The following is a 235,213-nucleotide window of genomic DNA, read 5'->3' as shown; positions in this document are numbered from 1 at the left end:
GACAATATGTCTTTTGTTCTTCCACCTGTTGGAGAACGGAAACGAGCCGATAACGGAATTTTAGGGCGTTCCGTGGGGCAAGTGGGTCGGATTTCTTTCCCTCGGGTTCTTGCCGCACCTCCGGTTTTATAAATGTGCTTTTCAGCCCAAGATACACAGGCTGCGTTTCATCATATTGTAAAGGGCAATCAAGAAAGTCATGAAAAATCCCCACCAGGGTGAAATCAAAGGGAAGACACTGCCGGTTGTAAAACAAGCTGCTGTTTAAAGCGGATCGGATGAGTTGTGGCGTTGCAGGTTTGTGTGGCAGAAATGCATCATATGTGATTGCAGCAGCGGCGACACTCCTTTGCTTTGGCCTGATGCTTGTGATTATCGTGGCCACACAAACAATAAAAATGCATGGCTGGGGACCAGTACCTGCTCAGATCATCATCCCGCTGCTCATGTTTTATCCCTTCTCTGTCTGATTGTTACTGCGTGAACCAGTCTCTGCGGCTATTCATCCATGGCAATCTTCATGCTGATGTAGAAAGAATGAATAGTGAGGTGAAACTCCTGTAGCCAGGCTAACAGGCCTTCCTTTGGGAGGGTTTAATTTAGCGGAAACTGATATTAGGAGCAATTCACAAAACTGGCCTGGAGGGACGGAGCAGAGAAAATCCCAGAAACTCTCAGCAAAGGCCGGTCCTCTGGGAAATGCCCCAACTTGGGAATCAACCTACTCCCGTGATCTCGGGGTCTGAGTTTTACCATCTCACAGGCGTTCTTTTCTCTGATTCCTAAGTTGCTAGAGAAAGACAAGCCCCTTGTTCCCTGAATTTTATAAGGTGGGTCAATAAAGATAAGCAGTCAGTTGCACAGCAGAGCCCCTCACATTTCAGGTTGTTCAACCTGTGGAACTCCTTGCCAGAGGATGTGGTGAAAGCTAAGACTTTAACATTGTTCAGAAAAGAGCTAGATAAATTCATGGAGGTTAGGTCCATCAATGGCTATTAGCCACAATGGGTAGGAATGGTGTCCCTAGCCTGTTTGTCTGGAAATGAGTGACAGGGGGAGGGATCATGTGAGGACTGCCTGTTGTGTTCCCTCTCTCTGGGGCATCTGGTATTGGCCACTGTTGGCAGACAGGATACGGGCTAGATGGACCATTGGTCTGACCCAATATGGCTGTTCTTATCTTCTTATGACAATGAAAATGCTACTACTTGGTTCCTTTCAAGCTGGAGCAGACAAAACACTGTTCAAGAGGAGCCCAAGAACATCCCTGGGTTTTTTTTTAGGGGGTAGGGGGGTAATGGCTAGGCAACCAAACAGGCCTTTCCTTTCTCTAACAACCCTGTTGCAGTGTGCAGTGGCACAACTGTGAGTTGAGGATTGGATGGACGCAAGTTCAACGTTTTGTGTTAAAAACCAAAACAGAAGTGTGAGCATTTTAGTCAGGGTTCCAACACACCATAGGGGTTGTACTCCTGGGATATGTCTCCACCACACGCTTATTTTGAAATAAGCTATTCCAGAAGAAGTACTCCAAAATAGCTTATTTCGAAATACCGCATCTACACTACAGGGAAGCCTCAAAATTAGTCCGAGGCAGGCTTCCCTAATGCAGCCTCGATGTAGAGCCCCAGGAGGCACTGGGGACTAGTTACTTTTAAATGGCCCTGGGGAGAAGCTATTTCGAAATAGAGGTAGTGGAGTGTCCACAATACTGCTTTTTCGGAAGAGGTGTTATTCCTCGTGGAATGAGGTTTACAGATTTTGAAAAAAGCCGTCCGTTATTTCAAAATTATATGAAATAACAGAATTGTCCGTTATTTCAAAATTATTTGAAATAATGGAATTGCTGTGTAGACGCTCATGTTGTTATTTCGGAATAACTGTGCTGTGTAGATGCATCCTGTGAAAATGTCCATTCTTACCCAATCCATTTCCTTCCATGCCAGTGACTGACAGTTCATGTCTATCTACATACAAAATCCCGACAACACAAGACACTTGCAAATATGGATAAGCACTGCCATATTTTAAAAAAAAAAAAAACCTGGCTCCAGATTAGAGAAGCTGATGAGCATGTTGGAATGGTGCTGAATACACAATACAAAAGATATGTTGTGACAATTTTTCTTAAGTGATCTAACTCTCTTCTTCCTCTCCCTGTTCGTTTTTGGTTGTGGCAAGTGTTACAGCCAGCAGCTACACTTTGTATGAAGGCTATATTTAGAAATCGTTGACCGAGGGTTACCATATGATAACAGGCACTAGGAATGCTACAGAGCATTTTAAGCACATCAGTAGAAAGTGTTATAGATGGCTACAAGCTGTAATTACTGGCAACCTATTGGACCCTAACAATTGATTAACCACCTGATAAAAACTAACTAACCCCTCATAAACTGTAGGAAAGGTACATTTATAAAGTGTGACTGAGCCAGCTACTGAAAGGTTAACATGCTGGTGGCGGGGGTTCTGAATTTTTATTTCTTTTTGTGGATACTCCAAGAGGAAGGTTAGGAATTGAGGTCCCAAATGCTCTTTGATTAGAAAAATGTCAAAAGTCTGACTTTACCTCCAAAGCAAATAAATGGGTAGTCCTGGATTTGCCCTATTATGAACAGTTATTCCATGGATTTGAATCCAGTATCTGTTAGCTACAGGGATAGCCCATTTTGTGTGTTTGCTCAATCCGCCACACAGTAGGTTGCATTTCTAGTAAGGTTGAGCAAAGAGACCCAAGATTTCTATCAAAATTAATGAACTTTTCTACTTTGCAGATGGGAAAACAAAGGCATGGAGAGTTGCCCAAGGTCTAGCAGGAAATATGTTTCAAACAGCTGAATAGAACCAGCCATCCTGATGAGCAGCCATGTATTTTAACACCAGACCATCCTTCCTTGATCCTTCTGATCTGAGCTCTGCTCTATTTTAATTATTCAGTCGGTTAGCTACCCAAAGCCCTAATTCTTGCTGATGTGCTCTCAAATTCTAAGGAAGAGTTCTCTTAGGAGTCACGTTCAGACCTCCGTGAATCAGTATATCCAGTGCAGTAACATCCTTTCCAGAATGACCTCGTGACCAAAAATGGCACCACACTGTTCTATGGAGGTCCCCCTAAAGTAGTTCCCCTCTGAATCTGATTCCACTTGGTTGGATGGAAAATACTAAATATTTCCATGGGAAACATTAAAAAGAAATGAAAAAGTTCCCTTTTCAAGCAACTGTTCGTGGAAATTTTTTTCAGACATGTTTGGTGTTTTAACAGTCTTTTTTTGGCGGGAGGGGGCTGGAAAAAAGTTTCAGTGTAGCACTTCGGATCAACTCCAATTAGAACAACCAGATATAATAAGCTGGACGAATTGAGCGCAGTCCCTAAATTTAAAAATTTCTTGGAGTTTTGGGTGTGGTGGATTTTGTGCGTGGCTGTAGAGCAAACCACAGACCCTTCACAACAGTTTAATTGTTAGCTTGTATTTTAACTTTTTTATTTAAAAGAAAAGATTTCCATGGCACCCGTGTGAAAAATTACAGAATTCGTGGGTCGCTGACCCACTGGAGAACAGCCATGTTTCATGGGGTATTATCACAGAACATCGAAGGGGCTTGGAATCTATCGGGCCATTGTGGATTCGGGAACCTTTCAATGTGAAGATAGTTGACGCTGCAGAGTGCTACAGATACCTCAATCGCGTCAATTGCAGGACTCTTGTAAAAGGGAACATTTCCTCCTGACTAATTCCCTCATCGAAGATGACATGAACCAGTGTGTAGCCCTGAAAAAAATCACAAAGGTCAAAGTTTCAGGATTTTAGAGGCTCACTTAGCTGTGGTGTATCCCCCAAGTTCTCTGGTCTGGAAAGCTTGTGGGGACTGACTGACTGATCCGCTTTCCGACTAAAGCAGAGCTGTGAGGGAAAGTGGTGCAAAAATAGTCACTTCTTAGATCCAGTTGTTGTGGCCTGGATGGCTTGCACGCAACATTTTGGGCACAGGTAGTAGCAGGCTCAATAGGCCTCTTTTCGATGGCTGGAGCTTCTCCTGTTTCTTTTCTAATCAGTGAAAGAATTCAAAGGAGGGAATGGAACCTGGGTCTCTCTGCTAGTTTCAGCATCAGCCTACTGTCGTGCTACCTCCCTGCAATGATTCTGCGGTATTTCTGCAAGCTCCTCTTTCAAAATATTGGTCCAGGGCTTAGTACATGGTTGGGCACATAGAATCATGGAACTTGAATGGGCCTCAAGAGGTCATCAACTCGAGGCAGGAGCAAGCACTATCTAGACCATCCCTGACAGTTGTTTGTCTAACTCGATCTTAAATATCTCCAGTGACGGAGATTCCACAACCTCCTTAGGAAATTTATTCCACTGTTTAACCACCCTCACAGTTAGGAACTTTTTCCTAATGTCCAACCTAAATCTCCCTTGTTGCAATTTAAACCCATTGCAGGTATGTCTACACTGCCACCCTAGTTCAAACTAGGGTGGCTAATGTAGGCATTCGAACTTGCAAATGAAGCCCGGGATTTAAATATCCCAGGCTTTTTTTGAATGTTCCCAGGTGCCGCCATTTTTAAATGCCCCGTAGTTCGAACTACCTGCCCGCGATTACACGCGGCACGGAGAAGGTAGTTCGAATTAAAGCTCCTAATTCGAACTACCGTTACTCCTCATTGCAGATTGAGATTTTCATCCTTCTCTAGACTTACTGGAGTTTCCACCTTCTTCTTGGACTTTCCTTGTAGTGCTAGAATCAAGACAAGGTCATTATTTCTCTGTTCACAACAAAGCATAGGAAATCATAGGCATCGCAAACGTAAGTGGCTGTTTGGATTCTGACCTCTCCAGCACCTGAGCTCCTGTCTCTTCTCTGAGCATATATTCAGTACAGGGCAGGTACTGTCTGTATTACAGGGGTGTAAATCGGTCTCCCTTTTGGATATACATTTGCAGTAGTGACAAGGCATTTCAGTAATGGAAAAGGCCAAGACCTCACCTAAGCAGTTTGCTCCAAATTTCAGTATTTTGATTGCACTTTCATCCAGAAGCCCAAGCAAGTGAGGAGGTGGGAAATTTAATGAAGTGAGATGGGACTGAAACCAAAAGTCCATCGCCAGATCATCAATCCGCACGTCTGCTCTGAGACTTCTCACCCCATGTCCTCGGCCAACAGATAAGTGCAGTAGAAAATTGAACACTGACATTTCTGTCCACTTTGTGTTGAGCAAAGGGCTATGGGGTGAATTTGATGGAATTCCTTGGCCAAACTACAAAGGTCAGCATCACCCATTTTGTAAGAAGAGGCAGAGCTTAGAGGAAAAAGAATACGCACCATTGCACACACTCTAAACAGCATCTTCAGGAGCAACTATGGCAGATAAGCTCGTCTGTTTTCCACCAGGATCCAAAGCATTGATTCTCGGGGCAGATCTTTATGCCCATTCAAAACCCCATTTTGGTCACGAAGGATCAGGGCCATGTTATTGGACCAAGGCCTGACTGGTTTTGTTTAAATTTAAAAACAATAAATTAAAACATACTTGAAAAGAGTTGCCAAAGCATGTAGATAAAACTAGGTTTACATAAAACAGAGATTTTTACAGTCACATGAGAGATGTTTACCCTTCAGTCTAAGTACTTATTTACCACATAAAATGCCATTTCCCCATCTTAATTTTGTCTTCAAGAATTTACATTTGTTTGCTTTAGTCTGATTTACTTACATTTCCCAGGGAATGTACATATTTTAGAGTAACACAGAACAAATGATCTATTGAGTGCAGTTGCAATGACTTTTGCATATCATGCCAGTGTCCAAAGACTGCTTAAAAAGTCTTATTCCTCTTACACACTCTCGGCTTGCTGCTGCTAAATGTCATCTGCAAAGCCAGGAAGTCCTACCCTGCCAAATATGCAGTATCCACGCCAGCAGGATTAAATCCAAATGATATTTTAGCCAGCATTGGAAAATGAATAGAATTTGTGACCCAGAACTCGGAGAAGTACATAATGGAGTGGCAAATACAGATGGTCCATATGAAACTTTCTGGGTAACTTCTAGTTTGACACATGAAATGTTTTGTGTCATTTGAAATATATATGTATTTTTGGCACCGATTCTATAGGGAAGCACACAGTTATATAATAGAGAAAAATGGTGAGAATAAGGGCTCTGCTAGTTAGCTGGGCTTTATACAGCTTTCAGGACTTGTGAATATGAACGTCAACGCTGGACAAAGTATCTTATTCCATTCTATACTGTGTATGTGAGAGACTTCCTCACTGCAACCCCAAATTGTATGAAACTTGCAGGGTTTGGAGTCTTCTGGCAAATTCAAAGCTGCTCATGTCCCAGTATGGGAAGATCAGACATGAAGGTCAGGAGCCTGTTTGCCAATTCAAGGCCTTAAAAGCCAAACTAAACCTACCTGTGGCATGTTTGAAGTTAAACCTGGCAGTCTGGGGAGAGGGTTCATGACTATTATGGATCAAATGCACAGCCAAAGGTGGCACGACTAGTCCTGCACAGAAGTTGCAGGGCTCTGATGTGAGACAGAATCAACGCCTGACACAATGGGCTGATGAGAAATTAACAATGATCACGTGCCTTGCTAAAATGGTTCAGCTAGAGGCATCAGAGTGCTGCCCCAAAATAAAATGGAATCAGATGATTACAAAGGGTTACTAAAAGAGAACAAATCCATTGCACCTACACAGGCACCGAACTTTTATATCAACAAAATAAATCCCACCAGGTACAAGCGTGGGGCAGGAGGCGGAGTCAGGGAAAAGGAGCGTATACACATGCCTACAAGGAGGGGGAGGTTAACAAACACCAGCATGAAGAGCCTTGTCCAGAACTGCCCATGACACCGTGTTCCTCCTGTAAACAAAACTTCTGATGGAAGACAGTCTATATAGGTCGGCCCTTCGGAAATCTTCAGTACTTAGCCGCTCCCATTATTACATGAGAATTGCCATCTCAGATCACCTCCCAAATCCATTAAGAACATAAGAACGGCCGTACTGGGACAGACCAAAGGTCCATCTAGCCCAGTATCCTGCCTGCCAACAGTGGCCAGCACCAGGTGCCCCAGAGAGGGTGGACCGAAGACAATGATCAAGCGATTTGTCTCCTGCCTTCCCTCTCCAGCCTCTGACAGACAGAGGCCAGGGACACCAATTCTATCCCCTGGCTAATAGCCTTTTATGGACCTAACCTCCATGAAATTATCTATCTTCTCTTTAAACTCTATTATAGTTCTAGCCTTCACAGCCTCCTCTGGCAAGGAGTTCCACAGGTTGACTACACGCTGTGTGAAGAAGAACTTTCTTTTATTAGTTTTAAACATTAGTCTAGTGCCTATTTTCTTATCGGTCTGTACCAGATGTTTCAGAGGAAAGTGTAAGAACACCACAGTAGATTAGGTTTCATCCCAAACTCTCATAGCAATTGGCTTAAGTTTTGCAGTATTAGGTTTACCATCTCTCCTATTCCCATCATGAGCTGCTGGGAAATAAGCGCTCTTGGGAATCTGGGGAAATCTGGCCCTCTGCAACCACAACTGACCTGTCTTATGGCCTGCATTTTCCAAAGTGACTTGTGTTTTTGAGTGCCCAGCTTTGAAAGGGCCCTGATTTTCAGAAAGTGCGGCGAATCTGCCCTCTGAAAATTAGAACTTTTGGAAGGTATTTCCTGTTGGGCAGCCAAAATCACCAGTCTCATCTGGAAAAGTAGGCCATAGCAATCAAGTTAAAGCCAGGTGAAATCAGTCAGGGTATGTCTACACTACCCCGCTAGTTCGAACTAGCGGGGGTCATGTAGTCATCCACAGTTGCAAATGAAGCCTGGGATTTGAATTTCCCGGGCTTCATTTGCATGAAGCTGGCCAGCGCCATTTTTAAATGCCGGCTAGTTCGGACCCCGTGCTGCACGGCTACACGCGGCACAGACTAGCTAGTTCGGATTAGGCTTCTCATCCGAACTAGCTGTACGCCTCGTGGAATGGATTAGAAGCCTAATCCGAACTAGCTAGTCTGTGCCGCGTGTAGCCGCGCGGCACGGGGTCCGAACTAGCCGGCATTTAAAAATGGCGCCGGCCGGCTTCATGCAAATGAAGCCTGGGAAATTCAAATCCCGGGCTTCATTTGCAACTGCGGATGACTACATGACCCCCCCTAGTTCGAACTAGCGGGGTAGTGTAGACATACCCCTAGTCTTTCCTTTAACTTCAGCTGATGAGGTGAATCACAGAATGCAGTGACCTCCTGGTACTATTCTCACCTCATTTCTAAATAATTGTTTTTAAACCTAGAATCTCTCCACAAGTAGGAGGTCAAATTACTAACTTCTCTTTCCCAAAACCTTCTTCTTTCTTCTTCTCCTCCACTATACTACAACCAGCAGCAGCAGCTATGGCAATTGGCTGGCATTTGGTCCATGCCCGTGTGGCCGGAAAGGTTTGATGGCACAAGAGTCCAACGTCAGAGCAAACTTGGTGAACCCCTGTAATGGAGGTATGCCTCTGGGTTGCCTCCACTCTGCTACTGGTGTTATTTCAGGCTAGATATTGCCAGCCACCCGGAGAATGGCTATCGCTGGAATGTCTTGTGGCAGTCTTGTGACGTGTCCAAACAGCACAAGACACCGTCTGTGGCCACTGGCTCCAAGAGCCTGTAGACCAGAGTGACTCAAAACATCTGCGTTCGAAATGAAGTCCTTCCACTTTATGCCCAAGATAAGTCAGTGGCATTTTGTGTGGAAACCCGCCAGTTTTGGCCAGTCTAAGTAGCATAGAGTCCCTGTTTCAAAACCGTACAACAGGAGGGAGAGGATCCAGCCAGCGGAAACCGAAAGCTGTCTGGAACAATATTTGCTTGAATCACTCGACTTTGCCAATCTTCTCAATACTGTATTCCAGGCTGTAAATATAAATATGTTAAATATTCCCCCTCTGATTAGTAAGGGGGCTGCAATGTGATGACAAAATCCAGCATTTAGCGCAAGGGCGTTGAGTAAAAGCAATAGCCACAGTGGGGCTGATTGCTATTCTCCTGCTCACGTAGGTGGCCAATTGCAGTGCAGGGGACGCTCTGCTAGCGGGATCCAGGGGTTAGAGTAGATGGATTTCCTGGAGCGGGCTGGCACCTTTTGTGTCATTTAAAGGGCTGTGAAACAATACGTCCCCCGTTTGGTTGCTCAACCACTGGCGGTGAGAGAGAGACTCTGCTAGATTCTGCGGCCTTGCTGGAAGAACAGGCTGATTCTCTGTGGACTGGAAAGTGTGGGGGGGGTCCTTTTAGTAGCCCGTGATGAGAAGCCATATGCCCTGAATTCCCTGGCAGGCAGGAAGAGAAGCTTTTCCCTCCCAGCCACCTAATGAGGCTGCAGGCCTGATAGGTGAGGGATGGGTGGGGGGTTTGTGGGAGGTTCATGTTCTGAAAGAACAAGCAGGACTGTTGCTTGCAAGCCAGGTAAGGCACCAGCTACTGCTGGGATTGTCCAGCAGAACGGCCTGGACAGAGCCAGTTTCTGGGCAACCTGACAACTACAGGCAACCGCAGTCAGCTGATTGGCAGTCAGCAGGCAAGCCCTGAAGCCCAGCAGCAGCAGGTCAGTGGCAGCTCAAAGCATTCGCTCATGGCTTGCTCCCAGCTTTGCTGCTACCTTGCCTCATCCCAGGTAACCTCGTGCTGACCCTTGGCTCTGACTCCTCACACGTCCCCCATCCCAGCCTATCACAGAGACCTCGATTTCTCTCTGCATCCTTCTTGCTTGTGCTGCTCCCTGGTGTCTCCCGGCCTCGCTGGGGATAGCACAAGGCTAGACAGCCTGCATGAGGTTGCCGATCCAGCCGGAAGAAGCCAAACCCGCTTTTCTCAGCTTGGCCACGCCGGCCCCTCTGCTTCGGAAAGGCAGCCAAGGTGGGTGTTTTGCTTCTCCTCGCTTGACAACAGCAGTCAAATGACAATACTTTGCAATGCTTTGCCATGCGACATCTCCTTTCGTGTAGCTACTGCAGTCCTTCCTTCATTATCCACCCAAACAGACACCTGGCAGTGGCTTCCCCACGGCAGTGTTTTTGGATCAGTTATTCTATCTGTTGTCACTCCAGGAAATGTCAGCTTTCATCTGGTAGCTTTTAAAAAAAACACACACACAGCAATTTTGTTCTGAGGTATTTCATAAACTCATAAATCCTCTACTGGTGCTAGCGGCCACCAAGCCACTGGCTTCCTCACCAGGCACTCGTCCTGCTTTGACCGCGACTTTCAGCGCAGCAGATGCCATGCTAATTGCCAGCCAAGACACCCAGCATGACACAGCTTGAAAAGAAAGAGCCAGTGTTGGGATTTCTTGCTGTGTTCTTCATTTTGACAGCTCAATTCTACAATGATGGGACTCTTGTTCTCCCACATTCTCCTTCTATGCTAAAATTGGTGGTCTTGTATCTGGGGAATAAAAGGTAAGGGGGCAGGGTTGCTATTTAATTAAATTTTATCTTTGTCATTCACGTCTTTCATGATCTCAACAGGAACAGTGTGATGCTGTTGCAAAAAAAGCAAATATGATTCTAGGTTGTATCAACAGGTGTGTTGTAAGCAAAACTCGTGAAGTCATTCTGCCGCTCTACTCTGCACTAGTTACGCCTCAGCTGGAGTACTGTGTCCAGTTCTGGGCGCCACATTTCAAGAAAGATGTGGAGAAATTGGAAAGGGTACAGAGAAGAGCGACAAGAATGATTAAAGGTCTAGAGAACATGACCTATGAAGCCAGGCTTCATGAACTGGGCTTGTTTAGTTTGGAAAAAAGAAGATTAAGGGGGGACATGATAGCGGTTTTCAAATATCTAAAAGGGTGTCACAAGGAGGAAGGAGAAAATTTGTTCCTCTTGGTTTCTGAGGACAGGACAAGGAGTAATGGGCTTAAAGTGCAGCAGGGGAGGTTTAGATTGGACATTAGGAAAAAATTCCTAACTGTCAGGGTGGTCAAATATTGGAATAAATTGCCCAGGGAAGTTGTGGAATCTCCCTCTCTGGAGATATTTAAGAACAGGTTAGATAGACATCTGTCAGGGATGGTGTAGACGGAGCTTGGTCCTGCCTTGAGGGCGGGGGGCTGGACTCGATGACCTCTCGAGGTCCCTTCCAGTCCTATGATTCTATGATTCTATGATAACAGTTGTTATACTGGATCACAATCTAGCTTGGTATTCCATCTCTGGCAGTGGCTGGTCACATAAACTTCAGTGGAAAGTGAGAGAAATTCTGTGGAAAATAGCCCATGTCTACACTAGGGATACGTCTAGATTGCACGCCTTTTTCGACAGAGGCTTTGTCGACAGATGCTGTTGACAAAGCCGCTGTCAAAAAAGAGCGTCTAGACTACAACCAGTACTGTCGACAAAGCAAGCCGCTCTTTTGAAAAAGAGTCTAGACGCTGTCTTTCGAAAAAGCACAGTTTGCATGCAATAGCATCTTTTTTCAACAGAGTATTATAAAAAAAAAGGCGTTATTCCTCGTAGAATGAGGTTTACCGCCGTCAACAAAACTGCCGTGTTCTGTCGACTTACTGTCGACAGAACACGGCGGTAGCATAGACGCAGGTATAGTTTTCTCGACAAAAGTCCACTTCTGTCGACAAAGCCCTGTAGTCTAGACACAACCTAGGGGATTATTTCAAATTTACTAAATTCAACCTCTGGACTCCCGATTTAACAAATTTGAAGTTCTGTGTCCTTACTATGGGGAAGCCTCGAAAATAGTCAAAGGCAGGCTCTGTTAATATGGACATGCTATGTCAGACTCAGAGCACTAGGAAGCACTCTGGGGAGCTGCAGGAGGCCTCCTGGAGGCCAATAAATTCAAATTAGCGCCACTGAAGCATCCACACTAATATTATTTTGGATTTACAAGTTCAGGAATAGCGTTATACCTCATGAAAAGCAGGATTAAAAAGTTCGAATTTTGAGGTCCCTTATTCTAGTATAATGGGCATGGTAGTGTGGACACACCGATTACAAATTTTGAACTTGGAGGAGGGGGATTATTTTGGTTATTTTGGGCTAAGGTCCTAGTGTAGACCAGGCCTAGGAATTATTCATCCAGAGGTTCAGAGTCTTTCTAAACCCCTATCAATTAGTGGTATGGTTTATTAAAACGTGAGGATCTGAATCTCTTACACCAGTGTCTCTTAAATGTTTTAAGACTGAGAAAACCAAACCTTTTTTTTTTTTTTTTTTTTTTTTTAAAGAACACCAAGGATTTTTTGTTGAGGGGGGAAAAAAAAAGGTCAGGGGGGAATTTATTGAGGAAAAAAAAAAGGGGCGACCATTTTGAATTTTGTTATTCTCCGGTGTGCCACGGAACACGGTTTAAGAAACACTGTCTTACACCGTTTGAAAAAAATCGTATCTAAAATGTCTCTGGAAAGTGCTTTCATTCTCCTATTTTTTTTTTCCTGAAACCGTCTTATCCCTCGGCCCCAATGGGATCTTGTGACAGGGACTTCCACAGAGTAACAAGAATGGGTCATTTGAAAACAGTATTTCTTGACCAGATGCCAAAGGACTCATGGGCAGCAGCAGCAGCTTTCCACAAAGCAGGATGCTGATCAGCCTTTGGGTGTCCAGTAAAACTATAAAGGCAGCATCAACAGATGCCTGAATTAGATTCAAAATAGGAGCTGCATTGGCTTTAAAAGAGAAGAGGCATTGATATGGAATTCATGTCAGACTCCTGAGTTATGACGGTGGCTTCACCATTCACTTGACGTATGAACTTGGGGTAAAACTCTCAAAAGTATTTTAATGATGTAGGGCAGGGTGGGGAACCTAAGGCCGGGGGGGCCTGGATTTAGCTCTCCAGGCTCAGGGCTCCCCACCAGCATCAGGTCTGAGCTGGTGTTCCAGCCCCTCCCCTCAGCACCCCGCCACAGAGCTGCCGCACACAACATTTACTAGACTGGCCTCTCTAGGCTCTGGTGTGTGAGGGGAATGTGAGGAGCGTCTTTCTCTTCCTCAGTTGGGGGCCACCTTAGGTGGGGGGGGGCTGTTTGTTTGTTTTATTTTTGTTTATTTGGTTGATTTTTTGGCTTTTCACTTGTGTGCAACCCCCATCTGATTTTTCTGTGGGTCAGCGGCCCCCGACCCAGAAAAGGTTCCCCACCCCCGATTTAGGGGCACCAGTACTATTTGACTTGCAATCATTACTCCCCATAATTTAAAAGCCCAGCTAAAAGAGGCAGAGAGAGATGCAGCTGCAGTTCAGGCGACAGATAACTTCTTCCACCACCACAACGAACGGACGGGCCCATCCACACACACGAGTCTCGTGTAAGAAAAACGTTACATGGCTGGTCAAACTCAGCTTAGTGGGCCTGAAAGTAACTCTGTTTGGGTTTCCTCGCCTGTGGGGGGGTGACTGCCCCACACTGACCGGAAGAGGTTAAAGCAGGCAGAAGGGAGTCTGTGCACAGCCCTGACCAATGTGGGAGAGGCTTTTTATTAGCCAATCAGGGTGCAGCTTGCAGGGGCAGCCCTGTATAAAAGGAGCTGCTCAGCAGAGCGTAGGACCAGGGAAGGTGCAGGGCCTGGCTCCTAGGGAAGTGCGTTTGGGGGAGCTGTGCTGGGCAGGCTCAGAGGGGCTAGAGAGGGAGGCTCCAGCCTGATACCTGCCAGGCTGCTGGCCTTGCTACAAGGGCCAGGGTCAGAGGCGAAGTGGCCCAGGGAACTAGAGGCAGTAGAGGGCAGGACAAGGCTGCCGCCAGAGGGTCGCTGGGTTGGGACCCAGAGTAGCGGGTGGGTCTGGGTCCCCCCCATGCACCATGTTTAGCCGCCATTGTTGTGCAGCCTGGAAGGACTGTGGCTGCCCCTGAAGCGCGGGGCTAGATTCAGGCTGCAGTTGGCCATGGTGGCAGGTGCTAGAGGAAGGACTGCTGACAGCCCCACTGGAAGGGGGACGAAAGACCACTGGAGTGGGCACGGCCAGAGGACAGTGTCTGAAGAGGACGCCGTGGTCTGGTAGCAACATGGGTCCGGACACTGAATGTGGACAGAGCGGAGTGATGCGTGAGGCACTAGCCAGAGGCAAGAGCTCTGCTGATAATAGAGCTAATTCCCAGTACTACCAGCAGGAGGCACTGCAGCGGTGAGTTGACCCCGTGACATCCCCTTTCAGGACTTAGGTTTCTGCTCTGCCTCCCCTGAGACTCTGACATATGAGAGCAGCTTTAGGTTTGGCTGTGACTAGAGAGAGCCCCACCCATGGAGGCTGCTAAGGGAACAGGTGGGCTCCCCCGAATCCCAAACCCCTCTTGGCCTTGCCCAGTTTTTAGGCTGCACCTGCCAGCTCTTAAGCTCATTAGTACAACAGGGCTTTTGCCACTGTCCTCTGCCATTGATACCACAAGAGACCCAATTCTGTGGTGTGGGGTGAGCCCCCTGTGTTGACATCACTTTAAGCCACCAATATGCTGCAGACTTTTATGCTTCCAGGAACAGAGATTTCAATGTTGGCTTTTTTCTGCTGGTGATGATTTACAGGTTTCTGATTGTTTTCCCACAGTGTTGTTATATGTCCAGTGTTATACTATTTTCATTATTGATGTTGCTAAAAAGAGTTATTTCCCAAAAGACCATTGTGGAAACATGCTGGTTGGTTGAAATACCTTCCTCTATGTCTTCATTTAGCTACCGATGATCGATCTATCTTTCTTTCTTTCTTTCTTTCTTTCTTTCTTTCTTTCTTTTCCTCCCCCCCCCCCCCCCCAAGTTCTTCAGAACTTTTGGCTCATAATAATCACTTTAAGTGGTAAAGAAAAATGGTGCAAGAGAAGAAATTACCGCGAGGATTTTCTTGCCAAATACAATGCCATGCAAGTGTATTTCAGATGTGGGATAGAGGCTTGTGTACAAACAAAACATATGCTTGCAAGGTACTTAGGGCCTAGCACAATGTCGTCATCATCCAAGAACCCAAAACCTGAGCATGTTTTCTATACCAGGTCTGGGCACATAATCGTGGTCCGATGACTAATGCTAAGATACGTGTGTCTGCCAGATGCGAGGCTGGTTAGGTGGTGGGACTAGAGAAATGAGGCTGTTGTCTGGCTCTAAGAGGGCACTAGTCTTTTGTTAATAAACACATGCCTTAAAGTTAGCATTTAGTCACCTTTCAACTTCTGGAAACTAGCTTGCCCAATTTTGCACCGGAACGTATTTAGAGTGTTGGCTTAATAGCCTTTAGGATATGGATTACCAGGGCCTGATACATCCCACACACATGCTTAATCACATCTGCCAAGCAGTCCTGTGCTCCCAGTCAGACTACTCACCTGTGCAAAGTTAATTATTTGCAAGATGGGGGGGGGGGGGCTCATTCCAAAGAAGTTTCCCATTGGGAGCAGTAATCCAATGGACTGCAGGGATTTTCCAGTGGAAGGAAAGCCTAATAAAGCAAGGACAGTGGTTACAATGAGGATCCAATAGTACTGACCCATTGGAAAATATTTCATATGATCTCGGTCACACTGAAGACGACATCAATAAGTGCTGTTGTGGTTTCGGAATTTGTTTGACCCGTATTACTGTGGTATCTGAGCACTTCACATTCTTGAATGTATGTATCTTGCCCTCACTTCTGTGAGGAAAGGAGTTGGGATGTAAAATCCAGATTAATCAATTAGCTGGGTTAAACGAGCGTTTAATCAGTTAACTGACTCAGCAGGATCTGGCCCTGGGGGGGGGGGGCTGCTGTTTCTGCTACCAGGATGACCCTGCTCTCCGGGCTGGGGGCTGCTGCTGCCTGTTGGCAGGACATGTATAGAGAAAGTGAATAAGGAAAAGTTATTTATTTGTTCTCATAACACAAGAGCTAGGAGTCACCAAATGAAATGAATAGGCAGCAGGTTTAAAACGAACAAAAGGAAGTTTTTCTTTCTGCAACGCACAGTCAACCTGTGGAACTCCTTGCCAGAGGAGGTTGTGAAGGCCAGGACTTAAAAGGGTTCAAAAAAGAACTAGATAAATTCATGGAGGTTAGGTCCATCAATGTCTATTCACCAGGATAGGTAGGAATGGTGTCCCTAGCCTCTGTTTGTCAGAGGCTGGAAATGGATGACAGGAGAGAGATCACTTGATGATTACCTCTTCTGTTCACTCCCTCTGGGGCATCTGGCTTTGGCCAGACAGGACACTGGGCTAGATGGACCTTTGGTCTGACCCAGTATGGCCGTTCTTCTATTCTTATGACTCTCCCGGCTCCAGCCCTGGAGTTGCTGCTGCTGCCACTGGTAGCAATAGGCTCCCAGTCTAGGACTGGGGCTGCTGCTGACTCCCAGCCCCACTGGGGCAGTCCTGCTGCAGGTGCGAGGCTGCTACTAGATGCCAGTTAACTAGTACCCAGTAAGCATCACCTGGTAAGAGTGGTGCTTAGCGGGTAACCAGTTACCATTCACATCCCCTAGAACAGAGTTGCTACTGTCCCTATCTTACAGCTGGAGAAATAGAGGCACTGAATTCGAAGGACAGATTTTCAAAGTTATTTAGGTGCTTAAAGACATTTTCAAGGCTTGAATGGGAGTGAAACACCCGGGCATTTTACAAATCCCTCTGAGTATCACCAAAAAGCCTTTGAACATCTTTGCCTACGTGACCTACCTGATGTTACCCAGCTGTCTGAAGTAAAGCAGGGAGCAGAATTGTTTTTCCAAGTATCAGGCTCACGTCCTAACCCCCCGACCATCCTTCTTCTCATTGTCCAGTTGTGGATATAGTTACCTGGTGACCTCCTATCATGGGCAGAGTTAGGCATTGAAAACCGTTTGGAGCAAGAAGCACGAAAAGAGAGGCCTGTTAAGATAGTTGGGCCGCCTGCTCTGCTGAAGTGGGCTTAGTCCTCAACTCACCAGCCAGCATGGACACATTGGAAAGGGAAGGACAAGTTCGCCAGGCCCCTTCTCGTTTGCAAACGAATATTTGTAAACACCAAATGAGAATGTTCTTACTTGTTTATCTTTCCAGGGAACCCTCCTCTGATCCTTCCATGAACTCGACTGTAGCTACTTAATGTACACACTCATTTTTTGGCTAAAAACAGGAACTGACCTTTAAAACCTTTATTAGTAAACAGTTTATATATACTTTTTGCCATGAAGTAGTTGGCCTAAGCAGCAAATTACCATTCCCTTCAGTGAAGAAACCATTTACCTCTGCAGCTGCTGTCTCTGCTGGGACTGGTTCAAAGTCCAGTGGAGTCAATAGGAGCTTTTCATTGATTTCAATGGGCTTTGGATCGATCCTAAGCTCCCTTTTTAGTGGTTATCCATTGGTCAATGAATGTTACCCATTTCCCCCCATGCTCTGTGCCTTATCCGCAGAGGCTATCGCTCTCTCGTAGCCTATGTTAGGAGGCCTGGCTCATTAGCAAGCTGTAGCCACTCTCTGAGCAATCCCTGTTCAATGCCTGATGTGTCAACCAAGATGGCAGCTCTGATGTTGAGTCATGTGTGAAGTGAGTCCCCAGCAAACACGAGCCTTATTCATCACCATCCTGAAGCCCCTTTGAGATTACAGGGGGATATATGGGCCCCGTGGTGGGGTGTTTATATCACAGCAGTCCCTGAAGGTGTTAGGGGGTATGTCTACACTACCCCGCTAGTTCAAACTAGCGGGGTAATGTAGGCATACCGCACTTGCAAATGAAGCCCGGGATTTGAATTTCCCGGGCTTCATTTGCATAAGCGGGGCGCCGCCATTTTTAAATCCCCACTCGTTCGAACCCCGTGCCGCGCGGCTACACGCGACACGAACTAGGTAGTTCGAAGTAGGCTTCCTAGTTCGAACTACTGTTACTCCTCGTGGAACGAGGTGTACCGGTAGTTCGGAATAGGAAGCCTAATCCGAACTACCTAGTCCGTGCCACGTGTAGCCGCGGGCACGGAGTCCGAACTAGCGGACATTTAAAAATGACGGCGCCCGGCAAGATGCAAATAAAGCCCGGGAAATTCAAATCCTGGGCTTCATTTGCAACTTCGGTTGCCTACATTAACCACCCTAGTTCGAACTAGGGTGGTAGTGTAGACATACCCTCAAAGGCTACATCTAGACTCACATGATTTTGCAGAAATACTTTTAACGGAAAAACTTTTCCGTTAAAAGCATTTCTGCAAAAGAGCGTCTAGATTGGTAAGGATGCTTTTGCGCAAAAGCATCCGTGCCAATCTAGACGTGGTTTTGCGCAAGAAATCTCAGATGGCCATTTTAGCCATCGGGCTTTCTTGCGCAAAAAATTAAGGTGCCTGTCTACACTGGCCCTCTTGCACAAGTATTCTTGCACAAGAGGGCTTATCCCTGAGCGGGAGCGTGAAAATATTTGTGCAAGAAGCACTGATTTTGTACATTACAAAGTCAGTGCTCTTGCACGAATTCAAGTGGCCAGTGTAGACAGCTGACAAGTTTTTGCACAAAAGCAGTTGCTTTTGCACAAAATCTTGCCAGTCTAGACGCACTCAGAGGAGTGCACAGGGGAGGGTGGAGACAACAGAGCTGGACAGATTTCCCTTAGAGAGAACATCTGGCTTCTCTCAGAAACTCAGCCAGCAGCAGCCAACGCACGCACACACGCTGTCACTCACACACTCACTCCATCTGTGTCACAATGCCTGTCTCTCTCTCACAGCACCTCTCTTTCACACTCCCACATTCCTGTTGTCTCTCTCTGTAGCCCCCACCCCTGAGGCCCTGCCCCTTCCGGGCGGCCCGGAACCAGCCCATGGCCAGGTACCAAAATGTGTGAAGTGGCCCCTCTGTGAAAATCATTGCCGCCCCTGCCCTGGAGCCTAGTGATTCATACGGGGGTGGGGCTCCGGGCTGCCACCGCTCCTACCACAGCAGTGGCTGGGGCCCCAGGTCCTTTAAATCTTCCCCTGAGTGCTGTGCTGCATACCCCGTGCGGCTCTAAGGAATGGGGGAGGGCTGGCGTGTGCTCAGGGTGGTATGGAGGCTCCGCCCCTTCCAGTTGAGGCTCTGCCCCTTTCGGGAGAGTGCAACCAAGCCCTCCCCACCCTCCACCTTGCCCAGGGGCCCGTGCGGGATTCAGGGAGCGGAATCTCTGCCTCGGCAGCAGCTCCTGGTGCAAAGGGGGTTCTGGAGTGGAGCAGAGGCTGGAGGAAGGAAGGGAGATGGGCCCAGACACTGTCCCGTCCTGCAGGACTAGGGGGAGCCAAACAAGTTAAAAACGAACAAATCTGAGCGAGGCTGGACACCGGCAAACATTGCCCAGCCTCCAGATTGCTAGGCTGGGGGGTTCCCTGTCTAGGGGAGTGCTGGGAGGTCATTTGCCGTTAGATTGGTTTGGGCAAAACACTCCAGGGATGCTCTCCAGCCCACCCCCCTGCACTGGAGGGGCCTGGGCTGCAGCAGGGGCTTTCAAATGACTCAGGACCGGGGGATGGAATGTCGGGCACTGGGGCTTGTTGCTGCGGGGGGATCAGGTGAGCAGTGGGGGCTAAGGCAGCTCCCTGCCTGTCCTGGCACCACAGACTGTGCTGCGCCTCAGAAGCGGCCGGCAGCAGGCCCGGCTTCTGGGTGGGGGGCAAGGGGAGAGTGCACAGGGCACCGCTCACTGCCCCTGCCCTGAGCACTAGCTCCGCACTCCCATTGGCCGGGAACTTGCTGCCAGCTGCTTCAGGGGCGCAGGAGAGGCAGGAAGCTGCCTTAGCGCCCCCACTGCACTGCTGACCGGGAGCTGCTCGAGGTAACCCCCTCCTGCCCAGCCCTGCCCCCCCCCCCCAAAGCCCCCTTCGACATCGCAAAGCTCTCCTCAGCCCGACCCCGGAGCCCACACTCCAGTTGGGTTGCGGCATAAACAATTTTCTTCAACTGGGTCATGAGGAAAAAAGCTTGGAACCCACGGGGCTAGATGAGTTAACAGGCCCTTCCCACCTCTGGGCTCTGTGCTAGCGGTAACATGACACGTGGAAATGCTTTCCCTTGACTCCCTGGTCTGGTCTGTCCTCCTGCCTCCCCTTTGCTTCGGTTCTCTCCCTGGTCTGTCTGCGCCCTGCTTCCTTGCTTCTCTCCTTTCACACCGAAAGGAAGCTTCCCTTGAGGAAAGGGCACAGCAGTTCCTGTCATCCGGCCTCCACGGCGTCTGCTACTATTAATGTTGTTCTATTATCTAATCGCTGCTGCTCAGGTTTCTGCCTCATGGCTGAGGGAACAGAGCGAGGTGTCCCGAAAATAGCCTCCTGTTCCTCTAGCAGCAGCGTCCCCTCTATCGCCTGTGAGGCTTTATGGCCATTCCAAGGGGCAGGGTATTTCCATAGCAGCGGACGATGGTCGTGATTTCCCATTCTTTCTGCTAATCCCCAGGACTTTGACCGGGTTGCCGATGTCACAGTATTCGGATGTTCTTTTGGATTGTTTTCTCCACCACATTTTGTGCGTGGGAGACTTTGCTCCCCCAAGGCCTGATCCTGGGCTCCTCCCAGGCCATGGGTAGGGTTGGTGAACCTGCCAGCAACAGCTCATTTTTACAAGTGCGACGCAAACAAATGACATGATGCCAGACTAAACCGCTGGCGCCTTTTTAGAGCAGAGGAAAGGCCCCTCCACATAACTGTGCTGATCTTCCCCCTTCAGAGCCACCCAGCACTGGTCTTCCTCCTTGTTGATGGATGAGAGCGACGCAAGGCAGGCTCTGGATGACTTCTGGGAGTCAACTAACCTGTTGCCTAGCGGCCACCCATCCCACCATAGGCCCTGTGGACAGAGCGGAGTGATGCGTGAGGCACTAGCCAGAGGCAAGAGCTCTGCTGATAATAGAGCTAATTCCCAGTACTACCAGCAGGAGGCACTGCAGCGGTGCCCAGAACCAGGAAGACCCTGTGTTATGACAATAGACAGCACAGGCTGCTGTAGCCGGGGAGCTAAACAGAGCAGGAGACGGCCTTTCTATCGCTAGGGAGTCACCTTGATGAAGAGACTGCTCTGTTACATACTGGTCATGCCAATTCTCTTCCAGAATATGATCTGAGGAAGTGGGTCTGCCCCACGAAAGCTCATCAGCTAATAAACCATCTTGTTAGTCTTTAAAGTGCTCCGTATTTTTTCCTTTTGTTTTACCCAGATCAGACTAACACAGCTACCTCTCTATTATTCTGTATTCTTGACAAACACAGCCTGAATTCTCCAGCCCGGGAGTGAACGGCCCAGCTTGTATTCCCTGGTCTTTGTAGCATTGGCCCCAGACATGTTTTTAAATTCTTTTTTACAACTATGGAGTGAAAGCAGGGCTTCCTGTTTAGGTGTAGTCACGATACCAGTGCTCCAAAGGTAGCGCTCTATCATAGGATAACCCACCCTGACATCGGGAAGGAGAGTGAGGCCTCTTGATTCGAGTGACCCTCCTCGGGTTGTGAGTCGCACGCCTGAGAGGCAGCATGGACTGTGAGTCAGGAGTTTTGGGTTCCAGGCCAGACTCTGCCATTGACCTGCTCTGTGAACTTCTCTGGGATTATTTCCCCTCCCAGGGTATGTCTACACTACAGCGCTAATTCGAACTAACTTAATTCGAATTAGTTAATTCGAACTAAGCTAATTCGAACTAGTGCATCTAGACCTAAAAACTAGTTGGAATTAGCATTTTGCTAATTTGAACTAGCATGTCCACATTGAGTGGACCCTGAACCGAAGTTAAGGCTGGCCGGAAGCAGTGCCGGCAGGGCATCAGAGGAGGACTTAGAGCGTGGAGCTGCTGTCTCAGGCTAGCCGAGGGCTGTGCTTAAAGGGACCCGACCCCCACCCCGGACAGACAGTTCTCAGGGGTTCCCCGCTTGCAAAGCAGTCCTGGCTTGGAGTGCCCTGAATGCCCACACTCGGCACATCACAGCACTCGGCCATCAGCCCGGCTGCACTTGCCGCAGGCTGCCATCCGGAGGGGGGGTCAATCAAGGGGCTTCAGGAGTGCTTCCTCCCCGAGGAGCCCGCAGAGCCACCCCAGTCCTCCCCATCGGAGGCTCGTACCCCATTCCTCTCTCACCTCCTTCCACTTACCCCTCCCTCGCCCCCTTCCTCATGTACAAAATAAAGGACACGTGTGTTCAAAAATAGAAACTCTCTTTATTGAACAAAACTCGGGGAGACTGGGAAAAGGAGGTGGGAGAGGGGAAGAGAGAGGGTGGGAGAGGGGAGGGCAACTAAAATGATCAGGGGTTTGGAACAGGTTCCATATGAAGAGAGGCTAAAAAGACTGGGACTTTTCAGCTTAGAAAAGAGGAGACTGAGGGAGGATATGATAGAGGTCTATAAAAGCATGAGTGGTGTGGAGAGGGTGCATAAAGAAAAGTTCTTCATTAGTTCCCATAATAGAAGGACTAGAGGACACCAAATGAAATGAATAGGTAGCAGGCTTCAAACTAACAACAGAAAGTTCTTCTTCACAAAGCAAATAGTCAACCTGTGGAACTCCTTGCTGCAGGAGGCTGTGAAGGCTAGAACTATAACAGAGTTTAAAGAGAAGTGAGATAAAGTCATGGAGGTTGGGTCCATGGACTGGTATTAGCCAGGGGGTAGAAATGGTGTCCCTGGCCTCTGTGGAAGGCTGGAGATGGATGGCACGAGACAAATGGCTTGGTCATTGTCTTCAGTCCATCCCCTCCAGGGTACCTAGTGCTGGCTGCTGTCGGCAGACAGGCTACTGGGCTAGATGGACTTTGGTCTGACCCAGTACGGCCATTCTAAGCTCAGGGTTCAGGGTCGGGGGTCTCAGTGGACCACCTTGATTTTCATGCAAACCTGCTCCTTGGTGGCCAGGCTGGCAGCTCTCCTGCCCTAGCCGGCCACTTTCCTGTGCCTAGTGCGGAGGTCGTGGATGAGGTCCATGATGTCTGCACTAGACCAGGCGGGCGCCCGACTCTTGCGGACCTGGGCAGGCTCCCGGGAGCCGCCAGCCTGGTCCCGGGAAGAGGCGGAGGGCTGGGTGGCAGCGGGTGGCTGGCTCAAGCCGTGCCAGGTTCAGGGTCTGCTGGCTGGGTGCTGGCAGGTTTGCACGTGGCACAGGCACCGTAGCCAGACCGTGCCCCTTTAAGGGCTCCGGGGCCGGGAGGAGGGCAGAAGAGTTTCCCTGGTGGTGCCCAGAGTGGCCACCAGGGCAAGCTGGGGAGGGCTAGCCTCCCACTAGTTCGAACTAAGTGGCTACACAGCCCTTAATTCGAACTAGTTAATTCGAACTAGGCGTTAGTCCTCGTGGAATGAGGTTTACCTAGTTCGAATTAAGCGCTCCGCTAGTTCGAATTAAGTTCGAACTAGCGGTTCACGTGTGTAGCGCCTATCAAAGTTAATTCGAACTAAAGTCTGTTAGTTCGAATTAACTTTGTAGTGTAGACATACCCCCAGCCTTTAGCTATCTTGCCAGTCTGAAGGGACTACCTCTGACTAGCCTTTTGTGCCTAGCACAGTGGGGTTCTGAGTTCAGCTGTAGCCCCTGTTGGGCTGTAATTGGTAACTTTAGTACTATCCTATAAGCAGTATTGCAGCCACTGGACTATAAATAGGGTGGCCATATTTTCCTATGCTGAGAACAGGACACCTGATAAAATTATTCAGTCATGGGAGGTCAATGGCCATCAGTCAGAACTGGGCAGGACAAATATTCCTGTCGTCTGAAGAAGTGGGTTGCGCCCATGAAAACTCATGATCCCATCTACATGTTTTGTTAGTCTGGTGCTACCAGTCTATTTGTTGTTTTTTAAGTTTTCCCTGTTACGGACTAACTCGGCTGCCCCTCTGAAGATTCCAATTAACGTTAAGTTGAATGAGCCCCCATTACAAGGGAATACTGCATAACAGGAGGCTTTTTATTTGCCTTCTTATTTTCAAGGTCTGCTCCTGGAAGGGATGGGGCCTCAGGTGAGAGGAGAGAGGGTGGGGGCAGCCACCCTCAGCGCCGTCTGGAGTGCACTGAGCCGCGGTCCCTCCCCCCCAGGCCTTAGTACAGCCGGGAACGCGCTGCGTCATACTCCAGTGGCTATTTAAAGGGACGAGAGCTCTGGCCGCTGCTGTTGCCATAGTAGCAGCAGTGGCCAGGAGCCCCGGGTCCTTTTAAATCACCAGGTCTTGGAGCAATTGCCCTCCCTGGTCAGCAGGCCTGGACACACACACCCCCCCCCCCCCCGTGCACCTGCCCTTCGCAGGCGGGGCGATGTCTACACGACCCTGTTCTTCCGGAGAAGCGACGCACACTGTGAACCGCAACGTGCGTCGCTTTTCCCGCTTCTTTTCTCGGAAGAGGCTTTTCCGACGTTTGGCCCATCTGCACCGGCCCAAATGTCAGGGGGGAAAAAACCCTTTTTCGGAACGTCCCTTCTTCCCCGTAAAATGAGGTTTACAGAGATGCTGAAAAAGCGCGTCTGCTCTTCCGAAAAATAATTTGGAAGAGCAGACGTGTTCCCTGGACACGGCAGAGTTTTTCCTGGATACCTCCGGTATCTGGCTGGACCCCCTGCTACAGATTTGCCTCTCCCGGTACCCGAAGCAACACGCTGGGGGTGGGACACACGGGGGTCATATGACTCCTCAGATTTCCGCCAGGGGTCAAACAGCAGCCTTTCGGTGCTGTGCAGCAGGGACGGGATGGGAGCCGCTTCCTGCTTCAGTGGAAGGGGCATGCTTCCCCGTTACTGTCCTCTCCCTGCTTTGTCCCCCCCCCCCCCCATCCCTGCTGCTCCTCCAAATCCCTCTCCCTCCCCCCATCCCGCTCTCATCGCTGTGCGGAGACCAAGCCCCTGGTCAGCTTATGCAGCTCACAAACAGCCAGGCTGGCAGGCTCCTTCCTCCCCTCAGTGCCTCTGGCTGGGATGGCAGCCAGGGAAAGCTCAAGAAACCCAGCTCCCTGGCCAGGAGGAGCCAATCCCTGCATGTCGCAGAGCCCCACAGAGCGCTGGCCTGGGGAAACTTTGCTGCCCCTCAGCTAAGCTCTGGAGTGGGGGGAGGAAGCTATTTCCAGCCTGTTTGCACTTCAACCCTGCAAATCCCCAGACAGGGGCACTTAGCACCCTCTTCACTTGCTGCCCCCAGGAGTTTGAGGCTGCCCTGTCCCGTAGGCACCGTGCCCTGCTGAGCCACCTTTCTGGTCGGGTTCTCTAAAGCCCCTGCAGGAGGGTCCCTGGGCCCTGGTGCCCAATGCCTCCTTAGGGCTTAACCCCTTCCTGCCCGTGCTGTAGCCAGGAGGCAGCTGGGTCCTGTCTGTGGCTAGCAGCAGCCTGGAGGTGGGAGCTGCCTCCAGCCACGTGGGAGAGGGAGGGAAGGGATAAAACACAAGCCGGGTCAGCCTTACCCCTTTCCTCACCCCTCTTTAGCTGGCGGCAGCTTCCATCCCCTCCTGCTTGCACAGTGCCGAAAGGCGGCTGCTGGCCATGCTCTGATGTGCGCCCGACAGAACTCTGGGGTAGGGGGTAGGGGGGTTCTGCAACCTTACCCACATGTTGCCTGGAGAAGACACGGCACCAGGTTCCAAGAGAGGCAGGTTCATCCAAGGGACACAGAGGGTGGAGCGCCCCAGGCAGGGAAGGTTGGGCCAGGTCTGTCACCCCCATGCCCATGTGAGAGAGGTGCATGGGACCGTGTGTGTGCACCACCTCTCCCCATGCAAACCATCAAGGTAAGAAGGTAAATAAAAACACGCCAGCTGCGCAGTATTTCTTTGAACAGGGTCTCAGTCGGCTTGATGGTCATGTGAACGTTTCTCCTGCCTCGTTCTGATTGATGGCCATTAGCCTCACTTGAGTACAAGTCATTTTAACAGGTGCCCCTTGTTCAGCGCAGGGAAATATGGTCACCCTCGCTCTGGTGGCATCATGGGACTCCTAGGGTACGTCTACACTGAGGCACTATTTCAGGATACTTCTGGTATCCCAAAATAGCTATTCCACATCTTTAGAACAAGCCGGTTATTTCAAAATCTAATGGGGTCGCTATTCCGCTGTCCCTGTAAACCTCGTTCCACGAGGATTAAGGGGCATTTCAGAATAGCAGTTTATTTCAAAATTTGGCACTGTGTAGACAGCTCCAAATGATTAAATAAGCTATTTTGAAATTAACTCAAAATAAGCTACTCAATTTGAGGTGAGGGAGCAGTGTAGATGCAGCCCTAGTGTGAGGAAGGGTTAAGTCATGGATCTTTGTAGGACGGGGTTCCAAGATGTCCATTTCAGACGCAGAATGGCCCCAGTTCAGCAAAGGTTTAAGCACTGAGTGTAATGGGGGCTGGCAGGTGCAAGTTCTTTGCTGAATCGTGGCCAGTCTTTGGGTTTTACTCTTTTATAATGCAAGGCTTGCTAGTGGGTAGCAAAGCAAATCTAAACACTATGTGCACCGAGGCAGCAAAGCTTAGAGAGAAAAAAAAAGAAAGAAAATTCCCTGCTTCTACAGTTCATGCTGTTCCTCTAAACTATTTATAAATAGGTTTTCTGTAGCCAGTGTTTGCATTTGGACTGCATCTCTGTTCCAGTTTTCAAGGCTTCACTGAGAGCTGGAAGTACAGGTCAGCTGGAAGAAAGGAGGCGGAGGGAGCTAACCCAGCAATCAGAGACTAATTAAAATATAGTTCCTGCGAATAAATGCACACACGTTCACAAACCATGCATGATGCCAATTGACTCTCCCTAATAAAATACAACTGGAGCAGGAAACTGGGTTCTTTCTCTATCCTGCCTCTCAATTCTCTTTTCCTCTCCTTTTCATTAACTGACCACAGCTCCAATTTCCGATGTCCTTTTAAAGAGAGCGCTGTGCCCCTCGTCTGGTGTTCATGCAATACCGAGGCCTGTTAAACAATGCAAGCCTCACACTTTGTCTGACACAGAGTTGCCAGGAACCCTCTGGATAGGTCTCTGAGCTGATCTCAGGCTTATCCTCCCCCCAGTCTCCATCCAAATAATACATGGCTCCGTCTTTCCTTGAAGAAACCCCTTACGGAAAGTAACAAGCTGTCCAGTGAAGGATTTTTTTTCTCTGATTAATAGATTCAGAGATCACTGTGGTTTGACTTCATCAAGACTTGAATGTTGTTGTTTTTTAGTTCGAGAAAATATTACCTCTCCTGCCTTTGAATTAATGTTTCAATAGCCTTCTTTTGGCCAACAGTGTAATCAAATATCAGCAATTAATATCTACAGCCATGAGGGGGGAATAGTTTAAAAATCGGACGAATATATTAAACATTTTAAACTCGCTTAATGGGACTCGGTGGTTTTTAATCACAGGGAGAAACATGAGCAGACCAATTTAGGCAGTCTTTAAGAGTATGATGTCATTCTGTCTCTGCATGGGGTAAATGAGCCATAGATAAACACCTTCCAAAAGCCTTTAGGCAAAAGGAAATAATCCTTCATGTACACAGGCATGGTTCTTAGTATCTAAACATCTTCTTGTAGTTTGCATAGGAGGGCTCCTCACATTTATCAAGCAGAGAATTTCTGAAAGGTTGGAAACAAACCACTAGGAAAGCGGTGGGCTTAAATCGGGATGAGCAAACCTTAAACTGTCACAGCCAAATCCTGATTTTTATTGATTTATTTTGATGAGCACTGTCTGAATCTCCCGAATGCCTAGAACTGGGCCAGAAACTTTGATGTAAAATAGCATAATGAAAAAGAATGTTTCCACTTCTGTCATTAACAATACTCGGTTAGCAATGCCCACACAGTGCTAATACCTAGCTTTTATATAAGGCTTTCGTCACCAAAGCTCAGGAAGTCAGTGTTAAGACTGAAAGGATCTCAAAGATCAAAGCACTGATTCTCTGGGCCAGCTGAACTATACTTGAGGGCCAAAGTGGTCTTAAGTTTCCCCTTTTCATCTCCATTGCCTTTCTGATCACACAGCCTTTCCATTCAATCTCTTTTGCAAAGTTCTGTTCAGTCACACAGCTGAGGCCTGGTTTTGCTGATCTTGGTGTTTGTCAGTAACTGGGGGCTGGAGGGTGGGGAGCACTGGGTAGGGACGGTTGGGTTGAGTCAGTCAGTCACCCCCAGCCCCATGCATGAGAGGTACATGGGACTGTATGTGTTACTTTTGTCCTAAGAGCATTCTGGGTGCCCTCAAGAAATGGTGTGCCAGTGTCCTAGGCCTGGTCTACATTATAGGTCTAAGTCAACCTAAGTTACACAACTCCAGCTATGTTATTTACGTAAAAGAAGTGTAAGATAAGGCGATAAGAAGTGTAAGCTAGAATTCATATAGCTAGATCAACTTATTGTGGTGTCTACACTACCACTGGGTCAATGGGAAAAACTCTCCTGTCAACTTACTTTACACTTTTCATTCCACTGGGGTATTGGCGTCAATAGGAGAGAAATCTGTGGTTGATTTAGCGGGTCTTCACTAGACCCGCTAAATCAACTCCTGGTGGATTGATCACCACAGCACCGATCTCAGCTAAGCATAGACAGACTCCTTAGGTTTGCTTATATGCCTTCAGTTCCTTGTGTGCCAATACCCGTCTGGGATGGTTATTTCACACACCATAGCTTTTACTTTGGCAAACTACCATCTGCGCTCTGCATGAAATCTGACTTTCTCCCTGCAGCTTGCCAAGGAAGTAACCTTACGACATGCTTGCCATAGCACCTCTTTCCTAGTTTTCTTGCATTTACCTTTCTCCGCTTAGCTCTCATGACCGCTTGGAGGACAACTGCCTTTGGCACAACAATCTTAATCGAGATGCACAGTTAAATTATTGACCATAAATCTCCAAACAGAGCCCAATACGATATTATGAGGTGTGTTGTGGTAGTCGAATAATGCTAAGAACTGGTCTTCTGTTGTTCACATTGATTTCTGTTAACTCACTGGACTATGCATAGTGTGGGTTTGATGCAGTGCCCTTGACATTATGTATCAAGGAGAGTTGCCACAATGAGTAACTCGTGAAAGGGGGCTCGCTTATATGTTGGTAACTCTTCTGGATCCCCATGGCAGATGAAATGCAATTTACCGTGTGGTTTTTTTCCCCATAAGTGTTGCTCAATGGCTTTGTCTACACTACATGCTTTTCTGAAAGAGGCAATGCAAATGAAGCGTGGATTAGCATTTTCTTGCGCTTCATTTGCATGCTCTTCCTTTCTTCCATTTTTGTGCAAAAACAAACAGTGTGGACATTTCTTTTTTGCACAAAAAAAACCCCTTTTGCACAAGATCCTCCCAGAGAGGCATAAGAATCTTGCGCAAAAGGGGGTTTTTGTGCAAGAAGGAAATGTCCACACTGTTTGTCTTTGCGCAAAAACGGAACGAAAGAGAGTATGCAAATGAAGCTCAAGAAAATGCTAATCCATACTTCATTTGCATTGCCTCTTTCAGAAAAGCATGTGGTGTAGCTGTAGCCAATGTGTTATGTGACCTCTCAGTTTCTAAAAGAGGTGAGTACAGGTTGAACCTCTCTAGTCTGGCACCCTCGGAACCTGACCAATGCTGAGCCGGAGAATTTCCCTATCCATTGGAGGTCAATATTGCCTAGCAGCATACCAATAACTTCTTACTGGGCACTTAGAAGTCATTTAGGGGAAAATCAGAGCTAACTCACAGCACAGAACACTGGGTGCAACCATAATGATTAAAGGTCTAGAGAACATGACCTATGAAGGAAGGCTGAAAGAATTGGGTTTGTTTAGTTTAGAAAAGAGAAGATTGAGGGGGGACATGATAACCGTTTTCAGGTATCTAAAAGTGTGTCATAAGGAGGGAGAAAACTTGTTCATCTTGGCCTCTGGGGATAGAACAAGAAGCAATGGGCTTAAACTGCAGCAAGGGAGGTTTAGGTTGGACATTTGGAAAAAGTTCCTACCTGTCAGGGTGGTCAAACAATGGAATAAATTGCCCAGGGAGGTTGTGGAATCTCCATCTCTGGAGATATTTAAGAGCAGGTTAGATAAATGTCTATCAGGGATGGTCTAGTCAGTACTTGGTTCTGCCATGAGGGCAGGGGACTGGACTCGATGACCTCTCGAGGTCCCTTCCAGTCCTAGTATTCTATGATTCTACACTGCAGGGCTTAACTCAAAATAAGCTATGCAAATTGAGCGACGACAATTACGTATCTTGTTTAAAAATAGCTTATTTTGAAATGGGGAGCATCTACACAGCACTTATTTCAAAATAAAGCACTTTTCCTATGACTTCCCTTATTCCTTGTACAATGAGTGTTACAGGATTCGGAGTAAGAAGTTGTCCAGCTTGACAGTATTTTGACTCTGTTTTGCAATAACTACCTGCTGTGTAGATGCAGACTAAGTTATTTCAGAATAGCACTAGTTATTTTGAAATAGTGTTGCAGTGTAGACATACCCATTGAGATCCAGGACTGGTGCCTGTAAACAAACTTTATGGGACCACAGGAAACTTGGCCAAGCCCATTGTAACTGGACATCCGGCTAACTAAAATTATGCCAGACTACGGATGTTGCCGGAACACAAAGTGCTATACTAGAGAGGTTCAACCTGTAATGTAGTTTCCAGTCTCGCTAATTATAATCCTATGAAAAGACTCAAACATGTAAGGCCCTTAAAAGGGCAACTGTATGCTCATGAAAACTACCCTTAACAATGTGTGAACACTATTCTGTCGTCTGTTTTTTTTAATTTTGAGAAAAGTGATGAATTATTTTAAAGCACTGGGGTTTTAAAAATAAACCTTCTACCAATGTGCTTATGATAGAGCCCAACCATGAGCACACTCTTAACATCCTGAAAGGAATCATTTGCTTTTGTATCTCATCTATGTGGATTGATTAAAAGTCTGTATAAATATCACAATTTAAACAAGTGATCGCTCGTGATTATTTTGTTAGCTTTACTTCCTTAAACCACTTTTAGACTGAAGTCATTGTTAATCTAGGCCCCTGATGTTTTGTCTCCAGGACTGAAATGTATGAGTATTGTGGAACTAGGAATAAATAAGAGAATTTCTCTGGGACTTATTCCATAATTCCAAAATACAGGTTGCACTTCTATAAACTGAAACTCTCTGGGCCATGGTCTTGAAGGACCACAGTTGTTCCAGGATCAGAGAGTCCTGACGCATTGCTGGAGGGGAGGGGCTGGGAACCGATGAGCGGCTCAGCTGGGCTGTGAGGAGAGCTAGCAAGCCTGGTTGGGGCAGCAGGGCAGGGGGTTGGGCCAGCAGCAGAGAGGAGGGGGGAGAAATTACCTCCCCTTGTTTACACTAAGAAATTATTTAGAAATAACCCCCCCCCCCCCCGCCTTATTTTGAAATAATAAGAGGAGCATCCACACTACCAGACCTGTTATTTCAAAATGGGGGGCTGGTTATTTTGAAAGCTGTACTCCTGCTTCCCTCAGGAAATAACGATGCTGCTATTTCAAAATAACCACTCCCCAGAGTAATTCGAACTAATTAATTAGTGCTTCCTGAGGCGCTAAGTCGGGGTAGCGCATCCATATCAATGGAGCCTGCCTTGGACTCATTTTTAGCTTCCCCGTAGTGTGGACATGCTAGTTAGAATTTGTTATTTTAGGAGTTATTATTTCAAATGTAGTTATTTTGAAATAATTTCCTAGTGTAGACATACCACTGGGGCTGGCAAACTCCCTAATCCGGGACCAGTCAGGGCCTGAGGCTGACAGACCAGAGAGGTCCAACGTGTATTTCCTCCGTGGTTCAATTAGCATCCTGCATTGACTAAACAAGAGGTAGGTCCAGCTGGCACAGTTGTGGGTGGCGGTAGAAAATAGCAAGCAACCACCTTTCAGTTGGGTTCCATGTCACAAAGAATAAGTCAGGGATATAGTCCATGCTGTCCAATATGCATGTGAATCCAATGGCATAGGACCGTTCCTTACACCTTCCCATGGAAGGGAAAGAGTTTGAGAACATCATCCATGCATCAAGTCTACTGACCAGCTGGATGGGGGAGAACCAATTCCAGGATCGTTTACAGTATTGCTATGCCTTAAACACAGCTTGCCTTTCTTATTGCCTTTCCAGACAAGTTGTAGATTCTCTGTGGAATGGTCTCTGAAGTTGAAATATTATCCAGTGATCCTGCTAGATGAACTGGATTGCTCCATCAGCCAGCTTTTCAAAAGAAGTCACCACAATTCTGACCAGAATTTCAAGAACCCACCAGACACCAAATAAGTGATCAGATTTCACAAAAGAGCGCAGCAGATTACAAAACTACCGGGGTCCCGAAGAAGCTGCGTTACTTTGGATGATTCGTGGCTGTTTTGTGAGGGTGGTAAAATGTTTGCTGTGCTGACTCGGTGGTCCAAATTCTCCTGTTGAGAGGCCCTCAGCCACAGTGGGGGTGCATAGAATGGACTTCTATGCCTGGACATTCTGCAGGGGCATTGTCAATGTGCCAGCGTTGAGAGCTTGCAAAGAGCTGACATTAGGCTGTTAGCTAGGTGGAAATCAAGGCTTGAAGTAAAGCTCCTTGAAAGCCACAGAAGGACTCAGTGGGCATTGAATCAAGCCCTTAGGAAGCTCTCCGTGCCTGGAGAACTACAGAGCTCTCAGGCTGAGTATCGCCGGCCATGGAGAGATTAATTTTTGATTCACTGCAAAGGGGTCGGAATGCTTCGACGTGCTACAAAAAAAGGACCTCTTTTCACTATACTTCTCAAGCTGCACGTCAGCATATATACAGGCTACCCATCTTTCCCTACTTCCCTCTCCACTGAACCCTTTGTATGTGTAGAAGGCTTCAGTGACGGAAATTTAAACCTTCTGTTTACATCTATAAACAAGATAAGGTACAAATTGCTGCAATACAAACTTCCTCCCGCCGGCCTTCCACTGACCTCTGCCATAAACCAAAGGGAACCTCCCTCGCTTTTACAACTCATGGGGACTCCGGTCTCCATCCCTAAGTAGCAGCTGCCAAAAAAGCTTGCTGAGTTATGTCTGTGGCTGTCCTGTCACCGCTATGCCACATGCACAGAACCAGCGAAGCCCTTAGCCTAGCAAGAGGCTCTTGCATTGATGCTCATACCAGAGGAAAATATAGCATTTCATGATAGCATATAAGAAGTCAAAACGCATCTCTAGAGTACAGCAGAAAGGGGAAACTCAGTACTTCTTCAGCATTTCTGCAGCAGCTCATGATAGGTAACTAATAACAGGATTGTATTATGCCTTCTCTTTTTCATATCCATGCAAAAGGTAATTTTTGCCTGATCGGGTGTACTGGCTATTTTAAGGAGCTTGTAAAATAAGCAGAAATATAACTGGGTCAGAGAGAGAGACCTAGACACCTTATATGGCTTTTAACACAGGAATGAAAGGCTTACTCTGATCTACAAAGGTGACAGTGTGGATGTAATGACACAGGGGCGGCCCGTGGCTATAGGCCCCGGGGCACCTGATGATGACATCACCCCATTGACCCCGTGCAGGCGGGGGTGCCGATCGCACGTTCCACATGGGGCGCCAGCTGCTGCAGCCCGCCTCAGGTCGCTCCTGTAATGACAGTGTGGGTGTATAACACCTATAGGTGAAGCCGAACCTGGGACCTCTGGAACTTAGTGCAAGAGCCTCTACCGCATGAGCGAAAAGCCAGCTGGGTCTCGGTTAAGGCTGTAGAGCAGTCTCATCATGCTCTCTGTAAGTGGTCTAAAGTGCCACTATGCGGGACAGTGCGCCACACTCAGTAGGTGTGTGGGTTACAGATTCAACAAGGGAAACATGTCTCTGCTAACATGTCTTTGGATGCAAAGGGAAAATGTAACGAAACATAACGAGGGATCACCAAATGAAATGAATAGGGAGCAGGTTTAAAACAAACCAAAGGGCCTTTTTCTTCATGGAGGTTAGGTCCATCAATGGCTATTAGCCAGGATGGGTAGGAACGGTGTCCCTAGCCTCTGCCAGAAACTGGGAACGGGTGACAGGAGAGGGATCACTTGAAGATTCCCTGTTCTGTTCACTCCCTCTGGGTCACCTGGTATTGGCCACTTTCGGAAAACAGCACACTGAGCTAAATGGATCTTTGGTCTGACCCAGTATGGCCGTTCTTATGTGCTTACGAGTGCACGTTTTGACTGTGACCTAAAGCAACATCACAGTAGAAGATTCAGGAAACAAGAAGGTGTCACAGAATGGAGCAAGGATGACAAATATTCCAAACATTTTGTCCTTCGCAGCCTTTCCTGTAGTTACAGCCGTATGCAACCCGGACTCTCACAGGGTGTCTTCTGCTATAAGACACATGATCCTGATCATTCTGCTCCCAGCACAGCGGTCCAGAAGACAGAAGTATGCTACAATTCACTCAGGAACATGGCTTTGCATGTGTTAAATGATCCTTCTAACACCAGGCACCAATGACATGGATCTGGGAGCAAACCAGTGAATACTTGTGCAAATCCAGGAGTCATCTACACCTGGGTGTAACTTCTAGCTGGGGCGGTCTGCTCTTTGCACCATGAAGAGGGGGTGAAATCCTAGTCGGCCATGCAATGCTTCCGTTGATAGCTTGATGCCATCCTCAAATGACAATGCCACGGCTTTTTTTAACGGCAGAGTGATATTTAGAAAGGGTGTCTGCTCCAGCACAAACAATCACTAATGCTCTTGTACAGCAGAGTCTAGCCCAGGGGACAAACACTTTTTAAAAGGTTAGAGGGGTTGCAATTGATACCTTGGCCATTTTTCTAAGCTTGGGCAACAGCCAGTGAAGCTCCAACCATACTCTTCCTGGAGCTCCTCTGGCGGAGCAGAGAAGCACAGAGAAAGCAGCCAGAGCTCCTCTCCTTGCGATATAACAGGCGGCCCGCAGGTGAGCCACCGCAACAGAGAAAGGACATTTTGGAGCATCCCTGTGCCACATTAAAGGTTGATCTTGGGGCTATAAGGGAAGGCCAACGGACTGATTCAAACATTTCCTTTTTTTTTTTAAGCTGAAGCGAGCTGTTCCCGGAGCCCATGTTTCAGGGCATCTTCACATGCAAACATTTGTGACGTGTCTCAGGGGCGGCTGTGTTTGTCGGTAGCTTTAAAAACAACGACTGGCCCTGTAGCACCTTAGAGACTGACCAAAATATAGAGAATCGTGAGCTTTCGTGGGCAAAACCCACTTCATTAGATGAACAGGAATGGAATTATCAGAAACCAAGATATAGATATAGATAGATATAGATCTAACAGCAAACAAACAACTAACTAACAAAAACTACCAGTCCTACAACTGACAGGCACTTTTTTTTTTTTTGCTGTTATCCCCCACTTTCAGCATGTAACGGTGTAACTGCTGAACTGTTCAGTTTTCACATGTACTTAATTAAACACATTGTAACATCCCTAACAGCGACCAAGATCAGCCTTCTCCAGCTGGGAATTTGGGCCTTTGGGCTGCAGAGGGGAGTAGCTTCTCACAGCTGGCTCTCATTGCTATGTTAGGAAATGTGTTAGATAAAAATAAGGTGGTAATTAAATACAAGCTCTCCCTGGAAAGTGCAACCCATAGCCATGTGGTTCATTCTAAGGCTCCATCTAGACTACAGGCTTCTTTCGGAAGAAACTCCATTTCAGAAGAGAGCTTCCGAAAACACTTCTCCCGAAAGAGAGCGTCCACACTGAAAAAGTACATCCAAAAAAAATCTGCTTTTTCAAAAGAGAGCATCCAGACTGAATGGACGCTCTCTTGCATATAAGCTGTGATTGCTGTGGACGGCATGGCCACCAGGGCACCTGTGCATTTTCCTCTTTCCCCTTCTTCCCAAAGAACTCCCTCTTCCCCCTTCACTCTTGTGAAAGAGCTCTTTCGGGAAAAGGTTGCGTCCTCATAAAATGAGGATTACCAATACTGGAAAACCCCTTCTTCTTTCGATTTTCTTGCGGAAGAACGCAATTGCAGTAATTTACAAGAGTTATGTTGTCTTTGCTGGGGCATCTTCTGGATTATTCTTTTTTTTTTAATTTTTCAAAAGCGAGGCAGATAGAATATGCAATTAAAAAAAACTGGGAACAGCTTGATTCCACAGCAGATCATTCAGACAACTACATCAGCTGTGAGGGAGGTCTGAAAGAATTGGGCTAGTTTAGTTTGGAAAAAAGAAGACTGAGAGGGGACATGATAGCGGTTTTCAAGTATCTAAAAGGGTGTTACAAGGGGGAGAAAGAGGCCAAGAAGAAAAATTTTTCTGAGGTAGAACAAGAAGTAATGGGCTTAAATGGCAGCAAGGGAGGTTTAGGTTGGACATTAGGAAAAACTTCCTGTCAGGGTGGTTAAACACTGGAATAAATTGCCGAGGGAGGTTGTGGATTCTCTATCACTGGAGATATTTAAGAGCAGGTTAGACTACATCAGGGATGATCTAGATGGCGTTTGGTCCTGCCATGAGGCCAGGGGACTGGACTCCATGACCTCTCAAGGTCCCTTCCAGTTCTAGTGTTCTATGAAAGATTTCCTAAAGGAAGATTTTAAAGCAATTAAGTAAATTGTGACACCCTCACCCCCTCTACGTCAGGTATGGGCCTAGAAAGTGGCCAGTTTGTGGAAGAGTTTTTGCATGCATGCTGTATCTTGTTTTTGATAAAAAAAACAACCTACAAACTCCCTGGTCCAGCACCTCAGGACCATACCGGTCCCGAAGAAGGGAGTTTGCCAGACTAGGGGAGGTCAGTTCTGCCCCTCTGCTGACAGACTCCAGATTCAGCAGGGCTCCTTCCACAGGCTGGACAGGGCTGCCTTGCCAGCAGCTGCCTCAGACTGACAAGGCTTTGCTGGTCCAGGGACTCTTTAGTTCAACCTATACTAGCTGTTTATATTTTATAATTTTGAGGGGACACCTTGTATTCAGGAAGAGCGTGAAAACATCACTCCGATAAAACCACTTAATCAAACTTGACGCCGACACTGCTTTGTGTGTTTGCTGCCACATACAGATGTCACTGTGTTCTAGCAGGGTGATCACAGAGTTGGGTCTCCATTTGATTGAATGGCCTTTGGCAAGTCTATTTGGGAAGTCCCTTTCCCCATCCACAAAGGGGATGATAATATGTGCAAGATCCTCTTCACAAGACTGTTGTTATAATTAATTTATTTGAACATCTGTTAAGAAACACTGTAAAAGTACATGCATGGCTCGAGGGCTGTACCGTTTTTCCTTTGCGGGCCTGTAAAATCTCAAATGGAGGTGCGGACCCCTTCAGAAATCTTACATATACAGAACCCAACCCTTCCCCCACCAGGATCCACAGATCACATGTTCAAAACCACTGCTTTAGGGGAAAACCTCTCTGTACTGGCTTCATTTTCAGCTTTCAGAAGCTGTCTTCTGCTGTGGAGATCAGGACATCTGCTATTTTTACTCTTAATTTGACATCTTTTTTTTTTTTTTTTTTTTTTTTTTTGGCAAAGGCACCCGGAATGCAGATAGGTGCCTTATATGAAAAATCAAAAGAAATGTGTTCAGATTCTGGTTATTTTAGAGCGTATTAAATACACAATATAAATTAAGGTAGTGTTTAGTTGGCAGTCTTTAGTCATTGGGACCAGATGACATTCACCCAAAAGTTCTGAAAGAGCTCAAATGTGAAATTGTGGAACTATTAACTGTGCTTTGTTAACCTACCCTTTAAATCAACTTCGGTACCTAAATCCTGGAAAATAGCTAACGTGATGCCAATGTTTAAAAAAAGTTCTAGAGGTGATCCTGGCAATTACAGACCAGTAAGTCTAATGTCAGTACCTGGCAAATTAGTTGAAACTATAGTAAAGAATAAAATTGCCAGACACATGGATGAACATAATTTGTTGAGGAAAAGTCAACATGGTTTCTGTAAAGGGAAATCATGCCTTACTAATGTACTAGAGTTCTTTGAGGGGGTCAACAAACATGTGAACAAGGGGGATCCAGTAGATATAGTGTTCTTAGATTTCCAGAAAGCCTTTGACAAGGTCCCTCATCAAAGGCTCATAAGTAAAGTAAGTTGTCATGGGATAAAAGGGAAGATCCTTTTGTGGAATGATAACTGGTTAAAAGATAGGAAACAAAGGGTAGGAATAAATGGTAAGTTTTCAGAAGGGAGAGAGGTAACTAGTAGTGTCCCCCAAGGGTCTTTGTCCTGGGACCAAACCTATTCAACCTATTTATAAATGACCCGGGGAAAGCGGTAAACAGTGAGGTGGCAAAGTTTGCAGACGACACTAAACTGCTCAAGGTAGTTAAGACCAAAGCAGACTGTGACGTGCTTCAGAAAGATCTCACCAAACTAAGTGATTGGGCAACAAAATGGCAAATGAAATTCAATGTTGATAAATGTAAAGTAATGCGCATTGGAAAAAATAATCCAAACTATACATGCAATACGATGGGGACTAATTTAACTATAACTACTCAAGTTATACGCCCACATCTTGAATACTGCTTTCAGATATGGTTGCCTAATCTCAAAAAAAGATATATTGGCATTGGAAAAGGTTCAGAAAAGGGCAAAAAAAATGATGAGGGGTTTGGAATAATTGCCATATGAAGAAAGATTAAAAAGATTGGGACTTTTCATTTTAGAAAAGAGGAGACTAAAAGGGGATATGATTGAGGTCTATACAATCATGACAGGTGTGGAAAAAGTCAATGAGGAAAAGTTATGTACTTGTTCCCATAATATAAGAACTAGGGAACGAAATTAAATGAAATTAATAGGTAGCAGGTTTAAAACAAACAAAAGGAAGTTTTTCTTCACACAGTGCACAGTCAACCTGTGGAACTCCTTGCCAGAGGAGGTTGTAAAGACCAGGACTTTAACGGGGTTCAAGAAAGAACTAGATAAATGCATGGAGGTTTGGTCCATCCATGGCTATTAGCCAGGATGGGTAGGAATGGTTTCTTTAGCCTTTATCAGATGGATCATCCATATTGCATAATGGATGATGGGACAGGAATTGCTTGAAGATTCCCTGTTCTGTGCACTCCCTCTGGGGCATCTGGCTTTGGCCGCTGTTGGAGGACAGGACACTGGGCTAGATGGACCTTTGGTCTGACCCAGTGTGGCCATTCTTATGTTCACAGGTTTTCACTGCGCATGAGTCAGGAACTGCAGAAGTAAGTGTCCCATAGCCACCTATTTCTGTGCCATTTCATGACTGCATTAAAACAGAGTCTGTATCTGCTTTCTGCTCCTGAGCTCTGTATGGCAAGATACAGCAGTTATGCCAAAGTAAGTGCAAACTCTCAGGGTATGTCTACACTACCACCCTAGTTCGAACTGGGGTGGTTAATGTAGGCAACCGAAGTTGCAAATGAAGGCCAGGATTTAAATATCCCGGGCTTCATTTGCATCTTGCCGGGCACCGCCATTTTTAAAGGCCCGGTAGTTCGGACTCCGTGCCTGCGGCTACACACGGCTTGGAGTAGGTAGTTCGGATTAGACTCTCTAATCCAAACTACCGGTACACCTTGTTCCACGAGGAGTAATGGTAGTTCGGATTAGAGAGCCTAATCCGAACTACCTACTCCATGCCACGTGTAGCCACGGGCACAGAGTCCAAACTACCGGGGCTTTAAAAATGGTGGCGCCCAGCAAAATGCAAATGAAGCCCGGGATATTTAAATCCCAGGCTTCATTTGCAACTTCCGTTGCCTACATTAACCACCCTAGTTTGAACTAGGGTGGTAGTGTAGACATACCCTCAGTGAATGCAATTCAGGGAGGCATAACAAAATCATGAAATACGGAAACCACACCTCCAAAAGTGAGGGATGGGCTAGAACTGGAGCTGCAAAATGAATAGATGTACGATCATCTCCCCTAACTTCCAGGAGAATGCAGGCCAGAAAACCTCACTTAGTTGGTGCATCAAGCTCATGATTCTTGATCCTGCCTCTTCGCCTCCCAACCCCAGCTTCTTAGTATCAGTCTATCCTCAGGCTCCATGAGATACGTATGCATCGGTGGAAGGAAATCCTGCAGGCATTGCACAGGGAGGCACTGATAGTTCCTCCCTTTGCCTATGGGGAAGGGTGTTGGCAATAATTTTTGATGGGGGGGCCAATCCAAGATTTTGGTGGTGTTCAAGGGCTGCATTTTTCTATGGAGGTGGTGCGGGCTCTGGGATCGAGGTTGGGTACAAACGGGAGCTTGGGGTTGGGGTGCAGGAGGAGGTTGTGACCTGGGGCAGGGGGTTGGGGTGCAGGATCCCGGAAGGGGTATGGGTGCAGGAGAGGAATCTGGCCTGGAGGAGGAGTGTAGGAGGGGGAGCAGGATCTGGGAGGGAATTGAGACCTAGAGGGGAACGGGAGGTGTAGAGGGTTTGGGTGGTGACCCTGGGCAGAGAGGGGCTGGGGTGCCAGAAGCAGGCTGTGGCCAGGAGGTGCTTACCTAGTCAGCTCACGGCCAGCAGCCCTGCAGGAACCTGAGGCAGGCTGAGGCAGGCTGCTCAAAAAGGCTGGCTGCTCTCTGTGGCTCTCTACTCTGGGAGAGAGGTGTTACCCCTGAACCCAGCAAAATCTTTCAGCTCCCACTGTTCGGTTTCCAAGCTCTCATTGGCCGGTTTCTGAGCTGAGAGAGTTTGCTGCATGCAGGGCAGGGGAGCAGAGGCAGTGCTCAAAGCCTCGCCATGCCTCTGGACATCCAGAGCAGAGAGCTACAGGGAACAGTCAGCAGCTTAAAGCAACAGGGAGCTGCTCTAAAGTGGCTGCCTGCTCTGTGCCTGAGGATCCTGAGGGAAGGAGGCCCATGAGCCAGATCCAGTGGCTTGCTGGGGCTATATCTTGCCAAGTCCTGATGCAGGGGGAGCTTCCATTCTGCTACCCCAGGCTCCAAGAAAAGCAGAGACTGCTCCTTCCATGTGCCCTGGGAGATAAAATTGCCCCCACTAAGCGAAGGGCAGAAGCAAACCACCAGCAGCAGCCCCAGCAGGTATCTCACTGTGTAGGTTACCCCATCCTTCTTTTGCTTCCAGAGGCATAAGTCTTGCTGATGAGAAGATTGGTCTAGTCCTGTGGTTCTCAACTGGTGGCCCATGGTGACTTTTTCGGTGGTCTACAGGAACATTGTCCAAAGTCACACGACATGAGCAGGAGCTGCCGTTAGGCTGTTTTACGCCGTGTTCACAAGCACGCAGCACGTCATCCATAGCGTCACCTAGGACACAACCGTGTTGTGTTGCCAGTAACTTCCATCTGAGGCTATGAGCGTCCGTGTTGTTGCCGCCGTCGTGCTGAGCGGTTGCTGTGTTGTTCATCCTGTGCTACATGTGTTGTTTTACAGATGTGGTGTAGTTTGCTTACAATGGAAGAAATGTCAAGCACAAGTATTCGGAGGACTATATCAAATTCGGCTTCACTTGTCAAGAAGAAGAAGGTGTGGATTTGCCACAATGTTATTTGTTTCAAAGTCTTGGGGAATGATTCAATGAAGCCGGCTAAGCTGAAACTCCATCTCAAAAAGTGTCACCCCAAACTTGTTGCAAAAGGATGAAGATTATTTTGAGCAGCGGTTATCAGGTCTGAAATGACAGCGCCTCGACTCAACAAGTGCATTCTACAATAAGACAAGCAATGCCGTGCGTGCTTCCTACGTTGTTGCATACAAAGTTGCACGGGCCAAGAAGCCTCATACCATTGTAAAGCAACTTGTGCTCCCCTGTGCAAAAGAGATGGTGCGGCTTGTTCTTGGCGAGGAAGCAGCAAGGAAGCTGAATGATATATCTGTCTCTAACGACACAGCATAGAGACAGATAAATGAGATATCACAGAACATCTGTGAACAAGTTGTGGATGAAATAAAGAAGTCTCCATTGTTTGCCATACAATTGGGTGAATCGACCAACCTTGCATTGTGCTCTCAGCTATTGGTATTCGCATGATACATGGCTGAGGGAGACTTCCAAGACGAGTTTCTTTTTTGTAAGACTCTTGATACCACCACAAAGGCTCAAGATGTGATGGAAATTTCTTTGAAGTACATGGTCTGGATTGGGTAAATCTTGTGGGTGTCACCACTGATGGTGCACCTGCCATGCTGGGTTCAAGATCGGGCTTCCAAACGCTGGTGAAACAGCGTATTCCAATGGTAACCAGACTTCATTACTTCATTCATAGGGAAGTTTTGGTGTCAAAAACATTGCCTGGTCAACTGAACGCCATTTTCAAAGGGTTGGTGAAAGTGGTGAATCACATCAAATCATTGGCTCTGAACACCAGGCTGTTCAAAAGATTTTGCCTGAACATGGGTTCCGACTTTGATATGTTGCTGTTCTACACTTCCGTACAGTGGTTGTCCGCAGGGAACGTACTCAACAGAGTTTTTCAATTGAGAGAGGAGTTGGATTTATTTCTCCAGGCTCAAGGGAAAGAGGAATTCCGAAATGTGCTGACGCAGTCAAATTTAGAACTTGCGTCTCTTGTCGATATTTTTGAAATCTTGAACAAACTGAATCTTCAGCTGCAAGGGAAAGGTGCAAATCTGTTCTCTCACCAAAGCATCATCAAGGCTTTTCTTGACAAATTGGAACTCTGGATTGTAAGAGTTGAAGGCAATCATTTGGTTCAATTTCCATATGTGGATGCCATGCTCAGGGAAAAGGAAGCCATTCGGATGCAAATTCTCAATCATTTACGGAAGCTACAAGATGAATTCCAACGATATTTTCCAGAGGTGGACAGGATAAGGGATGGATTATCTTTCAACAGGAATCCATTTACAACAGATGTTAATAGTGTTCCAGAGGATCTGCAGGAGGAATTCTTGGATCTGAAAAATGATTTTGCGGTTCAAGACGTGTACCAGTAGTCTACCATAGAGAAATTTTGGGCCAGCGTGACCAGGAGTTACCCAAATCTGTCATCACACGCAGTCAGATTTCTTTTGCCATTTGCATCAACTTATATGTGTGAGACTGATTTTTCGTGTTTGTTGCACGTTAAGTCCAAACAGAGAAATCGGCTTGCAGTGGAAAGCGATATTCGTTGTGCATTATCAAGTACCACTCAAAACATTGAAAAACTTGTCAGTGAGAAGAGAGTCCAAAAATCTGTTAGTAAGAAATAAATTTCAAAACAAAATGTGCATTGTCTGCTCTTTTTTATCATGTCTCAAAAAGGAGGTGTTCCACGAAAATTTTTTGATTGGCCTGGTGGTCCGTGGACTGAAATGAGTTGAGAACCACTAATCTAGTCAGAGGGCAAGGCCCTAGACTAATGGTCAGGAGACATGGATTGATTTCTGGCTCAGCTATAGGCTTCCCGTGTGACCTTGGCAGCAGAGAAGACAGCTCCGCAAGCCCCTGGATAAGGGGTGTGTGTGCAAGGGGGGGTCTGGCTCCATGTTCCTGGAAGGGGCGGAGCCTCAGGCAGAAGGGGCGGGGCCAGTTGCTTGGAGCCTTGGCAAGTCATTTATCCTTCCCGTGTCTCGGTTCCTCATCTATAAAATGAAGCGAATGCTTCCCAGCCATACCGACACTGAGGCTCAGCACTCTTCATGACCGAGCTGCTCAGCTCCCGCAGTGATCTGAGCTAGCTGAGTGCCTCGATTGGGAGCCCTGCTGGAGCCAGCCTGGCAGCCCAAGCACACTGGGCTCCGGTTAGCCCATTATGTAAGCCAAGGTTTGGAGACCGGTGAATTCAATGGAGAAAGCAGGCGCTGGAACGGCTCCTGGAGAGGAGCTAGACCACAAATTTAAATCCTTGAACCAGGGCAGGATCAAAAGCTCTTTTGCTTGGCAGAGAAATGAAGAGAAGCTTGAAAATTAAGTGCATGCCAAGACCCTGCAGGTGTTCAGGTTCCTGGCCAGGTTGGAAAGGCTCAGAGGCAGTGGGGTTTTAAATAAAGGCTCTGGTTCAAAGACTGAACGCACTCTTTGCAAGGAGACGTTGCAGAATTCAGAGAAAAGCAAGCACCAGGGCAAAATCTGTGCTAAGACGGATACAATAGAGAGAATTTAAGATTCTCTGTGAAACAAATAAACTGGCTGGGAGGAATGAAAGCCTTCCATTCCTGGATTTAAATCTGGCTCTGACAGGAGGAGGAAACCTGGCTCCTGCCATTGGTTATCTTGTAGCAGGGACATCTACCCTCAAAGGAAAACATTTTACCTTGTGGGATAAGAATTGGGCAAGCTAACGGCTGAAGTAGATAAAAAAGACAATGCTGACACAGACAAGAGGGACAGCAAAGAACAAAGAGATTAATGTGACTTAGGATCACAGTCACCCCAACACAGAAAGATAAGACCTAGGAAGGATAGTGCAGAAAAGAGTTAGAAAGCCAGAGGCAAGTTTGGTGCTTTCCCCAGGAATATTCTGCTTACATTGAGATCAATTGCTGGAGACACTGTCCTGCATGTGTGTGTGTAGGGGTGGAGTGGGGGGTTAAGTGTTCTCTCATGCCCCAAATCCTGGCAGGAACAGGAACTGCAGCTTGATCTTTCAGCAGTATGTATGTCGGTAAAATTCCCGCTGACGCTTGGACAGGAGTTTTCCTTGTGTAGGTTTGGGCTTTTAGTAATGTCTTTGGGTGCAGAGACTTTGCACATGATTCAAAGATCCTGCCCGATAGGATGGTTTTTTTGCTGAGTTGGTATTTATGGCTTAGTTCCTTCAGATGTTGCATATCTACTGACTGATGCTAGGATTTTCCTGCTGCACTTCCCAGTTCCTAGCAGTGGCCATAAGCGTGGGAACTAAGGGTGTGAGAGATGCTACCAGGTTCCCTGCCTTGTGCCTGGGGTCCCAGCTGCCAGTCTCTGCTGTTGACCCTACATACTGGGATCCCAGTTTGAGCCCCCTACACTGGGGCCCTCTGCTGCTGGCCTTGGGCGGGGGTGGGCAGGGATAATGGGGTGTCACTGGCAGGGACTATTCAGAATTTTAAGCGCCATACAACTCATGCGTACATTATCCAAAATGATTAAATAAATTTTAAACAGCCAAATGCTGCGCCTCCCCGAGTTAGAGACGCACTTTAATACCAGCCTGCATCTGACTGTACAGGAGCTTAAGCACAGAACACAGATCTCCTGGGATCACTGCTGTGTATTATTTGAACTTTAGTATTTGATGATTTTGCTTTTCCAAATACAACTGAAAGTTCATTCAAAATAATTTATCATTATGGGAGGCACTGAACGGAAAGGGGACTAGGATGGATTAGGACAGCAATTATGCAAAATTATGAGTTTGAATCCCATCACTGCATTATGGTTTTAAAATTTTGCCCCTTGGAAATTGTACCCTACATATTTTATCACTGAAAATATGGAATGAAAGATTATAAAATTCTCCGAGGGAGCAGATAATTTGCTTTAGTAATTGATGATACAATATTGATCCTTGCTTCTGCTTTCAGGGTTCTTATTTCTCCCCTTTCCTGTTTCCCTGTCTGCTGCTCAGCTTTTGCAATATTCCTATCTATGACAGGTGTGACTGGGAGAAGTTCTGTGGCCTGCAGTCTGCAGGAAGTCAGAACTGATTATCACGATGCTCCCTTCTGGCCTTGAAGTCCATGGATCTATATATGTATTTCTTCCCCTTTCCCTCTGAGGCTACATCTAGACTACAGACTTTTTTCGGAAGAAGATTTTTTTCGGAAGAGATCTTCCGAAAATCCTTCTTCCAAAAGAGAGCATCCACAAAAGTGCATCGAAAAAGTGATCTGCTTTTTTGAAAGAGGGCATCCAGACTGAATAGAGGCTCTCTCACATGTAAGTTGTGATTGCTATGGATGGAATGGCCACCAGAGCACCTGTGCTTTTTCCTCTTCCCCCTTCTTCCGAAAGAACTCCATCTTCCCCATCCACACACCCCTTTTCGCAAAAGAGCTTCTTCCTCGTAGAATGAGGATTACCAATGCTGGAAAACCTACCCTGTTCTTTCGATTTTCTTGCAGAAGAACGCAATTGCAGTGTGGACATTCCTCAAGTTTTGTCAGAAAAACAGCCATTTTCCCAACAAAACTCTGTAGTGTAGACATACTCTTAGGGTGTGTCTAGACTACAGGGTTTTGTCGACAGAAGTGGACTTTTGTCGACAAAACTATACCTGCGTCTACACTACCGCTGAGTTCTGTCGGCATAACGTCGACAGAACACAGCAGTTTTGTCGACGCTGGTAAACCTCATTTTACGAGGCATAACGTCTTTTGTCGACAGAGTTCTGTCGACAGAAGGTGTTATTGCATCTAGGGTTGTGTCTAGACTACAGGGTTTTGTCGACAAAGCAGCTTGCTTTGTCGACAGAACTGAATGTAGTCTAGACGCTCTTTGTCGACAGAAGCTTTGTCAACAGTATCTGTCGACAAAAGCCTGTAGTCTAGACGTACCCTTAGTTTCCAAAACATGGCTCCTACCGTCTCTCCTTCTGTCCCTCCCATAGGTTCAAGCTAAGACAGGGAAATCAAGGAAACTCATTTGGTGACTGTGATAGGCTGGTAGGGTTTGCCTGACACACACCATTGTGTTAGCAGGTGTTACTCCTGCTCTAAAAGGGTGAAGCAAGTTTTCTAGACTCACCCGTTGAGCACATAGAAGAAGCTAGGTAGTTTTGGGGATTCCCTTTTTGGTTGTACATCAGCCCCAGCTGAGGTGGCTTTTTCAGGCCTCCACCACTGCAGTGACCCACTTTTGTTAAGAGCCAAGAGAGAAAATGCAGGAGCAGTGGGTTTGCATGAAATGCCAAGTGGGTCTAGGAGCTTGCAGTTATTTCAAAATTGTTTGGTGTCTCTCATATTTTGAGGGTTTATTTTAATTTGTTTGTGCCTGCACAATTAACAGAGGGCATGTTCAAATGCATGTTGCATACGCAATGTACAAAAAGAGGAGCAAATGGGGGAAGGAAGAATGATGGAGGCAATTCAAAGCATGGGGAAACACCTCCATTATTCTGATTCTGCTAGCATACTACACCATGAAAAGGAACTGGAGAAAAAGTTGCTATCTTCTAACACTGAACAAGAAAGTTTATTAGAAGAACATTATCCCTGGCTTCACTGAAGACCTGTCTCCATCTGGCCCAGGTGACAGATTTAATGAGACACAGCACACATTTATCCTTGCATGGAACAATTTGTGGAACTCCTTGCCAGAAGGCACTGTGAAGACAAAGACTTTAACAGGGTTCAAAAAGAACTAGGTAGATTCATGGAGGTTAGGTCCATCAATGGTTATTATGCAGGATTGGTAGGAATGGCGATGATTTCCTGTTCTGTTCATTCCCTCTGGGACACCTGGCATTGGCTACTGTTGGCAGACAGGACACTGGGCTAGATGGACGTTTGGTCCGACCCAATATAGCCGTTCTTATTTTCTTATGTTGGTCTTCACATTCATTATGTAAAGTCTGATAACTTTTGCTTCAAGTTCATATAGACAGTAAAGTAGTTTAAAAACACTGGATAGATGATAAATAGCTTCCTTTCCATTTGATTATCAGAGGGGACGCCGTGTTAGTCTGAATCTGCAAAAGCGGCGAGGAGTCCTGTGGCACCTTATAGACCAGTGGTCCCCAATGCGGTGCCCGCGGGCGCCATGGCGCCCGCCGGGGCATTTGTGTGCGCCCGCTGACAACCTGGGCCAGCCCCGCCCCCGGCGTACGGGAGGCGCCAGCCCCAGGCGCACGAAACGCACCGGCGCTGGGTGCGCGGCGCTCAGGTGGCCCCAGCCCCAGGACACATGCGGGCGCTCGGGCACGCGGTGCTCGAGCAGTGCCAGTACCGGCCCCAGGTGCCTGGCTCGGGTGGCAGCGCCGGCCCCGGGCCCACGGCACAAGGCACTCGGGCGGTCCCAGCCCCGGCCCTACGGCACATGCCGGCGCCGGGTGCAAGGGCATCCCAGTGCCCTGGCGTGCCCCCGGACGCGCGGCTCCACCTCCGGGCGCCCAGCGCGTGAGTGGCCCCACCTCCCAGGTGCCCGGCACGTGAGTGGCACCACCTCCCGGGCACCCGGGAGCCTCTAAAGGTTGGGGACCACTGTTATAAACTAACCGAAGTGTAGGAGCATAAGCTTTCGTGGGCAAAGACCCACTTCGTCAGATGCATCTGACCAAGTGGGTCTTTGCCCACGAAAGCTTATGCTCTAACACTTCAGTTAGTCTATAAGGTGCCACAGGACTTCTCGCTGCTTCATTTGATTAGAAGCCTTTACATCTGACAGTATCTTCCTACTTCCTGAACACAGGGGGAAAATTAAAGAGACTACCCCAATTTAAATTTGGAGCTCAATTTAAACTAGATTTTTTTAACATAAAGTGTCAGCCCAGTGTAAATATTTTGACTATTAGAAAAACGAGTCACTAACGTTCTGCACGCAGAAAGCATAACTGACTACAGTATATGCAAAACTGGGACAAACAGGGCTGCTTGTAATGGTCCTAACTCAGAGAAACAGGCAAGAAATCCAACTGCACCCAAAGTAGCAAGTGAAATGATGTTTTTAACACAACTGTGTCCTTGCAGGAAACCAAAGTAAAGCGCTCAGCTTGTTTACAAGGTAAAGCTGTTGACTTCTTTTCCTGTTTTTATTTCTTTTCAAGACAAGGGTTGGGTCTCATTCCTTCGGATGCACTTCAGTAGAGTTTCTCCTTCAGACTGGTGGAGAGATGAGCTGACACAAGGCTGGAAGCGCTGCACGTGTTTTCAGAAATCCAAGGTGCCCAGGCGCTACCACCCAAGGAACAATTAGATTCTCCAGTCGAGGAGGGACTAGGAAGAGCATCCCCAGCCACAAAGCACAGCTGGGGTAGTGTTCAGGTCCCAGCGTGGCTGGGTGGGTGGCCAATCTCCCACCCCGGGACGGGAGTCCTGGCCTAGGTACTGAAGCGGGCCAGGTCTTTCCCCCTGGAAAGCCGGCCTCCCCATCTTCCTTGGCAGGGGAGACAGTGACAGGCTAAGGCAGGCAGGGAGGAGCCTTCCTGCGGCAGAGGCGGGCTCTGTGCGCATTTGCTCTGCCGGAGACCGCCCCCCTCCGGTCTCCCGAGCTGGTTCCCAAGAACTCCGAGGGCACACGGGAAAGGGGGGGGGGGAGGAAAACGCAGCCCCCCGCAAGTGCCGCCGCAGGCTCGCCCCCGCTCCCGCCCGAGCCCCTCTGGCTGCACTATGCGGGGGTCCCCGAGCCCCCGGCCGCGGCGACTCCTCCTCCGGCCGCGGCCACTTGCGCTCCCCGCGCCCCGCTCGGAGGAGCGCGATTCCCACGTTCGCTAGAGGGAGGCTGGGGCAGCGCGCTGAGGCTCTCCCTGCGCCGAGCCGCCGCCGGAGCGAGGGGCGGGGAGGGGGAAGCTGCGCCCGGCTCGGGAGCCGCTCACACCACCATGCAGCTGGCGCTCTGGGCACTCTTCCTCCAGGGCGCCTTGCGCGCGGCCAGCGCAGCAGCGAGGGGGCGGCCGCCGCCGCCCGGACACGGTAAGAGGATGCCCGGGGATCCGCGCAGGGGAGCTCCCCCACCCCCGTTTCTGGAGGGGGTTCTGCTCGGAGCAAGGCGTGGGGGGGGGGGGGGTCGCGCTGCCCCCGGCTCCCCCCGGCGCGCCCGCGGGGATCGCTCGCCAGGAGTTTGCAGAGTTGTGGGCGGGGAGCGCAGGCTGCCCGGGGACAGCAGCGGCGCTCACCCGGCTCTGGCCGCTTCCCGGGGGAGCTTTCTGAAGCGGGTCCCAAGCTGAGGGTAGCACATAACCCTTTCCGGGGAGGAGGGGTGCGGGGTTTGGGCTAATGGCAGTGCCTGGGGGGCTGACGCGGGAGCTCCGGATTCTTGTGCCTGACGGGTTTGCACGGGAGCTCCGGATTCTTGTGTCTTACGGGTTGACACGGGAGCTCCGGATTCTTGTGCCTGACAGGTTTGCACGGGAGCTCCGGATTCTTGTGTCTAACAGGTTTGCACGGGAGCTCCGGATTCTTGTGCCTGACAGGTTTGCACGGGAGCTCCGGATTCTTGTGCCTGACAGGTTTGCACGGGAGCTCCGGATTCTTGTGCCTGACAGGTTTGCACGGGAGCTCCGGATTCTTGTGCCTGACAGGTTTGCACGGGAGCTCCGGATTCTTGTGCCTGACAGGTTTGCACGGGAGCTCCGGATTCTTGTGCCTAACAGGTTTGCACGGGAGCTCCGGATTCTTGTGCCTAACAGGTTTGCACGGGAGCTCCGGATTCTTGTGCCTGACAGGTTTACACGGGAACTCCGGATTCTTGTGCCTGACAGGTTTGCACGGGAGCTCCGGATTCTTGTGTCTGACAGGTTTGCACGGGAACTCCGGATTCTTGTGTCTGACAGGTTTGCACGGGAACTCCGGATTCTTGTGTCTGACAGGTTGACACGGGAACTCCGGATTCTTGTGCCTGTCTGATTTGCACAGGCGCTCCGGATTCTCGTGTTGCTGTTTCTTCTGGGAGCAAGGACTGTCTTTCGGGGGGAGGGCCGGTGGTGTGTTTGTACAGCACCTCCATCAAGAGGGGTCAGGGTTTGGCGTCTCTAGGTGCTCTTGCAATGCAAATAATAGTGCACCGAGTGCTTGTCCCTTACAGGCAACCTAGCGGAGCGCTGATTTGTTTTGTAACTATAGCTACCTCCCCCCACGCCTCCCCCAGAAAGCCAAGCCGCCTCGCTTGCCTCCCAGCTAAGCCTGCCGGCGAAATCCCCGCCTGGCCGGAGAGGGAGCGCTGCTTTACACGGGCACGTGTCTGTTCCTCTTTGCAGCTCACCGGCTGGAGCAACTCCGCGAGTTCGAGATTGTCACCCCCCGCCGGGTGGACGAATTCGGAGCCCCCCTTCCCACGCACGCCCCCTTCCAGCGCCAGAGGCGAAGTGTCCCCGCCGATCCGGAGCCCGCGCCCTCCTCCCGTGCACACTACCGGCTCGCCGCCTTTGGGCAGCAGTTCCTACTGAACCTCACGGCCCACTCCGGATTTATCGCGCCACTTTTCACCGTCAGCCTGCTGGGGGGGCCTGGTGGGAACCAGACGGAGCTGGCCAGCGATGTGAGGCACTGCTTTTACCGAGGCCACGTCAATGCCCAGCCCCGGCACACCGCCGTCATCAGCCTCTGTTCAGGGATGGTAAGTGGCTTGCAGGGCGTCTGGAATCCGGATCTCGCCGCGCTTTGCGTTCACACGAAAGAGGCGCTCGCGTAGGCGCCTTTAAACTCCTGCCCTGGGGCTGGGGCTACCGAGTGGCGCCTGTAGCAACGCGACTCCTCCCCCAGGAAAAGCGAAGTCGCCACAGCTGCGTTCACACGGCGCTCCGGGAAGCCGGAGTCTCGCCGGGGCTCAGGAGGCGGGTCCTTTTCACACGCCAGTGGCCAGGAGCGGCAGCGGGAAGGTGGGGTCACCCCGGGCGGTGCCTCTGGCCGGACGCCAGCAGCTTTTAAGGTGGAGAAAGCAACGGGGAGCCCCTCCCCCCCAACAACCAACCCGCCCCCCCGCATGTGGACCCCTTCTTTGCGGTCCACACCGGAGCCGAGCCTGGTCCCAGGGCGGGGAGAGGCGCCCCCACCACCTGTGGAATGTGGGGGCTCCCAGCTGGCAAGCTCTGCCCCAGGGACCCCCCATGATTGGTGCGGCCTCCCGGGGGTGGAGGGGCTGCGGGTGGGCTCTGGCTGCAGGACTGGCGGGGGTGGGTGGAGGTTACACTCTTGCGAGCTGCTCCCCAGCTGGGGGGGTCACATTGCTCCCCCCCCAGACGTGCCACTCTATGAGCTGGCCCTCCCTGCCCCAGGACCACCTTAAGGAGGGGCCCGGCCCAAGGCTGCTGGGGATGTCAAGGCACCTTCTCCATCCTCCCAGCTGGGGGAGGCAGCCAACACAAACAGCTGTGCAGGAAGCTTGGGAGAGAGGGGGCTGGCTTGGCTGCTTGCCCTGGGGCGGGAAGCTGAAGGAGGGGGGCTAAGCTGGGACTGGGTGGGTCAGGGCACATGCTGCAGGGGCAGTTCTGACATGGGAGGTACTGGGCCCTCAGCCTGCCTGGAGACTCCTGATCCACCTGGCTGGAGCCTGGCCGAGTTGGGAGTTAGCCCGGAGCGCCCAGGCACGATGCTTAAGGGTTTGGATTTGGAACGTGTCCCATATGCAGAGAGATTATAACAAGATTGAGACTTTTCACCTTAGAAAAGAGGAGACTAAGGAGTGACATGATAGAGGTCTATAAAATCAAGACTGGTATGGAGAAAGTGAATAAGGAAAAGTTGTTCATTTGTTCCCACAATATAAGAACTAGGAGTCACCAAATAAAATTAATAGGTAGCAGGTTTAAAACAAACAAAAGGAAGTTTTTCTTCACACAGCAGCACACAGTCCCACCTGTGGAACTCCTTGCCAGAGGGTGTTGTGAAGACCAGGACCTCAAGAGGGTTAAAAAAAGGACTAGATAAATGCATGGAGGTTAGGTCCAGAAATACTTATTAGCCAGGATGGGCAGGAATGTTGTCCCTGGCCTCTGTTTGTCAGGTACTGGAAATGGGTGACTGGAGAGGGATCTCTTGATGATTCCCTGTTCTGTTCCCTCCCTCTGGGGCACCTGGCATTGGCCACTGTTGGCAGACAGGACACTGGCCTGGATGGACCTTTGGTCTGACCCAGTCTGGCCGTTCTTATGTTCCTTGGTTAAGCCTCACTCTGTCTCCGGTGCCACAGCTGCCCACTGGGACACGGGCAAGCTGCCGCGAGCAAGCCTGTCCTCAGAGAGGCAGGTGGACGCACTGTGCCCAAGGCTGGGCCTGTGTTCTCTCGTGGCCAGTGCGGCTGATGTGCAAAGCTGGGATGGTGCACAGGTGCCTTGTACCTGCAGTTGGCAGGAGGCTAGACTACCTGCCCCTGTCGGTCCCTTCTCACCCGGTGATTCTACCTGTTAGTCTTATGGGATGTTTTCTTCTCCCATGGCCTGCCACATAGGCTAAGAAGCTTGGGTATCCTCTCCTTGGCAGCAGCTTCGCCTGGTGAGCTCCTGTCCCCGGCCTGGCCTCCGGACGCTATGCTCTGTATTTCTCTTGGCATATCTTATGTATGAGAAACAGAGAGGGCAGAACATAACGGAGCCCAGCTCTGCTCCAAGATGCACTCCGGCATCTCCCACTGCGACCGGGAGTCATTTTGCAAACCTGTCTGAAAGAAGAACTTCCTGGGTCTAATAGGTGTCCTCTCTTCACACAGAGCTGGCTTCTGCTCCATGAATCCTCTCCCTGGTTTGAATAGGGTTGGCTACTCGCAGAGTCAAGTGCTACTCGGGGGGGTAGAATTGGGCCCATCGCTGTCCACAGCTGGGTGGCTTGCAAAACTGAACATTGTTAGGATGTGTAAATGCCCCCAGAACTCCCACATGTCTCATGTCACCACACCTATTTCATTATTGTCTCCCTGGAAGCTGACGACTTGTCTCTCTCTTGACTCTCAGCTAGGCATGTTCAGATCTCACGATGGGGACTATTTCGTAGAGCCGCTGCTGTCACCCGATGAACAAGAGGAGGAAGAAGAGCACAGTAAGCCACATGTGGTCTACAGACACCGTGCCCTGCAACAAGACTCCCCCAGGAACAGGCATGCTTGTGATACTTCAGGTATTTGTTTGGGGATTCCCCGTACGTTCACTCCTATGACTAAGCACCATTGAATTATAGTGGAGAGCCACCTGTTCCCCACGAGATGGGAGAGGACATTGGAATTGTTCTTGCTAGAAGTAACTGAGGGTGTGGCACAAAGGGGCACATATGAGCGTCTAGGCGTGGAGCTCTGCTTTTGCTCAGAGGAGGTGCGTCTGGTTTTTGACGTCTACTGTCATTGTTAAGAGGGTCAACCTAAGACTTAGTTCTACTTCTTCCACCGCTATCTTCGATCCCAGTCAGGCCTACCGCGAGGTGAAGTAGTCATCTCTGAGCCCTGGTGCCTAAAATGGCTTCTGTGTCTGTTCACCTTACTCTTCTTCCCTCCTAACTATAACCCCCAAATGCATAATTTCTACAGCATTTCAGCGGGCACTCACTTGTGCCTTCACCTTCTTCCTTTTGATTGCTATCATTCCCTCCATCGCGGTCTTTCTAAGCCCCATCTCTCCTTCCCAGAACTCAGGACCGGCCCACTACATTTTGGCACCTGAGGCAGGGAGCTCAAATGACGCCCCCATTCCCCTCGCTTGGGCCAAAACTTTGAAAGGTCTCAATTCTGCCTTCTTCCTGTTCTACTCCTCTCATGGTCCTGCTCCGCTACCTACATATGCACCAGCAGCAGACACAATTTTCTACACTCTGGATCCTAGTGGCGCCCTCCCCCCCCCCCCCCCCCACACACAGTCTGGCACCTGAAGCGGCCGCCTCAGTTTGCCTCATGGTAAGGCAAGCCCTGCCAGAACTGGTCCAAAATGCAATGGGTCGTCTCTTCTCCCGGCCATTCTTCTTCCTTGGCAAAGGTCACTTAAGTCGATCCGTCAGAGCATTACTTCCTGCGTCCCCCATTTTCTCCATGTGCGGGCGCCACGCGTTGGTGTACTAAATCTACAGATGTGTCTTGCGTGTTAGATTGCCACTTAAATACAGTGGGCATGAATCTACCAACCTTCCTCAAGGGAAATCTGCTTTGGACTATTTTGTGCTGCTTCCGTATTAAGGGCTATGCAAATGTACGTTGTGTTTTGCACGGGTGGCTCATTTGGGCAGTGGTTTTGCCATTCAAATGCGAGTCCGTGTAGTAAGCTGGTAGGGTGATCAGAGTGCTTCAAGGAATTGATCCCAGACACTAATCAAACCCAAGGTAGATTTATTGGTAATGGAATATGATGGTACCCACACGTATACGCGTATTGGGGGGAACAAAGGGACATCTCATAAGGCTTTTATTGTTTGTTCTTCCAAGGGTTGCTGCTGGACTATGCCACTCTGGTTTCTCTCTTCCAGCTGTTTCTGCTCCCTTCTTTGAGATCAGATGCAGGAGACTCAGAACAGTTGGAAAGAAACATGGAATCTGGCACAATTCATCAGCACCCCTTGGAGGAATGGAGCGGCCAATCACGGAACTCGCTGCATCTAAGGTAGATGGAAAGGCCCCGAACACCATTCAGGGACTTTCCCTTTGTGCGGTGCTCATAAATCATTCCACCTTCTGACGCGTCTCCTGCTTTTGGGTTAGATGTTTGTGTTACACAAGCTTTTGCAGGAAACCGTCCTGCTGTTTATTCTTCTTGGTTATCCATGTCATCTTCCTCTTTTCCTTTGCTGCTTGTTCTGTAGTGCCCCATACAGGATGGAAAAAGAGGAGCCCCAATTAGTTAAAGCTCTTGTGATGGGGTCATCCAGCCTCATATCTCTTCTAGGACGGTCACGCCCCAAAAACAGAGCTCTTGCCAGTAGTGCCCGCTGGCTTAGTTCACAGTCCAGCTCTGGCCTCTGAGGCTGTCCAGCCCTCTGGCCCAGACAATAACACCCTCTCTCAGGGCAGATGGACTCTGCGGCCTAGTCACACCCACTGTCAGGCCCAGTGGCCTAGTCTATATAGCAGTTCGTGCTGCCCCTTTCTTGTAGGGTTGCCAGGTGTCTGGTTTTTGCCTGGACTGTCCATTATTCGGGGCCCCCATCCAGTAAAAAAAAAAAAACCCAGAAAATACCGGACATGTGAAATGTCTGGTATTTCCTGTTTCCTTCAGATGGAAGCCCGATGGGGACAATTTCCCCTTGCTGCGTCTGGTGGGGGAGAGGGAGTGAGGAGCGCAGGGACAATTAAAAGCACAGTGACCTTTTATTGAGCCAAAAAAAAAAAAAAACAACTTTGGTCTTCCCTCCCCTCACCCCCCATATTTTTTTTGCTCACCAGAATTTTTTCCCAGTGTTTTTTTTTGGGGGGGGGAGGGGGCGGGCATTGTGTTTTGTATTTTTTGATAAACCGCCTGGCAACCCTACTTTCTTGCGGTCACTGGGGTGGGGGTAAGGAGGCCCAGGCCCACCCTCTCCACCGGGCCCTAACTCAGGGCCCTATTGGTGGTGGGCGTGTTCCCCCAACCACCAGCTCAGCGGGGAATCCCTCCGAAATACGCCAAGCTCCCTGGGTCGCCTTCTGGCTCCCTGCCCTTGGCCTATTTCCTATCCCTGTCCGGCTGCGCAGGGGGCTGCACGGGCTCCGGCTGCTACTCCCTCAGGTTTGGGCTGCTCCTTTGGGTGCGGCTCCTTCCGCTGCTGCTCCCCAGGCTGTGGCCCCTCGGGCTCCTGCGCCTCTGGCAGCAGCGCCTGGATGAGGACGGGAGTTCCTTCCCCGCCGGTGGCCAGCCCCGACTAACCAGCTTCTCTGGCCTTTCTACTAGGGCTGCAGCTGGCATATGCCCAGCAGGGCCACGGAGGGAGCCCTTCTCCCCCCAGTAAGCCTCTTCACCCCCACCCTCCCCAGCCCAGCCATGGCAGGGTTGGTACACCCCGTCGCAGCCCTGTTCAGATACTAAGGTTCAAGCCCAAATCAGGCAGCGTCGTTCTCCTCTCCCCCTCCCTCATTTCTGGTTTTAACCATTTTAAGGGGCTCTTCTGCTGGTGGCTAGGGATGTAAAAAGTCGTTTGCAAAGGGAACCGTGTAACCACTACACGTCCTAGTGGCTACACAGGTGCACGCGCTGCAGAGCCCTCAGAGAAGCCACTTCTACAAGGGCTGCGAGCCCCACTCTCAGGGACGCTTTGCTACAGGCTCTGCAGCTGGCTCCCTGGGACCGGGGCCAGCAGCCCCTGCCAACCCTGTTCCCAGGGAGCCAGCATATGACATGAGGCAGGGGCAGGGGCACAGACAGGGCCTGCTCTGGCTGGCCGAAGCAGCTTCTGTTTGCAGAGGGCTCTGTGGGACTGGAGCAGCTCCCTGCCTGGGGTGGGCAGTAGTGCCTACTGGTTAACCGGCACCGGAAAGCCTCACCCATTAAGACTAACCTTTTACATCCTTACTGGTGACGGGGGCTGTGTTGTTAACTCTGGACCCTGTTGCAGCAGAGACAGTACAGTGTTTCAGCAATGTTCCCTCTAATCTTTTCCACCCACGTGTGGAATAATTTTGTGTGCACTGGGGCATGTGCAAATGTGCACCACCCATTGATGAAAAAACCTCGCGGTGGGCGCTCTGCTCATCAGCCGGGCGGCATTTGAATCTGTCCTGAGCAGCTGCACGAGTGCACAGGTTACAGGGAACGCTAATGGTCAGTGGCACTATGCACTACCCTCACCCCCTCTAGCAGCCAGAGAGTAGCTCAGTGGCGGCCTACGGAGGGGAAAAAAAGTGAAGTCCAGGAACATTTCTCAGGTTTATCTTTAGGCGTCAGTTTGGAGCCACGTTTGGGGCAGATTGGCTGGTGTGACTATGGCAGGGGAAAAGGAAATGATCTCATTAGAGCCTATGAGCTCAGTTGTATTGTACCTGGGGTCTGTCGATTACATTAACGTCTACTCTTGCTGCAGCAAACATGTGAAAAGTCCATTTGTACTGCCAGTGACTGGGAAAACCGGAAATCTGCCGGCAGAGGAAATTCAACCCCAGAAACGATTTTAGACCCCAAATCTGCAATGAGCTTTGCACGGACAGACGCCGTGGCTGTTTTTGGATGTTTTTCTGAAAAAACTCTGCAGTATAGACATACCCCCAGAGTTTATGGAGTTGACTTTCTGTGAAACCTCTCCCAGCACATACACGTTAAACCCTAAAAGAGACCAAAGTACAACAGCCCACAGGCTACTTCTCAGCGGGTCTTGATTTAGTCCAACGTATAATACTCCCCCAAAAGGAAACCTCCTCTCTAGCTCAATAAACCACGTTGGTTCTTCTTGCATTCCATTCTGTACCATTTCCAAGGGGCTTGGAGGAATGCGGCTTCCAACATGTTCGCTGTTCCCCAACACAGTATGTCTGTACATTTCACACACGCACCTCAGTTGCGTTTATATCTGTGGCTTCGCTCTTCCAACCTGCCTCCTCTGTTGGGGTTTTGAATGTAATGGGATTATTTTCAAAAAGAGAGGGGAAGGAAGCCAGCCCCTTCTGTGCATTTATGTCTCTCCTGTGTTCTTTTCATCTTTGTCTGGGTTTTGCTGCCGCATCTCTTTCCTTTTTGTCTCTTACATCTCTCCCAGGTGGTGAGTTTGGTCACTTTAGTTTTGATCTTTTGCTGCTCTCTGTTCCATACTCTAGCTCTTTCACACCTCGTCTGGAGCTTTGTGCTAGAATTCTACCTGTCTCTGTTGCATTTCCTTGGTATTGTTCTTGTTTATTATTTTACTCCAGATTTGCCCTCTTCTTATTGCTTTCCCTGCAGACCCCTGGCAGGGGCTATATTTTGAACTAGCTGTTTCTGTTCCTTCCATTCCAGTTGTGTTCTGATATCTGTCCCCTTACCACCTGACCTTTCATCCTTTTTTTTCTGTTTTCTGTCCAGTTTCACCTTAAAAAAATGTTTAGCTCAGGTTCCCCCCCGCTACACCTCCTTTTTCCTTCAGTTTGGCATAAGAGACTTAGGCTGTGACTGAAGTAGATGAGAAGTGATTTCTCCTGTGCTGGAACAAGGATCAAATGTTGTGAGCACTGGCTAGAAGAATAGGCCCTTTCTGTGGCTTGTTTGGGAAATTGCTGCCGTGGGTTTGGGGGTGGCAGCAACAAGGGATGTTGAGGCTTAGCTAAATGACGTTTGTTAAATCAGAAGCTGCCATCAGGGCCAAATCCCCCCATGAAGCAGCAGCGCTCACCTCATTGGTGCTGCATAGATCAGAAAACGATCCAAACCTTTCCCCTTCTTAAAAGAGAGTCAGGGGAAAGCCGTCCTGCTGGTCGTATGATGGTGGTAAGAAATGAGAGCGGTACTCAGGGTAACACAGGACAGCGGGGTCCTGAGCTGTGGGAGAACATGCACAACTTGCTACGAGGGATGTCAACACGGAGACTGGGCTTCTCTGTTCATCCTGTTGACTGTGTGCATCCCCCTGCCCCCCCTTGCTGCCTCATGGACCAGCTCCCGCCTGCCGCCCGGCGCTGCTGCCTATGACCAGTAGGCCCCCCCGGAGGGGGCTGGGAGCGCACTGGGTGCTGCCCTCGCAGAGGGTCAAATAGTCCTGTAACCGCTAACATTTTGTGCGGCGTCACAACTATTCAGTAACGCGCGATCTGACATCCCTACTTGCTGCAGCAGACCCCCTGCAGGCTAGGGATGGGAAAGGTTAACCAGTAAACATCACACTAAACAGGTGATACTTCTCGTTCCGGTTAACCAGTAACCGGTGGGGGCTGGAACGGCTTCTTGCCTGCCACGGTCAGGGGCTGCTCCAGTCCACAGCCCCGATCCCGTTTAGTCGGTTAACCATTAGGTCAACCTATCGTTTAACTGAGTAACCAGAATTTTACATCCCTGCTGTGGCCACCGACTGGTAAGTAGGGGCTCTACCAAATGTACAGGCCATTTTGGGCCATTTTCACGGCTATAGGATTTTTAAAAATGGTAAATGTCATGGTGTCCGCTATTTAAATCTGAAATGCCACTGGGGTAATTGTAGGGGTCCTTGACCCAAAAGGAGTTGTGGGAGCAGGGTTGCAAGGTTATCATAGGGGAGGTTACGGTACTGCTACCCTTACTTCTGGGCTAGGGGGTGCTGCCTGCAGAACTGGGCAGCTGGAAAGCAGTGTCTGCTGGCTGGCAGCATATCTCTGAAGGCAGAGCTGCCAGCAGCTGCAGCACAGAACTAAGGGCAGCAAGGCATGGTAGGGCTGCCCTTACTTCTGTGCCGCTGCTGGCAGGGCGTTGCTCCAGAGCTGGGCGCCCGGCCGACAGCTGCCACTCTCCCACCACCCAGCTCTGAAGGCAGCACAGAAGTGAGGGTGGCAATATAGTGATTCCCCCTAAAAGAAACTTGTGAACTCCCCTGCAACTCTCTTTTGGGTCAGGACCGCTCATTTGAGAAACACTGGCCTGGTTTCCCCGGTGTAATTTGTACAACATAGGGTAAAACACGCAAAAGACCACATTTCCTGGCATGTTTTTCACGGCTGTGAATCTGGCAGGGCCTAACTGATAAAGGAAAGAGCAGGAAAGGCTGTTTCATTGCAGCTTTTTCTGGTTAGTTCCCGCAATTCTCAATGTTTTAGCATCTACGGAAAGCGACCGTAAAAATGTCTCTGGTGTGACTTCTGGAATTCTGAACTGTGTATTTCAACTGAACCATCTAAAACCCAGCTTGGTGTTTAGTCAGTGATTCAGCACACAGAAATGACACCACTCGACGTGGATAGCTAGTTACCAGACAGCTTCCCCCCCCAAAAAAAAAACCCCTCAAGTTCTAAAGATATTCATTACAGGTTGAACCTCTCTAGTCCGACACCCTCAGGACCTGACCAGTTCCAAACCCAAGAATTTTTTGGACTACGGGAGGTCAGTATTGTCTAGCAGCATTACCAACCCTTCCACTGCTTACTGGGCTGTTAGCAGACATTTAGAGGTAAATTAGAGCTAAATCACAGCATGGAACTCTGACAGCCAGGAGTGGGACCATGGGAAACTTGGCCACACCCATGAAAAGTGGACATCCAGCTCACTACAATCATTCCGGACTACAGATGTTTCCGGACCAGAGAGTTCTGGACCAGAGAGGTTCAACCTGTAGTCTGAGCATTTGAGTAGTCCTCAGTCTGTTTGTGGATATTTATTTTCCAGTGGGGGAAAAAGGTGAAATGCCAAATCGCTGTGAATTAGTCGCTCATCTCTTCAATAGAGAGGCAGCATTTGCTTCCCGCATGCCCGGTGTCGTCATTACCCATAGGACACTGATGTTTCCCAGAGTTCAGGCCAGATGAATGCATCCAGTTTCTGAATGGGTGGGAATCCTGTGGATAAAGGGGCTAAAGTAAATAGATCAGACTCTCACGTATAAATTAGCGCAGCCTTATTGGCTTTAGCTTACACCATATGTGGTCCTGGACTATATTCCATAGATGTAACGTATCCACGTGCAGACCTAATATTATGTGGATCCCATTTGGTTCCGTTTTCCCCCTGGGAAAAATGTGTCCTTTTTTGGATGGTGCCTCGAGTCATTGTACAAAACATGTCTCGCCGTGCAACTGCCATGTATGCCACCGAAATAATCAGTAATGTGTCACCGATTCCCAGAGGCACGAGTGAGCCATTTGCAATACATTACACTTTCAAAGTAACTTTTAACAGCCTTCCCTGCCGAACGCAGCCCTGGAGAGTCTCTGGCGCCTGGAGCCCTGTGTCCTCTGGCCTGAGCTACCGAAGCGTGGTTATAATGAAATCTTTGTTAACTGTGGGCCTGATCCTAGAAGATGCGGAGAACGTGTGCTATGCTGAGCAGTCTCGATTCTCGTTTTCCGTTCTGTTGATCTGTCTGCCGGAGATTACTGGTGGCACTCCCTTGATATTGCAACGAGTGGCTACGATTCTGGATTTCTAAAGCTTAGGGCCCTACTGCAAAGCCTGTATTTCCTCACAGGCCTCTAGGGAGGAAGGGGCAAGGAGGGACAACGTGGTGGGAGCCTTGTCGTAGGCAAGGGTAGAGGGTCTTGCATTTCCTGTGTGCAAGAGAGCTTGCAAACTAGAGTTTGTACCTTGGGGGAACAAGGCTCACAGCGTGTGAAATGTAAGGTTTTTCCCAGTGGGGAGTGCGAAACTTTTGGAGGCTGTCCACCAGATTCATTGAAAAGGCACATGTGTAAGAGAGAAAACTAGTCTCGTCCATAGGGTTGCCGGATACTTTAAAAAAAATAACATGGCGTGAAATTGGTTTAGCAAAAAAAAAAAAAAAAAAAAACTGCACCTTTAAATACCTCCCTGCTTCCCCACCCCTTCCAGATGCAGAAGGGGAAGAATGTCCCCACCGGCCTTCCGTCCAAGAAACACAGAAAATACCAGACATTTTACATCTTCGGTATTTTCTGGGGTTTTTTAACCAGACAGAGGCGGCGAAAACCGGACACCTGGCAACCCTACTTGTACACCAAGGGCATGGCGTCTTTAAATGAACGCCTGACTCAGGATAATGAAATTGTATGTGATTTGTTACAGTCCAAACTTCCTGTTTCCCAGAAGCCCCCACCTCTGCCTCTGTATCTCAGGGTTACACTCTCCTTCCACATCCCCTGGGATCTGTCTCCATCCCAACCCAACCTTTCCTCTCCACCCCAAGCACTTCTCCCTCAGCCGTCGCTCCCATCTTGGCTTCTGTGTTTCCAGCTACCAGCTGGGTTGTGGGTCTCACAATTAGGGATGTAAAAGGCTAACTGTTTACCTGGGAACCACTTCGCTGGTAAGTGGTTAACTGGCAGCTGCGAGTAGCGGCGCGGCACGACGGGCCCAGGCTGAGCAGCCCCCCACCCCGCACAGGGCTGGTCCGGCCTAGCTGGGCCCACCATGCTGCACCGTGGGCAAGGAGACCCTTCAGCCTGACTGGGCCACCCACCCGCAGGATCCCCGTGAACCCATTCAGCAGTTCACTGGTTGACTTTTTATGTTATGAGGGAGGAGACCTGGGAGAGGTGATTCAGACCCAGGGGTCTGGAGCGGGCACAGCCTCAGGAGGAAGGGAGCTGAGGGGGATATAAGCACAAGGGTCTTTGGGAGAGGCATGGGCTTGGGGAGAAGATGCAAGGCATTTAGGAAGGGTAATGGTGGTGGGCAGGCTTGTGTTGTGGTGCCTTTCGGTTGGGGCAGGAGATGGCAGCGAATTTGCCCTGTCTGGGGCTTTGTGGAAGCGGAGCGGGAATTGTAGTAACTGTGAAGGTCTATATGTCGGTCTATCCCCCGCCCCTGGCTCCAGCTTAGCCTGCCTGCAGCAATGTGCTTGAGTGCATAAACATTCCCAGCATGGGAGTCGAGCGTCGCTAGGAAGGCGTGCCGTTGGCAGGAGCGGTATTAAATGTTGTTGTGCTTGGAGCTGTCCGCGTGCTGGATTCCTTTCAAGGGGAAAACCCAGAATTCAGGGCTGGGGATGGGGGAGAGCATCTCTCCTTAGCAACAGTTGCCCCTGAGTTGGATGTTTCTGATGGTTGGAATATTGCACTGCTAGGTCCTACTGCCCAGCAAGACCCAGAGGCACAGAGACTGAAAAGACCTAAGTGGGGCAAAATAAGCCACAGTCATCTACAAGGAGCTGAACGTGGGCCAGGAGGTCTTGGCCCCATCCCCGGACGTCTCAATAAATGGCACCGTTTGATTTTTTCAGTTTGGAACAACTTTTGGTTGCGTGTTGCAGGAGAAAAGGGGACACGGAAGCAAAGCTTTTTCAGAATTTGCTTTTGCGGAGAATCTGGAAATGTGCTAGTTTCATTCCTAATCGGAATAAAGACAAATGCCAGAATCTCCAAACCCTTTGGGAAATGGGATTTCCATCCACCACCTGGTTCTAACAAGCTGTGAATGGGACGCTGGGTTATATGGAGGTACAGTTCTGCCTGCACATAAGGTATAGGTTACATCTATACATTTTTAGCAAATCCTTTCGCTGTTAAGGCTCTAGATCTAATTTAGCTCTATAAGCTGTTAAGCAGGCTCAAATTGACTTGGGTTTGAACTTTTGGTTTGCAGCACAGGTGGTCATCAGACCATTAGCGGCGTTGTTCCATATGTAAGAACGTGGTGCATGCTGTGTGTCATTGGATTTTTGTTTGGGCTTGAATATCCATTTCCTGTATTGTTTTTATTCTTCACTCCCACTCTCTAGTCTATAAATGCTGCTTTCAACATCCCATTGGACCAGTGTACAATGCTCTGGGGCCACAATCAAGGAACCGAGGTTTAGCGTCATGTGGCGTTATCCTTAATTCTGCCTTTAGAGTGGATTGTCAGAATAGACTACCAAGCAAGCCGCTCACCTCCCTCCTCCTTGCACTGTTCCAGCTGTCATCCCTGCAGCATGACAAGCATCCATCTCCGTTACGCTGGAATAAATACGGAATAAATTCATTTTCTACAGTAGAGTAACTCCAGAGTTACAAGGAGCCTTTACCTGCTGCCATTAAACGAGAGAGGTCTGAGTTGTCTTCTCTGATGAATGCCCATCACTTAAATAAGGCAACGTTTTTTGTTTATTTTATAGAATCATAGAATCCCAGAACTGGAAGGGACCTCAAGAGATCATCAAGTCCAGTCCCCTGCCCTCACGGCAGGACCAAATACTGTCTAGATCATCCCTGATAGATGCCTATCCAACCTGCTCCAGTGATGGAGATTCCACAACTTCCCTAGGCAATTTATTCCAATGTTTGACCACCCTGACCACATTAGTTTTTCCTAATGTTCAATCTAAACCTCCCTTGCTGCAATTGAAGCCTATTGCTTCTTGTCCTATCTTCAGAGAGCCAAGGAGAACAATTTTCCTTCCTCCCTCCTTCTTAGGGTTGCCAGATGGTTTCAACAAAAATACCGGACACACTTGATATTATATCACAATCTACATTACATCTTATTTAGAAAATACCGGACATTTATATTTTCTCAATTTGTTTCCCAAACCGAAAACTCAAATACTGGACTATCTGGTTCAAAACGGGACACCCGGCAACCCTACTCTTTGTAACACCGTTTTAGATACTTGAAAACTGGTATCCTGTCCCCTCTCAGTCTTCTCTTTTCTAAACTAAACAAGCCCAGTTCTTCAGTTTTCCCTCATCGGTCATGTTTTCTGGAGCTTTAATCAGTTGTGTTGCTCTTCTTTGGACCTTCTCCAATTTCTCCACATCTTTTTTAAAACGTGGTGCTCAGAACTGGATACGATACTCCAATTGAGTCCGAATCAGTGCAGAGTAAAGTGGAAGAATGACTTCTCATGTCTTGCTCACAACACTCCTGTTCATGCATCCCAGAATCATGTTTGCTTTTTTGGCAATAGTGTCACACTGATGACTCATGTTTAGTGTGTTGTCCACCATCACCTCTAGATCCTTTTCTGCATTGCTCCTTCCTAGACAGTCGCTTCCCATTTTGTATGTGTGAAACTGATTTTGCTTCATCCAATACAGTAAAGATATTTATTTTCTAGACTGATTGTAAAAACAGCTCCCATACCTGTCATTGGGCATGTGATTTCTTAGTGGATGGTGGAAGATCCCGAAGCAAATCTTCATAAATTACCAGCAGAAAAGAGTGCACATTTCTCTGAAATCTGGGATGGATGGATGGATGGCTCCAGGGTTTAGTTATGGGGTATAGCATCTTCCATCTATTGGTGGCTGGTTTAGGTCTCCCCTAAGACAGCAGTAGCGGATGCTTGTTCTTTAATTTTACGAAATGGCTGGTTTCCCTCTAGTTCTAGTATCCACATCACAAAATTCATCCCCTATTAGAAGCCTCAGAGAGGCCAAGGATTAAACTGGCAAGGAAATTGCATTGTTTCTCTCCCTCTTAACAGTGGCCCCATGAGGTCAGGGCAAGGGCACGTGGGCAGTGTTCCAAAGCTTGTTTTCCTGCTCTTCCCCATTGTACCTGTGTATTGGGCAAAGAGAGGTTGGTTCTTTCCCAAGACCAAAGGTGTGGTCTTGTTAGCAACTTTCATGAATTTCAGGAAAAGACTTGGAAATAATTAGAAGTTTTTTAAAGGGAAGGAGTTAAAAAATGTATACAAGGGCTGCAATGTTGAAGTTAACTCTAAAGCCACGTCTCCACTTACCAGAAGATTGAGGCTTTGGCAATCGATCTGCCGGAGTTTGATTTAGCAGGTCTAGTAAAGACCCACTAAATTGAATGCTGAGGGTGCCCCGGTCAGTGCCGGTACTGCTCACTGTTGCAAGGAGTAAGGGAAGTTGACGGGAGCATTTCTCCCATCGACCTCCCACTGTGGAGACAGCACCAAGCTCAGCTTGAGGTATGTTGACTCTAGTTACGTTTTTTACGTAACTGGAATTGTACCTTAAGCCGACCTTCCCCTCACAGCATAGACCTGGCACGTGGGTCTATTCTCCTTTGCTGGCATAATGTGTCTGGTAGCATCAGAGTTACATTTCCCATTGAGAGTTTTTCTAACAGCAGGGTTGGATCCTATATCTCGTACTTATAGGGGTGCATCTAGTGGAACTTCATCTGGGTAGGGGTAGCAAGGTCAAGTGGGTACTGTGAAACCAAGCACATATAAAAGCCACTCTGGATGGGCAAATTCTCTTTAGCTCTCACAAACAACTTCAGGTCCAGGGGTGTTGGGTCACAAGGTGTTTAACCGCCTAAAGGGAACACAGTTAAATTTTGCTGAGCTTTATGAAAGTGTGCAATAATTAACTTCCTGACTCTAGCTTTAGAGTCTGCTTCACTGGGTCAGAGCAGCTATGGAAGCTTTATAGACTAACTACCCAAATGCAAGTCTTATATACTGAAACATCTGGTTTATGTATTCAAATTGTATGTGATAAGTTAGTTAAAAAGCAGGGTGGTTTTTTTAAAATGAAACCTGGGAGAGAATTTTAATATGGTTAGTTATGTTCTCCCCTACTGCCTCAGCTTTCCTGAACTTGAAGCTGAACTGGAATTGCTTTCATTGTCACACGCCTTGTTTAATTGTGTGAAATGCTTTCTAGTCCCAAGGGCAAGATAATGTGGGAATGGAAAGGATTCCGAGATGTTAGGGATGAGTGATCACTTTTTAATTTTTTTATTGTTAGTATAACAATAGTTACTACTTCAAAAGCCATCATGGGTCTGCTCCTATCAGCCTTACTAATGCAATTAGTCGAGCCTTGTCTACTCTTACCAGGAGATCAGTTCTGTGGAGATTGATCTCCCAGGGCTCGATTTAGCGGGTCTAGAAAAGACCCGCTAAATCGACCGCTGATTGTGTTCCTGTCGACTCTGGTACTCCTCCGGGTTGAGAAAAGAAAGAGGGGCTGGCAAAATAATTTCTCCCAGTGACACCCCACCTTCCACTTAGTGAAGACAGCACAGTAATTAAGAGAGTCCCATTGATTTCATTTCAATGAACTTTGGCTCATCCTTTGGCCAAACGGCATGCAAAGTGAATGTAAAATGCTACAAGACCAAGAGGGTAGAATTTTACCTGCAATTTGCATCCTTCTAAATGACTGCACAAGGTACAATGTTGTTTGCTTGTGTGAATGAAATTTACAGGATTGAGTCTTTGGATCTGTGTGTTGGTTCCATTTTTTCCTTGCTGTTGCAAGTACAAATTAACTGTTAGCTTAGATCCATCAAGTACTGGGCAGTTGTGAAACTAAAACAATAATTCAAAGCAGACACAGCTTTAAAAAGTCAGTATTAGGAAATTGTCAGACTGTCTTTGACCACATTTAAATGAATATCAACTGTCAAAGCTGTACAAAGGATCACTGCCTTCGTTTTCAAATTATTAATCTAGTGGTTGCTTGGCTTTCAATGCTGGGCACTCAAAAATCCATCCAATCGCTGGGACTTAGATGTTATTGTGAATAAACTTCTCACTTGTTTCTTAAACCCATGTAATTGCTGTCACGTGGAGGTAGGTGTTTTGTAGTCATCGGCAAGAATTGGGAGATTGCCAAATAAGTATTTTGTTTCCTGATATCATCTGGTGATATATCAATAGGGTAGACAAATGCAAAACGTCACGCTCCTATTATAGCTCAAAACGTATGAGCTTTTAATTGCTTCCCATGTTACAGTAATACATTAAAGTTACTGTGTTGATTTCAGGATATGAAAGAGACAAGTGCGTGAAGTCACAACCTTTATTGGATTCACAATGTGAAATGATGGTGTCTGGGTGATATCTGAGTTTTTCACTCTGCTTAATTAGATTGTAATTAGGGATGTTAAATGGTTAACCCATACACCTGTGGCTTGCTGGTAAGCTAACTGCAGTGGCCAGCAGCGTTGGGCCAGGAAAGGGGACCCCCACAGCCGCAACGGGAGTAAGGATGTGAAAGGCTAATCGGTTAACCAATAAACCTCACCCTTAACAGGTGATGCTTACCGCTTCCCGTTAACCAGGGGGCTGCTCCAGCCCCGTGGGGCCTGCCGCGGGCAGGGCACCATGGGCATAGGGTATGTAAGGCAGGGCAAGGCCCTGCCTTCCTAAACTACCAGGTATGGCCCCGCCCACACTCCGCCCCCCAGAATGCCTGCTGGAGAGGCTGGGCAGTACGGTGCGCCGTCCTCCCTCCCCTGGTGGAGAGGCTGGGCAGTACGGTGCGCCGTCCTCCCTCCCCTGGTGGAGAGGCTGGGCAGTACGGTGCGCCGTCCTCCCTCCCCTGGTGGAGAGGCTGGGCAGTACGGTGCGCCGTCCTCCCTCCCCTGCTGGAGAGGCTGGGCAGTACGGTGCGCCGTCCTCCCTCCCCTGGTGGAGAGGCTGGGCAGTACGGTGCGCCGTCCTCCCTCCCCTGGTGGAGAGGCTGGGCAGTACGGTGCGCCGTCCTCCCTCCCCTGGTGGAGAGGCTGGGCAGTACGGTGCGCCGTCCTCCCTCCCCTGCTGGAGAGGCTGGGCAGTACGGTGCGCCGTCCTCCCTCCCCTGCTGGAGAGGCTGGGCAGTACGGTGCGCCGTCCTCCCTCCCCTGCTGGAGAGGCTGGGCAGTACGGTGCGCCGTCCTCCCTCCCCTGGTGGAGAGGCTGGGCAGTACGGTGCGCCGTCCTCCCTCCCCTGCTGGAGAGGCTGGGCAGTACGGTGCGCCGTCCTCCCTCCCCTGCTGGAGAGGCTGGGCAGTACGGTGCGCCGTCCTCCCTCCCCTGGTGGAGAGGCTGGGCAGTACGGTGCGCCGTCCTCCCTCCCCTGCTGGAGAGGCTGGGCAGTACGGTGTGCCGTCCTCCCTCCCCTGGTGGAGAGGCTGGGCAGTACGGTGCGCCGTCCTCCCTCCCCTGCTGGAGAGGCTGGGCAGTACGGTGCGCCGTCCTCCCTCCCCTGGTGGAGAGGCTGGGCAGTACGGTGCGCCGTCCTCCCTCCCCTGCTGGAGAGGCTGGGCAGTACGGTGCGCCGTCCTCCCTCCCCTGCTGGAGAGGCTGGGCAGTACGGTGCGCCGTCCTCCCTCCCCTGGTGGAGAGGCTGGGCAGTACGGTGCGCCGTCCTCCCTCCCCTGCTGGAGAGGCTGGGCAGTACGGTGCGCCGTCCTCCCTCCCCTGCTGGAGAGGCTGGGCAGTACGGTGCGCCGTCCTCCCTCCCCTGCTGGAGAGGCTGGGCAGTACGGTGCGCCGTCCTCCCTCCCCTGCTGGAGAGGCTGGGCAGTACGGTGCGCCGTCCTCCCTCCCCTGCTGGAGAGGCTGGGCAGTACGGTGCGCCGTCCTCCCTCCCCTGGTGGAGAGGCTGGGCAGTATGGTGCGCCGTCCTCCCTCCCCTGCTGGAGAGGCTGGGCAGTACGGTGCGCCGTCCTCCCTCCCCTGCTGGAGAGGCTGGGCAGTACGGTGCCCTGTCCTCCCTCCCCTGCTGGAGAGGCTGGGGATACTGGGGCCACACTGCGTGCCCTCCGCCCTCCTTGGTGCTGGGTTGGGCTGGGCTGGGCTGCATGGCGCAGCTCACCCTGCCTTCTCCCTCCCCTGAGGCTGTGCTGGGCTCGGCCAGGCTGTGCGGCGCGGTGCACCTTCCTCCAGGGCTGGGGAAGCTGCAGCAAGCCACACCTGCTCCCCTTCCCTCCCTGTGGTTGGAAGTGGGGAGCACAGGTGCGGCGCACTGCCCTGCCTTCACTGACCACCTATGCTGGTGGACTTACCACCTCCAGCCCTGCCTTCACTGACCACCTATGCTGGCCACTGCTCTGGCCACCCCGAGCAGCCCCTGTCTGCCCAGATGCGTCCAGCTGCTTGTTTTAAACATTCCGTGTAACTGGCAATGAGGTTGGAGTAGCCAGCGTGTAAACAGTCGCCCAGTTTGGGTTGCTCTGCACGTCTAACACATATTTTGGGTTTGAAAATGGATTTAAAACACAGGCCTTCGTGCTGGGGGAAGGGCACATGCCGTTGTCTGAGTCATCCATGAGAGCTCCCAAAGAGAGGAGAGCAAATCTTTTCCCCAGATGTGCGTGCGTGGGTTTGCATTGTGCATTTGGCAGCATGCGGAGGATATTCCCTTTTCAGGTTAGTTGCTTATTCTCTGATGCTGCGATAAGGTCTTCAGGGACAGGACACCTGCTGGTGCTCTGCGTAGGGTGGGACCCTTGGGCCCGTACAAGGTCTGCAGGGGCTCTAGACCTTTGCTGGATCAGCGCCTGGGTCCAATGTTCTCATTTGGCGTCGGTGGGGTTTTCGCGTGGCAGGCAGGATTCCACGTTTTTGAAAACAGGAACGTTGTGATTAAAACCACAAACGCTAGCCGGAGGACTCAGGGCAAGCGTAGTCCTACAAGCCACTTTGAATTAATGTGCCTGAGGGTATGTCTAGACCACGTTGTTTTTTTGAAAAAACTGCCCTTTTTTCGAAAAAAACATCACCTGCGTCCACACTGCAATTGCATTCTTTTGAAATTAAATCGAAAGAATGCAGGGGGGTTTCGACATTGGTAAACCTGCAACTACGAGGAAGAACGCCTCTTCCGAAAGAGCTCTTTCGAAAAAAGGTGTGTGTGGGACATTTTTCGAAAGAAAAGGCAATCGAAAAAAGCACAGGTGCCCTGGTGGCTATTCTCTGAATAGCAATCGGGGCTTTCTTTCTGCTTTCCGAAAAAGCAGATCGCTTTTTCAATCCGGTTTTGAGGTGTGGATGCTCTCTTTCGAAAGAATCTTGCAGTCTACACAGACTTTGATTGACCTCCTTTTGCACTGGTGCTGTCCCGTTAGCGGGTGATTTTCATTTTATTTCTTGCTTGACGCATTCTAAAGGACTGGGGTTAAATCCACAGGTGGCATAAATCACCACCTACAGCTGTGGTATGTTGGCATTACCAGGATTAGGGTTCTGTCTATCTTAGGGACTTAAATGGTTCCCATTATTTGAGAGCCTCGTGATCTTTAATGTATTTATTCTCACAACAACCCAGGAAGGTAAGGAAATGCTATTATCCCCATTTTTTAAATGCGAAGCTGACACGCAGATTAAGAGACTTGCCCAGGGTCGTGCAATCCGTCTGTGGCAGAGCAGGAAATGGAAGCTAGGTCCCAGCTAGTGCTGGAACCACTGGGCTATTCTTCTTCTCACTGTGAAGTTACAGATATATAACCTACGTGCGGGTAGGGGGGAGGGGAGGTAAATCTAAGGTTGTATTGGTGGCGATTTACTTACCAATTCTCCTCTGTCTAACATAATGTATTTTCAAGAACCTTGAATTCATGGATAGGGACTGCAGCTGGGTTTTCTATAGAAATCCTCTAAAAGCTGAAAGGAGGAAATTATAATAAAAGGATTCATTTTCCTTTTCTCTCTGTTAACTCCTTAGGGAAGTTGAACAAGTTTACAAATTCTTGCCATGTGAATATCAGACTCAAAACATTTCTGACAACAGATTGCTTTTGTTTAAAGAGGCATTATACGTGAATGTAGTCTTCAGAGTTCTCTATTTAACAGCCTTTTACTACATTGCACAGTGAGCATCATTATAGTCCCTGTGTTGTCTCTTGTGACTTTATTAAATTGAGTGAGAGCTTTCTCTGCACATATTGAACAGAATAGGCATGTCTCTCTACATTTGAATATTTAGAAATGTGGACAAATGTACTGCTTTTTGTGTAGGCAAATGCACTTTTGAGTATTGAATACAAGGAAACTAACATCTAAGTATCTATCTGTTTTGCAATGTACGCTATTGAGGTGTTTGTTTGGAATCATTCCTCTCTGTTTAGGCTATTTTTCTTTTTCCAGTGAGATACTAGCAATAGCCAAGCAGTTACCAGACTTTGAGAGATTCATTCTTCATTTCCTTTTCTGTGACCATTTCCACCAGGAATCCCCAGAACGATTTGAAGAGTCGCTTTTTTTTAAGGGATCCAGTCTTTGCCATAAGTATTGCCATGATTTTAGTTGGGGGTTGGTCTTGCTTTGTGCGGGGGGTTGGAGTAAATGACCTCCTGTCATAGAATCGTGTATGATTCTATGATAAAAAAGTTTTGCCCAGGCACGCGTGCACAGAGGGGAGCCGGCAAAGTGTGGGAGGGGCCCGGATCTGTGCTCCCGGAAGGGGCGGGGACTTAGCGGAAGGGGTGAGGCCAGCCGTCTGTGCCACCTGGGCCACAGCATTCTGGCTACCTCCAGTCCTTAGAGTCGCCGGGAGTGTACTGCACAGCACTCTGGCGGCAATTTAAAGGGCCCACAGCTCCGGCTGCTGCCGTTATCCCCATAGCAACTTGCATGCAGACCGTTACTAGCTTCAGGGCTTGTTCTTTTTAAAAACTGAATAATGCTCCAAAAGATAAACCAGGACAGCCGCTTCCATGCAGGCTAGACTACACAACCCTACATAGAGAATGTGCTGTTTTTCCTTCACAGTGAAGAGCCAAACCCCTCAAATACCCCTGCGCAGACACACCTCCCAGAAGAGGTACACACAGCCGCCCTTTTGAGAAAGAGCGTCTGCTTTTTTCATAGGCGCAGCCTAGGTGAGAGAACGTTCTGTCATCCCCCCTAACCACTTGTGCTGAGCATCCGTGACACCCAACCCACATGGAACGTCAAATCCTAATAACCCCTCCGCCCCGACAATTGCCGTAGCTGTTCAGCTCACATGGGCTGCTTGGTCCAGTGACATGATAACTCACAAAGCCCTTTGGACGCCAGTCTAGGGTCCCTCCCTGAGGGTGGCTTCCTGGTCTCGATCTGAGTGACTTGTGTAAGGTCCTGCAAAGTCCTTAGTAGGTTGGTGAAATTGCTGTTTACTGACATTTACCAAACGCACACACCGGAGACGAAATAGTTCAGGCGACGATCAACATTTCCAGATCGGCAAAGCCATGAAAGAGCGGCTTGGGAAAGAGTTAGAGATCGAGTTAAGGCTATGACTTATGAGGAGAGGCTGAGGGACTTGGGTCTGTTTAGTCTGCAGAAGCAAAGAGTGAGAGGGGATTTGATAGCAGCCTTCAACTTCCTGAAGGGAGATTCCAAAGAGGATGGAGAGAGGCTGTTCTCAGTAGTGACGGATGGCAGAACAACGAGCAATGGTCTCAAGTTGTGGTGGGAGAGGTCCAGGTTGGATATTAGGAAAAACTATTTCCCTAGGAGGGTGGTGAAGCCCTGGAATGGGTTCCCTAGGGAAGTAGTGGAGTCTCCATCCCTAGAGGTGTTTAAGTCTCGGCTTGACAAAGCCCTGGCCGGGTTGATTTAGTTGGAATTGGTCCTGCCTAGAGCAGGGGGCTGGACTTGATGACCTTCTGAGGTCTCTTCCAGTTCTATGATTCTATGATTCTATTGACAGGTGTACTGTGATCCAGGGTAAATGGCGTAGTTACCCCAAGGCCCAGCGATTCCAAGGGGCCCATTTTTCCGGGGCGCTCTTGCTACTATTGTGACAGCGGCAGCTGGAACCCCAAGCCCTTTAAATTGCCGCCGGAGCGCCGCCCCACGCTCTGTGCATCTCTGAGTGCTAGGGTGGGGGTGGGGCACAAGAGCACAGTGCTACTCCCCCTCCGGCCCCACGCCTTGCCAAGGGACCCGCGTAGGCTGTCTGCTCCCCCGGTTTTGACATCTGCCCACAATTTGTGTTTGAACGGACAGAAAACTCTCTCACTTTCTAATTCTCAATGTCCTCTGCCGTGCAGTAATTGCCTGAGCCCCCAGGAGTTCCTGCAAAGGTGAGCGTTGAAAAGAGAGAGAAATAAAATAAAAGCTTACAACCCCTAATTTTGCACAGCCATGAAAATATAAATTGATACAAATAAAAAAAGCTTTAAAATAAGCACCGATATTTGCTCTCAAAATTATAGCCATGAATTCTGCCAACCCTCCCCATATACGCTCTCACAAAGACACCTGCCCCACTTAATTGTAAACTTGCGTCTTAGAAAAGAAAGTCCCCAAGTACCAAACGTCCCTGGCTCCTTAACTACAACTCATTGATGATATGAAATACTTCTTTCCTTCTTGGACCTAAGGACTTTGCAGGTGCCCTAACATAGGGATGCTGCTGACCAGTAAGGTCCAGCGAAGCTGTACAATTACAGGAAACTTTAGGGGGAGCCAGCCCACCCACTGAGTTTGGGTTTCCCTTGGCAGCACTACAGTCTCCCTGCAGGGCAGGTAGATCCACTAGGTGCTGAATGTGGCTGCCAGTGTTGTACCCTGGCTAGGCAAGAGAATTCAGTACCAATTAGTCGAGAGGCTCCAACTTCTAACGGAGGGGTAAAGTGTTTTCATGCAGGAATGTCTCCCATTAAGGCAGAGCTCCACAGCGGCTTCAGAATTGGTACAGTCGTGCTCCACAATGGTCTTGCAGGTGGGCCGTGGGTTCGGGGCTTGCCCCTTCTCCGCTGTGTGGAGCCTATGATGGCGCTCCAGCCCTCCCCTGCCTCAACGAGCCTGGAGCACAAGTGCTGGCTTCCCGCTGCAGGAGAGGAGGAAGCGGCTCCTTACACTGCTGCTCCCCTTCTTCCCAGCTGGGGGAATGGCAGCACAGGAGACTGCTCACCTGGAGGCTTTCCCCGCTGCTCCCATTGGCCGGAATCATGGCCAATGGGAGCAGTGGGCGCAGGGGACCTGGGAGCAGCAGGAGGCGCAGAGCCAGGTAAGTGCCCCCCCCATCTCCCTCATGCACTTTCCTCCCTCCAAGACCCCACATTCTTAGCCTGCTCCTGCACCCTCCTTCCCCCACAGCCCTCCTCACCCTCAGCTGGCTCTTGCACCCTCCTTCCTTCCCAATACCTCTCCTCCCACCTCAGCTGGCTCTTGCATCCTCCTTCCTTCCCAATACCTCTCCTCCCACCTCAGCTGGCTCTTGCACCCTCCTTCCCCTCCGCCCTCAGCCTGCTGCTGCAACTTCCTTCTCTCCCAGCACCCCTCCTCCCGCCTCAGCTGGCTGCTGCGCCCTCCTTCCCTCCTGTCACCCCTCCTCCCGCCTCAGCTGGCTGCTGCAGCCTCCTTCCCTCCCATCATCCCTTCTCCCGCCTCAGCTGGCTGCTGCACTCTCCTTCCCTCCCAGCACCCCTCCTCCCGCCTCAGCTGGCTGCTGCACCCTCTTTCCCTCCCAGGCCCCTCCCACCCATCCCCCACTCCTAGTCCACTCCTGCACCCATTGTGTCATGGCGGGAGGTTGGCTGGTGGTCTGCAGAAAGGTCTATGTTGAGCAGGGTGGGCCACAGGCCAAAACATGCGAGAATCCCTGCTCTAGGGTGCTGAAACAGCAACTTTTCATTTGTGACCTGTTGAGCCTCCGTTCTGCCCCTAGTCTGGGCACATCTCTATATCAACGAGAAGCAACCTAAGGTGTTTGGCTGAACACCAGAAAGGAGAGTGACCCGTAGGGATAGCTGGCCGGTCTGCGCTGGTTTACACGGGTGTAAGGGGCAAGCCACCGCTGCCTGTGATGTTATCTGAGCGTGAGAGCAGAGTCCTGCCTAGTTTAGTGCAAAGGTAACTAGAGGGTTTTTTCATGTTGCTTCCTCAGATAGTTGGGGCGGGGGGGGGGGGGGGTTAGCTGTCATTAGATGGCCCACCCCAAACATGCGGTATGTATTGTTTGCCGAGCAGCAGCGTTTAATTTTAAAACGTTGTCTATTGATTTACAGGAAGCAAAGTAACATGTCTCAGTTGAACGGTGCTTGGGCCGTTTACTCTGCAGGCTGCTGCTCTTGGCTAACATTTTGAAATCCCTGCTTTGGAACTTATTACGAACACATCCGACAAGGAAACAGCACATGTACAAGAGCCAAGAAGCACCCTATCGCTGAAATCTTGTTTGCACTCTGCTTCCTGTACCCTTCTCCGCGTGTCCGATAAGGAAGCTGGATGCTTTTCACCTGCATGATGTAGTCTTTGTAGCTTTCCCTTAATTTCTACGTCTGCAGCCGGGTAGATGAAGAGTACAGATTTGGCTTTGTTACTTAGCAGCCCTGCACTGTTTCTCTGGGATGAATGGCATTCAATTAGCTACTGCCTATGAGGAGCTGATTAAAACTCAAGAGGCATCAAATACCAGTGCTTTGCTCTTGCACTTAAATAATGCTATAATTACTTACTAATCAGATGGTAAATCTTAATGGTACATGTTCCATGTGTGTTCTTGGCCCGGATACCCTCCTCACTCTGTCATCTTCCTAGCTACTTGTAGCGTATTTTCCAGTCCCCTTTTTATGTTTTGCCTAACTGAATATCAAAAGCAGTATATATGAAACAAACTGTGCTCTATTCTTTAGTCGGTGGCAGCTGTGTTGTTTGATGACCTTTACCGTTTTGGTGGCACGGCATAATAAGAGGGGGGAAAGTATTTGAAGCGCAGCCTTGCTATTGTTACAGGCAGAAATGTATCCCGTGTAGTTGCTTCACCTCTTTATTCTGTCCTCCAGTTGTGAGTAAGGCAAGGGTTACTCTTAACAGCCACATTGGACGCACATGGAATCTATACACAGCTGCAGACAGAATCGTTACAAATTCCTTGATATACGTATAGCAAAGTTAGCTGGTTTTTAACTAGGGATGTGAAAGAGTAAACGTGTACATGGTTAACCGACGAGCCTGAGCTCATCAGAATTGTTCCCTCTAATGTTTTCCATCCATGTGCGGATTAATAATTGCAGGGCCGGCCCACATTGTGGCACCTGAGGCGGGGAGCTCAAATGACGCCACCATGCCCCTCGCTTGGGCCAAAACTTCAGAAGGTCTCAATTCTCTGGGTCCTAGTGGCGCCCCCCCTCCCAAACCCCCACAGTCTGGCACGTGAGGCGGCCGCCTCAGTTCTCCTCATGGTAAGGCCAGCCCTGAAAAAATGTTATGTGCACCTATGCACGTGCAGATGTGCATCACCAAGCACATGCTGTCGCTGTGGGAGGCTCTGGGCGCTCTGCTAATCAGCTGAGTGGCACCTCAATTTCTCCTGGGTGGCTGCTCAGCTTACAAGGAACACTGCTCATGAGTTAACCTTCATGGTTACAAGCAGCCCCCTCCCCCATGTAAACGGCTAGCCGCTGAAATTTTCAGCAGTTACATGGTTACCTACATGCACACATTTTAACATCCCTATTTTTGAGTGTGAATTCTATGTACAGGATTGAAGTCCTTTAAACACACGTTTAACTTTAAGCATCATTGACTTTGGTAGGACAACTCATGACTTTAAAGTTAAGAACATATTTAAGTGTTTTGCTGCACTGTGGCTTTCCGTGCAACCTTAGAACAAATAGCTAATTAGAACAAATCTGCAGGATTGTAGGACACAGACTACTAGCTGTTGTAGGGCCAGAAAAGTATTTCTAATATGAAAAAACATGTGGTTTTGAATGCACTCAATTAGGAATCCAGGCCATCTCTTTCTTTCTTTCATTCTTTTTAAACCGTAGGGCATGAAAATAGTCACAAGAAGAGCAAGAGGAAAAACCAGAGAAGACCATGGCAAGAAAGTAGTCTGGTACCTGACGTGGAGGTGTTCAAACGTAGCATAGAAGGAAATCAATTTTCCACAGTTAGCAACAAGACTGAGAACACAGGAGAAGGCAAGACGCACCGAAGAGCAAAGCGTTTCCTCTCTTACCCTCGCTTTGTGGAAGTCATGGTGGTGGCGGACAGCAGAATGGTTGCCTATCACGGAGCGAACCTACAACACTATGTCCTAACGTTAATGTCAATAGTAAGTATCAAAATGGAGGAAGAATTTTTCCCCTCCGATCTTACTCGCCCCCTTATGGATGGGGCGATGTAGGACAGCTTGTGTGCCTCAAGTTCTGTACTGACGTCAGGATTAGGTTAAGCCTCTGATTGACAAAACTTCAGGCCCGGCTCCTCCCTCACTACGGAAAATTTTGGAGCCCCTCAAAAGACACTTCGAGGCCTGCTGGATGGGTTCTTCCATCCCTGGCTCCACCACACACATTAACTGTTCTGGTGGCTCACTCCTTCAGTTCCCCAAGCCTTCAAGAGTAGGGTAGTCTTTGAGGTCCAGAGGATCTTCCCCTCAGGCCCATGTGCAATACAAGCTGAATGGGAATCTTGCCATAGGTGGCTTCCCAGCTTACATGGTCAGAAAGGTGGGTCCCCTCCATGTCCCGCCCTTTCAACGTGCTGGGATTTGGGGGTTGGCTGTAGGAGAAAGGAAATAAGGAAAAGTTACTTGCTTGCCTCCATAACACAAGAACAAGGGGGTCACCCAATGAAATTAATACCCAGAGGCTGTTGGGAAGACCAGGACTTTAACCAGGTTCAAAAAAGAGCTAGCTAGATTCTTGGAGGTTAGGTCCATCAATGGCTATTAGCCAGGATGGGCAGGAATGGTGTCCGTAGCCTCCTTTGTCAGAAGCTGGGAATGGGTGATGGATTGGGATTCCCTGTTGTGTTCATTCCCTCTGAGGGGGTGTAGCATTGTCCCCTGTGGGAAGACAGGACAGTGAGCTAGATGGACCTTTGGTCTGACCCCATTTGCCATTCTTATGTTCTTACCCAATTTTCATTGCTGCTTAAAGGAAGAGGGAAATACTAGCTGGTTCATGACGGGCAGAGGTGTCAGTTGACCTTCCAGTAAGGGGTAACAGTCCCAGTGGCAACTCTCTTTGCATGCAACCGGAGGGTGATTTTCCTTAGTGCTCACTGGTTCCAAATGCCACTGGATCTTTGTGCTGGGCTCAGTGATGGTCTCTGAGCTGTCTGTGCCTGCCGAGCACTGAGCTCTGCCTGCAGGCGTGGGAGCGGATGCTCCGGGGTGGCAGATTCTGGATCACAGGACTCCATCTTCCCTAAACCAGATGCAATCTCTGAACCCAGAGTCCAGATGCTGGGGCACAAAAGACTCTGCCACTCTCTGTCATGAGGGGAGATTTACAATAGGAGTGTGTTTAGGGTCTAGTGCCCTCGGGTATCTTAGAACCATCTTTTCAATGTAGCCACAGGGGTCATCTTACCACATAATGCTCAGTGACTCTCTTCTCTGGTGCATGGGACATGGAACAGTATGGAAATGCATTTCATATTCCATTAAAACAATGAGCAATTCTATGGCACCTTAGGCTGTGTCCAGACTCAGGGTTTTTTTTTGAAAAAAGTAGCCTTTTTTCGAAAATACTTCCCCTGCGTCCAGACTCAAGCCGCATTCTTTTGAAATTAATTCGAAAGAACGCGGCTTTTCTTTCGATGGCGGTAAACCTCAATTTACGAGGAAGAACGCCTTCCTTCGAAAGTTCCTTTTTTGAAAGAAGGCGTTCTTCAATGTAAATAGGGCATCTTCGAAAGAAAGCATCCAGACTCACTGGATGCTTTCTTTCGAAAAAGCAAGCCGCTTTTTCAAAATTTCTCCGTGCAGTCTAGACGCTCTCTTTCGAAAGAAGCCTGCAGTCTAGACATAGCCCAAGAGACTAACAGATTTACTGGGGCATAAGCTTTCGTGAATAAAACCCACTTCATCAGATGAATTAGAGTGGAGTATACAGAGGTATGGCATGTGTGTGAGGCTATGTCTATACTACAGGCTTCTTGTGCAAGAAGCTTTTTGCAGAAGAGATCTTCCGCAAAAACTTCTTGTGCAACAGAGCGTCCACACTGCAAAAGTACATCAAAAAAGCGATGCTCTTTTGCGCAAGAGAGTGTCCAGACTGCATGGATGCTCTCTTGAAAGAAAGCGCAGATAGCTATCCACAGAATGGCCACCAGGGCACCTGTGCTTTTTCCTCATTCCTGTTTTTCGCAAAAAAACTCTGTTGCCCATACACACATTCCTCATAGAAAGAAGTATACCTACACCGGAAAAACCCCTCTGCTCTTTCGTTTTACTTGTACAAAAACACGTTTGAGGTGTGGATGCTCTGCGAGTTTTTGTACAAAAATCGTTGGTTTTGCACAAAAACTTTGTATTGTAGAACCAGTCTCTGTGTGTGTGTGTGTGTGTGTGTGTGTGTGTGTGTGTGTGTGTGTGTGTGTGTGTGTGTGTGTGTGTGTGTGTGTGTATTTACACAATATAGACATGGACAGCAAAAGAAAATGGATATTATTCAGTTAGATAATTTATGCTGTGCTTTACAGAGATGAGCTGTCAAGAAATAAAAATAATCCATTTACGTTCCCCGATAAAGATGAAAGAGAGACAGAGGGATAGAAAATAAATGTTATGAGAAAGGTTCCTTGAAAAGGGAGCAGGTAACCTCTGCCTATAAAGACCCAAGTACTAGAAGTGTAATCAATATTGTTTTGTGAAATTAGTTGTGATACATAATGATTCTCTGGGTGGATGTTATGCCAAAAGCTTCAGTCATTTTGGCTGGAGACTTGCCATTTATTTGAAAGCACTAGTAAATATCCATTGCAAAACATTCCTGGAATAGTCCTCAGCACTGATCAGGTGATCCATTCAGGTTTTTTTAATCTCTGATTTCTGTGGTACAAATTCCGCTCCCAAACTACTTCCCAGTACTTCCTGCCTTGCAATGTTATCCATGGAAAAGTAGAGTATAATACAGATCAACGCACATTTGCAGTAAAAGCTTAGGGAAAATATACAAAGATTATCAGGAGAAATTACCACCTCTTCTCCCCCCAAACATGCAAATTTCATAAAGTTTTATTTACCAGCAATGAATGGCCAAGATCATCAAGTATGAGGGTGGTTTTGAGGGTCCGATTTGAGACTTTTTTTTAGAAGGGCTAGATTTTCAAGGGGCAGGTTCTCAATATGTAAGCCGTCTTGAGTGTGGCACCTGAGATGTTGAAGCTTTTGAAATCACTGGTGGTTTTTGAAAATCATAGCTAGTGAATCATTGCAGGTGTATCTCTGAGGATAGACTGTGGCCCTGTAATTTCGGGGCCGAATTGAAAGACTGGATGCAAAAGAAAATGCTGGGATTCTGACACACACAATGCCCCTGGGTGATGCTAAATATGTCAAGGTTTTGCACTCAGTTGACCTGTATGATCAGACCATTCTACTATCAAAACCAGTGACAGCGAAAAACTGCCGCCCTCCATTCATTGAGAAAACAGGAGACCAGTTTGTGTTGCTTTAATTCTTCATTTGAATCCAGCATTAACTCTGAAAATCTCTCTTTTGATGCAGGTAGCCTCTATCTATAAAGACCCAAGTATTGGAAATTTAATTAATATTGTGATTGTGAAATTAGTCGTGATCCATAATGAACAGGTAATGAAAATATTTTTTTCCTCTTTCTGCTTGCGACAGGGAATGAGCATTGAGATGAATAACTAAAATGCACATTTTTATATATATATATATATATATTTTTATGGCTAGGATGGCCCTTCAATATCGTATAATGCCCAGACAACATTAAAAAACTTTTGCCAATGGCAGCATTCCCAGAACCACCCTGAAGAACACAACCTGCCCAGACATGATACCGCCGTCCTTGTTACCAGGTATATTGGGTTTTCTCATTAATCGTGTAGCCATTTGAGTGTCCCAGTTGGAAGCTATGGGTTTATAATGCATGCGATCATCAGAAATAATTGATTGTGCATAGCACTCTAATGACAACAAGTGTCTGGATTACAACTGTGGAAGTAGCGTAGCAATGAAAAGATGCAGGGTAAATATTTATCCCTCTGTTAAACACATCTTAGACTGATTGTAATGTTCAGGGCCTCATTGAATGCCATTGAAGGAAATTGGCAACACTCTAGTTGACTGTAATAGACAGTCAAAACAAGCCTCTCTGTTCAGTTCACTGACTGCTTGTGTGACCAAGCCAGCTTGCGAACGTCAGCGGGAGAATCAAGAACTGCTTTTGAATGATATTTTTTTTTATTTTTGCATTTGTACTGTAACTTGCGTGTACATGAAAATTAAAAGCGTCAAGTCTGTTCTGCTTTCAGACAGGATATATGTAGAGCTCACGACAAATGTGATACATTAGGTAAGCTTAATCTATTATTTTTTTGTTGTTGTTTTTACTCCTTTGAGGTGATGCTGTTAATATGTGCTTACCCACAAGCGATATTTCTCTTTGTTCTGCCGTTGCCTTTCTAGGTCTGGCTGAGCTGGGCACCGTCTGTGATCCGTACAGAAGCTGTTCAATTAGCGAAGATAACGGACTAAGTACTGCTTTTACGATAGCACATGAACTTGGCCATGTGTATGTTGTTTGTAATGAGTTTACAAAACAGTAGCCACGCTGAGCCTAGCTACTTGGGAAGAACTGAGGGCACATGGGTAGAAGGTGCAAGTATAAACAGCAGATAGTATCTGGAAGGGAGCTGAAGATGCTCCGTTTAGCAGCATGGACCGGCTAAGGGAAGGCCCAGCCCAGAGGGAGCACAAAACGGGTGGGATGGTGGGTCTGAGCGAGCCCTCACTGACCTTCTCATACCCCTGTCCAAATCAAACACACACCCATATCCCCTCCTCCACTGCTCTTTCCTCTCAGGCCTCGCTCACCTCTAAATGCAGAGATTGGAAGCCATTAGGGTGTTGCCAAGGTCTCGACGGCCTATGGAGCGGGTCTATTTTAGGTCCTTGCTCTGCTTCCCCTAAGCGGCCAACTCGCTTTCCTCACGAGGCTGGGTTGGTGTGTGGCGAAAGGGACAAGACAAACATCTCTTCTCCTGCCTCAACCTGTTCCTCAGCCTGTCAGAAGAGACCCTTCCCGGCATGTGACTCAGCTGGCGTCCGTGGAGAAGTTAGGCCAGAGTTGGAATTTAGCCTCCCCCAGGCGGTGCTCATGTTGATGGGCGTGGCCATCAATCAAGCCAGAATTCCACATGTCCCTACGTGTCCAACTGAGCATTGAAGTGAGGGATGTCAAAGAGGTGCTTAGTCATGCAGTCCTTTGCCATGCCGGGCGTGCTAGCTCTCTGATGGCTACACCCCCATGGAAAATAACATGCTGTGTGTTAGGGTATGTCTACACAGCAGTGCTATTTCAGGAAACTTCAGGTATCCTGAAATAGTCTTTTCTTCGTCTTGACAGCACGCTTATTATTTGGAAATATAATACCGGTGCGCAATTCCAACGTCCTGGTAAACCTCGCTCCACGAGGATTAAGGGACTTGTCGGCATAGCACTCTATTTCGAAATAAGCTCAAAATAAGATACGCGATTTGCGTATTGCGTAGCTTTTGTCACGCTAGCGCTTCAGTGTAGACACACCTTTACACTAGAGAGTTGGGATGAGTGAGTTCTAATAAATAGTTCATTCTCCACTGAAAACATTGGGGCAGTGTATTTTTAATTGCAGTTGTGGGCGGGGGGGGGAGGGGTATTTGATGCCCTGACAGAAATCTCCCAAAGGTTTGGCCGTCCTCACCTCTGACTTGCAGCAGCTTACTTCCTGATCTTTGTGCAAAAGGGACTTTGAGGTAGGAAGGGGAAGTGCCTCTGTGCTCTTGTACAGGAGGCAAGAGTTGGCTTAATAAATGGAATCTTAATGGGAACAGAAACTCATCAGCTTTCACATGGCGGATCACATCAATTCATTTCCCCTCTTGTAACAGCAACAGATCCCAGTGCATTTTTGCAGCATTCTTCAACAAGAGTGCGTGCTGCCAATCAGACCTGGATTTACAGAATGCCATCGAGAAGCATCATCAATGGAAGCCCGCCCAGATAAAATATTCACATTTTGTTTATTCCTGGTGTGACTCCATTTAGGCAGCTACACCCGTGATAAATGTGGCCCTAGATATCTAAAATTGTAGTTCAGCTTTATTAGAAGCTTTGTGCTACTAGGCGATTGAACTCTCAGGGTATGTCTACACTAGCTTGTTAGTTTGAGCTAGGAAGGCAAATGAGGGCAGCCGGAGTTGCAAAGGAAGTCTGGGATTTAAATACCCCGGGCTTCGTTTGCATGTTCCCGGGCGCTGCCATTTTTAAATCCCCCTTAGACCGAACTCCATGTCCACGGCTACACGCGGCACGGAGTAGGTAGTTCAAATGAGGGGCTTCGAATTAGGGATATTTAAATTTCGGGCTTCATTTGCAACTCCGGTTGCCCTCATTTGCCTATCTAGCTCAAACTAACGAGCTAGTGTAGACATACCCTCAGGGCTTAAGTACACAGGGAACTTCAGCCATCTGTGGGTTGCAGCTCTGTGGGGTAGACATGCTACACAAATGTAAAACCTAACGTTAGAGCCAGCTCCAGCCCTGACCCAGCCTGTATTGGCTGTTCAGCTGCTCCCAGAGTGCATGGTGGAACTTGGACCCACCACCCTGGGGTCCCCAGGTGAATGCCCTCTCCTCCCAGGCTGCACCCACCCCCCTGCTTGCAGGATCATGATGGCTGCTAGCAAGAAAGAAAATTGCATCAAGATTTAACCAGAATTTCTGGCTTGCGGATACCTCATGTCCCACGTCACCCTTTATAGTGCTGATGTCAAAAGGCTTTCTGTGCTTGGGAGCGGTTGGCAGCCAGCCCCCCAGTACTGCTCCAAAGCATTGCTACTGTGTCGTGGTTATTCCAAATCTTTTTTTGGGGAGGAGGTGGGGAGACTATTTTTATCTATAATGTTAACCGGCAGTTTCAAAATTAGAATGTTTTATGCACCCTGTTTCTGCTGCAGTGCAGTATGCTTGGCCTTTAGTATGCCCCTCATCAGACCTTGTTTTGCTCCTGGTAGATTTAACATGCCCCATGACGACAATAATAAGTGCAAAGAAGATGGAGGGAAAAATCAGCAACACGTCATGGCACCAACATTGAACTTCTACACCAACCCCTGGATGTGGTCAAAATGCAGTAGGAAATACATTACTGAGTTTCTAGAGTAAGATACTATCTATGTGGTGGTGGTATTGTCTATACAGCCTACCTGAAAGAACTCATTTGCTACATTGAAATCAAGTCCTGGGGAAAGGAATAGAAATGGAGTTTGTGTGTCCCCCTACTTGCTAGTGTAGGAGGGCACCTTCTGAGACTGGGACCCTGCTAGTTCTGTCTCTTGCTTATCATAGACTCATAGAATCATAGAGCACTAGAACGGGAAGGGACATTGAGAGGTCATTGAGTCCAGTCCCCTGCCCTCACGGCAGACCAAGCACCATCTAGATCAGCCCCGATAGATGTCTGTCCAACCTGCTTTTAAATACTTCCAGTGATGGAGATTTTACAGTCTTTCTAGGCAATTTATTCCAGTGTTTAACCACCCTGACAGGTAGGAATTTTTTCTTAATGTCCAAGTAAAACCTCCCTTGCTGCAATTTAAGCCCATTGTTTCTTGTCCTAGCCTCAGAGGCTAAGGAGAACAATTTCCCTCCTTCTTCCCTGTGACTCCCTTTTAGATACCTGAAAGCTGCTATCATGTCCCCTCTGTCTTCTCTTTTCCAAACTAAACAAGCCCAATTCCTCCAGCTTTCTCTCATAGATCATGTTTTCTAGACCTTTAACCATTTTTGTTGCTCTTCTCTGGACCTTCACCAATTTCTCCACATCTTTCTTGAGATGTGGCACCCAGCACTGGACACAATCCTCCAACTGAGGCCTAATCAGCACAGGTTAGAATGGAAGAATTTCTCATGTCTTGCTCACAATACTCCTGTTAAGCCCACTGCTTCTTGTCCTAGTTGGCAAGGAATTGCTTCTCTGAGGAGAAGACTAAGTCTTTTCCCCATGGAAACTGCTTCTAAGGAACTTGTCATCTCTACTATTGAGCAGTGAGTTTCCCAAGCATTGTGACTCAGAGACAAAGCACCTGGTACAATTAGGCAGGCAATTACTGAAGGCCACGTAACCCACCTCTGTGCTCTGGGGGCCTCAGAGCTGACCCAAAGCCCACCTGGGCCCTGGAATAAATAAGAGAGGCCCTTAGTTGCTCTGGTTTGCACTGATTGTCCCTTCTGACATCTGACAATCCCCAGGATGAAGTGGGGGCGAGGGAGGAGGCTTGGCATTGCGTCCTCTCCTCTGGCGTTGCTCCTTACGGGGGTAGCTGGGAAGGGGTTAGCATGGCAGCGTCTACGATGTCACTGTTCCTCTTTAGGATGCCCCTACACAGAAGGAGAAGTCCTCAGATTGCTTCCTTAACTAGCACGAGGGAATGGTACAAAGCCACTTTCCCGTGGCCCAGGATCTGAGCCCAGGATGGCAGTGAAAAGTGCAGAGTGCATTTTAAGTACACTGAAGAGTGTTCATCCTTTGATTCTACGATATCATCCGACAGGAGTAAAAACTCTTCCCAACATGTTGGCTTTCAATAAATATCGTTGTTCTCTTCCTCTTCGGTCTCGTGAGTTACGTAGGGGTGTGTCCTGGGCCTCTCTGCTTCTCCTATTGGTTTTGATGGAAGCAGGCGAAGGCCCAGCGTTGGGCATTGTCCGATCTGAGAGCGTGTACAGCTTCAAGTGGTTCCTACAGTGTTTGTGCAGTGGGACTGTGCAGTATTGCCTCTCGCTCTTGGAGCGCGGAGCCATGTGTTGGGTTTCGCACTAGCTGAAGTAGTATTTGTTCAGTAGGACAACCCAATAATGAGGGACAAAGGATGGCCTTGTGGGTCAAGGCCCAGGCTGGGAGAAGGCACTCGGGGGCCACACCATTTAAGCACATTATGCCCCAGAGCAGCTGTGTGTGCAAAATGGCCGATAGTCAGAATTCCCTACTCTGCAAGAGTCTTTGGGGGTGAAGTCATTAATGTGTGAGGGACACAGAGCTACTGCGTTGATAAAGATACTGCGGCCTGACAAATCCCTGTTTGACCCTGTTGTTCTTCTGTTTTATTGAAGCACCGGTTATGGGGAGTGTTTGCTCGATGAGCCTGTCTCAAGAACTTACACGTTGCCTCAGCAACTCCCAGGAGTAATTTATGATGTTAATAAACAATGTGAGTTAATTTTTGGACCGGGCTCTCAAGTCTGCCCCTACATGGTAAGTGCAGGTCCTCCTCTTTGTTTCTCTGGCAACATGCGATAGGAGCAGACCATTACTGGTTTAGTCCCATTACACTACGTTTTGGTACCCGGGTTGTTAATTTTTGTAAGTGACAAAAGGCATTGTGGAAACAACTGCTACCATGGGCCATCAGCAGGGTTGGGCTCCAGGGCGTTCAACTCAGAAGCACAAATCTCCACAGCTTTTGCTAAACAACCTCATCCATGATTAGGGCCCTACCAAAGTCATGGCCGTGCAAAATGCCTCATGGACTTCAAAATAAAAAAGGATTGGAGAAGTCCATGGAGGGTAGGTCCACCAATAGCTGCTGGCCGGGATGGTGTCCCTCGGCTTTGTTAGAAGCTGAGAATGGGTGATGGGGAAGGATCACTTGATGGTTATTGTTCTGTTCACTCCCTTTGGGGCACCTGGCATTGGCCGTTGTCAGCAGACAGGATATGGGCTAGTTGGACTCTTGGGTTATGTCTAGACTGCAAGCCTCTTTCGAAAGAGAGCGTCTAGACTGCACGTTGAACTTTCGAAAAAGCGGCTTGCTTTTTCGAAAGAAAGCATCCAGTGAGTCTGGATGCTCTCTTTCGAAGAAGCCCTATTTACATTGAAGAACGCCTTCTTTTGAAAGAGGAACTTTCGAAAGAAGGCGTTCTTCCTCGTGAAATGAGGTTTACCGCCATCGAAAGAAAAGCCGCGTTCTTGCGATTTAATTTCGAAAGAACGCGGCTTGAGTCTGGACGCAGGTGAGGTTTTTTCGAAAAAAGGCTACTTTTTTCGAAAAAACCCCTGAGTCTGGACACAGCCTAGGTCTGACCTTACTTATGTTCTGGCCTCCCTCATGAAAAATGGCCTTTTGTGTGCTTTTACTGTATGCCATACAGATTTTACAGGGGAAACCAGCATTTCTCAATTTGGGAGTCCTGGCCCCAAAGGGAATTGCAGGAGGGTTGCAAGGTTGTTTCAATGGGGGGAGGTCACAGTATTGCCACCCTTACTTCTGTGTTGCCTTCAGAGCTGAGTGGCTGCAGAGCTGGGTGGCTGCAGTGCAGAAGCAGCAACACCACACCACGCCTCCCGTACTTCGGCAGTGCTGCTGGCGACTGCTCTCGGCCAGCAGCAGCCACTCTCCAGCAATGCTGCCAGCAGCAGTTCAGAAGTAAGGGTAGCGGTATTTCCCCATGTAACTGTGCAACCCCCCCCCCTTTTTGGGCCAGGACCCCACAACTACAAGACTGTGACATTTCAGATTTAAATAGCTGATATCATGACGTTTGTGGGTGTTTTTTAAATTCGATGACTGTGAAATTGACCTAAATGGCCTATGAATTTGGTAGCTTCCTACCCGTGATCTTCAAGAGAGATGCTGAGAGCCTCCATCTGTTAAGACACGTGAAAGGGGTTCGATATTTTTCCCCAGAGGGCGGGTGCTCATCGCTTCTTGGGCTTATCAATTGGCCACCTAGAGCGGGAGGCATCTCAAAATACCTAGTCGCTCGGGAAAATCCAAGTCCCACATGATTAGCTGGGAGCTGTAAAGTGCGACTGTCCTGTGTGGATGAGCCACGGCAGGGTTATTTAACACACCGCCCTGGAAACAAAAGCCTTCTGTTCACATCACACTGTTGTCCTCACTCTCCCCTGCAGCCTGGCTCAGCCTTGCTCTACTGGGGAGCTGACTGTCTCGCTAGGCCCAAGGTGTGGGGGGCAGTCCTCAGCACTGCCCAGAATGCAATGTGCCTTCCTCACCCCGCCCCTTTCTGCCAGTGATGTAAAGGGCCCTGGGGCTCTAGGGGCCCCAATTACAGCAGCAGCAGTCATCAGGAGCGCCTTTTGAACCACCGGGCCCTGAGGCAGTTGCCCCCTTAGCCTCCTCCCCGTCCGGCAATCCTGCTGCTGTTTGCTGAGATTCCCCTCCCCTCCCCCCGATACCAGTGCGTGTCGGTTCCCTTATGTTCCGTTCCACACAGACAACTAACCGTTCCCACCGGAGGGAAGGCTCTCAGGGTCACTGCTAGCTTCGGCTCAGTGGGCACGGCGAGCAGAAGAGAGGTGGCGTTTTCATGATTCTGGTTCCAGTGCGGACGTGCGCAGCCCATGTTTTGTCCGATTCTTCTGTCGTCACCGAGATGGGGGGAAGTCCCCGGGCCCTGCACCCCATCCGCAGCCAGATGGGACTCTGAGCCAGCAGGCAGAACAGAAGGGTTATTAGTTCACAGGGACAAAGCATGGCACGGGCTTGTTAGCACAGGGGCAGGAGCGCTCAGTACCGTCCCATCTTGGGGGGGGGGGGGGGCAAAGACAGGGCGCTGGGCCGCCTCCCGGTATCCTAAGCCAGCTAAGACTCACTCCTGCACTCAGCAATTGCTCCCAGCCCTGCAGGCAGCCCCGCCTCCAGCCTGCCTCCAGCTTCCAGGTCAAAAGAGGTCACCGGGTTTCTCCCCTCTTTCTAGGCTCATGTTACAGTGAGCCTGGGCCATTGTGAATGTGCTGGCCTGGGGCAGCCCCTCCCCGCCAGTGTGAGTCACACCCCCAAATGCCCATCCCCATCTGGCCTCGGTGCAGTGCCCAGGGAAACTGAGGCACACACACATAGAGTCACTACAGAACAGTGCAGGAGAGTGGGAGTCACATGCAACATGACCAGTGAATAGAGCGGATACCGTCCCCACTTCGGGACACCTGTTGACAGAAATTTTCCAGTCAGCTCTCCTGGTAATTTGCTTTCGTAGGGGCTCCGCACAGATGAAGACGTTTGCTCACACTCAACCGCTTTTGGGACTGGTATTTTATGGTCCCTGGGCTATTCGGTACCCCCCCTTCCTCTGGCGCTGTTTGCTGTTGCACACATTCACGGATATAGAGATGGCAAGTCTAGCGTGAAACGTCATGTGATGCATCACGCTCAAGCTGGGCCTTATTTAATACTGTGATTGTTTCAATTAATTAAGCAGATGCAGTGCCGTCGACTCTGGTGCATTAACATCGATGGAGCGCACAAAGGATGCCGTACTCAACACACACCTTGGGCTGACGGGACAGAGTGTGAACCTGGAAAGGTCTGTAATATCTGATGTTTCATTCCTTTGTAGATAAAAACAGTGTTACAAGGCTCCTAGGCTGTGTCTAGACTGGCCAGTTTTTCCGGAAAATCAGCCGCTTTTCCTGAAAAACTTGCCAGCTGTCTACACTGGCCACTTGAATTTCCGCAAAAGCACTGACTTCCTACTGTAAGAAATCAGTGCTTCTTGCGGAAATACTATTCTGCTCCCGTTCGGGCAAAAGTTCTTATGCGCAAATATTTTGCACAAAAGGGCCAGTGTAGACAGCTCAGATTTGTTTTCCGCAAAAAAGCCCCGGTCGCGAAAATGGCGATCGGGGCTTTTTTGCAGAAAAGCGCGTCTAGATTGGCCACAGACGCTTTTCCACAAAAAGTGCTTTTGTGGAAAAGCGTCCATGCCAATCTAGACATGCTTTTCCGAAAATGCTCTTAACGGAAAACTTTTCTGTTAAAAGCATTTGCGGAAAATCATGCCAGTCTAGACGTAGCCCTAGTGTACAGGGCACCCTGGTATACATCCGTTCTGCACTAAAGTTGTTGATGCTTGTAGGAACTGATAAATCCTCCCATTCCCCACTCTTATGTTGTGCAAAAAAGCCCACCCCAAAACAATTTGCACAAGTGGAAGTTAGCCATGGGAAAAAATTTCCCCGCTTTAAGTTGTTTCGCTATAAGTCCAAGTTTTTTTGGAATGTATCTTGGACTTATAGCGAGGACGGCCTGTAAATATCAATGAAAAGAGTTTTTTCCCCCTGAAGTTCAGTTGCATGGAGTGCATTTTACAACTGAGGCCTCCCGGAAGTTTGAATTAATATATGCAACTTTAGCTAAGTTAATTGCATAGTCAGCATCCCTCGATTTGAACTTTGGCACCCTCCCCACAACGGGAGGTTGACAGGAAAAAGGCAAGGTCTAGGAGTACCAGCGTCTCTAGGAGGGAGGAGGAGCCCTCAGCATTCGATTTAGCAGGTCTTTACTAGACCCAGTAAATCAAATGCCAGAAGATGGGTCTTCAGAGAGTCGATCTGCGGGTAAGTTTAGACGTGGTCTGAAATTCACCCCAGAACAATTCTGTATAGCTTTTATGGTGGCCCAGTGTCATAGTGCTGGCTTGGGACGTGGGAGACAATGTGTTCTGTTCTTTGTCAGTGCTGGTGGCATACAATGTCAAAATGATAGTGTTTCCCTAACTTGGAATTAATGTAGTAATGTGTCATCGACAAATGCCTCTGTCAAATACATCTGCAGCTAAATGGTTCCTTGTATAATGTGGTTAAAATCTCCTGTTTGCCATTATTGTGTTTTTGAAATGCATTCTGCCTTTTGGAAAGCTAATTGTGTTTTATGGAATTAATAGCCTTGAGCAAACCCCGAGAGTTTTCCTGTCCTATTCTTTGGAAGTTTAGTGCATGCAGTTGGTAATTAGTATGTTTAAAATTGGCTCTTTGCTTGGACAACTTCAGGATAGAGTACAGAGCGGGTTAAAATGTTTCATTTGAAATGTTCTTTGACAACTTCTTCACCAGAAATGGAAATGTCTCTGGAAAATGCTGGATTTCAACAAAACATTTCAGTTTGTGGTTGAAATTTTTTCAGTGTTCATGAGCCAAAAACTCATGAAAAAATATAGTTGGTGGGATTTTAGTTTTTCCACGAGAACCCAACCATTTTGAAGAAAAATGTCGGCTGAATCTTTTATCTCTGACCAGATTTTTTTTTTTTTTTTTTTTTTTTTGCAAGAACGAACATTTCCCAAGTAGTTCTGCTCGATGATTTGCTAGGACCTGTGTTGTAAAATTCAGTTTTGTAACACTCTGGCGAACCATGAATAGTTGTCTCCTTGGAAGCCTGGCTGTCCCTATTACTGTCTAATACACGCGATCTTTTCAAAGCATTTTACTTAAATGGATTCAGGCGATTTTTGACCCACATAGTTTCCTAAAAGAAATAGATGATTAAATTTTCTGCATTTCTGAAAACTTTCTGGCCACTGAGTTTTGCTAAATGATGGTTCTAGGCCATGGGCAGAGGGGTTGATTTTTTTAATTTTTTTTCTTTCTGATGGAAAAGCAGAGGCATGGACATCATGCATCATCTCATGCAGCCATGCTGGGGACCTGTCATGGGGACATCCACGAGGTTCCCAGTTGTATCCTGCTCTTTGGAACTCTTTGGCAGTGGCCTCAGTCTTCTGCCCTTTTCCATGACATTTCCCGTTGCTCAGAGTCGGCCTAAGGCCGTGGTCCCCAACATGGCGCCCGCGGGGGCATTTGCATGCGCCCACCAGGTGCTCGGGGCTGGCCTGGCCCCGGGCACATGGTGCACGGTGAGCGCCGGCCCCAGGCACGCGGCGCTTGGCGGGGGGAGCGCCGGCCCCGGGCGCGCGGCTATGGGGGTGCCGCCCCCGGGCGCGCAAGTGTCCCTGCCCGCTGGCGCCGGGTGGGCTAACGGCCACGCCCCCTGGCACCCGACAACCTCAAAAGGTTGGGGACCACTGGCCTAAGGCCTGTACCTCACTGGCCTAGGGTTACCAGGTGTCCGGTATTGACCCGGACAGTCCAGTATTTTCGCCTTCTGTCCAGTAAAAAAAATTCAGAGAATACCGGACCCCTAAAATGTCTGGTATTTTCTGGGGGGGGTTTTCCCTGCCACAAAGCGGAAATACCGGACATCTGGCAACCCTACGACACACTTAGCAACCGGGCCCAGCCCCTGGACCCCCGGTCCCCCAGACACCCCCCCAACCCCCGCTTACCTGGTTCTGCAGGGGCTTGTCTTGTGGCTAAAACAGAAAAACAAAATGGCTGCCGGCAAAAAGCCTCTTCTTAAAGTGGCCATGCTGATTTTTTATTTTTAAATTTAAATTTTATTTTTTTTTTTTTTGCTTAATAACTGCTGTCAGGGTCCCTGGTTTTTTTTTGGTCTCCCCCTTTTTTTCCCCGACAGAATTTTTTTCCCAGTGGGGTTTTTTGGTGGGGGTAGTGTTTGGTATTTTTGGTGAAACCATCTGGCAACCCTACTCACTGCAGCCAATTTAAACTCTAACTTGATGGTGTAAGTGGAACGTCAGTGGCGTGTAGACGGCATAGGGGCCCGCTGTGTAAGGGTGAACGTCTCCATTTAAAAGGCATACGGGTTTGAGCTTGGAAATACCCCTTTCCCACTGAGACACTTTTCATCGACTTCATTTAGTATTGCTCCCAGTAGAAGACTCCCAGATAAAGTTTTACTACCAGTTGGACCTCCCTGGTCCAGCACCCTCAGGGCCTGACTGGTTCCGAATGAGGGATTTTGCCGGATCAGGGAAGTCACTTCTGGGCCCGCAGCTTGGTTTCTCCTGGCAGCTGCCGGCTCCCCCCTTACCTGCCACCGTCCCTCTGCCATGCCAGGCTCCCGGCCCACTAGCTCTGCCGCAGTTTACCCGGGGTTCCTGGCCCTGCCAGACCTGCTGCAGCAACCCACAGTGCCACCACCGAGGCTCCCAGGCCCATTGCGGCCGACCGTTGGAGCCTGCTGGCACTCTGGGCGCTCTGCCGCCGGCTCAGACGGGCTTCCACAGCAGGGCTTCCAGCCACCAGTCTCCCTGCAACCAGCCCAGGTGGGATCCTGACACCTACTGGGCCCCTACCTGAGGCCCTCCACCAAGACTCTGTGATCCGGCAACATCCGTGGTGACCCAGGAGTCCCGTTTTAGAGAGTTTCCACCTGTACTCAGTGTGTATACGGCATGCTGCTACCTTTGTGTTGCATTGTAGTAAATAAGGAAGATGTACAACTGAACCTCCGTACTCCGGGTGTCCCTAAACTGCGAACACCCAAGGAGGCAGCATCACTGCGTGCTCCCCCTTCCTCCTGCCGATCAGCGCACAGAGGCACTTCCTCTGAGGGTTTACCCCTCTGCTCCCATAGCGGGGAGCAAGGGGGCGGAGAAGCACCCCACCCCGATCCCTCTCACACTCAGACCCCCGCAGCACCCTCCTTGGCCCGGCACAGTCTTCAGTCTGACATAACCAGTTTCCCAGAGTTGCCAGCTTAAAGCGGTTCAGGAATTTTACAGTCAGACGCAGTAAGGCTTCATGACAGGTCAATTAAATGTAAAGCCACAAGGTACCCCCTGTTGGCGTCAGAGGGGTGGGGGAAGCAATAATCCCAGTAGTAACTAGTTTTGTGGTCTTGCCTGGTAAAAGCAGTGAGTCCTGCAAGGCAGGGTCTGGGAGTAGCCTCCGTCCTGGCACAATCCCCAAAGCATGAGGCAGAGGGGGACTTCTTTCACCCGGGAGAGCCAATCCAGTAGGCCTGCTCAGAGGCTACCTACTGGATTAGTCCCATTCAAACTCTAGGAGGTTAAGGTGGGAATAGTACGGTTGTAACTGGTTAGCCTAGTGGTTAGAGCGCTCGCCTGCATCGTGGGAGACCCGAGCTCAAGTCTCTGCCTCAGGAGAAGGAAAAGATTTGAACTGGGGTCTCCCATCGCTTTAAACACTGAGCTGTGAGGTTCTCTCAGCCTCTCCCGTTGGAGTATGGAGCCAAGACGGTGGGTCTCCCGCTTTCCAGTGGGGTGCCCAACCACCGGCTGTAGCATCATCCTGTCTGTTCATTTTCATTGGGATAAAAAAATTCATCACGACATCCGGAAATTACCGTCCCAATTCTAATGAATCACAGATGCCAAAAGAGACCCTCCAAACCTGCTCAGCCCAAAAAGTGTCTCCTGAAAATTAGGTCGGTCCTGTGCATCCCCCAAACTGTCTCCCATTCCTCCAGTCACATTCAATTCTTTCCCCCCCACTCCAGCCATCAACCGAATAACCGCACAACTTGTGGGAATTAGCGTGGCAGGTGCGGTGTTCTGAGCCGAGTAGCGGCTGTGCTGCAGTGGCATAAAATCACGGCGTAAACAACAGCTAGTCTCGAAGGCCGTGGACGGCAAATGCCTGAGCGTCCTTGTCGAGGCAGATGCTGAGGCCTCGCGCCCGTAAATCTGGCCACGGGCAGCCCATGGGCATGTTCTGCTGCCTGCCTCTTTCTCTCTCCCTATCAATCGAGAGTGGAACATCTTCAACCGGAGAGGCTGAGGGAAGCTCTCCTCCCCCCGCCCGCCAAGCAGACTATCCCAGAGCTCGGTATTTCGAGCACTCCTTGGCGGTGGGGTTCCTTTCTCTTCCCCTGCCTGAGGTGGGAATTGAACTGGGGTCTTCTGCCTCCCACATGCGCGCTCCAACCTGTGGGAATCACGGTGACTGTTTTGTGTGGAGCAAAGTAGACCCCTGACTCATTCTGCAGGAATTACTCGGTTCCCAGACCAGATTTAGGTGTCTGTCCCTGTAAGGTCGATACCCCTTTCCTCAGCATCTCCCATTGGCAGCGTTGTCATGCTGGCTTTTTGTGAGTCGCATCGAAAGGGTCTGTCTCTTCCCATTCACTGATAGGGCGCTTAGGTGCCCAGTTTATTGTGTGTCTTGCATTGTTGGTCCTGTGACTTTTTTTTCCCTACGTGCCGAAAAATTAGGTGTCATGACACTGAGCATCACTTAGTCACTTTGTGGATCTGAGCCAAAAGGCCACATGCAAAAGGGGATGGGGTGGAGAAGCTTCTGTGTTTTAATCTAATTGACTCTTCCAAAGTTTGAATCAGCATAAAAATCCTCCCCAATATTTAACTGCATCTTGCAAAATACCAGTGGACAGAATCTGGAGTTAATTTCTTTGAAATGGGTAGCTATTTCTGTACTAAGCTATGATGAGGCCAGGAGCCCTGCCTTTTGAGTAATGCTTTGTCTCAAGTCTCCTTGTTTAAAGTATTCTATATGAGTTGGCAGAGAAAATCAAGTGCCCTTTTTTAATGGAAATATCTTAGGAAACCAAAGAGCTTGCACTGCCAAACGGAGATAAAACAACCTGGATATCTTATCCCCCTAGCTTAAGTTTTATTCCTAAATCAAAGCTATTCATATAGAAGAGGAGTGTTAATTTATTCATATTGTGAATATGAGAGTAGGGAGGTTAACATCAGATTAAGTCAAGTAATAATCCAACCTCAGGTTTTCTTGCTTTTGCTAACTGTATACTCTTGTCAATCATTTACTTTGTTTCACAGTATCACTGTTTCCTTGATTTTTAAAATAAGTGATTGTGTTCCGATCCAAAACAGAGGCTTCTAAACTTAGTTCCTAAAACCACAAGATATATGGATCTATTTCTAAAATGGCCAAAAAGAGAAGAATTACAGACATGGTTGCCTTTTTTTTTTCTCCTGCTGGCAGAGAAATAATTGTGAGGTTTGGTTTCTTGGTTAGGGCAGTAAGGTAGTCGTATAGGCAGTCTCAGAACACTTGTCTGCCAATTTATTCAGTAGCAAGTCAACTCATGCATGGGATCTGGACTGGGTGAATTTTCTAGGAGTTGCTTGGAGAGACAAAGGAAAGTAGACTCTGTTATAATGCCTTGCTCCACCTCCACGACTTCCCTGCATGAATTTATGTCTGCATAAATTATTTTGAAGTTGATCCAGACAAAAACTGGATTAACAACAGCACTTCCAGTCCTTCCCCCAAGACACAGGCCCATAAGAAAGCGAGCTCTGGCAGACGCTGTGTTTTTCTGTTTTAATTCATGTGTTTCCAAAACACAAAAATAATATTTAAACATGGATGTAAAACAAACAAAGAAGACATGAAAGTTATGCAACTTCAATATTCACAATATGTTTCCAAGAGGCACAACTGTATTTCCTTAATTTAATCTTGCTGTTTATTAACGTGCAACATCTCTCTTTCTTGCTTTAATGATGTGCTATTTCTGACCACAAACCCTGAAACGCTGTACATAATCCATAGCTTAGTGTACTTTCCTGGCAGAGGGCTGTGTCCTTAGCCATCAGATGTGAAGCTTGTAAGTCATGTCAAGGTCTGTTGTTTGCATACATTTGTAAGTTATACAGTCTGCTTTGCTGGTGCCAAGCCTGTGTGTGGCTAACTGATTCACTGCCGATGTCGACGTTTCTGCAGGAAGTCTGTCCCCTGGGACAGCACGGCCATCTTGATGCCATGTGTCTCTTAACTTTGCTGACAGCTGCTGACCCTTTAGGCTGTGAAAACAACTGGCATGAGGCCCCATCTTGTAGCGCTTAAGCCCTCGAAACCTCAGCAGCGGCGAGGTAGGCGTCAGACGGCAGGATTGGGCCCACCCAGGTGAATCGGGCGGCACTGGACTTTTACATAAGACCAACTGTACTGCGGCAGGCTCTTGTGAAACAAGCGGTCCCTTGGGAATCAGGGCTGCTGATGAAAGCAAACCTTGGGCATGCTATAGGCTAGAGGACATGCTCGCCTTCAAATGGATCCAGCCCATCCCAAAAAGCGAGTGGCTAGCCCAACACCGGCTTGCTTTGCTAGCAAGTGGCAGGCAGGCTGCGTGATAGGAAGCACACTCCCTTACACACGCTGAGGGACCCGTGTTTTGCCTAGGCTTGGAATGGCAGCAGCTGGCACAGGAACCCTGGTGTCCCACTAAACTCGTGTCCCGCCGAAACCTGACCCTGGGTCTCCAGTTCCACTCCTTGCCTGGCTAGCCAGCAACCGTGTGCAATGTTCTTTCTGCTGGAGAAAGATTTGGCTGCATGGTTTGGCAGCACGTGGTGTGTGAGGTGTATGTGAAGGTGAGACAATCGTGGTTCACCCGGTTCCTATTCGTTGCCCTCAGGTGCCCAGAGAAAAAGATTGACGTGTCTGCGTGGTAGCCTACAGAAACCTGTCGGAATGAGACATTAATAGTCAGTGTTCCTGGCGGCCGGAATAACCTACCCCAGAGTGATCAGCAGGATTTGAACTCAGGAACTTGCCTGTTTTAAAAAGCATGAATTTGTCCAAGTTAATCTACAGGTGCAGGAAGCCTAAATATGACCTCTCTGTGAGAGAACATGAGAGGCAGTTTCCTGATGGCGTTGCCTGTTCCGTCAGAGCAAGGAAACTGATTGCAGGGGATGGAGGAATTAAAAAGATGACGTTTGCTCTCTCGAAATCAATGATACTTCCCCTTCCTGGGGGTTTTGGTTCTGACACGGAGTCTGGTAGCGGTGAGAGGGGGAACCTCTTCTCAGACTTCTTCCCGAGATTTTACAGAGATTTTTCCATGGCGTTTTCACTGGGTAATTCTTCAGAAACAGTTGAAACTCCCCCACTGATTCTCTGGGGCCCCTCGTAATCAGTCACAAATTTAATCTGAAACGAACAGACTACAGCATGCCAGAGAAACCTGGGTGCATCAGCAAATTCTGACATCTGAGAGAGCGTTCCGTTTCGGTTTCTTTTCGCACCAGCCCAGCCTCCGCAGTAATCGAGCAATGTCGACACAGCATTAATTTGATGAATGGTTTGTGATTTGTCTAAATAGATGAGCTGTGCCACTTCAGCATTACAGGCGTGTCAGCATTTTCATTGCAAGGCCTGTTTTATGATAGGTTTACGAACTCCCCTCCTCCCCTTGCCACATACACCCCCATGGAAGTGCCCAATCCAACCAGCACTGAGACTCATGGGAGTTGAATTCAGCCCTGCTTTTTCTTTAGGCTTAACACTGGATTTCCCAGATGGACTGAGCACAGAACAGGGAGGGCGAGAACTCCTGGGAGCTGTAACTATAAGCCCACAGCACTGCAAACAGCTCCTGGGCCTCACTTCCCTCCTCCGCAGCTCATCGGTGCAGAGGTGGGATGGTCTAGGCCAGAGGTTCTCAAACAGCAGGTCAGGACCCCAAAGTGGGCTGCGACTAGGGTTACCAGAAAAATACAGGACACACTTGATCTCAGATGTCGGGGTGGGGGGGAGGGAGAGGCAGCCAGCTGGCTGGGTGGGGGGAGCGAGGCTGGCCAGGAGGAATGGGGCTGACCAGGGGAGGTAGGGGGGAATGGCTGGTGGAAGCAGAGCTGGCCGGGGGAGATCGGGGGGAGGAACCAGCCTGCAGGAAGCAGGGCTGGCTGGGAGGGAGTTGTGGGGAGCGGGGCTGGCCAGGGGAGATCAGGGGGCGGGAGGGGAACCAGCCGACTGGAAGCAGAGCTGGCCGGGAGAGGGTCAGGGGGAGAGAGACTGGCCAGGGGAGATCGGGGGGAGGAACCAGCCAACTGGAAGCAGAGCTGGCTGGGAGGGGATTGGGGGGGGAGCGGGGCTGGCTGGGGGGAAATTGGGAGGTGGGGACTGGCCAACGGGAAGCAGGGCTGACTGGGAGGGAGTTGGGGGGAGCAGGGCTGGCCGGGAAGGGGTTGGGGGGAGTGGGGCTGGCCGGGGGGAGCCAGCCAGCCAGCCGGGAGTGGGGCTGGCCCGGGCACACGCAGATCCCGAGGTGCTGCCCGTCCTGCACACGCTCCCAGTGGGGCGCACCAGCAAGTCCGGCCCCGGGGTTTCCATCCTGCTCCTGCCCCACCCCACCCCCTCTCCTGCGTAGTAGACACTCTCATGCAGCGTGAGCATGTCCCAGCCAGGCAGCACGCCGCTACGTGCTGATTCTCCTGATAACAATAAAACTGACTTAATTAGAAAATACCCGACATTTCTATCTCCGGTATTTTCTCAATTTGTTTCCTGAAGAGAAAGCTCAAATACCCGACTGTCCGGTTCAAAACCGGACGCCTGGCAACCCTGGCTGCGACGCTGTTTTAACATGGTCACCAGGGCTCCCGTTAGGCTTTCTGGACCTGGAGCCAAAGCAGAATCCCAAGGCCGTTGCCCAGGCCTAAGCTTGAGGCCTTCGCCCCCGGGCAGAGGGGCTGAGGGTTCCTCTTCAGCTCTGGTGGATGGAGCTCAGGTTTAGGCCCCAGCTGGGGCAGTGGGGCTCAGACTTTGGCTCCCCCCGGGGGGTCTTGTGGTTAGGTTTGTTGCCGGCAGGGGGCCACAGTGCAGCAAGGTCTGAGAGCTCCTGTTCTAGGCGAATTGGCTGGCCGGCGTTATGCAGGGGCTGAGATGAAGTGGTTGCAATAGCAGGGGCGACACACTCCCTTGCACTCCCAATGCCGTGGGCAGGCGGGACAAATGCCGGGGAGGGCTAGTGGAGGGGCGATGCCCCCGCGCTCACCAGCAAGGGAAGTGGAACAAGGCGGCCCCAGCTGTGCCGCCCTGTTCCGGGTATGGGGGGACTGCCTGCGCTCCTGGCAGGAAGTGGAGCGACGTGGCATCTGAGAGAGCAAAGCAGCTAGAAGTGCCTTGCTCTGCTTCCCACACTAGTGAGTGCGGGGGGAGGGAGGGTGGTGGACCCTCAGTCTGCTAGTCCCCCAGGCTCCCTCAGTTGGGGAGAAGGGGCAACCCCTGGGCAGAGGGGGTTGTCCTGGCCCTTCCCTGAACTGGGGGGCATATGGCTAGTGCCCTCCCCCCCGGTTCCTGCTGATCAGCTGCCTTTGCACTGTGCCCTGAGAAAAGGAAAGATCACACTGCTTGTGCTTCCCCCTGGGGCTATTTATGAAGATTAACGAGTGACTGCTGGCAAAATATTTTTGCAAGTTTTCGCATTTCTGTCCTTGCACTCTCGCTCCAGAGAGGCTCATTGACAGAGGGCCTCGTCCTGTTGTTCTTATTCCGGCACGATTATTACCGAACAGCCCCGGTGGCGGATGGAGGCCCCGTTGTGCGAGGCACCGCAGAGAGCAGACACCACAGCAGCAGCCTCTGTCGGTTACTGCTTCAGTAAAGTGCCGGGACCGTGCCTCAAAATGTGATGTCAAACTGATCCGCTCTTTCTAAAAAGCCAAACAATGGCATCGTCATGATTCTGAACATGCCAACGTGACAGACTCTTGCTGTCTAAAGTATGCAGAGTGTGTTGCTCCCAAGCATTTGGCTAAAGCAGCAGCCATCCCTTAGAGCATATAACAGCTACCCATATTTGGGTCCTGACCCATAGGTTGGGACACCTTGCCTTAGGGTGTGTCTAGACTACAGGGTTTTGTTGACAAAAGTGGACTTTTGTCGACAAAACTATACCTGCGTCTACACTACTGCCGAGTTCTGTCAACAGAATGTCGATAGAACTCGGCAGTTTGTCGACGGCGGTAAACCTCATTCTATGAGGATTGACACCTTTTGTCGACAGAGTTCTGTCGACAGAAGGCGTTGTTGCATCTCCACTGCCCTTTGCGTCTACACGCTCACGTCGACAAAGCGGCTTGCTTTGTCGACAGAACTGGATGTAGTCTAGGCGCTCTCTGTCGACAGAAGCTTTGTCGACAGTATCTGTCGACAAAAGCCTGTAGTCTAGACGTACCCTGAGACGGAAACCTCTTGCTGATCCCTTCACAAATACCCACAAATGGGAGCTATCACTTCATGGGCAGAATTTTGTGCAAAGTCCTTGCTGGTTGTTGACCCAATGCGGTGCGGACCCGATGTATACCCAGGGCGACTTAAAGCAGGGATGCCCTGTACAAGCAAGCCCTGTATTGAGGAACAGCTTATCCCAGCAAAAGGGTGCTTTTGCTAGGATAGCTCACACCGGGTCCCTGAACTAATTAAGCTCTTCCCACAAAAGGATTGTTTTTGCCGGTGTCACTGCGTCTGCCCTCGGGGTTTTGCTGACATAACTGCCAGGGTTGGGTGGGTGATTCTCCCCCCAACCCCTTCCCTCCCTGTTTGTACTTACCATTCCTATGCTAACAAAACTTTTAGATCGCAATCAGACCTGGGGAAGTAAAGTGATGTGATACAATAAAAGGTATTCTGGGGTGGGTTTTTATTTGCCATGTTTATTGCCTTATTTTTCTCATGTTTTCCCTTACCTTTGTTCTGGCCGTTTTTTACAGTTCTGGAGGGTTGTTTTATTTTCTTAATGTATATTCCTGATCTGCTGTTTCTTCTACTGACACACTGAGGCTCCTAGCCGCTAGCCAGAAAATCAGATGAGTAGGTTTTTTTTCTAAAGCTGTCACTACTCGTGTTGCATTGCAGTTTGGGATCAGTAAACAGGGGGTATTTTGCGGCTGGCGTAGCTGTGATCCGTGTCTCTATAAATCACTCTTCTGGCCTCTGCAATCTGTCTGGTCTTCGCCATTTAAGGATGCAAACGGTTTGAATCTGTTGCTTCCCCCTAGTCTCCTGCAGAACAGTGTAACACCATGTGGCCTGCTTCTGTTGCTACGGAAGTCAGAAAAGCATGTGAACAGTGAGTCAACAGGGTGCCCTTGTAGCCAAGAAGACTAGCAGAGTATTGAGGTGCATTAGGAGGCGCTTTGCCAGCAGACCTAGAGAAGTGTTTATTTCCCTTTGTTCGGCACTGGTGAGGCCACATCTGGAGTATTGTGTCCAGTTCTGGGACCCCCAGTACAGAAAGGACGTGGATGCATTGGAGAGGGGCCAGTGGAGGGCAACCAAAATGATGAGGGGGCTGGAGCACATGACCTATGAGGAGAAACTGAGGGATTTGGGCTTATACAGAAGAGAAGAGAGAGGGGGGATTTGACAGCAACCTTTAACTGTCTGAAGGGAGGTTCCAAAGGGGATGGAGAGAGGCTGTTCTCAGTGGTAGCAGATGGCAGAACAAGGAGCAATGGTCTGATGTTACCATGCAGGAGGTCTAGATTGGATATTAGGAAAAACTATTTCCCTAGGAGGGTGGGGAAGCACTGGGATGGGTTCCCTAGGGAGGTGGTGGAATCTCCATCCCTAGAGATGTTTAAGTCCTGGCTTGACAAAGTCCTGTCTGGGATGATTTAATTGGGATTGATCCTGCTTTGGGCAGGGGGCTGGACTCGATGACTCCTGAGGTGTCTTCCAATCCTAGGATTCTGTGTACCTACTGTTAAAACTAGGCATGTAGTTGTTTCCTCAACTGGGACCTGTGTGTTTCATCCTTGATTTCGGGGAAGGAGGGTCAGCCACCCCGGCTTTTAAGAGCTCTAGCACTTTAAAAAATCCAGTGTTTGAGCCATGCGACTTAAGCGACAGAGGAATAGTACCGTAAATGAGCGTATATTACCCGCACACGAGTATTACCTGCACCAGTGTATTACCGGCGGTTTTTCCTGATTGAATAAAAAAGTCTTACATACCCCTCGCACGTGTATAGCCCACGGGAGGTGAACCGCGGGTACTGTTAATGAAAGATAACGAGGGTAATTAACTCAGGCGTCAGGGTCTGAGCCTGTCATGCAGAAGCATTTGAGCTCCCAGATACACAACTGCCAAAGCGCAGAGTAGATGGCCGCAGCCCGACAGGCTGTCTCCCCCAGGGTGAGCTGTCTGCCCCAGGCTGCATGGGAAGGGAAGGTGACTGGAATTACCCCTCGCACCGTCTCTAGCCCTCCCCAGCTGCCTTCCGCCCGTGCTGTGCACTCCCCCGGGGTGCTGTCTTCCCCAGGCAGCCAGAGCCAGGAGCTGAGCAAAGGAGCTGTGTCCTTAAACAGAGCACCGCCCCCACGCACACACGGAGAGCCAGATGCAACAGAGGGAAGAAAGGTCGCTGGGTATTCCCACAGCACGGGAATCTTCTCTCCCTCCCCACCTCTTCCCTGAATTCTCATCCCCATCTGCTTGGTCCCTGTGACAGCTGCTCAGGCTATGACAGCAATTCTGATTCGGCACCTCAGCCATCACCAAAGTAAAAAAAACCCTGCATTATACAGGGAAGAGTATAGGCCGCAAGGGGGGGGAGGGGCGTGGTTTGTAAAATTTTGCATAACCCGCGGGTTATCTATGCTAAAACATGGTCATTTAAGGCTTCTTTTGTAAACTGTTCCTTTCCTTGTGAGTGTAGCCATTGAGAAAAGGCAGACAAACGAACATGGGCTAAAGAGGGTTACTGTCATCTAAAACGTCCATATTCTGTAGCAGAAAGCGATTGTGAAACAGCCCTGTAATGCCTTCTTTTGCATCCAGCACTGCAAGTATGGGGTGTGTGTCCCCAAGGAGCGAGAGGCACCAGTAATCGACGGAGCGTGGGGTTCGTGGAGTCCCTTTGGCAGCTGTTCCAGAACCTGTGGCGGCGGAATAAAAACCGCAGTTCGCGAATGCAACAGGCCTGAGTAAGTACAACAGCACGGAAGAACCGACTGCTGGTCTTGCTCTACGGGTTTCTTGAAGCTGGATGGGGGGGGGTTAACGTGCCCAAAATACTGTTTGGGCCACCCAGAGCCCAATGCATCCACTTGAGACAGAGGGTGGGATTCTTAAAAGCATTAGCCTGGCTCTGCTGCTGTAGACTTTGGAACTCAGAGCCCCAACCAAATGGCCATGTAGCCCTACTGAATGAGCCAGGTTCCTGTCCGTAGGCCCCTGTATGCTTTTGCACATGAGCGGGCACAGACCAGACTAGCCTGGGGAAACCGGTACCCTGTTTAAAAGAAAAAAAAAAGGATTTAAAGATATTTACCATCAACATGTCAAGCAAGCTCATGTACCCTTGGAAATCACAGGGAATGTTGCCATTGACTTGAATGGGATCAGTACGCGGCCTGTTGAATGTTAGTTTCAGCAGCTGGTTTGACAACCTTCCATTTAGGGTGGCGACAGGGCTGGTTTCTGCCTTATTGCCTGAACGTGGCCATGGTGAGGAGAGGAAGGGATCATTTGGAGCTCTGGTTTGGGGCGGAAAGAGGTGATGGAGGGGAGGGATGTTAAATTGCGGGTAATCAGTTAATTGAGTAGTCATTGGAATTTCCATCACCGGCTCGATTAGTTGATAAGAGGGGAAACTGCAGAGCTCAGGAGCTAATCCTGCTGTGGTTCTGCCTTGTAAATGTATTCAGAGCCGCCTGCTCTCCATACATTGAAAAGGCAGAAGTATAGCTGGGGGACCAGTGCGAGCCGGGAATCAGTGGATTTCCGGCTCGCACCTAGTCTCCCATGTCATCCCCTGCTGCATCTCTGCTTGTTAAATGCATTAAGAGCCCTTAGAATCCTAGAACACTAGAACTGGAAGGGACCTCGAGAGGTCATCGAGTCCAGTCCCCTGCCCTCACGGCAGGACCAAGAACCGTCTACATCAGTGTTTCCCAAATGATGTTCCGTAGAACCCCAGGGTTCCGCGAAGTGAAAATAAGGGTTCCGTGAGAAAATTCCATTACAATAACATTTTATGATTACAAAAAATAATTAATTTTTAAGCATTTATGAATGTGATGGAAAAGAATTTTCGTTTGTCTTGGCCACGGTACGTGTCCCAGTGTAATGCCAGCTTAGCCAGAGAGTGAGGACGATGATGTCACTACTCAGCGCTGTACGTGCAGTCAATCAGCGGTGCAATCGCCTGGTATATACCACCGTGAATCCCTGGACTCGCTCTCAGGGAGTCTTACAACGTAAGCTAGCATATATCGCTCGCCAGAGAAGTGCACACAATTGGGGAATCCCTCATGAGGAGGGAGAAAACTTGTTCATCTTGGCCTCTGAGGTTAGAACAAGAAGCAAGGGGCTTAAACTGCAGCAAGGGAGGTTTAGGTTGAACATTAGGAAAAAGTTCCTAACTGTCAGGGTGGTCAAACACTGGAATAAATTGCCCAGGGAGGTTGCGGAATCTTCATCTGTGGAGATATTTCAGAGTAGGTTAGATAAATGTCTATCAGGGATGGTTTAGACAGTATTTGGTCCTGCCACGAGGGCAGGGGACTGGACTCGATGACCTCTCGAGGTCCCTTCCAGTCCTAGTATTCTGAGTCTATGATTCATAAAACCATGCGCAAAAGATATTGTAATGTGTATGTTGGACGAGGAGCCTTGTTAAAAAGTTGAGGCTGTGTCGCTATCAAACAATACTGTCACGTGTCGTATTCACGATCTTGCTGCTGACATCAAGAAGGAGCTTATTTTTCGGCTGCATTTATGTGATGCATATTCATTACAATTAGACGAGTCCTCTGACATTGCAGATCTTGCAGTTTTGCTTCTATTTGTCCGTTATGATTTTGATAAATCTATTGAAGAAAAGTTGCTTTTATGCCAATTTTTGCAAACCAATACAACTAGTGAGAATAAATTCAATTAGCATTTGTTTATTGTTATCCTTACTTATTTGTGGTCTACTTTTTCCGCTCCATATATAAGACTGTTATTCAGGATTCCGCAAAATTATTTCGAGTTTAAAAGGGTTCTGTGGCCAAATAAAATTGAGAAATACTGGTCTATATCGTCCTTGACTGGTGTCTGTCCAACCTGCTCTTAAATATCGCTAGTGATGAATATTCCACAACCCCCCTAAGCAATTTATTCCATATTTTAACCATCCTAGCAGGCAGGAAGTTTTTCCTGATGTCCAACCTAAACCTCCCTTGTTGCTAAGCCCATTGCTTTTTGTCCTATCCTCAGAGGCCAAGGAGAACAATTTTTCTCCCTCCTCCTTATAACACCCTTTTAGCTACTTAATACATTTAAAAAGCAGACGTGAAGCGATGAGGGGAGTGGAAAAAGGCATGAACCGGGACAGCTGTTCCCGTGCCTGATCCCTCTTCCTGCACTGCTGCTTTTAAAATGTATTAAGTGCAGTGTCTTGGCCCAGGAGTGAGCCGGGAAACAGCTGATTCCTGGCTCATGACCAGTCTACCCCTCATGCCTCTTTTGCCCCCTAGAAATAGTGCTGGGGGGAACCAGCTTTTAAGCCAGCTCCCTCCAGCACCGGCTCCTGCTCCCCCGTTTTGCTACCTCTCTCTGATTGAGGCAGCAGGGGGCGGGGAAGCAACTAGTCAAATCACTACTCAACTGCCTGATAAGTATATGCTTATCGGGTAGTCGACTAGTTGCTTTCACCCCTAATTGAGGGCAGAGAGCGTGTTCTGCCAAGCTGGCTCAAAACAGGAATTTAACAAGGCAACGTAAGAGTCAAGCAAGCACTTGAAGGCAGGAATCATTCCACTTTCTTCTCGGTATTGTCAAATGGGTTATTGCCAAGGAAATTGGCAGTAGTAGTGGGTCCGTGTTAATTTCTGCATTGCTCCACAAAACCAACTATCAGGTCTTTTGAAGTCTGTGGTAGATGAGTGTTAATTGAGGAAGGGACGTTTATACCTCAAACACTGGCATTAGAGCATTACCGGGAGATTGCTCGGTTTGTGTCAGCAAATGTCACAGTAAAGGAAAGGGTGAGGGCAAGGGAGTTGGACATTGCCAAGTTTGTTAAAATAACACAGAACATAATGCCAGAAACACAAACATCAGAGAGTTCTCACTCCAGACGGCCTCCGCCAGTTTTGCAGCAACTGAGAAACGCAGAAACTGGATGGTTCTTCCATAGATCTGATATAATTCCGTGCACGAAGAAGCACAAGTAGTCATCCAGCCAAACACACTGGTGTTTCAGGCGAAATGCATTCCCGGAGCATTAGGCAGCTGTGTGGATAGATTCTCTGGTAGGAAGTCTCCCGAGCCTCCAAGTTTAGCCACATCAGAAGCTGAATTGTGTGTCTTTGCATCTCCTGAGAAACATGGTTGCAGGCTGGCATTTTCCAAAGCACCAAGGAAAGAATGGCCATTGAAAATCTAAGGAAGCTGGGAGCTCAACAGCCTAGTGCCCATTTGAAAACACAACTTGTAGTGTGCAGTCAGTTGTGCATATTTTCCTTGATGTCTTTCAAGAGCATTATAAGAGCCGTGTCCTCCTCTTGAACCCACAGAAGGGTTTGTTTGGGGGGGTTTTTTGGTCATAGACTAGCCCCCGTAGGTTTTACCTTGACTTGTTTTGCCATTTACATTTGATAACATGATGTGGACTCCAAAGACCTACCTTCCCGTTGTGAGCTTGTTGGGATGTGCAAGTGAGTGAGACAAATGAATAAAGTTAGAAAGGAAGAACACTGCACAGCCGCTCTCCTTATTAAAACATGCATTCACTCATCCCCTGCCCCCACCTTTTCACATTTTCTGTTCCAAAGTATCAACGAGCACTGGACTAGCGGAAAAGCAGGTGTATTCCTAAATGTGTTGGCTCTTGTATGACGCCTTGTCAAAACAACAACCCAAGTGTCTGAAGTTAGATCCAAACTCCTTTTTATTTGCCCTTGTATATTAAAAAAGGACGTGACTTTTTTTTAAAAAAAGCTTTTTATAGATGAGCATCCAGGTTGATGCCTTACATGCCAATGTAAGAGTCGATAATACGGATTGGGTGGCAAGGATCTCAAATCCAACATTTAAAATGGAAAAAGCCTCTGACTCTTCATAGGACTGCTGCTGCCTGTGTCTATAATATGTTCTGACACCTACATGGCGGAGCACTTTGTAGAACAGTCGGAAACCCGCAACAGGCAAGCAGACTATGTTTTGACAGGCACTCGCAGGCATGTATTCACTGACCAAACCAGACCCTTCACCAGGGAAATCAAGGCTGGATAGAAAAGCTAAAGCCAACTGCTGCACCGTGTCATGTACGGTATCTGCATCGCTGGTGCTGTGTGTCAAAGAAAAGCACAGTTGCTGTGCTTCCTGTTACTGCAAGGGGCCTTATCAGCAGGAAGGGCTGTTTGGAGATCAGTATTATCCCTGGCTGTGGTTCTGTCTGCATTTCTGGCATAGCACAAGAGTGGTTACATGTGTCGAAAACAGCCAGAGTTTGACATGCACGTGTATCCACCACTGTGCGGATTTGAACCTGGGACCTCTGGAGCTTAGTGTCATAGCCTCTACAGCCGTGGCCTCGACCAGTTGATCGCCAGGTGTTCGGGCACTCCCAGCCCCCATTCTCTCCCCAGCATAGTGCTGGCTTCCCGCAGAGTGGACAGAAGTCCTGCCTGCAGCTTTGCGCCACTGGAGGGGTGAGTTGAGCACAGGGGTTTCCCTGCGCTGTGGGAGTGGGGGTCGGCCCCGGGGTTTGGCCCCGGGGAAGGTGCCCGCGGGGGTTTGGCTGCACCACGGGAGGCACACGCCAGCCCCGGAGGAGGCACCCGCTGGCTTCCCTCTGGAGGGGTGGGGGAGAATCCTGGGAGGAGGCGGGTGCAGGGGACTCTCTGCCCCCACTGCCCCATGTTCCCTCACCCCAGCCTCCTCTCCCCACTCCCCAGCCCCCTGTTTCCTCTCCCCTGTCCCGTCTCCTCACTCCCCAACCTCAGAAACCTGTCCCCACTGGCACCCTGTCCCCTGCCGAAGCACCCACTAACTCCCTTCCCCAGTACTATGTCCCCTGCTCCCACCGACACAGTTGGGGCCACATTAGTGAAGCTTGGGGGTGGGGGGGTTGGGGTTGGAGGAGGGCTTTTTGGCATCTCACTTGTGTGGCCCCAACTGACTTTTCAGTGGGTCAGTGACCCCTGACTCAAGACAGGTTCCCTGCCCTTCTCAGAAATAAAGACAATGCAGAAACTTTGTGTTTGACACAGTATTTTATTTGAAAATGAAGCCTGGCCAACAAACCCCAAATTGGGGCCAAGCCCCCATCTGGCCACAGCATCATGACACTCCTGCACTCCCCTTTCCCCCAGACCCTACACTGGAGCCTGTCATACACTGGAACCCCCTGCCCTGAGCCCCTCACATACCCCAACCCAAATTCCTGAACCCTCACATCCACACCTGTGGTTTGCTTAGTACCCTAACCCTACATCTGACCCCAACACTGCCCGGCCTGAAGACCCCTCCCTGAGCCAGCGTTCCCTTATCTGCCTCCTCCTGCATCCAGATTTCGTCCCAGAGCTTGCACCTCTCACTCCTTCCCACACCCAAATCCCTCATTCCCACCCCAGAGCCTACACATCCTGTCTCAACCCAGTGAGGGTACGGCTAGACTGCAGGAGTTTGTCAGGATTCTAGACAGGCCAAATGTTGGAAAAACCTCTTCCTACAGAAGAATTGGGGAAAAAAGCAGCCGTGTAAGGGTTGGGGATAGCAAGTGATAGAGAGGAGGAGAATAGAGAGGGTGGGGCTTCCAGGAAGGGGCGGGGCCTCAAGGAAGGGGCGGGGCTTCAAGGAAGGGGCGGGGCGGTAGATCTTTGCTTGTTCAGTCATTTAAAAATTGATCTTGGGTGTAAAAAGGTTGGAAACCACTGCTCTACAGCTTGTGCTATAAAGCCAGCTGTAGAGCTCCTTTGTTCTTATCTCTCACTGTAAGTGGTCTAAGTCCATGGGACAGTGACTTAGTGGTCACTGTCACTGTGGGACCCACACTAGTTGTGTGGGTTACACAAGCACATCTAGCAATACGTGTGTCGTGCCGCTTATCCACTGAGCTGTTGGCGGAACAGTAAAATAGAGCTGCAGGTTGAAATGCTTCCCAGCCTTTCCCTGTAGAGAGGTGATCGGTGGGGCTGTTTTTTGGAAAGGGGCAGTCAGATCTCCTTCACATCCCACTTTTCAAAACACAGCATCTGTGGCTGCGCATGCCATCGCCTTCCAAACTTCTGTGCAGTGTCATTTGAATACCAGTGCTCCACTTCTCACACCCCCTCTGCACCAGCTTTTTGTACACTGAACTGCATGTAGGCAGAGGCCAGACTCACACCCATCGGAAAGACCCGGTCCTCAGAGGCCAGGTTTGGTGACATGTAAACTGGGAGTAACTCTGGAAGTCTAGCACTAGCGTGAAATATTGGGTCGGGATACCAGCGTGCTAGCGACACTTGGCTTGACGGATGCAACGCTGAAACACTCAGCCACGTTCGTGCAAAACGGTGGGGGTGAAATTTGCAGTGGGTTGACTTCATCCATGTGCACGCTTGCAAAAGCGATCACCTCGAGGCCTTTAATCGAATTTGCACGCTCTGATCCCCCGTTGTGTGTGGTCAGAGCACCATTGAGTGTGATGCTTGTACAATATGTCACTTGTGCCCACACAGATGTGCGATGCTGCAGTGTACAAGTAGACTGCCTGTAATAAAGCTGGACAGTGGGCTTGTGTCCAGCTCTGTTCATGTAGACTATAATCGCTCTGATGATGACTTGAGAAGCACATGTGAAAAATAATAAAGCTTGGCTTTTACATAGAATGCTTTATATAGTCCAGACAGGTCAGTGTGAGAGCAGGGAGGAGAACCCAGGTCTGTCTCCTATTTCCAGTCACTGAGCCACATACTGAAAGTGAAGGATCTTTGAGTCTATAGCAGCGATTCAGCTGTGTGGGAGTGGGTGTAGCAGAGTTGGAAGGGGAATATTGCTAGACTGGAGAAACAGTCAACAACAGAAGTTACCTGATAATACAGATGCTTCTACAGAAATGGTAGGAGTATGTATAGACTGAGCAGGTTTGTATGCGTGAATTACTTAGTTTTCCATCATCTGTCCCTTTGTTGATAGCTATCCGTAAGAAGTATTAGACTGTACTGTCTAATGCATCTTTATTTCTTCCTGACATTAAAAATGTCACCTATTATTGGTGAAAATCCACCTTTGGAAAATATATCATATGAGGCTGATTTATTTTTCATGGTCACAGTCAGCTGTTTGTTTTCCCTGGCTCTGTCAAAGATTGTAAAGTTTTTCAAGGGCCTCTCAAAAGTTATCAGAGTGATTTGGGGCTAGTTTGAAAAAGAAGAATCAATGCAAAATGCGTTGAAGCCTCAAATACTGACAGAAGGGAAATTGAATAGCAAAGTTATGAAGCTGACAGCCCGTGGCAAGTGTTAGCATCCTTTGGTTTATGGTAGGTCCTTGTCTGCAGTACATTGCCTCTAATCTCAAAAAGAGGTCCAATTGTATAGGGTTTTTGAAATAAATAGTATTATATGTGACAAAACTTCTGCATGTTCTTGTTTCTACCTTAATATGGAAACTACATCTTCTTTTAATGACATCTGTTTGTTAATGGAAGCATTGTGTTTCAAAATGCCACAGTTGTGAAGTATTTCTCTCTTTTAAAACTTGCTTCTGCAGAGGTTTGCATAATTTAAGGTCATCGTGAACTTGTAGAAGTGACTTTGCAATAGAAATGGAAAATGTTCTCCAACTGAAACTACAGTAATCCTTGGGTCAGAAAAATCCAGGCAAGCCCACGATGAATTATTTTGGTTTAAGAATATCTGTAACGTTCGCCCCCGGATGAAAACTTTGGCACTAAAAAGTAAATGATCGCTTTGTTCTCTGTTCTCATGCAAGCACTGAACCTTGAGCACTACTGATTGAGGGTTGGAAGGCAATGGAATGTGCGGTTTGGTTTTCCGCATCTCATTCCAGAAAAGTGGATGTTTGGTATGCTTGACCAGCTATGACTCCTCAAGCAGAAATTCCTGACTCTTTTTTTTTTTTTTTTTTTTAAATTAAAATAACTTTTTGGCTAAGAATGACATCAGAAATGAGTAGATCAGAAAACGCTGACCTAGTTCCGAGTCGTGTTCCAAGACGGCATGGTGTCAGCGCTGTAAGGCCATCGTGCCTGGGTTTGTTTTGGCATTTGCTGTAGTAGGTTGGATTACTCAGAGGACCAAATGCTTCTGGTGCCTGGTTGCATGTGTTTATAATAATAACAATAGCGTCGATTCTGTTTCCTGCTTTAAGATCGAAGCCGCCAGTACTGTATGGCTGTGTCTACACTGGCAAGTTATTCCGGAAAATCAGCCGCTTTTCCGGAAAAACTTGCCAGCTGTCTACACTGGCCGCTTGAATTTCCAGAAAAGCATTGACGATCTAATGTAAAATCATCAGTGCTTTTCCGGAAAAACTATGCTGCTCCCGTTAAAAGCATTTCCGGAAAATCATGCCATTTTAATTGCAGTAACTCCATGGACTTCAGTGGAACCGCAGCAATTTACGTAAGTGGAAGGCCTGTCCCAGTCTGGCCTGCCAACGGTAGGAGGCAAAAGGGGCAGTTGCCCCAGGGCCTAGCGATTCAAAAGGGCTTGGGGGTGCCTGGCCGCTGCAGCAGTGGCCGGAGCACTGGGCCCCTTTAAATTGCCGCTGGAGTGCTGCGCCCGCATGTTCCACGTGGCTCTGAAGGCTGGGGGAGGGGGAAATCCAGCGCCGTGGGCCAGGCAGCATTGAGGGCTGGCTGCCCTGGCCCCGCCCCTTCCACTCAAGCCCCACCCCTTTCAGAGGTATGAAGCCAGGGCCACCCACACCTTGCCCCGGAGCCTGTGGGAGCTGTTGCCCCCCCCAGTTCCAAGTCCGATTATCTCCTATTTCTGTGGTAAGATGGTCAATACGGTACTGGCTAGCTACCTGCCTAGAGGGCCAGGTTCTGACTTAGACTTTGTGCCTTCAGAAGTGAGCAAGAGCCCCTACTGAGGCATCGACGGGAAGTACACACAATTGCTCATTGGCTACCTTCCTCCCCGGAGCAGAGCTAGAGAATGGTTGGAGCCCTGGTTTTGCCCGCCCCTCCCTGCCCAGCTGGCTGAGCCGGCATGGGACTGGGAAGTGAGAGCGTCACTGGTGCTGAGAGAGCCAGCCGTCGATTAGAACTCCTTGGTAAGGGACAGAGAAGATAGCTCCCCAGGCCTGTGTCTCCCGCCTTGCCTATGTGTGCTGCTTCAGTGAGCCAGCCTTTTCCCCTGGGTTGAACCCTACCATGTTACCCTGGTGTCAATTAAAATTCGGTTGATTGAGCTTCAGATGATTAGGAGCAGGGTTAACCACAATAAGCCAACTTTAATCTGAATCAAGCGCATCTGCAATGGGTTTAAATACAGGGCCAAGTAGACAAGACTGCAGAGTTCTGAGATGAGCTTAGGCATCACCCTTTGCTAGGGATGCCAGGTGTCCGTTATTTCTGGGCCCTGTCCGGTAAAAAAAACAACAGAAAATACTGGAAAAATGTAAAATGTCCGGTACTTTCTGTTTCTCTCAGACAGAAGGCCGGTGGGGACATTCCTCCCTTGCTGCATCTGGCGAGGGTGGGGGGAGCGAGGAGCGTGGAGACATTTAAAGGCACAGCAATTTTTTTTTTTTGGCTTAATCAAATTTTTTTTTCTTGCCATGTTCAGGATTTTTTGTGAAAGTATCTGCCCCTAGCCTTTGCTTAAAGCCAGAATCTTGCCCTCTCTGTAAAGAGAAGAATGAAATGATCTACATTACAACCACCTTTTATTCACTGAGGAGAGGAAGCTGCTAGCAGGCAATCAGAGCCTTTCTAGCTTGTACTTCTTTTGCCGTCTTTGGGTGAGATGAAACGTCTGCTTATCCGTATCTAAAACCATGTCCTACATGTGTTAACAGTAGGTAAAGATGGGCAGAAAACCCATAATCTCTTCTTAAGTAACCCAAGGTAGGGAATGGAGTATCAGATTTGTGTGAGGCTTTTCACTAGAGAGCAAGTCAGTGTGTGAGCCCACTCGGAAGAGCTCCCATTTTTTCCCTGGGATCATTAGACTGCTAGCGTGCTGAGACGCCTGCCTGTTGTGCTGATCAATATAATGTCATTGTTTCTTTCTGTTTCTCTGTTACATCTATAGCCATCTGGTTGCTGTCTCTTGTCTTATCCGTAGATTGGAATAGGGACTCTTTTTTTTCCCCTTCTGTGTGCGTACAGCTCCGAGCACAGGAGGGTCCTGATGCAGGCCTCAGGCTTCTAGGCACGCCAGGGCCTTAGTTACATGTCTGTCCAACAGGTATTACTGCTGCTGCTTCCACCGATGAAGCATTTTGAGATCTGCAGAAGAGAAACACTATGTAAGAGCTAAACATTATTGCTATAGATACGGGAAGATGTATTTTTGATGCTAGGCGGTTTGCTACCCAATTGAGATCTAGTGTGTCTTTTTTCCAATCATGTCATTTTCCCCCCCCAATCACTTGTTGCCATGGTAGTCACTGAAGAGCCTTTTACATTCGCACCATTTCTTTTTGGGTCACTTTCTTTGTCTTGTGGCTCTTAAGAGAATTGCCAAATATATTTGAGTTTGGAAAGCTTCCCCTGTAATTTGTTTTGTCCATAAGCCTCCTGAAGGGGACGCAGATGCTACTGTAGTTTCATCAGGAGGTGTTTTCTGAGGCACAAATAGAAGCTAGGCACCAAACGCCAGTAGACAGTCAATGTCCCATATATATATATATATATATATATATATATATATATATATATATATATATATATATATATATATATATTTTTACAAAACTCCCCTCTGAGATTGTGTGACACTGCCCCCTACAGGACAGAACATTTCAGCCTCAAGCCACCATGTATTCATTTGGAGTGGTCTTGGCCTCTTACGGACTAGTCTAAAAAGAGTATATGAAATGCAAAAAGTTGGATTTGAGGAGACTTAATGTGGAAATTTTCCATGCCCAAAAGCTGTGATGAGACTTAACTCGGGCCCCCTGCGTGCGCATGTACTGTTCTGTGTAGCTTATGGATATTGTCACTTCATGACACCTTAAAGTGTCCTATCTTTTTTGGGGGTGTGTGGAAGGGGGGAAGAGGAAGAATAGCTCTGTAGCACCATAAAGACTTTTGATGTCATCTGGATGTTAAATATAATGGCCCATCCAGTTCATGTCTTTGTTCAAACCAGGAGAGATAGTGGCAAATTTGCATATGAAGGCTAGTTCTGCAATCTATTTCTGTAGTTGGTTCCTGAAATTCCATTCTTGCCTTTGGCAATACTAGGGTAAAAAAGGAGAGCTGTTGTTGTGTTTGAGTATGTCATCAAACAAATAAACCCATATTTGAATGTGTGATCTAGCACGTCTCTACTTACATCACATTTTATCATCTTTTGAACTTTCCGTGGTAAGTTGCAGGTGTAGACAATGGCTACAACAAACTCTTCTGGACTAAATGGACTTTTCCCAGTGCCACATTGTGGTGGTGTTTGTTTGTTTATTTGTGTCATCATGGTACCTCGGGTTCTCAGTCACACACCAGGAGCCGATTGTGTGACGCGCGGTGCAAACACAGTGCAAGGTCTATAGAATTTAACATTTTAAAAATCAGGAAAGAGACAAAAAGTGGATACAGGAGCCAGGTGGGGGAGCACAAGGAGATGACAAAAAGTACTGGCTGGCATTGTCCTGGTGAAAAGATTTTCACTGGTTAAAACTGGATTGTAACTAGTTAAGAGATAGGAAACAAGGGGTAGGAATAAATGGCCAGTCTTCAGAATGGAAAGAGGTAAATACTGGTGTCTAGCCGGGGTCCGTACAGGAAGCAGTGCCGTTCAATGTATTCATAAGTGACCTGGAGAAAGCGGTAAACTGATGTGTAAACTTCTTTGAGGTTCCCCTTTCAACTCCCTGTTCTTGCCTGTATTCCAGCCCGCTTTGACTCTGAGCTGTCTGAGTTGTGTATCTAATCTATCTGCCCTTCAGGTATCCTACTCCCGTGGTGAGAAGTAACAAATGATAAGGGCTTTGTTGTGATGAGCTGTAGGCTGCAACTCCCTATGCCTTGCTCCCTCCACCCCCCAAAAAAATCTTCATTTTTGTTGTCTTTGTTCTTATTACTTCCTGCATGCAGTATTTAGCTGTCACTGTGAGATCTTGCCAAAAGACATGCAAGAACAAAATATAGGCTCTTCCTTAGAACCAGAAGAAATGTTGAAATCTTGACTGTCTTGAACTCGATTGAGAGACCAGTCGCGAGTAGCATTGCACCTGATCCAAGGCTCGCTGAAGTCCGTGGGAAAAGTTTAAGTTTCTTCCCTACCCCTCTACCATGGAGAACAGCTGTTATTGTGCAATGAGGTGGAGGGCAGGAGTAGAGACCAAAGTCCTCTTCCGTTTTGGAAGGCTGGCGAAAGCCGGTGGAAGGCTGCAGGCTTTGGTGGTTGTGTCACAGAATCACTATGAAAGAATAACGTAACGGTTAAGGACAAGCTCTCCACGTGCTCATAAGAACTCCACCACCTGTTCCCCAGGGGGAGGGTAACCTAGAAAGAATAACATATGTGCTCCCGTACCATAGAGGCTGCAGGCACAGTCCTTGGGAAAGGTGACGCATTGGAATCATTGCAGAGACGTCTCTGAAAACATCCATTCCATGTGCAGCAGCCATCAGCAAAGCAAACAGAATGTGGGGACACATTAAGAATCATAGAATCTTAGAATACTAGGACTGGTCATCGGGTCCAGTCCCCTGCCCTCATGGCAGGACCAAATACTGTCAAGACCATCCCTGATAGACATTTATCTAACTTACTCTTAAATAAATATAAGAAGGGATAGAGAATAAGACAGAGACTATCTTATTGCCTCTGTGTAAGTCCGCTTCCCCATTCTTGAGCTGTGTGCGCAGATGTGCTCGCCTCATCTCAAACTAAAAAATCTTGGTGTTGGAAAAAGTTCAGAAAAGGGCAACAAAACTGATTAGGGGTTTGGAATAGCTGCCATATGAGGAGCGATTAATAAGACTGGCACTTGTCTCTTTTCCGAGATGAAGACCAAGGGGGGATATGACAGAGGTCTATAAAATCATGACTGGTGTGGAAAAAGTGAATAAGGAAAAGTTATTTACTTTACTTGTTCCCATAGCATAAGAACTAGGGGTAACCAAGTAATAGGCAGCAGGTTTAAAAAAACAAACAAAAGGAAGTATTTCTTCACACAGTGCACAATCAACCTGAGGAACTCCTTGCCACAGGAGATTGTGAAGACCGGGATTTTAAGAGGGTTCAAAAAAGAGCTACATAGATTCATTGATGGTTATTCGCCAGGACGGGCAGGAATGGTGTCACTCAGTTTGTCAGAAGCTGAGAATGGGCAATGGGATGGATCACTTGATGATTCCCTGTTCTATTCATTCCCTCTGGGGTGCCTGGCATTGGCCACTGTTAGAAGACAGGATACTGGGCTAGATGGACCTTTGATCTGACCCAGTACAGCCGTTCTTATGAGAATGGATAGCATTCTAACCACTTTCTTGGCCAATGCAGGAATGGCCTTGATCTATTTCATAGCCTCCGTTCTCATTTGGAAGAACAGCTGGCATGAGATGGGAGAGTGAGGTTGAGAGCCTCAGACGATGGAAAGTTCCACAAATGGATATACTGGGGGAGAGAGAGGTTGAACTCCAAGAACAGGCTCGGTTGATACATTGCCTCTTAGAACTAAACTGATTTTTTTTCCCACAGGCCCAAGAACGGTGGGAAATATTGCGTGGGTCGTCGAATGAAATTTAAATCCTGCAACACTGAACCATGCTCTAAACTAAAGAAAGACTTCCGAGATGAGCAGTGTGCTGACTTTGATGGGAAGCATTTTAACATTAACGGTCTACCTCCTAATGTGCGTTGGGTTCCTAAATACAGTGGAAGTGAGTATGTCACGACTTTAACGTCAGCCTCTTGGCAATGGCTGCACAAGGGAATGGAATGAAGATAACACGATCTTTGGCTTTTTCAGTTTTAATGAAAGATCGGTGCAAGTTGTTCTGCAGAGTAGCAGGAAACACTGCCTACTATCAGCTCAGGGACCGAGTTGTGGATGGTACCCCTTGTGGCCCAGATACAAATGACATCTGTGTGCAAGGACTTTGTCGGGTAAATATTTCTTTCTGCTGTTTAACGGCCTTGTTTTCATGTTTATATTGCAAAGCTCAGTTCTCTAGCCCACTTGCACATTCTTCACACCATACACAGTCAACCTGTGGAACTCCTTGCAGGAGGATGTTGTGAAGTCCTGAGGCATATCAAGGAAGTCCTATTGTCATGGTCATATGCTCTTTGATGAATTTTCAGAGGGCTCAGTGCTCCCAACAAGGGCTAGATTTTCCAGAGACCTCAGCAACTGCTTTGGCACCTTAAGCAATGGCCGGACTTTCAACACTGAACTCTTTGAAAATCTGTCCATAAGTGTTGCAGTTTCTGGGTGCTGAACACTCTTGAAATCTGAATCCAATTTTGAGCACATGAAAAATCTAGCCCTGTGCTCTTTTGAAAGTCTGACCTGCTGGAATTTTTCACAATAATTTTAATGCTATTCTACTTTAGCTGAGAATAACCTAGTCGAGAGTGACTCAGTGTCTCCCCAAATGGAAGCTCCCTTGTACACAGGGCAATTTTTCAATGGGACAACATTGCCATCTTTTTCTTCTTCTAGCCATGGCTCAGTCGCAGGCAGAAAGATGAAATTCCTTGATGCTAAGTCTTCTTTGGGAATGAGCATGCATTCTTTGGGAATGAAGTACAATAAACAGTCATCTGAAGAAGTGGGTTGTACCCATGAAAGCTCATGAACATATCTGCATGTTTTGTTAGTCTTTAAGGTGCTGCTAGACCAGTGTTTCTTAAACTTTTTAAGACTGAGGAACACCAAACAATTTTTTTATGGGGAACACCAAGGACTTTTTGTTTAGCAAAAAAAAAAAAAAGGAGGCTTGCCCCTTTAAGGGTGGCCATTTTGTTCTCTCTGCAACACTTTTGAACTCTGTTCTCTCTGCAACACACATCCGACTGCCTTGTGGCACACTGGTGTGCCACGGAACACACTTTAAGAAACATTGTGCTAGACTGTTGTTTTTTAAGTTTTTCCAGTTACAGACTTACTTGGCCACCCCTTTGAAGCTAATAAACTGTCCGTTAGGGAAAGAGATCCCCAACTGTCAGTGTCCCCCAAGGGTCAGTCCTGGGATCAATCCTGTTCAACTTATTCATAAATGATCTGGAGAAAGGGGTAAGCAGTGAGGTGGTAAAGTTTGCGGATGATACCAAACTGTTTAGGATAGTCAAGACAGAAGCAGACTGTGAGGGACTCCAAAAAGATCTCACCAAACTGAGTGATTGGGCAACAAAATGGCAAATGAAATTTAATGTGGATAAGTGTAAAGTAATGCACATCGGGAAAAATAACGCCAACTATACGTACAGTATGATGGGGGCTAATTTGGCTACGACAAATCAGGAAAGAGATCTTGGGGATATCGTGGATAGTTCTCTGAAAACTTCCACACAGTGTGCAGTGGTGGTCAAAAAGGCAAATTGGTTGCTAGGAATTATTAAGAAAGGGATAGAAAATAAGACACAAAATATCTTACTGCCCCTGTATAAAACTATGGTACGCCCACATCTTGAATACTGTGTACAGATGTGGTCTCCTCACCTCAAAAAAGATATTTTGGCCTTGGAAAGGGTTCAGAAAAGGGCAACTAAAATGATTAGGGGTTTGGAACGGGTCCCATATGAAGAAAAGTTAAAATGACTGGGACTGTTCAGTTTAGAAAAGAGGAGACTGACGGGGGATATGATAGATGTCTATAAAATCATGAGTGGTGTGGAGAGGGTGAATAAAGAAAAGTTAGTTATTAGTTCCCATATTAGAAGAACTAGAGGACACCAAATGAAATTAATGGGTAGCAGGTTTAAAAGTAATAAAAGAAAGTTCTTCTTCACACAGCATGTAGTCAACCTGTGGAACTCCTTGCCAGAGGAGGCTGTGAAGGCTAGGACTATAACAGAGTTTAAAGAGAAGCTAGATAATTTCATGGAGGTTAGGTCCATAAAAGGCTATTAGCCAGGGGATAGAAATGGTGTCCCTGGCCTCTGTTTGTCAGAGGCTGGAGAGGGATGGCAGGAGACAAATCGCTTGATCATTGTTTTCGGTCCACCCTCTCTGGAGCACCTGGTGCTGGCCACTGTCGGCAGACAGGCTACTAGGCTAGATGGACCTTTGGTCTGACCCAGTACGGCCATTCTTATGTTCTTATGTTCTAATGTTCTAACTGTTGTAGTGTTGCAGTATGCAAACTCCACATTTGATTACAGTGAGTCCTTGTCTTTTGAGAACCTCTGCTTAAAAACCAGCCATAAGTAGGGATGTTAACCATTAACTGCTAAGAATAACAGGAAGCCTTGTGCTTACCAGTCTGCTTACTGGTTAACCAGCCCTTGCCTCTTAGCGTGACTAGCTGCCACTAGAGTTGGAGTAGAGCATCCCAGCTGCATTGGGTGGTGCAGACTTGGCCATGGGACGTAGGTTAAAACGGTTCATCGGTTAAGCACTATCATTAAAATGGTTACCCAAACATCCTTAAGGGTAAAATGGTTACACTCTAAATTATGTGGAAGAGAGGGGGAAATCGTTTGGCAGTGGTCTTTGTATACAGGTGGTTAATATGATTCAATTAGGAGAGTTGTAAATTCTGGCCTATTTAACATTTGCTCGATCCAATTTTTCAACTTTTTCCCTTAAAGCAAGCTGGCTGCGATCACGTGCTCAATTCAAAGGCAAGAAGAGACAAATGTGGTGTTTGTGGTGGCGATAACTCTTCATGCAAAACTGTCGCGGGCACATTCAATACTGTGCATTATGGTAAGACTCCGTCACCAAAACGGTACAGAGAAAAATGCAAGGCTATCGATGCATTAACCACATACAGTCTGTGAAAATGCTCATTCATGTAAACCGCAAAATCCTTCCAAGTGTGGCAGAATCTAGTCTCTAATGATTTATGCTACCTTTAAATGAAAAATTTGGTTTGTGCAATGCCTGGTCATTTAAAAATTTTAAAAGATTTCCCTCCGGCCATACAAAATGCATAGGAATGGGCGGCAGAATAGTTTTGACGTTTCTGCTCCATTGTTTTAGGCTATAACACCGTGGTACGCATACCCGCTGGTGCTACAAATATTGATGTGCGGCAGCACAGTTACTCAGGGAAACCCGAAGACGATAACTACCTTGGTAAGTTGTAATGCCCTTTAGAATGCCGAGACACATGCTATTTACACGGGTTCTTTCTCAACTAAGGGCTATTTCATTTTCACGGTCAAAAATAGGCACCGGACAACTCCCAAACCGACTAGCCTTCCTTTTGCTTCATCTCTCCATGTCTCTGGATACTTACGAAGTTCTCATGCCAGTGGTACAGTTGTACCTCCCTTAACTGGAACTTTCTGGTCCAGCAACATCCATGGTCTGGCAGGACCAGGGATGTCCCTGGACCACAGAGACCAGGTATAGGGAGGTCGGGCCATAGGGCAGGCAGCAGTGACTCAGGGGGAGACGTGAAGGGGCAGGCAGTGAAGGCAGGGGAGCCACGGCCGGGCAGGTGGCAGCGGTGCCAAGCCGGAGCCCTAGCAGGAGGCAGGAGTTCAGCACGGGCCATGCTGGGAGGGGCCTCCACTGGTCTGGCAGATCCCCTCCTTCAGGACCAGTCAGGCTCTGTTCCCCATAAGTGAGTGGGCGGAGCCACCTTTTCCCTCCCTGTGAGTGAGTGGAGCCATGCCAAGCAGAGCTGGCCAGGCCTGAACGGGGAAGTGAGCTGAAAGCAAGAGGAGGATCAGAGACGTTGAGTTCCGTTTGCTGCCCCTGAGGCCTTGAGTTTACTGAGAGCAGAGCCAAAAGGCTCAATCTAGAGTGATATGCTAAAGAAAATAAATGGCGTGATGGTGGTCTGCTCAGTTTTAAAGTTTAGAAGATACATTTCCTTTGCTGTCAGTAGAAAATCTTGCTGATGAGAATACTGTGCGGGGAAAGGAAATACCAAATCAAGTGAATCATTTGGGCCCTGATCCTGACAGTTGATCCATGCATGTAGACCTCTGAGCTCCCGTAGGATCCAGCTGAGTGGATTTGCTACTTTATATGTCCCCAGTCCTGGAATTCTACCCTTTTATACATCGAGAAACCCTGTGGCACCTTAGAGAGTAACAAAGGATGTTAAGGTGCCACAGGACTACTCGTTTTTAACGTTACCAACTCACACGGCTCCCCCTCTGAGACCTTTTACATATCACTATTATTTTATGTCGAAATCCATTATGAACGCAAGTGTCTGTTGAAACAAAACAGGATTAATGTGCAAGATTCGATACCCAAGCGAACTGTAAAACGTTCCAAACACTTCATGTCTTTCTCCAGCTGGAGAGATTCCTCCCTCGTCTCTTTCCTAGAAAAATAATCTTCTGTATTCAGAGCCGTCTACCCTGTGCCGGCCCCCGTGCCCAGAATAACCTCTGAGTTCTTTCTGGAGGGCTTTAATCTTCTTGAGAAGCATGAAGTCAAATCCTTTTTTAATGTTGCAGGGTAGTGTATATTAGGCCCACATAAAAGCAAAGAGAAAGTGTGCATGTGTCCACTCATTTTGCAGTTCACTGAGTGTGAAATCGTAGGCTCTGGATAGTGTGACTCTTGAAGTAGTTACATAACAATTTAGGAGGAATTTGATGTTGTCATCAAGTTTCGGATGTCTAAACGGCCTCCCCTATTATAGTAGGAACTTGCAAGAAATGGAATGGATTCCTTTAATGTGTCATCTTGCTGCTTAGCAGCGTAAAAGCATAAGGAATTTGGCTGAGGCTGTACCTAACATTGCATTTTGCAGCTTTCCTTTGGCCATGGATGTGTTAGCTTCTGTGCAGTCTTTTTTGCTGTGTTCTCTCTCCTAGCTCGGTTTCAAACACTCCTTCCATGTTTTGATGGGAGCGTTGGGTTTTTACAGTAGAGAGCCTTTGTAGTAATGTAGCTGTGATGGGTGAAATGGTGGGGAAACTAACTTAGGAAATTAGCTACATAATCGCATTAGTGTGAAGTTGTGCAGCAGACTGCTGTTTGCAGGAAACGGTTCCTTTTATAAAGCAGTTAAGCTTTAAGCCTTTCGTGCTTTTGCATACCTCAAAATCTGGAATAAAACAAAAGAAAGGAAAAAGACGCTGGCCGGACTTCTTTGAATTGTCCATTGGAAAGTGAAATCCAGGCAGCTAAATTATACGGCACCAGCCTACCCCGGGCCTGAATGCAGGATGAAAAGTTTCTATAGCCTGACAACATTTACCGCTAACAACCTTGCCCAGCCGTATCTGGGTAATTCTTTGGTTGCAATATTTGGGGTGCAGTTGACATGCACTTTTTAAAGAAACGGTGTTCGCCAAGCTGTCTCCTCTTTTTGCCCCACCACCTGTGCCCTGGAGTTAGGTTCACCTGCAGCATTCTGCCTTGCTGCTAACAAGGCTTGGGGCCAGTTTAGGGCCTGCTTAAACTGCGGCTGGAAAATCCTCCCACAACCAGGCAGACCCACGTTAGCCCTCTAAACAGCGCAGCGTAGCCATGTTGGCAAGGGAGCCAACAGCCACGCTGGGTCCCTGGGCAAGGTGTGAGGGAGGCGCTGTGCTCCAAGAAGGGGCGTGGCCTCAGGTGGCAGGGGCGGAGCTACAGCCACCAGCACCACCCAGACCAATATGTCCACCCCCAGCACGGCCTGGAGCACGCCACATGGCACCCCCGCCTCCCCCCTAAGAGGAGCGCACAGCGCACCAGTGGCAATTTAAAGGGCTCAGTGCTTTGGGTGGAGCAGCAGCCAGAGGCCCAGGGGCCTTTGAATATTGGGCTCCAGGGCAGTTGCCCTCTTGCACCCCCTGTCAGCGGGCCTGCCCTGTGTATGCCCCTGTAGCCTCAGCTAGGGTTGTATGCACCGCAGGGAGCTGACGGAGCCTTTCCCTGCGGCCTTCCCAGTAATTGGGGGGAAGTTTCCAGCCGCTCCATGTGCCTGAAAAGGCTGTAGGATACAGTGCTGCGACAAACAGCAGTATAGGTGGGGGGGCATTGTTTCGGCACACGAAGGCCCGTGCAGGGAAGATACCTTAGGTGCTCTGGGGGGGGGGGGGTCTCCCCTTGCTCAAGCAGCATCTTTGCACCCACACCGCTATGTATCGCGACGCGTGCGGGCCATACATTGTCTGTGCGCTGCACGCCGCTGTCAGGGGGTTCGGCGTAGTGATCTCCTAGGGCGGAGCTGTGGTACATCACAGTACCCACAGCAGGTGTACCCACCACCGAGCAGATTCGAACCTGGGACCTCTGGTGCTTAGTGTCAGAGCCTCCACGCAGCTTGAGCTAAAAGCCAGTTGGCTCTCAGCTATGGCTGTGGAGCTCCCTTGTTCTCTCTGGTTGTAAGTGGTCCAAGTGCCACTCCATGGGACAGGGACCCACACGAGGTGTGTGGGTTACACAGGCACTATGTGCGTATTGCCACTGTCCTCAAGCCCCTCTTCCGCGGGAGAACCCATGGGCTTTCCTGAAGGAGGCTGTACAGGATCTCCCCAAAATAATTCAGTGGCTCCAAGGCCACCTGGGCCCACTGTGATCATCTTGCCCGACCTGCTGTGTCAGGCCAGCCAGAGAACTGCCCCCGGATAACTCCTAGCGCAAAGCTTTTAGAGACTCACCCACTAATGGGTTTCAAATCCAAGATGCCATTGTGGGCTAGCACCTCGCCGGCCCTGAGAGCTTCTCGGGGCAGCGGCTGTCGGGAAGCTGTGGCCGTTCCAGCCCCTGGTGCGTTAGGACAAGCGGGTTCTTCTCAGAGGGGGGCCGCTCCTCTTGGGGGTCACAGCCCAGGGCCCAAGTGAGGAGGCGAGGCCTGTCCCGCCGATTGCTCCACATCCCTTCCCTGGACAACTCCAGCAGCTCCCCACTTCCCAAAAACCCCTTGTTTTGCAGAGCTTGAAATAAGGATTTTCAATGAAAAAATCGCAAAAGCTGCAAAAATGTATCGCTGCCTTGACTTGCCTGGCCCTGCAGCAGGGCAATGTCTCCTGCTTGGGGGCCTGATCCCACAACACCCGGAACCTCTCTCTGCTCCCACTGATAGTAAGCCTGGCCCATAGTTTTGGAAATACCATCTCAGCTCCTGGAAATCAGAGGAGCTCCCGAGAAACCAGTGTGGCTACACCACTTTCTATCAGCAGAGGGTCTGGCCCCATAGTTTTAATATGTATGTATATGGGACCTCAAATAAAGTGCTTGCTTAGGTGTGCATGAGTTACCTGTGGAACTTCTTGCCATAGGATGTTGTGAAGACTAGGATTTTAACAGGGTTCAAAAAAGAGCTAGAGAGATTCATGAAGGTTAGGTCCATCAATGGCTATTAGCCAGGATGGGTAGGAACGGTGGCCCTAGCCTCTGTGTATCTGGAAATGGGTGACGGGAGGGATCACGTGATGACTACCTGTTGTAATCCCTTCCTCCAGGGCCTCTAGTGCTGGCCACTGTCAGCAGACAGGACACTGGGCTAGATGGACCTTTGGTCTGACCCAGTACGGCCGTTCTTATGTACTGACATGAGTTTTTACATCTCTTCTGCAGCATTATCCAACAGTCATGGAGCCTTCATCTTGAATGGAGACTTTGTCGTCAGTATGTTTAAAAGGGAAATCAAAGTTGGGAACGCTGTGATTGAGTACAGTGGCTCAGACAATACAATCGAAAGGATCAATTCAACGGAGCGCATTGAACAAGAAATTGTTCTTCAGGTAATGTACTTTTCCTTCACGTAAATGCAGCCCCACTGGGTTTTTTTGGCATGAAAACAGCACCGATATTGGCGGGCTACCATTCACCCGAATGTATCTGTGTTTTCCCCAGATTCTGTCGGTGGGTAATTTGTATAACCCGGATGTTCGATACGCATTCAATATCCCGATTGAAGACAAACCTCAGCAATTTTACTGGAACATCTACGGCCCCTGGCAAGCCTGCAGTAAACTTTGCCAAGGTGTGCACTTCGGTGTATTTTCATGTCGGTCATGGCATTTTCTGGATTTTGGTGGGGGTGACAAATGCATTTTCGTGTACTTTCCATGAGCTTCTATATGGCACGAGGTGGCTTGTTTGTGAGAGCTTTAGAAGTAGAATGATCTAGGCTGCCTTATGCCAGCGGATAATGTATAGCACTATTCTAGCACTTCTCATCAAAGTGCTTCCCAAACATTCACTCACTGTGCCTCATCACAACCTTGGCAGGTGGGGATATGTTGCAAGGGGAAACTGAGGCACCAGGCGTTTCCATTCCCAGAGCTGCAACGGGGGTCCATCTCAGAGCTGGGGTTAGCATTTAAGAGGATCTGTCTCAGTACCTCTCTACACTCACTCTCTCTCTCATTCCCCAGTTGTACCAAAGTCCATCTAAACAAGCCAGGTCCTTTTCGAGGTCACCCCGGTACTATTTAACTCCACTTTTGCAGAGATCAAATAGATTTTTTTCAGAGCCCATATGAATTATTTTTAAGAAGCTATTTTGACATCATGCGCAGAGAGGAAATAGACTGGGTCACTTTCCTGTCTGTCATCACACACGTATTCTTTTTTCTATTTAGGGGAACGAAAAAGGAAACCCATTTGTACCAGGGAATCTGACCAGCTCATGGTGTCCGATCAAAGATGCGATCGAATCCCCCAACCTGATCCAGTGACTGAGCTTTGTGGCACAGAATGTGAATTAAGGTGCACGCTACTCAGTCATGCATATACGTTAACAGCTTCTGTTTATAGCCTCGTCTTCTTTCCTTTTACTGTCTTTTGTGGTTCCTTGTTGCTCAGAGATCTACGCTAGCTGACAATAACCTTGCTCTTGTAGTCTGCTGACGAGTTGGATTCTGCTGCTGTCGGCCGAGCGTTAATGCTGCTTGCTGGCTTCCTTAAGGCAGGGACACGTTTTGCTCTCTTCACCTCAGCTTTCTGTGGTGAAAGAAGCACTAACTATAAGGGCTATGTCCATTATTTGATGCTGTGAAATGTAGAAACACAAAACAAATGCCTGTGATTCCTATTCTGACCTGTCCAGGAAGGCTGAGAACTGCATGGCCATTGTGTCTTTCCAGAAGCAGCAATCTGCAGTTGTAAAAATAAATGCATCAATAAAAGTAAGCCCAAATCCAGCAAAGCAACTAATGCATGAGCCTCGCTTTAAACATGTGAGTTGTCCTCCTGGAATTAATGGGGCTACTTGTCAGCATGTGCTCAAGTGTTTTGCTGGATCAAGGCCTTAGCCAAAGAACTGCCTGTGAGGTATATTTTTGAATACAGGTTGTACCTCTCTCATCTGACGTTCTTTGGTCCAGCAACATCTGTGGTCCGGTATGATTTTCATGAGCCGGATGCCCACTTATGATGGGTGTAGCCATGATTCCCGTGGTCCTATAAAGTTTTACAGCCACCAGTCCTGGCTCTCGGTGTTCTGTGCTGTTCTTTAGCTCTAGTTTACCTCTAAATGTCTTCTAATAGCCCAGTGAGCCGTGGAAGTGTTGGTAATGCTGCTAGACAATATTGACCTCCCATGGTTTGGCAAATTCTCTGGTTTGACAACAGTTGGGTACTGAGGGGGACAGACTAGAGAGATTCATCCTTTACTTACGAGTATAGTGTGGAGAAAATTGTGTGAACAAAACCCTGTTTCCAAAAGAGCCATTATTTCACCTGTATCACCTTTTTGCTTTCAAACTCAATGGGAAGGGGGAGGTGTTAAGCGGCTGCTATGAGCCAGTTTAGTTTTTATCTAGGCTTCCAACTGAAAATGGGCTGGTTCTCTCCCACCTCTGTAGATTGGGCCGTTGGGATAACAGCTAAGAGGTTAGTAGCGCCAGAGAGGGAACTATAAGTTGGGAAAAGGTTAACCACTCAGGGTATGTCTACACAGCAAAGGTGTTTCGAAATAACACCAGTTATTTTGAAATAACTTTCCTAGCATCTACACAGCCATTCCGTTATTTTGAAATTAATTCAAAATAGCAGCGGGCTTATTTTGGAATTGGTCAACCTCCTTCCACGAGGAATAGTGCCAATTTCAAAATTGCTATTTCGAAATAAGCACTGTGTAGACCTTAATAAGCGCTGCAGCCTTTCCCACAGTGCCCTGCTGACCACCCTGGCCACAAGATAACTTCTGACCTGATGCCTTGATGAAGCTGGTTCCAACCAGCCTTAAATCAAGATTTCTGCATTCAGAAATTGCGAGAAATCAAGAACTGAAGGGTGAAGAAAAACCCCACCATTCTCCGTTGAATTGTTTTAATTTTTGCAGCACTGCCTGTGGGTAATAAAACGCTTCCCTGGCAAATGTCGGGATCGGAGTGCCACCAGCTAAGAGCAAGTGCTTTTCAATCCCTGGTATAACTCTTTCTTCATATCATGCATCTTGTAACAGGGCATAAGTTCCTCAGTTCCACCCTAGAGGGCTGCAAGATTGACTAAGGCATACTGCTCCCTGGAATTACATTTGATATATGCCTCATGCCAGTACAATGCATTTGATGCCATGATTTTGGAAAGCTTTGGGGTTTCTTAGGCTGGCAAATAGTCCAGGTATCAGAACCAAGGCCTAAAATCTAGCAAATCCTGAATTCTAATCCTTGCTCTGCCACTGACTCTGTGACCTTGGGTGTGTCACTTAAACTCATTGCCTTGGTTTTCCCAGCTGAAAACAAGAAGCTGATAATACATATATATGTACATCCCAGGAGCAATGCAAGGAGTAATTAGCTCATGTTTTAGAGAACTCTTTGAAGAGGCAAATTGTTGGGTGGTGGGGTAACGAGTTAAAAGTCTGCATAATGAAAGTACATACATTCCTCATTTGTGTAACATGATACTAACTGTGTTACACATGCAGGATACTAAAAACCAGCTATCCTTTCTCCTTCCGCCTTTCCTCTCGAAACCAGGTGTATTTTCTGTACTCTTCCTGCCTTTCTAATACAGACAGCATCAAACTGGCCCAGTTACTGACGGTGGGTTTTGGTGGGGGTTTTTTTTGCTGCCCAGGTGGCATGTTGCTAGAAAGAGCGAGTGTGCCGCTCAGTGTGGGCTGGGATACCGAACACTGGAGGTCTACTGCACGAAGTACAGTCGGTCGGAAGGGAAGACGGAAAAAGTCGACGACCGGTTCTGCAACGGCCAAGCCAAGCCAAACACTAGGGAGAAGTGCTTTGGCGACTGTAATGTCGGAGGATGGCGGTATTCAGCCTGGTCAGATGTAAGTCTGAGTGGTGACAAGCCTGTGTATTCTGGATAGCTGTCAATCAAATATTGAAGGGGGCAGGCACTTGGCCAACATGACCTAAGGAATCAAAGTACTTTTGGCCAGTGCCTGGCAGTTCTCTGCTGTCGCGGCCAAGGTGTTCAGCTCCGCGCTGTTGTTGCTTTGAAGCCCCCATCATGCATTCGAGTCAGTCTACGGTCACTCAGTCCTGCCTAGATCCCTCCTCGGGAGGAGCTGTTCTGGGAAGCGGGCAGCTATAAATAGCACGTGGAACTGGGAGACGGTGACGTTTACGCTGATTTTTTTTCCAACGTGTTCTCTCAGGCAGGAGAAGCTCAAAGCTGCCCAGTAACCGCCGTGGCTTTTGGCATTCCTCCGACAGAAGTGCTGGAACAGTTTGGATCGGGGGGGCTGAGCACCACTGAACCAAACTGGGAACCCTGTATTCAGTGGAAAGCCCTTCAAATTTTGGGGTGCAGCAGCATCCAGCTTTCTCCCCCTGCTCCCTTCCCCGCATCCTTACTTCCAGCACCAATGTCTGTAGACAGATCTTGGCCTTACTTGGCCTTACGTACAGCTGCTCGTGCCATCTGTAAGAGTGTTTGCGCGCAGCCGGAGCAGGCAGGCTGACACAAAGCTGGGATTTGGTTTCTTGGCTGTGTTGTGAAGGAGCACTACTTTAAAAAATGCGAGGCAGTCTGATCTTTTACCACGTTGGCATTCACACATCTTGTGGCCACATAACATGCCCAAGGAGTGTAAAGTCATCTTGGAATAAAGGGTAGAGACTGTAAAACAGAGATAGGGAATCTACCCCACAGGGGATGGACGCGGCCCCCAGCTTGCCTGGATCTGGGCGCCCAAGGCTCAGGGCTCCCCCATCCAACATTGGGGAGCCCAGGCTGGCGCGCCAGTCCTGCAAAACCCTCAGCCTAGCCTGCTGATACATCCCCACTCTGCTCCTGTATCGTCCCTCCCACTCCCAGCCTGCTCCCGCACCTCACCACCCTCAGATCTTCCAAGCCTTCTTCCTGGCAACTCCCTCCCACACACTGAACCCTCATTTTTGGCCCCATCCCAGAGCCTAGAGGGGCCCATAAAACCTAATAGCCCAGGCCCCCCTAGGCTCTAGCGTGTGAGAGGAATGTGGGAAGTGTCTTTCTGCTCCTCAATGGGGGGGGTCATATTAGTGAGAGGTTTTTGGTTTTTTGAGGGGGGGTTACTTCTCATTTTTGTGCGGCCCCCAACTGATTTCTCTGTGGGTTAGTGGCCCCCGAACGAAGAACAGGTTCCATACCCCTGCAGTAAAACAAGGGTTGGACTAGAGAAATGAAATCGGGCCACTGCTGTTTGCCATTTCTCATCATGCGAGTACAAAAAGACACGAGCTGAATAAAATTGAAAGGCAGCCAATTTAAAACTGATCATGGAATTCTCAACCCACAATATAACCTGTGGAACTCATTGCCACAAGATACGATTGTGCTTTGAAAGATTTTTAAAAATGACTGTATCAGGGATTCAGACCTCTGTACTTCTGGTCAAAACCGGCCATCCGGGATTAGGAAGAACCTTGCTCTGTGAGGCAGCTTTTCTGCAGTTGTTCTTTATGGGATTTCTTGCATCTCCTGTTGAGGCAGCTAGGTCAGGTTACAGGACCGGCTAGGGGCTTGTTGCCATGTTTACGGAGCGTCTCTTTCTTCCAGTGCTCGAAGAGTTGTGGCGGCGGCACAAGGAGACGGCGCGCCATCTGCGTGAACACCCTCAACGACGTCCTGGACGACAGCAAATGCAGCCAGCAGGAGAAACTCATTGTGCAGCGCTGCAGTGACTTCCTGTGTCCCCAGTGGAGAACAGGCGACTGGTCGGAAGTAAGTGTCCGCTGGTTTAAAACCCGAAAGGGGAGCTCCATGCGGCTCAAGAGGTTTTGTCTCTTTTACCGATAGAAGTCGATCCAATAAAAGCTATTCCCATCCCTCCCCTGCCTCGTGTAGCTCGTATCCCGGACCCCACGTAGCTACTGCAGCACGGCACTTCGTAGTCAGCCTAGCCAATACCTGGCTTCTAAAACCTGATTCTTTCCCATTGAAACCACTGGGGGGCCGGTGGGAAAGGGGCGTGAAGAGTTTGGGGCTGACTCTGCTCTGTAGGGGCTCTCCACAGCCCCGCCCATGGGAAAAGTTGGGAGCCCAGGCTATGAGGGTGGGGAAACGGCGCCGTTGGCCCTATGACCCCAGATCCACTGGCCATTCTTCTCTTTACTGGTCAACCCTCCCTTGTTCTGGCACCCTGCCTGGTCCCGAGATGCAGAATTTGCCGGACGAGGCTCCCTAGCCGGGTGTAGGGCTCCGCTCCCAGCGGGCCCTGAGCTTCCTGCCGCCTGCCCCACTGCGCCCAGCGACCCCCTCACCGCGCCAGCCCTGGACAGGGGCCACCCTGCTGCCTCCAGCCCCTGCTGGACCAGAGAGTCCTGGATTTTAGAGGTCCAAACTGTACCTGCGATAGGGTATTGAGGCATTACTGCAGCTCTTAGGGGCTGGAGGCATGCGGAGAAGGGGGGCTTTCTGCCCTGGCCCCACCCCTTCCACCTGAGGTACCACCCCTTCCTGGAGGGCAGAGCTGCCTCCCCCCACCTTGCACAGGGGCAGGCTTGTCAGTTAAAGACACGCCTCTAGGAAAACAATTGGTGGCTCTTTGCAGCAGGTCTCTGGTCCATTTTTAATATCCTGAGGAGATTCCCAGCCGGTGCCTGCCCCCCAGCGAAGGCTCTGACCCCGCGTCTGACTTACTCCTTGCAGTGCTTGGTCACCTGTGGGAAAGGGCACAAACACCGCCAGGCTTGGTGCCAGTTCGGAGAAGATCGATTAAACGACAGGTTTTGTGCCCCGGAGACGAAGCCCGAGTCTGTGCAGACCTGTCAGCAGCAAGAATGTTCCTCCTGGCAAGTAGGACCATGGGGACAGGTAACGTAAGAGACTCCGTTCCCGTCCGCTCCTGGTATGAAGGGACTGGCGGGGGCCTTGGCGTTTGTGTTTGTACTAGATTAGCCAAGAGTTTCCAAAATCGGTTTCCAGGCTTCGACGCCGAAGGCCGTATTTAGGCACCTAAATAACCGCACTTCCCACTCTGACACGGTGCTCAGCATCTCAAAGCAAGTTACCAAGGAGGTTAGGACCACTGCCTGCATTTTACAGATGGAGAAACTGAGGTAGAAAGGGGGGATGGGATTTGCCCAAGGTCATCCAAGAGTTGATCTGGAGCCCAGCTGCCCTGAATCCCAGCCCAGTGCTCTATCCACTAGGCAGCATTCCCTCCTTTTAATAATAAGCAGCCTGATTTCATAAGTGCAGTTTCCGTTGGCTTTAGGCAGCCCTTTTTCAAACTCTTGCATTAATCTCTGTGGTATGTTTCGCGTTAATTTTCAGAGAGGGAAAATAAGCCATCTGTGCTAACGCCTTCCAGAGAATTCTGCTGCCTTGATTTCCCCCCGCAGCTGTAACTTTTCATGAGTTAGTTCTTTAAAGGAAAAAAGAAAGTTAGCTGGACCACACAAATTACTGACCGGCATCATGCCTTTCATTCACAGTCATGGTATGTTACTGGAAGTTTGCACAGCCTGTATGTAAAGCAGTGTGACAGGGATTATACTAAATTCATATCCCACCAAATGGGAAATCATTTAAACACTCATCCATCCATATTTGAAGAGGATAAATGAAGCATGCAGGGTTCCGACGGAAACAGTGAATTAAGTTTGACCTAATTTTAAGTGGAAATGACTGAAGTAGAAGAAACTGGCTTCTTTTTTTTTTTTTTTAACTTTTGGTGGATGTTATGAGAGAAATGATGCACTCCAAATACACTCCCCCTGCTTAATATTTTCCAGGTCAAATCTATATTCAGTCATATGCACGTGTCTGTCTTATTTTTTCCCCCTTCCCAGTGCACAGTGACTTGTGGGCAGGGCTACCAGATGAGAGCGGTGAAGTGTGTCGTGGGGGCCTATGTGTCAGTCGTGGACGACAATGAGTGTAACGCTGCCACCAGGCCGACGGACACGCAGGTAAAACGTCACACTTGGCTTCCTCTCTTGTTCCCTTCCTGGCCTGGCCTCTTGCAGGTGGAGAGAAATAAGTCTGCCTTTCCTCACAATAACTTGGGCCCAGCTTAGGAAAACAGTACTGAGCACTGCTCTTTTGAAGGCCCATGGGCCGGAGTCCTTGCTGGTGTCAATCAGCGTAGCTTTCGGAGTTCAGTGGAACAGTGTTAATTTACGGCAGTCCAGGCTATAATGACCACACTGCAATGGGTCACCTGCAGCTAGCCCGTGGCAGCAGTCACAGGTTCACAGGGTTATGGGCCTCTTGAATTGAGGTGTAGACATTTAGGCTATGTCTACACTCACGGCTTCTTGCGCGAGTAATATGCAAATGAGACTATGCGTGGAATATCGCCGAGCCTCATTTGCATACCTAATGAGCCACCGTTTTTTGCAGAAGAGGCTCTTGCGCCAGAAGGAGCATCTACACTGCCCCTTCTTGCACAAGAAAAACCCTCTTGCGCAACGCCGCTCTTCCTGAAAAGTAATAGGTGTGACGGCTTTGCGCAAGGGGGCTTTTCTTGCGCAAGAAGGGGCAGTGTAGATGCTCCTTCTGGCGCAAGAGCCTCTTCTGAAAAAAATGGTGACTCATTAGGTATGCAAATGAGGCTCGGCGATATTCCACGCTTAGCCTCATTTGCATATTACTCACGCAAGAAGCCGCGAGTGTAGACATAGCCTTGGGGGCCCTCCCTTTTTGTGGGATCCTAGAACCGGGACTCCAGCTTCAGCGCAAATGTCTCCACCACCGCAGGGAGGCAGACAGAATTGACAGACCTCTGGGCGAGGTGTGTGTGGAGGGGAGGCGCTGAGCTCACAGGAGGGACGAAGCTGGGTTAGCCTCCCTCCGCCGGCCCTTCTGAGCCACCCAGAGCACTCCACGCAGGGTTCCCATGGTGATTGAAAGGGCCCGGGGCTTCAGCCGCTGCTGGCAGCCGTGGCAGGGCTCCAATAAACACCAGCCGCCCGTAAAGTCTGCAGAGGTTAAATAGAATGGGCAGTGCTCTTTTTACAATCCAGTACCTTCCAGCCATGAAACACGGTGGGCTTGATTCTTCACTATCACACCCAGTTTTATACCAGTGTCACTCCAGATTACAATCATTTATGGAGCAAGTGCGCGCGCGTGTGTGTGTGTGTGTGTTTCTGTCTGTCTGTCTATCCAAAGCTCACAAGAGAGAGTGTTAAAAAAAATACCACTGATGTCAACACATACAAGAAATTGCATTTGTGTCTGCATGTGGTGATGTATGCACGCCCTATCCCGAAAGGGGGGCGGATCACTGGGGCGTGTGTACATTGCTACTGCTGCTGTCAGTAACCTAAGTCAGTCCGTCACCCTCGGGCAGCACAGCTTAATGGCTAGTGTCCATAGAGTTGCGCCTTGGTTGGAGGGCAGCGCAGCCTAATGGCCAGTACCGAGGGGACTGTGGCTAGAAAGAGGAGGTGGGGAGCAGCACCAGTAGCGAGGCCCAAGCCCCGACCCAGAGCCCCGGCAGTGGTGGAACAATCCACCTCTAGCTCAGTGGGGAATCCCACCAAAACACGCCAAGCTCCCTTGGACGGGAGATATCACTCGCTCGCCCTCCCTGGGTCGCTTCCTACCGTCTCTGGTGAGCTTTGAGTCCTTAGGCTCCTCAGCACAAATGCATCCCCGGGGCTCTTCTTCCTCTGGCAACTCGTTCCCGTCTCCTAGGTCTCTGTCTCCTGCTGTCAGGGTCTGTAGCTGGTCCACCTCTGGAACTCCTGCCACAGGTCCGCCCTCTCCAGCATCCAGCCTAGACTGAGCGGAGCTGCTTCCTTTTATAGTATCCCAGCTCTTGGAGCATGCCCAATATGGCTGGGGGAGCGGGCGGACTTCCTCCACGCACAGTGTATTAACCCTTCCAGCCCAGTGCAGGTTGTGCACATCCCATTACACTCCAGTTTAGCTAAACTAATATGATGATTACCTAGCTTTTTGTAGCATTTTTTCATCGTGATCTCAAAGCACTTTCCAGGTGGGGAAACTGAGGCATGGGGCAGTGAAGTGACTCGCCTAAGGTCGTGCAGCAGGTCAGTGGCAGAGAATCCACATCTCCCAAGTAGCAGTTCAGTGCTCAGCCTTCTCAGCCACACTGTTCTGTGAAAGAGGCAAAAAGGCATCAACCAGACAGTTCCCTATTTGGAACATGTTGGAGAAAGCGTAAAAATTAGTCTTATTCTTTCCAAAACCAGTCTGACTTATGTCCAGTATATATGCTCTGGATCCAATTTCTTCCTGGAGCTACATAATTAGTTGGGCTGGTGTTTTTCAAAGGTGCTTAAAGGTGTTAAGGACCCAACTGCTGTGTCAGCCTGGTCCCCAAAACTCCTCTCTTTGGAAGTTCACCCTCCTAAATGTAGATGATGTATGATTGTCAGGCTTGGTAGTTTTGAGGATACTGGTAAATCAAATGCCAGGTGCAATTCTGCTGTAAGTTCTCCCTTTTCTCCTCTTTCCCTCGCCACGTATTGATTTTGAATTTTGTAAATCTTCCACGAAGGTCTGAGAGCACAAGCTGCCTCCCTTAAAGTGAAGAGTTTGTACACAGCAGATTTTAGGGCACAGTGTATTTTTCCTTCTTTTTTAACCGCCTCGGGGAAATGACTTGCCTGGCACCTCTGCAAATCAACAATCCATTATTGTTTCATTTCCTCGCCTCCTTTTGTTGGCTAGGACTGTGAAGTCGCTGCGTGCCCGTTCCATCCAGCGGCTCCGGACTCGAAAAGATCTCTGCTCGGCGTTCACAGGACACAATGGAGATTTGGATCCTGGACGCCGGTAAGTGTGGTGTCAGCGGCCACATCGATAAGACGACATGGTCTCATCCTGCGGCCTGTGTCATAGTGCAGCGGTAGAGGACGTCTCGCTCAATGACTTGTCGATGTTTTTTTTCCTAGTGCTCGATGACATGTGGGAAAGGGACCAGGATGAGATACGTCAGCTGCCGTGATGATCAGGGTTCAGTGGCGGATGAAGCCGCCTGTTTTCACCTCCCGAAGCCTTCGGCAACAGAGGTGTGCACCGTAACCCCCTGTGGACAGTGGAAAGCCCTGGAGTGGAGTTCTGTAAGTAAATCCAGTTCTTACCCCAGGACTTGCCTCTTCCTGGGTTTGTTTCAGCTGTTTCTCATGTACTCTGCCATCCGGTGCACTTCTGAGGGTTAAAGGTCTTTTGCTTAGCAAGTGGTTTCATTTTACAAAGCATCTCTCCAGCGACGTCTTTTCCGCTTGTCAATGCAGTGTTCGGTGACGTGCGGCCAAGGGAAGGCCACGCGGCAGGTGGTCTGTGTGAATTACAGCGACCAGGTGGTCGATGGAAGTGAATGCGATCCAGACGATCTCCCGGCCACGGACCAGGATTGCTCGGGGTCTTCCTGTCAGAACAGCCATGACTACGACAGACCGATCCGCCCTTTCCCCTACCCAGAGCAGCGGCCGAAACCCCACCCAGGGGGGAACCCCAGCCAGAACGCTGGCCCTGCGCGTGTCCCGGGAGGCAGCCAATGGAGAATTGGCCCGTGGGGTGCTGTGAGTGTCAGTTTATTCGCTTCATGCCAGACTGAGCTTTGTGTTGCTTTCCCCCCTGCACGCAAGTGTAACAAGGTACCACCTCGCGCCCCTGCGCTCGCTACCCATCTCGCTCAAACCTCTATGGGCCGTCTGTTCCTCTGCCCATATATGTGTCCTTAGCTCTGCTCCTCCGAGCCGCAGCAAGCACAGCCGGGAAAGTAATCGGTGCCAGGCATAAGGCTGGCAACATTGCTTCCCTGGAGGCAAAGGACTAAGGTGGGACCGGACGGCGCCTTTGAGTTAGTCTGGGTCTCGGTCTCCTCCTGGGGCAGCACAGCTCAGGGCTAGTGACCATCTACAACAGAGCCCTTCTTCCCCCCCCCCAGAAAACCTGTGCAAGTAGAGCTGGGAAGCGATGCATTGCTAACGTCCCTCTTCAGCACAGCCGGGACGTGTGGGTGCAAGTTTCTATCCGAGTCAAGTCAGTGGAGTTGCTCCATGCACTGAAAGTTATGCCCAGGCATAATTCCTTTGCTGAGTGGAGCCGAGGCTGGAGGTCTAGATTGGATATTAGAGGAAACCATCCCTAGATGGGTGGGGAAGCGCTGGGATGGGTTCCCTGGGAGTGGGTGGATTCTCCATCCCTAGAGGTTTGTAAGGCTCGGTGTGACAAAGCCCTGGCTGGGATGATTGAGTTGGGGTGGGTCCTGCTTCGGGCAGGGGGCTGGACTCGATGACTCCTGAGGTCTCTCTCAGCCTTGTGATTCTGTGGACTCTTCAGAACAATAGGCATTTGTACGTGATATACACAGACAGAAAAGCACGGGTGCCAGCTTCCTCATTTCCCCCGGGGGTGCTCGAACTCCCCCCTACCCCCCCCGCCTCAAGCCCTGCCCTTACTCCATCCCATCCCCCTTTTTTCTATTAACACTAGCTCCTTTGCAGAGAGGCAGGGTTTCCATTCCTGTCACCTGAGAGCACACCCGTCCCTGACGGGGGAGCCCCTGAAAGCGAGGCAAAGCCTGGACTTACGGCACCGTGGGGGGGTTGTGTTTTGCAGTGCTCTAGTACGTGCGCCGGGGGATTTCAGCGGCGGGTGGTGGTGTGCCAGGATGAAAACGGATACACCGCAAGGAACTGTGAGGAGAAAGCAAAGCCTGTTGAGCAGAGATCATGTGAATCCGGCCCTTGCCCTCAGTGGGCGTATGGCAGCTGGGGAGAGGTGAGCGCCGAGTTAACTTTTTCCTGTCTCTATCAAGCCGTAAACCAAGGTTTTCAGTCAGCGGGTGAGAGGGGGTGTTTAAAATGCAAGAAAAGAAATCTTGTCATGGGGGGCCAAAGGTTTCATTTACTAAAAAGCAGATTCTTGGGAGCCGCACCCGTTCTGTCATGGGTCTGACGATGTTTTCCGTTAAATATGTCACAGCACCATTTCCGGACAACGACAGAGTTTTGAAAACTCTCTAATTAAAACAGGCCGTTTTTGAGAGAAAAAGGTATGTCGGCTTGCTCTAGTGAGTTTAGTGTCCTGCTTCAGACAGCTCTAAAAGCAATGGGCAGAGCGGGTGGTTAGCCCTTTCTGAAAATTTGATTCCATTTAATGTGTGTCTTATTTTGAGCACCCCAAAATAGTGGCATTCAAAATCTCTGGTCCCTTCCGAAATTAAAAAAAAAATACCAACACCCTCTTCTGGGGCCTGCTCTGAAATCTAAGGCACTAGACCAGAAGGGCACCTTAAGGTACGCCGTCCAGTTACGTAAAATACGTAACTGGATTCGGATTATCTTAAGCCGAGCTCCCAGAGTGCCTACACTACAGGAGGCCGACAGCATCACACGCTCCTGTCTGCTTTCCGTATTCCTCGCAGAATGAGGAGTATGGGACGCCAGTGGGGACCGCTCTTAAGAGTTTGATTGGGTGGGGGCTAATTCTCATTTGGGGGGGCTAACTGCAGGCTTCTTGCGCAAAAACTTGTGGAGCATCTACACTGCACGCATGTTCTTGCGCAAGTAAATTTACAGTATAGCGTCAGAACAGAGGGCTTCTTGCGCAAGAGTTATTCCTCTCTTCACGAGGAATAAGCCCTCTTGTGCAAGAGCTCTTGTGCAAGAAGGCAGTGTGGATGGGCAACAGGGGTTTCTTGCTCAAGAAACAGCTATGGCTAAAATGGCCATCAGAGCTTTCTTGCACAAGAGCGCGTCCACACTGCCCTGGACGGTCTTGCACAAAAGCACATGGCAGTGTGAACACGCTCTTGCGCAAGACCTTTTGCACAAGAACTCTTGAGCAAAACAGTTCTTGCACAAGAACAGTTCTTGCAGTGTAGACATAGCCTGCAAGATTGACCTCCTGACAGTCGATCTTCTCCATAGTGCAGACAAGCCCAAATCGATTTCAGTGGGGGTTGGCTCAGACAGCGCTACTCGTGTTCAATGTGTATGTTATAAGACGACAACCACGTTCTCTGTTGCTTTCCCTTTTCTAGTGCACAAAGTCATGTGGTGCAGGAACAAGAACACGGCTCGTGGCATGCCAGCGCCCTAGTGGCGAAAGGTTTCCAGATCTGAGCTGTGAAATTCTCGACAAACCACCAGACCGTGAGCAGTGCAATATGCAGAACTGTCCTAGAGATGCTGCCTGGAATTCTGGTCCTTGGAGCTCGGTACGACCATAAAATATTTATCTTTGTGACTCTTTATAGATGTTCCATAACCACAGATTTAACATGCTTGCAGCCAAGGTGTTACTATTGTGTGTCATAACACTGCACTTACAGAAGATTTACAGTATATTCCAAGGGGCACAGTCAGGAAGGGCTTCCATTAGCAAGTTAAACTCCTTTAATTTAAAAGGCACTTTCTACTAGATAACCAACTTTGTACATTTTATAACAGTGCAAGCACTATGCATTACCAGTCTTGGTTATGACTGAGTTCTTTGCATGCAAATTAAAGCCTGTCATTTTAAGCAGGACATTTAAATTTAAATGAAAGGTTTGATTATATTCAATATTACTGTTTTATTGTGCACTGATTAGTGCACCTGTTGTATTTTCTCGGCCAATTCTTGGGAGAATTCTGGTGCTAATTTGCCCTCACTCGCAAGTATATGAGTTTATAAGTGTGTAAGTATTTTTTTATAAATACATGCACATCCATCCGGAAAACACATGGAGAGTCCTACATTCGTATAATGTGTGTGTGTGTGTGTGTGTGTGTGTGTGTGTATATACACACACACACACACATACATACACACACACACACACACGTGTGTGTGTGTGTTTGTTCATATTACATGGTGCGTCTACACTGCACCTGGAGCTTGAAATAAGCTATGCAAAGTGTGTCGCTTATTTCGAGTCAATTTCTTATTTCGAAATTTGGCACTTATTTCAAAATAAATCACTATTCCGAACAGTCCCTTACTCCTCGTGGAATGAGGTTTACAGGGACGTCGGAAGAGCGAGCCCGTTATATTTTGAAATAACGGGCATGCTCAAAAGACCTCCGGTATCTCGAAATAGCGCTGCAGTGTAGCCGTAGCCGTAATGTCCTTTTTTTTCACAGTGGAGGTGGCTTTTAAGCTACCCTTGACTATTTCCCCAAGTGTTAGACCAATCTTGGACCATTGCTCTAAATTGCACTCGGTACCAATGGTACCCTAATGGATTATTAGGGCAGCCAGGATCAACAAGAGTTAAGGAAGTCTCCTTACTCTAGGCCATGTTTCCAGTCCAACTTCTGGTGGGGCTTGGCATAGCAGTGGTTATACTAGCTCTGTACCACTTGGATCACCCCAATGCAGGAGAATCATCCCCCCCACGGCTCCAGCAGTGCAAAGTGACTCTAATTCAGGGGATGATCCAAGCCATCGTCTAGCGTCCTGTCGCTTAAAACTCTACCCTGCCCCGCCTGGCATCTGTCTGCTCTCCACAGAATAATACTAACTTCCTATACGAAAGGCCCACCAGTGGAATTTTAGTGCTCCTGGCTGGTTGCTAACGCTGAAATGAGGGTGGGACTTGGATTATGCTCTAGGTAAAAGGAAAACCCTTGATGTGACCGTTTTAAAATGACATGCAAACACATCCAAACGTATATTTTGCTATAACATAGCTGAAGGTCTTTTAACGGTGATTTGACTCGAAAGCACTTTATTATTATATATGTATAAAGAGGCCTTTGTAATCTCTTGACTTGCTTCAACACTTTGGTTTTAAAAGTCACATTGCTGGAGTTTAACTTCACCGTAGTGTCTGTGGATGCTTTTGGTAACATTTCAAATATTTTTTTCATACCTCAGTGAATTATGTGATAGCCATACAATAGCTGACTTGTATTTATACGGTGCTTCATCCTTACAAGGGACAGTGACAGGAAATCGTTAATTTGAGGTGCTAATGTATCACTCTGATCCTGATAGTTGGTGCTAAAAGTGAACAAACTGAGCACGCCTCGATCCACAGTGCAGTTGTTTTCTCCCACAGCTACGTCCTGGGAATTGCTGCTAAATTGTATTTCATGTGCTTGAACATTGGCAAGACCCACAACGGGGACAGACTGTTGGGTTTTGGCATCGTCTGGCGCTTGGCATTGCCACAGCGTCAATCGGGGACAGACTGTCGCGTTGTCCCAGCTCTGGTGTAACTTGTCTGTTTCAGTGGAGTTGTGCACACCTATACCACAGCTGACTCTGACCCCCATGGTTTGATATATAGGGCTCCATCCTGCAGTCCTTCCCCAGTCAAACCTCAGGCTAGCGATGCCAGGGGTCAGTGAGCTGAGTCAGGGTGCAGAATCGTCTTGCAGGACTGGGATGCATGCTGTAGTCAACTGAGTCCCTAGTCTTAGAGTCATTAAGTTTGCTTTAATTCTTCAGTGGAGAACCTTGTGAGCAAAGTATTCAGCAGCAGTATTCAGTTACCCCCGCCTCCCGTCCTTTTTCATGCAAAATTCCCACTGGAGAATGGTTTTCAGAACTGAGCTACTATTATTGCTGTGTAGGGTCTTGATCTTTCATGCCAAGTGTCTAAACTGTTGTTTGCCCGAGCTCTGCCTTAAGTACTCCAGAGCTGTATTTGAGGACCTGGGTGATCATCTGTGAGCTTAACAAGGAGCCAACGTTTTGTCTCCCCTGGAAAACATACCGTATACCCGTATCCCTCCTTTTTGGATTACCATGAGTTGCTACAGATTGTAGTAGGAGAGAGTCCAATTTTTCATTTTGTGCCACCTCACTTGCCTCTAGGTCTGACATCATTCTGTAGCCTGTCATACTTCGTCTGTTTAGATGGAGTGTCACTACCATATTTTTGGTCACTTTTGAAACAAGAGTATAGTATTAGCTGAAACTTTTCAGCAGTATGGATTGATGTATTTATGTAATAAAGTGTATTTATTTTTCCAGTATTGTTATTTAATTTTATATAAATATTGCATACTGTTACAATGTTTAATGTTAACCTTGAGCCGTGAAAATTAAAGAGAAGTAGAATGTAATGAATTTGTATAATGATTTTTTGAGTCTTATGCTAAACTGCAATAATACACTTGATGCTATAAGATGGCAACACTTTCTGATTAGGTAGTATACAGTTGTATCTTTCCACAGTTTTAAAAAAAATCCTTATTGCTCATTTAGTGTTTCTCTCATGAAATCAGTCATTCGTACTAGGGATGTAAAATCCCAATGAATTGGTTAACCCAAATGTAGTGTTTGACTAGTTAACCAATAAAAGGGGGGACAGGTGGGCTGAAACACCTCCTCCCCCGGTGCAAAGGAATGTTACCCATTTACTTCCCTAATTCATACTGAGTAATATAAACAAATATATTTAGAAATACATTAATTTAGTTACTTTTTAAGTAATGCTGTTGCTCTTAAGACCTCTCACTGTGAACTATGAAATACAGATGAGTCATTCCATGTAAATATTTAGCTGGATAATTTTCTTGCATAATTTGACTGAAATTTAATATATAAAGCAAACCTTAGTGCCCATGGTGTCCAACATACTAGCCACATGTGGCTATTTGGCTGCTTGAGTGTGGCTAGTTGGCTCACAAAATTATTTATGTTTTCAGAATAATGTAGCTAGTTTGCTATAGCAGTAGGCACTGTAGAGGCTACTGCTTCAGATCTGGTTGGATACGCCAGCCTCGGACTGTTTATTAATATTTTGTCCTGCAGCCCTTATTTAGGCAAATTCTGTGGTGACCTTTTATGAAATTGAATCGGGGAGAGTTTTCCTTGACTTATACACTGCAGGATTTCACTCAGAGATGTGTGTGAAGTTGTGACCTTATCATATGGGATGGCTGGTGTAAATGCACCAAACATTACCTTTGTACCTGGGGAACCAAAGAATCACAAAACCACGGGATGGCTTTCAACTCCTTGTTTATTCAAGAACATTTCAGACTCAAGCACTCCTCATCCATCTGAGGGTGTGTCTAGACTACCTAGTTTTGTCGACAAAAGTGGACTTTTGTCGACAAAACTATACCAGCGTCTACACTACCGCTGAGTTCTGTCGACATAACGTCGACAGAACTCAGCAGTTTTGTCGAAGCTGGTATACCTCATTTTACGAGGCATAACACCTTCTGTCGACAGAACTCTGTCGACAGAAGGTGTTATTGCCTGTAACACTACGTCCAGACTACGGAGTTCTGTCGACAAAACGCAGTAGTTTAGACGTACCCTGAGAGACTTGCTTTGGGAGCCATTCCGTACAGAGATGGTGACTGCAGATAACAAATGCTTCCTTAAGATTAGGTGCATCTTAAGCTTGACTGACAGAGAACAACTTTTCTTGCAAATGGTGACGGGAAACCATCACATGCTTTGAAAAACCAGGTCGCCAAGAGGCGATATACTTGGAACATGAAGGTAAATCCCTTTGTCCGATACCATTCTCATCCCATTGAAGTCAGTGAGAAAACTCACATTGACTTCAATCGGCTCAGGATTTCACCCTCCTGGGTATAGAATCCCAACTGAAACCTCTGTGCGTTTTTTGCTCACACAGGTCTGGAAAAATTGGAGGCTAGAGTTGTGAAAGCCAGTTCTTTGAAAGAATAAGCAAATCATATGGCACCCGCTAGCAATATCTATGTATGTATTGAGGGGGGGGTCTCATACGCTCACTGCCTGAGTATTGCATTCAGCGGTGTTAATGGGAGGTATGTAAAATGCTTGCAGGTGAGACTGTGGCCCTTTTCAGCTGTTGTATCCACCCAGGCAGACCAATTTAGGCCTTAAATCCTATAACTGTATCTGCAAAGCAAGGTCAGATTGGCTCCATCCAGTTGATCAAACACCTGTCAGCGATCCCAACTTTGGTTGGCTAAACAACAGGGTTACTACCTCAATGCAAGCAACCTTATTAACACTGACTCCTTCAAACGAAGGGCACGCATGGGTTAGCGGGGAAATAATCAGGGTCTGTGTTTCCTGAAGGAAATGCTTGCATCCGAGTGTCCCTAAGAGATAGCACAGCTATTCATAGGTGTGACAGCGGTATCCTGAAAATATGACTCATCACAGGCCTCACAATCTTTTCACTTCTCTCCTGATTAGAAAACAGTATGTTGCCTCCCCCATCACTATGAATAATAATGATCACCCCTGTGGGCACTTATGGGGGGGGACAAAATATTGTAACAGCAAAGGACAGACAGACATAAGGCTCTGCAGAGGTAGTTTAGGGTTAGGTGGGGCCTCTGGGCCAGAGCAAGTTGGGAGGGGGGCTCCTCACCCCTTCTGCCCACAGTACCCCCACCCCCACCTGGTGCTTGTGCTGGGGAGTGGGTTGGAGTGTGGGGACTTGCCTTGATCTGCCTGCTCAGTGGTCTGGTTGGGGCGTGGGTCTGCCCATTTTTCTGGGGCCCCCCAGTTGGCCAGCTCTCCCTGCTACCTGAGCCTAGGCCCTATTGGGTTAATCTGCCACTGAGGCTCTGGGGTCGCTAACGTTGCCGGAGAGTTGGGTGGTATTACAGTATGTACTTAGGGAAGCATTGCCATGTATGTGGCTTAATGTAACATAATAGTTCCTTAAGTTCCTGCAAATGAAGCGAAGCCACTTTCTCCCTCTGTGGAAACCATTTTCTGCCCACTTGTATTCGCCCATTTGCGGCAGTTCAAACTAGATTCCATGTGCAGCCAGCTGCCATGGGCAGGTTAAAAAAACCCCAAGAAAAATGGATACATTTGGTGCGTCTGTCAGGATTAGATCTATAGAGCTCGTAGACCTCTGCGAAATGCAAAGATTTGTACGTCGATTTTTTTTTAATTGTGTTTAAAATCTTCAATCTCCTTGTCTTGGTATTTGAGTCAGTCCACAACAACTGCATCCTTCCTGACCTGGGAAAGTGCAGTTCCATCTAGAACATCTCGACCACCCAGTTTCACTCTTTCTGTCCAAGGACTCTTCCTTCTTACGGGCAATGCAGCCCTGAATGCTGTTTTCTTCACTATGATGCTCTCAGAGTTCAGTCGTTGAGCCATCTTTGGGCACGACTTCCCTTCAGAGGGCACCTCGTGCCGTGTGCGTCTCACTTTCTGCCTCATCAGTTCTGGACTCCGCCAAAACTTGCTTCCTTTCAGGGTATTCTGGAACGGATCACCCAGCCCTCCACCGCTCACAACTAAGCCAGATCTCACCGTCACCCCCTCATGATCAGAAGTGGTGTTCTCTGTCCTGCTGTATTTTCTTTCAGCCTCTCCAGTTGGTGCAAGTCGGAGTGCCAACACCTCCCAAACCTGAGCCGCGTTACCTGAAATATAAAGGGAATGGTTTAGTAGCATGGGAATCAGCTCTCCAATATCTGGACTCACTAGAGCCTTAGGTTCAAATCCTCACACCGCCACTGAAACAAAGCCTTTTGCTCTTCAGTGCTGGCCTATGTCTGCTATCCGTCAGCTTCATTGGGAGCAGAGCTAGGCCAGTGCTGAATGCTTTTCAAGATGCCACCCTAGAAGTTTACCCAGTTGTCCTTGACAAAAATTCCCCCTGCCTACTGTTGTGTGGTTATTTGCTGGTCAGTGATCTCTGAACACCCCAGAGCTGGCTGCATTTCAGCAGTGCTATGAGTGACATATTGGGGTGATATCCAGACCAATGCAGGAGCGGTCACCTCTGCTTTGCAACCTGGGGTGCCTAGCAATGCTGGGCATTGTACTATTGTAACTCCCAACCTGGGCCATTCACAGCTTTCCGGCATGTGAGTTACACCGTGTCTGTGTGTAACTCCAACCTGCCAGCCACGCTTGGGTAACAGCTGACTTTAACTAGCCTTAGTTACCTCTTCCAGGTTACCCCAGCACATTCCCAACCCCAGAGTTTCCCTCCAAAACTTCTGTCTTATCCTGTCCCACCCTCTCTCAGACAGTTCAAATGTATTAAGGCTGTTATTCATTTAAGGGAATAATACACAATTTGCCATCCAAAATGGAGTTAGCCAGACACTTTTCCTTAAGCACATCGGATTAGGTAAAGCAACAAAGCACGTGTATTAACTACAAAGAGAGAAACGTATAAAGTTAAGTCCAAGCAGAGGGGAATAAAAGCCAGAAATGGTTATAAGAAAAGAAAGATAAAAATGCTGCCAAGTGCTTAACGTAACAAACGATTTGATTCAAAGCAAAGTGGCTTGCCCCAGGCTTCCAGCGGCATCAGTGATCAAATGTACAGGTCAGGACCCTTCCCCCAAAGCCTAATGGTTGTTTCCTTTGTTTTCTCAGGCTTGGAAGGTGAGATGGGCAGACGGAGAGAAAGGGGAGCCTTGGGGGGAGGGGTTGCCCCGCCTTTTTATATATTCAGTCCCTCTTTGAAAAGCATTTCCAGCTGAGACCCAAAAGATGGGCTGGTGAAGGAAGGAGAGTGCATGCTGTTTCTCTGCTAAGATGCAGATCTTTGTTCCTGCCCTCCTTTCTTGCCCAAGAATGGCTATTTGACAGGTGATGGCCCATCAGCTTTGTTGGACCCTGGCCGGGGCATCCGCTTGCCCTTTGTCTTTGAGAAAATGGTTTAACCCCTCCCCAGAATCATCTGGGAAACATATTTCAGTCACGCTTTCAACTTATTAAGTTCGTGATTTCACACATGGTCTTGCTCCAGGCATTTTACCATTGTAGAATTGATCAGCAAGTTATGAGTTTTCAAATGATACCTCGTACAGCATGCCTTGTAGGTAGAGTGTTGCAGTAGCATGTGGGGTGCAAATACAGGGGTGTGTGCCTTCCCACTGTGTACGTAACTTACGAAATGAGCTGAGGTGGAAAGAGAAATGTAGCGTACAATGTGTTATTTCATCATTATGCTCTTCAATCCAGTTCCCGAAAAAATATTTTTTTCTGAACTTCCATTGTGGTTGGACACAACCGCTCCCAATTTTCTTTGTTGCCGTTTCTGTTGTTTCCTCCAAAACAAATCTCCAGAGAAGATTACTTGTTGTCTTCTAAACTTACATTTAATATCACCCTCCCTAAAAGTTTCCATTTTTAGGAGTTGACTTGCTTTTCTGCTTTCTTACATAGTGTTTTCTGCCATGATTCACCGCCTAGGTCAGCCCCTCATCGGTCCCTGTGTTGTTCGTTATGTATGATGACTGAAAGATCAAGAGATACAAATCCAACGTTTTTTTAAAAAAGCATAGAAACCCAAGCATTTTGCAGCTACAGGTTAGGATTGTTTATGGATTCAGTGAGATTTTTGGTAAGGAGGGATTACCTAGGTTGTTTTGTATCCTATAAGAGTGTCCAGTCACCAAAATATTGAATGTTTTCATGCTCCAATAAGACCACCTTGGAGTATAGTCAAGTTTCTCCTACCATTTAATTTCAAGATCAAATTGGAGCAACTCGGAGGAAATGTACAGTTTCCTCCAGATGTGGGCCGCTTGGTGCCACTTAAGATAGTCCTATATGTCAGTGGCCATTAGCCAAGATGGGCAGGAATGGTGTCCCAAGCCTGTTTGCCAAAAGCAGGGAATGGATGATAGGAAATCAGTCACTTGAGATTACCTGTTCATTCCTTCTGGGGCACCTGGCATTGGCCACTGTCGGAAGACAAGATACAGGGCTAGATGGACCTTTGGTCTGACCGGGTATGGCTGTGCCTATATTATTGGTACCGTGATAGGTTCCAGTCTGGTTTTGGGCCTCCTTGTGCTAGATGCTGTAATATAGGGTCTGATCCAAATTTCACAGAAGTCAGTAGAAGTCTTTCCACTGATCTCAACTGCCTTTGGATCAGGCCTGAATTAAATGACAGTCCTCACCCAGAGCAGCCATGTTAGCCTCATTAACCTCCTTTTTATTGCTGCTTCCATAGCAACGGCACCGTCCCTTTGCGATTGGGCCCATTTTTGCTTCTTTTTTGAAGTGCATTCGCTGCACCTCAATTGATTCAATTGAACATGACCACTTTAAAATAAGAACGCTGCTGTTGTATTGGCTTGGCACAGGTGGACGGCTTGCGATCTGTGTGGATTGGGGACGAGATGCCTTTACTTTAATTCAGGCCATTAAGAAAAACAAGTCCTCTTATTCCTGTGAGGCTTGCTTCAGGCATTGTGTCTCCAGAACCCCTCGTGCACTGCCCTCCCCAACAGAAACGGAGCACCCTGGGTCTCGAGCACAATGCCTCGTCAAGTCCTGTCGCTTAGGCACAGTGCAGTAGTCAGGAGGTGACGACAAAAGGTGTGTTGCCACGGAGAGCGCAGTGAGCAAAAGCCGTTGGCTCTGGTGTGGAGACGGAAGGTCTGAAATGGTCACTGCCTGCAGTCTGAGGAGGGCTCTTTGTGGCCTACAGACAAGACTGGGACGTGCTTAGCACTGCCCCATAGGGGGGCATCCCTTTGTTTCCCCCACATCGCTGCTCTCTGCCTGGGGGAAAGGGAGAAGGCCTGCTCAGCACACTACAGAGTCCCCGTCCCCCATTTTGAGGCAGGGAGGGAGCAGCCCCTCTCGTGCTCCTGCCAAATCGCCAGGCTCTGCCAACCTGCCCAGCAGAGCCAGCAGGGGAAGTAATTGGTTGCAGTACCACACGAGTCGCAAATGGCTGTCTGGGCCGCCTGGTGCAAGGGTGGAAGCTCGGAAGGAGATGTGACTCTAAGGTGCTTGCCACTCGGCATCAAGTCGTGTCACCCCAGCCCGGCGGTGTGGCCTTCTCCCTGCCTGGGTCCTGGGTTCTTTAATTTGGCATCTGGTGCCTCCACCCAAGGTGCCTCCTCTCTGTGCTAGGCACGCAGAGGGTATGTCTACACTTACTCCCTAGTTCAAGCTAGGGATGCAAATGTAGCCAACTGAAATTGGGGATTTAAATATCCCGCGCTTCATTAGCATAATCTCACCCGTGCGCTATTCCGCTCACCAGCTGATTCGAACCAGGAAGTGTGCTCCGGGATGTGTTAGTTCAAATCAAACCCCTTGGTTCGAACTAACGTTACTCCTCATTTTTTGGCAGGGAGGGAGGAGCACCTCTCGTGCTCCTGCCAAATCACGAGACTCTGCCAACCTGCCCAGTTGAGCCAGCGCAACGGGGGAAGCACTCCCATTTTTTGAGGAGCAACGTTAGTTCGTACCAAGGGGTTTGATTCAAACTAACGCGGCCCGGAGCGCACTTCCTGGTTCGAATCAGCTGGCGAGCAGAATAGTGCATGGGCGAGATTATGCTAATGAAGCACGGGATATTTAAATCCCTGCTTCATTAGCAATTTTGGTCGGCTACATTTAGTTCAAACTAGGGAGCAAGTGTAGACGTACCCAGAGGGGCTCTCCTTTAGGAGAACATTTCTCACCGTCTACTGTACTAGGAATGAAGGGATCAAATAAATAGCACAGCCTCCAAAGTAACAATACAAAAAACGGGGACTTTCTCGGGTCCAGGGCTTAGAGGAGAAACAGGAGTAACTAGAATCATAAAACAGCAACAAAACCAGACACCCTCTGCCTGCTACCGCTTCCAAGGCCCCATCCCTCCTGGCACGTGCCTGAGCAGCATGTGAACAGAGAGTGTGTTCTTTACTGCATCACTGTAATTGTTGATCTGCTTAAAACTCCCAAGCCAAGTAAACGGACGTGTGATTTCTTACAAGGCCTGCACCTCTAACAGGACAAGCTTGTCCAAGGCTTCCTAGTCAGGAGTCCCAGGGAAAATGAAACTGGATCTTGGTAACCTGATGGGAATCACTCCTCAGCCTCCCAGGTCGCTGGTCTCTTCTCAGCTGCCACCCATCAGTGCTAGAGTTCAGCGTTCTCCTCTGGGAAGTTTCACGGGGTGATGCTTTAGTGTCTCTTGGCTTCACTCCAACAGCAGCCCACCCTTTGGGGTCTGAGTTCTGGCTCTTGCTTGGTTCTGGTCGTAGCGTCAAGCGTGTTCTATTGCCGGCCGGCACTCGAGGCTGCCCTGAGCCTCTGTAGCCATTACTGCTGCAGTCCAAGGGTGAATGCCTTAGAGCAGGGGTGGGCAATAATTTTTGCAGGGAGGCCACTTCATGAACTTTAGGTCATGGTTGTGGGCTGGCTCTGCCCCCCTGAAAGGGGCAGGGCCTCGGGCAGAAGAGGCGGTTCCCTCTAGGTGCTGCACGCCCCTGGTGGAGGGAGGAGACTCCGTGCACTCCCCTGCCCCCAGGCCAATTGGGAACTGGGGTTGGGGGAGTACACAAGTCATTCGCTGTTCAAAATGACTGTTGGCTCCCTCTAGGTGTCTCACGTCCCTGGTGGGAGGAGGGAGCCGCCAGTTGCTTTGAACAGCGAATGACTTCGCGCACTCCCTGCCCTCCAGTCTCAAATGGCCAAGAGGTGGGGGAGCAGTAGGGAGGGCCGCAGGCTAGGTCCGTGCCAATCCCTACCTTGGAGGCTTAGAGTAATATATCAGGAACTCCAGACAGGGTTACAGTCACAATAGGGCCCTATACAAGCTTTATTTTACTGCTCCGCATCTCACAGACATGTGCAATTCAAGGCCCCAGTTCAGTAAAACACTTAAGCACGTTTCTAACTTTCAGCATGTGCTTAAGGGTCCCTTGACTCTGTCAGGAGTCAGGCGCGGGCTCCATGGCTGACCTGAATCAGGGTTGAATTTTACAACTAGGAATCCCAACCTAGGACGCACTAGCAGGCCCAGGATTCCCTTGATGTTGTGTTCTAGCAACCTTACCTTTCCATTTGTGAAATTGTGTGTGCGTGGATGGTTTGGGATGCACTTTTTTCATGTTTTCTAGATTAAAAAAACAACAACAGAAAATTCCCATGAGGAAAATCTTCAGGCTCTGAAAGTTCAAGTTGTCATGGTCACTCAAACTCTTAACCACCACCTGGTTTAATGTATAACGAATGGCCATTATTTTTATTGCCCAACTCATGATACGCTGTTTGTTTGATTTGTATCTGGGGTGGCGAGTACGAGCCGTGGCAAGTCCATACAATGTTGAAGTGGTTAATTATTTGAAGAGGGATCAAATGACTCATTTGGTCACCGTATAAAATGATTTCTCCCGTATTATTAGATGAGGAGATACACTTGTGTGAAACGGAGCTGTGAACTCATGTATGTGCGAGCCCCAAAGAGTCGGGCTTATGTTGTGGTTTGTAGTGTCCTGGTGTCCTGAGACTTCCTTTTATTGCTGCTCAGAATCTATTTAGGAACAGGAATACAGGGGATTCCTTGTTTTAGATCGTGTATTGTTTCTTAGCACCCCTAGTGTTTTCTTAGTCATCTAGGGTGCATCTATACTGCACCATAACTCGAAATAAGTTATGCCATTTGAGCTACGCAAATTGCATATTTTATTTTGATACTGTTTCAAAATAGCTTATTTCGTCATTTGGCGCTGTCTACACAACACCAAATTTCAAAATAAAGCGCTATTCCGAAACACCCCTCACTCCTTGTAGAATGAGGTTTATAGGGATGTCACAGTAGTGAACCCAAAATAATGGGCTTGCTGTGAAGACACAGGATAGCTATTTCAGTATCCCGAAATAGCATTGCAGTGTAGAGGTATCTCTAGTGACAATAGTGTCTGGACACACATTTGATCAGCTATACATGCTCTAATTCTGCTCTTTGTCCTACACTCTTTTTTTAGTCTAGCCCATGAGGAAATTTTTCCTTCTTCCCGGGTGCAGCAAGCTTCTCTCTGTAACCCCTGGTGGCAACTTGTCATATGACCACACAAAGCTTTTGCATATGCAGCGAGATCAGGTAGCAAGCAAGAGTCCTTTGACATAAAGGCTGTGTCCAGACTCAGGGGTTTTTTCGGGAAAAGTAGCCTTTTCCCGAAAAAACTTCCCCTGCGTCCAGACTCAAGCCGCGTTCTTTCGAAATTATTTCGAAAGAACGCGGCTTTTCTTTCGATGGCGGTAAACCTCAATTTACGAGGAAGAACGCCTTCTTTCGAAAGTTCCTCTTTCGAAAGAAGGCGTTCTTCAATGTAAAGAGGCCGTCTTCGAAAGAGAGCATCCAGACTCGCTGGGTGCTCTCTTTCGAAAAAGCGGATTTCTCTTTCGAAAGATCCGCCTGCAGTCTAGACACGATCTTTCGAAAGAGGCTCTTTCGAAAGATGCTTTCGAAAGAGCCTCTTTCGAAAGAAGCCTACAGTCTAGACATAGCCAAAGGGTGTAATTGACACATGCATTCAGCAGTTCTTTCTTATATAGAAAGTTGTGCTTTTATTAGTTCGCTTATTAGCTCTTTGTTAGTACCGCCTTTTCCTGTGAGACGGACATTTGCTGGTCTCTGCAGCACATTGGCATGAACGTGATCAAACAGATGTTTGGCAGTTGTGTTGGCAAATGCTGATGGTTCCTTACGTGATTTCAGGCAGTGAGGTACTCATTTCAGCATATTTGTTGTACTGGTGGGATCTCTGGTAGGGACATAGAATCACAGAATACTAGAACTAGAAGGGACCTCAAGAGGTCATCGAGTCCAGTTTCCTGCCTCACGGCAGGACCAAGCACCATAGATCATCCCTGATAGATGTTGGCCCAGCTTGCTCTTAAAAATCTCCAATAAGGGTTCCACAACCTCCTGAGGCAGTTTATTCCCGTGTTTTTCCTGATGTCCTACCTAATCCTCCCTTGTTGCAATTTAAGCCCATTGCTTCTTGTCCTATCATCAGAGGCCAAGGAGAACAATTTTTCTCCCTCCTCCTTGTAACACCCTTGTAGTACTTGAAAGCTGCTAGCATGTCCCCTCTCTTTTAATTCTTTCAATCTTCTCTCCTAGGTCATGTTTCTTCTAGAATTTTAATAATTTTTTGTTTCTCTTCTCTGGACCTTCTCCAGTTGGTCCACATCTTTCCTGAAATGTGGTGTCCAGAACTGGATACAATCCTCCAGTTGAGGCCTAACCAGCGCAGAGGAGAGCGGAAGAATGACTTCTCGTGTCTTGCTCACCTCACTCTGGTTAATGCACCCCAGAATGAGGTTTGCTTTTTTTGCAGCAGTGGATACTGACTTCATAAAGAGCTAACCCTCCTTCCTGCAAGTGGAAGAAAAGCAGCAGTAGGAGCCTTTTATACACAAGGGAACACGAGGAAATCAGTGCTTTGGGACACCATACAGTAATCGAATAGTGTGCCAGATTGCAGGAAACAGTGACAGGCAGTAACATAAATAGAATTTCCAAGGCTGAGATGAAGAATGTAGCGCCTTCTAGTCGCAATGCTGGGCTCTTATTTGAAGCCTGCAAGTATTTTGCAAATTTATATGTATATATCCTAGATCACAATAATAGTTGTTTCCACATTCCCAAAGTATGAGAAATAGTAACAGATTTTGTCTTTAAAAAGAAGAATATGCTATTACCGAGGGCTCTGCGCATGCAGGCATTTACCATAAATATAACTTGCACACTGACTGTTACAGTTGTTAAAGAAATAAGGTTGTAGATCTAGATACAAATCACTCTCTTTATTCATGTGTTTTATTTTTTGTACTACTGCTCGGTAAGGCGGCTGGGTTAGCTGCTTGTATGGTTTCCTTGAAACTAAGCACCAGTGGTTCTCAACCTGTTTGACATTGTGGGCTGCACATGTCGCTCCCCTCCCCCCCCACACACACACAATGTGTTATGTCTGTGGCTGCATCCAGTGCTGCTTGTATGGCCCTAAGGATGTCACATGGGCCACAGCTCTGTGTCGATTGGGTCGCAAGGGGCCAGCAGGTTGAGAACCACTGTGTTAGCCTCGGGACAGTGTGTGATCAAAAATCCATCTGAATATAGAGTCATAACAAGATATTTACTGTTTAAAGGTGCACTTAGAGGCCTAGCCCTGCTGCCAAATCCCTATAGCAAGTCACTCTGTCTTCAAGGGGTAGCCGAGTTAGTCTGTTCCAGGGAAAAAAAACAGCAAATGGTCTGGTAGCACTTTATAGACTAACAAAACATGTAGATGGTAACATGAGCTTTCGTTGGCACAGCCCACTTCTTCAGATAACCGTAGTTATCTGATACTGTCGACAAAGCTTCTGTCGACAAAGAGCATCTAGACTACATCCAGTTGTGTTGACAAAGCAAGCTGCTTTGTCAACATGAGAGTGTAGATGCAAAGGACAGTGCAGATGCAATAACGTCTTCTGTCAACAGAACTCTGTCAACAAAAGGCTATCTTCCTCGTAGAATGAGGTTTACCGCAGAGTTCTGCTGACGCTATGCTGACAGAACTCAGTAGTAGTATAGTTTTGTCGACAAAAGGCCACTTTTGTTGACAAAACCCTGTAGTCTAGACACACCCTAAGGTACCACAGGGCTGCTCGTTGTTGTTAAAGTTACAGACTAACACGGTGACCCTTCTGAAGCCTGTTTTTGGGGGGGGTTCTCAAATTAATGCCAAATTACTCTTCCCTCTTTGTATTAAAGGCTTCTTTTCTACACTCATTCTGTGCATGTGAGTGGGGAAACGTTGTCTCTCCAAGCCCCCAGGGGTGTTGTGTGAATTTCCCAGGTTTCTGGGTCCAGGACTGGAGCCAGTTCTGTGTTGGATGGATGGAGAGGAATCCCTAGATATTGAACCCAGCTCTGCCTGCTGCTGGCTCCACCTAGCAGAGAGGTTACACATGTTAATGTTGCTGACATTGGGGCATAAGTCTTAACATATGCTCATGCCGAAAATAGCACATATTTGTAGAGCACCAGCAGTTTGTCAGTGGATCTGTTTGTCAGCAATTACCTGATTGCCTTGATCTTGCTATAGTTGCACTAACGGGGGAGGGATGGCTCGGTGGTTTGAGCATTGGTATGCTAAATCCAGGGTTTGTGAGCTCAATCCTTGAGAGGGCCATCTAGGGCAAATTTGTCAGGGATGGTACTTGGTCCTGCTGGGAGGGCAGGGGACTGGACTCAATGACCTCTCAAGGTCTTTTCCAGCTCTCTGAGATAGGTTAATCTCCATATATTAAAGGAGGCCCTCTGAATTTCAGTAGTCTAATGTACAATGACACCACATCATATGAAGGCAAAACAATCACTTTAATTTTTCTCTTTTTGTTTCATCTAGCCTGTGTTTCAACTAAGCTGTTTGGATGGGATGAATGCGCATTGACTTTTAATATAATCCTAAAAAAATGTGGAAATGTAAACCATCAGGAACTGGTTTTTAATTGCTTCTGAAAAGTTGCATATTACAAAATCAGATAAAACTGTTTTTAGCTGGTTGTTTCCCTCTGTTCTCCAGGTAACTGATTAGAGTTATCTTTATGAATGCCTTCTGTGGCAGCTTGCATTCATTACAATGAATACTTCCCAAATTGTAAAGCCGCTGCACAGTGTCTATAAAAATGGCCTCAACAGTACTCTATATAGTCTTGTTATTCATATTTGTGGTGGTGGTTAGCAGTTTGGCTTTGTAGATAAATCCAGTTGTCAATTTTAGATATACAGACAGTATAAAGCATGCTTGTAGGGGTCAGCTCCAGTGTCCCTTCTAAGCTGTGCAAGCCGCACAGCTTCACAGGTGATTAATCAGCCCCGCCCAGTCAGAGGCTCAAGGCTTGGCCCATGGCGTTGCCTGACCGGGTGGGGCTGATTAATCACCTATGAAGCTGTGCTGCCCCACAGCTTAGAGGGAACACTGGTCAGCTGTCATCCTGGGATCTCCCACAAAGACTCAGGTTCAAAAGCTGGTCCTAACCGATTATCACTTGTGCAAATCTTTTTTATAACCAAAACGGTCTTTGTGGATGAGCATTCCGTTCGTTTCCGCCACTAAGCCAGTCAGAAATCTTGCACTCTGCTGCAGACTTTCAACTTGCTCAGAGCCCGAATGAAGAAGGCGGTATCCGATCTTCCAAATGTGATGCAGGGAGGAAAAAGCTGATGCAATTCACGCATACTTGGTAATAATAAAATAATCTTCTTAATTCTTGAAGTCTGAAACAAAAAGCAAATGTGTTTGAAACTGACAATGCCAGGACCTGTACAACGGAACAGAATGTTGCATCTCAGAAGACGTGTTGCTTCACATTCTAAGTTACCACTTTGCTTTTATGGGGAACAACTAATATGAAAACAGTGTATCTTTAAGAATATTTATTTAAGTAGTACAGTTTACGGGTGGGGTGTTTAAATAGACACCTTTCCAAGACTCTAGGTGCCTTACCATAATTAATCTTACAAAAAATGTAAGTAAATTAAGCCTATGCACAGGAAGAGAATGTTTGTTTATTCTCTGTGTAAAGCACGAGGCATTGATGATTGTGCTACAGATGTGTGAAAGAATAATAATAAACACTAGAAATGTTTCATTATACTTTTAGTGTAGCGGACACTGTTTATCTTTAAAGTAATGACAATTCTCTAAACTCGAGAATTGCAGCAACTTGCTTTAGTATGAGAAGCAGAAGGCTGTAACTTGACAGCAAACAAAAGTGAAATTGACTAGAAATCAGCCTCCCTCATGCTTTGCCAGATAAAACCACAGTTTCATCAGTTTGTGCTGATAAGATCCAAGTTACATTCCTAGCTGGCAGTGAAGTAAGCCTGTAGGTAATGGAAAGAACTCGAATGTGAAATTGCGGAACCATTAACTGTGGTTTATAACCTATCCTTTAAATCACCTTCTGTACCGAATGTCTGGAAGATAGTTAATGTGACACCAATATTTTTTAAAGGATCTAGAGGTGATCCTGGCAATTACAGACCAGTAAGTCTAATGTCTATACCGGGCAAATTAGTTGAAACTATAGTTAAGAACAGACTTGTCAGACACATCGATGAACATACCTTGTTGGGGAAAAGTCAATATGGATTCCATAAAAGGAAATCATGCCTTACTAATCTAATAGTGGGTTGTGCCCACAAAAGCTCATGACATCATCTACATTTTTTGTTTGTCTCCAAGGTACTGCAGGACCATTTGTTGTTTGTTTTTTCAATTATAGACTAAGATGGTTACCCCTCTGAAACTTTTTATTAACTAGAGTTCTTTGAGGGGGTAAACAAACATGTGAACAAGGGGGATCCAGTAGATATAGTGTACTTAGATTTCCAAAAAGCCTTTGACAAGATCCCTCACCGAAGGTTCTTAAGTAAAGTTAATTGTCATAGAATAAGAGGGAAGGTCCTTTCAGGATTGATAACTGGTTAAAAAGACAGGAAACAAAGGGTAGGAATAAATCGTTAGTTTTCAGAATGGAGAGAAGTAATTAGTGGTGTGCCCCCAATGGTCCATCGAGGGATCAATTGTATTTAACCTCTTTATAAATAAATAGGGGAAAGGGGTAAACCGTGAGGTGGCACAATTTGCAGATGATACCAAACTGCTCAAGATAGTTAAGACTAAAGCAGACTGTGAAGAGCTTCAAAAAGATCTCACAAAACTAGGTGATCGGGCAACAAAATGACAAACGAATGTAATGTTGATAAATGCAAAGTAATGCACATTGGAAATAATAATCCCAACGAGCACATAAAAATGATGGGGACTAATTTAGCTACAACTACTCAAGAGAGATCTTGGAGTCATTGTGGAAAGTTCTCTGAAAACATCCACTCAATGTGCAATGGCAGTCAAAAAAGCAAACAATGTTGGGAATCATTAAAAAAAAAGGGATAGAGAATAAGACAGAGAATATCTTATTGCCTCCATGGCATGTCCACATCTTGAATACTATGTATAGATGTGGTTGCCTCATCTCAAAAAGATATCTTGGCATTGGAAAAGGTTCAGAAAAGGGCAACAAAAATGATGAGGGGTTTGGAACAGCTGTCATATGAAGAGAGATTAAAAAGACTGGGATTTTTCATTTTAGAAAAGAGGAGAATAAGGAGAGATATGATAGAGGTCTTTAAAATCGTGACAGGTATGGAGAAAGTACATAAGGAAAAGTTATTTACTTGTTCCCATAACATAAGAACTAGGGGCCACCAAATGAAATTAACAGGTTTAAAACAGACAAAAGGAAGTTTTTCTTCATGCAGCACACAGTCAACCTATGGAACTCCTTGCTAGAGGATATTGTGAAGACCAGGACTTTAACAGGGTTCAAAAAAGAACTGGATAAATGCATGGAGGTTAGGTCCATCAATGGCTGTTCACCAGGATAGATGGGAATGGTGTCCTTGGTCTCTGTTTGTCAGCGGCTGGAAATGGGTGACAGGGGAGAGATCACTTGATGATTACTTCTTCTGTTCACTCCCTCAGGGGGAACCTGGCATTGGCCACTGTCGGCAGACAGGACACTGGGCTAGATGGACCTTTGGTCTGACCCAGTGTGGCCGTTGAATGTGACTTGTTTGCTATTCTGAAGCACCTCTCCAGTTCATGCTAGCGTATGTTGATGTGAGAGGAAGGGTGTCTGCACCACGGAGGGTAGCAAAGAGTAAAGACTAGGGGCAGTTCCAAGAAAAACTACACTTGAACTTGTAAGTTCAATTTCCATATCTGTCAAACTTTAATACAGCTACCAAAGAGTCCAGTTTCACTCGGGGATGAGTGCTCATTACTTCAAGAGAGTGACTCCACTTTATGCCGGTGTTATCTGGAGCCAATTTGGGCTTGTCGGGCCCTGTTCAGTCCCAGTCAGGGCTTGTCTACACCGCGAGGAAGATCAACACTACTGCAGTCAATCTTCCAGGGTTTGAATTAGCAGGTCAAGTGAAGACCTGCTACTTTGAACTGAGAGGGTGCTCCGGTCGGCGCCGGTAGTCCTGTTCCTTACAAGGAGTGAGGGAAGCCGATGGGATCATGTGCTTCTGTTGACCTCCTCCCGTGTGGATGGTGCCAAAATGTGATTTAAGCTACTTGGACTCCAGCTATATAATTAACGTTATGGGTGGTGCGTATATTAATTTGACTTTCCCTTTAGAGTAGACCAGGCCTCAACCATAGAACACTAGAATTGGAAGGGACCTTGAGAGGTCATCGAGTCAAGTCCCCTGCCCTCACGGCAGGACCAAGCACCATCTAGATCATCCCTGATAGATGTCTGTCCAACCTGCTCTTGAACATCTCCAGAGATGGAGATTTCACAACCTCCCTAGGCAATTTATTCCAGTGTTAAACCACCCTGACAGACAGGAAGTTTTTCCTGATGTCCAACCTAAATCTCTGTCTAATACCAGTGGCAGTTGTCTATACAGACTAATTTCACTTGCTCAGATTGACTGTCTGGGCTGCTCTTTCTCTCCAACAAATGGGAGCTCTCCATCTAATTTGAGCTCTGGAGTCTATGAAACCCCTTGGTATCAACTTCTTGGAGACTTTCCACTTGCTTAAACCCAGCCATGGTGAATGGGAGTTTGCATGATCCTTCTTGGATTTTGCAGTAATTTCCTTTGTTATGTTAGACATTCTCCCCAGTTTGTAATGTGTTAGGATAGAATTTTCAAAAGCATTTCCATGGGAGCAGAGTTAGACTAACAGTGAATATGTCTGAAAGTACAACCCCATGTCTCGAAACCCAGTTAGCATAAAACCATCCCTCCAATCCCTCTGCTACACCTTCTGGGCCAGAATCAAAGACTGTTTTGGTGAGTTGGAGTCTCTCTATTGACTTACATGAGCTTTGGATTAGGCTAATATTCCCCATGAAAAGAGAGTCAGAATTCCCCCTTCCCCACTACCTTTGGTATTTCTACAAACACAACCAAGAAAAAAGGAAGCGTTTTCACCCGTACGCTTCACATTCTTTAAGGAAGCCAAGGTCAAAGCTTACCTCACCGTGGAGTTGTTACAGACAGTGTATGTAAGCGGACCGTGTCCTTTCCAGCTAAAAAAGAATTCTAAATTCTGTTAATGAAATGTGCCATTCTTCCAATGTTAGAATAAAAGATTAGCCAGAGTGCATCACACCAGGGTAAATCATCCTGAAAGCACATTCAGCAAAGGTGAAGCAGACGCTTAAGCTAATTATCTGCATCGCACTTACTTTAAAACTGCGCCCCCAGTAAAACTGGAAATAACCAGAAGAGAATTGAAAAGACATCACAATGCATGCTCTCGGTGAAGGGATTTTCAATCCTCGGAGTCTTAGTTGACTTTGATTCTTCATGCTACTGTTGTTTCTTTACATTTAAAAGAGTTTACAGTTCACATGCCCATGAAAGCAAATACAGTTTAGCTCAAAAGGTGTTTATGCACAGCTCGCTTTTTCAAGTGTGTCCTAGAAAGGGTGAACAGAAAAATGGTTGGGGTACCAGACAATGGCATTGAAGGATTAGCAAAATTAGTTAAATCTATGTAGACTCATAGCCTGTGAAGTCAAATGGTAGCTGTGTGCATGTAGATGTGCATGAAACTTGCCTAGAGACATCAAGTTTAAATCCAGAAGAGGCCATCACATGTATCACAGGTCATCCATGCACCAAACCCAATAACCAAATGAGACCAAGATATTACAGTGCACAGGAGAGTAGACTATTGTGTACGGCAAGCAGATAACTTTTTTCCCAGAAGGAAGAATGTACTGGGAGAATAGGTCTTAGGCCAGGTCTACACAAGGGAGCAATACTGAACTAAGGTATGCAACTCCAGTAATGTGAATAATGTAGCTGGAGTCAACCTACCTTACTTGGACTTACCGTGTCCCATCTTCCCTTACTCCTCATGGCCTAGTGGAGTACCACAGTCTCTGGGAGCATGATCAGTGGTCGATTTAATGGGTCCTTACAAGACCTGCTAAGTCAACCTCCAGGAGATAGATCTACACAGCGTCGATTGCCCAGTAAGTTGGAGACAAGGCCTTAGATCCACATACTTTAGATACTCTTCCTGATACTGTGAATAAATTTGCATGTATGGTATTTCAACCCATAAGGTGTTGCACTCAGCACCTCAAAGGACTGGACCCTGAATCTGTCTGTACATCTCTCTGTAAAATGAGGATAAAAATACTGCCACCATATCTACCAGTACCACAGTTCTCTCCATATATATAAGACACATGTTTCTCCACTGACTGGGTAAAAAATTAAGTCTAGGGACTTGCTTGGGTTTTTTTCACTGTTATGTTTAAGAGACATGTCTGCCACCATTCCAGAAGCAAACTGGGTAATGAAGAGAGTGGAAATTTGTATTAAATAATCACTGATTGGATTTAGTCCAAAGACAGTAACCAAATGAAAACACTGAAAGTCATTTGGTTTTATCAATATTGGAGAATATTCTTATTCGTTTGCTGCCCGGACACAATTTATTTTAATTGCATTTGCTTTGGAGTTGAAGCCGAGTTTGCAATAAAAAATGACCTTTTTTTTAACCAGCCTGGCAAAAAGCAAGAGGGCAAACATTTTTTTTCCTTCTGAATCTGAACTGTCACCAACATTTTGTCAAGATTGTGAATTTCCATCATTTTAAGACAACCCTGCATTGGAGGAGGGAACTGTATTGTCTCTTTGTTTCTTAATGTGAGGCTATGCTGGTTTTTGGCCTACCTTGAAACTGCAAAATGCATCAACAAAATTCTTACAAAAACGTAAAGGCCTTCTCCTAACCGAAAAAACATGCGGTCTTCTCTTGGGTTGCAAGGCAGATTGACTCATCCACTGGAAAGTTCTGCCTATTCGTATTCCATGGCTGCAGCAAAACATGGCTGCCTATTCGTATTCCATGGCTGCAGCAAAACATGGCTGCCTATTCGTATTCCATGGCTTGAACTTGACTAACGATCTATGTTAGTTCATTTTCTCTGCTCTTTGGGGTCCACATTAATAGATTGTATTACTTCACAGTTGAGATGGTGCTTGGCTCCCACTTTCTGAATCATGTACAAGGGCTTTCTCCCACCCCGATTGCTCAAGGACGTGAACATCTGAATACCTGGCATCACTGATTCATACCCTAGTGGGTCAACTTGGTGATTTAGCTTTCCGAGCTAGATCATGCACCGTGCAGTTTTGGGAAGAAGGTATCTTCTAGGGGAGATGTTAAAACCCAAGGTCGTTGGGCACCTGTATTGAGTTAACAATGACCATCCCATGGCTAAGCATTAACTCTAGTAGCTTTGGCCAAACTTTCCATTCTCTCAATCCCCGTGTTGTGCACTACCCTTGATTCACATTCAAGGGGAGTCATGTTTCTGGGGCCCTCCATTTGCACAACACTGGTTTCTGCGATTCTTTTGGACGTTAAGCGACACGTGGCAGAAGTCAATGAGAGGAGCATCAGTGACTACTAAGCAATCTGGGTAAGGATTTCGAAAATCCACTCCGTGGATTGAACAGAAGTTTGGGAGCCCTTGAGACGAGCGGCTCTGTCGATCAGGCCCCTGCGGTCAGAAGGAATTAGAAGTGAGCAGCTACCCCATGGAGTCATTTATGAAGTAATGGGCTGGGCCTGAGATGCAGAGCTCAGCTATGGATTTGAGCTTCCTCAAAGACCAGGGCTGTTTAGCTACAGGGTTTTGGCATAGCGCGCAACAGGGCTGGGGGCCAAGCACAAGGTTGGATCTGAACTTCCCCACAGTTGGCATCTGCATGAGCCACTGGTTAAGAATCGTGGAGGATGGGTCCATCTATGGCTGTAGAGTCAAGATGATCAGGAATGAAACCCCATGCTCTTGGTGTCCTCAGCCTGTAACTACCAAAGCTGGGAGTGGATGGCAGGGGATGGATCACTCAGTAATTCCTCTGTATGACAGGAGAGGGGTCACTTGATGATTCTCTGTTCTGTTCACTCCCTCTGGGGCACCTGGTATTGGCCACTGTTGGCAGACAGGACACTGAGCTAGATGGATCTTTGGTCTGACCTAGCATGGCCGTTCTTATGTTCTTAAGATGCTGGACTGGGGCTCTGGACATCTGGAGTCAGTTCCTGGCTCTGCCACAGACTTGCTGCATGTCCTTGGGCAAGTCACTTATGCTCCATTGCAGGGGAAAATCCCTATTCATGATAGCACTTAAATGTGTGCCTAAGAATCATCCTGATCTGGGGCCTAGCATATTCCCTTGTCTCAGTTTGTACACGTTGCTTATATGCGATCTCCCCTGCTCCCCTCTTTGTCTGGTCTATTTTGTGTGTAAGCCCTTCAGAGCAGGAATTCTGCCAGTCGGTGCAGTGTCAATAGAGTCTATCTGCTGAAATTAAAATAATAATAACTGGGGGGCTGGCTCTGGCCAATTTCTCAAACCTAAGGTAACCTCCCAGCTCCTACATGCACATTGCTGGTATTTCTGGTTACCAGTGGGGGCAAGGGGAACCTTTTGGCTGAATGTATTTTCTGGTAAAAGCACCGATAAGATGTGCATCAAAGGAAGGAAGCATTTTGAGACCTACTTGATCGTATTTATCTCCATCTTGCATTCGTTCCGTTCTAAAACAAAAACAGGAGACCAGTTACTGTGCTTGTACTGGAGGATTAAACCAGTATGTTTGTGATATAACGAGCAATGACTTGCATAACATGCAATGAAGAAATTGAAATTGAATCGCTAAGTGCATCATGCTGAGTAAGAGGTTTGTTCTAGCAGAAACTGTCATATTAAATTCTTGTCGTGGGCCCAGAACTCTTTGGAGTCCTAAATGTTTTGGAGGAGACTAATCTGAAATCAAAGTGAAGTTGCTTAGGGTTGGCATGCCAGAAAGGGGCCACATTTGGAAAAGTTCAATGAACCTGCAGAGAGAGGTTGAAATTAATGGCTGCAGTACAAAGCTTACAGCTAACATACCTGCTGATTTGCTTGTTGCTTTGATTCTTCATGCTCTGCCTTCTTGCCGGCTTCTGAGTTGGTCAAAATGTAGCAATTTAAACTGGGAGTGGGTCCCAATTTCAGTATTTAATACAGAGAAATCACTTTCCACCGTTGAGTACAGCGTAAGAGACACATTGCTTTAGAAACATGGCATTTGGAAGGATATGGATTTGTTTCTCCGTTGCTTGTGGGGTCGTTTGAAATCCAAGCAAAGTGGGTGGAGCATGTTACTCTTCTAATTTACTCGCCTTTGACTCGCGTGCAAAGCAAATGTAAATGGCACCCCAAAAGAGACTCTGTCCCTTTAATTTTTTTTTGGCGGGAGAAGGGCCCAATTTTCTGCTGCTGCTTCAAATTGATTTTGCACCTTTGAAGTCACTGGAGCTATGCCAAGAATCTAGCTTGTTGGATGCCAATTCCTTTATGTGGTTGGGTATTTTCAGCTTAGAACAGCGTTTGCAAGCTACAATAAGCTACTATAAGAATTAAAACATGAGCGTGTTTCTCATGGACTAAACTCTGCCCTCAGTAGAGACCCCTCATTGTTACTTATGGTGAAACTCAGGGCATAATTTTGGCCCTGCTATGTTGAGAATAATTACCCTATGTAGTATTGGACATGTGTAACAATGTTGCCCTAACCACATTAAAGCTGTCTCATTGCTTTCCATTTCCAGTGTTCTGCCTCTTGTGGCCGGGGCCATAAACACCGAAATGTGTACTGCTTATCAAAGGAAGGCAACCGCTTAGACAATGATTATTGCAAGCACCTCGCTAAACCCAATGTGCAAAGAAAGTGCAGAGGGGGCAGATGTCCAAAGTGGAAAACAGGAGACTGGGGACAGGTGAGCGGCAAGATTTTATCTTTTGCACCATTGGAGATTCATTAGCCATTGAATTGTTTGCAGCCTCATTTCCGTCCTTCCGCAATGGAAGTATAAATGTTCCGGGGGACATGCTCAGAGCAGGGGTCCATCCGTGTAGCTCCAGATAAGCCAATGGAGTTGCACTGTCTGCGCCAGCTGGAGACCTCGCACTGCTGTTATAAACAGAAAAGCGGCCGGCTGATCAGAAGCATCAGTTGTAAATTTCTTTGGCTGCTGCTTTAAAAAAAAAAAGGCATTACTGCATATGAGTAAGCAGAATTTTTTCCTCCTTGTTCTTTATTATTTAAATACTTTGGCTCATGACTGCAATGGTGATTCACTTGGAGGTGCATGGAATTAAAATGATTGTTAATTATTTTCCTATGAAAGTTGAGAAAATACAGATGAACTATTTGTTTTAAAAAATACCTGTCACTCAGGTTTGCGTTCTTCCAAATGCCTAACACTAACCACAGCAGTTTATTTCTGTGTCATTACCAAATCTGATGCTTAGTGTACAGGCTACAGAAAAAGCAGGGAAGTCTGGATTTTGTTAAAGGGTGCTGTTTGCTAAGGGTATAGCTTTAATCCATTTTCATTCTTTACAGTGCTTTCCTTATAGTAAACGATTAAGAAATACCTCTGGCATAAAAAATATCCATTTACTTTTCTCATCTGTTTTGTGCTAACACTGAGAGTGAAGTTTTTTGGGTTTTTTAAACTAACATTTAATATTTGCCATAACACCAATTGCACCTTTAACCTATTTCATCAGATTTATTTTTACCTCTGAATCTCCATTTTGTGTGTACCTTAATGATGTGCTAATCAGTCAAATGATTGAAGATGCATAACTAAATGAATTTTGAACTTGTACAATGTAACAATCTTTCTTTGCTTTCTGTAGTAAGGCATAAAACTCTAAGGCTACATCTACACTACCAGTTTTCTCAGCAAAAAATATGCAAATGAGGGATTCTATCTCATTTTCATATTTTCTGTTGATCCGTCATTGCACAGGAGTTTTTGCACAAAAATGAGCAGTGTGGACATTTTATTTTTGTGCAAAAACCCCTTTTTCCGCAAGATTGGTATACCTCCTTTTTTGGGGCGTAAGGATCTCGTCGTCATATCAGAACTGTGCCTTATTTAAAGTGACTGCTCCTGAAAGCAATTTTGCAGCTAATAAAAGCAAACATACCAATACAACGGTCTGCTGATTGCTTAAAAACATGCTAATTTTAATTGATAAAGATAAATGTTTTAAAATTCAAAACATTCTACTGCATGATAAGATTCAGTTTCATACAATTTGAAAGAGAAGCTCAATTTAATGAGAATATGAGATGATTTATGGCCTAAAGTAATCTGTTATGACTAGGCAATTAAAGGATATTTGTATGGTAATGATCAAACTATGAATAGTCACATTGTTTTTCGCAAAAGAGCTAGATTGTCAGCAGATACATATTGGCTTCGTTCCAATTGAGCCAACAAAACTTTGCCAATGTGATCGAGTGAGGATGTGTCCCTAAAAAAATTACCTACGAAAGCAAAGATAAAAGGGCATCTCGTAGCAATAAAATAGATCATTTTAAAATAAGTGTTCTGATACAGTTTCTTTCTAGCATGTAACAAACACTCCAGTCATTCTATAGTATATTGACAGTTTGTCTGTTTTGATATAGTAAAACTGGAACAGTTAGAAGTCTTGAATAGGATCACGCCCTAGTAGCACGCGTGCCATGCGTCTAGAAGTGCCTTTTGCGCTAAATACTTCTTGAAGATGTGCAAATACATATTTCTAAACTGCTGAGCAACAGTCATTAAAATGCTCTCTACAGCATATGTCCTAAAGACTGCCAAATAAAAAATAAAGCAGAACAGGTGGCCAGATCCCAAATTGGTGTAAGTTAGACACGTCAAATTCCATTTCCTTAGTCAGCTGGTTAAACATTACTTTTAACCAGTTAACTGATTAAGCAGGGGTGGGCGGGCTGGAGCAACCCCTGTGTTGTGGGCAGGGGCTCTTTCCGGCCCCACGCAGGGCTACTGACCTCCAGGCTGGGAGATGGCAGCCTTCCATTAACAACCCTAGTGTAAGTCAGTGTAGCACCAATGCAACCGTAATGATTTACTCCAACTGAAGCCTGAGTCGTCGATTTTTTCAAACACTACCTTTCTATTTGTGCTCCAAAATGTCACAGGATCAATTAGAATGCACTAAGAAATAAATATTGTGATTAGAAATTAGACAGCAATAGAATTTTACAACCCCTCACACAAAAAAAAAAAAAAGTACTTTCACACCCTGGATCCAATGCCTGATGAAGTCCATTCAGTTGTTTCTGTTCATTTCAATGGGTTTTGGAGGGATGTAGGGTACAACCCAAGATGTGGGGGTAGGAAAGCGTCTAGAGTACATTCACAGGTGGCTCACTGGGTTTGATGATGGGGGGGAGGGGTTGGCCAGACCTAGAACTGCAGGATAAGGCCCCCAATTAATACAAACACGGGCAAAACTACAGCCAGTTACGTGTACCTTTTTCAAAGAGAATGACATTTTGTAGAAGGCCAGTTCAAGGCGTAGGTGCCATTCAAGCTCCATGTGAAAGGATAAAGGGAGCGGAGGGAGCTGATTCATTGAGCCCTGCAAATCCACGGGTATCCGCATCTGTGGATGCAGATATCTGCAGCCCATTTTTGCAGATACAAATTTTATATCTAGAACCCTGCAAATCTGCGGATATCCACTCTATGGGCTTGTCTTCACTACATGGAAGATCGCCGCTGCCGCAATCGATTTTCCAGAGTTTTGATTTAGTGAGTCTAGTTAAGCCTTGCTAAATCAAACTCAGAGGGTGCCCACACCAGCATCTGGTACTCCTGCTCTTGTGAGGAGTAAGAGAAAACGATGGGAGTGTTTGGTCCCATCAGCCTTCCGCTGTGGGAACACCACCAAGCTCGGCTTAAAATAAGCCAACTCCAGCTACATAGTCTACATAGCTGGACTTGTGTACCTTAAGCCAAACTCCTGGGCTGAGTGTAGACCTGGCCTATATCTGCGGGTATCTGTATCTGCAGATATGGATATGAATATCTATGGATCATTTTTACAGTTATGGATGTGAACGCAGATACCAATTTTGTATCTGCACAGGGCTCTGCTGCTTCGCTCCTTCCACCCTAGGGGTGAAATGAACTATGCACTGTTTGAAATCGTAGCTACAGATACCATCAACCAAGCATTGTCTTTTTTCAAAGATCGTGTCAGCTGTAAAATATAAGTATGGTGCTCTGCGACCATGAAATTGTCTCTTTCTGTAGCAGATAAACCCAACTATAGACTGGGTGAGATACAAGGCAGAGTTTTACAATTCAAATACATTTTCTTTGTCACCACACGCCCACAGATTGTATCGTGTGTGCCTAGGGCTGTTTCCTTTTTCCTCTTAGGAATGGTATATGAGCGATTAATAATGAATATGAGCCAGCACAGAGTAGAAGAGAGCGCTCCAGTTCTGTGTACTTTCCATTATCTGGAATGGCTTGCATTTAAATTCTGAGCAATTCTTTTTTAGAATCCGCCTTCCGAGAGCCAAACAAGTTTGTCTCAGAAAAAGGTTTGTCTCTTCAAGTAATGAATGGACCTGTATTTTTAACAAAGCAACTGCACTGAGGTGTCAGATATGTCTGACAGCTTAGGTGCCGCTGTAAATCAGCACCAGTACCTTTTAAGCAGTAAAAATAACAAAACTTATTCTGTAGCCTGAAAATTGTCTCTATTTATTTAGATTTCAGACTGAAGCCTGGCCCTGTATTTTCTCAGTGATTAAAAATTTGTACGTCACATGTGTCAATATGTTCCATCCTTACTGTTGCATTCCTCTGTAGAGTGGAGAATTTCTGCTAAGCCACACAGAGGCCTGTTATAAATGGTGGAAAATCTGGCAGGCTTGGGTTGTGAATATATGAATATAGGAACAATATGCCTTGATCCTTACATAAATAGGGCAGGACTGTGGTATCAAGTTGATCGTTCTTTTAGGGCCAGATAACCAGTACGTTTAAATCAGAGTTGTTCCTCTGAGATCAACAGAGAGAAACCAATTGGTATGATAAATAAAAGAGTGATAAAATAAAATAAAAATACTGCAGGGCAGAGTGCCTACATAGGCATTTATAATAGGGTAGTGTTCTATTACTAGGATTTTACAGCTGGATTCCCGTCTATACTCTGACAAATATGTAGACATTATAAACAGGGAGGGAGAAAGCTGAGACTGATTAGGGACTGACTTATATCCCCTTTGAATCGGGACACGATGGGGGGGGATGGAAATCCTTTTGAAAGAATGCTGGCCCATAAACTGGCCACAGCCTTACACTGCTCTGCTTTGTAAGAACAATTCTGACCCTCCAGTGTTAATATTCTGAAGGCAGCAGTAAATACTCTTCCATTATCCATTAAGCCAAGGGATTGGTTTTGGAGCCTCGTATTTGGGGAAGAGTGGGATGTGTTCTGGTTACACATGTACGATATAGCAGGGAATCTCAGAAGTGAAATCCTGGCCCCGTTCAAGTTGGTGAAAAGATTCTCACTCCAAAAGATTCTTCCCAACTTAGGCGCACAAATGGGGTGCAATTCTGCCTCTGCTGAAATAAGCGGGACTTTTTCCATTGACTTCATTTGGGCCAGGATTTTATCCCAGGCCAGTCCTTCAGTTAACCAAAATCCTTTCCTGGGGGCTGGTCCCATGGATTAAAAGCCCCTGTCTGGTCCTTGGGAGTCGTATAATTTTGCATATAGTAAACCGTAATACAATTATGAGAGCTTTACATACAATAAACTTCCATGATGAAAATAAGACATCACCATCCTTTTTTGCTCACGATGTTTGCTCACAATGTTGGATAGCTATTCAATGCAGTTTCAAATGTCGGATTAACCCCTTTTAGGACAGCAATGTCCCAACATTCTTGCAAACGTACTTTGTTTTGCAGGTGATAAACTTGGGCAAAAGTCATTTTAGAATGCACTAAGCAGCTGGGTAGTTGTGTTACTCCAACCGTGTTTCCATTATTTAGCTAACTGTCCCCAGTGGAATGTTTAAGATAAAGAGTGTTATTAATCACAATAGAAGTACTACAGCATATGGGTCAGATTTGCATCACCTAGCTAACTGCATTGTGCTTCTCTTCCAAGTTGCACAAACCAGTCTTTCATAAATATTTATAACCAGGAGAATGTTCACAGTCAGCTTTTCTCTGGTCTCCTTTGCTTTATGGTGGATTCGGTTAGTAAAGGAAATGCCGCATTACATAAGAATACTTTTCAGTTACTTGGAAGAAGATTCCTTTAACATTGCTTAATTCCATTGCTAAATAAGGCTTACTATCGTGGTATTACAAACTTTCTCAATAGCTTACATATGAATAAGATCTTCTCTACTGACCTTTAAAGAAGCAAAATGTGGATCATAATACCTACATTTGAACCATGCACTTCTGTTATACACACTTCTTATCTTTATTATTCTTATTTCATTTTTATAAACTATGTATTAGGACTTCACAATAAAAGAAATCCTTAGAGCAATGAAGTTAAACACTAGTCAAACTTATTATGATGGAGCATATTAGCAAAAAGTATTTTTGTAGGAAACAAATTAAGCTGTTGAAAACAGTAAGCTGTGACTATTAAAATCCAAAAAACGTATTTTACTCATGATTAACACCAGTCTCTCATCAGATGACTGAAAGTGGATACAAATGTGTGTGTGCCATAATGAAGCAAATACATGTGACAGTAAAACAAGTAACTTACAAAAAACAGATCTGTTTGGCGGGGGGGGTATACAGGATGTAGTGTTTTTGCAGTGGGATATTTGTAAACTGAAAGCAATTCCAGAAGTCTCGTACTTACAGAACTTCATTGCTTCAGTCTTTATGCAGTGTAATTCATGCTTGCTTGTCATGAAAGGCTGATCAGTCTACTGACTGTTTCTGTATTGTAAAGTTTGATTGATTTATTTAAACTATTGAACTGGATGTGCAAGGAGCAACGTACAGCTCCAGCTGACTTGTGATTTTTTTTTAATGATGCTTCTATCCTTGGAGATTTTTGCAGCATGCATCTTATAGATGATACGCTGCCTCCGTTGAAGTTAATAGCAAAACTCCCATTGACTTCAATGGAACTGGGATTTCACCTGATGCATTCACATTTCCTGCAAAATGTTTTCTTACACAAAGAAGAATTTTCTGCAGCAAAAGGAGACTGAGTTTTAAATGTCTTGGGCTATTGTTTGCTAGCTTAGAGTAGGAGTGTTAAATGTGTTTGCAGAACACACAGCGGAGCATTATCTCAGCTCCCTTCTTGGTCTGAAATCAGAGAAGTTCACTACAACAGCAGAGAGTTTCATCAGGAAAATAAGCAAAACGGAAAGGAAAGCTGCAACTTACTTCTTTATGTCCCTCTCTAGTGCTCGGTGTCCTGTGGGCGAGGAATGCAGCAGAGAACTGTGTATTGCCACGCCGGCGCTCAGAAAACAGCCAGGGAGACGGACTGTTACCAGTTCACAAGACCAGTCTCTGAACAGGAATGCCACATTGCTGGATGTCCCAGCTACAGCTGGGAAACGGAGGAATGGCAAGCTGTAAGTAATAAGGGCCCGCTCTGGGCAGCTTCAGCAATATTCAAAGCATACCAAAGTAAGACCCTCGGCCTGACGTTTAACGGTATCACATTTCGCGGTCTGTGAAGTGTGAACTACTCAGAGACTTAGGAGACGGTTGTTGTCACATCCAGCCAAGGTTTTACAGGAAGCAGGGGTAGAGCCTGCTTTGATGCAGAGTAGATGGTGGTTGTGTGTGTGTGTGTGTGTGTGTGTGTGTGTGTGTGTGTGTGTGTGTGTGTGTGTGTGTGTTTGCACACAGTTAGGTTTAAAACTTTTGATTGCTTCCCCCCCCCCCCCGCAAAAAAAAATGTAAAGGAAAGTCTTGTGCAAATTAAATGGTCATGTGTACAGATTCAACAAGAAATCCTGTGGCACCTCATAGACTAACAGATATATTGGAGCATTAGCTTTCGTGGGCAAAGACCCACTTCGTCAGAGGCATGCCTCTGTTAGTCTATGAGGTGCCACAGGACTCCTTGTCGTTTTTGCAGGTCCAGACTAACACGGTTACCCCTCTGATATGTGTACAGATCATGTCAAGTTTTTAGAAAGCACAGGCTGTCCTCTCTATAAGTCCAAGATACATTAAAAAAACTTGGACTTATAGCAAAACAACTTAAAGCAGGGAATTTTTTTTCCCACGTCTGGCTTCCATTTGTGCATTTTATTTTTGTGTGTGCGTGACTTAAGAGCAGGGAATGGAAGGACTTATAACTCATCAGTTCCTACGAGCGTCAACAGTGTTAGTACAGAACTGATATATACCGGGGCCACTTATAGCGGGGACACCCTATACTAAAGCACTGGAGCATAAGAAGATACATTATGTAGTTTTATAGGTGCATGTGTCAGAATATTTTGGTAGGACCTCCACAAAGCCAGTATTTTGCATATTTTGCTTAAGCTGCGCCTGATTCCACTCCACTAATCCCTTTAGTAGCTGGCTTTCGGTCTGCCACCTGTATGCATGCTGGAGGAGTAACTCGGTAAGAAAGTTTTACTGGGCTAAGTTTTACTATTTGCGGGGCTGTAAGAAGCGGTATATACGGTGCATTTGAAAACTAACATCCCATGCTGCATGATCGTCCAAGTGCCTTTTGGATACTTGTCCAAACTCCCCTTTCTTCTCCACCCCTTGCAGTAAATGTGATAACTCTCCCATCCAACATGACAATTTCCTTCTTAGTCCACTTGTCTGCCGTCTTTAAATCACCTTGATTCAAGCTGCACTGAGGTGGACTGCACTGTGCTTGATGTGCCATACCAGGTGGTGTTGAAATTTCAGCCTTACTTGCAATAAAACTACCATGTTGTGTCTAGGGAGGATTGTGATAATTATTATAACAGAGATCATGACACACCCACTGACTCCGTAAATAAAGTAAGAGCAAACTAGGATGTAGCCAGGCCTCTTTAAGGTCAGCACAGAAGCTGTGGATTCTTACAATCTCCCAAGGCTTATAAGTGGACTTCTCAGCTGTCTAAATCTTGCGTTTGGATATTTGCCAATTTGACTACCTAAATGCAGGGTTTTTATGCCTCTTAGGGCATGCGCCCTCAGAATTTAGACTCCTAATGAAGAGCACAGAGACAATTATTAACACAGGAAGCTTAATATGAGGCCAGATGGTTTTTTTCTGGAAATACATATGATTGTGTACGAATCCCATTTCGTAGATCTATACAAGAAATGAGAGTGCAGAGCCAATTTTACTTTAAAATGGCCTATGTCAGAGGTTCTCAAGACATAAGTCGATTGATAGCTGACTGGTCACATGTTACTAACGCCTCCCCCTTATTTCCAGCTGCTGCTTTGTATTGAAATACCCTTAAAACACGTAACACTCTACCATTACTTTCCCATGTCCGAAGGGCTGTAGTTGCCCCAAAGTGGCGTGATGGTGACTGGTAGGGGAAAGGCCCGGCTCCCAAAAGTCGTCGGCGTTCCATTCAAGTCAATGGACTTACACCGCTTTCCCTCAATCACAGATCTGATGCCCAGTGTTTCTAGAAGTCTGAGAATCATTCCTGGGCTGCCCTGTATAACATCACTGCACCTTTCAAACGTGAAGATGCAGCCAAGCTGGTTAAAATTGGTCTGTAACATACTCCACGAGGCCAAGTACTACAGGGCCATGAGGTATATACAATAAACCCTTACGCTACCAGCTGCAATGAGTGAGCATACTGTACGGGAACAAGTCAAGGCCGAGCACGTAGAGAAGGAACAAAGAAAAGGAAGAACGGAGTGAAAAGGGGTGGAAGTAGGGCTGCTTGAAATTTTTCAGATGGATTTGTCCTAAAAAAAAGGTATTTTGAGAAAAATCGACAACAAGCTGCTGACTCCTTTGAAACATTTAATTTATTGGCGATATTTTGGGTGATTTTTAGCTAAATGGAAATTGCAGGGTCTGTTAGAAATGCTGCAAAAGGCAAACAACTTGAAAATGTAAAATGTTTTTTATTTTAAATGCCATTCAATTCAGCTGGATCTGTCATGGGAGACAATGGCTGAAGGTGGTTTCTGAGCAGAGAGGGATTTTAGTCTGCTGCTATTGTGAGAAAAATTGTTTGGCATCCTCGCATATAACAGAACTTTCTCCGTTCTCTCCAATCCAAATGGCAACCTGCTGAATGTGTCTTTTTGCTCTGCCTCCTGCTGCAAGCACATAGTCCTTATTGCCATCAGTGGAGGTTTGACGTGCATTGAGGACTCATTGAAATCTATGGCAAAGCTCTCAATGGCTTTAATGCTGCCGGATCAGGGCTTGTGTTCTGAACCAACAGACACGGTGGTTACTAATGAAGGCTGCAGTGGTGCAGATTCCTGCCTGTAAAAAGAGCAAAATAATCATTAAGTGATCTAGGGCCTGGTCTTAATTTCCACTAAGGCTCCTTGACAGTGCTTTTGCAATGCAAAAGGGTCTTAAAGCAGGGATACGTTTTTTAAGGCCTGTTTAGGCAGCCAGAGGGGGTCCTTCTATTCAGAGTGCAAAGGATGATCTAGCTCTTCGTGTTTACTATGTTCGCCTGCTCAGAATATTGATGGGCCCAAACTCTTCCATTTTCTTTACTCTTGTGCTGTGGTTTTATACCAGAAATAAGAGGGAACAAATCGCAGCTAAAACAAAAAGCCTTTCAGTCCTGCAAAGGCGGCGGAATGTTTCATCTGCAGCAAGAAGATTCAAGGTTACAGCAGCCGCTCTCTTCTTTCTTTCTTTCTTTCTTTCTTTCTTTCTTTCTTTCTTTCTTTCTTTCTTTCTTTCTTTCTTTCTTTCTTTCTTTCTTTCTTTCTTTCTTTCTTTCTTTCTTTCTTTCTTTCTTTCTTTCTTTCTTTCTTTCTTTCTTTCTTTCTTTCTTTCTTTCTTTCTTTCTTTCTCTGTTCGCTCAGCCTTGACTTGTTCCCGTACAGTACATTCACTCATTGTAGCCAGTAGCATAAGGGATTATTGCATATACCTCACGACCCTGTAATACTTGGCCTCATGGAGTATGTTACAGACCAATTTTAACCAGCATGGCTGCATCTTCACATTTGAAAGCTGCAGTGATGTTATACGGGGTGGCTAAGGAATGATTCAAGACTGCTAGAAACCCTGGGCATCAAATCTGTGACTGTGGTAAAGCGGTGTAAGTCCATTGAGTTGAATGGAGCTCCGCCGACTTACAGCTGCAGAAATTAAACTCTGCCATTACAAAACTGAGGGGTACGTCTACACTGGCATGATTTACCGAAAATGCTTTTAACTGAAAAGTTTTCCATTAAAAGCATTTTCGGAAAAGCACGTCTAGATTGGCAGGACGATTTTCCGCAAAAGCACTTTTTGCGGAAAAGCGTCCATGGCCAATATAGACGCGCTTTTCCACAAAAAAGCCCTGATCGCCATTTTAGCCATTGGGGCTTTTTTGTGGAAAATACTACTGTGCTATCTACACTGGCCCTTTTGCGCAAAAGTCTTTTGGAAAAAGACTTTTGCCTGAACGGAAGCAGCACAGTATTTCCGCAAGAACACTGACGATCTTACACGAGATCGTCAATGTTCTTGCGGAAATTGAAGCGGCCAGTGTAGACAGCTGGCAAGTTTTTCCGCAAAACCAAATGATTTTGCGGAAAAACTTGCCAGTCTAGACACAGCCAGGAGGTAAAAAACAAAGGCAGAGCAAAATAGACTGAGCCTTTTGCCTCAGACAGAAGTGCAGTAATTTACAAGAAATTGGGAAAAGGCTGAGCTGTTGTCCCAAGCTCACTGTAAAGCACGTTGTTCTTTTCTACAGCCCCCATTGACCGCAGTCAGCTAATGAACGTGCAAGGGGTAGGCAAAACAGATTGCCCACCAGCGTGCGGTTTTAGTACTTACTAAGCAATGTAATTAGCCACTTCTCCAACCCTCGTCCTCGCTTCTCCTTTTTGCAACTTTCTTACAAGTGGAGAGAATAATCCGCTCCTCTTCTCTCCACTGCCAGTGCTTTTGTAGGAGGTGGATGTTTACATTGGTTTCTTGAAAGGCTCCCCACCGGATGGTGTGCGCTCTGGAAATATTAAGCTTGTGACAGATTGGATTCCAAGAAAGGTTTAGAGATAGAGGATGGGAGAGAACCTTTCCTGCCTATGAGCAATTTTAAACAGAGATACACTGCGGATGTTGGGAATTTTGAATGTGTCCCTGTGTAGCTGTTTGCAATCCTTCTCTTGGAATTGGTTCTTATTTTGTCAGGTGCGCAGTTAAAGCAAAATTGCCTCCTTGCCAGATGTAAATATAGCGTGCATGTTAACCATAGAGACAAGGCACAAATTGCATTCGTGTGCTCGGAACAAGGAATGCAATGAACCCAATTGACGTGAATGGCATGACTTAAAATAACATTACAGCACCATTCGCTTTTTTGGTCTCATGTTTAAAGGGAGTTTGTCAAGCATTTTAATTCTTGTTTATAACCCACCATTCTAGCTTGCCAATGCGTATCCATAGGGAGCATACTGGAGATCATCTGTTAGTTAACTCTTCTCATTTCTCACATCGCGAAGGATGCTGAGGTGGTTGAGTTGAGTGTGCAGGTGTTGTATGGTGTTGGTGGCCTATGATAAGGAGGGGTATGCTTTTTGATCCAGCGGTCCCTTCTGGCTTTCTACTCTGATTCTATGAAAAGGAGGTCAATTGAAAAGGCCTTGTTAATTGTAAGATGAAATAAGGGTGGGGCCAAAAGGAAAAACACAACATTGATAGGGAATGAATTTGTACATCAATCTTTGTGCAAGCATGCTGCAAAAGAATGGAAATCTAAATAGAGAGGGTGAGAGTGTCATGTGTATGTGTTTGTGCGTGTATATGTATGTGTGTACATACGCACACACTAGATTGTGTATTTCTGGCTTTCGTTACTTCAGGGGAAATCTTATACAGGCAGAAAGTCTAATGAAGTGACTTTGATGTCTAGAGTTGATAGAACATTTCTAAAATGTGAATTTTTTGTTTAAATTTCAGATTTTGACATACACACAAACACACCCGTACCAGTTTTCATAAAAATGTAACCCAGTTTTCTTTACCTAGTTATACAGTGGGTTGAAATATTCCTACAGTTTGTAATGTCAGCAAAATAGTTTATCAAGACCTGGAGTTTGAAGGAGGATAAAGACCATGCTTGTGAAAACTCTGCCTGTTTTACAGGCTCCTCTATTAACACCTATTCCCTGTTGTCAACTGTGAACAAGAGATTTATACCTGCCATTAACATGAAATATCAACATAAATCTCTCATGTCATTAAGGGCAGCTTCTTCAGATTATCTGAACTGTCACACTTTGATATAAATAATACTTTATAATCCTGCTGCAGCTAATTAGAATTTCTAATATACCAATTTTATTCCTTTTATGGTGCTCTATTTCACTTTGGAATGGGATCATTTTTAATTGACATTTATTTTGGACAATATGTAAATAGTCAGATGAAATCATATTGGATAAAAAATGGACAGTTGGGGACTGCACAAGTTAGACAGCCAGGTGACCATCACTGGTGCAGAGAACCTGAAAACGTATGGCTAGAAAACCAGGTGGCTTCTGTGGGGGACACAACATGGGAGTTAATGGAGTTAATCCCTAGGCAACTATTAGCGATTTAAAATGTGTGGCACTGCTCTTATATTACAGCTGTTCAGTGGCCTACCGTCAAATGAGTTTATGGGCTCAATAAACGTCCTAGTGGGTAGATGGCTGCAAAATCAAACCCACTGTCCCAATTAGTGCTGTCACTGCAGAGTTTAGTTATTTGAACAATCACGCAACTGAACTACAGTTTCCATCACTGCGGTTGAACCAAATAGATCAGAATTCAAGCAAACTGTAGGATCGTAGAATCATAAATGACTAGCATGGGAAGGGATCCCAAGAGGTCATCTAGGGTATGTCTAGACTACAGGGTTTTGTCGACAGAAGTTTTGTCGACAGATACTGTCAACAAAGCTTCTGTCGACAAAGAGCGTCTAGACTACATCCAGTTCTGTTGACAAAGCAAGCCGCTTTGTCGACATAACAGTGTGGACGCAAAGGACAGTGTAGATGCAATAATGCCTTCTATCGACAGAACTCTGTCGACAAAAGGCGTTATTCCTCGTAGAATGAGGTTTATATACGTCGACAAAACTGCTGAGTTTTGTTGACGTTATGTCGACTTAACTCAAAGGCAGTGTGGACGCAGGTATAGTTTTGTCGACAAAAGTCCACTTTTGTTGACAAAACTCTGTAGTCTAGACACATCCTTAGTCCAGTCCCCTGCCCTCCGAGAGGAACCAAGCACCATCTAGATCAGGTGTGGGCAAAATACCTCTCGTGGGCTGAATCCGGCCTTCGAAGCCACCAGATCTGGCCCACGGATGCCCCTCCCAGGACCCTCAGGGCTCTCTGTCCCTCTCCCTCCTCTTTATAACACCCTTTTAGGCACTTGAAAACTTCTCTCATGTCCTCTCTGTCTTCTCTTTTCTAAACTACACCAGCCCAATTCTTTCAGTCTTCCTGCACAACTCACGTTTTCTAGACATTTAATCATTTTTGTTGCTCTTCTCTCAGCCATCTCCAATTTCTCCACATCTTTCTTGAAATGTGGTGGCCAGAACTGGACACAGTACTCCAGCTGAGGCCCAATCAGTGCAGAATAGAGCAGAAGAATGACTTCTCATGTCTTGCTCACAACATTCCTTTTAATGCCTCCCAGAATCATGTTTGCTTTTTTTTGCAACAGTCTCATACTGTTGACTCATATATAGCTTGTGGTCCAGTATGACCCCTTGATCCCTTTCTGCCGTACTCCTTCCTAGACTGTCACTTCCCATTCTGTATGTGTGACACGGATTGTTCCTTCCTAAGTGGAGCACTTTGCATTTGTCTTTATTAAACTTCATCCTGTTTATCTCAGACCATTTCTCCAGTTTGTCCAGATCATTTTGAATTATGACCCTATCCTCCAAAACACTTGCAATCCCCCCCACGAGGCATCATCAACAAACTTTATAAGTGGGCTAGGGATGTAAAATCCAGTATAACGTTTAAACGATTAACCAATTAAACAGATGGGTGGGGGCTGCTTTGGCTGGGTTGTGGTGCCCATGCCCACGGCGTACCCTATGGAGTTGGAGTATCCCCCTGCCCACAGACGAGGGAAGGGTGCTGCAGCTCCAGCTGGTTTACCATAACTGGTAAGTATCACCTGGTAAGGGTGACACTTACCAGTTATCCAGTTAACCATTCACATCTCTAAAGTGGGCAAACTTTGTAGGGGCGAGGAGAACCTGCTTTGGGGACAAGGGACACCAGTTTCAAGTGTGGCCATTCTGGACTGTCTAAGAAAAGTCTTGTAAGTAAAATATGAGCCATTCTGTGCCACCATTTTTTCAGACGCCAGTAGATTGCCGTCTCTGTATACTCTGCTTATTACTATGTACAGTAAAACTCCAGTTGTCCGGGATCCAGTGGTCCGGCACTCCCAATAGCCCAGCACCAACTGGAACCCAGAAGTGCTCCAGTCAGCTGCTCTCACAGCCGGGCTGCTGTGAGCCGCATGCGCGCGCGCTGTTCCGCTCACGGTCCCCAGAGCACACAGCTTCCAGCCTGCATGTGCTAGCAGCCGGCCGCTGAGCACAGGCAGCTGCTTCAGGACCCAGAAAGAAGGTTGGGAGAGAAGAGGGACTGGGTTACAGCAGGGAAGAATGGTGTTTGGGTCTGGGGGAGGGGAGGGCAGGGAGATGGGTTTGGGAGTATGCCCCCTTATAGTACCTCTTGGGTTGGTACTCTGGCATAGCCGATAATCTGGCACCACCTAGCTCCCAAAGGTGCCGGATTATTGGAAGTCTACTGTATGTTTATGTCTACACTGGCATGATTTTCCGAAAATGCTTTTAACGGAAAAGTTTTCCATTAAAAGCATTTTTGGAAAAGCGCGTCTAGATTGGCAGGATGCTTTTCTGCAAAAGCACTTTTTGTTGAAAAGCGTCCGTGGCCAATCTAGATGCGCTTTTCCGCAAAAAAGCCCCGATCGCCATTTTCGCGATTGGGGCTTTTTTGTGGAAAACACTACTGTGCTGTCTACACTGGCCCTCTTGCGCAAAAGTCTTTCGGAAAAAGACTTTTGCCCAAACGGGAGCAGCATAGTATTTCCGGAAAAGCACTGACAATCTTACATGAGATCGTCAGTGCTTTTCCGGAAATTCAAGCGGCCAGTGTAGACAGCTGGCAAGTTTTTCCGGAAAAGCGGCTGATTTTCCAGAAAAACTTGCCAGTCTAGACACAGCCTATTTGTATTTATAGGGGCTGCCATCAGCCTGGCTTATTCCCCCTCCTGCCGCATCCAGAGTTCCAGTGAAACTCCCTAATTAGAAAGGAGAACTGCGGTTAAAGTACAGGCTGCCTTGGAAAAGGGACAGTTACCACTTTTGGTTGGCTGTGCTTAGCAAATCCAGTAACCCACTTTTAAATTTAATTTAAAGGACTTCTCTGCTTATACCATGCGGCGATCGCTGAGGAGGGCAAATATCGCACATTTGGCTCCCTCTCTGGGGAAATCACAGTCAAACAAAGGATTCTGTTCCTGTTAGGAGTGCTCCATTTCAGTTCAGACCTCGGGGAAATTTCCACTCTAGGGACTTACAACAAGAGAGTAAATAAGGTTGAAAGCACATACAGCCCATGGGGTCTTTTGCCAGACTGCAGATTTTGTAATGTTGATTGTTGCCTAAGAGCTGCTACATTACTTCTCCAAAATAATTTGCAGCTTTGTATGGACACCACTTACGAAATATTGTTCCATTACCTTGTATTTCCTGGGAGCCCTCTGAACCAAAGGGCTATGCTCCTCAGAACCTCCGTGCGCCTACTTATTGACATTTTATTTCAGCCTTCTCCGGAAATCATTTGCCGTCTGGGTTCTGACAGCTAATGAAAACCAAAAGGCTCTGATAGTGCTGCCTTTTACTTGGGTTCACTTGGTAGATCTCACTCATCAGAGGAAATCAGGGACTGATTCAGAGTTTAAAAAGTTTTATGAATCCTAGCTTACTTCACATGTGGAGGGGCAGATTAAACTGCAGCAAGGGAGGTTTAGGTTGGACATTAGGAAAAACTTCCTACCTGTCAGGGTGGTTAAACACTGAAATAAATTGCCTAGGGAGGTTGTGGAATCTCCATCTCTGGAGATATTTAAGAGCAGGTTATTTGGACATCTGTCAGGGATGACCTAGACCATGAGTTCCCAAACTGGGATGTGTGAAGAAATTCCAGGGGGCGGCGTAAGGCAACCCAGTGCCTCTTTCCCCCCCCCCCCCCCCATCAGGTTTTTTTTTTTGCTCAAGTTTTGCTGTTGGGGGGGGGGAGTGAGGGTTTTTTGAAAAATTAGAAAGAGGGCATGATGCCAAGAAGTTTGAGAACCACTGATCTAGACAGTGCTTGGTCCTGCCGCAATCTCTCGAGTTCCCTTCCAGTTCAAGTGTTCTATGATTGAAAATATCCTTTCCTTAGGGGAAGACCATTCCTGCCCCCTATATCCAACGATCATTTTCAAGCAATTGGCTGTTAATGAACCATTTATTTACAAGCCCAGTACAGCCTGTTCATTTTTCCTTTTGACTTTCCTGCTCCGGGTGCCTCCTGCTCTTCCCTACTTTGGGTGGAATACACTTTGAGTAGAGAAGCTGTTTGCATGAGTGGAGGAAGGACGCCTACTCTAGTTGAACACAACTGTGCGGCCAGAGTGTTTCTCCACTAGTAGAGGACAAGGAGACACGTCCTGTCTCCGGTGGCTGCAGAAGGGCTTAGAAAGCCTTCTCTGGGGATGAGGCCAGCAAGGGCAGCCAGCCCCACTTCCTGGGAGGTTTCGCTGCAGGCTCTGCAGCCAGCTCCTTGGGAGCGGGACCGGCAGCTCTTGTTGGCCCCACTCCCAAAGAGATGGGGTGTAACCTGAGGCGAGGAAGGCCATGGACAGGGGCTGTGGTGGGCCCCACAGGGCTGGAGCACCCACCTGCTGGGTGGGCAGGGAGCAGTTCCAGCCGCTACTGCTTACCTGGAACCGGTAAGCCATTTCCATCCCTCTTTTTGAAGCGCTGAGATTGTTGTAAAGGGTGGCGGGTGTGTACTGTACGTAGCTAGCTGATTGCTTGAAACGAGCAATCGTTGGAGAACTTTTCTTCCCGGGTCCTTCTCTGGGCTCCTATCTTTTGTGTAAGACATGAATCATTTTTTTAAATTGGTCATAGATGCTTTTAATTAATCAAAATACATAAACCCCAGTTCACTTCCCATTTCAACTCCTTTTCCGGTTTACATGGTGTCGGAGTGCCCAGGATTCTTTGCTGCTCTTTCTGGTTCATGGTGCAGGTTATGGGCATGGGCGTAGTTTGGAGAGGGCCATGGGGGAGTCAGGAAGGTGCAGAATTTGCCTCTTTCCCCCACAGCTTCATTGATCTGGCCGCAGTTGTTTCCCCAAATGTAGAAGTCAAACTATCCTTATAGGCCTTGCAGTTCAAGTCCTTTTCTCTTCAGTCTTCTCTTGACAGAGTCTTTCCATAGTATCCTCTGTATTCCATTGCAGTGCTTTTCCTCTCATGCTTTCTTGGCCGGTCATTCTTCTTCCATTCTTATCACATGGCTAACCATCCTCAAATGTGCATTTTCCAGACACACTCTCAAGAAGAGTCCCAAGCTGTGAAAAGATGTAGACAAATTGGAGAAAGTCCAGAGAAGAGCGAAAAAAATGAGTAAAGGTCTAGAAAACATGACCTATGAGGGAAGATTGAAAGATTTGTGGGGGGAGGTAATATTCTGGAAAAAAGAGGGGACATAACACCTTCTGAGTACCGAAAAGATTGTTAGGAGGAGAGAGAAAAAATATTTTTCTTACCCTCTAATAGGACAAGAAGCAATGGGCTTAAATTGCAACAAGGGAGGTTTAGATTGCACAGTAAAGAGAAAATAACGGTCAAGGTGGTTAAACACTGGAATAAATTGCCAAGGGAAGTTGTGGAATCTCCATCACTGGAGATATTTAAGAGCAGGTTGGATAGACATCTATCAGGGATGATGTAGATGGTGTTTTGTCCTGCCATGAGGGCAGGAGGCTGGACTTGATGACCTCTCAAGGTTCCTTCCAGTTCTAGAGTTCTTTGATTTTATAAGTTCATCTTCTCCCTAATTTTCCCATGCATGTTCTGTCTACCCTCCGGTCACCTGCCATTCTCCTTGATATATTATTGGCTAAATCGAAATACATAAACCCTCACTGAAGTTAATTCTTCCATAGGGGTTGCACAAGTTAGCTAAGGATCCACCAGCATTTAGAAACGGAAAAGTGCCACCCTATTGACTTTTGGCAACTCTTGTTGCATTTGGCTTGAGCAGTCCCGGAACAATTCCTAGTCTCAAAATAAGGGTGGCCGATAAGGAAGCAAAACCATATTTTACATTCATTTAATTTCAAATGGGCAATGAAACAGAAGGCAGGTGCGGTTTAGTGAGTGGGGAAGGCACTGGTCTGGGACTCCAATGATCTACCCATGTCTTCGACTGATTAGCTGTATGACCTTGGGAAAATCATTCAGCCTCTTATGCCTCTGTTTCCCCTTTATAGATGTTTGTTGTTCAAGACAGGGACTGTCTCGTTATGAGTTTCGCCTTGATCTCACTTGTGACCATTAGTCGCTACAGCTAATAAAAATAGTAAGAGAAAGCAAGAGCCTTCATAAGTACCATTAGATGACGTCTCTCCTTTTATCGGCAGTGCACGAAAACGTGTGGGGAAGGGTCCCGGTACCGTAAAGTTGTGTGCAGGAATCAGAATAACCAAGAGGAGGACAACACGAATTGTGATGTAAGCAAGCGACCCCCTGATAGTGAGAGCTGCCACTTACCACCTTGCGAGTACATCTGGATTACGGGAGAGTGGTCTGAGGTGAGTGCCGTTGGGAATCGTCTTGCTGATTGGACTGTGAGTCTCAACAGCATTAGCCTGATGAGGGTCTGACTGTACCATCTGAACAGCAAATCTTTGACTTCGATGGAGCCTTGCTGATTTGCACCACGTTGGGGACATGACCAAAAACTCCCAATTTTTCCCCCGGGGAGGGCTAAGCCCTGACACCCCCTGCCAAGAATAACCTGGGTTGAGGGGCCGGAACAGCGTGGTGCTGAAGAGTTTAATTACTATTTTGTTGCTATTTTGTAAAGATCAGTTTCCAATACAAATCATGGTTGATTAACTTGAAGTGGGTTTTATTCCCTCTACTGTCCAGTGGATAGTAAATATGTTTGTACCCGGAATGGCTATGTTTAGACTACAAGCCTCTTTTGAAAGAGGCTTTTTCGAAAGACTCTTTCGAGAAAGCCTCTCTCGAAAAAAGAGCATCTAGACTACAACCAGTACTTTCGAAAAACCAAGCCACTTTTTCGAAAGAGAGCACCCAGGCAGTCTGGATGCTCTCTTTCGAAAAAGCAGTTTGCATTACATAGCACTTTCGAAAAAAGGCGTTCTTCCTCGTAAAACGAGGTTTTCCATGGTCGAAAAAACTGCCGCATTCTTTCGATTTTGAAAGAATGCAGCAGCAGTGTAGAGGCAGGGGAAGTTTTTTCAAAAAAAGGCCACTTTTTTCCGAAAAAACCCTGTAGTGTAGACATACCCAATATGAGTGAGCACAGTCACCCAAACCCTCCACTTTGCACAGTTCCAATAGAGACATATCCTTAGCTGGTGGGAATCAACTCCATTGGGTTCAGCGGAACGACAGCAATTTCATCAGCCTAGAATCTAGCCTTTGAAGATCGGCATAAGGAGTAGATCCTTCTGAGTCCTGCGTAGCGTAGCATTTGAGGGCCCGATCCTGCCCGCTTTCCTGACCCTAGCGCTCTCGCTGGCACTCATCAGGCGACTCGTGGGAGTAAAGCGAATAGGATTTGCCACCTAAAGCGTGAAGGAAGAGGTGTGCCGAGGAAAACGCTACTTCCCTTTGCAGGCAGAACTCACCGCAGAAGGAAACAGGCTAATGGCAGGTTGTTTCCTTCTGCGTCAAGTGAAGGGGTGTTTTCCGCTTGGAAGAGTTGCAGGGGAAAATGACAGGGCCGCTGCTGACACAGCAGAGATGAGAGAGGGGGAAAAAAGAAATGGTAAAAGCTAGGGTGGAGGGGAGACCAAGAAAATACAGGGGGGAGAGAGATTTTTGGGAAGACCAGTTGTGACCCAGCCTTCCCCAAGTGCCATATGGTTTTTTTTTTCTGGTATCTGCTCCAGTAACTTACTGTGGGCCCAATCCTGTAAATGCTCATGCATAGTCTTGACTTTATCCATTGCTGTGGGGCTACTCTCAGGCATAAACTTGCGTGTGTGCATGTTTGCAGAATCGGGGCTTATGCGACTGCACAAATCAGCCCTGTCTTCATCCCCACTGCTGTTAAATTCATGGGATATCATTTTTCCCCCCTCCTGGCCTATGTTGCAGAGCAGATGTATCTCCCTCACTCACCTTTTTCTGAAAACCCCGTGGAACAAGGCAGATCCATGGCCACATGTCACTGTTCACTGATGGCCACATGCTCCTGCCCCTACTTGTGAGGAGGAATGCCGTCCGGTACAAGGAGTCCCACCAAAATCCGTGGACTTGTGCATTCAGACTGATAGCAACTGAGGCTCTGTCCACGTGAGACGACTTGTGAACAGTGCTAATATTCAGGAATGGGGTTAGAATGTGATCTGTGGCTAATTGTGGTACTTGGATTTGTAGGTCGCCAGTGACCACTGCAGTAATCAGCAGGTGCACTGAGCACTGTAATTTTAAGACATACATGCCGGTCAGTTATTTGTCATTCACAGGACAACTATATAGTCTCCCTTCCCCTCCCCTCTTTAACTGGCAGGAAAATGCAAGCTAGTCTTTCTTTTTCCCTACTTCTCAAAGAGGTACAGTGAGCGGCCATGTACAATGTTAACCAAACTCCTCCGTTTCCCCTAGTGCTCTGTGACCTGCGGCAAGGGCTATGAGCAAAGGCTGGTCTCATGCAGCGAAATTTACACCGAGAAGGACCATTACGAGTACGGTTACCAGAATGTAGACAACTGCCCTGGCACCCAGCCACCAAATGTCCGCACCTGCTACCTCGGGGAATGTCCAGTCCTGGCATCGTGGCGCGTTGGCAACTGGGGAAGCGTAAGTTTAAGGAGTAGTTGTGCCTGGAGGGAGGTTGTACCACCAGGGGGCGAGAGAGGTTTAAGTTGAGCTAGTGGGTCCAAACGTTGGCCCAAAATTGATACATCGGTTAACAGGCATTCAGGGAGAAGGAAGACTTAGCCTACGTGGCTTTGCATGTGCCCAAGGATCCCATACCTGGATGTCAAACAGCTGACGGCTCCCTTGATAACAGTCCAGTGTCTACTTGTCTTTCTCATGGCATCCCATGTAGCTTGTATAGTCCAGCAGCCTTTGCACACGTGGGCAAAATAGCAGAAGTGACCTTTTGCCTGGGATCTAGCAAAAGCGATGGTTGGCTGTCTATTTTGGATGCAATTCATTCATGTAGATGTTCAAGGTTTTATACAGGGGTGGGAAACCTCAGGGCCAGGGCCCAGATGCGGTCCCCAGCTTGCCTGGATCCAGCCCCTAAGGCTCAGGGCTTCCCCCAGCTACCCCACATCCTGCTGACCCACCACAGGGCTGAAGCACACAAAATGTACTAGGCTGAGCCCCCTTATGGTCTGGTGAATGTGCGGAGTGTCTTTCTCCTTCTCAGTCGGGGACCACGTCGTGAGGGGTTGGTTTGGTTTGGGGTTTTTTATTTGCTTCTCACTTGCATGCAGCCCCAACTGATTTTATTATGGGTCAGCAGCCCCCGACCCAAACAAGGGTCCCAACCCCTGGCTTAATATGTGAATAAATGATGCACCAACATTTGAACAAGTTGGAGCATCAGCATATAAAGAATCCCACTTTCATTTCCCCCCCTTCCTTCAAATGCTCTGATAGAGCATTGAAAAGAAACTAGCCTTTCAGTGTAAATTTAATATAGTACCCAACCTTTTCTGGACCTTGTATCACCAGATCAGATTTCAGTTAAGGCAACAATCACTTTGAAGATTTTGCCATTCTTTGTAATTCTCTCTTTCTCCCAGGAAGTTTGGTTCATTAACACACCTCCGGCATTTAAGTTTATGTCTCAAAGTTTTATGAGGGTTGAGTCAAGCAAAACATCATGAAATTTGTCTCAGTTAATATCTCTTTTCAGAGTCGCACACCCTTCAGGAAGTAAACATTTGGCTGTTGATTTGCCCTGTTGTCCTTACCAACAATTGTAACTTCCATGGATTTGCCAATCTTTGTTTTTCAAAATAATGTAGTGGGGAAATAATTATCAGTGTGACGTTCAAATTGTGGGTCCCATTCTGCTCCCGTTGAAGTGTTATGGCCCCAGGACCGATAGAGTGATCACTGTGACAGGCACAAATTGGTAATTTGTGATTGGCTCTATCGCATGAAAATTGTCTTCTGCCATCTTACGATGCACTAATTAAGAACAAATTTTCAACAAGAACTAGAGATTCTGGCTACTGATCCTGAGACTCTGTAAATGGTCCTGAATTTTAGACCCAAATGGGACTGCTGGCCTTTTTCAGGTGTCTCCAGTTGGGTACCAGATGTGGAGAGTACTCGAAATCACACTTCACTCTTGAAAATTCAGGCCTATGCAAAACTGGATGGTTTCTATTTATAGAGTCTAGTTCAAGCACTTCTTTTGTTTTCAGTCCTTACCTGAGATTCCTTTTGAGTTTGGGTTTTAAAGAGAGCCCAGGTGTAGCCACCGTTTCACCCCATGTTTTGCACAACTTGGATATGAAACTTTAAATGATCCCATGTTTGTTCCAAGGGGCCTTTCTATAACCTGGAGCAGAGCGTTACATTCATAAGCCGAGATTCACTTGGAGTCAGGCCCCCTACTGAATGTTTTATCTATTGTGCTGGTGCAAAACAGTGTCAATAACTGGGCTGAGCAAGTGGCGGGAGCAGCCATTGGGCCTCTTTGCTTGACCATATGGTTCCCTTGGACTATTTCTGCCTCAGTGCAACAAAGCACTTGAAGACCAGTAAGAAGTCCCATTGAAATCTATGGAACTCAATGCGTGTTCACAGTTCACCATGAGCTATTGTACCTGCCACCAGGTGGACTTGAACCTAGGAAGCTTAATGTAGGTGCTGCTACTACTTGAGCTAAAAGCCAGCTGGTGCTCAGCTTAGGCTGTAGAGCTCCCTTATTCTCATTTCTTGCTGTAAGTGGTCTAAGTGCCACTCCATGGGACAGGGACCCACACTAGAGGTATGTCTACACTTGCAGCCTAATTCGAAATAGGGCTGCAAATATAGGCGTCCAAAATTGCAAATCAAGCCCGGGATTTAAATATCCTGCGCTTGATTTGAATCTTCCCGGCCGGGCGCCATTTTTTGAAATTGATAAGACTGGAATAACTGCCCGCAACTACACGCGGCAGTGAAACGGCCATCCGAAATAAAGCCCTCTTTCGAACTACCTGTTATTCCTCCTGCAATGAGGGTTAACAGGTAGTTTGAAATAGGGCTTTATTTTGAACGGCCGTTTCATGGCCGCGTGTAGACGCGGGCAGTTATTCCGGTCTTGTCAATTTCAAAAATGGCGCCTGGCTAGGAAGATGCGAATCAAGCACGGGATATTTAAATCCCGGGCTTGATTTGCAATTTTGAATGCCTACATTTGCAGCCCTATTTCGAATTAGGCTGCAAGTGTAGACATACCCAGGGTATGTGGATTACACTACAGTGGGCTCAGACCGTGGCAATCTGATCTTGACCAACCAACCATCTGCGTTTTAGCACCATAAGCGCCAGGAATGGAATCATACTGAGAGTGTTTTCTTTCCTAGTGCTCGGTGACTTGTGGCATTGGGGTGATGCACCGGTCGGTGCAATGCCTAACCAACGATGACCAGGCTAGCGCTTTGTGCCATGCCGAGTTAAAGCCCGAAGAGAGGAGGACATGTCACAACATCCATGACTGTGAGTCTATGGATTGAGGCTTTCCGTTCAGTCTCTTGACTTTAGGCCATGAGTCCCGGGCATTTCCCACGCCAGGCCCTTGATTTCCCTGGAACAATTCATAGCCTTAAAGTTAAACATGGGTGAGGCTGTTTCACTGGGTCTGGGCACCAGCGCTCCCACAAGGCATGCGACCTCCAGTGGCTTCTCAAATACAGGTTGGACCTCGCTAGTCTAGCACCCTTGGGACCTGACTGGTCCTGGACAAGAGATTTTGCCAGACCAGGGCAGGTCAATTCTGGCCCCTCTTCTGCTGGCTACACCCTCTGCCCTGCCATCTCTCCGGGCTTCCCAGCTCCTGACCCACCTTGCTCCCGCAGCCCAGCTGAGCCACTTGGGGTGGGACTTCCTGGCTCCCACCCTCTTTCCTCCCCGAGCAGCATGGCAACTTCCCAACTTTCAGATCCCCCCCCCCCCCCAGTCAGCCCAGCTGGGCTGTGCGCTGGGCTCCAGCCCCACCCCAGCCCCCGCATCGGACCAGGCTCCTGGGCCCTCCCTCCCCCAAAGCACAGCAGGGCTCTCTGATCTTGGAACATCCATGGTCGTGCTGGGCCACAGATATTGCCAGCCCTGAGTGCCCCGGTTTACAGAGGCACGACCTGTACAACTCTTTCGGTGTCGTTTCAGGTGAGTTACCAAGCAGCTGCCAAGAGGTTCAGAGACTCAAAGGCGTGATGGAAGATGGTGAATATTACCTTAAAGTTCAAGGAAGGATATTAAAGGTGTGTTTTGACAGTTTGTTGCACTTCTCTGGAAGCTGCAAGGTTATCTTGTGTGTGGCTCTTCACTTCCACCGTGGCATTTCTCACCGTCCATTTTCTAGAGATGTGCTTTTTGCCGAAAGTGTCTGACAGAATGACGTTCTCTTGCACTCTCAGATATACTGTGCCGGGATGCAGACGGAAAGCCCCAAAGAGTATGTGAGTCTTGTCAGTGGGGATGCAGAGAATTTCTCTGAAGTGTATGGCTACAGGTAAGCAATCTCTTGACTTGGGGCTTCATGCTGCTTTGTTTTCCATGGCATTATTTTCCTGTCACGAGTAGAAAGGGTTTTCTTTTGATTTAGATTACATAACCCGACCGAATGTCCGTATAACGGGAGCAGACGAGAAGACTGCCAGTGCAGAAAAGATTACACAGCAGCTGGATTTTCTTCCTTCAGCAAAGTCAGGCTGGACCTGAGTGTTATGCAGATAATAAGTGAGTAAAAAACAGGGCCTTTTTTAACCCAGATGGAACTGTAACTACACGCCAAGAGAGGGAGTTTAGTGAGCAATGCTCTTGGGCTGTCCTGTATAAGACCTCCTCTCGTTTTATACCCGATCATTGAAATGTAGAGCTCCTCAGATCTTTCCCCTAAAGCCGCTTAAGTGCACTAGGAATGATAAACTCCATTTCCCTTCAAACAGGGAATAACACGGAATAATGACTGGTTTCTCATTCCTTTGAATGATCCCTTACCTTGCTGTGAACTCAGCTGGGTTTGTGTGTTGCTTGGTTTTTATTGTGTGCGAAATTGGAATCAAATGGAAAATAGAACCCCGGAGAGCCTGGCCCTGCCTGCGTACATCTCTCTCTCTTTCTCACTCACCCACACCCACCCACACACACTTTGTCTCACTCCCACCCCCCCACACACTCACACACTCTCTCTTACTCATATACACACATTCACACAATCTCTCTCTCACATACACACACACTCTCCCTCACACCCTCACTCACATACTCACACCCTCACTCACACACACACACACACACACACACACACACACACACATACACTCTCTCTCTGACACACACACACTCACACACTCACCCATCCACCCACTCTCTCTCTTTCACTCACTCACACACACACACACAAACACACATACAAACACACATACACTCTCTCTCTCAGACACACACACACACACACTCTCACACTCACCCATCCACCCACTCTCTCTCTTTCACTCACTCTCACACACACTCCCTCTCACATACACACACACTCACAGTCTCTATCTTCACGCACACAGGCACGCACACTTTCACTCACACACATACACTCTCTCACCCACACAGACACACTCACACACTATCTCACACCCACCACACACACGCACTCTCTCTCTTTCCCACACACACACCCCACCCCATTAGTGCAATTGCAGGATACAGCTCCAATGCATGGAACATTCCAGTAAAGAACTGCCACTAATGCAGTCAGGTCTGAACTCTGCGCTCTTTAAGGGCCGGATCCAATGGCCATTGAAGTCAATGGGAGTCTTTCCCTCGACTTCTGCAGGCAGTGCACCGAACCCTTGGGAACATGGCAATGGGAACAGGGCGAGACGTTCAGCTATCCCATAGAAATCCTGACCCTGCCACGCCCATTGAGGCTGGGTGAGCTCGGGGTGCATGTCTGACGGCCTGTCGAGACTGACTCCAAGAGGGGCCTGACACATCGAATTTGCTAGGTGTCAGTTCTGAGTGAATAAGTGAAAAATACAAGCTATCATTACTACTGGCGTTGAGGTGGTAAGGAGTGCAGATGCTTTAAACCGCTAGATAAAACCAAGCTCTTGGGAGTGCTGTCACTTCCTTTTCAAATCTCGAAGCACCTGCCACGTGAGCTATAGAAACTGGAAGGTTCCGATTTGCAAAGGCTCATAAAGGAATGAGATATCCAAACCCCACTGAAACAGAAAAGGAAATGCTCATTTAATCTCCATGGACTCCTCTGACAATCCCAGTTTGATAGCGGTTCGTTATTCGAAATCAATCAACTGGTATTTTTTTGCTAAGGCCATCTAACTTTGAAACGGCAGTTTTGTTCTGTTCCAGTACCACTTTTCGTTTAAGGGAGAATACGTGCACTGGATGTTCATGTGTTCTTTTCTATTACCGGTGGATTCAGCTTACTGGGAAAATTTGCGCTCTGAGAATATAACCCAAATCATTATCTCTGTGCGTGTTGTTTCTACACAGTCAAATTCACCCAGGTACTTGCACAACTTTCAGTAGATGAAGGACTGCCATTCAGCAGAGGTGTGGTGTTTTTAAGCATCTTGCTGAACTAAGGTTTTACTGCTGCAAAGCCAAAAGAAGAGATTTTGCTGAGCTCACCAGATTAATATATAAAAGCAAATTGCCCAAACGTACTTCTTAGCAGATAACGTGTTCAAATTTCTCTTTCCTCCCTCCCCCTGCTGTCTGCCCTGTCTGTGCTGTTCACCAAATAATTTTCTCAGCAACTGATTTACAGTTTGCACGGACACATGATGGACGACCTGTTCCTTATGCCACTGCGGGGGACTGCTATAGTGCGGCCAAATGCCCTCAGGTATTTGACAATTACATTTCTTAGGAGCTAGTTCCATTTGTTATGTTCAGACTTCATATTAATTCCTCTTGATCGCATCTGCCCGACTCCAACAACTGTCACATTCTCATCTCAGCGGTCTGAAACTTTCTTTTGTCTGTACAAGTTGTACTTTCTGGGCTGCAGACGGCCATTGGGTTAGTGGGAGACAAGCAGCGGGGTTTGAAGAGAGACATTCCACAATGCCAAGCCTGAGTTGACTGCCCAGCAGGGAGGTTGGGGGGGAAAGGGCAGAGAATTGACAAGAAAGGGGAAACAAGGGTGAAAAAAGGATTGGGAAGGTTTGCACCAGCAGGATCAATCTAGGTTAGATGCTTATCTGGCCCTAGGACTACCTTGCTTTCTTTATTGCATGTATCCTCACAGCACTCCTGTGAGATAAGGCAGTACTATAGCCCCCATTTCTCAGATGGGGCACAAAGAGACTAAGGGCTTGTCTTCACTGAGCCAGGGATCAAGGTTACTGTGACTGATCCACCGGTGTTTGATTTATCTTGTCTGAGTAGACGCGATAAATCAAACTCCAACCGCTCTCCCATTGACTCTTGTACTTCACCAGGGCGAGAAGAGTTACCAGCGGCGACGGAAAAGCAGCCCTTGCTGACCTTACTGCACACAAGTCGCTGCAGTGATTACATAGACTTCAGCCACTTTGGTGTAGCTGAAGTCGTGTAGATTAGATCGCCGGGGTGGTTACTGAAGACAAAGCCTTGATGACTTGCCCAGGAAGTCTGGCAAAGCAGGGAATTGAACCTTGCACTCTCAAATCCTTAGCCAGCACCTCAACCTATTTTTTTGTTAAGCTCAGTAACTAGCTCAATGGTTGTCGATCTGTTGTGGTTTTTTTGTGGACCCGTAAAATGTTTTGGATGAAGGTGTGGACCCCTTTAGAAACCTTAGACCTGGTCTGTGGACCTGTAGGAGTGCGCAGACCACAGGTTGAAACCACTGCTCTCTGGTAATGACACCCTTTTGTGGACCCCTGAGATGTAATCTGTGGGGCCCCAGGGGTACCACAGGCTGTAGGTTGAAACTGGCTGTAGTAGGCAGTCAGAAATGTGCAATGTAGCTGATGTGTAGGGGTAGGTGGAGCAGAAGATCTTGATTCATCAGCCTAGCAGTGCTGCTTCCCTCTGTTAGAATGGCTGAGGGTACACAGGCTGAATGTACAGGAGGACAAGGGAAGAGACAAGCCAGGAGTCCCGAGGGACTTCTGCACTAGTGGGAGAGATGCAGAGGGGTGGCACTGAAGGAGCGGCTGGCAGACAAGGAAGACCAAGGTAGGACAGCATGGAGGGAAAGGAAAAGTTTACACAAAGGACCCCACCAGCCAAGAAGGAAGCAGCCAAAGAGGAGAGGTCCAGGAGAAGGAAGTCAGGCGAGTTGGAAGAAGGTGCATGCACTTGAGAAGCCTAAAGGCAGAATGAAGGATGGAGAAGGGCATGTCCTTGGGCTTGCAGGAGGGTTTCCGGAGGACGGAGGGAATGTGGCGTATCTGAAGGCTACAGGGACTGGGAAGAGAGGCTGGAAAAGGAAAATTCAGAGTTGGAAGGAAATGAGGATTTCGGAGAGAGCAGCGTGAGAGACACCTTCCTAGAGCTCAGGGTGGAGGAGGAGACGGTGCTGGGCAGGCGTAGGAAGGGAAGGATTGAGGCCAGCCAGAGGCGGTGGGGAGAGTTCTCCTCAGAGAACGCCGTTGTTCCTACAGAGAATGCAAGCCCGAGGAAGGTGAGAGGCAGAGAGGAGCTAGCAGGGGCTGTGGACACAGGTGCAGCCAGTAAGCAGTAGAGCTGGTTGGCCAGGAAGATGGTGGCGCTGACGGCAGAATCAATCCATCTACTGAAGTCTTTGTGGTCTTCCGGTCTCCTCTGCGAGAGACCGGTCAGCTGGTGCTGGGGCACACACAGGAGAGGGGCGCGAAGGGATCTATGGAGGTGTGTGTGCAGCCTGCAGAGGACAGAGAGGAAAGGTCAGGCCCAATGTGCTGGAGAAGTTCGCTTGTGACCCAAAGACCCATTTGGAAATGCTGCAGCATGCAGGGGCGCTGGAATACAGGGCACCAGGCCCCTTTCTACCAAACGACAAGGAGAAGAGGATGAGGGGTGGGATCTTAGGAGGGAGCAGAGGGGCAAAGGCAGGACCTCAGGAGAAGGGCCATGCAGGGGCAGGCCCTCCTTTCGGGCACTGGTGTCCCCCCCCCACACTTTTAGGGACCTGCTGCTGCTCCTGCTAGCATGTGGTTGTTTCACCCTGACACATGGCATGAGATATACTGTATTAAAATACAGGGTGTCCGTAGAAAGCTAATGTGCATTGTTACAGGTGCCTCATTTAACCTCCTCGGTTTAATCAGCTTCCAGCACCGCCAGCTTATAATACTATTGAATGCTGACGTAAGAGTAATGTGTGATTGGTAAAAACTTGTTTCTGGATTTTAGTCCTAGCATGAGGGTCTGAGAGCAAGGGTGTGTGAGTCAGGAGTCCAGCAAGCTGACAGCGGATGAGAGGTCCCTCAATTTTCTGGCCCTCTCAGTTTTGGAGCTGATGTCTCTCTACAGCACCATGTCTCAGGGACTGACTTGTTACCTCAGGAATGTTGATTTTCCACCACCCAAGTAAATAGTTGGTATTTAATTGGAGCATCACATTCCCAAGGTAGCATGTGCTTTGAGCAACCGCCTACCTTTTCCTAACAGAGCAGCCATCTTGGACTCCAGGTCAGGGATGAAATTACAACCTTCAGATTCGCAGACTTGTGTCAGGTGGAAAAGGATATTTCAAAGCTCAAAGTCAAGTGCTAATGGGAAGTATGCATGGGCATCAAGTGCAGACGTGCCTCTTAATTTTGTGAGCATTTTTGGCTTCTGGAAAAAAGAGGAGTTAAGTGAAGGACATGTTGAAAAGCCAAACAAAACCAAGTTTTGATTTTTACTGGGGCGAGGAAGTTAGGACAAAATAGGAATACGGATGCCCTCTGCAGGTGAGAAAGGAGGGGGGGAAAAGCCATGAAGGGAAGCTGAGTTGGATTTAATTCTGTTCGGTCATCCAGAAGCTGATGAGAAGGCCAAGAATGCCCTCCGCTGGCAAATGGTGGAAAAGCAGCCCTCTCCTCCAAAGGCCCGAATGAAAAGAAAGTCTTAATCTAAATCCTGCTGTGATTTGTACAATGTGTGCTAATCACTCTCAGGGCTTGGGAAAATTGAAAACATGACACCGTGGCATGTTGTTATGGAAAGGGGCTTGCGACAGTGAAGAATAACACAACTTAAATATGACTCTGGGGTTATACAGGGTCTGCAGTTCCTTGCGCATCCTTCTCACAGCACATCTTGACTGAGCCATTACGGAGGGTACATCTTTGTGACAATCAATTTGTTTTTATGTTTTAGGGTCACTTTAGCATTGACCTGTACGGAACAGGCCTTTCACTGACAGAAACAGCAAAATGGATCTCGCAAGGGAATTATGCGGTGTCGGAAATTCAAAAATCCCTAGTAAGAGAATAACTATATTAACTCTAAATTTGCTTATACGTGCTAATGTGAGGTACCAAATTGCTATGTGCTGTATTATAAGAACATAAGAACGGCCATACTGGGTCAGGCCAAAGGTCCATCCAGCCCAGTGTCCTCTCTTCCGACAGTGGCCAATACCAGGTACCCCAGAGGGAGGGAACACAACAGGTAATCCTCGCGTGATCCTTCTCCTGTCACCCACCTCCAGAGAAACAGAGGCTAGGGACACCATTCCTACCCATCCTGGCTAATAGCCATTGATGGACCTAACCTCCATGAATCTATCTAGCTCTTTTTTGAATCCTATTAAAGACCTGGTCTTCACAACATCCTCTGACAAGGAGTTCCACAGGTTGACTGTGCACTGAGTGAAGAAAAACTTCCTTTGGTTGGTTTTAAACTTGCTACCTATTAATTTCATTTGGTGATCCCTAAGGGTATGTTTACAGTAGCTCGTTAGTTCGAGCTAGGTAGGGTAATTAGCGCAAGCGGAGTTGCAAATGAAGCCCGGGATTTAAATACCCCGGGCTTCATTTGCATGTTCCGGGGCGCTGCCATTTTTAAATCCCCCTTAGTCGGAACTCCGTGCCCGCGGCTACACGTGGCATGGAGTAGGTAGTTTGAATTAAAGATCCTAATTTGAACTACTGTTACTCCTCATTCCACGAGGAGTAATGGTAGTTCAAATTAGGATCTCTAATTCAAACTACCTACTCCATGCCGTGTGTAGCCGCGGGCACGGAGTTCAGACTAAGGAGGTTTTAAAAATGGCGGCTCCCGGGAACATGCAAATGAAGCCTGGGATATTTAAATCCCGGGCTTCATTTGCAACTCTGCTTGCGCTAATTACCCTACCTAGCTCGAACTAACGAGCTAGTGTAGACGTACCCTAGTTCTTATATTGTGGGACTAAGTAAATAACTTTTCCTTATTCACTTTTTCCACACCAGACATAATTTTATAGATCTCTGTCATATCCCCCCTTAGTCTCCCCTTTTCTAAACTGAAAAATCCAAGTCTATTTAATCTCTCTTCATATGGGACCCATTTCAAACCCCTAATCATTTTTGTTGCTCTTTTCTGCCCTTTTCTGATTATCTTACAGAGTATCATTCTTCTAACAACATACCATCATGAAATCTAACGTAAGGCATTAGATGTGTGAAGGATAGCCCATATCTCTGTGTGTGTGTGTGTGTGTGTGTGTGTGTGTGTTGGAACAGGACAGGTGTAGTAAATTTAACTTCATCTGAATTACTGCACTTAATTGATTGCTCGGTTTAACCATGAAGCTAAGGACACTGAGCACCATGGGGCAGAGACGTCTTTAATTAGTTTCTGAACCCTTCAGCAGGGGGCCTGTGCCAGACTGGATACAGAACCAGGCCCACAGTCTGTGTCCCTGACTTGGGGAAAGTTCTTGCTGGGAGCTTCCCTTGAGTAACGGCTACAAAATTGGACCTCATAGGCCTTTTTTATCCATAACTTCTAATTGCATGAGCAAGAGCAACTAGTAAATCCAGGAATGAGGGTGTCGCTGTTATTATTTGCTTGCAGAAGCTTTGCAAGTCTCCAGACAGGAATCTGAACCCCATTACACTAAGTACTGCACTTTATCTATCTATCTATCTGTCTCTCTCTCTCTCTCTCTCTCTCTCTCTCTCTCTCTTAAGAGATTTGTGTGTCTGTCTGAGAGTCCAAATGCTCAAGAACTCCTCCTAAACGGTAGGCGCTGGGGTAGGGGCCCACCAAATTCGGTGCGCAGCTTCCTCTTTTCTTAAGTGAGAGCAAGGTCAGGGTTTGGTTGTGCCAGGAAAACAGGATGTGCCTGGAATTTGATAGTTTTCCATACCGTGGAAAGGGGGGGCGGGATAGGAGAGATGCCAGCGTTACTCTCACCTCGGGGGGCAGCGAGAGAAGGAGAGAGTCTGTTGCTGGTAAGTGACCTCCCTGATTCAAACCCCAACCTCCCCTAACCCCCAGCCCCACCGCTGCCCCCGCAGAAGCAAAACCAGGGCCGGCCGGCCCAGCCCCGGCCGCCCCCACAGAACCCAACTGTGCCCTCCCCGCCACATCTGGGCCCAGGGAGCACCTGCAGGAGAGGCCTGCGTGGCCCTAACCTGGCCCTAAACTAGGTCCCCTCCCCCAACCCTGGGAACCCCATCACTTTCAGGCATGAAGGGGGTCCCCCCCAACCCTCAGCTTTGGTCCCTCTCCCCAAACTCCAGGCTCGCCCCCTCCCCCACATTCTTGAGCCATCCCCTGCCAGCGCCAGGCTAGCCCAGGGCGAGCCAGCGAGAGGCCTGTCCGGTTCCCCCCCAGGCCGGATCCTGGCAACACCAGGTCAAGTCTGCTGGTCTGTGTATATAAAAGAACGTTTCCTGCGGGACGACGGAGTGACATCATCACGTCCCTGTGCATCCCCAGGAGCCCTGACCACGTGACCGCTTCCCCCCTGGAGCAGCAACCCCCTCCCTCTGGGCCCGCCCCCAGCCTGCCCAGCCCACGCCCCTGCCTTGTGGCTTGGCTCAGCCGCGCTCTCCCGGGCCCGCCGCGAGCTGGGCAGGTCTTGCTCCGTGGCCGCTTCCCCAGCTCTCGGGAGTGGCCGCTCTGTGCGCCAGGCTCCATGGGCTTGCCGCCGAGCAAAGCTGCCCCACGAGGCCCGTGCAGGAAGGCTGGGCTGGGGGCAGGTTGTGGCTCCCACAGGGGTGGCCAGGGCTGTGCTGCCCGGCCAGGTGATGCTCCTGGGTGGGAGGGGGCAGAGGGTGTGCAGGGAGAGAGGAAGGGGGATAGGGTGTATGTGGGGATGGGCAGTTCGGTAAGGGGGATGGTAGGGATGAGGGAGATATTGAATGGAGGCGGGGGCTGGGCAGTGTGGGGGTGGGGAGGGGTTAGGGAAGGATGGGGCGTAGGAATGGAGGAAGGAGGTGGGGGTAGGGACAGGCAGTGTAGGGTGGGGAATGGGAGGGACTAGGGAGGATGGTGAGTGCAAGAATGGAGGTAGAGGGATCAAACTGAAGTACAGGTTGTGGGGGGGAGGAAGGGAGAGCTGGGGCTGGCCTGGTCTCAGCCCTGCTCAATGGCCGGAGGAGGGGGAGAGCTGGGGCTGGCCCAGCTTGGGCCCTGCTTGGCTCAGCCCCCTCCCCTCCCGGGCAGCTGCGGGAGAGCTGGGCCGACCCCCAGAAGACAGGGAGCGTAAGGAACAGGGGGCACCGCTCCCTATTATACTGTAAAGAAGATTATCCCTGCCCCAAACAGCTGAACTTTTTTGGCTGCTAGAACAGTTAAAGACTTAGTCAGCGTTTGTCCATCTGTGGTCATCGGGGGGAGATATATTAGGGTTAGATGCTGAATTATCCCTGGTAAGGAGCGGATGCTAGTTGTGACAGACGAGGCAATTTCCTGCAGTGTGCTTGGGAAAACCTTCCTGAGTTCAGTTTAAATATATTAAACTAGCAATTAACCAAAACCGGTAAACATCCCCCTTGCTGATTAATCATTCACGTCCCCCTTGGCTTAGCTTAATCACCTGTGGCAACCCACCTGACATAATCCCAGGAGTGCCAATGCCAGAGCAAACTGAAGGAGAGACGAGACGCCAATCAGAGACGAGACGCTGTTTGCTACAGTCACAACAATAGCATGCCATGCCGTTCTGAAAGTTTGCACATAAGTGCCCTCTGCAGGCCTCCACTGCTCTCCAGTCCAGTTTTCAGCTCATGTCGGGCTCAGTTCCCCTCGGAAGAATGTCTGTGGAAACGACAAAGGGGAGCATGCTGCTCTGTATAAGGATGTTCAATTTAGATTCATCAACCAATCAAACAGTCGATGCAATTTGCATCGACTATTCCATTAGTCGATAAGGGCAACTCTCCCTTTGAAATGTGGCAACAGCCCTGTCAGCTCTTGCTACACTTCAAAGACAGAAGCACCACCAGTACCCCGCTATGTCCCCCCACACACAGAGACAGTGCTGGGGGGAACCAGCTTTTAAGCTGACTCCCCCCAGCTCTGGGTCCTGCTCCCCTCCTTGTTGCCTCTTTCTGATAGAGGCAGCAAGGTGGGGGCAGGGAGCAATTAGTTGAGTCACTTACATCCCTAACTCCTTATACAATAAGAGGAGGATTAAAGCTGTTATACTGTAGATCCATTGAATCTGATGAGGCTACTTGTGTTAACTGAGATCAGACTCGGGCCTCAGGTCTTCTCGTTCTCATAGGTCTTTCACCATATACCAGTGGTCTACAGTAGCTACAAGCAACAGAGGCTAGTGAGTAGGCCATATGAGGGGCCCTCGTTCATGCTTGGGAGGATTGGGTCATAATTCAAAATGATCTGGACAAATTGGAGAAATGGTCTGAGGTAAACAGGGTGAAGTTTAATACGGACAAATGCAAAGTGCTCCACTTAGAAGGAACAATCAGTTTCACACATACAAAATGGAAAGCGGCTGTCTAGGAAGGAGTATGGCAGAAAGGGATCTACGGGTTATAGTGGACCTCAAGCTGAATATGAGTCAACCGCGTGACGCTGTTGCAAAACAAGCAAACATGATTCTCGGATGCAATAACAGGTGTGTTGTGAGCAAGACACGAGAAGTCATTCTTCCGCTCAACACTGCATGGATTAGGCCTCAGTTGGAGTATTGTGTCCAGTTCTGAGCACCACATTTCAAGAAAGATGTGGAGAAATTGGAGAAGGTCCAGAGAAGAGCAACAAGAATGATTAAAGGTCTAGAGAACAGGAGCTATGAGGGAAGACGGAAAGAACTGGGCTTGTTTAGTTTGGAAAAGAGAAGATTGAGGGGGGACATGATAGCGGTTTTCAGGTGTCTAAAAGGGTGTCACAAGGAAGAGGGAGAAAACTTGTTCTTCCTGGCCTCAGATGATAAGACAAGAAGCAATGGGCTTAAACTGCAGCAAAGGAGGTTTAGGTTGGATATTAGGAAAAAAGTTCCTCACTATCAGGGTGGTGAAACACTGGAATAAATTGCCCAGGAAGGTTATGGAATCTCCATCCCTGGAGATATTTAAGAGCAGGTTAGATAAATGTCTATCAGGGATGGTCTAGACAGAATTTGGTCCTGCCATGAGGGCAGGGGACTGGACTCAATGACCTCTCGAGGTCCCTTCCAGTCCTAGGATTCTATGATTCTGTGATCTCAGTGGGCAGCAAGATTGTTGTAACCAACACAGCCTCCCGGGATAGGGGAGTTTTACTCATTGCCCTTTTACAGAATGTGCGGGGTGGGGGCGCCAAGGGAACCATAGCAGCGCTTTGATTGCATGCAGAGGGAGCGCTCGGTTCTCACAGTCAATGCCTATGCGGAGGGAAGCCAGGCTGCCCCTTACTGGTCTACAGTGTGTAACGGATGGAGAGGGATGTGGGAATGTGGGGAAATGGCAGCCAGCTCTAGAGAACTCCGCATTCCCATATCATCGCTTTCCATCACATAAGTATGGTCAGACTGGGTCAGATACCCCAGAGGGAGTGAACAGAACAGGGAACCGTCAAGTAATCCCTCCCCTAAGCCTCTGACAAGTCACCGAGTCACACTGGACTGCAGAGCCACACTTGGCTTTTCCGCTTCAAATAAATATCAGTAGTATCGGCAAATGTTTTTCCCCATCCTTCACGTGCTCAGTAACATCGGAGGTGCAGTTTCTTTCCAACTCTCCTCTTTCTCCTGTCTGATCCTGGGTTCCTATCCAGAGAGCAGAGTAATTCATGTATAAGAATGTTCCCTCTGTGGGGGCAAGTTGGAGAAAACCTAGACCTAGAGGACTTCCCAACCAACCCTCTTCTCCTTGTGTGTCATTTCATTTGTCAGCTCACAAATACTCCTGCATTCAGAGAGGCCAGTGTCTGGCCCATGAGCCGTACATGGAATTACATTTGCATCAAAGGGAAAAAAAAAAGCTGTTAATGTATAAATCTTCATAGATTTTGGGGAAGAATTTCCCCCCTTCCAATACACTTTTCAGGTCTATTATTAAAATGCCCACAGACTTGGGTACAGGAGGCCCCTAAGTTGCAACCGCCCGAGAACCAACCCCCCCGCACTTCCAACCATTTTTCTAAATGTGGAAGGGCCAGAAATCCCGATTTATGTCCTTGGCCCACATTTATGACAGCGCATGACTCCTATCGTAAATGCGGGTTCAAGTTACGACACCACCCGACTTGCAACGCTTCCCCCGGAACCAATTGTATTGCAAAGCAGGGGTCTCCTGTATCTGGCAGTGGCAGCATTTGGTTTTCCTTGTGTAACATGGTGGAGACCTCATTTCTGATTTTTTTTTTTTTTTCCTCCCACAGGATGGTACCAAAGTCATAGGGAAATGTGGTGGTTACTGTGGGAAGTGCACTCCATCATCTGGAACTGGCCTCGAGGTTCAAGTGTTGTAGCAATGGTAGGTCCCCGTTGTTTCAGCGCAAAGGAAAACTGTTCCAGGAGTTGATTGCTAAAGAAAAATCTTTGAGTCCTTTTTTCAAACCTGATCTAGGCATTTAGAATTCCGCCTTGGGACTTTGGCATTTTTTAAAATGTTTCCCTGTCTCCTTTGAAAATGGGACTTGGACTTTGGGTTTCTGAGTCACTTTAGGAGCCTTTTGAAAATGTTACCAGTATTTAAACTTCACTGGTGTTAAAATGTGACTTGTATGTAATAGCTTTAATTCTAAAGGGCTTATCAAGCAATCCTGTACATTCATATGGCTTCACAGATCCTCGGCCTTTGGGATGGAGAAGTCTGCCAGATGGCATGTACAACACAAGGCAGGGGATTGCTTGATGGCCTATGTACCACTTAACAAAAATACCAGAGATCATAGGGACCACATTTTCAGAAAAGGCCCACATGCTAAAAGACATGTTTGTGTGTGGACCTCCATTAATGCCTGTATTTTCAATGGTCGATACACACACTTGCTGACATTACGTGTGCAGAATGAGGTTTTAAACATCTAAATATTCATTTGCACATGCAGCAATTACACCTGGGCTGTGTCTACACTGGGCCACTTATTCTGGAAAAGCAGCCGCTTTTCCGGATTAACATGCCAGCTGTCTACACTGGCCGCTTGCTTTTCCGGAAAAGCAATGACGATCTACTGTAAAATTGTCAGTGTTTTTCCGGAAAAACTATTCTGCTCCCCTTCGGGCAAAAGTTCTTTTCCGTAAAAACTGTTCCGGAAAAGGGCCAGTGTAGACAGCACAGTAGTCTTTTCCGCAAAAAAGCCCCGATCGCAAAAATGACATTGGGACTTTTTTCCGGAAAAGCGCGTCTACATTGGCCATGGACGCTTTTCCGGAAAAAGTGCTTTTCCATAAAAGCATCCTGCCAATGTAGACTCGCTTTTTCTGGAAATACTTATAACGGAAAACTGTTCCGTTTTAAGCATTTCCGGAAAAGGGTGCCAGTGTAGACGTAGCCGAGATGGGTTGATTTTCTCAGAAGCACAAATAGCTGTGTTCCACCCATTCTCAGCTGGGGTGTGGCCCCTTAGATCATAGCCAGCTGGAGTAAATTAGAACCACTGCTCTAACTTATACTAGGCCGTCAGCCTGAAGTAGCTGCAATTTGAGAATCAAGGATCCAGTTACATTTAAGGTTGTGTCTTCTTGATGGCTTCCCCCACCCTGTGATGAGCGGATCGCAGCGTAACCGCTTGTTTCTGCACCATTACACTTCATGGAAATTGGCTGAGTTACTTGAACTGGGAGCCGGGGAAAGCTCAGGGAAACAGCAAGACTGAGTGTACCTACAGAACTGTCATTGTCCAACTGAAAGAAGTAAAGAAACATGTTTCCTCTGCTCTTTTCACCTCTTGCAACCTTAGCTGCTGCCTGTCACCATAGCAGGTGTATTATTTTCAGATGGATATTGGATTTTGGAGTTGGTGTTCCCAAGCTGTTCTGGCTGCAAGTCCTTTTCTGACAGGAGAAGTCAATGTTTCGAAAGCCAGGACAATAATTTTACTAACCCATGCAACTCGTTTGTATGTTTCAGATTTTCTGGGCAAGCCAGGAGATGAGATGGATGAAGGATATTGTTGCAATACCTCTGCCTTCTACTTTTGTACTTGTTTGTGTGCGCGCGCGTGTGTGTATATAGATTGTATATTCTTAATGATGTAAAGTATAATATTTATGGCTGGAATTATTTATTTTGATTTAATATTTTTGTACGTAAAATGTTTATATTAAGGCTGCTTTTCTTGTGTTTTGTGTTAAATCTTGCAGTCAAACCACTGCATTTTACGTACTCTACATTATATGTAGCATTATGACAAAAGTGATACTTCATTGTCACTGTACTCAATTGTTTACTTTCAAATCAGTAATGTTTTCTTCTTGTTACAGGCTGCTTTGGCCTTTCAAGGTGCTACACAATTTGCAGAGGGGTATTTTTGGCATTTCAGTACAATCTTTTTATAAGCAAATAGAGCAGATTTGTTTTGTCTTTTATGTTTTTACTTATTGGGCAGACAGCACTAAGGGAACAAATGAAAAATCAATACAGTGGTTTGCTGTATTATCAGTCATTATCTTTTAAGTATAGTTTTAATTTCATATGACCTCTGTGGCCAGCGCGAACAATCGCTGGTTTGGTGCTACCACTATATATTTATTAATTCTCCATAGCTTTAAATAGTTCAATCCAGTACTACTATAGATAAAGAGGGGAAATCAATGGATGAACCCGTTAAGATAAAGATCTAACCCAAACTTAGGATCTCTCTGCTAATGCGTCCAAAACTTGAAACCCCTTTTTAAGGCTCCCAAAACCTCGATTGTATTTTTAAAATTAATATATTCTAATAGCATCTTCTGCCGCACTTCCTGGTTCCGGTAGGAAATGAGGAGTTGAATTTGTCCAGAACAGTCTGATTGGGCCATATGTTCCCATGGTGTGTAGGCTGAAAAGCAGAGCAAAATCTGCCTCAAAATCATGAAAAAAATCAGGCTCGTCTACTTTGCATTATGCTCCGGCCACCTTGAGCCATCTAGCTTCTAGAGTTCATTTTGAGAGTGGGGTCTATGGAAATGCGGGAACAACCAGGACTCATTGGAAAAACACCCTAATTGATGTCAGTTACTGCTCTAGGCTGCAGTAACTCAGTATCAGCAGACATCTGCAATGCGTCAGTGGATTTCTATACACACAGGGCCAGCTACAAACAAAAGGGCAGGAGAAAGCTTCATCTCTGACGTCCGAGGCGTTTCAGTCAGATCACTTAGTACTGTACTTGCAAACACTTGGCCCCTCTTACCCACACTGGTTAGGGTGTATTAGCCCTGATCTCCACTAGGGCTTTAGTTTGAAATAACCCCCTTCGGTCGAATGAATAAGTGGTGCCTCCACACTACCAAGCCTGATGTTTCAAAATAACGGGCTGTTTATTTCGTAATCTGGACTCCTGCTTTTCTTGAGGAATAAATGCTCATTTCGAAATAGCGGTTGTGTGGATGCTCCAGTGCTGCTATTTAAAAATAACGACTCCACAGAGTCATTCAAACTAATTACTCCCCAGTGCTTCCTGGGGTTCTAAGTCTAACTAGCGTGTCCCCATTAACGGAGCCTGCCGAGGACTGATTTCGAGGCTTCCTCGTAGTGAGGACACGCTAGTTCGATTTTGTTATTTCGGGAGTTATTAAATCAATTTTAGTTCTTTCAAAACAGTTTCCTAGTGTAGACATGCCCTTCGTGCATTGCTTTGCTCTTCCCCAGCAAGGCATCCATGCACAATTGATTCTGTTACCAGCAATGGGCAACCTTGGCTCGTGTGTGGGCTGCATGAGTGGCCCTCCATCTCAGTGGCTGCAAGATTGTTGTAACCAAGACCATCTCCCAGGCTAGAGTAGTTTTGCTCACTGCACTTGGGTACCTAGAATTTCCGGGCTGTGCCGATGGAACCGTAGCAGCGCTCTGATTGGATGCAGAGGGAGCACATGGCTTTTACAGTCAACGTTGTGTGCAATCAGCACTCACCTCCCTTCACGTGCCCCTGCTGTACGTGTGTGTCACTGTAGTAACGCTGGTACGAAAAAACCAAGCCGGACAGCACCCGGCAGAATCTAGCAACCCTGTGCATGAGCAACGGTAAAGAAAATGTCTTGCTGGCCGCATGTACAATCCTGATGGGCTGCATGTGGCCCTCGGGCCACAGGCTGCCCACCTCTGCCGTAGTCCTTGTTCAAGAATAGCACCCACGAGGGTCAATGTGCGACTGAGCAAGGACTGCAGAAGTGGTCTTTGTCTGTATGTCGCCCTCCTTGCTGTCTATTAGACCATCTATTCCAGAGGTGAGCAATAATTTTTGCCCGGGGGGGGCACTTCAAAAATTTTTGAAGTAGCCCCGGGCCACCCCGGAAGGGGCAGGGACTACACAGGAAGGGGCGGGGCCTAATCAGGAAGGGGCAGGGCTATGCCACCCCCAGACCATAATTGGTTGGGGATCCCCTTTGCCCACCCCTGATCTACTTGGAACTCTGCAGTATGCCAGCAGCAGTGACTTGGCCAGGCTGTTTTTGTAGAAGACAACTGTGCCCTTTGGTTCTTTACCTGCAGCTTTACTACACATAAGAACATATTGTCCATTCACACTGCATTTTTGGTCTGGAAGCCAGGAACTCTCAGGAACAGTACGGGAGGGAGCCTGTTGTTCGGGGGCTTTCAGCAATGTGAGAAACCAAAGTGTGTCCCAAAGTTTGGATAACTATCTAAACTTTTGGATGGATATATGTACCAAACCCAGCCTCAGATCCTTTTTGAGACCCTGTTTCCTGTATTATACCTCTGCTAACACGAAGGAAAGCAAATTTAAGCCAGTTGTTATAAAACGCTAGTATTGATCAATTACTATCCCAGGCAGGTGTTTGTCTAATCTGTTCATGATCGTATCCACTGATTTGTCATCTGTGCTTCTGCTAGGCAATTACTAGCATCTTTTTTCAGCATTTTAAACTTGGTCTGTTTTGGAATGAAAATTGTCAGCCCAATTTCCAGTGGGGATAAATTGGCTTAGTTCTATTAAAGTCAACAGAGGTATGTAATTTCCACCACTCGGAAAATCTGGCCTTTGTCTCCTTTGTCAAATATTGCCTAGAATGTGTGCTAATGTTTGGCTCCAAAAAAGAAGCTCTATTATCCCATATGTATTTTGTATTTTATATTCCCCCAAGTGGTCGGATAAGGTTATATGACAGACTGATAATTTATCACCAGCCTGGGTTGTATGTTTATGTGTAATGGTAATGAAATGACACCCTCAATATTTTTTGAGAAAATGCCAAAAATACCATTTCAAAGTACATTTTATTGTATTATTGTTCAAAAAGGAGGGGCAGAGGGAAGAGAGAGAGAGAAGCAATGAAATAGCGTTTTTGTGATTGCTACTTGCCATTAAAGCTTCTGTCCTGTGAAGGAAAAGGGAAAATTGCACTATTAACTTAGGAGAAAAAATAATGGTGCTCAATTAATGTGTAGACAGTGCAGGCTGGTTTTATGTTCTGTAATGAAGTGAATGAGTATTTATAAAAAAGAAATAGGATTTAGACCTGAACGCATTCCTTTCTACCATGTAGTGTAATAACCGCTGGCAACAGAGGCAAGAGAAACCTAAAATTATGAAATAAAATGTAAGGGAATTATTGATACTTAATCTTTAGAATCACTGATACATTTAAATATTAGAAAAAAAGGCGAGGACCATTGAGATATTAGTTCTTGTGAAGTCAATATAATTATATTTTTTTGCCGTACCAATGCCATTATTTTTCTAAAAACTGTATTTTCCAAGCACTTTCCTGTACAAAGTTTTTTTTTTCTTTTCCTACCACCAAAATGAAATGAAAAGATCTGTAGCCTATGTGTTTGTGGTTTGTGGGCGGGTTTGGGGGTTTTTTTGTGGGGGGGGGGGAGGGGTTGCCGTCATCTCCTGTGCACTAATACAGAGACAAAATGCTTTTACACAAACGAATAACTCATTGCTGATCAAATGAATCAAGTGTAACATCAAGTGAATGTTACACTAACATCTCTTTTCCCTAGCTTTTGATTGACAGAGTATTTCCATGCAAATGGAGCGATAGAAAAATAGGAGGCATAATACCACAGTAACAAAAGTTTCAGAAGATGGGAATGAGATGGAAGATTATGGGCCATAGCCTCAGCTGGTGGAAAGAGAGGTAGTATCTCCTAAGAGGACCACAATGATTTAAAAATGTCATCAAAAAGGATATAGTATAGGAGGGAGGAGTGGTTTAGGGGTTAAGGCACTTGGATTTGGGAGACCTGAGTTCAAATCCCTACTCTGCCACAGACTTCCCCATGGCACCTTGGGTGAATCATTTAGCTTCTCCATTCCGTAGAGATCCTCCAGCCATACAACGGGAATAACAGCACAGCTTTGCCTTCTAGAGGTATTAGGAGGATCAATCTGATAAGGGCCAGGAAGGGCTCAGCCAGTGGGAGACACACATGAACGCTCTATAGAACTATGAAAAGCTTGATAAATCCTATATATATATATATATAAGGGAGTCTGAACAAAAGATAAAATTGGGTTCGAGACAGGGAGATTTCAAAAGAAAATCCTATAGGCACGTTACCAAGCTATGGTGCACTCCATCTGGAATGCTGTATCTTAGGACTTGTCTGCACGATGTGTTAGTGCACGACACACTCATGCAGACTAATGAGCCTCCTGGCATGTGCTGAATGTTCCCTACTGCACATTTGAAACAGGACCATGTTAATGCGGTAGGGAACTTATACTGTGTGCCAGCAGGGTGTGCCTGCTCCTGCAGACTAAAACGTACGGCCTTCTGGTGGGCCTCATGCTCTGTGCAGACAAGCGCTAATCCATTTCCCCAACCTGCCTGAACCACACTTGGCACAGCTAAGCTCTGCTTTTGCTGCCACTTGCCATGGTACTCCCTTAGCTATGCTGGTACTCATGCTTACGAGCTAGCAGATGTGCACGCTGGCAATGGGCCAAGCCCCTAGCTCCTCATCCCAAAAGAACCAAAGTCTCAGAGGGGGCGCCGTGTTAGTCTGTATCTGCGAAAACCACGAGGAGTCCTGTGGCACCTTAGAGAATAACACATTTATTAAGGCATACGCTTTCCTTATAACTTAGGATTGAATACGGATCTCAACTTTACAAAGGCAACATTACAAAGGCAATTTCCCCCTCTCCAAATATTCACATCTCCACCATGAATGGTGCAAATGGCCCATTTCCACGCTGACTTGTTTAGCTTCGTTAATACAAGCGATTTTCAGTGGTTATACAGTTACCCAATTACCCTCTTTTTAACATCCCTAGTAACCCCCAGGGAACCCCATTAAGGGCATGTCTACACTAGGAAATTATTTTGAAATAACTAACATTTATTTAATAACTCCCTGAATAACAAATCAAAATAGCGTAGCCTCATTTTGGGGGGGAGCCTTGAAATTCGTCCGAGGCAGGCTCCGTTAATGTGGACGCGCTACCTTGACTGAGAGCCCCAGGAAGCACCAGGGAGTAATTAGAGTGAAAGCTTTGTTATCCGGCACTCTGTTAACCAGAAAACTTTGTTAACCAGCATTGTCCCCAGCCACAATACGGTCTCATCTTCAAGCGCACAGGCTTGGCTTGGTTTACCACGATTGTCTTAACCATCTTTTATTTAAGAAGTACTAATCATCTTTAACTCAAAATAGAAGTGTGAGACCAACTGCCTCATACTACACAACTACCAATATTAAAAACTTGAGTTTAACTGTTCTTGTCCATTGTTTTTTCCTAGGTTGATGGGACCCTCAGATAACCGGAGTTTTTAGATACCCAGAACGCCCTCATCCCCGAGCGTGCTGGATAACACAGGTTTTACTGTAGTTCAAACGACTCTGGGGAGTTGTTATGTTGAAATAGCTGCAGCAGAGCATCCACACTACTGCTATTTTGAAATAACAGCTTTTGAGGAAAGCAGGAGCACAGATTTTGAAATAACCAGCCAGTTATTTCAATATAATGGGCTTGGTAGTGTGGATGCTCCGCTAATTATTTCAAAGTAACTCCCTAGTGTAGACCAGGGCTAAGGTAGCAGAGAAGGGCTGAGGGCTGTATTTGGCATGTTGGTTTCAGAACTGGAAGGCTAGTTGTTCTTTCTCTATTACTATGGAATAGAGTTTAGACATGCTCACTAAGCTAATTATGTGCCTTTCGAGGTATACAGGAATATGTTTGAATATACCCTAAGACACACAATCTAATTGTCCCAGTGTTGATTCAGCTGTTGTCTGTACTAAAAGAGACTTTGTGTCTTGATTTAATGGACAAAACAATATATAAACCCTCCAGATTTTGGATCATGCAGTTTTACCCAATCCAAAGTAGCTGGCCCTCAATTGCACATCCTTGAAGTCAGAACTTCCGGTATTAACAGCAAAAAAGTTCTTATTGCAGAATTTTTGAATGACAGCATTCTAGATGCCTGCCAGAAAAATACACACTGCAATCTAATTACTAGTGCACGTAGGATTCATTGCTGTAAAGATTACATAGATTGCTTTGTATTGTTCAGCATACTCAATAATTGTACTGAATACAGCCGTCTGTATTATTTATATGCTGGCACAGTTCCTTCTCTCGGCATCCAGCAATAAGGTGCATACTGTCCAAAATTGTCAAAAATGCACTTCTCAGTGAGTCACGCCACATGGTGATAGAGCAAGAAGGTGAAATATTGGTTAAAAGACCTGGAGAACGTCTGCTCCTGTCTCTACTGGGGCGTATCTTGCAGGAAATGTTATTGTATAAATAAGCATTCTCCATCTCCTAGGGATCTGACATTGGCTCAGCTGGGAAACGTACAGCCATGCTGGAGTCTCACAAAGACCATCCACGAAAGGTGACCACGTGGTGTCTCCTGAGGAACTAACAACTTTTTTAGCCCCTGTGGCTGTTAGGGCGCAAATATAGTAAGAGCTGAGCCTTCTGAGGCCTGGTCTACCCTAGGGCTTTATTTTTAAACGAGCCCCCCCCCCCCCGCACACACACACACCGAAATTAGAAGCGGAGCGTTCACACTACCAAGCCCGTTATTTCGAAATAAGCCATGAAATTCAAAATCTTACACCTGCTTTTCACCAGGAGCTAGGGATGTGAACGACTAGTCGACTATCCAATAAGCAAATGCTTATCAGAGACTCGACACACTAGTCGGCTAGCTGCTCCCCCCTACCTCACCCCACCCTCCGATGCCTCTATCAGACGAATCTCTCCACTGCAGAAATTCCCAGGTGACAGTCTCCAGCGTGTGCAAGGCAGCCGCTCAGACTAGATGGTCGTCACAACAGCTGATCCTGTCATCCCGCAAGGGGGCCTGCTCGCAGGCTTCCAGCTACTCAGCCCTCACCTCTGTGGGGCAGAGACAGGTGTGTGTCTGCCCCCTGACTAGGGTATTTACAGCTCCCAGCCTCCACTGCGCTAGTCCCGCAAGGGAGACTGCTTCGCCTTCCCTCCTCAGAGGTATCCAGTTCCACCCAGCCTTTTCCAACCAAGCATTGAGGTAATGCATTCCAGAAACAATGCGTTAACAATGAAAGAACCTACACGTGTCAGGGACTTTCTCAGCAATGAACCCAGCCTCAACACGGGCTCCTGCGGCTGAACTGGCTGACCCCCCACCGAGTGTTTTTTTTAACTCGTGTGGTTACAAGCTAAAACTGCCTTGGGTCAGAACAAGCACCCCCATGAATCTGTGGGGCTTGCTCTATGCCTCACACGTAGGTTGCCCTGACTGTGTTGCTTAGGGATGGGGAAAGCTCACACCCAAACGATGTCGTGAACTCAACCAGTGCCCCAATGGAGACAGCACTTGGTCGATGGAAAGCTACCACCTTTCAGAGAGGTGCAAGGATGGAGGAACCGCTCCTCGCCTGGTGCTGTAGTGAGGGTCTATGTTGCAGCTGTGCCACTAGCATCTCTAAGAGAGACATGCTGTCAGGCATGTCTTTATATCGTTTGGGTCTTTGATCTCTCCTCACTAACAGGTGGTCGGCAGCCAAAAGGGTCTCTCCTCAGGGTGAGGCTTCAAAAGGTTGAGTTTGGAGGTGAAAAATTGCATTTATATCCCTCCCCACCCCCATACACACACACTATTCCTAGGAAGCCCACTTCGCTATACAAGTTCACATTGTTTCAAATAGACCTTTTGAAGTTTAGAACTTCCCAGAGTTTACATTAGTCCACTCCTCTCCCCAGAGACCTTACATACAACCCCACAGTACTACACAAATATTTGCCTTTTTTTAATACAGTTTAGTAATCTTAAAGCTAATTTCAAGGAGAGCTATCTCCATGGCATAGTCAGGTGAAAATTTCCCAACAGAATTATTTTGCTGTCAGAAATGTTTTGTTGAAATTGAAACTTTCTGCAGATACACGTTGATTTTGATGCAACGTCGTGCAAAAGAAGTTGAAGTGAGGCTCTGTGATGAGTGTTTTAACCTTGTAGGAATGAAATGTTTCTTTTTTTTCATTTAGAAATTATATTATTTAGAAATTGTTGGCAGTGTTGTCGTCACTATACTGGTCCCAAGATAGTAGAGAGGAAAGGGGAATGAAGAATAGATTGCACCAATTTATGTAGGCGAGAGAGACACCTGCAGACGGGAGAGAAGAAATCTGTGTAGCTCAAAAGTTTGTCTCTTTTGCCAACAGAAAGAGGTCTGATCGTGAATATATTACCTGGCCCACCTTATCCCTTGTTTTAGAAATGAATTTAATTTCAGATAACATTATAAATTATCAAATAAAACGTTAACATTCAAAATCAGAAAAAAAAATTATCTAATTTATCAAAATAACATTATGCTTGACCAGATCTGAAATTTTGCAGGAAATTTCAAATGTCTTTGATTTCAAATGTCAAAATTACAGAATTTCCCATGAAACAGAAATTCTGGGTCCCACCCAGCTTGACTTGGAAGTATCATTTTTAAAGGAAAGGCCGGAACCTATGCTAGACTGAATGTGCACAAGCAGGGCCGGTCTTAGGGAAAATTTGCATTTTGGTGCCCATGGCCTCTGCAGTCATGGTGCCTCCCCATAGGCTCCCTCCTCTGCCCTCCCTCCCCTCTCCCAAACCCCTGCACCTCCCTTCCTACACTGTGCCCTCTTCTCCCCAATGCCTGCACCTCCCTCCGTGCCCCACCCTGCACTGTGCTTCCTTCACTCCTACCCCCCATCTCCCTCCTATGCCCCACTTCCATGAGATTTCCTACCGGACAGCATCTCAAAAGCCAAAAGAATCCATACATAAGCCTGTATCAAACTCTGCTTACATTTTTACCTCCCCCTAATGGATTCTTCTATCCAGTCGCTGTTCCTTTAAGACAAGATGTGGATGGGGGGGTAGGGCACATACAGAAGCATTGATGAGGCTGTCAGCTTACAGGGGCAGGGCCCAACCGGGTTGTGGATTCGCTTCAAGATAGAGTTGATTAGGGATAGCTGCTTTTATTAATTTCACTACATCACTACTATTACAGGCTTAATACCGCCAGATGGTTACACAGCTACTGCAAAGTAATACGCCAATAAGCACAGGCAGAGCAATGCACAAAAGAGTAACAGGCACTTGGAAATGCTTACGCCCCTTCAGTCTGGGGGGAGTCCTTTCCGGTCACCTCGCACCTGGCTGCAGTGGACATGGCTCCAGGTAGGTGGATCCAGGGCACCCTTGGAGGTCTAGGTCCCCTGTGAGACTGAGTGGGTATGGGACTCCCTACACTAGTTATACTACAGGACTGTGTCTAGACTGGCCAGTTTTTCCGAAAATCAGCCGCTTTTCTGGAAAAACTTGCCAGCTGTCTACACTGGCCGCTTGAATTTCCGCAAAAGCACTGACTTCCTGCTGTAAGAAATCAGTGCTTCTTGCGGAAATCCTATGCTGCTCCCGTTCGGGCAAAAGTCCCTTTTGCGCAAAGCTTTTGTGCAAAAGGGCCAGTGTAGACAGCTCAGATTTGTTTTCCGCAAAAATGGCGATCGGGGCATTGTCACGAAAATGGCGATCGGGGCTTTTTTGCGGAAAAGCGTGTCTAGATTGGCACGGATGCTTTTCCGCAAAAGTGCTTTTGCGGAAAAGCATCCGTGCCAATCTAGACACGCTTTTCCGCAAATGCTTTTAACGAAAAACTTTTCCGTTAAAAGCATTTGCGGGAAATCATGCCAGTCTAGACACAGCCCAGTTGTTTACTGGGTGTGCACGTACCTGGCTCAATGCCATTTTTATCACTCTTACGAGCTGCGACTGAGGTCAAACTTGTTTACCGCTTAGTAGTTTCCCAGCTCAACGCATGGGTTAAAGCTGATAAAGCCCAGCTGCTGTTTGGGCTTGCAGGGTCCCAAGCTATGCAAAGGGATGGAAACTAAGCTGCAGGACCCAGATATGACTTTTATGTGACAGAGGCAAATGGCAAATTGCGATTTTAGACGAGCCACTTTCTCCACTAACGTTCAGCAAGGCACTTATGCACGTGCCTAACCTTTTGCCTGGGAAGTCTAGTCGCTTAAGTCCAGGCCTGGCTTTTGAGGATCTTGCTGAAGCATGGGCCAACAACGATGATATCAAACTTCAACTAATCAGGCATCTGATAGTGATTGATGTATAAAAGTCTTCATCTCTGACTGGAAAGCTAGGGACAAACCCAGAACTCTAAAGCGTAATAATCCCGGAGTGGGAAGGCTTTGTATATGTGCGTGGGCGGAGGGCAGGGTATCGTTACACATGTATTCTTCCTTGAATAAAACTGATGGCTGGACTCCATTCGCAGGTTGATCCTTTTCATCACCCTGTTCTAATCTTTAAGTACGCTTCTGTAGCGCCCCCTCTCCGCCTGGTTCCCTTCTTTAATGCCAATCTGCTTACAGGTTTGGATGGACAGGTCTGGGTTCTTCTGGATCTCGCCAGCCACTCAACTTTATTTTTTCCGATGGATTTATTTGGCGGTGCCTCCACCCCCCTCACTCCTTCCTGGCAGGGTCCGCGGGGCACCTTGGGAGTGGTGCTACAGGACTGACACCAGAGGGCCGTTACATTGGAACCCGCCGCTCGTGAAATACAAACAACCTGGAGACCAGAGTTCCCGCTAAGGTGCACACCTGCGCAGCCACGCACAAAATTTTTTTCCCCCGCCCACCTCCGCTGGAGAGTTGTGCACTTGCTCCACTGGTGGCTGCTCGCCGGCTGAGGGGGCCGCTGGTATGGGGTGGGGGCAGGACCTGGCACAGCCATGTGGCCGGGGGAGGCCTGCTCAAATGGCTGAGGTTGCTACGTGGCGAGGGGTGGCTTTGTTCTGTGGCGGGGGCCAGGAACAGGACCTGCCGCATGGCGAGGGGTGGGGGTTATCTGCTCCGGCAGCCAGGAACAGGACCTGCCGCATGGCGAGGGGTGGGGGTTATCTGCTCCGGCAGCCAGGAACAGGACCTGCCGCATGGCGAGGGGTGGGGGTTATCTGCTCTGGCAGCCAGGAACAGGACCTGCCGCAGGGCGAGGGGTGGGGGTTATCTGCTCCGGCAGCCAGGAACAGGACCTGCCGCAGGGCGAGGGGTGGGGGTTATCTGCTCCGGCAGCCAGGAACAGGACCTGCCGCATGGCGAGGGGTGGGGGTTATCTGCTCCGGCAGCCAGGAACAGGACCTGCCGCAGGGCGAGGGGTGGGGGTTATCTGCTCCGGCAGCCAGGAACAGGACCTGCCGCAGGGCGAGGGGTGGGGGTTATCTGCTCCGGCAGCCAGGAACAGGACCTGCCGCATGGCGAGGGGTGGGGGTTATCTGCTCCGGCAGCCAGGAACAGGACCTGCCGCATGGCGAGGGGTGGGGGTTATCTGCTCCGGCAGCCAGGAACAGGACCTGCCGCATGGCGAGGGGTGGGGGTTATCTGCTCCGGCAGCCAGGAACAGGACCTGCCGCATGGCGAGGGGTGGGGGTTATCTGCTCCGGCAGCCAGGAACAGGACCTGCCGCAGGGCTAGGGGTGGGGGTTATCTGCTCCGGCAGCCAGGAACAGGACCTGCCGCATGGCGAGGGGTGGGGGTTATCTGCTCCGGCAGCCAGGAACAGGACCTGCCGCAGGGCGAGGGGTGGGGGTTATCTGCTCCGGCAGCCAGGAACAGGACCTGCCGCAGGGCGAGGGGTGGGGGTTATCTGCTCCGGCAGCCAGGAACAGGACCTGCCGCAGGGCGAGGGGTGGGGGTTATCTGCTCCGGCAGCCAGGAACAGGACCTGCCGCATGGCGAGGGGTGGGGGTTATCTGCTCCGGCAGCCAGGAACAGGACCTGCCGCATGGCGAGGGGTGGGGGTTATCTGCTCCGGCAGCCAGGAACAGGACCTGCCGCATGGCGAGGGGTGGGGGTTATCTGCTCCGGCAGCCAGGAACAGGACCTGCCGCATGGCGAGGGGTGGGGGTTATCTGCTCCGGCAGCCAGGAACAGCACCTGCCGCATGGCGAGGGGTGGGGGTTATCTGCTCCGGCAGCCAGGAACAGGACCTGCCGCAGGGCGAGGGGTGGGGGTTATCTGCTCCGGCAGCCAGGAACAGGACCTGCCGCAGGGCGAGGGGTGGGGGTTATCTGCTCCGGCAGCCAGGAACAGGACCTGCCGCATGGCGAGGGGTGGGGGTTATCTGCTCTGGCAGCCAGGAACAGGACCTGCCGCATGGCGAGGGGTGGGGGTTATCTGCTCTGGCAGCCAGGAACAGGACCTGCCGCATGGCGAGGGGTGGGGGTTATCTGCTCCGGCAGCCAGGAACAGGACCTGCCGCATGGCGAGGGGTGGGGGTTATCTGCTCCGGCAGCCAGGAACAGGACCTGCCGCATGGCGAGGCGTGGGGGTTATCTGCTCCGGCAGCCAGGAACAGGACCTGCCGCAGGGCGAGGGGTGGGGGTTATCTGCTCCGGCAGCTAGGAACAGGACCTGCCGCAGGGCGAGGGGTGGGGGTTATCTGCTCCGGCAGCCAGGAACAGGACCTGCCGCAGGGCGAGGGGTGGGGGTTATCTGCTCCGGCAGCCAGGAACAGGACCTGCCGCAGGGCGAGGGGTGGGGGTTATCTGCTCCGGCAGCCAGGAACAGGACCTGCCGCATGGCGAGGGGTGGGGGTTATCTGCTCCGGCAGCCAGGAACAGGACCTGCCGCAGGGCGAGGGGTGGGGGTTATCTGCTCCGGCAGCCAGGAACAGGACCTGCCGCAGGGCGAGGGGTGGGGGTTATCTGCTCCGGCAGCCAGGAACAGGACCTGCCGCAGGGCGAGGGGTGGGGGTTATCTGCTCCGGCAGCCAGGAACAGGACCTGCCGCAGGGCGAGGGGTGGGGGTTATCTGCTCCGGCAGCCAGGAACAGGACCTGCCACAGGGCGAGGGGTGGGGGTTATCTGCTCCGGCAGCCAGGAACAGGACCTGCCGCATGGCGAGGGGTGGGGGTTATCTGCTCCGGCAGCCAGGAACAGGACCTGCCGCAGGGCGAGGGGTGGGGGTTATCTGCTCCGGCAGCCAGGAACAGGACCTGCCGCATGGCGAGGGGTGGGGGTTATCTGCTCCGGCAGCCAGGAACAGGACCTGCCGCAGGGCGAGGGGTGGGGATTATCTGCTCCGGCAGCCAGGAACAGGACCTGCCGCATGGCGAGGGGTGGGGGTTATCTGCTCCGGCAGCCAGGAACAGGACCTGCCGCATGGCGAGGGGTGGGGGTTATCTGCTCCGGCAGCCAGGAACAGGACCTGCCGCATGGCGAGGGGTGGGGGTTATCTGCTCCGGCAGCCAGGAACAGGACCTGCCGCAGGGCGAGGGGTGGGGGTTATCTGCTCTGGCAGCCAGGAACAGGACCTGCCGCAGGGCGAGGGGTGGGGGTTATCTGCTCCGTCAGCCAGGAACAGGACTTGCCGCATGGCGAGGGGTGGGGGTTATCTGCTCCGGCAGCCAGGAACAGGACCTGCCGCAGGGCGAGGGGTGGGGGTTATCTGCTCCGGCAGCCAGGAACAGGACCTGCCGCATGGCGAGGGGTGGGGGTTATCTGCTCCGGCAGCCAGGAACAGGACCTGCCGCATGGCGAGGGGTGGGGGTTATCTGCTCCGGCAGCCAGGAACAGGACCTGCCGCATGGCGAGGGGTGGGGGTTATCTGCTCCGGCAGCCAGGAACAGGACCTGCCGCAGGGCGAGGGGTGGGGGTTATCTGCTCCGGCAGCCAGGAACAGGACCTGCCGCAGGGCGAGGGGTGGGGGTTATCTGCTCCGGCAGCCAGGAACAGGACCTGCCGCAGGGCGAGGGGTGGGGGTTATCTGCTCCGGCAGCCAGGAACAGGACCTGCCGCAGGGCGAGGGGTGGGGGTTATCTGCTCCGGCAGCCAGGAACAGGACCTGCCGCAGGGCGAGGGGTGGGGGTTATCTGCTCCGGCAGCCAGGAACAGGACCTGCCGCATGGCGAGGGGTGGGGGTTATCTGCTCCGGCAGCCAGGAACAGGACCTGCCGCATGGCGAGGGGGTGGGGGTTATCTGCTCCGGCAGCCAGGAACAGGACCTGCCGCATGGCGAGGGGTGGGGGTTATCTGCTCCGGCAGCCAGGAACAGGACCTGCCGCATGGCGAGGGGTGGGGGTTATCTGCTCCGGCAGCCAGGAACAGGACCTGCCGCAGGGCGAGGGGTGGAGTTATCTGCTCCGGCAGCCAGGAACAGGACCTGCCGCAGGGCGAGGGGTGGGGGTTATCTGCTCCGGCAGCCAGGAACAGGACCTGCCGCAGGGCGAGGGGTGGGGGTTATCTGCTCCGGCAGCCAGGAACAGGACCTGCCGCAGGGCGAGGGGTGGGGGTTATCTGCTCCGGCAGCCAGGAACAGGACCTGCCGCATGGCGAGGGGTGGGGGTTATCTGCTCCAGCGGCCAGGAACGTGAGTGTGCTAATAACTTGGGTGCCACAGTGGCCCACATCCAGACCCGCGCCCATGACCTCAACATTAGTGCACAAGCCAAAACTAGGGTTGCCAGGTATCCAGTTTTGACCCGGACCGACCGGTATTTGAGGGTTCTCTCCGGGAAGCAAATTGAGAAAATACCAGATATAGAAAATGTCCAGTATTTTCTAATTAGGTAAGTTTTATTATTATTAGGAGTATCCGTACGTAGTTGCGAACTGCCTGGCTGGTAGATACACTCATGCTGCGTGAGTGTGTCTACCAGCCAGGCAATATGCAACTATGCGAAGGGGGGCGGGGCTAGGGCGGGAGGGAATCCCGGGACTGGACTTGGACTTGCCTGTGCTTCACCAGGACCCGGTGCGGGACGGGCAGCGCCCTGGGATCTGCATGTGCCTGGGTCAGTCCCGCTCCCCACTGGCGGATTCTCTTCCCCCCACGCTCCCCCCAACCTCCTCCCGGCCAGCCTTGCTTCCCACAGGCCAGTCCCCTCCCCCAATCTCCCCCAGCCAGCCCCGCTGCCCCCGCCCTGCCCCCGATATCATCCACTCCCCCCGGCCAGTCCCACTCCCCTCCCAGCCGTCCCCCCTTCCCCATCTCAGATCAAGCGTGTCTGGTATTTTTTTTTTGACGCCGCCTGGTAACCCTCACCAAAACTTCCTCTGCTCAGGGTTGGAAAGTCTTAGGGGGGACCCTTCTGGAGACCTGCTGACGGGCTCCAAGGAGAGCCAATTTGCCGGGGAGAGCTGGTACTGCATTGGATTCACCTGGTCGGGGCCTGGGATCAGCTGAGGAAGGTGATGTGGGAGTCCCCTGCCCAAGGCTATAAAATGGAAGGCTGCTCCAGTTGAGATCTGGGGCTGATTTTTGCCAGCGCAAAGCAGAGGCAAGCTGCTGCCGGAGCCAAAGGAAGCTGCGGGGGACCCGGCCTGCCTGAACTCTGGGGAGCCCAAGGCAAAGGTGAGCAGGTCGCTGGGCGCAGGGTGTGTGTTGTTGTCACATGAACTGCTCCCTAGTGCTTTGTCTTACGTGACGACCCGTGGGGCTTGAGACTGGTGTGCTCAGTCTGGCTGTGCGCTCTGCCTGTCTCCCAGCCCTTGAAGAGCTGCTCTGTGTAAGGGGACTGTTAGCCCCTTACTAAAACTCTGTGGGAGTTTTTGGTTTGCCAGCTCCCAGTATCAAAAGGGGAAGGGTCCATGAGAAATCAGGGCCCTGAGACTGACAGACCCCAGAGACAATGGAAAGCAGCCAACACTCCAGCTCAGCCTGATTGACAGGTTGGACAGGCCAGTGAGGAAAGCAAGAGGCCAAGCCCCGTCCTCCCTGTGAGCTGGGATTGTTCTGGGTCTCTCTGAGCAAGGAGAGAGCTGAGAGACAGCTAAGAGCAGTGCAAGCTGTGTGGAGAAGCAGTCCTGCAGCAACAGAGCCAGGCACACACAGCCCAAGGAGCACAGACCCTGTGTTGAGCAGCAGACTGGCAGTGCTCAGAGAAGCCAAAAGGGACAGAGAAGCAACGCAAGGAGCTGGAGACTGGCAAAGCAGCACAGCCTGCAGCTGGGTGTGGTGAGCAGCTGGGACCAGCAAAATGCGGGGAGAGGCTCTGGGCAGGGGGATATCACCAGCCAAGAGGCCCAGCAGGCCAGACTGGGAGAGGGGTCTGGCCACTTAGAGCTTGAGGCTGTGTGGTCACTGCCAGAGCAGGCATGTCCAGCCTGCAGCCCCCCTGCAGCACATCCAGGGCTTCTAAGGAAGAGACTGTGGCCTGTCCTTACACTCTGCAGGCTGCTGTGTTGATGTCCCTGTGCTACAGAGCAGGGCTGTGTGTTCTCATTTAACCTTTCTCATTTTTTTTCTTATTCTTTGCTCTTTAATCAGTTGATGTTTAATAAATTGTATTTGCTTTGAACCTGATGAAGTGATCACTGGGCCAAGAAGGCCTGCAGTGTGAAGAGAGCACCTCGGAGTGGGGACACCCTGACTCCTGCCCCTAGTGACTACAAGGTCGGGGATTAAGCCCCAGGAAACCTGGGCCCAGCCTTGTTGGGGTTTCGAGGACTCTGCTACTCAGGAGAGTGGAGGGGGAGCCCTCAGGATCAGGGAAGCCGTGGGGTAAAGGAAGTGGGAGCGGGGACTCAGATCCTTTCGCTGGTTCATTTCACCGGGGTGGTATAGAAGCCAGGAAAGTTCCCCAAAATAGCGGGAAAATTCCCCCACTTACATCTGTAGCTCCAGCAGGCCCAGATAGCTGGCGTTCTAGGAGTGGGCTTGTTTAAGCCAGGAGTGGGGAACTTGGCACCCCAAGGACTGGATCTGGCCCCAGGCTTGCCTGGATCTGGTGCCCAAGCCTAAACGCTCCCCCCAGCATTGGGGAGCCCACACTGGCACTCCAGACCCACCCCTCTCCGGGAGGCTAGAGCGCCAGTGCCAGCTCCCTGCTGAAAGGAGGGAAGCTCTGAGCCTCGCAAGCCGTCAGGCAGGGCAGAGCCAATCTGAGCCCTGGGCTCTGCCTTGCGGGGGGAGGAAGCGGCTCTGTGCACTGCCGTGCCCCCTCCCCTGGGCTGGCACAGCAAAGCACTGCCTGGAGGCTCCCCCCCCTCCCCCCACCGGCTGCCTCTCTGATTGGCCATAATTGTGGCCAATAGGAGCAGCAAGGGGCAGTGCTGGGGACTAGCGGAGGACACAGAGCCATGTGCGTCCCTGGGGAGCTGTGCGAGGCAAGCGCCTCTCCTTCCTTAGCCCAATCCTGCACCCTCCCAGCCGCCCAATCCCAGCCTGCTCCTCTGCGTTTCCTCCTGCCCAGACCCTGCACCCCCACTTTGCTCCTGCACCCTCCTCCAGCCCAGAGCCCCCGGCCCCAAATCGCTCCTGCATCCTCCCTCCTGCCTAGACACCACACCCCAAGCCTGCTTCCTGGCAGCCCCCTCCCACACACTGAACCCCTCACTTTTGGCTCCATCCCATAGCCTACCCCCCCCCCCCCGCCACCCCGCTCCAGGCTCTGGTGTGCAAGGGCAATGTTGGATAAGGTCTTTCTGCTTCTCAGTTGGGAGCCATGTCCGTGTATCAGTGAGGGGTTTGGGGAGTTTTGTTTGTTTGTTTCTGCTTTTGTTTTTTGGGGGGTTACTTTTGTGTGGCCCCTGGCTGTGGGGAAATCAGGGAGTCAGCACTGGAACCAGGCTTGAGACTGGTGGACAATAGAAGTCTCAAGTGTCGGGGTGGAAGGCTGGTATGGGGTCCTACCTCCCGAACGTGTGCCAAGAGGCCGCAAAGCAGGGGCAGTGCCTGGACTTGGAGGCCGGACACGCGTGGATTTGGCCTTTGGATCTCCCCACAGCAGTCTGACTGGCCAAGAGTTAGAGGGATTCCTCCATTGTGGTGTGTGTATGTACAATCCACTGGTGCACGTGTCTTACAACTTCCCTCTCTGGCTGCTCCAGAGGACACGAGTCTTGTATAGCTCCCGCTGGGGAGTGTTAGCGCAAGCTGGGGCAGTTCATGTTTTTCTGAAGCTTCCCCGCTTCATTCCGTGATGTTGGCCAAGATGGTGGCCATCATATGTACGATGAGATGGACGTGTCAAGTCTGCACTACAGTCCTCGTGTTATGCCAGCCCTTTACACATGGGCCAGACGTTCCTTTGCGCACATCTACTTTCTATGCACATCTCCCCGTTGTGCACCTGCCAGTCCACCCCCCCCCACCACATGGCAGAGGCTTGTGCATTAGAAGAATAGAGCTGCATGAACATAGCTACATGTGCCCGCCATTGAAAACGTGGCCCTATGTCAGATACGTTCAGAGGCAAATGAAATTGTCTGCCAATGTAAATAGGTGCAAATCCATTGGCTTTAATATGCCAGCAGAGAAAAGCAAAGTACTTGTGAACTTTCCTCTATAAGGGTATGTCTAGACTGCACCCCTCTGTCGGCAGAGGGATGCAGATTAGGCAGGTCAACATTGCAAATGAGGCAGGGATTTAAATATCCCATGCTTATTTTGCATAAAAATGGCCTCCGCATATTGCTGACTCAGCACTTTGTCAGCAAAAAGCAGCAGTCTAGAGGGGGATCTCTTGAGAAAGAAAACCTTTTTCGACAGATCCTGTAAACCTCCTTGCAGGTGGCATGAGGGATCTGTCGAAAAAGCTTTCTTTCTCGACAGATCCCCCTCTAGATTGCCTCTTTTTGCTGACAAAGTGCTGAGTTGGCCAAAACAGCAGCCATTTTTATGCAAATTAAGTGCGGGATATTTAAATCCCCGCTTCATTTGCAATTTTGGTATGTCTAATTTACATCCCTCTGGCGACAGAGGGACATAGTCTAGACATACCTCGAGTGTGGAGACAACAGTATCCTTTTACTACGCCTTCCAGCTCCCACAGCGCCTCTTGCTGTTACTATAATACCACTAATAAATCTGCCACTATCTCCGCAACATTTCCCATGTAGGTAACTTCCCCAACTCCACCTCCAAGGAAAGTCTTAGCATTGCCTTCATTTTCCTCGTGCCTGGTCTGCTTGACTCTTCTTCATAGATTGCCCCGTCTATCATATCTCTGCAAATACAAGCATCTTACAGCACAGTAAAAGCTGTGCAGGATCAAGCTGTGTCCTGATACACCGTCCTGATGGCTTCCAGGTCAAGCACCTTATCCTCAGATGGAAGATTAGCGCATTACTAAGCCACCGGGCACTTTTTTCTGATACCTTCCTTCAAAATGACACGCACGTTTACAAGCTCTGCTGACCACATTGTACTGGACCCTTGCTCACATCTTAGCACAAGAACTGCTCTCTCTGTCCCCAGATTTGTGCTGCCTAACAGAAAACGAACTCTCGGTTTTCCCGGTGCTAGTTTATTTCCATGGCTGTTGGCATAACTGAAATTAATAAGAAAGCGCGCTAGCACACTGGAGGGCCTCTTAATTATGTGACCCTGCTAGGCTGATAATTGCTTTCTCCTTAGTGAGTTTATTCCCGTATGGGGGAAAATGTGTGAGAAGATTTTATCATGTGACGTAAGTGGGGGTACTCTGATTTTCTGAATTGGTTTTTCATGTGATGAGTTTTCTATGCCTTCTATTTATGATCTAGTGCAGTGGGTCTCAACCAGAGGTACATGTAGACTTCCAGGGGGTATGTTGCTCCTCTAGATACTTGCCTAGTTTTAGAACAGGCTACATAAAAAGCACAAGCACAGTCGGTACCAACTAAGTTTTCACACAATGACTTGTTCATATTGCTCTAGATCAAGGCTACTCAACATGCAGCCCGTTTGTTTGCGGCCTGCGACGTGGTTTGGGTTTACGCGGGGCTCGGCACGCGGCCCACGGGTGGGATCCTTTCAACATGGCCTCCACTGGGAACACGCTCCACAGCAGCGAGGCATCTCCCAGCCAGGGTGAGCACTGAAAGATGCAAGCGGATGGGCTGGCTGGAATAGGCGGGTACAGGGTGATGGCATTTCTAGCCCTCGGGGGGAGGGGGAGGTGCCGGGAGCACCAGGGCATTGTGGGAAGTGTTTTGTATTCATGCCCGTCAGTGTGAAAGAAGCTATTTGCATGTATTCGTGTATATATTTGCATGTATATGCAACCACACTTAAGTCGCGGCGCTCAGCATGTGCTGTGAGTATCATTGTGGTCCCCTGGGCTTCCAAGTTGAGTAGCCCTGTTCTATATATTATATTAGGTTTTCTTAAACTGGAGGGGGGGGGTGTGTGATTGATGTGATATGGTCAAAATGAGGCCGTCATGAATTTTTCAGCCATAGGGAGCTGTGACACTTGTGCATCGTTATGCCTGATTTTGTACAGAGTGTGTAAGTGCAGTGAAACTGGGGGCATACAAGACAACACCTCCTGAAAGGGGGACAACGGTCTGGAAAGGCTGAGATCCAGGGGCACCAGCAGGTTCCGTGGAGAAGGTGTGTGGGAGGGCCACTCGGCATTCCTAGAAGGGGCGGAGCCTGGGGGGCGGGGACAGCCAGCTCTCCAGGCTGCATGGAGCATGGTGCCCCCTTTCCCCCCCCGCCAGCCCTGCACAGAGCACGTGGCATGGTGCTCCAGCTGCAATTTAAAGAGACTGGTTCTCCAGCCTCTATCGCTGTCACCAGACCTCAGGGCAACTGCCCTCTTTGCCTCTCCCCTCATCAGTGGGCCTGCAGAGAACCACTGGTCTAGTGCTATGAAAGTCAGGAGACTATGGGGCTATTCCTGCCCCAGCCCCTGAATTCCTGTGTGATCTTGGGCATGTCACTTGAGCGGCGTAAATCTGTTTCCCCTCCTACCTTTCGTCTGGCTCCTCAAATTACAGTGTAAAAGCCAGAGAGTGTCTCTAGGGCTACGTCTAGACTGGCATGATTTTCCGGAAATGCTTTTAATGGAAAAGTTTTCCGTTAAAAGCATTTTCGGAAAAGCACGTCTAGATTGGCAGGATGCTTTTCCGCAAAAGCACTTTTTGCGGAAAAGCGTCCGTGGCCAATCTAGACGCGGTTTTCCGCAAAAAAGCCCCGATCGTCATTTTCGCGATCGGTGCTTTTTTGCGGAAAACAGTACTGTGCTGTTTATACTGGCCCTCTTGCGCAAATGATTTGTGCAAGAGGGCTGTTGCCCGAACAGGAGCAGCACAGTATTTCCCCGAGTACAGGCAGTCCCCGGGTTACATGGATCCAACTTACATCGGATCCCTACTTACAAACGGGGTGAGGTAACCCCGCACTAGCTGCTTCCCCCCAGCAGACCAGGGAGACACAAAGCTAGCGCCCCCTCCCCACCCCCCCAGCAGACCAGGGAGACGTGGAGTGGCTTTTCTCAGCAGACATCTCAGCTTGAGAATAAAGGACTGAGGGAAGTGAGGTGTGGGAGAATAAAACTGAGCTCTGGAGAAATGTTTGGCTAGAGTTTCCCCTACAATATGTACCAGTTCTGACTTACATACAAATTCAACTTAAGAACAAACCTACAGTCCCTATCTTGTACGTAACCCGGGGACTGCCTGTACACTGACACTCTTACATGAGATTGTCAGTGTTCTTGTGGAAATTCAAACAGCCAGTGTAGACAGCTGGCAAGTTTTTCCGCAAAATCAGATGATTTTGTGGAAAAACTTGCCAGTCTAGACACAGCTTAGCTGTCTCTTTGGGCCTCTAGGTGCTAATGCCACGTAATCATAACAACGAGACTCTATTCACTATTGTTTGACAAACTTATTCTTTGAACTCCATTTTTTAAGCCTCCTGGTCCATAGGTTTCAATGTACAGCCCTGCAAAGACCAAGTTCCAAGCTCGCCCACCTTCCCTCCTTTATATCTCGCCTTGCGGAGTTGGCAGGGCAGCCAAATGTATACAGGGGGTCTCAGACATTGGAGATTGACTACCTGGCCATGCACAGCATGGCCACAAAGCATAGACCAAGAGCGTCCAGACTGAGAGCCTGAAGTAAGACCTGTGTGTCCTTATTTAAGCACCTTCGGACATGTCCACACGAGGTCACTATCTTGAAATTACTAAATTCAACTTAACTCCCAATTTAACAAATTTGTCCTCACTATGGGGAAGCCTTGAAATTAATCTGAGGCAGTCTCTGGTCATGTAGACACGCTACCTCGGGTGTAGAACTCCAGCAGGCACTGGGGAGTAATTACTTCGAATGACTCTGGGGAGTCGTTATTTTGAAATAGCAGCACCGGAGCGTCCACACGACTGCTATTTCGAAATAACTATTTCGAAATTCACGTTATTTCCCGAGGAAATTCCCTGCGATGCTAACATGAAGGGGAAAGGAGTCCAGGAGAGCTGGCAGTATTTTAAAGAAGCCTTATTAAAGGCACAGGAAGAAACCATCCCGATGTGCAGCAAGAAAAGCAAATATGGTAGGCGACCAGATTGGCTTACCGGGGACATCCATGGTGAGTTTAAACACAAAATGGAAGCTTACAAGAAGTGGAAACTTGCACAGATGACTAGGGAGGAGTATCAATATATTGCTAGAGAATGCAGGGGAATTATGGGGAAGGCGAAAGCGCAATTGGAATTGCAGCTGGCAAGGGATGTGAAGGATAACAAGAAAGGTTTCAACAGGCATGTTAGCAATAAGAGGGTAAACAGAGGGTGTGGGGCCCTTATTGGATGAGGGAGGTAACCTAGTGACAGATGTTGTGGGAAAAGCTGACGTACTCAATGCTTTCTTTGCCTCGGTCTTCACAGACAAGGTCAGCTCCCAGACAAATGCACTGGGCAATACAATAAGGGAAGGAGGTGCACAGCCCTTTGTGGGGAAAGAACCAGTTAGGAACTATTTAGAAAAGCTAAACATACACAAATCTATGAGCCTGGATTTAATGTATCCGAGGGTACTGAGGGAGTTGGCAAATGTCATTGTGGAGCCTGTGGCCTTTATCTTTGAAAACTCGTGGAGATCGGGAGAGATCCCGGATGATTGGAAAAAGGCAAATGTAGTGCCCATCTTTAAAAAAGAGAAGGAGGACCATCCAGGGAACTACAGACCCGTCAGCCTTACTTCAGTCTCCAGAAAAATCATGGAGGGGATCCTCAAGGAATCCATTTTGAAGCACTTGAAAGAGGGGAAAGGGATCAGGAATAGTAACATGGATTCACGAAGAACAAGTCATGCCTGACCAATCTCATTAGCTTCTATGATGAGGTAACTGGCTCTGTGGATGTGGGAAAGTCAGTGGATGTGATATACCTTGACTTTAGCAGAGCTTTTGATATGGTCTCCCACAATATTCTGGCCAGCAAGTTACGGGAGTATGGATTCAATACATGGACTGTATGATGGATAGAAAGCTTGCTAGATTTTTGGGCCCAACGGGTAGTGATCAACGGCTCGATGTCAGGTTGGCGGTCGGTTTCTAGTGAAGTGCTCTAAGGATCTGTTCTAGGACCGGTTTTGTTCGACATCTTTATTAATGACCTGGATGAGGGGATGAATTGCACCCTCAGCAAGTTTGCAGATGACACTAAGTACTGTTCAATATCTTCATCAATGATGTAGATATTGGGATAGAGAGTACGCTTATTAAGTTTGCAGATGATACCAAACAGGGTGGGGTTGCAACTTCTTTGGAGGATAGGGACATAATTCAAAATGACTTTAGCAAGTTAGAGAAATGGTCAGAGGTAAACAGGATGAGGTTTAATAAAAAGAAATGCAAAGTGCTCCACTTAGGAAGGAACAATCAGTTCCATACATACAAGATGGGAAGCGACTGTCTAGGAAGGAGCATGGCGGAAAGGAATCTAGGGGTCATAGTGGACCACAAGTTGAATATGAGTCAACAGTGTGATGCTGTTGCAAAAAAAGCAAATATGATTCTAGGTTGTATCAACAGGTGTGTTGTAAGCAAAACTCGTGAAGTCATTCTGCCGCTCTACTCTGCACTAGTTAGGCCTCAGCTGGAGTACTGTGTCCAGTTCTGGGCGCCACATTTCAAGAAAGATGTGGAGAAATTGGAAAGGGTACAGAGAAGAGTGACAAGAATGATTAAAGGTCTAGAGAACATGACCTATGAAGCCAGGCTTCATGAACTGGGCTTGTTTAGTTTGGAAAAAAGAAGATTAAGGGGGGACATGATAGTGGTTTTCAAATATCTAAAAGGGTGTCACAAGGAGGAAGGAGAAACTTTGTTCCTCTTGGTTTCTGAGGATAGGACAAGGAGTAATGGGCTTAAAGTGCAGCAAGGGAGGTTTAGATTGGACATTAGGAAAAAATTCCTAACTGTCAGGGTGGTCAAATATTGGAATAAATTGCCAAGGGAGGTGGTGGAATCTCCCTCTCTGGAGATATTTAAGAACAGGTTAGATAGACATCTGTCAGGGATGGTGTAGACAGAGCTTGGTCCTGCCTTGAGGGCGGGGGGCTAGACTTGATGACCTCTCGAGGTCCCTTCCAGTCCTATGATTCTAAGTTAAGAGGAGATGCAGATATGCTGGAAGGCAGGGATAAGGTCCAGAGTGACCTGGACAGATTAGAGGATCGGGCCAAAAGAAATCTGATGAGAGTCAACAAGCACAAGTGTAGAGTCCTGCACTTCGGAAGGAAGAATCCCAAGCATTGTTACAGGCTGGGGACCGAATGGCTAAGTAGCAGTTCTGCAGAAAAGGACCTGGGGATTGCAGTGGGTGAGAAGCTGGAGATGAGTCACCAGTGTGCCCTTGTCGCCAAGAAGGCTAATGGCATATTAGGTTGCATTAGAAGGCGCGTAGCCAGCAGATCCAGAGAAGTGATTATTCCTCTTTATTCGTCTCTGGTGAGGCCACATCTGGAGTATTGTGTCCTGTTCTGGGCCCCCCACTACAGAAAGGATGTGGACGCATTGGAGAGGGTCCAGCGGAGGGCGACCAAAATGATGAGGGGGCTGGAGCACATGACCTATGAGGAGAGGCTGAGGAATTTGGATCTGTTTAGTCTGCAGAAGAGAAGAGTGAGGGGGGATTTGATAGCAGCCTTGAGCTTCCTGAAAGGAGATCCCAAAGAGGATGGAGAGAGGCTGTTCTCAGTAGTGACAGATGGCAGAACAAGGAGCAATGGTCTCAAGTTGCAGTGGGGGAGGTCTAGGTTGGATATTAGGAAAAACTATTTCACTAGGAGGGCGGTGAAGCGCTGGGATGGGTTCCCTAGGGAGGGGGTGGAATCTCCATCCCTAGAGGTGTTTTAAGTCTCAGCATGACAAAGCCCTGGCTGGGATGATTGAGTTGGGGTGGGTCCTGCCTTGGGCAGGGGGCTGGACTCGATGACTCCTGAGGTCGCTTCCAGCTCTGTGGTTGTATGGAAGCAGGAGCGCACATTTCGCTTTAAACCGTCTCTTATTTTGAAGTAAAGGGCTTGGTCATCTGGATGCTCCACTTATAAATTCGACCTAAGGGGGGGTTATTTAGGAATCAAGTCCTAATGTAGACCCGGGCCCAGCGACCTGAATCTTGAAAGCAGTTGCCACTGAAGTGAAGTCGCTGATTTAGGTGCAGGGACAGTGATTTAGGAGCCGAAGTGGAAACTCCTATATTTGTGAAAGTCTTGGCCATGGTACCACTGTGGAGCTACGGCCTGGCTTTTAAATGGCCTGTTCAGAGGAAACCCTTCAGCGTGCCAGATCCCCAGGGGGTCTCACTCTTCCTTCAGGGCAGGCCACAGGGCCTCATGCCCACAGCCGTCCTGGCCGTAGAACGGTTAGGGGCAGCCGCTCCGGGCCTTGTGCTTTGGGAGGCCTGCGGTGGCCGCCCCTACCATACTATAAATGGCTTGGTCCCCGATCCTAGCCACGAGGCCCAGTGTGGCCTGGGGGATTATGTGGGTTTCCCAGCGCAGGGGGCAGGCCCCCAGCGGGAGCTGTGGGAAGCGGATCCACACTGCCGCAGCGAGTGCAGAGGGGCCCGACCCCCGCTCTGCCTGGCTCCAGGACACCCAGGTAACCCCCCAGTCACACAGCTCCCGGGAGGGAGCGTTGGGGCAGGGGCGCACGGCGGGGGAAGGGAGCGGAGCAGCGTTGCCTCCAAGACTTTCCATCCATGAGCGGAGGGAGTTGTGTCCTGTGCACCGGGGCTGAGGTCGTGTGCGCGTCTTCGGATGTGCCGCCGCGGCACCCAAGTTCTAACCCTCTCCCTTTCCCCCTCTGCTGCCATGTCTCCCGCCCGCCCCTCGCCCCGTCTGATCCCTTAGGGCCTGCTGCCCCCCCACCCCCCACCCTCCTCTGCTGTCCTGGCTCCTGCCCTTCTTACCCCCCTCAGCCCTCCTGGGACCTGCCCCCCCTCCCCGTCCTCTCTGACTCCTGCCCCAACCCTTCCCCCTGTGCCCACCCCTCCTCTAGCCCTCCTCCCCATCCCCTCTGATCCCTGCCCTTCCCCTGTGCCCACCCCTCCTCTAGCCCCCCTCCCCATCCCCTCTGATCCCTGCCCTTCCCCCTGTGCCCACCCCTCCTCTAGCCCCCCCTCCATCCCTTCTGACCCCTGCCCCTGCCCTTCCCCCGTGCCCACCCCTCCTCTAGCCCCCCTCCCCATCCCCTCTGATCCCTGCCCCTGTCCTTCCCCCTGTGCCCACCCCTCTTCTAGCCCCCCCTCCATCCCTTCTGACCCCTGCCCCTGTCCTTCCCCCTGTGCCCACCCCTCCTCTAGCCCCCCCTCCATCCCTTCTGACCCCTGCCCCTGCCCTTCCCCCGTGCCCACCCCTCCTCTAGCCCCCCTCCCCATCCCCTCTGACCCCTGCCCCTGTCCTTCCCCCTGTGCCCACCCCTCCTCTAGCCCCCCTCCATCCCTTCTGACCCCTGCCCCTGTCCTTCCTCCTGTGCCCACCCCTCCTCTAGCCCCCCCTCCATCCCCTCTGACCCCTGGCCTTCCCCCTGTGTCCACCCCTCCATCCCTTCTGACCCCTGCCCCTGCCCTTCCCCCTGTGCCCACCCCTCCTCTAGCCCCCCCCTCCATCCCCTCTGACCCCTACCCTTCCCCCTGTGCCCACCCCTCCTCTAGCCCCCCTCCCCATCCCCTCTGATCCCTGCCCCTGTCCTTCCCCCTGTGCCCACCCCTCTTCTAGCCCCCCCTCCATCCCTTCTGACCCCTGCCCCTGCCCTTCCCCCGTGCCCACCCCTCCTCTAGCCCCCCTCCATCCCTTCTGACCCCTGCCCCTGCCCTTCCCCCGTGCCCAACTCTTCCTCTAGCCCCCCCTCCATCCCCTCTGACCCCTGGCCTTCCCCCTGTGTCCACCCCTCCATCCCTTCTGACCCCTGCCCCTGCCCTTCCCCCTGTGCCCACCCCTCCTCTAGCCCCCCCTCCATCCCCTCTGACCCCTACCCTTCCCCCTGTGCCCACCCCTCCTCTAGCCCCCCCCTCCATCCCCTCTGACCCCTGCCCTTCCCCCTGTGCCCACCCCTCCTCTAGCCCCCCTCTCCATCCCCTCTGACCCCTGCCCTTCCCCCTGTGCTCACCCCTCCTCTAGGCCCCCTCCCCATCCCCTCTCCTAACCTTGTCCCCCACCGGGGAATCCATTTCATGCTCTGCCTCTTGCTGAGTCCGAGGCTCTTCTGGAAGCCCCCCCGTTTTTGCTGTGGAGCTGGTCGCTGGCCGGCGGCTTCCCCGCTGAGAAGTCAGAGGAAACCTTCCGGCTTTGGATTGTTGTAACCGAGTGTTAATGTTCTGGTCACTAAGACCAGCTGTTGCTCCTTTTCTACACTGTTTTTTTTTTCCTGGAAGATGCCATCTGGTTCCTTCCTGACTCATTCATGGCAGCCAGATTGCAAGGTGACCCCCCACCTCTTACATCCTGCACTGCCCCCAAGAGCAGACTTAACTCTTAAATGCCCCTTAGGGAAACTGAGGCACGGGGAAACTCTGTAGGCATTCACCAAAAAAAAATCCCACTTCCTCTCAGGTACAAAAGGGGGGGAAAGGGGTTTCTGAAATACAGCTCTTCCTTCGTGCCACGGATTCCTTCTGTTCCTCCCACATTTTCAGAAAAAACAGGGAGAACATTCTGTGTGCTCAGTACACGTGGTTACTGCTTTGTGTTTTAATTCCGAATGGGCAGGCGGGGGGCGTGAAGAAGGCTTTTAAGGCTTTTCCACGTGTGGGCCAGCAATGCAAGATTCAAAGTTCAGACCCTGAATATCACTTTGCCTCTTCCATTACTTCCAAGTGATCATCAGAATAACTCTGCTCTAATGTGGCACTTCCTCCTCCCTTTGCTTCCTTCTCTATGGATCCCTCCCTTCCCCCCCATAAGATTTTGTGCTTCAGGTAGTCCGGGAGGAGACTGACGAGTGTGTGGCCCGGCTTGGTCACACCAGAGGTCATGGCAGGGTAGAGCAAAAATTCTGTGCACTGCCTCTCCCCCAGCATGTGGTAGAGAAGGCCCTTGGCTGACCCATCTCAGCATCTTTATTTAACCTTTGCTTTATCATCCCCCGAGGAAACAAATGCATCCAATAGCATACCCCACAAAGAAACGCATGCAAAATTCAGCTAGCATCTTCTTTATGGCCGAGGAAGGAGCTTTTCCCTGTTATTTCGGCTAGTGAGTGAGTAATAGCTGAAAAGGACAAAAGAAATGCAAAAACAAGTGGTGGGCGTTCACATGGGAGGCAAGGGAGAGCAGAGAGGTAAACAGGATGCAGACAAGTATTCCTCCCAGCTGGCGCCAGAGGGCACCAAAGATTGAATGTAGATTCCAGGCTCTGTTCAAAAGTCCAGGCACATCTTTGGGGTGGGGGGCATTTTGTGTCTTTCTGTCTGTGCTTGGCTCTGACCTGCATGGAGCGAGTTTGTCTCCAGCATGGGAAAGCTGGCTGGGAGGGTCTCTTACGGTTTGTTGTGAAGTTGACTCCCTAGTACTTTTATAGGGAAGCTGAAGATGCCTCCAAAATTAACAGCAGAGGACTATAAATCTTAGTCAGTTACCTAGCAACTAACCCACTCCAATGCAAAGGTTAAAAGGGTGGGGGGATGATGTAGAAATACCTCGGTGTGGACATAATGCCCAGGCCTGCATTCCCTGGTGCGAGGACAAAGAAAATTCTTGTGCTAATTACACACATTTGTATTGATCAAGGCAGGGAACTGCTGTAGAAGGATTGACAGCGGTTTCTATCCCCAGCAAAGTGACGCAGGTGGAAAAGCAATGCTTGGTGTTCGTCAGGGACTGTGCTAACGAGCACGGCAGGCGTGTGCGGCGTTCCACGGAAAGGATGAAACACAGAGAGGTCTGGATGAGTCACTCGGCTTACGTGGCTATTGTTCCAGAGAGTGTGTATCCTACATTAACTGGGTAGTGAACGTTCCAGGTACCGTTCACCGGGGCGAGAAAGCTAATGGGCTATGCAGCAGAAAACCTCCGCAGTGCAATACATTAATAAATTAAATGAAGCAATATAGCATGATTTACCTTGCTTGGAGTTGCTGTGACGTATGGCACAGCTAGACACCCCCACCCGCCTTCCTTGGCTTCCACTAATGCATGAGGCATAATCATCTCTACTTTCAATCACCGTGAGATCCTCAAGCCAGAGTGGAAGCATCGCATTGTCTCCCTAATAAAGGCCCCCAGAGAGGACACATTTGGCCACAAAGAAAACGGTTTGGTTAATGAGCAGGAGACAGTGCAATAAAACAGATCCCTGTGTTCGATAGCCCCGTCCTTCAGAGCCACTTACGCAGTTTTCCAACTCCTCTTTTGTCATTGAAAGGGCTTTGACAATAGCAGCCAGAGGGTTATTATCGATGGGATCAGAGATGGCATTAATAAAGGACGGTAATTCACCTGCGCTGAATCGCTCGGGGGTCAAGAACCACAAGAGGGCAGGCGGAGCATTGACTGGGGGATCAATGTAAACTAGTGCTGGGGGACGGATCTTCAGCGGGCGTGAGCCAGTGTGGCTCCAGGGAGTACAAAGGGGCTAAGATGATTTTTACAAGGGCTGAGGATCTGGCCTGGCCTTTTCACTGAGGCATGGAAGCTGCTAATTGTAAATGTTCTCTGGAAAGGCTCCATTCCACCTGCCTGGTTCGTGCCATTTATTAGACTTCAGTGAGGTGGCTGGTCGGATGTAAATCAGCGACCGGCAACCTAGGCTAGGGAGCGGGCTGCATGAGCCACCTTCCTTCCCCTCAGTGGGCTGCAAGGTTGTCATAACCCAGACGGTCTCCCGGGATAGGACAGTTTTGCTCACTGCGTGTGCGTGCCTAGAATTTGCGGGGGGTGCCGATGGAACCGTAGCAGCACTTCGATTGGATACGTGGGGGGGGGCGGCTCTGGGGGAATGTCTATGCTAGGAAACTATTTTGAAATAACTAAATTTAAAATAATAACTCCCGAAATAACAAAATTGAAATAGAATGGCCCCACTATGGGGAACCCTTGAAATTCGTCCGAGGTGGGCTCCGTTGGGGTACGTCTAAACTACATGGCTCCGTCAACGGAGCCATGTAGATTTGGTTTTTGTTTTTGTTTTTTGGCAAAGGCAAAGGAAGCCGCGATTTAAATGATCGCGGCTTCATTTACATTTACATGGCTGCCGCGCTGAGCCGACAAACAGCTGATCAGCTGTTTGTCCGCTCAGCACGCTAGTCTGGACGCTCCCCTGCCGACATCAAAGCCCTTTGTCGGCAGCCCCGGTAAACCTCATCCCACGAGGAATAACGGGGCTGCCGACAAAGGGCTTTGATGTCGGCAGGGGAGCGTCCAGACTAGCG

The 235,213-nt window shown here is 48.2% G+C and overlaps 1 protein-coding gene across 5 annotated transcripts; it reads left to right on the top strand.

The window, feature by feature from the left end:
- Nucleotides 1–48,909: 48,909 nt before the first annotated feature.
- On the top strand, nt 48,910–207,938 carry ADAMTS9 (ADAM metallopeptidase with thrombospondin type 1 motif 9). 5 transcript variants are annotated; one of them, XM_075938510.1, is made up of 40 exons: nt 48,911–49,343; nt 50,627–50,985; nt 53,315–53,477; nt 77,240–77,526; nt 80,932–81,015; nt 81,127–81,251; nt 81,708–81,748; nt 81,862–81,967; nt 84,451–84,597; nt 86,549–86,690; nt 89,657–89,761; nt 103,617–103,762; nt 117,656–117,837; nt 117,927–118,063; nt 120,713–120,830; nt 121,107–121,202; nt 125,604–125,770; nt 125,883–126,012; nt 126,614–126,740; nt 129,057–129,267; nt 130,980–131,144; nt 132,072–132,236; nt 133,217–133,336; nt 136,071–136,175; nt 136,295–136,462; nt 136,637–136,924; nt 137,967–138,128; nt 139,393–139,569; nt 164,727–164,894; nt 171,401–171,574; nt 183,859–184,029; nt 186,080–186,274; nt 189,013–189,145; nt 189,812–189,906; nt 190,063–190,157; nt 190,251–190,384; nt 192,424–192,515; nt 195,944–196,048; nt 202,388–202,482; nt 204,082–207,938. In XM_075938510.1, the coding sequence occupies exons 1-39, from the start codon at nt 49,253–49,255 to the stop codon at nt 202,475–202,477; spliced, it is 5,766 nt and encodes a 1,921-aa protein (XP_075794625.1). In that variant the 5' UTR covers nt 48,911–49,252; the 3' UTR covers nt 202,478–202,482; nt 204,082–207,938. The 5 variants fall into 5 exon arrangements, 4 of the variants coding, with proteins under 4 accessions (XP_075794626.1, XP_075794625.1, XP_075794624.1 ...); XM_075938509.1 differs by having other exon boundaries at nt 89,654–89,761; XM_075938511.1 differs by lacking the exon at nt 164,727–164,894 and having other exon boundaries at nt 48,910–49,343; nt 89,654–89,761.
- The last annotated feature ends 27,275 nt before the right edge of the window (nt 207,939–235,213 follow it).

This window comes from Pelodiscus sinensis, chromosome 11 (genome assembly GCF_049634645.1).
Source record: "Pelodiscus sinensis isolate JC-2024 chromosome 11, ASM4963464v1, whole genome shotgun sequence".
Taxonomy (NCBI): domain Eukaryota; kingdom Metazoa; phylum Chordata; order Testudines; family Trionychidae; genus Pelodiscus; species Pelodiscus sinensis.
This window is presented reverse-complemented; position numbering and strand designations above follow the sequence as displayed.

Excerpts from the sequence above, each read along its gene's own strand:
- ADAMTS9 (XM_075938509.1), top strand. The coding sequence starts at position 49,253 with ATGCAGCTGGCGCTCTGGGCACTCTTCCTCCAGGGCGCCTTGCGCGCG. Across the intron at positions 139,570-164,726 it reads ATTCTGGTCCTTGGAGCTCG|TGTTCTGCCTCTTGTGGCCG; the intron begins GTACGACCATAA and ends TTCCATTTCCAG. Across the intron at positions 171,575-183,858 it reads AAACGGAGGAATGGCAAGCT|TGCACGAAAACGTGTGGGGA; the intron begins GTAAGTAATAAG and ends TTTTATCGGCAG.